A 276,835-nucleotide genomic window follows, 5' to 3' on the forward strand; every position below is an offset into this window, starting at 1 on the left:
GGTTTCGACGTTGTCTGATTTAAATAACAAGTTGGGGATACTGCAAATTTCTTAGAGATATTTACTCAATGGCATGCCTCAATTTCACAATCATCCAGGCTGTGTACTTACGGAAAAATCAAAGTAGTATTAGAACCTGGGAGATACTTAAATTGATTGGCAAGCAATTATAGGCTAAAATATATACTGGCGAATTTTCGCTGTTTTGGCCATAAACTTAATATTGATTTAGGCAGACACATGAAAATACCGATATATCAAAGAATTTGTAGTTTTTGTAATAATACGTTTGAATTCAGAGTGGTAGAAAACGAAACTTACATTGTTTTTATATGTCCATTATATAATGATCTAAGGGCTGATCTTTTGCCAATAACACTATGCAATTATGCAAATAATACTGACAGTCACGAAACAGTATCACGGCTATGTGCGCTAACACCTGCGAAAAGCGAAAAACCTTAAAATGCATAAACAATAATGCTAAGATACGTACAATCTTGTCGTTTTTGTGTATAACAATTTACCGCAATGGATCTATGGTGTGCGTGTGTTTGTCTGTGGGTGGGGTGGAAGGGGGTAGTGGTTCAGGAACCCCTTCTCTGACTTGAAGAACGGTGAAATACTAGTAGTTCAAAAATGTTATGTGAAATAACTTAACAACGTAACACAAAGTAAGCCAAGAATAACAAATTTCTTCAACAGACCTCTAAGATACCAACAAATTCGCTCTGTTTCCTTTTAAAACGTAAAAGAATGACGTTTCACACCAAATATATTATTGTTGTTTTCGAACCCCCTATTCAAAAGTGCTGGCTACGGGCCTGACGGTATTAGGAGTATCGTGTCTAATAAAATGAAGACCAAACTACTAATAAATCAACAGAATTTAACAATTTACTGAGGAAAACGAAAAATTTACAAAATAGTTTATGTAAAGCAATTTTCTAATTGGATATGACATATGGTGTCTTTGATTTGGAAGTCTATTTCACGGTTTCTTTCGTCTGAGTATTGAAAATCGAAAATTGTTTTGTGTTTCAAGAAAGCATTTACGATCTCAAAACTTAATGCGACATTCGTATAGTATATACTTAACTATAACTGGTAATCGTTGTTCTGACCGACATTTCATAATTCCCCCCGCTAGGGAGGCTATGTGATTCAGTAAGTTAGTTCGAAATATATATATTTTTTGTAATTTGTTTATCTTGCGTTACAGGGTCGACTGAAAATGAGCAATCAAATCAGAAATCACGATAGTTGGTAATTCCATACGACAGGGACGGGGCAAGGCAGAGAGGTTGTTCATAACAAAAAATGACAGGAGTCTGCCAATCAAACTCAAAACATCAACTTTGTTCTAGAGAACAAATAGTCTAAAAAGGGATAAAAACGGAAATTTTTAATAAAATTGACATCATTTCTGAAACGATAAATATTTAAATGGTTGAAAAAATTGTGCAAATTATACCCCAAGTACGTACTTTTTTGAAATCTCCGTCGCATATGTTTTCCCAAATGTTCCCAAAAAAGTTTACCATAGGTAGAACATTTTCACGAAAACAAAACTAGTTTGAGCGGCAATTTACGTTCACTTTTCCTCCATGGGTGCCCTGGAAGTGTGCGGAGGCTGACAAAAACTAACTAAACAAAAACGAACTACGTCGTTACATTCATTTTTAAAGCATTATGTTATATTGAAGGCGCTGTTCGAGTGCGTCCGATGCTTCACCTCGTACGCTTATTAATATGGTTCGTCACTTTTACGGCAACGGTGGAATTACCACAAAAGTGGCGGCACGAAATTTTGCATAGGGGGGGGGGGCGAGATCTGCTCACCATCCCTCACGCAGAAGGCGCGACCTTACTAGAGGGTTCCGCCGGAATGATTTTGAAATCAAGACCCTCTGACACGCTATTTCCTGCATTTTGAGGGTCAAATTTTGCTGACATACATAACATAACAGAAAGGGTTTCAGCTTGATTTTTAGGGGGCTAAATGTTTTTCCGGGGGCGACCGCAGCCCCCCGCCATCCCAGTGCCGCCGCCACTGGCAGTGGAACAGATTCGAATGTCAATGTCAACTGTCCAGTGAAAGGGACAAGTCGAAAGTTAATTACAGACAATTAGGTAATAACCGACTAATCTATTCGTAAAATCTTAGAAATTAAAATAAACAACTCAGAAAAGACCTACTTGCTTAAAATCTTATTTGATAATGTTGTAGTTGCTTTATATAATTAGTGTTCGTTTGTATAGCTTTTGAAGTACTATTATTTCAACAGTGTGACAACGTTTAAATTAGGCATGGCTCAGATTTTTCCCATGGGTTCGTAGATTTACACTTACACTTGCAGTGAATGGAGTCATTGGGCTTCAACTTTGTATCAGATGGGTAGAAATGATATTTGTGGAATCATCAGATTATCATGGAAAATCATTGTGTACAAAAAAAGCTTCCATGGGACTGAAGTAGATATCGTAAAAACGGGTCATCAGAAATACAGTACATTTTAGAAACTTTAGTGAGAGTAGATACATTCTGGCAATGGAATCATGTGATCTTACTGAATGTAAGAATAAAGTATTCTCTGAGTTTAAAGTTTTATGGAAACAAAAAGTTGCTGAAAACAAAACTACGCACTCAAATCACTATAATATAGTACCGTATGCTAGTATGAATCGTACATGGAAAACGCCCTCAACGCTCATTTCTACGACTGGATATATAACTCGTCGTTTTTGTAATACGAGTGAAGATGAAAATGGAACTATACAATTTGATAGAGTTAATTTGATAGATCACGAGGTTGTTAATATATTATGTAACCATGAATGTTATTTCATTCGGTTTAGAACGTATTTTCAGTTAGATTTTACGGTAAAATTCATCTTATTCTGCTTTCCTTTCAAACAATTAAGAAACAAAAAAAAAAAAAATAAAAGCAATTTGTAATTCGAATTCAGAACTGAATGTAACGAATTAAATGATGGATGTAATGAATTAATCATTGCAACTATTATAAAAGGGTTTAGATTCTTGTTACATAATGTCACTTGTCATGATTTGAATTTGAATGTCACATGTTACATTATGTAACAATAGCAAACAGCCAACGTGATTAGAATTCCGTATACGAAGTCCGTATTTGGTTGATTGTCAATTGCGTGATTGATCGATCGATTGATTGACTGATTGTCCGTTAATTGATTGACAGTGTGGTTTAATTATTCAGTTATTAATTTATTTAGCCATTTCAAACTGAATATTTAATAAGTAAGTGGCATATGTTTAATTAAATGTAATATTGTATAATTTGCTGGGTAGATAGTTACCTCAAAAAACAGCACCTTGATGGCTTTATTTATCTTTAATTTTTGTTTGTTTGTTTGTTTGTTTGTATTTATTGTTTATTGTACTCTGTGTGTGTCCAATGGCGTTGTAGGAACTTGGCACAATTTATACTTGTACTTTACTTATTTGTTTGTTGGTTTTACAGAGCTATCTTTCCTCCAGTCTTCAATGCAGCATACCGTTACCCATATATAGTTTTCTACATAAAGGATAAATATCTACCAACATAAATATAATTTCCCTAAATGTCCGGGGACTTTCTGACGCCAAAAAGAAAGAGAAGGTTTTCCAATGGCTAAACGATGGTAACTATAATGTCATTATGCTTCAAGAGTGTCATTCTACCCCAAAAGATGAACTTAGCTTGCAAAACCTTTTACCAGGCCACTATATATTTTCTCATGGAAGCTCTGCTAGCAAGGGGACATTAACTATCATTAGTGTCTCGGACTATCAAATTAACCATGTAAAAAATGACAAGGACGGAAGATTAGTCATAGTCTCAATCAATATAGCAAACACATCGTATCTTTTTATCAATACGTATGCCCCAACCTCTAAAGCCGAACACTACATATTTCTCCATGAACTTTCTACTTTTCTAGGAGATTTTCAATCAAACCTGGAACTGGAAATTATTTGGGGAGGGGACCACAACCTAACTCTATATAATAAACTTGATAGGTCAGGGGGTAATCCAGTGGTCTGGGAAAGTTCTATAAAAGCCATGGAAAATATCATGACACAATTTGATTTAACAGACATCTGGAGAATTAGAAACCCAACTAGGAGACGTTATACGTGGAGACGATTACGTCCGACATTAATTCAGAGTCGTCTTGACTATTTTCTTGTCAGTAATTCGTTGCAAACGTCGGTATCAAAATGTGATATTGTGCCCAATGCATTATCCGATCACTCTGCTGTTACTATTTATATCGGAGACCAAGGGGGGAGATTGGGGAATTCAGTTCTTAGGTTGCCAACCCCTCACCAAATGGTTTAGCCCAAAACTGATTACTGTATTCCCGTGACCCGAATAGTTCCATATACGACAATGTTGGCGTTAAGGCGAGTGTCTCAACAAAAGGTTGAAAAGATTAAAATATTATTTTAGTTTATTGAAACCTCGTATATTAAATCGAAAGCTATTTAACCCCAATGCTACACCCAGTAGAACGCGAGTATTTACCTCAATGTCACGTTCATACATAGCCGGTAACTCGGGGGGGGGCACTCAAAAACAATTGGAGGGGTCTGCCGGTCGAACACAAAATACCTATGAGGAGATTTTTATCTAAAATATGATTTAATCCACTCTCGGCATATAGCTTGTTTTTATCTCCAACGCCACCTTCAGTACATACCTTGTTTAACCCCAAATCCACGACTCGCACCAAGCTCAGTGTTAGATAGCTTGTGTTAAGCTCAATGTCATCCAGATGTATATCCATAAATATCTAAATATCGATGGATTTATTCCATCGCCATGCTCACTGAATAGCTGGTTTTAACTGTGGGTCTATAAGTGTGCAATTGTGGAGCAATTTCAGCAACTTGAATTTCAGGCACGTTTACAGTAACTGTCGGTATTTTCATTTACTATGCTTTTATAGACACAGAAGAGCCGTGGCTGGTCTCATAGACTTGCGTCCAGAAACGTGTCATGCAGACGCTTATCGCAAATAAAAGTCAATAAAAGCAAACTATTTTCTTATTTCTCATGATCGAAACAATCATTGATCGATAATATGAAACAGTATTATTGATCATGACCTAATCCATCATTCAAGAATACATGGTATACGTGAAAGAAAATGTTAATTAGCCAAGCAACGCACAACCATTTTACGAAATCTCCACAAAAGATGACTGGCGTTCCATGCTAAATGTATAATCCACTTAGCGTAAACCATACAGTCGACCATTTATTTCTAACAAGAACGCTCTTCAATTTCATTCTTAATTTTATTTTAGAGATGTTCACTTTCGGCAATGTCATTTCATATGGTTTAGATTCCGGCAAAACAACACTAGGGCCAATAAGTTAATCAATGTCAAGTTGTTGACAAGCCTATCGTCCGAGAACTAAATTCATAAAGCTATTGATCTGATCAATGCATGGTCGTAATGACAGCAGGGATTTGGTTCGACCATTTGAAACTTAACCGGGAATAAATAGGTGATATTTTGCCAACTTGACCATTAAATCACTTGGTACCCCTTTCGCGAAAGATATTGAAATTGTAGCCGCTCAAAATACTAGTAGTATGCACATCATGTGTTCATGGATATGTAACATTACACAAAGTCACATACAATAGGGAGTTACTTAAAAAAGAGCAAAATGCGAAATGTTTTGTCTCTCTGTTGTCATTGGATGTTATATTCAAACATAAACAAAATGGTTATTCATAAAATTAATATTTTTATCTCAGGTTACTCATTACTAAAAATTTACAAAGTATTGTAACACATCTAGCAACAATTTATTCCGTGTACCAAGCGCGTCCCGGACTGCACTGAACGATTCTTCCACTCAAAAACATACAATATCAATGGTAATTACTATACTAGTATTTCTAGAAACACGCATCTTTGTTATGTGCGGTTATATTTTTGTTGGTGAAATTTCTTGTGAGTTGTACTAACCCTCGAATCATACAAACGAGAACCCGTAGTAAACTAACAGCAACTAACTGGGAAGATGAGACACCAATGTCTGAAATGCAAAAAAAAAATGATATTATTGTATATCAATAGTTATATCGGATGCATGTATCGTTTTGTTGTATACGCCACATTTTACGCACGTCTGAATATTGAAAACTAATACTTGTTTTACAGTAGCGTTAATTCTGAATCCGTACCGCCGCAGTGTGACGTTACACAATAATGAGTCTACGTATATGGTAAATATCTGTATATGGTAATAATGTTCCATGTCATCCACGACAATAAAAATACATTACGTAAGTATTAGCGCTGTCCAATCAACTTTCCTTCACAACTATAGGTACGATAGAAATGTTGTAAATGTGGCTTGTAGTAACTACCCAGCACTTTTGAGCTTAAGAGCCATCTTTTAAAATGAATCAGTATACTTACCATGTACGCTGATGAGTGTGCACATGAATATACATGCTAAATTAACAAACAGATTTTTAACTGGATGTATTTAAATAAATAAATATTTTCTCCTTATGTTAAAAGATTTAATACTGTTTCATATTATCGATCAATGATTGTTTCGATCATGAGAAATAAGAAAATAGTTTGCTTTTATTGACTTTTATTTGCGATAAGCGTCTGCATGACACGTTTCTGGACGCAAGTCTATGAGACCAGCCACGGCTCTTCTGTGTCTATAAAAGCATAGTAAATGAAAATACCGACAGTTACTGTAAACGTGCCTGAAATTCAAGTTGCTGAAATTGCTCCACAATTGCACACTTATAGACCCACAGTTAAAACCAGCTATTCAGTGAGCATGGCGATGGAATAAATCCATCGATATTTAGATATTTATGGATATACATCTGGATGACATTGAGCTTAACACAAGCTATCTAACACTGAGCTTGGTGCGAGTCGTGGATTTGGGGTTAAACAAGGTATGTACTGAAGGTGGCGTTGGAGATAAAAACAAGCTTTATGCCGAGAGTGGATTAAATCATATTTTAGATAAAAATCTCCTCATAGGTATTTTGTGTTCGACCGGCAGACCCCTCCAATTGTTTTTGAGTGCCCCCCCGAGTTACCGGCTATGTATGAACGTGACATTGAGGTAAATACTCGCGTTCTACTGGGTGTAGCATTGGGGTTAAATAGCTTTCGATTTAATACACGAGGTTTCAATAAACTAAAATAATATTTTAATCTTTTCAACCTTTTGTTGAGACACTCGCCTTAACGCCAACATTGTCGTATATGGAACTATTCGGGTCACGGGAATACAGTAATCAGTTTTGGGCTAAACCATTTGGTGAGGGGTTGGCAACCTAAGAACGTACACTCTACCACATTGAAGCTTCAGAAGAACGAAAAACTAAACGGCTGCTGGATTTTTTTTTCTTTCTGAATAAATAGCCAAACAATTTTATATTTCCTATTTATTAAACTTTCGAATACTTGACAGAAGGTAATGTTTTACCTCGAGGAGAAATATGGTTCAGTCCAAGCTCCAGCCCAGGTCACCACTTGAAGAGCTCTGTTCGTGTTGCGCATCATGATCAGAGCAACTTCAAAGTACCATGCCATACGTAACTAAGGCCAGACTTTTATTATCCCTTGTTTCGCGAACCCGCCAAATGATCAGGAGCTGAAAATGAAATAAAAATAAAATTTTATTTCAGCGTAATTTCTCGCGCCCGCCGAATAGTAAGTGCAAAAAATTACTAAAAAATATTATTTTTATCTTCCTTTTTTTCCGCCCGCCGCATAACAAATCCAAGTTGCATTTTCGTGGAAGTATCATGATCAAAGCACCGAAGTCTCGCGCAGATGAGAAACAAGATTATACATGGAATAACATTTTATTTCATTTCTTCTCTCCGGTCAATGATCTCACGTAAAATTTATTGAGAATCACACAAATCTAATTGAAAAAAAGAATTTATTTTATTAATGAAACGGGGATTTATATGATACACTGGAATAATATATTTTCTGTTATGAATATGACGAGATAGAGGAGTGGATGTCATTAATATCTTTCTTGTTTAAATTCAAATTACAACACAAATATATATATTATAACTATTATTTCTGCTGTGAGTGAGTAGTTGACAGTCCGAATATCATGTCACGCATTTCCTGTTATACATACATAACTATTTACTGAATTTAAGGAAGGCTTTTTTAACCGCGTTACCACTGTGCGACGATGAAACATTGCGTACTTCCTTGTTTAGTTGTGCATAGCGAACGAAAGATTTGTAAACCGTGGTGCATGACGGGATTTTCTAGAAACAAAGAAAACATTCAACAACATTTAGATAACCTTTTGGGCGTATCATCAAAGGAAAATGAAAAGGTTACATTTGCCCTAGGTACAAAAAAAGTTTCCACTCGAAACGCGGATATGCTTTCAAAAATGGAAAACGATAATGTAATGGGAAGAAAACAGGCGCCATTTGTTCATCGGAGATACTTACAATACTTGTGAGTAGTGTCACCGTCTGCTTTCGCTTTGAACACAGTCCCTCTATCGTGAGGATAAAGGGACTGTGGTTTGAACAATCTGTAGTCATTGTTGCTGAATCACACACACCTTTACACACCACGGTTTTCGGGGATCTAACTTGTCGTCGATTAGTCTGACTCAAAGAAGAACGCTAGTAAGTTATGAAAATTATACTTAAAATACATTTTGTAACAAACAATGTTTGATATATCATTTTCATTGGCCAATGATCTGTAATCAATTACAAAAATAGAATGATAAATTAATTACGTATACGCCATAATACCACCGTTATATGTATATATATATTGCAATAACGTTTGGCTGTTATAGAAATAAACTGATTTTTTCAGTAATCTTTCATCTTGAATTAATGTCAACAGATACGTGGCGTATTGTGAATTTGTGTCGGTAATGTGGCATATAGTGTGTTATCTTCTGTCTTGTGTTGCATTGTCCAGTCAAACTGCAGGTAAGTTTTTCCCGCAATACATGCGGTCATAGTTTTGCTGGTTTCCTTTAGTAAACAAAAACATTATATTAATAATTAAATAATTAAAGTTTGCACCAGATTATCTCACACCGTGCATTGTTTGCATAGTCCGTACATAGAGGGTATCCCATGAGTGACCCTACAATTAAACGAGCGCAGTATTTTGTGTTTGTTCTGAGCCTTTATTTATCCCGTGTACCCAGTACGCAGCTTCTAACGGCTAAAAAGTAACCACACAGACATCGTAGTTTGTAGTAGTTACACGGCTTTATATAAGACACGCGTGTTGGTCGACATCTGGAAATTCCAGAAACATTCGAAATAATATAATAATACTAATTCAATCAATATTGTGTAAATATCTCGAAATATGAACTTGTTTTAAGGGGAAGTAGGTAGTATGTAGGTTAATCTGCTTGCACGAAATAATCAGATTGGCAAGATTTGTATTACTCAGTGAGAAGATATAGAAATTTATAACACTGCTAACTCATTACACTGAACTATTATATTATTTGGAATAACAATTATTATTGAATTGACTTAGAGCACGACACTGTGGCTTTGTGGAACGATAAGATGTACGTAGTTAGTATATATGATTCTACGTTACCGGCCTTGTTTGTATACAACAGCTGTTGTGTAACTAAAGCGATATTCTTGCCTGACAACTCAATGCTTGGCATCGGTGTCGATGGAAAACTGTTGCACAGACCATATTTAATGTTGCCGTCAAAAGGTAAGTGTCCATATCATGGACAATACACTTTAAACATCTTTATATCAGACTCCTAAATATTCACCACTATTGTTTTGTTACCGTCATACTGTCAATAGTCGCCAACAGAATAAGCATTGATAAGTCCAGTCCACTATTCCCTCTTCAGGAAATAGAAATATATTTATAAATCATTTATGGTGCCTGTTTAAAATATATTTAATATAACTTTTATACTACAAATCACATTTTAAATATTCTTTAAAGCAAATGAATAAACATTTTAAAGCAAACGTGTTGGAGTTACGTTCGTGTGTGCGATAAATTAATGTATTCGAAATTAAAGTTTTCATCACGCTTTCATTACACTTAAATCGAAAATTTTATAATTTCCAGAAAAATATATTTATTTCAAATGATTTAATGTTCAAGCAAAGTAACTACCCATAATCAGGTTTAGTTCAAATCTTGAACTTATAATTGACTACAATGTTCACAGGTAATATTCATAGAAAACTCTAATATTCAAAACTTACAATCACGGCAACACAGCAATTTCGAAATAATAACCCAGTTACAATCAATCAGTTCAAATTTTAAATTTGTAATTGACTACAATGTTCACAAGTAATATTCATAGAAAACTCTAATATTCAAAACTGACAGTCACGGCAACACAGCAATTTCGGAATAATAACCCAGTTACAATCTGACATTGAACTAAAACAATTCCACTGACTACTGCAATATCTGGGTATTACTCTGGTAGTGTCTGGAAAGTCTGGTAAGCTCATATAAATCCAACCTTCACACGAAATGTATAGAAGACAACCCCCATCTTGGATTTACCTCGGGAAATATTTTTTTCTTCGAGTCATTAAAACTGAATATTGCAATCCTCTTCCGTTACTATTTGTTCATTAATTTACATAGATGACAGTTCTTGGACGACGATAAACTCAAGTTTTGACGTATCGCACATTACCACTTCCCCTCTCGGAAACAAACCTATTGTAGGGTTGAGAGACGGAGTTGAACTATGGTTACGTAGTAGCATTGATTCAGATTGGGATACCCAAGTAGAATGCACGGGCACAGTGCATTTACAACAATTTGAAATCTACATTGACGGGGGGACTCAACGTCTGGTAGGGATCGATGAACAATTCAACATTTATGCAGGAATAATATCGAATACAATGACTGGATGCGTATGGAACACTGATCCACTTGACCAGATCTCAAATATCGTTATTACAAGATCACCAGTAGACGCTAGTTTAAAGTATTATCGTACAAGTTACGGCATCGCTTTGATACCACCAGCACTTAAAGGTATGAATCAAATTGTGTTACGTTCTTTTGCGTTGAGGTTGAGAGCAAAGCATTACAATTGACTATGTTTGCATGGACGACAAGGTTTTGATGATTTAAATTTTTACAGGCTCAGAATGCGAGGAAAGCCCTGGTTGGGAACAATTCGAAGACTCGTGTTACTGGTTCAGCTATTCATTCCCAACACTGTTATGTATGACGTTCTATGAAGCCGCATGCCACTGCTACGATCTAGATGCTCATTTAGTAGTCGTGAATAATGAGCGTGAAAATACCTTCTTGGGACTCCACTATCACCTGACTGCCGGAACAAACGTATGCCAGTCATATTACAGATATTTCCAACTTGGTTGTGCTGATTTTGAGGTGATGTGTATTTTGTTTTGCGTAGTTGGTCATTGTCAATACACACTTTACACATTTGATTTTACAGGCATTCGGAAAATTGCACGACGATGAGAATTCTAAGTATTGTTAGGGTATAAACACCATCCCATTCAATCCAACAATATGAAGGGGTCAAGTAAAAGTAAATGTCTAAATGGCGTTTGTTACTTTAAATCCAAATTATTTGGAAACGAGTACATTCCTGAGAACAGTAGTAAGATTGATCTCAGTGAAAAGTTTCCTCGTATGGAATAAGTGTAGAAATTTGTTTAAAGACAATGATTTAATTATTGGTCTCATGTGAAAAAAGAAGGCAACTTTGACTGTTGCGTAGACCAGTGAGTACAAATCGAGACGTTGTCACGCTTTAACTCGATTATTTCTTTGGTGGTTGAAAGGTGGTAATTAGTTCACGTCGGGCCAAAGTCAAAACTCGTACTTGTGATTCCATTAAAAGAGCGCATTGGATTGAAGGAAAATCAATGTTTATGAATACAAATGTGCGGCGCGATTACCACCGCCCTTTAAAATGTGAATATGAACAAGTTACTGTCATTGCTGTATTGTTTTGTGCACCAAAACAGCAACACTGCCAGCCGAGTTTCCGTCTAGTTGGCTATGCGCGTCTCGAAGTCGTAGGAAACAACTCGGAGGGATGTTGTGAGGGCGTAGCACTGATCGAAGGTTCACAAGTGAATGACTTGTGTGTTTGTTCATGGTATTATTATGCTAGACATTGCCTTTAACTTCACGAAACAATATGGCGGTGACAGTAAATTAAAGTCATGTTGAATGACATATAAATGTAATATTGAACAACAATTAATTATATGTATGACTTTCATATTAAATGTTTTACAATTTCAGTCTAGCTTTTCTGCAGATTATTTTTTCGTTTAATTAGAATTTAACTCTATAGTTGATGCCTTTTACCTGTAGGAAAACAACAAGTTTCGATGTGTAGACGGTAGTGAAATGATATATAATAGCTGGGCTCGTGGGGAACCAAACGATTACTTTGGGCCACACACGGAACACTGTACTGTGATTGATAATACGATACAGATAGGACAATTTGGTGTCTGGACTGACTTCGAGTGTGATCATCATCCTCTGTCGTTTATATGTGAACGACCACCTGGTAATTAGTTATGGCATCACACAGATATGTAACTGGGGGGATGTCCTCTTGCATCCCTGTTTTAATTTCGTCATGTTTACTTGTGTAATGCGTTGTAACGTGAAAGTAATGTCGCCAATGTATAAACGTGATGTACATGCAATGCAATGTGTCAGCGGTGTCCACATGTACCATGTAAGAGGCTTAAGTGGTGAACAAAATATTTTGAGCAAAATCTTGAGGAGGCAAAGTTTGATGAGCAAAATTTTATAAATCAGCAAAACCTAATCAGATAGCCTTTTCGGTGGTCTCTTCACGTGCATCTGTACAATGAAATGTACGAGATGTATTCACTTTGCAATGTAATGTACCAGGGGTGTTTACTTGCAATATACTAGTAATATGTTCGTAATTCGAATAATGAAGAAGCCAGTAAATGTGAATATGCCAAATTTACAATACGTAATGTCAATACGTCAGTGATGTCTTCTTTTGATATACAGTGATGGTTGAGTGGTGTGCACTTGTGCAATATGATTAATATGCACATGTCTAATATTCATTAATATGCAATGTACAAATGCCCAATATGTAATAATTGATCGCATTTTCATAATGATGTAGAAACATAACTATTAGTTATACTGATTTTAAATTAGGATGGAACAAAACTATATCTGAGAGAACCATTCCATGGTGTTTTCCTGACACAACAACGATAACCAAATCAACAGCAGCAGCAGCAGAAACAACAATGGCGCCACCAATAGTGTCATACACACAATCAACAACCGAGGCAGACAGATATGATCGCACAGCTATGTCAACCGAAGACAACACCCGAGGTAACGCATTTACGTCATCTGTGCCAGTGCCAACGTATGATAACCTGAACAGAGATGACTTACGTACGTCATCCACGGCAGTTACATTGGGCGTTGAGGTGCGAAACAACTCACCTAGCTCCTCCGTGACAGTGCAATATTCAACACAATACCAGGAGAACAAGTCACAGAGTATAGGCACAAAACCACAATATATCTCGTCCCCCTATGTAGTTAAGAATACGACCACGTTGACCTGGTTCAATGACGTTATACAGAATCATATTAGAAGACGAACACGTCATGACTGCCAGTGCAACCATAAAGGTAATTGATGTTAAGATAAGTATTTAAATAAGAATGAGACATTATTAGTAACTAAACGTTCATTATTGATCCTCCAAAACCCATCTCTACTGCGCACCATATGCCAGTATACCAGTTCACTGAACCTGGAACATGTCTTAAGATCCTGCAAACCTTACATCGATTAGGACAGTCATTTAGTCCTTTTAACAACACTCCCCCTGACTGGACAGTATACTGATCTAAAACACACGCATATTGAACCAAACTACTGGTCTACTGGACCCTGATTCTGGAAGTCGCATTCCTACCGATCCTGTATAACATGTGCCGATTGGGCCAGTCTGTAATCCTCTAAAATAAACACAATAATTGGACTAATGTTCGTTGATGGTTTTATATTTTAAACATTACCCGACTTGAGCTAATTCTCTATAATAAAACTCAAGAGAACCAGTCCATTCATTCTCTGTTAAACACACAAAGATTGATGCAGAGTCACACTCCATTTATAATATAGATACACTTATGATATTCTAATAAATATTGTTGGGGATTTGAAGAGAAACTAAACTAAAAAATCTTAAATATATCGCTCACACAGTACGTATTACAATAACAATATGTATTTTTTACAGAAACGCTCGTGTACGTCTCGGTTTGTTCCCTGGTAATAATGACCGTTCTACCTCTTGTGTGCATATGTTACGTTGTCAACGTTCACTCAAAAGAAACGCAGGATTAGATAATTCAGCTAACTTTAATGTAATTTTGCGACGTCAAAATTGACATAATTTAGTCATATGACATAGATCAGAATGTATTAATTTGGGTATCAATAGATTCTTTCTAGAGTGGCTGCATGCTATGTTTTTTTCATAGTAAAGTATACAGATTACGTTTTATCTTCTCACAAATTTACGTGTATGAATGATTGTGTCAAATTTGAAAGCGACATCTAAGATTGGAGCGACATAAGGGACATAAGATTACACATAATATTACTATATTTCCAAATCTGATCTCCACGGGAAACTTAGATTCATTCATCATTTTATCTTTGTATGAACACGATTTGCAAAACTATTATTATGTCCTACTTTTGTACTTGTACTAAATGTGTAAATGTCTATAGTGACACTGTCGTACATTGTTCTTTCCCGTATTCACTGCAAATTATTCTACACAGTAACATGAACGATATTGGTATTTCTGGTAACTAGTATTAATTGAATATGATATTTATAACTTGCATAGGGATTTGTGTAACAGGTGTTTTCATTTTAAATCTTACACATTTAACAGACAAGTGTTTAATTACACTCTGTGAAAACTAACAATACATGTTCGTAATAAGTGTTTCAAATATTGCCAATCTAAATATATTAGGCATTTACCAATGTGAGTTATCGATTTAAAGTCGCATGTGTATACTTCTGTCTTTCTTATTCCCCCAGTTCCATTGTGGCAGCACCTGGAATTAGTTACATCGATGCACGGTACAGATTGTTTGATGTTTGAAGGCCACGAATATAATTACAAACGAGTCCTTTCATGATATTATACACCCAACAACGTTATTACTAATAAATAGCGACGGTTATATCGTAATTTGTTCCAAATCACTGAACCAAGTTCCGTCCAGAACCTCGCATGGGCCTAAACGATGACAGACATAACACAGCCATTCGCTAGTAATCAGCTAATTAAGTCGATTAACAGATACATGCAAACAATTTAATCATAACAGTACTGACCTTGGTTACAAACTTCTCAAAATCTGATGCCCGGAAAAACCTCATCGCGAAAACACTTGTAAAATCCAGTCGCTTAAAATCATCGACATATTTTAGCAGTGCTGCGTCGACAGAACTCAGAAATTCGTCAATTACTTGACAATGCTGTGGAGTGCCTTCCATTTTACAGCACCATAGTCTAGTAGCCAATTTGGAAAAGGGCCCTAGATAATGAGTTTGTGGTCCCCTCTTGGCAACTTTATTTTGACCTGTGGACATGAAAATACACTTTATTTCCTAATTATTTTTGGTGGATGCCAGGACAAATATTGAATATTTAATGAGTTATGACACTTTTGACCCCGATTTCATCAAAATGAATGGTTTTGTGAAAAGGCATGTGAGTGTTTATTTGTATTTCCTTCTCCTGTGGCTTCTCAAGTGTTTTGTCATGAATTTGTTTTCGCGTATCTGTTGGTCGACTTAATTAACTGATTATTAGCGAATTGCTGTGTTATGTCTGTCATCGTGTAGGCCTATTTGAAGTTTTGGACGGAACTTGGCTCAGTGATTTGGAACTAATTACGAGATATCCGTCGCGATTCTGACAGTTGGTATTCCATAGTTATTAATGTAGTGAACGAGTAATCAAAAGATATGACGTATTCAGTACTTAGTGTGATTGGCTTTATGATTGAAGGTTACGCCTTAGAGTCTTTTTACTGCATTGTAATTGGTCAGAGTTTTGAAAATGAATAAAGAGAGTTTGAGTTGGTCTTGGCGAATACTCCACGACAGACGCAGTCTAAGTCTAGAGCAGTCCGAGAGAGTCCTGGGGCGAGCCTTGAGGCAGTCCAGTCTTGGGCGAGTCTTGGTTCAACCTTGCGATAGTCTTGGGGACTTTTCCCCAGGGCGATGTGTCTTATAGAGTGCTCGATTGATCGACTAAGACGAGAGCTGAAACGTATTTCGTTGTGTGTGCCTTATTTGACTGTAAAGTTAAAGTGACTTTCCCGATCCCGTACCTCAAGGGAACGAGATAGAGAGACGAGACGAGTTTCCCCCCTGACAAGTGTGGAGAACCCCAGAGGAAAAGAATTTACCCCTGATAGTTTGACCAAATCTTAATGGAGTAGTTTATAGTTTTCTAATATATGGTGATGAAAAATTAGTAATTTAGGTCAAAGTTCACATAACTGGCGGCCATTTTGAATTTTCAACTAACAACTACATATGATCTCTGATGAACACAAATGTAACCAAAACCAACCTTTAAAAAAACAGACGTGTCCATTATTTTTTTTATATAAATTAAGAGATACTGAGCTGGATTTATTTTTTGCATCTTGAAATCTACACTCAAACTAGAAATTACTGTTGAGTGTGATTATTCTTCTCCGTAATATGATCGGACTATTTCTACATTTTCGAGCATTGTCAAAGACATTATCAATGCCAGGGAATGCATAACTTGGGGGTCAGTGAGATACACAGCCTTGTGTATAGTTATGAAGCCAAGATCCCATACAAATTACATCTCGTACATTTCAATAAGTGGAACGTAATTCCAATGAGTACGTGAAGGGATGCAGATATGCGCGTTTGAACAAAATTGCGATTAATATAATTTTTCGTTCAAGAGAATGTTGTTTCTTTAACCTAAACAAGGTCCCAACTTTTGCACAATATTTAAACTATACATTTTGTCCTTTAATGAGATTTATGAGGATTTCTACCAACAGGGTCGATAATTGCCAAGATCGTTCAGTTGCTTTACATTCAGTTTCTTTAGTTATCTACCCTTGATAATACTCATCCAACAAGAAATCTCACCATTTCCCAGTTAGCTAGATTGGCAGTAAATACACAAAGACAATAGAAGTATATTGTAGATGATTTCCTGTATACCAGGTAGGTATTTATTTCTATTGAAAAAAAAATAAACTGTTCTCAATCTCTATATATTAGATACACATTTATAGTTAGCATTGAAGATAACAAGATAAGAAGAATGTCATAAAACATATTATACTACTTCTGCTTTGTCAGGTCTTCAGAAACCTCTGAAAATTACTATACAGTCTGTGAATTACCAACAAAATAGGGGAATCGCACCAATAGGACAAGCCCCCCTGCTAAAAAAGCTAGAAAGTCAACAGATTGGTCAAGATGTATTTTTTTGTCAAGGTAAAAGTAAAACCTTACGATGTGGTACTATTGACGGTGTGAAAAGGGTAAAAGCTGCCGTAGAAATCAGGTGTTATGAAGAGCCATCAAAGCATTTGGAACAAGATATTGACAATCTTCTTGAATATGGGGCAAAATGGCACAAAGATTGTTACTCAACATTCACGAGTCAAGAAAAGCTCAATCGCATTAAGCAGAAACAGTCTCATCTCCTTCAACCGAGTTCAAGGGGACATAATCCAGTTAGGTTCACTCGATCTGCTCTAGAATCTGACCCGAAGTGGCAAAACTGCTTGATTTGTGGAAAGTCGGGAAAGACACTTTGTCAGATTCGGACTTACCAGGCAGGAGAAAAGCTACGAAATGCTGCTGAGCTACGGAATGATGAAGTTGTTAAGCATCGACTAGGAGATTATCAAACATTTACATCTACAGATCACCTTGCTCGCATCAAAAGTTCTGATGGTGAAACAAGAAATGAATACAGCAAAGCCTTTAGTATACTGCTATTCGAAATTGTTGGACTTTTTCAGCTGCATCATATATATGAACTGGCAAATATACGAGATAGGTATCGAACAAATCCTATGCACATTTAATGCATTATGGTACACTAATTTCCTTCCACAGACCTGATTCAAGAAACAAAAGTGAGCTTGTTTTTGTCAGTGACAGTATCACCGGAAGAGTCTTAAAAAGAGGTTACTGCAGATGCAGTGTTGAATGTTGATGCACAAGTGCTTGACATTGATGACAAGTCTGCTGTTCTTATTAGAGCAGCACTTATTCTGAATGCAGAGGTAAAAGGCTTACAGAACATACCACCTGATCCAGAAGATAATAATGTTTCTGAAATGGAGAACCAAGTAGGATCTTGGATTTTGCTCTTTCTTCAGTGGCTGGTTGCAGGAACTAGTAATTCAAACTTGATGGACCCTCCGATTTCTGCAACTGACGATCGCTATAAGCGTGTTCTTGCCATTGGTCAAGACCTAGTCTATGTGACATCTAATGGTCGCAAAACATACCTCAAAACATATTGCAGTTGCTAATGCCATCCACCACATAACCCGAAGCCGAGAACTTATTACATTGCTGAATAGGCTCGGACATTGTGTACCATTGCTTCGAATCTAAACTTCTATGGCAGAAAAACAACTGGTAACTGAAGAAGAAGTAATTGTTCCTCCCAATGTACAAGCGGAGGTGTTCACACAAATCGCTGCAGACAACAATGACTTCACAGAGGAGACCGTGGACGGTAAAAATACCACACACTGTACCAATATGACAGTAATACAGCGAAAGAGCAATAATCCATTATTATCTGGGAGTTTCATGGATAACATTTATGTGCGTAAAAGGTATTTAGATACAGTCAAAGAACCTCCTGTGAAAATGTATTTACCGCCCGAAGACGACCATGCCCAGTGCTACAGTCTAAAAATTTAACCTGGTTGTCCAGAACCATGCATCCTGAAATTATTCCTAGATGAAGCATGGATTCTGTGTAGAGCACTATCTACTAAACTAATAACTCTTGAAACAGATGGTGATGTAAATATGAGTGAACAGCAATATATTCCTGGATGGACTGGCTTTAACATGAAAACTTCCTCGCACTCGCCAGTGTTATCTGTCATAGGTTATTGCCTTGTGATCAATGCCTCACCAACACAGTATGATGTTGTGTACACAGTACTGACATAGCTGATGAAATTACTAGACGTGTTGGACAGACACACACTATAATAGTTTTAGACCAAGCAATTTACTGTAAAGCCATGGATGTAGTTTTTGAAAAAAAAATGAATTTCAAAATGTTGTACTGAGAATGGACTCATTTCATGTATTGCTAGCATTCCTTGCTGTACTTGGTAAACGAATGGAATATAGTGGCTTTGGAGATCTGTTGGTGGAAGTGGAACATTTGCAGAAGGTTCAGTCCCAGGTATCATGAGTGGAAGATCTTATAATAGATATAGTGTTAGAGGCCCTTGAAAGACTATTGCATAACAATTTACCGTATGAAGATCTTAATGGAAATTACAAGCAGTCTATAAGATCTGCAGTTACTGTTGTTCATGACTTGTTTCAAGATGATATCATGCCTGATATACCCAATGCAGTTAAAGACTTAACTAAACATCTGGGTCCTCTTTTACAGTTGAGAAATGCTACCTATAAGGATAAATCATCCCAGTCACAAATGTATTTATTCTGGTTAGAGTATGCTCAAATGGTTGACATTCTTTTAGCATTCATTAGAGCTGAGCGAGAGGGAAATTTGAATATGCATCTGTCATCTCTGAGATTAATGTTACCATACTTATTTGCATTTGATAGACATGATTATTCACGATATGCTACTCTTTATAATGTACAATAGTTGGAGCTTGAAGATGGAGCACCTGGTGTCCATGAGCATTTTATAAATGGCAACTTTGTAGTTGCAAGATCCAGTCAAAAGTTTGCACAAATGCCAGTTGACCAGACACTGGACCAGACATTGAACAGAGACAGCAAAACAAGTGCTGATCTACTTTGCCATCTTAGAACAGTTCTTGAAATGAATGATGACGCAAATTCAAACAATAAAGATCTACACAAAAATTCAATAGCTCGAGATAATGATATTGTCTGCAAGATATATAAGCAGTTTGAAGAGTGGGTAAATCCATCTTCCATAGATGACCCATCCCCACTTTCAAACATTGCTTCAGGTTGTCAGTTGTCTGAAAACGATTCAGAATGCCTCCTAGGATCTTGCACCCTAGGTGAAGAAGCTCTTTGTAACTTTGTACAGAATCGTCCTGCGCAAGGACAGATGTTCTTTGACAAGATTAAACACAATAAAATACATACCTTAGCAAGCCTGAAGGAAGGTTCATTGTCCAAAAAATTGTCTACTCAAAATGTGACCCTTGCAGATAGACAACTATTTTCCAGACTTAGTCATTGCTCAAAGTCGGAAATTTAGTCTGAAAGAACTTTTCAAGTATGAACTAGCCAATACACCTGATGGGACACTGCGTAAGACCCAGAAAGCAAATCTTTTACATGAGATTGAACAATTTGCAAATATACATGCTAGCAACACAATTTCTATCTTTGACAAATGTAAGTGGTGTGTTTCCTTCGACCTTATGGCCGTCATTCAAAGCACAGGACAACTTGCACATTCTTGCCAATCATTCGGAGAGTATGGAGATAAATTATTTGATTATATTCTGGTAACATCAAAGTCTGTGGCAAGAATTCAATTAAATCAATTAAAATGGGCGAGAGGTCTTGCCGAACCAAATCTGGTGGAATTACAATTCACATTCATGGACCACAGACATTGAGCCCGAAACAGTGGAGCAAATTATTTCAGTCACTGCGAATAAGAACAATTTAGTTGATTTTCTTCATAAATATTGGATAGAGCATCCTGCTCATTTACTCTGTTGCAACTATTATTCCTAGTATGTCTTGTTCACATGAAGAGGCAGACACAAGACTCGTCTTTCATGCTAACCATGCTTTCGATACAGGTTATGAAACTGTGATTGTGCATAGTCAAGACACAGACGTGGCTGTTTTATGCATTGCCAGTGCCTCAAGATTGGCAGGAACAGTGTATTTTGCAACAGGCGTTAAAGCCAACTTTAGGTATATTAATATTTCAGAAAAAAAGTAGAGCACTTGGAGGATTAGCTAAAATCCTTCCAGCTTTACATGCATTAACAGGAGCGGACAAAACATCTGCATTTGCTGGCATTGGAAAGTAAACAGCTCTAACCATAGCTACTTCTTGTAACGATCATTTACAGAATCTTGGGAAATCATTTGATTGTTCAGAAGAGCCAATGCAATTCGCTGAAACTTTTATTGTATCTTTGTATAAGAAGATTCGCTGTGATGACATTCCAATTAATTCATTACGATACAGTTTATTCTGTAAAACTCAAAAGCGAAATACATATTTCCGTGTCAGGATACCCTTCAACAGCATGTTTGTAGGGCAAACTATCAAGCAGCTATATGGACTCGCTGTCTGGATGGGAACCCTGAATAACCTTCTCCATGTGGTCATGGATGGAATGAAAATTGTGAACCAGTGTTGATGAAGCAATCGGCAGCTCCAACTGTTCTACAGGAATTAACTACATGTAAATGCAAAAAGGATTGTACAGGGCGTTGTGGCTGTCGTAAAGTTAAAATGGCATGTACGCCAGCATGTTGCTGTTCCTCGGAGTGTACCAACATTGAGGACAAAGACGAAGATGAAAATGCTCTTCTTTAATAAATTATGGAATAATTAGTATGCTATTTACCATTATTTACCATACTGTTTTGTTGTTGTTGTTAAAATAATGTGTTAATTTGTGTTTAGTAAACCATTAAACATGAACGTATGTTCTTGGCATATTTTCTCTTATATATCACCACATTGAATGCTATCAATGAATACCAAAATTATATATATATATCATATTGTATATGGAATATGAAGTTAGTAATCTGAGCACACTCCTTCAGGGAAGTCTGTCCATCCAAATTGGAATTTTCCTTGTTGCCTTGGTTAGCAGCTGGAAATACAACCCACGGTATGTAGAGCTATGTGTATTTAACGTGTGTGTTTCTTGGCAATTTCAATTTGAATATGACTTGAGTTTAGGAGTTATAAGTACTTATAAATAAATTTCCCTCTATACCCTCAACAAGTTTTAAAGGATTTTGCTAAAAACTTGTCCAGATGCATCATAAAAAATAATGACTGTAGATACAGTCACATGCATAGACTAAAAAATGGTCTTTGGGTGTAAATGGGGGGGGGGGGCTCAAAGTGTTATAACTAATTAAATATGCAACAATTTTTTTGGCATCGACCAAAAATGATGAAGGTTATAGATGTACTATTACATCCAATAATCAAAATAAAGTTGCCAGGAGGGGACCACGAACTCCAAAAATACTGGCCTTGGCTACTAGACTGATTTTTTTACAGGGGTGTAATCACATTTTTTGGTATGTATTATTCTTATTCACAAGTGCATTTCAACATGACCAAAGCTATTCGTTAGTGAATATTCACTGTTCTTGCAGCAATACATTACAGGTATATTCCATCAAATGCCGCCCAGAATAAACTTGACTTTATCTCAGACAACTACAGCAAGTCTCAGAAGTATTGGGGCAGCCAATTTGCAAACTCGCTAGCGAATTGGATAACTGCTTTGGTTTTGACTGAACGGTTGGCTTTCGAATCTCGCTGGCGCTGTCATGTGGTCACGCCCACTCTGGATGAATCTATATAACAGTAGGGGATCGTCATACTTTAGATGGATGGCGATTTCGCTTTCAAATATACAAAAGACAGTTTTCTATTTTCTTTGTGTAATGAGGTGTTCGTATACAAGAAATTGTCCATGCAAAAACGATGAATGAAGTCGAATTTTATTGGCGGTTGGTGCAATCACAGGGAGCCCAGGAACTATGATCAACTGTACGCACTCCCTCCCGGCTCGTGTAAGAAATAGACAAGGGTTGAACGTTCGAGCCAGGTCATATTATTTAAACTGGAAAAAAACATTCATAGGGAGTGCGTACAGTTGATCATGGTTCCTGGGCTCCCTGCACAGTCACTTGGAGCTGAAAATCAATAAATACTAATTTAAACAAGTAACCTGTAGAATACAGTGTGGGTAATATTTTTTATATTGATTTTTGTTGCATTTGCAGCAAATAGTTACCAAACAATGAGAAATCTATAGGATTGAATATACCCCACAGCTGGCTTCACATGCATAGTTCATATGGTGCTTACACCAGGATTTAATTACATCACCTAGGCGGTATGTGGTTACAGCTTAATTTTCCGAGTAATTGACATGACAATAGAATTTCATTAAAGACTGGCACTCCCATGCAATTAACAGCAAGTGAAATTCCTGGGATTGAAACATATATTTTGAAGTCACTGATGTAGGCAACGAATAACTGCAAGTTGACATAAAGACGAGGTAGTTTATTTAATCAGTGGTCAACTAGAGGCTGAAATTATAATTAATTTGTTTATTTCAATTTCTCCTGACGTAAAATAGAATACACTGGTGAAACACGGTAGTAACTGTGGGTGAAAGGATGTTTTGGGGTGTAGTTTACATTGTGTATGGAGTGGTAGGGTCGGGTGTAATGTGTTCATTTCCAACTATTATGAAGTCACGTAGAATTTCACTTAATTTATTTTTGCTGACATGTTTTCAAGCATTACATGTGAATCCAATTTTCACTGCGCTGTGTCTCAATAGAGTATGAGGGAAATGGCATATTCACTGGAATTTATTTCAGGGGGAAAATGTTTTCAGTGATAATGAAGTATTATGACAGATACCCTCCCCGTGGCTTTCATTGCGTATGGAAGTTATTTTCACGAGTGATGCGGTGTATCCTGCTGCCGTACTTTCACGAGCGAAGCCACGGGGAGGGTGTGAGGTTCTATTATTATACATATGTCCCATATTTGATTATTTCACATTAAAAAAAGAACGTGCAACAAACCGGGATAGAAATTTAGATCGGGGAACCCAATTGCCCATTAATATGCTCCAAGACAGTGCTGCGACCTAGCAACGCTTGTCAGTGTAGAACGCGTGTCGCTGTACGTGTGAAAATAAAATAATCCGACGTCTAATTTGAGTCATTGTCCGAATAAATAACTCGTGGATGTTTAAGCGCGGTGGTCGTAGCGCAGCGCGTGTTCGAATATCATGTAAATAAACAATGTATTTTACACGCGTTGTATACGTCGCTATGAGTCCCATATCGAACAGGACGCGACACGACGAATGTCGCCCTTTAGTTGGGACCACGACAGAACCAGAACTTAAACTGGGTGACTACGATAGTACACGGTTGATGTTGAAGTTAAAAGTTCCTCCACAGATTTGTGCATTGGCAAACATGCCGTGCAACTGCGGTACTCCACTGACGGAATGACTTTCGTTGAAATCGGTCGTCGCTGACTCGTGAGCTGCACACTACAACCTCGTTTGTGATGTTGCTTGCTGGTCGTGGATAGACTGAGTCTTGGTTACCGGTTAAATTTTGCTAATTTGGCGTTGGTAATCTTTATTTGGAACTGAGTAACGCCGCAACGTCGCCAGCAGAAACCTCATGGTATATCGATGTTGATGGTTGCGGCTCCATATTAATCGGAGATTTTACTGCGGGTCCAGGCAGCGGGTGGATCTTCCGAGAGCCCTTCAATATTTATAAAACTTAGTTTCCAGGTGGTCAACAAACATTAAGTTCTCCCAATCCTAGTATTCTATGTGATGTACATCTAACATGCCAAAAATGCTGGTGAACGATTTGAACCTGACAAAAATACTTGAAATAGATACCAGGAAGGGGAGGGGGGTAAAAGAAAAGTTATATAACATTTTATTATTCAATAATTTATTAAAATACATAAGTTTGTCCAACTCCCAGTGATACAACACCTCAGACATAGCTCATTGTACTCGGCTTGAGTGTGGGCAAAAAGTTACTATTTGAATTTTTGATATCTTTTTTCATTAATGAGAAAGTTGACCCCGAAGTTAGAGTAACTGTTCAGCAGAAATGGCTTTTTAACTCTTCTGTGATTTTTTTTTGGCTTGGCTGATTTTGTTCATACTTGACAGGCAGGTCGTACCATGACTAATTGGAAAAACAATCCTGATCCACCGCTACCATGGCAACAGCCAAAATCTGTTTTTTGAATACTTTCGCCAAATTTATTGCCTCCTACCAGTCTTGTAATAGCAGTGCCCAAATGATCATGCCTTTTATTTTGGCTACGTTGCGCACTGGTAAGAGATCACCGGGGCCGACATTGTTACCACTTTCAACGTATTATCCCAAGCAGCTTTGAACGTTGAATAAAATGTAAATGCTGCCTCCAATCTAGAAAATACATGTACTATTGCAAAACGGTTGGAAATAATACATTTAACGGCTGAATACGTCCTAACAATAAAATAAAATGACTTCTAATGACTGCCATGTTATTTTGCGAACCTCGTATAATGTGCCCGGTTTTAGTTATAAACAGACGTTAGCTTCACGTTCATGTCATTCGATGATAACAGCCGAAAACATATTGCTTGTTTTTTACCGGTTTTCATTGGCAACCAAAGTATTTTTATTTTGTAAACAAATTTTCGTCTGCTATTTTTATTCAGTTCAAATCGTTCAGCAACATTTTTGGCATATTAGGTGTACATCACATGGAATACTACGATTGTGAGAACTTGATGTATGTTGACTGATTTTTATCATAGTACGAAGTACCAGGAAGTTACTCAGTTCCAAATAAAGATTACCAACGTCAAATGAGCAACATTTGACTGGTAATCAAGATTCATGTAATCCATGGCTAACAAGCAACATCACAAGCGAAGTTGTAGCATGCAGTACTAGTAAGTCATCCCGTCAGTGGAGTACCGCAGTAACACGGCATGTTTGCCATCAGCATTGTATTCAAACGAATCACGTGGTGTGCCGTTCTCGTTCAAACCCGGGATTCGATCAATAGGGGAGTCCCAGTAAAAAAACACATTGCAAATCATGCAAGTTCAACATTTTCAAACCAATATACTAAAACAGAAATGCTCAGAGATGCAAATAAAGGATAGATATTACTTTTCACTATACACATCTCTGTTGATACTATCCCTCACATATTCTACTCCCAATTACTCCTGCGTAAAATGGACTAGCTACTTTTCATGTTGACATTCAGAGTAAAATCATGTGACAGGCTGTTAAAATTGGCTGTTGCATACTCTTTCGCCGGTCTGGAAAATGTGTTTAATTAGCTCACATTCAAGCAACAATGCAGATTTCCCAGTGGGAGTGAGACTATTCGACTCTGCCACTAAAAAATAGGGGTGTTTTCAGCAAAACACGAATAACCCTGGAATACACACAATATACTGAATTTTGGAACAAATCGTGCATTACTTACAGCAGCAGAATACCACAGAAATATCAGACGAAACATGAAAACACTATATTTTGTATTTCAGCCTGAACCCTCTATATTGCAATTCAAGGAATTAACCCCATATGTGCATCCATTTCCCACCTTGGTATCACCCACCCCTGAAAACAAACTCTTAATAACCACGCTGAAGCGTTTGGTAATAAAATCACGTGCCAATTGATCGTTGATTATTTTGTAGTATGTTTGCAGTAAATCCGGTGTTAATCCACGTACCATGGAGCGGGTAGGTTTATCGCTAATTCGATCATTTGTTGGCAGTGGTGCATGGTCCGATTTCCACGGTAGTTTGGCGATATATTTCCCATTCTCACTTCGTAAATGCGTATCACGGTACGATTCAAAATCATTTTATTTAAGTCATTTCCCACTTGCGTCACCCTTAATACCGATTGTCTCCAGTTCCCAATAATTCTGAAGTTTCGTTTTTTCCTCTCGTGTAGTTGTAGCAATATGCAAAATAGTAGTATTGATATTTGAACTTTACTTACCAGATGATTCGAAAGCAAATATCCAAACTTAGACCAAACAGCTGTGGGTCCCGTAGGAAGCTGTAGGAAGCGTTTGGTAAAAAATCATTCGCTATACGTATATAAATAAACAAGTTGTGAAACATGGCACCTAGTAAATCGACACCCCGTTGGTTTCAAATTTCGATTTTTTACCTTAAAATGCGAAACAAAATTTTTAGAGGGGTTAGGTTAATAATCATTGTTCATAATCGCTAACTTGGTTTTATTCAAAATTGAACAAATCCCGCGTTTTCTGGTGATATCCGACGATTTCATAAACGAAAATGACCAGCAGCCAGAATCAAGGGGGATTCGCACAGAGTTCTGGGTAAATCAAGTGCGCATACTCATTTTCAGCCAATCAGGCGTGCCGTAACAGCGAGTATTTCCTTGATTTATTGATTTTTCAGCCCCCAAGTGACTGTGGCTCCCTGTGATTTGTAGGCAACGGTTTTATTTAGTTTCAATCAGTGTTCAAGATGGCTACCCCCATATAGTAAATATCGGTGGATTAATCGCATTTATCATATTATCACATATAAGCCAGCTGACTATGGCCATTCTCAGGCTAACCAGGGAAACTACTTTCGCATTATGACGCCTCGCTAAGCAAAACATTCAGGGGAATCCAGACATGTACCACTGAGGCTACGTAAAATCATTCTATGTTCCCTAATGCAATATAGACTCGCCCAGAGTGGACGCGACCACGAGTCGGCGCCAGCGAGATTCGAAACCCAACTATTTAGTCAAAATCCAGGCAGTTAGCCAATTCGCTAGCGAGTTTGCAAATTGGCTGCCCCAATACTTCTGAGACCAACTGTAATTTATTACCTTGTAATAAATTAAATGGTAAGTACCAAAAGTGATGGACAGGTAAACATGCTACATCGCGTTATTACTTCCAGACATGAACTTGAATCGCTAGAAGCTCAAAAATGCACAGGACATTTCCCATATGGAAGTTTGAGCAAAGTTGCTGTGCCCGATCAATTGTGCGATAATTTCATATTTTGCCGCAGTGCGTCAACGTTTGACGCGAATATTAAACGTCGAGTGCAGTAGTCAGTAGTAGACAATCACGGTAGACTACGTACGTACGTTCTATTTGATCCCAGGCAGCGAATAGTTTTGTTATATCATGCGCATGTAACGACAAATACCAGAGGCAATACGCATAGTTCAACAAGCCTGAGGGACTGTGTTTTGCGAGGACAGCGATCTTGTTCAAATTACAGTGGGGATTACAGTGGCTACAGAAAGTGGTTCAAAACATCATTAAATTGAGCCGAATTAGTTAACGTGGAGTCAATTGAGCCCGAGTGGGGACAGGAGTACTGCCGGCCGTCCGGAAGAATAACCCAATACACTGTCTTCAGCAATGGTCACAAAAGAAATATATTATATCTTAAATATGTACCCATATTAAATGTTGAGTATTTGTGATAAATACTAACAAAGAATTTATCCTGTGTACTTTTTCATGATTTATTATATTTATTTCCCTGCAATATGGTTAATTAAGTAAATTACAGCATAAACGCGCTACATTTGGATACCAATATGCATGAGACACGACCATGTTACACTTCAATATACCTGTTAAACCTTTTCATTACCGTCATTCGAGATAAAACAATATTCACTGAATTTCAAATTCAGCCAACATCAACAGAATTTGAACAATAACAGGGGCCACGGCGTATGCAATACAACACCATATAAATCATCTGTATCAGAAAGTGGAACTGAAACTGTGCATCATATGTGTATTTGATGGGTATGACAATTTAAATATCAGTACTTTTATTTGATGTGCGGTGATTCGAATAAATCATTTCGTTAACTAGGTTTTACAAGACTTGAGTGAGTCGGTATAAATTCACCATACACGTGGCGGACACTTTATCCAAACGTTTCGACTGACATACAGTTTCATTTAATCATAAATCTCCTAAGTAAGTAAGTAGTAAATAGTAAATAGTTCAGCAATAATTCACACTGTCAAGATTTAGGTTATTTCACAAGGAACATTCGATAACTAAAAAGCACTCGGAGAGCGCAGATCTTCGCCAAGCAGCTCTTTCACGCCACACTCTCATAAATATATGGCGTGCATACTACTCGTATTTTGAGCAGCTACATTTTCAATATCTTTCGAAAAAGAGGTACCAAGTGATTTAATGGCCAAGTTGGCAAAATATCGCCTATTTAGTTCCTGTTAAGGTGCAAATGGCCTAACCAAAGTCAAGTGACGATCATGCATTGATCAGGTCAAGAGCTTTATGAAATTAGTCCTCGGTCGAAACAAAATGATGCAAGACCTGCATCAGCTTGATAGGCTTGTCAACAACTTGACATTGATGTCCTTAATTGACTTATTGGCCGGAATCTAAACCATATGAAATGACATTGCCGAAAGTGGACATCTCTGAGAAATTCCACGCGCAGTGGGGATTGGTGAAGCTCTCCAATCATTAATAATAATTGCATCAATATCGTCGTTGCAAATGATCTCGATATAGAAGATAAAATTAAGAATCAAATTGAACTTACAGAACGTTCTTGTTAGAAATAAATGTTCGACCGTATCGAACGGTTTACGCTAAGTAGATGACATTATACATTTAGCAGACATTTTGACCGATACAACGTCCTTTGATCATAATGCTGTAATTGCTGTTTAGTAATGACATGGAACGCCAGTCATCGAGCAGTCATCTTTTGTGGAGAATTCGTAAAATGGCTGTGCGTTGCTTGGCTAATTAACATTTTCATGAATGATGGATTAGGTCATGATCAATGATACTGTTCGGTGACTGTGCGGTATTTCATATTATCGATCGGTGATAGTTTCGATCATGAGAAATAAGAAAATAGTTTGCTTTCATTGACTTTTTTGCGATACACTTTTTGGACGCAAGTCTATGATACCAGCCATGGCTCTCCTGTGTCTATAAAATCATAGTAAATGAAAATACCGACAGTTACTGTAAATGTGCATGAAATTGCTGAAATTCCTCTACAATTGCACACATATAGACCCACAATTAACCAGCTATTCAGTGAGCATGGCGATCAATAAATCAATTGATGCATTGCGCGCAGCCATAAGATATTTATGGATATACATCTGGATGACATTGGGATTAACACATTCAAGCTATATAACACTGAGCTAGGTACAAGTCGTGGATTTGGGGTTAAACAAGGTATGTACCGAAGGTGGCATTGGAGATAAAAACAAGCTATATGCAATGAGTGGATTAAATCATATTTTAGATAAAAATGTCCATATTAGGTTCAAATGAATGCCATCTGGTACGTGACTCTAAAACAAGACAAGAATATTCGGCAAAACCCGACTCACCACACCAAGGTCAAATGTTACCAGTGACGATACCGTTCGTCCGCCAACACCATGGAAATAAATAACCATTTGACTCAAATTGAAAGTTGGTGACACATTATATAATTGCTGGTGGTGCTCATGCACAAAGGTTTTGAGTCGCCTTACACACGATTGTCCTAAAATAAGAACCGTTGTTTTTTTTGTTTTTTTTTTTTTGGCCGCGCACATCTTTCAACTTACACGTAATAAAATGGCGGTCGAATTTAACAAATGAACTACACATTCAAATCGCTTCTAGGAATGAAATCAAGATGATATACCACACAAAATAACCGTCATTAAAATCTTGGATGTATAGAGGTTAAGAAATATACCAGGTGAAGCGGAGATCAATAAAAAATGAGTATTATTTCAACAATTTACCACACTAAGAAAAAACACTTTTCTGTGTTGTCTGCCTTGAATAGGAGTTACGTCACACCTTGCGCAACGACGAGTGACACTTTATCCACACGTTTCGACCGACATACAGTTTCATTTAATCATAAATCTCCTAAGTAAGTAAGTAGTAAATAGTAAATAGTTCAGCAATAATTCACACTGTCAATATTTAGTTTATTTCACAAGGAACATTCGATAACTAAAAAGCACTCGGAGAGCGCAGATCTTCGCCAAGCAGCTCTTTCACGCCACACTCTCATAAACATATGGCGTGCATACTACTCGTATTTTGAGCAGCTACAGTTTCAATATCTTTCGAAAAAGAGGTACCAAGTGATTTAATGGCCAAGTTGGCAAAATATCGCCTATTTAGTTCCTGTTAAGGTGCAAATGGCCTAACCAAAGTCAAGTGACGATCATGCATTGATCAGGTCAAGAGCTTTATGAAATTAGTCCTCGGTCGAAACAAAATGATGCAAGACCTGCGTCAGCTTGATAGGCTTGTCAACAACTTGACATTGATGTCCTTAATTGACTTATTGGCCGGAATCTAAACCATATGAAATGACATTGCCGAAAGTGGACATCTCTGAGAAATTCCACGCGCAGTGGGGATTGGTGAAGCTCTCCAATCATTAATAATAATTGCATCAATATCGTCGTTGCAAATGATCTCGATATAGAAGATAAAATTAAGAAACAAATTGAACTTACAGAACGTTCTTGTTAGAAATAAATGTTCGACCGTATCGAACGGTTTACGCTAAGTAGATGACATTATACATTTAGCAGACATTTTGACCGATACAACGTCCTTTGATCATAATGCTGTAATTGCTGTTTAGTAATGACATGGAACGCCAGTCATCGAGCAGTCATCTTTTGTGGAGAATTCGTAAAATGGCTGTGCGTTGCTTGGCTAATTAACATTTTCATGAATGATGGATTAGGTCATGATCAATGATACTGTTCGGTGACTGTGCGGTATTTCATATTATCGATCGGTGATAGTTTCGATCATGAGAAATAAGAAAATAGTTTGCTTTCATTGACTTTTTTGCAATACACTTTTTGGACGCAAGTCTATGATACCAGCCATGGCTCTCCCGTGTCTATAAAATCATAGTAAATGAAAATACCGACAGTTACTGTAAATGTGCATGAAATTGCTGAAATTCCTCTACAAGTGCACACATATAGACCCACAATTAACCAGCTATTCAGTGAGCATGGCGATCAATAAATCAATTGATGCATTGCGCGCAGCCATAAGATATTTATGGATATACATCGTGGATTTGGGGTTAAACAAGGTATGTACCGAAGGTGGCATTGGAGATAAAAACAAGCTATATGCAATGAGTGGATTAAATCATATTTTAGATAAAAATGTCCATATTAGGTTCAAATGAATGCCATCTGGTACGTGACTCTAAAACAAGACAAGAATATTCGGCAAAACCCGACTCACCACACCAAGGTCAAATGTTACCAGTGACGATACCGTTCGTCCGCCAACACCATGGAAATAAATAACCATTTGACTCAAATCGAAAGTTGGTGACACATTATATAATTGCTGGTGGTGCTCATGCACAAAGGTTTTGAGTCGCCTTACACACGATTGTCCTAAAATAAGAACCGTTGTTTTTTTGTTTTTGTTTTTTTGGCCGCGCACATCTTTCAACTTACACGTAATAAAATGGCGGTCGAATTTAACAAATGAACTACACATTCAAATCGCTTCTAGGAATGAAATCAAGATGATATACCACACAAAATAACCGTCATTAAAATCTTGGATGTATAGAGGTTAAGAAATATACCAGGTGAAGCGGAGATCAATAAAAAATGAGTATTATTTCAACAATTTACCACACTAAGAAAAAACACTTTTCTGTGGTGTCTGCCTTGAAGAGAAGTTACGTCACACCTTGCGCAACGACGAGTGACATCACTCTACACACATAAGCAACGTTGGTGGTGCACTATCGCTTGCGTTCCCGACACAAAACATATTGCTACGCAATACGTTATTTGTATTCGACAGACCCCACCAATTGTTCTTAAGTGCCCCTGGAGTTACGGGCCATATATACTGAACGTGACATTGGGGTAAATACTCGCGTTGTACTGGGTGTAGCATTGAGGTTAAATAGCTATCGATTTAATACACGAGGTTTCAATAAACTATAACAATATTTTAATCTTTTCAACCTTTTCTTGAGAAATTCGCTTAAACGCCAACATTGTCGTATATGGAACTATTCGGGTCACAGGAATACAGTAATCAGTTTTTGGCTAAACCATTTGGTGAGGGGTTGGCAACCTAAGAACGTACACTCTAACGCACACTGAAGCTTCAGAAGAACAAAAAAAAACGGCTGCCGGATTTGTTCTCTCTGAATAAATAGCCAAAGATTTTATATTCCCTATTTATGAAACCTTCGAATACCTGAAGGTAATGTTTTACCTCGAGGAGAAATGTTTCAGTCCCAGCTCCAAACAGGTCACCATTTGAAGAGCTCTTTACATGCGGCACATCATGGCAGATCAATTTCAAAGTACCATATGCCATATGTAACTAACATTGCGTGAAATTGTATGTATCTGACTTTTTGTTTGAGAGAGGCTGGTATGAGTCAAACAAAATATTCATCAAATATTACAAAATAAGCCTTTGAAGAACAAAAACAACAAAATTTAAATTGGTTTACATCAGTAAAAAACATGGTCTCCGAAAATATTACAAACTTGTCCTCGTCTGTCATACCTCAAAAATAACCACACAGTAAAATAAAAAACATACGAAAAAACATCCAACAAAGGTATGTAGAGTTCTGGAAGTTGAGTGCAACAAATGATAATAGAAAACTGAGAACGTATATAAAGTTTAAAAACTCGTACACTTTTGAACCATATTTGCTCTTATGTAATCTGAAACATAAAATCTTATTGACTCATTTCAGAATAAGTAGTCATGTATTAGAAATTGAGAAGGGTAGACATACCCAACCCAAAATACCTTTAGAATCTGTAATCAATGTTCCCAGATCAAAATTGAAAATGAAGAACATTTCTTCATGGAATGTCTTAGGTACGAAACTGAAAGACAAAAGCTATTTAATAATATCAATATTCCAGACAAATTGTAAAGTGATGACAAATTGTAAAGTGTATAGTAACCTGGATTGATTGCAAGATTCACGTGGTTTAAATTAAACGGGGATCAGTATACTTCCATGAAGTGAATTGTGGATATTTAGACCTCGATCTTTATTTGGATGTTCATGAGTAGGGATACGTTGGAACAGGTCGAGGGTTAGTTTCAATGATTTAATAATATTTCGTGAATAGTCAAGTTTCAGAGCCGGCTAATCAGGACTGAATTCAGTGAAGCAGTGTTCGATGATAGCCAACGTAGTGATGTACTTTCTTGGATCTGTCTGTATTATGCATCTTAATTTAGTGGTGGTCGATGTTTGATAACAAATTCTGTACACTCTGGTTGAAAAACCAGGACCATATCGATTATACCATCAAAACCGTGATATTTCAGATCGTCTTGCCGTTCAATTGCAGTCGTTCATGTATATGATACACTGGAATAATATATTTTCTGTTATGAATATGACGAGATAGAGGAGTGGATGTCATTAATTATATCTTTCTTGTTTAAATTCAAATTACAACACAAATATACATTTTATAACTATTATTTCTGCTGTGAGTGAGTAGTTGACAGTCCGAATATCATGTCACGCATTTCCTGTTATACATAATTAACTATTTACTGAATTTAAGGAAGGCTTTTTTAACCGCGTTACCACTGTGCGACGATGAAACGTTGCGTACTTCCTTGTTTAGTTGTGTATAGCGAGCGCCGGGAGCAGAGTTCTAAACCGTACGTGGTGCATGACGGTTTGTCCAGAAACAAAGAAAACATTCAACAATATTTAGATAACCTTTTGGGCGTATCATCAAAGAAAAATGAAAAGGTTACATTTGCCCTAGGTACAAAAAAAGTTTCCACTCGAAACGCGGATATGCTTTCAAAAATGGATAACGATAATGTAATGAGTAGTGTCACCGTCTGCTATTGGTTTGAACAATCTGTAGTCATTGCTGCTGAATCACTGCCTTTACACACCACGGTTTTCGGGGATCTAACTTGTCGTCGATTATATCTGACTTAAAGAAGAACGCTAGTAAGTTATGAAAATTATACTTAAAATACATTTTGTAACAAACAATGTTTGATATATCATTTTGGCTAATTGTGATTAAGAGCTGTAATCAATTACAAAAAAACATAATGATAAATTAATTACGTATACGTCATAATACCACCGCTACATTGCAATAACGTTTGGCTGTTATAGAAATAAACTCTTCTTCTGTAGTCTTTCATCTTGAATTAATGTCAACAGATACGTGGCGTATTGTGAATTTGTGTCGGTAATGTGGCATATAGTGTGTTATCTTCTGTCTTGTGTTGCATTGTCCAGTCAAACAGGAGGTAAGTTATTTCCCGCAATACATGCGGTCATAGTTTTGCTGGTTTCCTTTAGTAAACAAAAACATTGTATTAATAATTAAATAAATTTTGCATATTCCGTACATAGAGGGTATCCCATGAGTGACCCTACAACACAGTGCGATTGATTAAACGAGCGCAGTAGTTTGTGTTTGTTCTGAGCCTTTATTTATCCCGTGTACCCAGTACGCAGCTTCTAACGGCTAAAAAGTAACCACACAGACATCGTAGTTTGTAGTAGTTACACGGCTTTATATAAGACACGCGTATTGGTCGACATCTGGAAATTCCAGAAACATTCGAAATAATATAATAATACTAATTCAATCAATATTGTGTAAATATCTCGAAATATGAACTTGTTTTACAATCGTTTTTACTAAACATTGGACGATCAGATTGTGGTGAATGTTGATACATCAGAGCAAATACCTAATGAAATTGACACTGATTTTATCACTACTAATCAAAACATTATAACTGTTGCCTAAACATTTTTGATACAATGTATACCTGTCTGAGTCTCCGATGCGCCATTCTGTCTTTTAATGTTTGTGCAAGACATTTCCGAGTCGTTTTTTACTCAATTCATTTACATATAATGTTATGTTTGTCTGTGTGTGCCCCGGTAGTGTGTCCAGACACCCAGAGCATCTAACGCGGGAAAGTCGGGAGTACATGTAATTTGGTAACAAAATGCAGTCTCATAAACGAGGATTCGACGCACAATTTAGTGTACGACAGAAAATTGTTGAACTTCACTTAAATGGGCTGTCATGTAGACAAATTGCACAACAAACTGGCGTGTCAAAAAGTACTGCGAATAATATATGTACTAAACTTATTACTAGCGGTGATGTTTCAGCTGGGAAGCACGGACGAAAACACGGTAACAGAACATGCTTGACTGATAATATTTTACAGCATATTGAATTTTATAAACGTCAACAGCCTAGTATTTATCTGCGTGAGATTCAGTCAAAGTTACGCCAAGATAATGTGTGCCTCGATGTCCCCAGTTCATCCACGGTTTATCGGGGACTTGTTCACCACCTACACATGACGAGGGAAAAAGTTAAAATCTGTTGCTGCAGAGTCAACGACTGACATTAACGAACAACGAATGCTTGATTTTATCGATACTATTTCTGATTTTAGACCAGAACAGCTGCACTGGTTTGACGAGGCGTCTGTCATTCGTACTACTGGAAACCGGCGTTACGGGCATGCAGAAATTGATAAACCGGCGATAGAAATACAGCGGTTTGCGTCTAATGTTAATTACACAATAAACCTGCTTACAAGTATATTTGGTGTCATATTCTGATATCATTGTTGGACCTTCCAATGCTGTGGAAATGATGAACTTTTTTTTGAAGCAGTCAATGTAGAAGACCCTGTTGAAATCGTTGTTTGGCACCAGGAGATTGTGTAATCATGGATAATTGTGGTTTTCATCACGCCAGGATTGTCGAACCTAATTTGGAACATTTATTACAACACCAAGGAGTGCGCCTAATTTTTCAACCACCATACAATCCCGAGTATAATATCTGTGAACAATGTTTTCGGTCTATAAAATCGTATTTGCGGGGAAACCAGGAATTTTCCTATAGATTTACTGAGTTTGCTATTATAATAGCAGACGCCATTGGTCACATCACGCCTGGGGCATGTCAACTTTTTGCTAGAGAAAGTGGTTACGTGTGATTTGCTTCCCGACAAAAACTGGTCAATACGAACTGAAATGGAAGTCAACTTGTACCAGTAATAAGACAATATATATATTCACTTGTTATTTCTTTTATTTTGTTTTATAATCATCTTTATTAATAAATAAAATAAGATGACAATAAAAACTTCAATAATGCTGAACAACATGTAGTATTTATTTGAAAAGTTAACATTAACATGGGAAACTGAACGAACGGCCGATAAAGCAGTTTTAACAATTTAAGTTTCGTTTACAAATATTTAAATATTTTAACCTAAATTTGGAAAATCATTGGCTTTGATTGTACTGAAGTATAGCTGGATTATATCCACTTCATGGTACATGGATACCATACAATGAAAACACTTTAAATTTGAGAAGTCTCTTGTAATGTTCGTAATGTCATAAGCATGTGGACAATAAAATCAGTCATGGTACTAGTATTCTGGTAAAAAACAAAAACATCATTTTTACAAATCGACAGATTTAGATGCGATATTCGCCAAATCTAGTAAAGTTAGGCAAGACTGGTTTGTTTCGCCGACAATCACACTCACTGGGTTCTCCTTTTCCTTGGCTGTAGGTGCCAATTTTGGAAATTCCACTTGGTTTTCCATTTCAATTTTGGGTTGAGGCGTAGTCAATGCTGCTGCTGGTATGGGTAATGGTAAACTTGGACTTGTTTCCACGGGTCTTGCCATTACTATACTAACTGGTGTAACGGGAACTTGCGTTGTTGGCAAGCATTCACTAAATATAGGTGCGGTCATTGTCATCACATTGCTAGTAGGTGGTCGCATAAACGCCCAAGGGTTGATAAATGGAGTAGGATTTTCATACCATGGCATCATATTTTGCGGAATAACCATTCCTGGGTTGGGCTGTGCTGGAACATACGGAGTATAAACTTGATTTGCCTGGTGTGGAATTGTAACCACGGCTGTCGGCGACGGAGATGAAATAGCATGTTTCAATGGCGAGGTTTCCTTGGATTGTTTTATTGTGCGTGTTGTTATTTCATGCTCGTCTTTCACGTCGTCGTCATCGGGTTTAAATTCAGAAACCTTTCGTTTTCCCATTTCCAATAATTTAGGTAGATCAACTGCATCTTGGAGATTTCCTGGTGGCAATTTACCATCCAAAGCAACTTTAAGGAGACGAACATCTTTTAATAATTTGCTGCTCCTTCTAACCCAACGTACTTTTCTGGGAAGTATCACGGGGGAAATTCTTCTCTTCGGGATTCTTCACACGTGTCAGGGGGGAATAGCGTCTCGTCTCTCTATCGTGTCCCCTTGAGGTACGGGATCGGGAAAGTCACTTAAGCTTTACAGTCAAATAAGACACACACAACGAAATAAGTTTCAACTCTCGTCTTAGTCGGTCAGTCGAGCACTCTATGAGACACAGCGCCCTGGGGAAAAGTCCCCAAGACTATTGCAAGGCTGAACCAAGACTCTCTCTATATTGCGTCAAGACTCGCCCCAAGACTCTCCAGGACTGCCTCTCTCCTGGTGTACTCGCCAAGACCAACTAAAACTCTCTTTATTCACTTTCAAAACCTTAACCAATTACAAAGCAGTAATAAGACTCTAGGGCGTAACCTTCAATCATAAAGCCAATCACACTAAGTACTGAACACGCCATATCTTTTGATTAATCGTTCACTACATTAATAATTGTGAGTACTAACTGTCAGAAATAGTAGTCCAAATAGCGACGGTTATATCATTGTAATTAGTTCCAAATCACTGAGTCGAGTTCCGTCCAGAACCTCAAATGGCCTAAACGGTGCCAGACATAACACGGCAATTCGCTAGTAATCAACTAAATAAGTCGATTAACAGATACACGCAAATAATTCATCATACATCCCTTCACTCAACCTGAGGCATAACACGTTCATAAATCAAAGATACCGACATCTACTCATCACTCATCATACCGGTTAAATACAATACTAATAAAAAGGTATAAATCAAAAAGAGTAAAACACACTGATTAATAAACTGATTATAAAGTCTAAATACAATGATTATAATTCAAAAAACAAGGAAAAGGCTACCAATCGACTCGCTTTTCTCAAAACGGTTCGCTGAGGTAACCCTTCGCTGCACTGTCTCTCGTTACTAAGGTTATAAACTCTATATCAAAAGGTCAAAAATTACTAAGGCGAGGCGGTGTAACCAAGCGACCAGCCAATCGCGGCCGTCGACAACACGATCACGTGATTACCAGGGATGCGTCTCTCGATTAAAGCATTGCAAAGCGGTAATTAATAAACAATAATTAAAAAAACTATTAATCAAATTCCTGTCATATACGCTTATAAACTTCAACTGAACTCAAAAGTCGTTAATCTAAACAAAAGTCATACAGCGTGGAAACGGAATGCAAAGACAAATCTATCATAGCACATTACTGGCAAAAAGACTGGAAAAAGCTAAAACGATAGACACTACTAAGTTACATATAATCCTGTCAATTATGAACCAAAGCTTGTGTTATCAAACAATACGTATATGAGCGCACCAAACTCATTCCAAATAAATATTAAAAAACGTTACAAAGATGCTCTCAACTCAAAAAGTGTCAGAAGTATTCCGGAAACAATACGTAAACAATAACAACTCTTAAAACGTTGATATCTCTGTACATCGACAAATCTCAAAACTCTAAAAAAACTCTTTGGGACATCACTCTCCCCATCATATTCCGTACTCATAAACTCATTAAAACACCATAAAACTTCACAAAACTCATAACACTGTGTTGCAAATACTTGTCCCCTGAGGCGCGCTTAAATCGGTATAAAGGACCTCACACGTCACTAATTATCATTTCAAAACAAAGATATGGGCGCTTACATAACATACAATTCGACATCACAAAAAAATGTTCAGAAAAATGATAGAAAAGCAAGCAATACATTACATACTGAACAATAGTGTTGGGATTCTGGAAAAGAGTTCAACATCTTGAGTTACAGTGTCTGTTACAGTGTCCAACGAGCGGTTATACAATACACAAATAGCTAAAGTTCTAATCAAAGTCTATAAGCGTCTCTTCTCTTTTTTTCGCGTTGGTCTGGGTCGTTCTTTATCTTCATCTTGTCTTTAATGTCGCTAATTCACCTTGATTATTCAGTCCTATTCAATACTCGTCCTTCCAAAGGGGTTCTGAAATCTTCATGTCTTCAGCGTTGTTCATCGGTGTGATTTGGGTAAAGTCGTTAGTCATCAAGCGCAGTTTCCGAGTCGTCTCTGCCATCGAGCTGCTAGTTCGGTTCACAAGAAAGACACACCTTCGCCATTTCACTTTTCTTCACAGGATGTCAATGTGTGTAAAACACCTGCCCGGATTCTCCACCACGTATCACGTCCGAATAGCGACGGTTATCTCGTAATTAGTTCCATCCAGAACCTCAAATGGGCCGAAACGATGACAGACATAACACGGCAATTCGCTAGTAATCAACTAAATTAGTCGATTAACAGATACGCGCAAATAATTCATCATAGAAGAGTCGTTGCAAGCGTGGTTTTAGAACACTGGCAAACTGGGTTGTATTTTTAGCTATGAAAGACTTCACAGACTGTAATTCCCTTTCTAATGCTTTCATCTTGTCTTTCACGTTCTTTATTTCTTTGTCTTTCTGTGAAATTGAGAAGAAATAAAATAAGAAAATGGAGAAAATAAAGTGCGAACAAAAAAAATGTTTGCTACGAATGTCTAGACTACGAATACAGTTAAGAAATTAAAATTATTTTGCGGTGGTGTTTTATTATTAACCATCACCACTGTACATAAAGTAGGCGTGACAAATATGAATTAAATCATTCTATAAATATTTCGTAGCTTACTTGACGTAATGCTTCTGAATGTTCCCGGTGTTTATCTAATCGACCACAATACATATAACCAGCACATGGTTCATAACAACAATCGCGACGGTTTCTGTTCCCACTTTCCTTGTGTCCTTTATGGTGACATAAATTGCATGTAGCGTCAATAGCTCGGATTCCTGGTAGTGCAAGTGTGGCTAAAGGTGGTGGCGGAGTCTTCAAATCTGTCCACTCACGTTCAAGTACAAACTTGCTTTGTGATAATATTTATAACTGGTCCTCCAATTCTTTTTGTCTGTCAGACATAGTAGGAGCCTGTGACGGTTTTTGGCGTGACGTTTCACTTTCAACATTGGTAGATGTTTCGTCTCTTTTGTAGTCCAATCTACGTCTCTTGCTAGTACTTGAATTAGATGCCCCTAAATTACTGTGAGTCATGGCCGAAGATGACTTAACCGCCGGGGAAGTGCCGTCGACAACGTACAATTGTTCACGCATTGTACCACCTTTTAAGCGAATAGTGTCCACTATCACATCACGGTATCATTCGTTTGGTGGTAAATCAACTTGCTGTCCATCTTCGTCCATGATTTGCAGACGAATAGCCTGCATTCGCTTAAAAAAAACAATCTGTTCGCATAGATATCCAAAAAAATTTTGATATGACATGCATATAAACTCGTCTTCTTTAACATAGATGGGAACAATTTTGTCTTCCGTGTAATAAGTAAAATGTAGCTTGAAAAGATATTCAGCCATTGTCCAAAGAGCGTTGTAATAAATCAGCAATGCTGGTCAGGATTCACACTGTTCACGCTAGAAAAACGACTCGGAAATGTCTTGCACAAACATTAAAAGACAGAATGGTGCATCAGAGACTCAGACAGGTATACATTGTATCAAAAATGTTTAGGCAACAGTTATAATGTTTTGATTAGTAGTGATAAAATCAGTGTCAATTTCATTAGGTACTTGCTCTGATGTATCAACATTCACCACAATCTGATCGTCCAATGTTTAGTGAAAACGATTGTAAGGAGAAGTAGTCCATGATGTACGTAGGTTAATCTGCTTGCACGAAATAATCAGATTGCCAAGATTTGTATTACTCAGTGAGAAGATATAGAAATTTATAACACTGCTAACTCATTACACTGAACTATTATATTATTTGGAATAACAATTATTATTGAATTGACTTAGAGCACGACACTGTGGCTTTGTGGAACGATAAGATGTACGTAGTTAGTATATATGATTCTACGTTACCGGCCTTGTTTGTATACAACAGCTGTTGTGTAACTAAAGCGATATTCTTGCCTGACAACTCAATGCTTGGCATCGGTGTCGATGGAAAACTGTTGCACAGACCATATTTAATGTTGCCGTCAAAAGGTAAGTGTCCATATCATGGACAATACACTTTAAACATCTTTATATCAGACTCCTAAATATTCACCACTATTGTTTTGTTTCCGTCATACTGTCAATAGTCGCCAACAGAATAAGCATTGATAAGTCCAGTCCACTATTCCCTCTTCAGCAAATAGAAATATATTTATAAATCATTTATGGTGCCTGTTTAAAATATATTTAAAATAACTTTTATACTACATATAACATTTTAAATATTCTTTAAAGCAAACGTGTTGGAATTACGTTCGTGTGTGCGATAAATAAATGTATTCAAAATTAAAGTTTTCACAAAGGCGCTTTAATTACACTTAAATCGAAAATTTAATAATTTTCGAGAAAAGAATTACACATATATTTATTTCAAAAGATTTAATGTTCAAGCAAAATAACTAATCCATAAACAGGTTTAGTTCGAATCTTGAACTTATAATTGACCACAATGTTCACAAGTAATATTCATAATAAACTCGAATATTAAAAACTGACTGTTCTGACAGTCACCGCAACACAGCAATTTCGGAATAATAACCCAGTTACATTCTGACATTGAACTAAAACAATTCCACTGACTACTGCACTATCTGGGTATTACTCTGGTAGTGTCTGGAAAGTCTGGTAAGCTCATCTAAATCCAACCTTCACACGAAATGTATAGAAGACAAACCCCATCTTGGATTTACCTCGGTCACTAATTTTTTCTTCGAGTCATTAAAACTGAATATTGCAATCCTCTTCCATTACTATTTGTTTATTAATTTACACAGATGACAGTTCTTGGACGACGATAAACTCAAGTTTTGACGTATCGCACGTTACCACTTCCCCTCTCGGAAACAAACCTATTGTAGGGTTGAAAGACGGAGTTGAACTATGGTTACGTAGTAGCATTGATTCAGATTGGGATACCCAAGTAGAATGTACGGGCACAGTGCATTTACAACAATTTGAAATCTACATTGACGGGGGGACTCAACGTCTGGTAGGGATCGATGAACAATTCAACATTTATGCAGGAATAATATCGAATACAATGACTGGATGCGTATGGAACACTGATCCACTTGACCAGATCTCAAATATCGTTATTACAAGATCACCAGTAGACGCTAGTTTAAAGTATTATCGTACAAGTTACGGCATCGCTTTGATACCACCAGCACTTAAAGGTATGAATCAAATTGTGTTACGTTCTTTTGCGTTGAGGTTGAGAGCAAAGCATTACAATTGACTATGTTTGCATGGACGACAAGGTTTTGATGATTTAAATTTTTACAGGCTCAGAATGCGAGGAAAGCCCTGGTTGGGAACAATTCGAAGACTCGTGTTACTGGTTCAGCTATTCATTCCCAACACTGTTATGTATGACGTTCTATGAAGCCGCATGCCACTGCTACGATCTAGATGCTCATTTAGTAGTCGTGAATAATGAGCGTGAAAATACCTTCTTGGGACTCCACTATCACCTGACTACCGGAACAAACGTATGCCACTCATATTACAGATATTTCCAACTTGGTTGTGCTGATTTTGAGGTAATGTGTATTTTTTTTTTGGCGTAGTTGGTCATTGGCAATACACACTTTACACATTTGATTTTACAGACACTCGGAAAATTGCACGACGATGAGAATTCTAAGTATTGTTAGGGTATAAACACCATCCTATTCAATCCAACAATATGAAGGGGTCAGGTAAAAGTAAATGTCTAAATGGTGTTTGTTACTTTAAATCCAAATTATTTGGAAACGAGTACATTCCTGAGAACAGTAGTAAGATTGATCTCAGTGAAACGTTTCCTCGTATGGAATAACTGTAGGAAACAGTTGTTTAAAGACAATAATTTAAATATGGGTCTCAGGTGAACAAAGAAGGCAACTTTGATCGTTGTATAGACCAGTGAGTACAAATCGAGATGTTACCACGCTTTAACTCGATTATTTCTTTGGTGGTTGAAAGGTGGTAATTAGTTCACGTCGGGCCAAGGTCAAAACTCGTACTTGTGATTCCATTAAAAGAGCGCATTGGATTGACGGAAAATCAATGTTTATCAATACAAATGTGCGGCGCGATTACCACCGCCCTTTAAAATGTGAATATGAACAAGTTACTGTCATTGCTGTATTGTTTTGTACACCAAAACAACAGCTGAGTTGTGCGCGTCTCGAAGTCGTAGGAAACACCTCGGAGAGATGTTGTGAGGGCGTAGCACTGGCCGAAGGTTCACAAGTGAATGACTTGTGTGTTTGTTTATGGTATTATAATGCCAGACATTGCCTTAAACTCACGAAACAATATGGCGGTGACAGTAAATTAAAGTCATGTTGAATGACATATGAATGTAATCTTGCACAACAATTAATTATATGTATGACTTTCATATTAAATGTTTTACAATTTCAGTCTAGCTTTTCTTCAGATTTTCTTTTTCGTTTAATTAGAATTTAACTCAATAGTTGACGCCTTTTACCTGTAGGAAAACAACAAGTTTCGATGTGTAGACGGTAGTGAAATGATATATAATAGCTGGGCTCATGGGGAACCAAACGATTACTATGGGCCACACACGAACACTGTACTGTGATTGATAATACGATACAGATAGGACAATTTGGTGTCTGGACTGACTTCGAGTGTGATCATCATCTTCTGTCGTTTATCTGTGAAAGACCACCTGGTAATTAGTTATGGCATCACACAGATATGTAACTGGGGGATGTCCTCTTACATCCCTGTTTTAATTTCGTCATGTTTACTTGTGTAATGCGTTGTAACGTGAAAATAATGTCGCCAATGTATAAACGTGATGTACATGCAATGCAATGTGTCAGTGGTGTCCACATGTACCATGTAAGAGGCTTAAGTGGTGAACAAAATATTTTGAGCAAAATTTTGAGGAGGCAAAGTTTGATGAGCAAAATTATATATAAATCAGCAAAACCTAATCAGATAGCCTTTTCGGGAGTCTCTTCACGTGCATCTGTACAATGGAATGTAAGAGAGGTATTCACCTTTGCAATGTAATGTACCAGTGGTGTTTACTTGTGCAATATACTAGTAATATGTTCGTAATTCGAATAATGAAGAAGCCAGTAAATATGAATATGCCAAATTTACAATACGTAATGTCAATACGTCAGTGATGTTTTCTTTTGCTATACAGTGATGGTTGAGTGGTGTGCACTTGTGCAATATGATTAATATGCACATGTCTAATATTCATTAATATGCAATGTACAAATGCCCAATATGTAATAATTGATCGCATTTTCATAATGATGTAGAAACATAATTATTAGTTATACTGATTTTAAATTAGGATGGAACAAAACTATATCTGAGAGAACCATTCCATGGTGTTTTCCTGACACAACAACGATAACCAAATCAGCAGCAGCAGCAGCAGGAACAACAATGGCGCCACCAATAGTGTCATACACACAATCAACAACCGAGGCAGACAGATATGATCGCACAGCTATGTCAACTGAAGACAACATCCGAGGTAACGCATTTACGTCATCTGTGCCAGTGCCAACGTATGATAACCTGAACAGAGATGACTTACGTACGTCATCCACGGCAGTTACATTGGGCGTTGAGCTGCGAAACAACTCACCTAGCTCCTCCGTGACAGTGCAATATTCAACACAATACCAGGAGCGCAAGTCACAGAGTATAGGCACAAAACCACAATATATCTCGTCCCCATATGTAGTTAAGAATACGACCACGTTGACCTGGTTCAATGACGTTATACAGAATCATATTAGAAGACGAACACGTCATGACTGCCAGTGCAACCATAAAGGTAATAGATGTTAAGATAAGTATTTGAATAAGAATAATACATTATTAGTAACCAGAAGTTCATTATTGACCCTCCAAAACCCATCTCTACTGCGCACCATATGCCAGTATGCCAGTTCACTGAACCTGGAACATGTCTTAAGATCCTGCAAACCTTACATCGATTAGGATAGTCATTTAGTCCTTTTAACAAGACTCCCCCTGATTGGACAGTGTACTGATCTAAAACACACGGATATTGGACCAAACTACTGGTCTACTGGACCCTGATTCTGGAAGTCGCATTGCTACCGATCCTGTATAACATGTGCCGATGGGGCCAGTCTACAGATCCTCTAAAATAAACACAATAATTGGACCAGCCTAATGTTCGTTGATGGTTTTATATTTTAAACCTTACCCGAATTGAGCTAATTCTCTATAATAAAACTCAAGAGTCCATTCATTCTCTGTTAAACACACAAAGATTGATGCAGAGTTTGAAGAGAAACTAAACTAAAAAAAGCAATCTTAAATATATCGCTCACACAGTACGTATTACAATAACAATATGTATCTTTTACAGAAACGCTCGTGTACGTCTCGGTTTGTTCCCTGGTAATAATGACCGTTCTACCTCTTGTGTGCATATGTTACGTTGTCAACGTTCACTCAAAAGAAACACAGGATTAGATAATTCAGCTAACTTTAATGTAAATTTGCGACGTAAAAATTGAGATAATTTAGTCATATGACATAGGTCAGAATGTAATAACTTGGGTATCAATACATTCTTTCTAGAGTGGCTGCATGTTATGTTTTTTTCATAGTAAAGTATACAGATTACGTTTTATCTTCTTACATATCTACGTGTATGAAGGATTGTGTCAAATTTGAAAGTGACATCTAAGAGTGGAACGACATTTGGGACATAAGATTAAACATAATATAATATGTTTCCAAATCTGATCTCCACGGGGAACTTTGATTCATTCATCATTTTATCTTTGTATAAACACGATTTGCAAAACTATTATTATGTCCTACTTTTGTAGTTGTACTAAATGTGTAAATGTTATAGTGACACTGTCGTACATTGTTCTTTCCCGTTTTCACTGCAAATTATTCTACACAGTAACATTGACGATATTGATATTTCTGACAATTATGTTATTTTTTCAGTATTGAATCCTGTATAACCATTTTTTACTAATACTTCACTTTATTATATTATGTTACTGTTTAATGTACTTTCCTTGCATTTGTGTTAAACACAGTATAAATATATTTTGATGTCGGAGTTGATTCAGTGGATGTAAAGGTATAATGACAGTAGATGTAAAACAAGAAAGTGAGGTGAATAAATGATCAATGGTATAACTAGTATTAATTGAATATGATATTTATAACTTGCATAGGGATTTGTGTAACATGTGTTTTCATTTTAAATCTTACACATTTAACAGACAAATGTTTAATTACACTCTGTGAAAGCTAACAATACATGTTCGTAATAATTGTTTCAAATATGACCAATCTAAATATATTAGGCATTTACTAATGTGAGTTTTCGATTTTAAGTCGCGTGTGTATACTTCTGTGTTTCTTATTCCTCCAGTTCCATTGTGGCAGCGCCTGGAATTAGTTACATCGATGCACGGTACAGATTGTTTGAAGGCCACGAATATAATTACAAACGAGTCGTATCATGATATTATACACCCAATAACGTTATTATCGATAAATTCAATGTACTAATATTAAATGGAACCCAGATATTTAGGAATTCTAATCACCAACATCACACAAAATAATTTCAGCACAAAACATCATCACCTATCAACTTACAAATGATTGTAATTTTTCTTAATATACATGTATTTCTTTACTTAAAGTTTGTATAATAGACATTCAGGTTGCTGTCATGTATTATCTTTTAATATCTTTTCCATCATTATGATATTGTGTTATATTTTTCAACTATCGCCTTAATCGTTTTTTATTTCTGTAGTACTGCCCTCAGTCAATAACTATTATTATTATGTAGTTAAAACATAGATAATGTGCAAATATATTGACGGGTCATTGGCGTGCAAGAAAATGAGCATATCTATAATCTTGGCTTACCAAGGTTTGTTTATTCGGCTATCACCACACCACTACATCTTAAAACGCCCTCTTTTGCAATACTGGAGATACTTTCTACAATGCGTTGTCCTGATATCATGATAACATCATATACGCACATTTGGTTCGCACGCCGTTGCAGTATTGTTTAGAATCAACAACTTGCATGTTTAAAGTAGACATTATAAACATATATAACAGGAATTTTGTAAATAAATGGTTTAATAATTGTATTTAGTAGTGGCAACCGTGAGACATGTAAGCCAACGGCTGCAGTGATTTGGTGATCGCATGTTTACTCTGCCACGCCTTAGAGTTGTATGATAGAACATGGAGGTAAAAGACAAACAAAGTCGTTTACCTCCATGGATAGAGTTTGAAAGATTTTGTAGCAGAAGAAGGAGAGAGCGAGGCAGTGAGGCGTTGCCTCAGCTGATATTTTGGATGAATAAAACTGGACTATCTGTAATGAACTAATGTATATATTTTTTGGTTCGAATGCGGTGTCGAATCTCTACGTGTTATCAGATACTGAGACGAGTCAAAGTTCCTCGAACACAACGCTGTGTTCACAACAGCCCATTCAAATCGCTAGATAAGTAAGACAGATCGCTGACATGTTACAATATGCTACTTTAGGGTTAAAAAAGTGACTACAACCGTCACACGTTTGTAAAATCAGGGCAGCTGTATTTACGTCAGATCTCTGGGGTAGGAACCATGAAAACTTTAGGAGGTTACAACAATGATTTCAATATTTTGCACAGACCGATCCGTGTTTGAGGCGGAGGCTAAGTACCGGGCTCTGTGTTTACGTCGAAGGAACAGACGCATGTAGCCGACTGCGGTGCCTGCGTCAAATGTGCAGTGTTACAAGACCAAGTGATAGTCTGCATCATGATAAATAGTTCTAACGAGCAGGTACAAAACGTAGGTTACTCCCGATAACATGTAAATTTGTTATGTGACATTCAAAAATGACAATATACATTTGTCCTACCGTCTCGATGCAGTCAGTTAGGTTTCACTCGGGTTTTAAACGAATGTTCACATGTAAATGTCGCAAATTCGGTGCCTTTTCGTGAGGTTCCCAACAAAAAAAGTCATGTATTATATTTGTAGCCCGCTCGTTCGTAATTTTAAACGATTACGAATTGTATACTTTATTACTAATAAAAAAAGACTTAAAAATAATAAATACACAAATTTACTTTTGACATTTACATTAACAAAATTATTATAACCTAAATGCATGTAGTGGTCATTATAGAGCGGCAGCCCAGAGCATTTTGATCAAACGAACGAGGTACCAATATCTGAATACATGAGCATTCGTGGTGTAACCTAACATATGCAAATATGGATGTCTGCCGGGGACTACCTGCTGCGTGTGGCCCCTGGGGGGCCTCTAAGAGGGGCCAAAAATGCACTCGATTAAACATTGGAGGTACCACCCTAAACCAATTTGAAATCAACAGGTACATCACACAGAGTATAAAATGGCTCCCGCCAGACAAATTTTCTGCTGCATTAGGCCCGACAGACGCCCAAAAAAGAACCCTCCAAGATTTGGGCTAGATCAAACATTGGAGGTACCACATGAAACCAATTTCAAAAGAGTGAGTACATCCCGCAGAGCTCAGAATATTCAATGCAAGACAAATTATCCGCTGCATAGGGTCTGCCAGACAGTCTCCAAATGTGACCCCTACGCCTACTATCTTAGATTTGACCAAGCGTAATTATTAAAAGTACCACTTGGAAATATTTTTTTAATATTATGACACATCCCATAGAGTACCCAATAGGGTATCAAAATCACATAAATGATTGTGAATGACATCGTAATGTGAACCGTGGTTACTGAACGTGTCAGCCAATCAGAAAAGTTACTGTGAGCATGCGCACTGAAGTCATCAATGAGCACTGAGGTCATCAGACAGCAGCACGTTTAAATAGACACGATCTGAAAGGTGCTGGCTCAACACAGGCTTTCTGTGATTTTTCAGAGATCCACAAGATTTTCACAGCATTTCTAACAACGTGAATTCGTAGTGTAAGATTTGAAAAGTCCCTTTCAGCATTTACTGCAGCTGAGCTGAGAGCAAGCGTGCACAACAGGCTAGTACGCTATCAATGTTTGGTGCATCCAGAAGTGAGTTATACAAAAATGTATTGGACCTAAACCTCCCATAGTGTAAATTTTGTCTCTATTTAATGTCACAAAACAGTATAAATAGAAGAAAGCACTCGAACACTGGTGTAGGCATGCATGTAACCGTTATGTAGCCGTTACATACTGGGTAAACCAATAAATATTAAATAAATTTTAGAAAATAGATATACCCGAAATGGATGTTGACATCCTTATTGACATTCAATACATTTTGTATATCATTTTGCAGTACATTTTGGTTTATTCACTTCAACCACAAAAACTACTAGATATATGTAACTTGTTATTCGCAAGGTTACCAATATGCATGCAATTTGACCACATGCAGGGTATAATAAACATGGAGCTTCTGATAAAGTATTCACAATTGTTACCAGTTAAAATTCACCAAAAAAAAATAATTTTCAGATAACATACACCTCCACAATGGATGGTGACAACCCAAGCGACAACATTCATATTTCTGAAGCTAATCAGGTATGCACTTATATTTTTTTCAAATGTTTATTCAGTTCAATCACATATGCATATACATATAATAATATCATAGCTTGCTAAACCTAGGACCGAGTGATATGCGTGCAATTGATGCCGTGACTATGTGACTATGATAAGTACTCAAAAGCCTTTAATCAGGTATCCACCAACCTCTTTTTAAACTTATCTGAATGTGTTGCTATCCCCAGGAGCAACTAATACCAATGGAATTGATCTTGCCAGCCTTACCAACCATGATGATCATAAAGTAACTATTGTTGGTGTATCCGTCATGATTAATCAGTTATCCACCTGGGACCTAACTGTATCATTCCAATTGAAATTCAGCAACCAAAGCTGATGCATCTATGTTACGCATAGCTTTGTTTTATTTCAGGCAGCAAATACCTATGAAGCAGCTGATCCAGTGTGCATCATTTGCAAGTCAAAGGGAAGTGACCCACTGAAAGTATTTGTGGACAAAACATGGGGTACATTCAAGACAACAGCAGAATTTAGACTTTTATTAAAGTCAGATCGCTACAGAGATATAACTACAGAAGTCAATTTGAAGCAAGAAATTGACAATGCAAGGTACCATTCGAAATGCTACAGACATTTTACTGCTGTGAAAAGGCCATCAATAGCTTCTCAAAGTGATCATCCTTCACCGAAAATAGTGACTCGATGCAGAAGTTCAATGCCACCATCAGATGCAAAGGGTTTATTGAGGGGCTCTTGTATATTTTGTCCTGTACAGCGGAAGACCGTCAATAGGAAGGTTGAACCATTGTCAGATTGTCTTACCAAAGATGGGTGTGATGCTATAATTGCAGCTGCTCCAAGAAGCAGAAATAAACGAGTAAAAGCTTTAGTTATGAGTGGAGTTGACCTTATAGCAAAAGAGGCCCAATACCACAAATCTTGCCGTCATGAATTCTTCAAAGAAGTCGAGGCTGTACCAAAGACTGTAAACCCATCAAATAGACGTCTACATGCAACGACCTTTGGAGCAATATCAGATCTAACCGAGATGGAGGTAATTGACAATGGTAGAGCAATGCTTTCCACCTCAATTCTCGAATTTTACAGGACCGAATTTCTGAGTGTAGGAGGAACAAAAGAAAATATTGAAAGTTATACAGTGCAGGCTTTGATGAAAAAGTTGGAGGACAAATTTGGAGAGAAAATCTCTATATCTATCTATGACTATCGGAAGGGTAATTTTGTGTATAGTTCCCGTATGTCTGAAAGTGATGCTAGAGCAAGCCTCCATAATGATGTTGAAAAGCACCTCCATGTGATACGAACTGCAGCACTTTATCTTCGAGCTGTGATACAGGTGATGCCCAAATGGAAAACACCGACTCCAACATCTGTAGCAGCACTTAAGGCATGCTCACCTGAACTACCTGAAGAAATGTTGCTATTTTACAAAACTCTCCTTTGTGGCCTCCGTGAACCTTTTGGCAATGATAACAGAGATGCAGTGGATAGAAAAGTTAAAGCCATGACATCAGATGCTGTGTACAACACATCAAGAGGTGCTGTGCGACCATGGAAACACACCATACTTGGACTGGGATTTGGGACTTTTACTGGTTCCCAATTGATCTTACGTATCCTGAATCGTCTTGGAAACTCTCTGAGTTATGACGAGGTCAAGGTGTTAGAGACTGAATTTGCATATTCGGTTGAAGAAAATAATCGAGATACTCCCGATGGTATGTAATTGAATCCTAACCAAGGCACAGGACTTGCATGGGATAACTATGACGTTAATATGGATACCATTGATGGAAAGGGCACACTGCATGCTACAATTGGGATCTGCTACCAAAACATGCAAGATGCTACAAGCACAAACAAGCTGGTTAATGATGAGCCGATTGTTACTGGCATCTGCGATGGGAGAAGCAGACGACAGTTCAATGGGAAAGAACGTGAAATTGTACCTTACTACAAACAGCTTAAGAAAGCTAGATTTAATTTGTCACTGCTAAATGAAAATCAGGATCCAGATCCAGTACCAACTCTACGTGTCATTGATTTTTACTGGTTGCTCTTGTCTGAAGTTGCAAAGCCTTTACCACTATTTCCTGGCTTCTATTCAAAATACGCAACAGATAAATTGCCACAAAGAATCTGGTATATGGATCCAATATCTGCCTCACCAACCAGAAATGAGGTTGTCCGTGAAACCATGAGAAGGACAATGAATGTGGCTATGGAGACCAAAACTATGGCATTGTCACATATGACCTGGCTGTAGCTCTGAAAGCATACTCTATCCAATCACTGGATGCACCTCTATTTGACAAACTCCTAATTATGCTTGGAAATTTCCACTTGGAGTTAGCCTTCTATGGCGCCATTGGTACATTCATCAATGAGAGTGGTGCACAACACCTGCTGACAGAATCTGGGATATTGGCTGAAGGGTCACTGATGGGTTTCATTCATGGTAAATACTACAATAGGTGTGTCCGGATCCATGATATCCTCGCTCTTGCCATGGAACACAAGATTTATGACAGCTTCAAGTCAACTCTTACAAAGGAAAGACAGGATGCTGTCAAGGATCTGCTTGCAAATGTTCCCCAAGATGTCAATGCCCAGGAACAGTTCTTCCATGCACATCCACTTTTCCAAGACCATGTGGAGCAGTATGACCTGTTCTTCAAGGACATGATGAATGGAAAACTTGGCCCAACTGCCCAATACTGGAGCATGTATGTCTTCATGATTAATCGAGTTCACAGAGACCTCATGCGTGCACTCTGCATGAACAATGTTGATGACTACATCACCACACTGCCAGCTATAATTGACATCTTCTTTGGTTTAAATCGGCCCAACTATGCTCGTTGGGGTGTGCTCTTTCTCAATCAGCTCATGAATGCAGCACCACAGAGTAGAATGGTTCTACAATCAGGGGCTTTCTCTATTAGACGAACTGGAAAACATTTTGCAAGATCAGCAATTGATTTGACGCTGGAACAGACAATAAATAGAGATGCGGCATCACCCATGAGAGGAATTGTAGGGTTCCATTATTTACACAATGCAATAAGAAGATGGTGTATCACATAAACTCATCGGGGCATGTCTGTGACAGAGCTGCGAAGTATGGCAGGATTAGAGGCAGTGGAGCAGCCTGCAAGTTACGAACCAGCAGAATTGAGGACAGTCGCCATAGGGATGCTTTGATCAATGCAATCACAGAATCGTGTGACCCTTTCTCTTCACCAGCATCAACGTCAGCTTGCCTCCTGAACATAGCTACAGGCAAAGCAGCATCTAAGGAAACGCAAGAGTATTTGATTGGAAGCCTGGTTGCTGGCCATAAACTTCGTGTGAAGTTTCAAGAGGAATGTGCAGCAGATGAGCAAAGATTCCTGCAGCCCATCAAAAGACAAAAAGTGTCAAATTTTGTACAGGAAAACGTGAAGAAGAGGTGTCCTATTGCCAGAGGAAAATCTCCAGCTGAGAGTCTGAGAGATGTCTTCATTCACATACTTGTCATCATTTCAGAGACGATGAACTTCAACCTCAGACACGTCATGACCTTTCCAATTACAGAGTACCCTCTGTCTATCACACACTCGGATGGGTCAGGCCTTAAGACAGACAAGAGCAAGTTGCTCAGGAAACTAGAGGAGCTACAGGGCGGTTTCACAGAAACACCACTACCACCCATCGATGTGACATTAATGGATGGTGGACTATTGATCCACTCCTACTTATTTGCCATTGGGAACATCACATCATATGGACACCTTGCCAGGACTATTCTAGCATATGTTTGTTCCAGCCACGGAAATGAGATTCATGTATTGTTTGATATTTATCGGCCCATGTCCCTGAAGGAGAGTGAGAGGAAACTATGTGGAGCAGATGATCGGAACTTCGTCATTACTGGTCCAGAGCAAGCACCCAGACAGAGCTGTCAGAAGTTATTACAAAATGGGATTTTCAAAGATCAGTTGGCTATGTTTCTTCTCAAAGAATGGCAAAAGGTCCAGTATGAACCAATCCTAGCCAGGAAGACTCTAATAGTCTCACATGGTGGCAACTGTGTCAGTTTTGCTTTCAATGAGCTTGATTTCAAGATGACAGTTGGGCATCCAGTCCATCTCCAAGGGAGTCATGAGGAAGCTGACACTCTCCTCGCCTTCCATGCAGTGAATGCTACTGGAAATGTAGTGGTCAGAGCCTCCGATACTGATGTCATTGTTATTCTCCTTGGAATGCTAGGAAGGCACCTGGAAAGTCACAGGGAAACATCATACAATCGTATTATTATGGAATGTGGATCAGGAAATAATCGTCGACATATTGATGTCAGCAGTATTGCCACTGCCCTGGAGTCAATGCAGAATGGACTAGCTGCAGCAATGCCAGGTCTTCATGCATTTACAGGCTGTGACTTCACTGCATCATTCTACAGAAAGGGTAAAGTGAAGCCACTAGAAGTTCTTCAGAAAAACACTACGCGAACGCTCATCCAATTTTTCAGCAAGCTGTCTTCTGAAGATGCACCAGACCAGCGTAAAGCAGAAGAGTTCATTTGTTCTTTGTATGGAATGAAGGGTGATGTCAAAGATACGCAAAACTGCTTCAGATGACCGGAAACAAGAATCAGGTAACTGGTATCTTTGGGATGTGGGCTATTTTATATTGTTGGCTGGGTGGGGTCAATCAACATAACCACATACACTTCTGCAGATGTGCTAATCAAAACATGTTTTGAAAATGTAACCTCTTCCAGCACCAATTTAATAGATGGGGACATTATACATGAACAAGTAAGAGTGATGATGAATACTCATAAACTATCAAGATCTAATAGCCAATCTTGCTAATAGGTGTGTATTTATATGTAAGGCAATAAATTGTTAATATCATTATTAAAAAGCTGTACATTATGTGTTTAAATGCAAGTTAATTTTGGGATACCCAATGGGGGGGGGGTTACATGTATGCAGTGGCCAATTTGTGCTGCAGTAACATTTCAGACACAGATACATTAGTTGGTTTTACATGGTACATCTAATGTGTGATGTGGACCAAATTTTGAGATCCCTTTGGGGGATATAGTGGTAGTTTCCATATTTACTCAATCAGTAGTAAGATAATAGGCATAGGGGCCACATTTGGAGACTGTCTGGCAGGCTCTATGCAGCAATTAATTTGTCTTGCAGGGACCATTCTGAGCTCTGCGAGATGTACTCATTCTTTTGAAATTGATATCATGTGGTACCTCCAATGTTTGATCTAGCCCAAATCTTGGAGGGGTCCTTTTTGGGTGTCTGTCGGGCCTAATGCAGCAGAAAATTTGTCTGGCAGGAGCCATTCTATAATCTGTATGATGTACTTGTTCATTTCAATTTGGTTTGGGGTGGTACCTCCAATGTTTGATCGAGTGCATTTTTGGCCCCTCTTAGAGGCCCCCCAGGAGCCACACGCAGCAGGTAGTCCCCGGCAGACATCCATATTTGCATATGTTAGGTTACACCATGAATGCTCATGTGTTCAGATATTGGTACCTCGTTCGTTTGATCAAAATGCTCTGGGCTGCCGGTCTAATACAAAGAAGTTCGCTGATTCTGTTCTGAACTTTTTAGATTTCGGCATTCCCATGATGTATCCTTGGTAGGAAAAGATGTACGTCGGTCGATACTGCCGCTGTACTGTCTTCGTGCATACTTTGAGGAATCTTCGTAATAACCCTATAATACACTATGGCTTTGTTTTCATTAGATAACACACTCAGGCCCGTAGCCAACACTTTTGAATAGCTGGTTCGAAAACAACAATAATATGTTTGACGTGAAACGTGTGAATTTTATAATATTCAAAAAAGTGTATTTGAGCTATGTTACAGACATTTTTATATAATTATTAATTTTAGTATTAGTCAATTTTGTATTATGTAATTTTGTTTCTGTACAGGGTCTCAGCCCATCGTACAAAATGTAATGGGTAGAATAACACGTTTTGAAAACAATACAACATCCATGTAAACATATGGTACTAAGTTAAGCTGGATTCATATTCATCTCGTCGCTTGAAAACTTTCAAAAGATACAGAGGTAGTTGATATACGGTGTGGCAGTTTGCGTAGCGACGAAGTAAGCCCAGACTGTCAGTATTTGCATAATTGCGTAGGGTTATTGACAAAAGATCAGCCCGTAGATCATTGAAAATGGACATATAAAAATAAAGTGAATTTCATTTTCTACCATGCTAAATTCAAACGTATCACTGCAAAAACTGAAAATGTATTGACCTAACTGTATTTTTGTGTGTCTGCCTAATTCAACATTATGTTTTATGGCCAAAACAGCGAAAACTCGTCAGTATATATTTTAGTCTATAATTGCTTGCCAATAAATCTCCCAGGTTATAATACTACTTTGATTTTTCCGAAAGTACACAGCCTTGATGATTTTGAAATTGAGGCATGCCATTCTTGCTGACAATATTTTTTTATTCTTTGAGTAAATATCTCTAAGAAATTTGCAGTATCTCCACTTGTTTTTCAAACCAGACAATGCCGAAACCATATTTGAACAGGAGATTTTTATGTGGGTTTCCCAAGTAAGTCTGCCGGTCTTGTCTAATCGTTTAAGCATGATATAACATCATGATGTTTTGGGGCTCGAAGTATTTTTTACTTCAAGTAAGTTTAACCAATATGAGATACAACGCTTGAAGTCACTGCTTGAATAAGGCCACCATTCATAAACAAACGAGGCTTATGCATTGCAAGTTAAGTAATAAATGTATTAACCAAGCATGACAATAGCTGTGTTTTTACTGGCGAACTCAATCTGGATCGAGATAGAGGTAATATTCGACGTTTGTGTAGAAATTAATAACTCCGTGTTCATATCCGGAAGGGGCCAATCAGGTTAAAATCTGATGTACTGTACGGCGTGAATTGACTTGAATTATAAATTATATTTTATTATTACGATATATTTTGTAATCGTTTTTATTATTATTACGTGCTTCGAATTTTGTGTTACTTATCTTTTCCCACATGGATTTTACGATTAACAAAACAAATAAAATAACGTAGAAAAAGTGAATTATAAAATAAAAAATAAAAAATAAACTAGCATCTTATTTTAATCAGATTGGAAGGTGCCTAGTCGGTCAAAGCACCCTTCAGTCGTCGAAGTGCTGAAGTAAAATACCCCCCAAACAATGCTCATATTCCCTAGTAGGAAATTGAACAAATATTTTCATGAACATGCATAGTTTTGAGAGGTGAAAGACGCCGATATTAGAAAATTAGAAAAATCATTCAACTTTTAGTGAAAATCAACGTCACTGAAATCACCTTATTAATTCCGCAAAACATAACTTCAACAACGAAAGTAGAATTCAGTTCAGGCTCTATAATTCCATGAATTGTGACATCAGTGGTTATTATCAGACAGTTTATTAGACAGTTAAAGTTGAGCCCGGACATTCATGGAGATAATACTGTGTACATGCGCAGACGAGTAAACCCCAATAATGATCATTGCATCTAATGCGCATGGCCGCGTTGGCGGAGTTCATTACAGTCTTAATAATATTTAATATTTGGGAATGAGTATTTAAGGTAAATAAACTGGGATAAATCAGTGCGTTCCATGTCACTAAATCACTAGTTACCTGAACCTGTGAACTCAGTTTTGTACCTGCCGCGCCGTTTGGCCAACTGTATTTTTTTCTCAATCCTGGAAAGTAGAAACTGGGGAAAGGCCGCCAAAAATGCATCATGTTTATGACCCGTTTTCACATGTTACGCAATTGTGATTGGGTGCATCATGCTTTAGGGGCGATCCAATCAGGTCAATGCATTGTACCAAAAACGTATTTTTTAGTTCCATGATTGTACCAAGGCAAAATTATACGACATCTCGCTGTAATTCCTCATGGATTCGTAGGGGAGTATGTTTACATTGAAAACGTTCTGATTGACAGCGACGCGTTCAAATTGCTTAAAAGGCACACTAGAATAAACTCTGGTTAACAAAAGGCGTTCTGGTGTGCAACTGAGGTTCAGTCTAGCCATGCCATAATAAATAAAGATGTCAGTCAAAGTCTGAGACGAAAACTGATACACTCACCACACGCTTGTGTTCGCAACAGTCCTGTCCTAATTAGATGCAAATTGTATTTATTCGAATCAAATTCGGATCGAAGTAGGTGTCTCTCCACTTGTGCTAATCTTGTTCGAAACCACGTAAACTAATTCGGATTGAAGTCTGGTGAAGAGGTGGTTTCAAATGTATTTGATTTTCCTCAGACTTTGACTGGGGTGTGTGTGCCCGATTAATTGTGCGATAATTTCATAATTTGCCGCAGTGCGTCAACGTTTGACGCGAATATGAACCGTTGAGTGCAGTAGTCAGTAGTAGACGATCGCGGTAGACTACGTACGTACGTTCTATTTGATCCCAGGCAGCGAATAGTTTTGTTATATCATGCGCATGTAACGACAAATACCAGAGGCAATACGCATAGTTCAACAAGTCTGAGGGACTGTGTTTTGCGAGGACAGCGATCTTGTTCAAATTACAGTGGGGATTACAGTGGCTACAGAAAGTGGTTCAAAACATCATTAAATTGAGCCGAATTAGTTAACGTGGAGTCAATTGAGCCCGAGTGGGGACAGGAGTACTACCAGCCGTCCGGAAGAATAACCCAATACACTGTCTTCAGCAATGGTCACAAAAGAAATATATTATATCTTAAATATGTACCCATATTAAATGTTGAGTATTTGTGATAAATACTAACAAAGAATTTATCCTGTGTACTTTTACATGATTTATTATATTTAGTTCCCTGCAATACGATTAATAATTAAAAGTAAATTACAGCATAAACGCGCTGCATTTGGATACCAATATACATTTGATTGACCCCGTTGGCATTGACCCCGTTGGCATAATGTTACATTTCAATATACCTGCTGCTAAGTGATAGCTCGGATTGATAGTGTTACATCCTTCAAACCTTTTCATTACCGTCATTCGAGATAAAACAATATTCACTGAATTTCAAATTCAGCCAACATCAACACAATTTGAACAATAACAGGGGCCACGGCGTATGCAATACAACACCAGTAAATCATCAGTATCAGACAGTGGAACTGAAACTGTGCATCATATGTGTATTTGATGGGTATGACAATTTAAATATCAGTATTTTTATTTGATGTGCGGTGATTCGAATAAATCATTTCGTTAACTAGGTTTTACAAGACTTGAATGAGTCGGTATAAATTCACCATACATGTGGCGGACACTTTATCCACACGTTTCGACTGACATACAGTTTCATTTAATCATAAATCTCCTAAGTAAGTAAGTAGTAAATAGTAAATAGTTCAGCAATAAGTCACACTGTCAAGATTTAATTTATTTCACAAGGAACATTCGATAACTAAAAAGCACTCGGAGGGCGCAGATCTTCGCCAAGCAGCTCTTTCACGCCACACTCTCACTTGTACCTAAAATTAATGCTTCTCTTAAATATTTAGATCTTCGTCTGTATTCCTTTTTGGAGTTATATAAACTTAAGCTGAAAATGGGTCTACCTGTCAATGAAGAAGAATTGTTTAACTAATTCCAGGGCCACCGCTAACATTGAATAGGATCTGTTGCAGACAAAGACACGCCTCTGGTAAAAAGTAAAGAAATCTTTTCATAACGTTTTCTGTAATGTTGCTAACATACAGACAAACATGCAAACCAACACTGCAGGAAACACAACCTCATTGGCGAATGTTATGATGTAGATAATCAACTTATTCTACTTTTTCTATATATTGGCTTTACTTATGAACGGCGGACTAGAGGCAGCACTAGTGAATGCATCGTCTCCTATAGCATATGCCGTAAACAACAAAGCAAAGAATAGCCACACGAAGGTCACGTATTCTATTATCCCGTTTATGGTCCAGTGGAGTTCTTGTACTACGCTGTTGTTGCCGTTGGTAACTATAGTACAGTTCAACGCAGACACAGACAACTGTAGCACTGTAGAAACGTTTTTTTTAAGTGTTTAGTAGTAAGGTGTGACTGTCGTGATTGCAAGAAATAATGGGATGTGCCGGTTCAACTCCAGTTGGTAGCAAGGGGAAAGGAACCAGTTCACAGATGACGACTCCCCCGTGGTCTAAAACCTATTATATGCAGCCTGGGTTTCTGTTACCTGTAATTGTAAACAAAACAACCATTGAAAATCAAGTCAACAATTTTGAAGTTCGTGACGAAGATGTATTCCTTATTACCTACCCACATACAGGTAATGTGTTATTTTGTATGAACCGCACACTGTTTGTCTGTCTGTACTACTGTCTGTAAACACAACATATACATTGTTAACTGTTAGCCTTAAAGGACAGTTGTCGTCGGCCGCGTCCTGTTCGATATGGGACTCATAGCGACGTATACAACGCGTGTAAATACATTGTTTGCTTACATGATATTAGAACACGCGCTGCTCGACGACCATCGCGCTTTAACAACAAGGCCGTGTGCGGATATACACTCACTACGATACGGGCGGGGTACAGGGTCGCGATATTCCGTGCATGTGATAGTTAACCGATTATATTTCGAATACAACGTAACCACTCAAGACAGTTACCTCAATTTATTCATAATTTTAACAATCTAAGTTATTATATTTCAGGCACGTTGTGGTTATGTGAAATCGTTGAAGCAATCTTCAACGTTGATAACCTGGCAGTACTCAAAGAACAGGACATTGTACAGAAGATGCCTCTGTTGGAGCTAGGTCCTGCAGAACACCCCGATTTGAAAGTGGATGAAATCGACATCCATAAAAGCGTTATTGAGATGTATCTTGACAGCCAACCATCTCCACGTAAAATACCCACCCATCTGATGCCCGAATATGTACCCACTCAGATGATGGAACGTAAACCCAAAGTATGTTTTTTCTTTTTCGTTTTGTGGATGCATGTACATTTGATGGGATTATGTTAAATCTCATGAATTTAAAAAATGCACTCAAGCTATCACTTCTTTTTTTATAATAGAAAAATAAAGTAATTTCTGCGACCAGTCATAGATATACTCCCGGCTCATTTCAAATTGAATTTATTAATTGTCACCTTAGAGTCGTACGGCGATTCTCTAGAATTTACCTATCGTTTCCACAATTCGCAGACAATTTTTATGACAAGGAGTCCCAAGGATGTCGCAGTTTCACTTCATGCATGGAGAGCATTCTTGAAGTATTTGGAACCCGTGGAATGGAATAAAATGGCCGAAGAATTTATAAACGAAAACAGTAAGTCGGCTATTTCCTTCATATCATTCAAGATTTTGTATTGCCAGTTATTACGTGGCCATGACGCAATATACGTCACTGACGCAATAACTCAAATGTGGATCAGGTGAGATTCAAATTATAGAAAAAATAAGAAAACTATTACCGAATGTGTTTGACTCAGTTCTTCATTTTGTTTCTTTGCATCCCGTGAACTATATATGTAAGACACTATGATTAGAATAAGCGGTACTGTTGATATCGCTTCATCGTGATTATATGTAACATACAGAATTTCTTTTTTTCTAGCCGAGTATGGATCGTATTTTGAATTTACTAAGAAGTGGAGCAAATACAAAGACGAACCATGGTTTATGTGGCTTAGCTATGAAGACATGAAAGAGGTAAATGGTATACAATTTTATGTGGTGTATTGGGGTCCTGGTTTCTATCTGTGGACCCAGCCATCAACGATGTATCTTTGCAGATAAACGACAGTGGCACCTTTATGATATAACTTGCATTGGACGATGAGACCGACTGATCATGCGTAGTTGACGCAATTATTTTGAGTATTTTTGCGACTCTCGTCGATAGTTGACTACCGCCGCTTTTATGGAAACGTAATATGTTTAATTATCAAGGCGTAATTGACGGCATATTCCAGGTTATATTCGGTTAATTATAATATTTTTACATGTAATTTGTTGGTATTAGTATAACTTTTATGACCGAATTATATGAATTATGCATGAGTGATAATTATGAGTTTTTCAACATACTTTACTGAAAGAGCAATATTTATTCTCTAGGATTCAAAGAAGGCTATACGACAAATTGCAGATCATATTGGTCGATCGTTATCTGACGACCAAGTTGCCAAGGTAGCTGAAGTAACTGATCTCAAGTTCATGAATGAAAACGCATCAACCATAAAATCACGAGAACTCTTACTGAGGCCGGGAAAGGACTTAGTGATCGATGGTAAGCTTATTCGTCATGAGTAATAATTTATTACCGATTTGCAAATATATTAAAACAAAATACAGATTAGTTCTTGACATTCTCCCACGGTAGTAGACTATTCAAAAATATAATATAAGGATATTGACCTGTTGGGGTCACCAGACAAATTGTATTTTAGTGGATAGTTGTTATTTTGACAGTATTATAACGTTTTTACCATAGGTTTCTCTGGCAGAAATATTATGCCATGATATCTTAAATAGTAGACTGGTGATATAGGCCGAAAATCAATATAATGTCAATGTGTCGAAAAATTCATTTTGTCTTCAAATCTTTGAATTCTATTGCATTAAAAAAAAGTTAAAATACGCAATTTTGTGCTATTATTTGATCGACCTGGACTTCGCCTCATTATATTTTGCTGATCGTGAGATGACATTACTGTGGAAATACTAGTTCCAACATTATAACAAAATGTTTAGTATTTTGTGCAGTAGATCATGTATTCCACCACGAATGAACATACAATCGCAGTTTGTTTTCAAACTATCACCATCTCCCTATACTTGCCAATCGAATTGTTTACGAATATATATACATAGTACCGTAGCCAGCAAAAACATGCCATGCGCGATTTTCTCTGTTGCTTCATATTATAAAATCCGAGTTAAAAACTAAAAGTCGACCCGTGCAGCCGCTACGTATCATTTCTTTATACAAGTCCTATATTCTGATAGTGTTTTTTTTTAAGTTGACGTTACCTTATATACATTATATATATTGACACGGTTATATGGGTCGCTGACATACGCCTATATAGTCGTCGTTTGATATAGCGTCAATGTACCCCCAACACACATACCTGCATTAACAACAATTCTAAAACTGGAATTTCTCCATCACCTGAGCCAAATTGGAAATGTATATCCCCCAAACATAAGCCCCACCGTGACCAGACAAAAATAATAACTTATTCATTTGTACAAAACATATTTCCAGAACCGTCTTCCGACGTTATCATTTCCCTGCTGTGCTTTTATTTCGACTTTTCTCGAAATTGGATTCTCGAAGGCTTGTTATCGATTTCAGAAATTGAACGAGACTCTCGTGCTATTTTGTACGTTCTTCTCCGGCAATCTAATTCAGATTGGCCCAATATGTCCTGAGGTGTGTGTATGTGTGGGGGAGGGGTACAATGACGAGCGCACACTGTTCTGCTGCTTCATTGCTAACTTGATCGCTTTTGATGTTGTCGTCATTGCCCACACCCATATACGTCTTTGCTATGTCATACAAGCGCGACGTCGTTAGAAGGGCATGATTTATAGACAGACGTGTATTCCACGTCCGCCACTTGATCCTCTCTCGTTTTTCAATGATTGCAACAAAAACTATAATTTTATTACCTCTAGGTGACGTTGCCTGGAAAGATGTATTCACAATTAACCAGAGCGAAACATTCGACAAGCTATACGATGAGAAGATGGAAGGATACGAATCACTGAAATACAAATACGAATACAAGACATTCGACCTCAGTGGCGAATGATAGTTGCGGGCTAGTATTTTTATTGATGAGTCAAATCGATCTGACCTTATCTCACAACATGTCCACATTTGTTAATACGAAAATAACATACACAATGAAATTGTACACTATCCAATCTCAGTCTTTAGTCTGATATAATACATTTCTATACATGATTGACATTGATTGAACAATGAAATACTGTGTGTTGATATATGATTAGAATATATCTTGATGTAAATATGTTTTCGTCCGGCATGTACTTCACAGTCCAATGTGTCAATTAAAGCGGGAGGGTCGTCACCTGCGCACGCACGCGCGGGAATTGAGTCCAAACGGACGATAACAGCACACGCTAAAAACGCAAAGGCTCATGGGTAGACGCTTGTTTGTAAACAATGACATGCTATGGCCAACTGATGCATGCGCAGATGACGACTCCCCCGCTTTAGCATACAGTGAAAGGACAATTTCAAAAAACAAATTAATATTTACAAGTGTCAAGAAGAATGTTAGTAATACTATTCATACACGAGTCTAAGATAAAATTGAAAAATAAGTTATGCTCTTTTGACGAGTCTGTTGTTTTCTTGTATTCATCTAGCATAAACAATTTTTCGACATAATGTAATTTCTTACTAGTAAAATGTTGCGTATACACACATTTATATTGAACAGATATAATATTGAAAGCAAGGGAGACACCATGTTACGTTGGTATAATATTGTCTTGGCATATTTGGTTTTGTAACGTATTGTGTATGGCCTACACGAGTTCATCCGGAAGCTAGTTCTCCATATTAGTAGTGGTTCTGTTACAAAATTACGATACGTTCTGTTGATGCGTCGTGAAGTCGTGAGCCAATAACCACAATGCGCCCAAGTTTTGTGCGGAATCGTGAACCGAAATTAACACGTTTTGTGGAAACTCAGACACGCCAAAGTTCTGTCGAGCGTCATGAATTCGCGAGTCAAACCCTGATATGTGTTGTTAAAATGTCGGAAAATTGTGCGCCAAAATCCTGATATACACTTCACCATGTGATACGAAAAAACAGTCCTGGACGTAGGGACATTGCAGAAAACTCAAATATCTATCTAGCGAAATAAACATTATATCCGCCATAGGTATGAAAGACACTGACGAATTACATACCAGTAGTTACTAGGTTTTGAATCTCATGAAAAATCTACATAAAACAAATAATATTTCTAAATAATATATGATTGTACTGCATACAAGAACGTATGCCAGCTTACAAATCGTATTGTTTTTTCGACAATAAGAAAAATGAAAATGGCTAACATAAGAAATTCCGCAGAGTTGGTGACTGATTGCGAAAAACAAAAGACTTGTGTTCCTTGCGAAGTTTGGGTTGCTATTAATATTCATGTGCTGCAATTTGCATATCACGTGGCCAGTTTGTTGGAAACACCGTGACGGTGCTCACAGCAAACCGGACAACCAACCCGTTGCCGACTCTTGGTTTTATGTCGCCCATGCCTTCTGATGTCAACTCATAAATACTACGACATTGGAAAACGTTGAAGAATTGAATTCAATTGTACAATTTAATATTTCCTGAATAATAAGTGTCAATACTCATTTTGTTCATTATAAAAAATAATCGGGGCATGTGGGGAGGTGTATTTTTTATCTACACAATAAACAGCTAGACTTTTAATAAGTGGTTGAAATTTTGAAAATAACTTTAGAGCAACATTGGCAACTGAATGCAATTAACAAGCAGTGGTTTTGTCAATATCAAACTATAAATACAACGTGCGACATTATTCATTGTAACATTTCAAATGAATATAGTTAGTTGCATTCACCATTGGACACAATAATGCCCATATCAAGTCAAAGCCAGTATGAATTATTCCATGTACCCAATAAAAACAAGAAAGTAGATAGGTCGGCAGTTGAATGGATAAATGACTTAATGATTTGTTTTTATAATACCAATTTGAATTGTACAAATCTGCAATCATGGCTGACTACAGTGTCAAATTCACTGACTTGTTGGCAAGACTCGACTCACTAGTGGGACAACCATTCAGTGTCAATGTCAATTCATACACTACCACCAATGGTAGATAGTATGTCTTAATGGCAGTTGTTGGAGGTGTGATGAAATTAGATTTTGGTAATATCACAAGTCCATGCACTATCATGCACTATTTTTTTCATTTGCTTTATACTAATATCGATTCTGACAATCAACAACGATCCCTGCTACAAATTGATACTGTACAATTAATTGAATAGGCTGGATATCCACATTTTAGTGATCTTAACGTTTCACACAATCAGATTATAATATTAGCTAAAATACTGCTGTGAGCTCAAATCTTTACCCGCAAGATAAATTGAAAGTACTGTATTCACTCCTGTATGATTGTGTTTCGCCTAAAGACTCGTATAATGAGACATTTATCTGTTATGATGAACGTGACATTAGAGATACTTAAGTGTCGCCAAAATTAAAAGTCAGATCACAAGGACACACAGTATTTCTCATGGTGGTCGACCTTTCTGGGTGCGCTGTTATCAAAAACGTTTGTCTGAACCCTGTATTCATTACTCCGTACATGACACTGTTAATGCTGAAGCTATTAGTGTGGGCGTGAATGTATGCAATAAACCTGTCTCTTCTATCAGTCATCGTCACGATTCATAGAAATTCAAGTAACACAATGAGATATGATGTACATGTAGCTGGCAGTACGTTCGTATGTGTATACAATTGCTTTGTGGTCGTAGCTATTGCTTCCCTAGCAAAGACAATTGAGTAGACATATTAACACAGACAAGATCATTATGCCAATGGCCATCATAGTGGTATTTCGTTTTGTGCAAACTTTCCTGTAGAATGTATGCTGGCGAATGTATCTGTATCTGGAATATATACAGGGCAGCCTTATTAGACTTAGAGATGATGCGAAGGAGAAATGTATTCATCTCCATAAGATGTTAGACATTAATGTATATTAAAACATGGTTTATGACACACTACATGTCTAGATGTGATTATATGTATATCACTCGGTCCTCCGAAAAGACCAATTACTTTTAAGATAATACTGATATTAACCTTTGTTAAACATGTCAACACACGCTGTTATTACGAAAGATTTTACCGTTGATAAGTACAGTTCCAGTCACCATAATGTTACAATACTTCTAAATATCAAAGGAAGAGCCTGTACTGCAATGTGTGCTATCTTTCCTCCACTCATGTCATCATCTTTATCTCCGGTTGTTGTGAAGATGGAAAAGTTATGCTTCTGTTATTTTAAGTTTTTGCTTGCCATAACTTTGACAAACACCGTAGATGTCACAAATTATCACGAATATACACTTTCAACACAAACAAATTAATTATTACAGCTGTTTGAAAGAAGTACTGCCAGAGAAAAACACTGTCTAATTATATAGGATGATTCCAGTGAGAAAACTTAATCGTATTTTTCTTAACACAGTGGCGACGGCACCGGGTGGGGGCAGAGGGGAGGTCGTCCCCTCGAGAAAAATCAAACTGAAACCATTTGTGCCAGGAAAATTTGCCACTCAAAATGCAGTAAATGCAGTGTTTCAGTGCCCCTCATGCACAAGTTTGCGCCGCCGCCTCTCAGACTGTTAATACAAGCATTATTTTTAGTTGTATACAATGTCAGGATGAACACTTCGAAAATCGATAGTTAGCATATCGGATCATGTGACACTGTACTCCATTCTTGTTATTTGTGAACCATCTTCAGTATTTGAACGCTACATTATGTCCTGTAGCCAAAAATCGTACAAAAAAAGGATAATCAGATCATTTTACTTAATATAGTATATACGTCATTGGTTGTCATGGCTACACATGAACTTTAAGAAAGGAACCATTCGATCATTATTTTTATGCTCTGAATGGTGTGTTAATAATACTACAGGGTATTCTGAGATACTAAATGTAAGTATGAGTACGGTATGATTCTAAGTACGAATAAACAACACTTCGAATCAGAGCAAAACCCTGTACTTTTTACATAAAGCTGTGACAGAGTAATCATTAAATGGACAGAACCTAACAATGTGATACAAATGTTATCAACCTTAATAAATACTAAACCGTATTAATCATCCAGGCCCACAGCAATGAACACACTTAAGAAACATTACTTATAAACTGATGATATTACGATAATTAATTCATATCCTACATCTCAGTATTATTCAGCTTGTGTAAGAGATCTGAACACCAAATTATACACAGGCGACGACACGAAATTTTGCGAGATCTTCTCCCCCTTAAAACTGAAATTTGAAATCTCGACTCTCTGAAACGCTATTTTCTGCATTTTGAGGGGCAAATTTTGCTGACACAGAGGGTTTCAGTTTGATTTTTGAGGGGCGACGCCCAAACGTTTTTTCGAGGGGGCGACCACGCCCCCCGCCACTGTTATACAAAATAAATGTCAAACTGGCAAAAACAACTTTGCCTTTTCTAGCTACCCACAAATTACAGCAGATGGCAGCTCTGATCGGGATAGAATCAGAGTGCAAACAACTTCCTTTGTTTTATTTAGCGTATTGCCAGTCTATACGAGATTAAACATCCTCGTTGGCTATGTGGACCCGAGTGAATCCATTCATTGTTTACATTATAATACAACTGCATTTGACTAGTAGTCAGAAAGAAACTGTCGTAGGGGCATTAGGGGTAAATTTGTGAGCCTCCATGTTCTCTCAGACGGAACTGTCAAAAAAATGGTATCCGGCTACGGGGCTAGGATGCACCGACCCAGTGACTCTATCTTATTTAGTTTGTTCTGGTGGTAGGTTATCTTATTTACGGATGGTTATTCTGTCAATGTGTGCTGTAATATGCAAGGTTACAGGAAATAAAAAAAAGGATTTTAAAATGAAAGTTCCATTTACAGTAACAAATAGTTTTTTACACTTTACAGATAAAGCAAATTCCTAATTACATTTTACATTTTTATAATATATTTGATAATCTGTGTTTAAGAATCAAAATTGGAAATCGCGTACGAATTACAGCGTTTAATGTGCAAAATGCAATATACGCTTACAAAAAATAAGATCTTTTTACAAATTATGGACGAATAAAATAGCTGATTACATTATACACCTTGTCCCTGTCTACGATTTTACGTTTTTTTATTTATTTAAATTACATTATTACGAAAATAAAAACAATAAATTACAGCTTTCAAAAATACCCCTTGCCGACCCTCGTGATTTTCTTCCTCCTTAGAAGTATTTTGCACTGCGAGTTTGTGCTACTCGGTGGCATGTGCTAATATTATACTTAAAGCCCAATTTAGCAAGTGTCCAATCCTCCCCACCTGAATCTCAAGTCTATCAAAGGAAGTTTGAATCAACAAATATCCGGAATGTGTCATGGGGGCTTCGTGGTTCTGCAGATCTCTTCCTGTCACATGGGAGGTTACTTCTGTGGACTATGGCGAATATTGAAGAAATCTAGCACAGAATGACATCTGCTCTCAGCCGCTGACTTGTCATTGTAGCGTCAACCAACAAAATAAAGCGCGCTAAACTATGAACATTAGGTGAATTGGTGGCGGCTTTGTTTGGTCAAATTTGTTCAAGTATTCGCTTTTTACGTTACGTAATGGAAGCTATGATTTAGCTGAAACAAGATGAAATACGAAAGACGATGAGCAGTAGGATGGGACATTACATAGTGCTTTTACCAAACTGGTAATTACAAATGTTATTCGAAAGTACAAATATCAAGGCCGGGCGTGAATAGCAATGGGGAAAATCACTTGCTGATGTTCTTCGGGAATCAAAACAGTGCCTCAAAAGGTTCTCCACACACAAAAGCAGATTGATACTTGACAAAGTAAAACAACTCACTCACTTACTTACTTACTTACTTACTTACTTACTTACTTACTTACTTACTTACTTACTTACTTACTTACTTACTTACTTACTTACTTACTTACTTACTTACTTACTTACTTACTTACTTACTTACTTACTTACTTACTTACTTACTTACTTACTCGTCTAGTGTTACCTTTTGTACATATGCATATATATTCTATCATCTATATTGATATTCAATATGACACACGATTAGAAGATTTCATGTTTGTATTGAGTGTCGCCACTGTAAACTGTTTTGGTATTTCCAACCCGCCAACGTGACTAATGTGCCCGAACGATGGTATCACTCTTATTGGATAGAAGCAGAAACTCGGAGTTCAAGTTCAAGGTGCCGCTAAATCAGTTCTTTCTATTTTGTTGGTTGACGCTATAACGAAATGAAAGACAGTGGCTTGCTAGCACTGCAATTATATAGACGTGCACAGTTCAACAACATTTTGTTGGGTATTAAAATCGCAGTTTTACTTTCCATTGCATATCTTATGTTGTTCACATATCATCTTATGCAATTCAACTTTATTCGTTGCAAAATTTCATCTCATCGCCGACATCGGATACTTCATCTTCCAACCTGATAGCATAGCATTATTCCCACCGTAAACGTGCAAACCTTTCTCAACCAAATATCAAAGGTATTACGCACGGGTCCATTAATATACACCAGATTACTTGGCCATACCCACTGAGTAGCATCTCCTAAGGGTATATATATTCCCTTTTAGGAACCCACCCCCCATTGTCCCCTATCATAAAGTCAGCTGGGGTGTTTTCTCTTCTTTTCCCTTTAATTTTTTGTCATAAACACACCACTGCCGGAAACAAGGTTGTAGCGATCACCAGTCACTGAGACTTCACAATGATCACTCTGAAAGATACAGGGTTTTCTAAAAGGGATTTAAACAGTGTCTAATTGCAATCCGATACCTCCAAGCTACATAGTCACCGTCGACCGACATATATTAATGTGTTTGAAGCAAAGGGTTCAACCACTTCTTGCAATATTCCCTTAATCACATGTTGAACACAAATTTTATTACCAGTATTCACAAAAGGACTTCATTTCATACGAACATCAAGCAAGAAACATGTCTAATATGTTAAAATCTATATATAAATTACATCAGTACAGTTGAACAATGATTGATACGCTCTTGCTATGATGCAAGTAATCAAACAGATGTAATAAGAGCTATCCGTTTTATGAACGTTGATGACCTTGTTGCTATGTTAGTAGTGTTCAGTGACCGGTAGTCTATTAGATTACGTTTAGGCAGCAGTTGTATCACGATTCCCTACAAAGCACAAGTTATATTGCAAAATCCATCTTGTGCAACTATAATCCTCCAAACTATTCTTTCCTGAATTATCTTAAAACTCAATATAACAATACACATATACTATGCTCCACATATTTGACACAAGCTAACACTAGAATTAACAACCCATTACTTCCATTGGTAAAAGTACTGTACGCATAAACACTTGGAAATTCAGAAATAATGAAATACAATGCAATCAACATTTCTAGTTACACATATTATATACAACACAAGGCCATATTGCTTCTCTGTTGTGAAATCGCAACTTCAATCATTCCAAGAGACAATCTCAGTCAAATCCGTTTACTAGTACATGGCGGGCTATATTATTGTAGAAAAACAAAAGTAGTGGGTATGGGGAAAATATTATAGAATTGTGTACTTTGCTCTTGAAATGAAGTAACTTCCCTCAACCGTACATCACCGGTATATTACAAAATCTGTAATATCTACTTCGGCAAGTAACTTTGAACGTAGCCACATATATAACGCCGGGGTTTCTTCGTCAACTAAAACTACACTAAATAAACATATATTAAACTATGTGTTACATAAATATCAGTTACTATTTCAAAAACACTAGTTTTGCTTGATAATAGATCAAAATAATCGTTTTATACACTATTGGAATAAATTGGTATAGTTCAAACTAAACAGTCCCAACGGAGATATTGAATACTTAGGTCGCACACACACATTTCAAGTGAAACATAAAAAAATCACATATCACTCAAACTACCGGAAAATGTGAACGGTTGTTTATAGTAATGAAAGGGGTATATTCTCTGATTACCACGCATAACAATGTTGCAAAACAATATGTAATGTTATTGGCAATGTTACTTAATGATGATTATTTGTTTCAGTCAAACGACGAAAGTGGTCCTCTACTGTTAGAACAGTATTTACCCTACGAACCTCCGATGCGTGAGACCCTTCTCTGTGCGTTACTGATCCTTCCCGGTGGTCGGTACGGCAGTTGAGGACCACGCAGACAAATTGTATGTAGTTCTGTCTGAACCGTTTATTCATTACTCCGTACATGATGCTGTTCAGGCTGCTATTAGCGTGGGCAAGGATTATAACAGTAGCATGAATATACGGAGGAAACTCATCTCTTCTATCACCCATGACAACCGCAGCGTATGGTGCCCAGCAGACAAAGAAGACCACAAAAATGAAAAATAGAGTTTTCAGAAGTTGTATGTCTCTGGAATTAATTTTTCGTTCAGTCTTAGACTGGCTGTATGTAGATGCGATTCGTAACTTCTGTCGGCGTACAAATAGAAACAAATTGAAGTAGCACACTGTGACGACCACCACGGGGATATAAACAGCAACAGTAAGCAAAGATATAGTATAGCTGTAGCTAGCAGTGCGTTCGTATGTACATACCATTGTTTTATGGTCGTAGCCATGGCCGCCCCATCCAAGGAAATTGGGTAGATCTAATAGCGCACAAACGATCCATATACCAATAACCATTATTATGGTATTCTGCTTCGTGTAAACTATCTTGTAGAATGTGTGCTTGCAAATGTATATGTATCTAAAATAAAAGAATGAATTGTGACATGGAGATGTTGCGAGGAAAAAAATATAGTTTGCTCTATAAGGCAGTACCGATTATGTACTGTAACAGCGGTTGTCACTCAAAGGTTAAAATGGCCGTGTACACCATGCCAATTTTCCGTGGTGTACTAATTGAACTTTGCATTTATTCACACCCTGGCACCTATCCGCAATCCCGGGAGTTTGCGAACCCCAGCTCCCCCTGACTGAAAAGACAGGCACATGGAAGCCACAGTTGGCCCAGACGGGAGGTAAGCAAACATATATGTTAGGGGGGTAAATAAGTGGTCAACTTTTAAAATGTGAGTGACATTAAAAACACATATGAATAACAAATTGTAGAGTGCACAATATTGAATTTAGTATTCGATGATTTCACTAGGCAAAAGACGTTAGTCCTTTTGACATCTTTTTTTAGTAGTGGACATTTAAACAAAGTGTTATTGACAATAGCACAGGACACATTCAGCGGTGGGTACACGATATTCCCAGGTCTATATTTTTTTCCTCTGTAAGGAAACCCTTGGTGTGATATTGTCTTTTAAAGATCGCTTCTCTCCTTTGGCAATATTTTCTGCTCAGCGCGAAAGGTATACTTACATATGCTTCTAGTTATACAAAAGGGGTCAATTATTAATCACAATAGTATGGAAAGTGTATTATTAACTCAACATCATTCCAATGTGTGATCAGACCAATTATCATATAATCCCCCTCCAATTACAATTTAAGACGACAGACGGAAATCATAATTACCATCTACCGGCCGGTTAATTACCAGGGTCTTTTCACACATGTGATTATGAGAATTTGTTGTAGAAAATAGTATGTTGATCCCGTATCATTTGATAATCGTTACAACTTCCCTTTCCAATCATCGGTCAAACGTACAGACATGTTTTTATTTGAAAGAGAAAAATGCATCTATTCGTGTTTACATCAACTGTAAGATGCATGGTGTAAGATCTGTGTGCTCTTAGCAATTACAGCACATTTCAACCATTATCATTATCTTCCGCAACGAACGTATTAACTTGTTGTCAATATTACTCATTCTGAGGGATGATAACGTCATGTTGTAATAAGAATAGACATGTACTCACCGATTAATACTGATTGCCATGATGTTCCATAACGAGGCTATACATGCGATTACACACACACTAGCTATTGTTTCACATAACGCCGACTTATTGGAAAAATAGTGATGTGATCTTATCACACCGATGACACTAAACACGTCAACAAACGCTGTTACGAACAAATCTGCTAAGGCAAGATTTATTATGAAGATGTTGCCGGCTTGAAAGATTTTACCATTGACAAGTACAGCTCCAATCACCATAATGTTACCGATATTTCCAAATACCAAGAGAACAGTCTGTATTGCCATATATGCTATCTTTCCTACACTCATGTCATCGTCGTTTTCTTCGTTATTCGGTTGTAGTGACAACGGGAACTCCATGTTTGTGTTGTTTAAATGTCCGCTTGCCATAACTCGAATTGGCATGAATAAATATTTCAACACGAAAAAATAAATCACAGTCAGTAAACCGGTTTACAAAGTTTGTCAGAGAAGAAAATGTTGTGACAGTGCCAATAGCTCGAATTTAACATGGAAAAAACATAGAATTATGAATTTAACTATCTCCTATCAAAGTCTGTCTATTGTATAATGCTATGATGGCCACACCTACCAAATGTTACAGAAAATGTTAACAATCCTTTATTGCTGCCACGTGACACTTTGCCGTCACTATTCACCTTGGAAACGTATTAGAAGAGAAGAATCCGATCCGATCATTTTAGTGTGCACGTTACCAATTGTCATATGTGTATGGTCTTTCAAAGAAAACCACTCAACGAGTAATATCAATATTATATATAATGTGTCCTACTATTTTAAATCAATTATTCTTTCCTCAATGGCGTAAAAATAACATTGTTACATTCAAAATGGACTTGCATACAGCCGCTTGTTTGTTGGTTGGTTGGTGTTTTTTCAATAAAATATTATGTGAGTGTACAAAAGGCAAATGTCGGGTTCGACTGTGATTGTATTAAACTATTTCAATATCCCTCGCCTTGTATACCTCCTAATAATGTCAACATGTAAATTCCCTATGCAATGCCTTTTTGCCTTTTGTTATTTTGTGGATATGGTGTAGCTCAGAAAATCAATGATCTGTCTCTGCCTTTACTAATTGATCTCACCATCAACTAGAGTGACAAACATATTCAAAACATTAATTGATTATGTAATTAACATAAATCAATACAAAATTCACGTCTGTAAACTAACTAAACATATTCCAGATAAGTTCCCCTACATTTGCATTGTTAAGGGTGAAATAATATATCACTACAAAACACAAATTATTCTCCAATGTCATTAACTCAATATCTAATAGTGACTATAAAAAGGTTTAGTCAGGTTGCCAACACAGAAAAGCGTAAAAGTGCGTTTTCATTTTTTTGCTGAAAAGTGTTCATCAATACATCGTGTTTGATATTCAGACGGGTGCCCTGAGTCATTTTTTCTAATTTGCATAAATTCATTATGGCAGCCAGTGCACATTTTTTAAGATCAATTTTGAATAATTTATCGAATTATGAGCGACTTTGAGAATAGAATAAAAGAATCATCGTGTAAATTTAGGAACGTGCAAATAAAATATTTGTTATCTAAAAACCTCTAATTTGCATAAATTTCAAGCAATGGCGGTCATTTTGAATTGCCTTTCTTATAAAGTATAACTGGATAACGGTCATTATTTGGTATTTCATTATAGTATTATAACTCTGCTGAATTATATTTTTTACCCGTTTGTTGATGAAAGTTGATTATGCAAACATTTAAGTGTTTTGATAAGTGATTTTTGATAAAACACAATTCTCTTGCTAAAACAAATACTAAAAGTTTACTATGAAAGCAAATTGTCCATAAATCAATAATAACAACTGGTACCTATACGGAAATAAGGGAACGTTATGTACACTAAGACATGGATATATTTGCATTGACTACTGGATTGTATATGTAGAAAAAGAATGTAGAATAAACAAAAATGAATGCACAATCGAGTTCTCAACCGGAGGCTATATGACAATATTTTTATTCCCCGTTATTTGATCTATCAGATTTACAATAAGATGTACAGGGCAGTATATTGTTTTTGTCTAGTTTCCAACCAACAATGTGATATGTAAACTGGTACCATTTTCTATTGCTCTGCTGCAGACCACACCATTGTCTGCAGATACGTCCGTTTGACATATTGTTATGTAGTATCACGAGCTGGAGGGAGATTTTTGTGGGTGTCTTTCTTTTTATTGAAGATCTTATGTATAATGCTGTAAACAGTTTATGCTTGTCCCTGGATTTCTTCCATAAGCACAAAAGGGTAAGATACGATTTCCCACCCAGACAAGACATGCTTAGGTAGAATATCCATATAAATTTATTTCCCAGTTTTATAACTGTTGCATTGGTGCTGATTATACTTCAATCCCGCTTTTCCATATAAACTTGAGTAGAAATGGACAAATATGTCTGTATCTTGAGCAGTTACTTGAACATGATCATGGAGCGTCAGAAGGTAGCTGATGATATTCACATATAATTTCACCAATAAGTTGAATAGTTGTGGATTTATGATTTGTGTGGCAGATGGTCTTGATTAGTTTCTTTTAATAATCAATAATTTTTTAAATATTTTTTTTTATGCCGATGGTGATATTCCTGGGTGGAATGAATATCGAAGTGCGTAATGTTTTTTTGGATCGATAATCGGAAACCTAAAAATGATCTGTACCACCATGGCATCATGCGAGGTTTAAATTGGCACTACGTATTTGACTGCACACTCAGATGATTTAGCCATAGCTATGAAAGATCGTGATCACTAGTTACTCTGGTCTATGGTTTGTTACATTAATTATAACAATACAGTATTGTCTTCAAATAGTGGGGATGCTCAGGACAGGATAACATTTTCGACATGTGGAAACAATACTTCAATTATTATTATTATCCTTAGTGAAGAGTAACTGTGATCTGTTTTACATTGGTATTTCAGATATTTTAAAGGCTATTGATAAATTGTCGTTAATGATGTTATTTCTGCAGAACACTATAAGCATGCCTGCCAGAGTTAGACTCTACTTGCTAACGTTTTTTTTTTTCATTCGATAATGATCCATGGGTTTCTTCCCCATGATTTTATGAAAACAATTCTGATTCTTATAGTGAAAAACAAATCAGGTGACTTGGCCTGCAAGGATAACTACATGCCTATTGCCATTTTCACTGTCTCCTCTAAGATTTTATCCTAAACCAAAGTCACATACAGTTACTTAAACATGGATTTAAGTCTGGGCATTCTATGAACATGTGTAATTATGATATGAAAGAAATTATTGTTACTCTTGTCGATGAAATTCTACTTCTACTTCATTTTCTGTTGGAAATGGCGTTTGGCAGGGTAGAATTATTTTGCCTCAATGCTCATTTAAAGTCATCCAAATTGGCCTGTTGTGTGGATGCGGTTTTCATCAACCATCTGATGACTTGGTATATATTGAGCCCATCCATATCTGGGGTTTATAAACTCTTGGTAATGATTGCTATAGATATGGTTCAGACCTCCATATTATCTACAATCCTAAAACGTCTGACATATGTACTATAACCCTCAAAAGGGTGATCTTAGAAGTAGTGTATTTCCATCCATTTCCATTTTGGTAACTATAAGCATGAAATTGTGCATAAGCACGTTTATCTAGAATATGTTGTTACTTATAACTGTAATATGACGGATTCAATCATTCTATGGCAAAGCCAATATTCCGCTTCGATTTTTCCTAGTTGCAGCAGTGATGTTAAAATTACATTGTTCCGACAATTTTGCACTAACATATATTGTTCACAGCTTTGGTTTCAACATATTCGCCAAAGTAATTATGATCTCCGTGTTACGTATAATAATGCATTTCATTTATTTTAGATGCAATACTCGTCTTACTAAAAGTGATAATATAATCGTTGTAGTGCTTTTATCATCTGTTCAAAGTTATGCCCTGTGCCATAAACATGTGTATACGCCACAGCTATTCTAAAGTATTGAATTAATATTTTTTTATAGCGACAGTTAAACTTGTGTTAATTGTGGTAGGCAATAATAATATTCATGAATATTAACTACAGGATTTTTTGGAACAATAAAGCACTGTATATATATATATATATATATATATATATATATATACAGGCTATGAGCTTTAAATTGGTCATCTCCTGCTTTGTTAGTCTTGGGATCTGTTACCCAGGAAGGTATTCATCAGTGTGTGTAAACAAATAAATTAGAAGCAGTGCCATTTTATAAAGCATGCACACTCAAATCGATATAAAAATACGCATATTCGCATATTACGCGAAGTTTTCATTATAAGAGCGCATTACAATTCGTATATGTATCTTCGTTCAGATCAGCAACGATATGTGATGTGTAGTACACTACTGATATATATTAGTAGTTATATATACTATTAGTTTATTTTATACTATATTAAAAGAGGTGTATTGTGTTACCAATCTGGTGTGCTATCCGCATGTACGTATGACATGACAATATCATTCAATTGTGTATGTCAGTACGTGTTAACTTTCCCATGTAATATTACTTTAATTTCCGCATTCCAACACCTATATGTAATGTATTTTTTAAACCTGGACCATTTTCACACTTTCATGCGCGCCATGTCAAATGTCATCTCGACTGTCTAGCACACCTTATTTGGCATGTTATTAAGCTCTGGTCAACGACGTTGACTTATGCTAGGCGTCGTAGTGACGTCACGAATAAATAGAGGGAGGACTTTTAAGGGCAGGAGGAGGAGAAAACTGAGGTTCCACGGGCTGTGTGTCTCTAGGCGTGGCTGCAAAGCCAACGCCTGGGAACCAAGTTCTTATCACTACATGTATTATCATTAACCGATGTCTCTACAAATAAATATCCTGATTGTAATCATTTTGTTTTAATGTTTATAGAAATACGTCTTCTTCCACACCTGTATCGACACAGTATCGAAACGAAATGTTGAATATATTATGCCATGATTATTATGTGTATATAATTTCATGAAATGGGGATTGTGCCAAAGCTTTCTTAGAAACATGTTTTGAAAGCATTGTCATTCGAAATAATCGGTAAGAACTTGTAAAGGAAATAACTTTATTATAGTGTGGAGGATATACACATCAGTACGTGTTCCTGTGACTGTCTTCATAGTAACTACTATTATACATGATTTACTTTAAGGCTCATGCGTCATGGAAAAATCACTGTGGTGTATGCCAGATACAATATTCAGTATTTTGAAAGCTTGTTTTCAGCTTTGTTTGATGTTACGGACACAACGAAACATTCCCTGTTGCCGATTTCCATCTCCCCAGGCAAAAATGTAAGTATTGTCCCTTTTGAATAATAAAACTCAACATTCTTTTGGTAGGAATTTTGCCTTGAGCAAGCTTTCTGAATATATGGATTTGGTTGATGCTGCTCAAGCCGGTAAAATGCTTCCTGTAAAATAATACGTAGCAGTCAGAAGAGTTTAGAAACAGTCACAACTTAAAGGGGAGCAGAGGCCTGGTTTTTGTCACTCTGTACATGAAATTTGAGATCTAAGAATGAATTCTGGCGATATGAAAAACAACTTGTATGTGCTGTGAAATGCCCTAAATATCAAGTATATAACGGGATCTGAAGAGGACGACAAACGCCCACTTTGAATGGCGTTATTACGCCACTAGAGGCCAGTCAATTACGTCATCATTGAACACTGATAATTGAACCCATTCATTCTAGTACGTCAATCCGCACTTCCTCTATAGAAGTGCTACTATGAAAGACCTTGTTTACTGGCAATTTAAAAGTTCAAACATGATGAGGTCTTGTGTGTATGAATGCCATAACGATTCATGTAAAGTTTCTCGAAATTCAAAATGAAAAATCACGTTCAAGCTATTAGTAAACAGTGAGTAAATAAATATTGTACGAGTTACAACTAAATTAAAAATACGCTAACATCACTTAAACTACAGTACTCATGTCGCCCAACTTCTCACTTTTCAATTGACTGCTTATCACAAACCAGACTTGCGTGTGGCAATAAAATATGAAATAGAACAAAGGTATAAAGTACGCGAAAATCAGACGTCCATGAAATATGGAAGTGTCAAATATGTAAACATTTGACGACCAATCATTTGTAAATTCATGATTCAGAGAAGACTTTCGGTACTGAAAATCATCTACCTTAGTCTGGTTTACCTTATTTTCTCAACTTGCAAAGAAAACTAATTCGTCGTGTTCCCTAATGTATCTCAGCCTAGTTTTTCTTTTTGAACTGGGGTCAAATCCTACCTCTTTGTCAAAATTTACCGATGAATAATTATGAAGCCAGTCGAAGCACAAGAATAAATGTACTTAATTTGACACCGGAGATTGGATGGTGCGACAACCTTCAATTTGCGTCAAATACGCTTTGTTACAACATAATTGATTGGCTGAAAGTCACCTGATCGAAGCACGGTCTGGTTCACGGAACCCTATATGTTCGTATCATCTACAGGATTTTGTGAGAGAACTACACCCACATTTTCAACCATTTTTAGCACCAAAGTTGCCAACAAATGTCGGAAAACGGGTTCAAATAAAATAAAGCAAGCGATTGGTATGAATGGTTATTAATAAATTACCCGATGCTCTTCGAGTTTGATTTATTTATTTTTCATTTCATTTCAAGGCAAGAAATGGAAAGTTTGAATTGACTGTTTCAGCGGGACAACTCTAGTTCTCTTATAGTTTGGCAATGAAAAATAACAAATATATATAATAAATAATTTTGGGAGGTTTTCAGCCCTCAAATTACTGAACACTATCCCCATGAATTACGGTCGATGTTTGTCCTGTCACGGCTTGAATGACATGCGTCGACACTGACGCATCCTAAACTCAGCATGGCGAAACCAACGACGATCGACATTCCAAACAAATTATTACCGGGACACGGTCGATACGCATTTCAAACAATCGAAGTATTATCGAAAGACGAGATATTAACAAACATACTGTAATACCAAACATACGCACAATTAACAAATACACGAAGAGGTGTTATGGTATGTTTGTGAAGCACATTGTGAAGAGTCAACAATAAGGAAAGGAAACCCACAAATTACACCGATGTACTTCGCAAATCAGACAATCATACCGTACTTGTGTTGATACATTTTTTGTGATAGTACATAACGTCAGAATATAGTTTAATATAAAATATTCCATTGCGTGCATATAATTATAGATAGTTAAAAACTAAATATATTTGATTTGATGGCTATCCAACGTTTGTAGAAACCAGGTATGTGTATATAATAGCGATGTGGCTGAGACATCATTAGTGACTTCATCACCCATCGCCAGCCAGAGGCGAAATGACGCCAGGCAAAGAGGACGTTTGTCGTCTACTTCACAGCCCGTTTTTATTCGCGATATTTAGGGCATTTCGCACATACAATTTTTTTATCGCCAAAATTCATTCATAGATCTCAAATTTCATGTACAGGGTGATAAAAGTCAGACCTCTGCTCCCCTTTATATATTCTATGATCTAGACTGACCCAGTCGTGTGAATTGTGTTGCTGCTTTATATGATAATTCCTCGAATTACAAGTTTGTAGAATCTTCCGCGTTGAAGCGAAATTTCCATAGTGGATTTGAGAAGAATTATAAAATTGTCACAGCTGGGTCAGTCTACTTATGTTCAATCTTTCAATGGTAATATATTGTTTCATTTGGTAGTCATATTTATTCTGCTGTTCCACCGTTATAAATGACGGCCAAACAAATGCTAGATAGACTGTATCAATATAAGTAGTTTATGATTTAATTATGTATCGTTTTGATCATTTATTTGACTTTGTATTTCAGAATTCGACAACGTTTTGAATACATATTTGTTATGCCAACTTGAGCAGGCGTATGGAACTACCAACGACGGTCATACTTTTATTTAAATAATATCTTTGCTAATGCATATAATTATTATGATATTTCGGTTCTATTTATGAATATTCAACCGTTGAAGTACTAATACATGTCAATTCGTTGTTAAAGGGCGCCATCACGCGGGACTGAGAGTAACGGCCACTTTGATCTTGTAAACCACCGTCCCATTGAGGGACGGTGTGTAAACACATGCGTTATAGCCTGACTCACAGTTTGTCAACTCAGGACGAAGCCTATTTAAGGGTGAACTGACAAACCCATGTCACATAAACATGCATTATTACTAAAGGTCAAAATAATCTATACTTTATCTTTATCTATATTCCTAAAAGTGTGTCACATCTAATGTGAAGTCATCGTGAAAACTCCCATATTAAAAATTACATTTTTTCCAGTATACACCGGGTCGTGAAATGCAGAGGCAATAAAATAACGAGATAATCCCCCATTTATAGCGTGAGCGTCATGGCATAAATTGTTGTAGGATTATCCAAAGTCAACTTAATCTATGCTCCGCCATTTTAGTGATGGCTGAAGCAAATATGTCAGACTCATTTCACAAAATATGCCAACTGATGCCATGATTTTGTTTTGCTCAATTTTCTAAGCAACATATGTAAAAAGTTTGAGAAGTTGATTCTAATTGTCAGTTCTGTATGAACAGTTACATAATTTGTAAACGCAATTTGTAACTGTTTTTACTGAACGCAACTAACTTTCTGATGTAAAAACGACTTTATTACTTGTACTCCGCGTACGTGTAGGTAAGTAAGACACGAAACTGGCACATTGACCGTACTCCCAAGTTATCGTGTGTGTTTATCTGAAAATTTAAAATCTGTCAACGCTGAGTGAATGATCGAGTAGAAAATAATATCACCAAATATTGTTATCGCATGTTTCCACAAGGCACGTGTCGTTACTCGCAGCATTACACAGCGGGATATAACCAGTAACAAGTACTAGTTTTGTTCTACTCTCCTTGGATTGGGCGCTATTCGTACGTTGCTGTTGTTTTCATCGTCGTCGTGGTCGTTGTTGTTTTTGTTGCTGTTGGCGACAATTATAAGTTATTTAGAAGGCAACCATGTAGACGACATACTGTAAAATAATTTATTTTAGCTGAAATTATTTTTTGCTGAAAAGACTTTTTGGGTATTTTGTATGGAATTTATTTTCACTGATTTTTGACAAGTTGAATCTAAAATATAGGAAAAATGTATATTCGCTGGGTTTTATTTTCACTGAATCATTCCTTCAGAGAAAAATAGCGAAAATTAATTCCAAGCGAAAATAAAGTATTTTACAATGATGAGAAAATTGAGATGTGAAGGTAAAATTATTGAAAAAGTCACCCGTAACTAAACTGCCTAGCCCCTATATAAAAGTGGCCCTGTTTGTCTTATAAACAAGGCGACATACACGTACGCACAGTCCCTCTATAGAGGCACTGTGACATACGTATTTGTTTCTGTCGAGAGCGGAGGGTAGCTCTCGAGAAATTTAGTTATTAATTTTGGAGATTTACGTAGGTTTGGCCAGAAATCATATAGCGTCTTCGAGCAATCTAATGACCACTCATTAAGAATCGCTAGATGAATATATTTTATTCAAAATCGTCAGTGTTGACGAAATGGTAGGGGTCCTGGTCCGATGAGTCATGCGTAGTACAGGCAAATGCAGCCTAGTATTATATAATAAGTCAGCTGACCGTAAGCCGGCTTTTTGTTGAGATACATATCACACTCATTACAACGCCCTAGCTGCCTGGATATAGATGTTATTCCTGTGATGTTTCGGTGTAAACACCCTTATCGTACCTATATAGTGTGCGAGTACCTGAGTGGCACAGTTTGTACATATACGCCCCCAATCCCACGCCAACACGCTGTCAATTATACGCGATTTTCCAATTCTACACTATCTTCACGACCGTCACTCGTTTCCAAGATGGCTGCAGAGTTCCTACCGAAGTTTTTCAGGTGAATGTGTGCATGCTTCGTATCAGATTTCTTTCATTTAAAAATGATGCATTTTGTTTACAGAGACAGTCAAATTGTGTGTCAACCAATATTTGTTATGAAACAATGTGCTGGTCGTTTGTACGATGATAGTTGTGGTCAAAACTGAGCAGCTCAACTGCGGAACACGACTCCCGTTCATTCTGTGCACAGATAAGGTATGTGGCCAGTGACATGGACGTGTTAACTTGTCCATATGGCATTGTGCTGCGAGTAAATACCAACAAATGTGTATATTTATTAGTTTATTTAATTATTCATATTTATTTATATATTTAAAATTAAAACATGACTTTTTTATTACAGATTTCCAGTTTTTATATTTTATGTTCAAGATAGTGAAATGTGTAATTTGTGTAGGCATGGACGTACTACAAAGTATAGGTGATATCTGTCACACACTGAATACATTCGATTCAACCATGGTTTACGTGTGGAACATGTGTTATGACCACCTAACTCAGTCAAAATTAATTGACTTTGTGAGAGGAAATATTCACTGGGAATTTGATATATAGATATTCATTGTTTTGTTGTTGTTTTTAAAATTAGGAACAGTACATTCTATCATTCTATGTACTTACAATAATAATAGTTTATTGTGATATTATCCTACCGATTATATGAAGCAATGATTTATGTAAAGATGAGGGTATGTGTTGTGATGGACATCTACTTGTTCATCACAAAATTACTTGACAGACCACAGTCACAAACATATAACATAGAAGTAGTAATACAAATATATGAGGTGGTTTCTGGTTCCTGTTAGACTGGCGCAGTCAGGGCGATTAATTTGTTTTTGTAGTTTAAATAAAATTAAATAAATTGCGAAATGGAGGTGTTAGCGCAAAATCCCTTGTAACTGCGAAATCTCGCGCTAACACCTCCATTTCACGATTTTTTTTATTTTATTTAAACTACAAAAACAAATTAAACGCCCCGACTGCGCCAGTCTAGGTTCCTGTCTGCAAAAGACGCATATGACCCTTTGAGTCCACCCCATAACTGTGTGTATTGTGTCTGTTCTATTAATATCTGTAGAGCCACTCATCAAAGTTCACTCTGGGGTGATACACAGACCTGCATTAGTTTTTGGTTTCTGTGCATATTACTTTGAATGCAAAAGGCAACCCAACCAGTACTATTGCCAACAACAACAACATTGATAGTTCAAATGTAACAGTTTTTGTTATGCTAAGCTGATATAAACATTACTAACTTGTTATCAAAACAGTGAGCTATATTGCAATACTGGTGGTTGGGTTGCTTTTTCATCCTTAGTAAGATGATTGGTACCATTGAAAAAAAAAATGATCGGATTTCCCTGCCATTTATAGTATGGATTTATTTATTAAATCCATAAAAATGATTCCTATGGTAAACAGTTCATATCATATCTCAAAGTTTCACTTGGTGATGTATGGTTAAAAAAATCATGTGTAGTTACATGATGAATACTTATTGTAGTCTTCAAATATTATGATATTCTAAAGTTTACTATAATTTTTTTCATGAAATAATGCATTAACATGGCTTCCTATGGAAATTTTTCAAAACTCTTCATTTTTGCATTTTCTAGACAGTTTTTCTTCAAAAAATATTTCATACTTGGATATGTGTGACAATCATTTATGTGACACTTTTGAAACAACATATTTATTTTTTATTTATTAAGTCAAACCAGTACCCTAATCATATTTTGCCCTTCTGAACCTAGTTTGAGACTCTGCCAATGATCTCAAGTACTTTTAGTCAGATTCTTTTGAAACGTGGTACCTGGATGCTCTGGAGTTGTCTGTAATCATGCAGAACCTAATTTGCATAACAATGAAGCAAATATTCACCTGTTTTACTGATATCCTCAACCATATACTAGTATTTCAATGAAACTTGTGTTACAAACGGGAATACGAGATAGTCTCCCGTGAACCTGGCCACCAATATCCCACACTCCAGGACGCAACACTAAAGGTCAAACAAAGGCACACAAGCAGATTATGTCAAATAATACTAATTTAATAATACAATAAGCATAAACCAGTAACAGGAGTAATATAAATCACAAACCGGTCAGCAATATACATCACAATAATAATAAAAATAATGAGAATAGCCAGGCTCGGAATTGCTTACCCTACCTAAGTGCAGAACTCGTACAGCGTAGTTTCAGCTATAGGTAGTCATTTACAGCAACGTCGACGACGATATCAGTTCTACAGCTCCAAACTACAAGGTCTTGGGGAATACAAACTACACGACACTGACTGTAATGTTACAAGATTTCCATACCGTCCGTGCAGAGAAAGGATCAAGATCAGCAAACCACGCTTTCTGGCGAAACACAGGTCTTTGAATAAAGTTGATTTTACAGCGCAGAATCACAGCAGGCTGTCTTGCATCTATCAGTCCCATATGCCGAACTGGACAGGCATTGTCTTAAGACATACGTTGGCTGCCACGTCGACACTGCACCAGAGCTGAGCTGAGCTGAGCTGAGCTGAGCTGAGCTGAACTGAACTGAACTACACTGTACTGCACTGGTCGGGAGCTGGGTGATAACTGACTAACTCGTGTTCACATTCATCTTGCACAATCACGAACAAAAGAATATTAATTATTGTCAATACATGCAGTCTATTCTAACCTTGCTAGCTAACTGGGCATTATCAAAATACATTTATATTACAGCAAAAATAGAATATCGTAACACTTGGCATGTATGCATTCTGTCTGACTGAGTGCAGATTCTGGGAACAATACAATAAAAATGCAATTAAGGATGAGTTCTATTTTATTATATTCTGCACTTTCAAAAATGTCCTGTTTAATGAAACGTCCAAAGATATCAGTTTTGTGGACTTGTCAGATACAGAAAATTTCAATATATCACAGAGTACCAATTGTCTAAGAATTCCATGAGCTAAATTCATATATTGATACATATGTTTCAGTGCAATGATTGATCTTAAATACACTCCCATCCAATGTATCATTTAAACATGTGTTTGTAGTTTATATTTGTTTTGTAATTATAATTTTTTTCTTAAATTATTTGTTCCTTAAGTTTTTTCTATATTTATTGAGACCGTACTGCTGTTTTTCAGTCGGTGTTGCGTTAATAAATATTATATTATTCTCAATAATATCTCTGTTACTCTGCATATTTTGTAATTCATATTTGTTTGTGGTTATAGCTACATTGACGAACACCAAGATTTGTATGTTGAAAGATTGAAAGACGCTGTGGCCATTCAGAGTGTATCAGCATGGCCAGAAAAAAGACCAGAAATTAAGAAGATGGTAGAGTCGGTTGCCAAGGTAACATATTTAATACATCTTTACAGAGATATTTGTCAATGTTCTCAGGATACCCAGTTGGGAAAGGTTTCACTCTGTCTATTTTAACATTGTAGCAATTGGAAACTCTTGGAGGAACTGTTGAACTGGTTGATATTGGGATGCAGAAACTACCTGATGGAACTGAAATTCCATTGCCCCCTATATTGCTCGGTCAGTTGGGTAATGATCCCAAAAAGAAGACAATTTGTATTTATGGTCATCTTGATGTACAACCAGCAGCAAAGGTGAGAATTAATTCAAGTATTGTAATTTAAGGTTTGTGAATCATTGATCAATATAGTTATAAATATGATAAGGTGTAATTTACGGAACAGCGACCATATTTAATCTGAGTTGACTGGTGTGTAGCTATATGTACATTTAATTACCCATGCAGTCTCACAGTCATCATTGAGTATAGTACATGGTGTATAATGAAACATTACAATATAGATTTTCATAAAGTTTTGCGCTCTTATCTATAAAAATTAATTAATTGAATTAATTGATTAATATTGTTTAAATTACAACAACACATTGTTGTCCTAATACATTGTATTCATCATATATGCAATATTTTAGTTTCTTTTTTTTTAAATAAATAAATTGTTCATACTTTGTTATCATGTTATCATGTTAAAGTTTTCATGATTGTCTGATATTTTGAGTCTGTATGTATAGTATATGCGCCTTATATATGCCACATTTACATACTACCTGTGGTGACCTCATGTGAATGTCATTCAACTTTTGCACCCACGCTTTGAAAAACATGACGTAAACAAGTCAAGTCAAGTCATGACATGACAAAGTTCCCGTCTGTTTTCAATGATATGATCTCATTTGTATATATTTCCCATGTCATCAGATATATTTCTGGAACAGCATTTATTAAAACAAAATGGCCGTCAGTTGGCCAATTTGAGTCCGCTACCAGAAAATGTATAAACAGCATGCCCCCAAAAAATTGCAAATGAGTAAGTCTGTCAGAAAACAGATCAGTGTTCGTCTCGACTGTTTTTGTGCTAGTGTGTTGACAGTATGACGGTTGACGGTTTGTTTTCTGTGATGCCACAAGGAACTTGTTAGATCATAAGATATTCATCGCATGTAACCATGGATATCAAAACTGCATAAGTTTATAAATCCTTGTTATAAACTATTTGACAATAAATATGGACAATAGGTTTGTATTGACAACCTTCTTGAAGGCTCTAAAATAAGATCAATGTTTGTCAGGCACAATTTCAATTACAAACTAATGTTTTTTATGCACATTGTATGCTGCATGTGACCCACATCTTGACAACCCTGACTCTTTATCAAACTCTGATTTGACTTTTCAGTCTGATGGATGGGATACAGAACCATTTGTATTAACAGAAGTTGATGGTAAACTTTATGGAAGAGGTTCAACAGATGATAAAGGACCTGTGTTGGCATGGTTACATGTCATTGAGGCATATCAAAAGCTTGGTAGAGATATTCCTGTTAATTGCAAGGTACATGTTTTTTTTATGATATCAATGTGGATTCATACAGTTTTCGTGTTATGTGCATGCCACTTTTCTTTTTAACCATAGGTAAAAACTAAGTAACTTTATTTTCAGATTGTCTGAAAACTCGGAGTTTTACATTTTATTTCTCCCTCTGAAAATTAACTTAATAAATACAAATTGCAATTTACAAACCAAAAATATATTACATAATAATATGTGATGACGGATATTACAGTTTATTGGCACAGTTCTTGAATTCAGTAAGTTTTCTTTTTTGAGTTTACACTTTTCGAATAATTTTTCAAGCTTCCATACTTTTCAAATTAAGGTAGCGAGACTATTATTTGTGTTGAAAATTACGATTTTCACATTTATTTATTAATTTATGAAATGCACTATAAACTTTCATGTGATAAAGTCAACATAACATAGAATGTCATGTAAGTTGGTTAAAATGTAGATTTTCTGAAGGGAAGCAAGGCAGCTTCAGTAGTGTTTTCCAAAATCAACAACACAAGTTTAATCTGTGTGCCTATAAGTTTCAAAGATAAACTCAAGACAAAGCAATGTTAGGATGTGTTATCAGTGGCTATCTGACACACAATTAGTGTTTCCAAACATTTGAGTGGTTTGTCTCCGCCCCTATTTGTTTCACAGATTAGTTATTTGCATATGAATGTGTCAGACACAAGGTCACACAGCCACTGAAAAAAATCATTGATTTTGGTGTTTTCATCTGCCGATTTTATCAAATTATAGCTATCCCATTCCTTTATTTTTTTGGTTTCCAATAGCCTTACACATTTGGATGTCCCTACACATGTTAAAACAGACCTTGATGGGAAAACTAATTGATTGTGCCGATAAACAAGCTTAAAAATCTTTGCTGTTACTTCATGGACGTTTTCTAGGAGTTTATGTTTTTCAAAATACAAGGTCTTTAACAAAAAATAACGTATACCTATTATCGTCGGATTAACACCAAATTTTCACAGCTTTAAGATGACAGTGAGAGGAACTTGAATGTGTCCAGACAAACTATTTCATCGATTATTTACCAATGAGTTGTGGTTTGAGTTGGGGGGAATGCGACTAAAACAGTAATTGAAATTCAGCACACTGTTTTTTAAAACGCGTTGCTTAAATAAAACTGACCAGACACATTCAATTTATCAGACTATTGAACAACTAGGAAAAGTGAAAAAAATACTTCTTATCGCCAGCATAAATGCGTAATTATTTTTTTTACAGAAAAAGTAATTTTTCACCTTTGGTTGAGTAACGCGTCGTAGAATGCAGATACGGGCATGCAAAATACACTTGTGAAAAGCTTGAAGTCTGGCGATTCTAAAAATATATACTTTCCTGGGTCTATTTGTAGTCATTTAGTCACAATTAGAAGATGAAAACAAGTATGCAAATAATAGTCTCGCTACCTTAATCACATATGGGGCCCTTTTATTACTTTGGTAATAATTTGAACAGATTTGAACCAACTTTAATCAAAGCAAGCCATGAATGTCGAAGTGCAAGCCCAATGGTGATGTAATAATACACAAGTGTGTGAGACTAATGCATGGTATTACGGCGAGTGTCACTGTAGTAATTTAAGTAACATGTGACCTTCTTTTGACCAATAACAGAAATTGGTGCAATCAATAGTTAATTATTACTTGAAGCAGACTCCCTAAATACTAGACATTGTTTAGTTTGTTCTCTTATATAAATCACATTGTTTACATTGCATGTTGCCACCTTTGTATATTTCAGTGATCAAGATAATGCTTAATGCAAACCACAGATGTGAAATATTCACACATAACTTCATTTCCATGACATTATTTTATCAGAGACCAACATGTTTGAGCTGACGCAAGCCAGCAAATATATGTAAATATGTTTAATCTCCTTCAGACTCAAGCTGAATTTGGCTTCAATAAACTCTGATAGAACTGTGACCGACATGGCCACGTCAGTCTAAACGAGAACCCCTGCTCCATTTCAATAAACTCTGATAGAACTGTGACCGACATGGCCACGTCAGTCTAAACGAGAACCCCTGCTCCATTTCAATAAACTCTGATAGAACTGTGATCGACATGGCCACGTCAGTCTAAACGAGAACCCCTGCTCCATTTCAATAAACTCTGATAGAACTGTGACCGACATGGCCACGTCAGTCTAAACGAGAACCCCTGCTCCATTTCAAAAGCATTGTTCCAGCTAGACTAACAAACCTTGCCTAAACTTCCAGAAAATTGCACATTTCTAATTTGATATCTAACGTTTGTTCATTTACTGTTATAATAGTTATATAACTTCTATCTTCCGTATATTAATACTATTTTGCTACTCCAAAAAATTACCCATTTTTAAGTAATGAACAGACAAATGTACTCTCCATAGTTCTGAAAAAAAAAAAGTCTGCTTAATGGTAAATTTTCAACAAAGAGACAGTCCTTTTCTTGTGAACCTTATAATAAGTGACGTATAAAAAGTGTGCTTACAATCCAAAATTTATTTTCTGTCTATTTCCGTAAGCTAGATCTATTCTGATTTGGCACATGTTTTACAGGCCCATCCAATTAGATCTATTTACTAATGTCAAATATAAACAGTGTTTTGATAGAATCATGCACAGGTTTTTGGAGGAAGTAATATTTGTTAACACAGTCAATTTCCAAAAATAGATGATTTCTTAGATATAAGGCATACATGGCCCGCAACACATACATGTAACCAACAATACCATTATAGGAGGCAATTTATATTTGGGTTTTATTATCATATTATTTTCTCAGTTTGTTTTTGAAGGAATGGAGGAGTCAGGCTCTGAAGGATTAGATGAGTTGTTGTATGAAAAGAAAGACACTTTCCTTAAGGTAATATTTACAGTATTCACAATTGTGTAGATTTGTATTAGTTTTATTTCAATCATTTCTGCTCTATAGTTTGCAATAACATTATGTTGATATTTTTATTGTCTGCAGGGTACAGACTTTGTGTGCATCTCTGACAACTATTGGTTGGGGAAAAAGAAACCATGTATCACTTATGGCTTACGGTAAGGTGAAACGAACAATGAAATCTTATATACCAAACTAACAATGAAATCCTATATACCAAACTAACAATGAAATCCTATATACCAAGCTAACAATGAAATCCTATATACCAAGCTAACAATGAAATCCTATATACCAAACTAACAATGAAATCCTATATACCAAACTAACAATAAAAACCTATATACCAAGCTAACAATGAAATCTTATATACCAAACTAACAATGAAATCCTATATTAAACCAAACTAACAATGAAATCCTATATACCAAACTAACAATGAAATCCTATATACCAAGCTAACAATGAAATCCTGTATACCAAGCTAACAATGAAATCCTATATACCAAGCTAACAATGAAATCCTATATACCAAACTAACAATAAAAACCTATATACCAAGCTAACAATGAAATCTTATATACCAAACTAACAATGAAATCTTATATACCAAACTAACAATGAAATCCTAAATGCCAAACTAACAATGAAATCCTATATACCAAACTAACAATGAAATCCTATATTAAACCAAACTAACAATGAAATCCTATATACCAAACTAACAATGAAATCCTAAATGCCAAGCTAACAATGAAATCCTATATACCAAACTAACAATGAAATCCTATATTAAACCAAACTAACAATGAAATCTTATATACCAAACTAACAATGAAATCCTATATACCAAGCTAACAATGAAATCCTATATACCAAACTAACAATGACATCCTATATACCAAACTAACAATGAAATCCTATATACCAAGCTAACAATGAAATCCTATATACCAAGCTAACAATGAAATCCTATATACCAAACTAACAATGAAATCCTATATTAAACCAAACTAACAATGAAATCTTATATACCAAACTAACAATGAAATCCTATATACCAAGCTAACAATGAAATCCTATATACCAAACTAACAATGATATCCTATATACCAAACTAACAATGAAATCCTGTATACCAAGCTAACAATGAAATCCTATATACCAAGCTAACAATGAAATCCTATACACCAAACTAACAATGAAATCCTATATACCAAGCTAACAATGAAATCCTATATACCAAGCTAACAATGAAATCCTATATACCAAGCTAACAATGAAATCCTATATACCAAACTAACAATGAAATCCTACATACCAAGCTAACAATGAAATCCTATATACCAAACTAACAATGAAATCCTATATACCAAACTAACAATGAAATCCTATATACCAAACTAACAATGAAATCCTATACACCAAGCTAACAATGAAATCCTATATACCAAACTAACAATGAAATCCTATACACCAAGCTAACAATGAAATCCTATATACCAAACTAACAATGAAATCCTATACACCAAGCTAACAATGAAATCCTATCTACCAAACTAACAATGAAATCCTATATACCAAACTAACAATGAAATCCTATACACCAAGCTAACAATGAAATCCTATCTACCAAACTAACAATGAAATCCTATATACCAAACTAACAATGAAATCCGACATACCAAACTAACAATGAAATCTTATATACCAAACTAACAATGACATCCTATATACCAAACTAACAATGAAATCCTATATACCAAACTAACAATGAAATCCTATATACCAAACTAACAATGAAATCCTATATACCAAACTAACAATGAAATCCTATATACCAAAGTAACAATGAAATCCTATACACCAAGCTAACAATGAAATCCTATATACCAAACTAACAATGAAATCCTATACACCAAGCTAACAATGAAATCCTATATACCAAACTAACAATGAAATCCTATACACCAAGCTAACAATGAAATCCTATCTACCAAACTAACAATGAAATCCTATACACCAAACTAACAATGAAATCCTATATACCAAACTAACAATGAAATCCTATACACCAAGCTAACAATGAAATCCTATCTACCAAACTAACAATGAAATCCTATATACCAAACTAACAATGAAATCCGACATACCAAACTAACAATGAAATCTTATATACCAAACTAACAATGAAATCCTATATACCAAACTAACAATGAAATCTTGTATACCAAACTAACAATGAAATCCTATATACCAAACTAACAATGAAATCCTATACACCAAGCTAACAATGAAATCCTATCTACCAAACTAACAATGAAATCCTATATACCAAACTAACAATGAAATCGACATACCAAACTAACAATGAAATCCGACATACCAAACTAACAATGAAATCCTATATACCAAACTAACCATGAAATCCTATATACCAAACTAACAATGAAATCCTATATTCCAAGCTAACAATGAAATCTTGTATACCAAACTAACAATGAAATCTTGTATACCAAACTAACAATGAAATCTTGTATACCAAACTAACAATGAAATCCTATATACCAAACTAACAATGAAATCTTATATACCAAACTAACAATGAAATCCTATATACCAAACTAACAATGAAATCCTATATACCAAACTAACAATGAAAACCTATATACCAAACTAACAATGAAATCCTATATACCAAACTATCACTGAAATCCTATACACCAAGCTAACGATGAAATCCTATCTACCAAACTAACAATGAAATCCTATATACCAAACTAACAATGAAATCCTATATACCAAACTAACAATGAAATCCTATATTAAACCAAACTAACAATGAAATCCTATATTAAACCAAACTAACAATGAAATCCTATATACCAAACTAACAATGAAATCCTATATACCAAACTAACAATGAAATCCTATATACCAAACTAACAATGAAATCTTGTATACCAAACTAACAATGAAATCCTATATACCAAACTAACAATGAAATCCTATCTACCAAACTAACAATGAAATCCTATATACCAAACTAACAATGAAATCTTGTATACCAAACTAACAATGAAATCCTTTAGACCAAACTAACAATGAAATCCTATATACCAAACTAACAATGAAATCCTTTAGACCAAACTAACAATGAAATCCTATATACCAAACTAACAATGAAATCCTATATACCAAACTAACAATGAAATCCTGTATACCAAACTAACAATGAAATCCTATATACCAAACTAACAATGAAATCCTATACACCAAGCTAACAATGAAATCCTATCTACCAAACTAACAATGAAATCCTATATACCAAACTAACAATGAAATCCTATATACCAAACTAACAATGAAATCTGACATACCAAACTAACAATGAAATCTTATATACCAAACTAACAATGAAATCCTATATACCAAACTAACAATGAAATCTTGTATACCAAACTAACAATGAAATCCTATATACCAAACTAACAATGAAATCTTATATACCAAACTAACAATGAAATCTTATATACCAAACTAACAATGAAATCCTACATACCAAACTAACAATGAAATCTTATATACCAAACTAACAATGAAATCCTATATACCAAACTAACAATGAAATCCTATATACCAAACTAACAATGAAATCTTGTATACCAAACTAACAATGAAATCTTGTATACCAAACTAGCAATGAAATCCTATATACCAAACTAACAATGAAATCCTATACACCAAACTAACAATGAAATCCTATATACCAAACTAACAATGAAATCTTATATACCAAACTAACAATGAAATCTTATATACCAAACTAACAATGAAATCCTATATACCAAACTAACAATGAAATCTTGTATACCAAACTAACAATGAAATCCTATATACCAAACTAACAATGAAATCTTATACACCAAACTAACAATGAAATCCTATATACCAAACTAACAATGAAATCTTATATACCAAACTAACAATGAAATCTTATATACCAAACTAACAATGAAATCTTATATACCAAACTAACAATGAAATCCTATATATCAAACTAACAATGAAATCTTATATACCAAACTAACAATGAAATCTTATATACCAAACTAACAATGAAATCTTGTATACCAAACTAACAATGAAATCCTATATACCAAACTAACAATGAAATCTTATATACCAAACTAACAATGAAATCTTGTATACCAAACTAACAATGAAATCCTATATACCAAGCTAACAATGAAATCCTATATTAAACCAAACTAACAATGAAATCCTATATTAAACCAAACTAACAATGAAATCCTGTATTAAACCAAACTAACAATGAAATCCTATATTAAACCAAACTAACAATGAAATCCTATATTAAACCAAACTAACAATGAAATCCTATATACCAAGCTAACAATGAAATCTTGTATACCCAAACTAACAATGAAATCCTATATTAAACCAAACTAACAATGAAATCCTGTATTAAACCAAACTAACAATGAAATCCTATATTAAACCAAACTAACAATGAAATCCTATATTAAACCAAACTAACAATGAAATCCTATATACCAAGCTAACAATGAAATCCTATATACCAAACTAACAATGAAATCCTATATACCAAACTAACAATAAAAACCTATATACCAAACTAACAATGAAATCCTATATACCAAGCTAACAATGAAATCCTATATACCAAGCTAACAATGAAATCTTGTATACCAAGCTAACAATGAAATCTTGTATACCAAGCTAACAATGAAATCTTATATACCAAGCTAACAATGAAATCTTGTATACCAAACTAACAATGAAATCCTATATACCAAGCTAACAATGAAATCCTATATACCAAGCTAACAATGAATTCCTATATACCAAGCTAACAATGAAATCCTATATACCAAGCTAACAATGAAATCCTATATACCAAGCTAACAATGAAATCCTATATACCAAGCTAACAATGAATTCCTATATACCAAGCTAACAATGAAATCTTGTATACCAAGCTAACAATGAAATCCTATATACCAAGCTAACAATGAATTCCTATATACCAAACTAACAATAAAAACCTATATACCAAACTAACAATGAAATCCTATATACCAAGCTAACAATGAAATCCTATATACCAAGCTAACAATGAAATCTTGTATACCAAGCTAACAATGAAATCTTGTATACCAAGCTAACAATGAAATCTTATATACCAAGCTAACAATGAAATCTTGTATACCAAACTAACAATGAAATCCTATATACCAAGCTAACAATGAAATCCTATATACCAAGCTAACAATGAATTCCTATATACCAAGCTAACAATGAAATCCTATATACCAAGCTAACAATGAAATCCTATATACCAAGCTAACAATGAAATCCTATATACCAAGCTAACAATGAAATCCTATATACCAAACTAACAATGAAATCCTATATACCAAACTAACAATGAAATCCTATATACCAAACTAACAATGAAATCTTATATACCAAACTAACAATGAAATCTTATATACCAAGCTAACAATGAAATCCTATATACCAAACTAACAATGAAATCCTATATACCAAACTAACAATGAAATCCTATATACCAAACTAACAATGAAATCCTATATACCAAACTAACAATGAAATCTTATATACCAAGCTAACAATGAATTCCTATATACCAAGCTAACAATGAAATCTTGTATACCAAACTAACAATGAAATCCTATATACCAAACTAACAATGAAATCCTATATACCAAGCTAACAATGAAATCTTGTATACCAAACTAACAATGAAATCTTATATACCAAACTAACAATGAAATCCTATATACCAAACTAACAATGAAATCTTATATACCAAACTAACAATGAAATCCTATATACCAAACTAACAATGAAATCCTATATACCAAACTAACAATGAAATCTTATATACCAAACTAACAATGAAATCTTATATACCAAACTAACAATGAAATCCTACATACCAAACTAACAATGAAATCTTATATACCAAACTAACAATGAAATCCTATATACCAAACTAACAATGAAATCCTATATACCAAACTAACAATGAAATCTTGTATACCAAACTAACAATGAAATCTTGTATACCAAACTAGCAATGAAATCCTATATACCAAACTAACAATGAAATCCTATACACCAAACTAACAATGAAATCCTATATACCAAACTAACAATGAAATCTTATATACCAAACTAACAATGAAATCTTATATACCAAACTAACAATGAAATCCTATATACCAAACTAACAATGAAATCTTGTATACCAAACTAACAATGAAATCCTATATACCAAACTAACAATGAAATCTTATACACCAAACTAACAATGAAATCCTATATACCAAACTAACAATGAAATCTTATATACCAAACTAACAATGAAATCTTATATACCAAACTAACAATGAAATCTTATATACCAAACTAACAATGAAATCCTATATATCAAACTAACAATGAAATCTTATATACCAAACTAACAATGAAATCTTATATACCAAACTAACAATGAAATCTTGTATACCAAACTAACAATGAAATCCTATATACCAAACTAACAATGAAATCTTATATACCAAACTAACAATGAAATCTTGTATACCAAACTAACAATGAAATCCTATATACCAAGCTAACAATGAAATCCTATATTAAACCAAACTAACAATGAAATCCTATATTAAACCAAACTAACAATGAAATCCTGTATTAAACCAAACTAACAATGAAATCCTATATTAAACCAAACTAACAATGAAATCCTATATTAAACCAAACTAACAATGAAATCCTATATACCAAGCTAACAATGAAATCTTGTATACCCAAACTAACAATGAAATCCTATATTAAACCAAACTAACAATGAAATCCTGTATTAAACCAAACTAACAATGAAATCCTATATTAAACCAAACTAACAATGAAATCCTATATTAAACCAAACTAACAATGAAATCCTATATACCAAGCTAACAATGAAATCCTATATACCAAACTAACAATGAAATCCTATATACCAAACTAACAATAAAAACCTATATACCAAACTAACAATGAAATCCTATATACCAAGCTAACAATGAAATCCTATATACCAAGCTAACAATGAAATCTTGTATACCAAGCTAACAATGAAATCTTGTATACCAAGCTAACAATGAAATCTTATATACCAAGCTAACAATGAAATCTTGTATACCAAACTAACAATGAAATCCTATATACCAAGCTAACAATGAAATCCTATATACCAAGCTAACAATGAATTCCTATATACCAAGCTAACAATGAAATCCTATATACCAAGCTAACAATGAAATCCTATATACCAAGCTAACAATGAAATCCTATATACCAAGCTAACAATGAATTCCTATATACCAAGCTAACAATGAAATCTTGTATACCAAGCTAACAATGAAATCCTATATACCAAGCTAACAATGAATTCCTATATACCAAACTAACAATAAAAACCTATATACCAAACTAACAATGAAATCCTATATACCAAGCTAACAATGAAATCCTATATACCAAGCTAACAATGAAATCTTGTATACCAAGCTAACAATGAAATCTTGTATACCAAGCTAACAATGAAATCTTATATACCAAGCTAACAATGAAATCTTGTATACCAAACTAACAATGAAATCCTATATACCAAGCTAACAATGAAATCCTATATACCAAGCTAACAATGAATTCCTATATACCAAGCTAACAATGAAATCCTATATACCAAGCTAACAATGAAATCCTATATACCAAGCTAACAATGAAATCCTATATACCAAGCTAACAATGAAATCCTATATACCAAACTAACAATGAAATCCTATATACCAAACTAACAATGAAATCCTATATACCAAACTAACAATGAAATCTTATATACCAAACTAACAATGAAATCCTATATACCAAGCTAACAATGAAATCCTATATACCAAACTAACAATGAAATCCTATATACCAAACTAACAATGAAATCCTATATACCAAACTAACAATGAAATCCTATATACCAAACTAACAATGAAATCTTATATACCAAGCTAACAATGAATTCCTATATACCAAGCTAACAATGAAATCTTGTATACCAAACTAACAATGAAATCCTATATACCAAACTAACAATGAAATCCTATATACCAAGCTAACAATGAAATCTTGTATACCAAACTAACAATGAAATCTTATATACCAAACTAACAATGAAATCCTATATACCAAACTAACAATGAAATCTTATATACCAAACTAACAATGAAATCCTATATACCAAACTAACAATGAAATCCTATATACCAAACTAACAATGAAATCTTATATACCAAACTAACAATGAAATCCTATATACCAAACTAACAATGAAATCCTATATACCAAACTAACAATGAAATCCTATATACCAAACTAACAATGAAATCCTATATACCAAACTAACAATGAAATCCTATATACCAAACTAACAATGAAATCTTATATACCAAGCTAACAATGAAATCTTGTATACCAAGCTAACAATGAAATCTTGTATACCAAACTAACAATGAAATCTTATATACCAAACTAACAATGAAATCCTATATACCAAACTAACAATGAAATCTTATATACCAAACTAACAATGAAATCCTATATACCAAACTAACAATGAAATCCTATATACCAAACTAACAATGAAATCCTATATACCAAACTAACAATGAAATCCTATATACCAAACTAACAATGAAATCCTATATACCAAACTAACAATGAAATCCTATATACCAAACTAACAATGAAATCCTATATACCAAACTAACAATGAAATCCTATATACCAAACTAACAATGAAATCTTATATACCAAGCTAACAATGAAATCTTGTATACCAAACTAACAATGAAATCTTATATACCAAACTAACAATGAAATCCTATATACCAAACTAACAATGAAATCCTATATACCAAACTAACAATGAAATCCTATATACCAAACTAACAATGAAATCCTATATACCAAACTAACAATGAATTCCTATATACCAAGCTAACAATGAAATCTTGTATACCAAACTAACAATGAAATCTTATATACCAAACTAACAATGAAATCTTATATACCAAACTAACAATGAAATCTTATATACCAAACTAACAATGAAATCTTGTATACCAAACTAACAATGAAATCCTATATACCAAACTAACAATGAAATCCTATATACCAAACTAACAATGAAATCCTATATACCAAACTAACAATGAAATCTTATATACCAAACTAACAATGAAATCCTATATACCAAACTAACAATGAAATCCTATATACCAAACTAACAATGAAATCCTATATACCAAACTAACAATGAAATCCTATATACCAAACTAACAATGAAATCCTATATACCAAACTAACAATGAAATCTTATATACCAAACTAACAATGAAATCCTATATACCAAACTAACAATGAAATCCTATATACCAAACTAACAATGAAATCCTATATACCAAACTAACAATGAAATCCTATATACCAAACTAACAATGAAATCCTATATACCAAACTAACAATGAAATCTTATATACCAAACTAACAATGAAATCCTATATACCAAACTAACAATGAAATCCTATATACCAAACTAACAATGAAATCCTATATACCAAACTAACAATGAAATCCTATATACCAAACTAACAATGAAATCCTATATACCAAACTAACAATGAAATCTTATATACCAAACTAACAATGAAATCTTATATACCAAACTAACAATGAAATCTTATATACCAAACTAACAATGAAATCTTATATACCAAACTAACAATGAAATCTTATATACCAAACTAACAATGAAATCTTATATACCAAACTAACAATGAAATCTTATATACCAAACTAACAATGAAATCTTATATACCAAACTAACAATGAAATCTTGTATACCAAGCTAACAATGAAAGGAATACGGTGTAAAAATGAATTATGTTTTTATTTGCAATTTGCATAAGAGTCTGTTTTGAAATGTGTTCACCAACAAAAACATGTCATTTTATTTCTACTCTAATGAGTAATAATATTTTTACTCTTACTAAACTCCTGCATAAAGTCTCCATTTTTTGTTTAAAAACCATTTACTTCACAGTTGAGAATTTATAAAGGTATTTGTTCATTCTACAGAGGTATTTGCTATTTCTTTGTTGAGGTTAGCTGTGCTGACATGGATCTGCATTCTGGTGTTTTTGGAGGCTCTGTGTAAGTTTTCATTCATTTACAGCATTTATGGGCGAATAAAAGTAATCACCTGTGAATAAATATGATTTTTGTTAATACTAGACTAGCCTATATTATATTCACTGATCATATCGGACAATTCATTCTAAAACAATTTACCTGGTCATATGACCAGTAATTTGCTTATCCAGTTTGATTGCAGATATAAGGGTTTTAATTCATTCACATTTGGTACTATTATCCTTGTATCAAAAATATCAGACTTGCAGCCATCTTGCTTTTTGGCCATATTTCTTTATCTTGGGCATTATTAACATTTCCCCAAATTGCAAAAGGAACCCTGTAATTACAATGACTGGTTTGTTTTTAATTTAACAGTGTGTCATCTTTATAATTTATCAAGGTCATTTGCCAATCATGAAACTCTGTAAGCAATCTTTATACATGTATTTTACTCCTAGACATGAAGCCATGGTAGACCTAGTTGCCTTATTGAATAGTCTAGTGGACAATAAAGGGAAGATACTCATTCCTGGTGTCTGTGATACTGTTGCCCCAGTAACAGATAATGAGATGAAGCTCTACAAAGATATTGACTTTGATCATGTAAGATATGTGTCTGTCCTACTGGCTTGTGACTGCATCCCTACTGGCTTGTGACTGCATCCCTACTGGCTTGTGACTGCATCCCCACTGGCTTGTGACTGCATCCCTACCAGCTCGTGACTGCATCCCTACAAGCTTGTGACTGCATCCCTACGGGCTTGTGACTGCATCCCCTACCGACTTGTGACTGCATCCCTACTGGCTTGTGACGGTATCCCTACCGGCTTGTGACTGCATCACCTACCGGCTTGTGACTGCATCACCTACCGGCTTGTGACTGCATCACCTACTGGCTTGTGACTGCATCACCTACTGGCTTGTGACTGCATTCCTACCGGCTTGTGACTGCATTCCCACCGGCTTGACTGCAATCCTACTGGCTTGTGACTGCATCCCTACCGGCTTGTGACTGCATCCCTACCGGCTTGTGACTGCATCCCCTACTGGCTTGTGACTGCATCCCTACTGGCTTGCATCTGCATCCCTACTGGCTTGTGACTGCATCCCTACTGGCTTGCATCTGCATCCCTACTAGCTTATGACTGCATCCCTACTGGCTTGCATCTGCATCTCTACTGGCTTGCATCTGCATCCCTACTGGCTTGTGACTACATCCCTACTGGCTTGTGACTGCATCCCTACTGGCTTGTGACTGCATCCCTACTGGCTTGCATCTGCATCCCTACTGGCTTGCATCTGCATCCCTACTGGCTTGCATCTGCATCCCTACTGGCTTGCATCTGCATCCCTACTGGCTTGTGACTGCATCCCTACTGGCTTGTGACTGCATCCCTACTGGCTTGTGACTGCATCCCTACTGGCTTGCATCTGCATCCCTACTGGCTTGCATCTGCATCCCTACTGGCTTGCATCTGCATCCCTACCGGCTTGCATCTGCATCCCTACCGGCTTGCATCTGCATCTCCACTGGCTTGCATCTGCATCCCTACTGGCTTGCATCTGCATCCCTACTGGCTTGTGACTGCATCCCTACTGGCTTGTGACTGCATCCCTACTGGCTTGCATCTGCATCCCTACTGGCTTGTGACTGCATCCCTACTGGCTTGCATCTGCATCCCTACTGGCTTGCATCTGCATCTCTACTGGCTTGCATCTGCATCCCTACTGGCTTGCATCTGCATCCCTACTGGCTTGTGACTGCATCCCTACTGGCTTGCATCTGCATCCCTACTAGCTTATGACTGCATCCCTACTGGCTTGCATCTGCATCTGCATCTCTACTGGCTTGCATCTGCATCTGCATCTCTACTGGCTTGCATCTGCATCTGCATCTCTACTGGCTTGCATCTGCATCCCTACTGGCTTGTGACTGCATCCCTACTGGCTTGCATCTGCATCCCTACTGGCTTGCATCTGCATCTCTACTGGCTTGCATCTGCATCCCTACTGGCTTGCATCTGCATCCCTACTGGCTTGTGACTGCATCCCTACTAGCTTATGACTGCATCCCTACTGGCTTGCATCTGCATCTGCATCTCTACTGGCTTGCATCTGCATCTGCATCTCTACTGGCTTGCATCTGCATCCCTACTGGCTTGTGACTGCATCCCTACTGGCTTGTGACTGCATCCCTACTGGCTTGCATCTGCATCCCTACTGGCTTGCATCTGCATCCCCTTCTGGCTTGTGACTGCATCCCTACTGGCTTGTGACTGCATCCCTACTGGCTTGCATCTGCATTCCTACTGGCTTGCATCTGCATCCCTACTGGCTTGCATCTGCATTCCTACTGGCTTGCATCTGCATCCCTACTGGCTTGCATCTGCATCCCTACTGGCTTGCATCTGCATCCATACTGGCTTGCATCTGCATCCCTACTGGCTTGCATCTGCATCCCTACTGGCTTGTGACTGCATTCCTACTGGCTTGTGACTGCATTCCTACTGGCTTGTGACTGCATTCCTACTGGCTTGTGACTGCATCCCTACTGGCTTGCATCTGCATCCCTACTGGCTTGCATCTGCATCTCTACTGGCTTGCATCTGCATCCCTACTGGCTTGTGACTGCATTCCTACTGGCTTGTGACTGCATCCCTACTGGCTTGCATCTGCATTCCTACTGGCTTGTGACTGCATTCCTACTGGCTTGTGACTGCATCCCTACTGGCTTGCATCTGCATCCCTACTGGCTTGTGACTGCATTCCTACTGGCTTGTGACTGCATCCCTACTGGCTTGCATCTGCATTCCTACTGGCTTGCATCTGCATCCTTACTGGCTTGCATCTGCATCCCTACTGGCTTGCATCTGCATTCCTACTGGCTTGCATCTGCATCCCTACTAGCTTGTGACTGCATCCCTATCAGCTTGCATCTGCATCCCTACTGGCTTGTGACTGCATTCCTACTGGCTTGCATCTGCATCCCTACTGGCTTGTGACTGCATTCCTACTGGCTTGTGACTGCATCCTTACTGGCTTGTGACTGCATCCTTACTGGCTTGCATCTGCATCCCTACTGGCTTCCATCTGCATCCCTACTGGCTTGCATCTGCATCCCTACTGGCTTGCATCTGCATCCCTACTGGCTTGCATCTGCATCTCTACTGACTTGCATCTGCATCCCTACTGGCTTGCATCTGCATTCCTACTGGCTTGTGACTGCATCCCTACTGGCTTGCATCTGCATCCCTACTGGCTTGCATCTGCATCCCTACTGGCTTGCATCTGCATCCCTACTGGCTTGCATCTGCATCCCTACTGGCTTGCATCTGCATCCCTACTGGCTTGCATCTGCATCCCTACTGGCTTGCATCTGCATCCCTACTGGCTTGCATCTGCATCCCTACTGGCTTGCATCTGCATCCCTACTGGCTTGCATCTGCATCCCTACTGGCTTGCATCTGCATCCCTACTGGCTTGCATCTGCATCCCTACTGGCTTGCATCTGCATCCCTACTGGCTTGCATCTGCATCCCTACTGGCTTGCATCTGCATCCCTACTGGCTTGCATCTGCATCCCTACTGGCTTGCATCTGCATCCCTACTGGCTTGCATCTGCATCCCTACTGGCTTGCATCTGCATCCCTACTGGCTTGCATCTGCATCCCTACTGGCTTGCATCTGCATCCCTACTGGCTTGCGACTGCATCCCTACTGGCTTGTGACTGCATTCCTACTGGCTTGTGACTGCATTCCTACTGGCTTGTGACTGCATTCCTACTGGCTTGTGACTGCATCCCTACCGGCTTGTGACTGCATCCCTACTGGCTTGCATCTGCATCCCTACTGGCTTGTGACAGCATCCCTACTGGCTTGTGGCTGCATTCCTACTGGCTTGTGGCTGCATTCCTACTGGCTTGTGGCTGCATTCCTACTGGCTTGTGACTGCATCCCTACCGGCTTGTGACTGCATCCCTACCGGCTTGCATCTGCATCCCTACTGGCTTGCATCTGCATCCCTACTGTCTTGTGACAGCATTCCTATAGGCTTGCATCTACTTCCCTACTGGCTTGTGACTGCATCCCTACCGGCTTGCATCTGCATCCCTACCGGCTTGCATCTGCATCCCTACTGGCTCTTCTGTAACATTCTCACTTTTCCATTTTTGATTTGATAAATTCCTACAGGAAGATTACTGCAAAGACATTGGTGCTCAAAAATTGATGCATCATGAGAAGGAGAAGACATTAATGCATAGATGGAGATTCCCATCTCTTTCTATCCATGGTAAGTCTAATGGAAATTTACACCCCTTTTTATCCATGGTACGGTAAGTCCAATGGAAACACACACCCCTTTATATCCATGGTAAGTCCAATGGAAACACACACCCCTTTCTATCCATGGTAAGTCCAATGGAAACACACACCCCTTTCTATCCATGGTAAGTCCAATGGAAACACACACCCCTTTCTATCCATGGTAAGTCCAATGGAAATTCACACCCCTCTCTATCCATGGTAAGTCCAATGGAAATTCACACCCCTTTTTATCCATGGTACGGTAAGTCCAATGGAAACACACACCCCTTTCTATCCATGGTAAGTCCAATGGAAACACACACCCCTTTCTATCCATGGTAAGTCCAATGGAAATTCACACCCCTTTCTATCCATGGTAAGTCCAATGGAAATTCACACCCCTTTTTATCCATGGTACGGTAAGTCCAATGGAAACACACATCCCTTTCTAACCATGGTAAGTCCAATGGAAACACACATCCCTTTCTAACCATGGTAAGTCCAATGGAAACACACATCCCTTTCTATCCATGGTAAGTCCAATGGAAACACACATCCCTTTCTATCCATGGTAAGTCCAATGGAAATTCACACCCCTTTTTATCCATGGTAAGTCCAATGGAAATTCACACCCCTTTTTATCCATGGTAAGTCCAACGAAAACACACATCCCTTTTTATCCATGGTAAGTCCAACGGAAACACACATTCCTTTCTATCCATGGTAAGTCCAATGGAAATTCACACCCCTTTCTATCCATGGTAAGTCCAATGGAAATTCACACCCCTTTCTATCCATGGTAAGTCCAATGGAAATTCACACCCCTTTCTATCCATGGTAAGTCCAATGGAAACACACACCCCTTTCTAACCATGGTAAGTCCAATGGAAATTCACACCCCTTTCTATCCATGGTAAGTCCAATGGAAACACACACCCCTTTCTAACCATGGTAAGTCCAATGGAAACACACATCCTTTTTTATCCATGGTAAGTCCAATGGAAACACACATCCCTTTTTATCCATGGTAAGTCCAATGGAAATTCACACCCCTTTCTATCCATGGTAAGTCCAATGGAAATTCACACCCCTTTCTATCCATGGTAAGTTCAATGGAAATTCACACCCCTTTCTATCCATGGTAAGTCCAATGGAAATTCACACCCCTTTCTATCCATGGTAAGTCCAATGGAAATTCACATCCTTTTTTATCCATGGTAAGTCCAACAAAAACACACATCCCTTTCTATCCATGGTAAGTCCAATGGAAATTCACACCCCTTTCTATCCATGGTAAGTCCAATGAAAACACACACCCCTTTCTATCCATGGTAAGTCCAATGGAAACATACACCCCTTTCTATCTATGGTAAGTCCAATGGAAACACACATCCCTTTCTATCCATGGTAAGTCCAATGGAAATTCACACCCCTTTCTATCCATGGTAAGTCCAATGGAAATTCACATCCCTTTCTATCCATGGTAAGTCCAATGGAAACACACATCCTTTTTTATCCATGGTAAGTCCAACGGAAACACACATCCCTTTCTATCCATGGTAAGTCCAATGGAAACACACACCCCTTTCTATCCATGGTAAGTCCAATGGAAACACACACCCCTTTCTATCCATGGTAAGTCCAATGGAAACACACACCCATTTCTATCCATGGTAAGTCCAATGGAAACACACCCCTTTCTAACCATGGTAAGTCCAATGGAAACACACCCCTTTCTAACCATGGTAAGTCCAATGGAAACACACACCCCTTTCTATCCATGGTAAGTGCAATGAAAACACACATCTCTTTTTATCCATGGTAAGTCCAATGGAAATTCACACCCCTTTCTATCCATGGTAAGTCCAATGGAAATTCACACCCCTTTCTATCCATGGTAAGTCCAATGGAAATTCACACCCCTTTCTATCCATGGTAAGTCCAATGGAAATTCACACCCCTTTCTATCCATGGTAAGTCCAATGGAAATTCACACCCCATTCTATCCATGGTAAGTCCAATGGAAATTCACATCCCTTTCTATCCATGGTAAGTCCAATGGAAATTCACATCCCTTTCTATCCATGGTAAGTCCAATGGAAATTCACACCCCTTTCTATCCATGGTAAGTCCAATGGAAATTCACACCCCTTTCTATCCATGGTAAGTCCAATGGAAATTCACATCCCTTTTTGTCCATGGTAAGTCCAACGGAAACACACATCTCTTTCTATCCATGGTAAGTCCAATGGAAATTCACACCCCTTTCTATCCATGGTAAGTCCAATGGAAACACACACCCCTTTCTATCCATGGTATGTCCAATGGAAACACACACCCCTTTCTATCCATGGTATGTCCAATGGAAACACACACTCCTTTCTAACCACGGTAAGTCCAATGGAAACATACACCCCTTTCCATCCATGGTAAGTCCAATGGAAACATACACCCCTTTCCATCCATGGTAAGTCCAATGGAAATTCACATCCCTTTTTATCCATGGTAAGTCCAATGGAAACACATCCCTTTTTATCCATGGTAAGTCCAATGGAAACACACATCCCTTTCTATCCATGGTAAGTCCAATGGAAACACACACCCCTTTCTAACCATGGTAAGTCCAATGGAAACATACACCCCTTTCTAACCATGGTAAGTCTAATGGAAATTCACACCCCTTTCTAACCATGGTAAGTCTAATGGAAATTCACACCCCTTTCCATTCATGATAAGTTTGATAGAAATTGTTATTCCTCTCTATACATAGTAAGTCTGGTGGACATCTCCATTCCTTTCTATCCGTATGGTAGTCTCATGGAGATTCCAAGTTCAATGGAGATTTGATCGCTTCCTTTTCCATCCATCCATGGTCAGTCCAATGAAAATTCCCACCTCTTTCCATCCATAAGTCTGATAGGAATTTCTATTCCTCTCTATCCATATATGGTAAGTCTGATTGAGAGTCTCTTTCCATCCTTGGTAAGTCAAGACGAAGTTGTTATTCTGAATTGATGTATGAAAGGCAAGTAAGTTCTGACTTTACAGTTCTTTGTGACTTCATGGTCGGGATTTCTGCACAACTTTTGTGTTTCACCTAGAAACTATTTATTATAACCACATTCTCCAAAATTTTGACCATTAAAATAATTTTGACCTTACAATTTATAGGTATTGAAGGTGCCTTTGATGGTACTGGTGCTAAAACAGTCATTCCTCGTAAAGTGATTGGCAAGTTTTCTATTCGACTGGTGCCTGATCAGAAACCAGATGAGATAGAGAAGCATGTTACTGAATATTTGAAGAAAGTTCATGCTGAACGAGAAACGCCAACCAAAATCAAGTACGTTTAATTATCAGTATCTCCAGTGACAATCACATGGCTTCAATATGAAATGCTCTTTGGGTTGGTTGAAATAAGCAATGCAGGAAACAAATGGAGTTATGTTTTCTATTCTGTGTATTTTGTTTCAGCTAAAGAAATATGATGTGAATTACATTTTTGTTTCAAGCTGGTTGGCTGTTTCTGTGATGCAAATGCCTTATCTGAGTACCTTTTCCCATGATACAATGCACTACCCAGAGTGAAACATTCCATTAAACTTTGCAAATGTTTGAGATACAGAGAATGTTGTGGTGATATCTATCAGTGAATTCACTATAAAATTACAATTAAGTTTTAATTTCTCACAGTGTCAGCATGGACATGGTGGCAAACCTTGGGTTAGTGACTTTGATCATCCACACTACTTGGCTGGACGCAAAGCAATGAAAACAGGTATTGTGTATGTGTGTGGTTTGTTAAAAGAGCATACAGTGCTGGGCATGTACTTTATTATGTGCATGTTTACAACCAAGATCATATTGAAATTTAGTCTAGACCCAAAAGAAAAAGAAGTTTTCTTTCAGATCAATTTGTGTTCCAAAATTGATGCGATACATTGTGTTTTGTTATTTTAAAATTGTCAGTGAAATCATGCTTTTCTTTGATTAAAACTAATTTTTTCTTCAATTTTGTCCATAATTCTGATGAAATACTACAAACAGCTGTGACAGAGATATTTTTAACTGACATGTGTGATGATAACAATAAGGTAAAATTGTCCCTCTTTACTAAAAATGACAAAAATAATCATCAAGATATCTGCTTGAAATGAACAAATCTGAGAGAAGTCTACCCAACGTATAAATATGCCAAGTTTCAAACCAATCAGACTTTTTTGGAGGAAGTTGAAAATGTAACAAGCAACCTAACAGTTGAAATACTAGTAGCTCCGCTGTCTTTGTAGAGTGTCTTCCTCAAAATAAAGTTGATAATGTTCTGTATGATGAGATATTAACTATTTGACATGGTTATTAGTATCCCACAATATCATTACCATGGTACATGTAGTTTTTTTTGGTTGTTGCCATGACAATTACAATTGTTATTTTCCTGTGAAAATTGTACTAAAAGTGTTGTTTACTGCATCACAGGTTATCATTTCTTCATAATTTTTGTACTTTATGCATTCTATGTTAATTTCTATCACTCATTTTATTTAGCCTTATTGTTGATTTATCAATCTAAAAAGACAAGGTAAAATAAAATACAGTACTGTATATTAGGCTAATTAACATTAGTTAATTTAATCAACTCTTACCGGATTGTTAATTTTGTTTCATTAGTGTTTGGCGTTGAACCTGATTTAACCCGTGAAGGTGGCAGCATTCCAATCACCTTGACGTTCCAAGATGTAACTGGTAAAAATGTAATGCTATTGCCAGTCGGTTCTTGTGATGATGGTGCTCATTCTCAAAATGAGAAACTGAATCGTAGCAACTACATACAGGGAGTAAGTAAGATTTATTGATTGTACATGATCAGATCAAGCAGCTATTTAATGAAAATTGAATTTGTGTCATTCAATTGAAACCACATTTAACAAACTGATCACCAATCCTGAGTTCAAATCCCACCTTGGGATAATTTGCCAAAATAAGGTCTATACCCATGCCTTGGGTGAGTTTGCCACAGCCACTGTATCTTCTACAAATCTGAGAAGAAAGAAAATACCAAACTTTCACAGCCAAATGATTTCGCTAACACAGTTTGACTGCATTTGTCATCTTTGTATAGAAAAATCCATTGCATACCAACACAGTATTACACATACCTGCTATGGAACACTTTCCCTGGATATTTTCTTTTTCAACTATAAGGCTTATTATATGTTGAACAGTATCTATCAGCAATAAAGACTCTCACCTAGCGCAAACAAATTATGAAAACTAAAATATTTTTAAATATTTGATGCCCTTTGTCAAGTAATTGCTTTGTAATATTTAATTCTTTAATTTACTTCACAGACCAAGATGATGGGTGCATACTTTGAAGAAGTTGCTCTTCTTGATTAGAGACTACCGTGGACACAGAGAAACTGACATTCCATGTATTCAGAAACTCCTCAAGATGCAAAATTTACACTTTCATGAGAAAGAAATTATCTTGTCATCAAGTCCAGTAAACAAAGTCTTCCATTCTTATTGAAATAATTGCAGGTGACATTACCGAATAACTAATTTCATAAATAAAAATGTTTTGATCAAAAATGCTGAAAATTGCTAATATTTTGCTGAGTGAAGGATTATATTAAGTGAAAGACAAAATGCAAATAAAAAGATGGGGTACCAAAGTTTGTTTCCATGGAAACACTTTATGATTTTCTCAAGTCCTATGCAGGCTCAAAATTCACCCAGCCAGTTAAAAACTAGTTCAGATAATTCAGGTATTTGTTTAAACTGTCAAATATATTAATTACTGTGAATAATTGTGTGACAGTGTTAAATAGTCACATGATATACTGTTACATTGTACTGCTTTAACTTTATTCCAGATCTGCAATAAAACGAATGTTATAAATAGTAGTCGTATTTTTTTCAGTGTTTTATCTGTGTATGGTTCTTTTTATCAGGCATAGCGCTCTATATTGGAGTCTGCACAGTACCTCTATCAGGGACTGTGCGCAAAGAAACACTTGTTGTGTTGCCATTGTAAAAAAAATGGTATATTGATTTACCATGTCATGTGACACATTAAATAAAATTATGGACAGAGGTAAGAAAAATCTGTTTGAGATGGTAATGCTACAATGATATGTGAACAATCTTGCTCTGTACATGGTTACTAAAAATTAAGTTTGTTGAAGAATCTGAGATGTGTGCATGTTGTTTTTTTCTGTTAATCGTGCTAAATACAAAGCATTGGTTAATTGTTTCAAGGAATAACAGCAATGTCACATTTAGAATATCTATATTCAGTGTATGATTAGTTTAAAACATAACTTTTCAATAAAATAGGAGGGTGAATAAATGGTGAAAGCTAGGTTACCGTGAAACCCCCGGGGGGATCACTCTATATGCTGTTACTACCCCATGTGCGTTCCAAATTTAGCAGGAAAGCAGGGTGTTTTTCACTTTCTAAAGCGGGCCCGCGCGGGAGATAAATAGGCCCCCTTTAAACTGCTAATGTCTGCAACAGGCCCCCAGAAATAAACTCGCAGGGTTGCTGCGCCCGCTGTAGGCCCCTCTTGCAACAACCACTCCCATACACGGCCCTAGGCCCCAAATTGGCGGACCCATAGCCCCGACCAGACCGCAAACGTCCGCCTGAACTTTCCCACCGAGACGTTCCTACCACTTGCAACACGAGCATACGGAGGAGGCTTATTGTAATCGAAGAAACGAAACGAAACGGGATAACACTCATAATAAAATTAAACTGTATTCAGTGAATATGGGGCTAATCTGCACTGGCTCGGAAGGTTGTAAATGATTAGCTAGTTTGAATTTGCATAACAATACTGACAATGAACGTGCATTCAACGCCACAAGTTTTTTTGTTTTTTTAGCCAATCAGCCGTGAATATGGGTTGTTATATGCACAATATTTACAAAATATTTGCCGAAAATAATATTTAATACGTATATGGCTCGTTTCGCTAATTACAGATAATCAAAAATCTGTAATCAGCGAAACAAGGGTCTTACACGTACAATATTTAGAACTGTCGGACGAAGCTTTACCAGCATATTCCCCTTTCAGTCGTGTAAATAACGACATAACACATTTGCCGAAAATAACGGAATTTTAATTAGTAAATTGTTTGTTTCGTCTTTGAATAGAATATATGTGCTAAATATTTCCCCGTGTCAGGCGCCCATGGCAATGACAGTTAGTATTCATAATATTTTCAATTTTTTTTTTGACATTTGACAGAATCCTAATATCTGATTCAAGAAATCATGTGCGCCTGACATTGGAAAATATTTTAAAATGTAAATAAAATGCATATTGTCCCACTCTGATTTCTCCTGTGAAGGCTGTATTCGTTACCGGAAAACTTTAGATATATTTGAAAATTATGGATAAGTGTGTGTATCATGGATGTACTTCATAAGATTTTATTTCTAAACTATCGTTTTATCGGGGGTGAATAGTGTGGGGTGTGTGAACATCGCCGACTGGAGTTTTTATGTCCTGTATTTATACACAACTTTGAGGTACTGCCGTAACAAGTAATACAATAACTTATTATCGGTCGCCAAGGCAAATAAACAACAAACACAGCGTTGAATTTATATACTCTGTGCATTTATTATATTTTTAAAAACGTTTTTCCTGTGTCAAATATCCGTGGGAGAAATATAGTAAAAAATGTTTTCTTTTAAGTAGCGCCATCTAGAGGTTATCCGGAGTTACAAGCCGGTGTAACTGTTGACCTTACGTTAACCCTGAATGGCGGGAGTATTTAATCACGTGCCCGGTAGAATTTGTTGTTAGTTTGGCGTCCATTTGCGACGTAAGGACAGACTTCCTGACAAACTTCTTAACGGTTGGTGTAACATTTTCAACGGAAATATCGAAAGGTAATGCATCTTGTATATATATCGCCTCTATTATCTCATGATTTTTAGAAAATGTTATAATTATTGTCCTCATTTGCCGGATGATCTTCGAATTTTTAACTTAAATGTCAAACCGGAAGCGACACATCTGGTTTAAAAACCAAGTACCATCGTTTTCGTTCGTCAACATTTTGTCGTCCTGTAATTTACTTAAAACTGGTCAGTAGCTTGCCAGCATGGTTCATGTCCATTGTGCGACTTACTACAAAAAACAGTTGGAGGGACTGTGATGCCAGTAAAATAAAAAGAAGTTAAAAATCAGTTGTTTATAGTGATCTGAACCTCGGACAATAGCAAATCAGTCAATGTGTGCATGCAATGCTCAAAAGTCAGTGTCAAAATTGGATCTAAAATTCATTTTGTCTCCAAAATTGTGGCAGATTGATTCAAAGATGCACAATTGTGACAATAGAAAAAAATGACTTCTTCAAAATTAAACAGATCTTGAAAACGTCATAATTTGTCATGGTTGTTCATATTATGTCGCAATTAAGGTAGCGAGACTATTATTTGTGTTGAAAATTACGATTTTCACATTTATTTATTAATTGATGAAATGCACTATAAACTTTCATGTGATAAAGTCAACATAACATAGAATGTCATGTAAGTTGGTTAAAATGTAGATTTTCTGAAGGAAAGCAAGGCAGCCTCAGTAGTGTTTTTCAAAATCAACAACACAGGTTTAATCTGTGTGCCTTAAGTTTCAAAGATAAACTCAAGACAAAGCAATGTCAGGATGTGTTATCAGTAGCTATCTGACACACAATTAGTGTTTCCAAACATTTGAGTGGTTTGTCTCCGCCCCTATTTGTTTCACAGATTAGTCATTTTCATATGAATGTGTCAGACACAAGGTCACCCAGCCACTGAAAAAAAATCATTGATTTTGGTGTTTTCATATGCCGAATTTATCCAATTATAGCTATCCCATTCCTTTATTTTTTTGGTTTCCAATAGCCTTACACATTTGGATGTCCCTACACATGTTAAAACAAACCTTGATGGGAAAACAAATTGATTGTGCCGATAAACAAGCTTGAAAATCTTTGCTGTTACTTCATGGACGTTTTCTAGGAGTTTATGTTTTTCAAAATACAAGGTCTTTAACAAAAAATAACGTATACTTATTATCGTCGGATTAACACCAAATTTTCACAGCTTTAAGGTGACAGTGAGAGGAACTTGAATGTGTCCAGACAAACTATTTCATCGATTATTTACCAACGAGTTGTGGTTTGAGTTGGAGGCAATGCGACTAAAACAGTAATTGAAATTCAGCACACTATTTTTTAAAACGCGTTGCTTGAATAAAACTGACCAGACACATTCAATTTACCAGACTATTGAACAACTAGGAAAAGTGAAAAAAATACTTCTTATCGCCAGCATAAATGCGTAATTATTTTTTTTACAGAAAAAGTAATTTTTCACCTTTGGTTGAGTAACGCGTCGTAGAATGCAGATACGGGCATGCAAAATACACTTGTGAAAAGCTTGAAGTCTGGCGATTCTAAAAATATATACTTTCCCGGGTCTATTTGTACTCATTTAGTCACAATTAGAAGATGAAAACAAGTATGCAAATAATAGTCCCGCTACCTTAAGGTCGCAGCAGAAGATGTGCCACATCTATTGAGAATCTCTTGCTTTGTCCCCACAATGATCTCTATATGGTCTAAACATTGATGTTCAAATTGACATGTGATTGTATGGATGGTTTCGACCACCATTTGCCACCCCAATATTTTCGGTCACACGTTTTATAGACTTTTATTATCCCTTATCATATACCTCTTATTGCCGGACCTCGTAACGCTATGGAAATCCCGTTGCACGAGCCGTGTAATAATTTTCCATATCATGCCCGGACCCCGTTTACCATATTTGGTAAACGCGTCTATTTCCTGCAACTACTTTCTGTTTACAAACAACACGCGTAATTTGAGTCTGCACTTCGATAATGGCTGATGATATTATTCTGTGGATGGGGAAATGTACTGAAAGACCAGTTGGACTCATTATTACCCTGACGAAAGCCGGCATTCCACCACAACCAATCATAAATATAACTGGTCACAAAAACGTGTCAATACGATACTCACACTCAGCTTGCATCGGTGTCGCTGGATACACCCAGCGACACCAATGCCAGCTGACTGTGACGATACTGTCTGACAATGGAAGATCATCGGCGCATTTCAGATATTCTTAGTTGAGCTACGCCAGAATCTGGAACTGTAAACCAAACTGCTTCTGGTCGAGCAATTTGTTCTCGTTCACAGACTACGGTTTTTTAACAATAGTGAAATCAACATGTCTCTACCTGCGGTTACAACATCAGTTCCAAGAAAACGTCAGTTGTCGGACGGTCAGTAAATGACAAACTTAGGTGGACTGTAGTGTCCATTCTTAAGTTTATAATGAGTTCGTATTTATTACCGTTAAAATATTGTTATAAATTTACATTCATTCGCTGTTTCATTAAAACGTAATTTGTGGATACATTTGGTGACATTCGTTTGTCTATTATGTGAGAGATGTTGACACGTTTGCGTCGTTTAGAATCCTCCGTATAAATCCACGCCAGTAAAAAGGCACGTATCTAAACTCGGATAAAATTGAATAGGTTTTCTTTTGGCCAGATAAGCGAAAAATAACATAACTAAAGGCTTTTATTTTCTTGATCATGATCAAAGTACCAAGGTCTCGCGCAGATGAGAAATGAGGTTATACATGGAATAAAATTTTATTCATGTCTTCTCTTCGATCAATGATCTCATAATTCTTTGAGAATCACACAAATCTAATGGGGGGAAAAAGAATTATTTTTATTTTATTTTCACCCTCAAAAAAATTGTCTTATAAAAACCCGAGAAACAAGGAATAAAAAAAGTCTGGCCTAATGGATTGAGTTTTTACAGTTATATATATTTATATTACATATTTTGTTTTTGTATGCCGTCCTTGTAATGTACCAAAACTTAAGTAAAAAATAATATGTAAATATGTCTTGCTTGTAACAAATAAGTTATTGGTAAAAAAAAATAAGCCACACTTGCAACACATTATGTGTACCACGTCATTAGTTTTGTATGAATCTGTGCAATAGGATGATTAGGGACATGGCTTAAATTTTAGACGTTTTTGATCAATATTGAATTTACTTCACAAATTTGTACTTTCTACAGTTTCTTAAATTTCTTGTGTTCTGTTCTAGAGATAAAAATGAGTGAAGATAGGAAATCACCTACTATGGCAGTGGAAGAAGCAGCTGTACCTGAAGAAGCAGCACATGAAAATGAAAATATATCCAAAAAGTGGCAAGGTTAGTGTATCTGGATTATCTCATTGCAATTCAATGGGACTAAAGGAAATGAAAAGAATGTGATTAGATTACAAAATGTATGATATGTAGTTCACTAAGTACATGTACATGACAAAAAGGTAAAGTGAGACAGGGAACCCTAATTAGGTACCATGGTTATAATGATTTTATGACTCTAAGTTAGTCACAATTTCAGGTAAATCTTGTAAAAAAAATGTTAATCCTTCATCCAGTCCTCAGCCTGTTAGAGGTTTTAAGTTTAGACATCTGCAACATTTATTGATGCAAAGTAGATTTGTGTGTCTGAAGAGCCTTTCCTTTCTTGTGTTCTTCTTAGGTTCTATTATGAAAGATGATGATGCCTCATTGGATTCTGAGATAAGTATTCCAACTGATGGTCTACTGACACCTGCCATGGTACAAGAAGAAAAACTACTGCATAGACAGACTGTAAAAGAAACCAAACAACTGGAAAAACAAGTAAGTGTAATTAGTAACATGACATAGTTCAGTAATGTTTAAACTTGGTACACAGAGACAATGTACTGTTGCACTTAGATGCAAGTTGACTTGGCATCATATAAATATGCTAAATATTCATACAAGTTCAATGAGATGGAAGAATGTGACATTCTCAATGACTACTTAGCTAAATGAAGCACAATTTTTAGATGTTAAAATATTGTGTGAATTATCAACCTTTCCAAGGAGAGCATTGTGTTGCAATATGAATAGATACTTCAGGGTGAAAGTTTTTTTTTGTCAGGCGGAGGATGAATGGGAGGCCAATATGCAGCAGCAAAGATACAAACGTTTGCAGCATTTACTGGAGAGAAGTAACATCTATACCAACTTTTTACTGTCAAAAATGGAAGCACAACAAAAACGAGAAGAAGAGAAACGAGCGAGACAGGAGAAAAGAATGAAAAAAAAGTTGATGAAACAAAAACAAGATGAGGTATTTGTCATGTTGTAGATCATCTGTTATTCTAATCTGACAAATTTGATGAGACAAAAGTTAAAAGGCTGTAATTTTTGTTATTTTCATGTGATAATAATACTTGATGTGACAATATGCAAATTGTTGATTCTAATTTTGGTAGTAACGGGGAAAGTAAAGAAAATTTAACTCTGAGCAAACATGCATTGTAAAGTAATGTTTCCCACACAAACATTCAGTTATTCAGTGATGATTAATATCATAACATACACAAAATTTCATTTCGTTGCTCTGTTGAAACACCCACATCTATTACCTAAGAAATAATGATAATTAAGAATTTGACCTGTCATTCATATATTATACTGTAATGTGTGTTTATCCATTCCTGTATAACTCATTTTTTTTGTCATTTAGGCAAAAGTTAAAGGATCTGATAGCATAAATCTACGTTCACATGAAGAGGTATTTATATTTGTTAATTCTTTATGGTTCTACCCAAATCTAATTGAGTAGCAGCCCTGCTGCTATGATAATAAGCAATAGCAGAATTAACATATTGTATTGTTATGCAAATTTCTCACTATCTTATTTCATCTAATTTGAAACCTAAAGTCATATTGCTTTCACACAAAAATCACTAATGCTGTGTTCTAAATATTACCAAACTGTATGTACAGGTACTTATACAGCAGTGAACTTTTGAGCTCCATTCAACTACTAGTACAATCCCAGATCAGTCCCTTCACTTTGACATTTCAAACCCAAAGTTCATGTTCACATTGTCCAAGGTTTGACAATTTTTAAAATATAAATCATAAAAAAGGTAAATAATAACTTGAGTTGAATAGGATGAAAAATTATGCAATAAATACGATTTTTTTTCCAAGCGAATTTATTATTTTTACATTCAATATGTGGAGACTAGTCCCAGCCATATGAGAATAACACCGTACAGATAGCTTTAACTATGTACAGTTCATTTAATCTGGCTTACTTTGTGACAATAATACAGGTGAATACAGATGAGTTTATTTATGAGCACAGTGTATAATAAACCTCTGAATTTTGCGTCTTAAATTTTACTGATTACAACTTATCCTAAGTACACTGACTACATGTAATGTAGTCAATCTCAAATTTGCTTTGACATCATCATATGCCATACCTTGACCCACCAGTCAACACTTCCTCGTGAGATAGGGATAAGGAATTTGCATGAATTATACACGATATCATTTTATTTCTGTTGATTATTCACACTGTCTTCTATTAAGCCCACCGTACCTGTAATCATCTATTCCAGGTTGTTAAAACTGGTGAAACTAAAGAAGCAACAAAGACTAAATCTGTAGATACAAAAACACAAACAGGTATGATGTTGTATAATACCAGGTGTAATATATGAGCAATTTTTGAGAATTAAATGTAATTATAATTTTAATTTATGATGGCCACAATAGTGCAATATTTACAATATTAAGCATCGCATTAAAACATTAGATAAACATGCATGTTGAGACACTTATAATAGAATGTAATCAAAACCAAAGTCATTTTTTTCCTCATTACGGGGGGGGGGGGGGTATGATGTTTATGCAGGCCCTTATTATTGCAAAACTCAGCTGAGACGATGGAGCTATTTTTCCTGTAAGGTCACTTTTTTGTGGTAATTCTTCGGTTGACACGGAATAGTGTTCAAAGCAGCAGGCACTTTTAAATTGTGTTGTCTTGCAGTTGATACAATTACATTTTACTGAAAATTGCCACATTTGCAGTTGGTTAAATATATTATTATTGTCCTTCAGAAGTTACAAGCCAGACTGTGGAAGAGGGCACTAAAAGAGGACGTAAAAGAAAAGCGAAAGATGAAACCTACAGTATAGCCTCTGTTCTCAAGAAAGAGGTAATAATTTTACATTCTGGTATTTTTAATTCTGGACTGCATTGCTAAATATTGTCATATAACAAAGTTACCTTGTGTTTAAGAAAATTACTTGTTTAAGACGATGTATGTTTCAATCTTTTAAGTATACATTTTTCATTGACAATTTAAGGATCTTGAAAATAAGAGGCGAAAACTTGGTACAGATAGTACAGATGGACCTCAGTGTGAACCTGTTGTGTCAGAAAATATACAAGTAAGTCTCCATCCATTTGATGGAAAGAATGTCATATGGCTTAGTTAATTCTTTATTTTGATGATGAAATGCATAGAATATGGGTTTCCTGGGAAATAAACCTGGATGTGTTTATTTGTTAGTGTTATATTTTGCAAATTACTAGAAGTACCTCTATTGTATGTAACCTGAGCTACAAAGTCGAAGACTTGTGAATTTTCGTATGTCTGGTCGTCCATATGCAGCCATCTTGCACATGCTTGGACAGATCAAGTTCAAACTTGTTAATTTGACACATACATTGTTTCATGATTTGATTCATATCATATATCATATCATATCATATCATAACAAGCGCACATGCATTTTTGTCACCATCATATCTATAAAATGACAGGCTGGTGGCCATCTTGGTTAAACAATTGCAGTTCCATGGAGCCATGTCTCTCACATTTTGGTCATTATGATGTTCCCTTGGTAGTCATGTATCTTGTGCCTGTAATATAGACGAAAACTATGTCATTGACAATGACTTGTTAAATATCTTTTATTGCAGAGTGACGTAGTGAAGGCAGATGAAATTGAAAAAGATACATTTAGTCGTACAATAAATGGGGAAAAGGTCAGTGATAAACAACCTGAGATGTTTACTGGTGGTGTATTAAGAGACTATCAAATAGCAGGAATGGAATGGTTGAAGGTATGGTAATCCTTTTCACTTGGTATCTGTGACAGTAATATGTTGACAGATTATTTGTTACTTTGTAACAAGATTTTAAATTCTTAAATGCAGTTAACTTTTTTTAAAACACAGGATTGAAAATTTATTTTCTTAGTGATATAAAATGGCAATGGGAAACAATTGACAGATTAATTTAACGACAAAAACAAAAGTATTCCATGGTGCAATCACAGGGATTTGGGAGCCCCAGGTTTAAGATACTTTTGTCACAACTCTGTCGATGTCTGTGTGTGTCCCATTGAGCAGAAATTTTCACATAACCCAATTTTAGAGGGCTGATACATAGTCAAACATAATACAAAAATTGAACAAAACAAAAGCAAATTTTTCCTTTCTGAAGATGCGGTAACAATAATGAAAACTGAAGAGTACAGATGTGACATGTATTTTTTTTCTTCTGCTAAGTTTGAAAAATTAGAATGATTTTTGATTTATTAAAGATCGTTTCACATGTCTGTAGGTGCTTTTTGAGAATGGAGTGAATGGTATCTTAGCTGATGAAATGGGACTTGGTAAAACAGTGCAATGTATAGCACTGTTTGCTCATCTGGTAAATATGGGCGTTACTGGACCTTTCTTAGTATGTGCCCCACTGTCTACACTGCCTAACTGGGTCTCAGAATTCCAACGTTTCACTCCAAAGGTATGTACACGAACACATTACATATTCTCTGTTCATTAACCAGAAGGCTTTATTATTATAATAAAGTTAAAAAAATACTGTGAATACTGCTTTTAGGCCCAAAAAATTGTTTTGTTGCCCTCAGCAGCTGACCGAAAAATATGAAATATTGGGTCGCAGTTTTTTTTTTTTTTTTTTTTTTTTTAATAGGCCCAAATATTAAAAACTCGCCATTTTTAAGCCGTAAAAAAGTGTTTCCTCTAAAAATTAAGGATCCCGGATCGTTGTTTGATCCCCAGAGTCCCCCCCCCCCCCCCCCCCCCCCCCGTAAGTGGCAACTTTGAACTTTGAGTTGATCTGTATTTCTCTGACATATTCCGAATACTATGAAGTTCATATACCTTGGCTATTTACGATACTCTTAGTTTTCACGAATTAAAAAAAAAACAAAAAAAAAACGACCGACCGATCCAATTTTTCGACTTGAGGGCAACATAAGTTGTTTTTTTTGGCCTTATATTATATATAAACTTTCAAAGTATAGGTATTTATTGTCATTGCTGTATGTGTGGATACTGTTTCTTATGTGTATTTTGAGAGCAAAATAGCCTCTGGGCTATTGCCTATTGGCTTGAACTGGCTAGATAAAATGTTGTCGGAAAAGACACAAAACTAGTACCCTGCAAATCTAATTTCAGGCATTTTGATGGTCAATCCCAATCCTCATGTTGGGAGTGACATTAAAATGAACTTGATTTTGTACTTTTGCAAAACTCAGTTTTGAGTAACTTGACCCATAAATCTAATATAAAAGTTCGAAAGTTTTATTTTTCAAAACCCAACACGTTGCCGCTTTATCGACTGTTATTTTTTGTCTTCACTACTACAATTGATTTCGTAATACAAATTATTTTTTGTCATGTAGTCACATTGTGAATTTATGATATACATTGTAGCTTCTAAGGTACATTCTTCCTTTTGACTGCTACCATTTTCAGCTTAACAACACAAATTTACTAGCTACTAATTTCTCCTACACAGGTTCCTATAGTACTTTACCATGGTTCAATAACGGAGAGAGAATCTCTTCGTCGTTCCATCCGCCGTAAACATGGTAATAAGCAAAGCCATCCAGTTGTTATAACTTCATATGAAATAGTGATGAGAGATAGAAAATACCTTCAAGGACATGAATGGAAGTATATTATCGTGGATGAAGGACATCGTATTAAAAATCTTAACTGTGTCCTTATACGGTACGTTGGATGTAGGTGAAATTGGTAATACAGATGAGTGACACATCAAGATGATCACATATACCGTAGTTGTCCAAGTATAAACCCCTCCTTATAAACAGCTTATAAACAGATAAAAGTTGAAACTTCTCATGAGTGATAATTTATGCTAATTTATTCATAAACAAATCGTAGTGTGTACACAAGAGTCTTCATCGACTTGTCCAAATTAACTTGGGTGCGTTTACTAAGTGGAATAGCATTCGAATAATGGTCTGTATGTTTTGGGGTAACGAAAGTATATTCTAAACGAAGTTTCAAATAAAAACTAACACAACTGCATTGCATTGCAGCAAATGATCATGGTTGCACAATCCGATCATGCTGCGTTTCACGATTGTTGATTATGACTCAGTAGTGATTATATAATAACGTACAAAAAATTAATTTGTTTAATTGTTATGAAATGCAAATAAAATTCAACTTGGTTTCATCGCGAGCAAATGATTCCGATCGCATATAAACACTCGAAGCTATCGGGTATCCGGATAAATGACTTGTTGTAAAATGGGCTTATACTCGAGCAGGGGTTTATACTCAGACGGTATTTCATCTAGGCTGAATAGTGTATTTACTCATGTGGTTGCATAAATGACAGGTGTCTGTATGCTCAAAACTGCTCTTTATCTCTTCATACCCAGATTACATTTAATTTATGCAGTTATGATAGTTGATAACAGCTTTAATCCCCCCCCCCCCCCAGTCATTGAATCTAAATCAGTGTTGATATGTCCATGCTACGTGTAAACTTGGATTTTAATTTGTCAATTGTTTGTCTTGCAGGGAACTGAAGCAATATAAGTCTGCTAATCGCATACTTCTTACTGGTACACCATTACAGAACAACTTATCTGAACTCTGGTCAATGTTGAATTTCTTGCTACCTGATGTTTTCAATGACTTGGCAAGTTTTGAATCTTGGTTTGATTTACAGTCACTAAGTGAAAAAGGTGGTGATGAAGCCCTTGTAGCCAGGGAACAAGAGAAAAACATATTGTCTATGCTGCACCAGGTTGGTCAATTTTCTAGTTAGTATCCAGGACTTGATTCAAAGCGCGTCAGAATGGCTGTGACATGTAGTGATCTCAATGGACACATACACCGAAGTGGTGGCACTCTGCGTGTATGCACACTGTAGAATAATGTATTTGATGCTATATTTCAATACTTTTTTAGCAACTTGTAAATTCACATCTGTGTTCATCCATCTCTTCGACATGCCAAGGTTGATCATGTCCCACATGGATTCATAGTGTGATTCGATTGAAGTCTTTTTGGTACTTAAACATATACTGAAAACAAGCGTTTCTGCCATTCTCGAACCAAATCACTATCATGCAATGACAAATTCCTTGGAGACTTGGTACATATTTTGAACATCACAAGACCTTGATGCATGCCTTTTTGTTTTTACAGAATGAATCTAAAATAACCAATTAATGGGCATTTGAACTTTTAACTTATTTGATTCATGATTCAATTCAATATGACTTAATGATGATTTTGTAGTGTCATTCACTCAATGCAGCATTCTATTTATCCCTCTATACTATGTGTATACAAATATGTGTTTGTTTCCTGTGCCAGATTTTGTCACCTTTCTTGTTGCGGCGCCTGAAAACTGATGTTGCATTAAGTATACCTCCAAAAAAGGAAGTGCTTGTGTATGCTCCATTGACACCTTTACAACATGAATATTATGAAGCCACAGTTGATAAGACAATATTAAAAAAGGTGGAAGACAAAAAGGTAACTTGCAATTTTCAGTAACTCTGCATTGTCAAATCAATAGTAACTTCTAAGCTGTAAGACTTACTTTCCATGCTTAATATGGATAGGTTCTCAGAGATTATTTCCTGATTTTTAGCTGTCATCAATAAAGACAGTGTTGTTTATATACAAATGTAGGTGATAGTTTGTCAGCTGAAAATTATCAGCCCAGTTTCTTTGATGCATTATATATAGGTACCTTACAGATCTTCAATTCTATATTTATATTTCTCTACTCAATTCTGGTAAAATATGATATTGTCTCATTGACAGCTTGTTTGCTGCTTAGTGTACAGGAAACCTTTTGTGGATCTCTGAGATTTGTAGCCAGATAACATTTTTAATTGCCATGACAGCAACCATATAAATTACTACATGTATGGTTGTAATATGACAAGTAGCTAATGTCTCATTGTACATAACATTATCAACTTTGTTTTGAGAAAAACACAATCTAAAGACAGCAGGTCGCTTGTTAAATTATATCATTACTGTACACAATGTTTATGTTGAGTGTGTAGAATGTGAGATGAACTTGTATTATAACCAGAGCTCAAAAATTCACAAAGATGTAGATGTCCATTTGAATAAAATGGTTGAATAGTTCCTTTATAGGTTAATATTCTAAAGCATTTTTTCACAAATGGGTGACATACGAAAATCAAAGTTGAAGCACTGTATATCTAAACATATTGTATTAATCAGATTTGTTTATCAGTGAATGCATCTTCATTTGTTGTCATTAACAGGAAACTCCAGTTATACAGAAATTGTGTGAATCCGGGAGACCAAAGCGTCGTTGTAGTCAAAAAATAAATTATGAAACTGTTTTTGAAGAAGAAAAACCAAATGATGACGTTGAGACATGGTTTGAAAAATTTGTAAAGAAAGAAGATGTTGTGTAAGTTTACATTACATTTGTTTGGTAAAAATTGATTTGGTAGATGCATGTCAATTTTGATTTGATCTAATATTACCAGCTGTCTGCTATTTTCGATATTATTCAGTGTTATATTTTGAATAGACGGCAATATACATGGTAATGTAATTTGTAGAAACTTGTTTTATTTATTTATAACTGGTTATTACAATAATACAATACAATATTATTTGCTTCACCAGGCATGAGAAAATCAGACAACAGACTTCAGAGGTTAATATTAAACTGCAGAATATCATGATGCTACTAAGAAAGTGTTGCAATCATCCATACTTATTGTCTTATCCTATTAATGAAAGGAATGAGTACATAATAGATGAGCAATTAGTACAAAAAAGTGGTAAATGTTTAATATTGGATAGACTACTACCAGCATTGAAAGAAAGGGGGCATAAGGTAAGGATTTATTGATGATTACAGACAAATATGAGAAAACATGTGTACAGGTTTATATTAGGTTTGTAGTTCAGGTCAAAGTTCATCTCCCCAATGGTTTATTAGTCCCTGTTTGGACGAAGTTCGAAAACGACATGCTTTGTCTGTTTTCATTTAAATTTGGTACATAGATTATACATGTTAGGATACATGTCCTCCGATCGTCTGTCCGGAGTCATATTTCAGAATCTATTGGACCGATTCTGTTCATTCTTTGCATGTGCCTAGTACTTTTTGTGGACATATGCACATGCAGTGGTTTAGCGATTCGATTCAAAATGGCCAACTGGCATCCATCTTGTTTTTTGACATTTTTTTATTTTGGACATGCTTTGTCAATTTTCATTCAAACTTGGTTACATACATTGTATATTATACATGTCAGGATACATGTCCATGGCAATTTCTTTCGCAATTGGATCAAAGATGGCCAACTGGCAGGCATCTTGTGTGTTTTTTTTAATGTGGTATCTTGGACATGCTTTGTCAGTTTTCATTCAAATTTGGCACATACTTTATACACGTTAGGATACATGTCCATGACAATTTGTTTCAAAATCGGATTAAGGATGGTCGATTGACAGCCATCTGACTTTTTGGCCTTACTACTATATTTCCAAGATTTATGTCATTTTGTTTCATAATCAGATCAAAGATGGCTGAATAATGGCTGTTTTTATTTTTGGCCATATTACTATATCTCTGTCCCCCATGTATCATTTTCATTGATATTTAGCATGTCATAAATGGATACATGTACATGTCAATTCGATTTGCAATTTGATCAAATATGGCCGACTGGCGGCCATCTTGTTTGTTTAAAATGTGATAATTTGCACATGCTTTCCCTTGTGATCTATGTTTTTCTTTGCTATGTCTTAGACCGCAACACGTGTTCGAATTTGATGTAAATAAACAATATGTTGTATACGCCACTTTGGACTCGAGTTTCAAGGACACGCTTGCAACAATCCCTCCACTTTACTATGACAATCACAAGGAGAACTTTCAAAAATTTAACGGGGACTGTGTCATTTTCAATGACTTGTTTCTAGGCAGTGATTTTACTAATATTTTCATGTTGCTAGTCATGATGACAGGAATTGACAAATATTCTATAAATCTACATCTCAAATGGGATTCCTTGTTCTAAAGGGAATATCCAAGAAACAGATTTTGGGATTAGCCCAAATATTTATGACTGATCTAAGGAACAAAAACTACCATTTGCGATGCAAATAATTAAAACTGGATTAAATTTTGATTTGCCTTGTGAAGACTATGCAATAATGTCTTTGTGATTTGAAATCTATATGGGTCATAAACAGTTATAACCCAACATAAACCAGACTGCTTTGTTTTGCAGGTGTTGCTGTTTTCACAGATGACAAAGATGTTGGATATTCTTGGCGATTACTGCTTTCTTAGAAAATTCAAAACTTGTAGACTGGATGGGACAATGTCGTATGTGGATAGACAAGAACAGGTAAATCCATGTTCTATATGATAACATTTCAAACCGATCTATCCTTAAAAGTATTATCTTTTAATACTCAATAGAAGCCCAATAAATAATACACGTATACTATGACTCAAGCATCTATTCATACAGTAAAACGTCGATTATTCGAAATGTTCGGTTATTCAAACCTTCTGTGTGTACCCCAAAGTTTGTATGCAGGTCTGGCTTTGTTCCGTATAATACAAAAGTGAACTGTGAACAATAAATATTACAGTCGTAGTGTGTGATTTCCTGGTGCAACACTTTCAATAAAACTATTATCAACATGTAATCAGACGTCTTTCACGTGTATGTTCATTGTTTACAGTGTCTGGGCAAACAATGAAAGGATTTACAGTATCCAATAATTTCCTAAATTTAGACAAGCCTATTACGCCACACCAGTGTTCCACTGTAAATAAAAAGTGTTCTTAAAACACAAACTTCATCAAATGTCTTCTCCACTGCAGTTCAGATACGTTTCCCGAGAAAACTGTACGGGGTTCCACTGCCGTCAAAGAAACGCGGCCATGCGCCGATCCCATGTTTTTTCCGATTTTTAATGTCCATTAATCAGAAGTCACATCCTTTTCGGAATAAAAAAGAAGAAAATAACTTCTGGGATGTCTTGCCACAGAAGCGACACCATTTTAATAGTGCAATGAAAAAGAAGAGTTACGAAACGACCCAACTTTGGTGTGCCTCTTTGATGGTTTATCAGCAGACAACGGCAACCAATGACCACAGTCGGCGGGCCAATTGATGATTCACAGCGTCAAAGTGTTTATGTCTGGTGATCACATTGGCCAAGCTATGTTTTACAACAGTTTATTCTGTCAATCATTCTAGATGTTAAATACTTTGCTGAATCCATTAAAATCAGGACTTCATGCGACAGTTTATCATTCGAGAATCCATGCACAATCTGGTAACATCGAGTCGATCCTTACACAGCGAATATGAAGCAATCTTTCACTTGTTTACTTTATCTGCGACTTTTATCTACTGTTGGCATGGCTACCCCAGTGAAACGCAAACTCATTGTGCTAGATTTGGACATGAAGCTGTCAATTATAAATAGACTAGAACGTGGCGAAACTGCAAGCAAACTATCTACCGAGTATGGTGTTGGTAAATCGACAATATCCGATATCAAGAAGGCAAAACAAAAGCTGCTGGTTTTTTCCAGTAAAATCGATTCAAGTGTAGGACTGAAAAGAAAGATAATGCAAATAGCTAATGACGACCGTTTAGAGAAGTCAGTCTTCACTTGGTTTTCCCAAGAAAGAAGCAAAGGAACGCCACTTTCCGGGCAAATTATCACGAAGAAGGCGAAATGGTTTGACAGACAATTGAATGGCGAACAATCTGATTTTAATGGCAGCACTGGTTGGCTGAAAAACTTTCAACAGTGACATGGTATTCGACAGATTTCCGTTCAAGGTGAAAAACTGTCTTCTAACCAAGCTGAAGTAGAGCCATTTATACAAAAGTTTCAGGATGTCATCAGTAATGAAAACTACACAACCGTACAAATCTATAACGCAGATTAGTCCGTACTTTATTGGAAACTGCTTCCAAGAAAAACTCTTGCAGCGGCTACGGAGAAATCAGCACCAGGTTACAAAGTTAGTAAAGGTCGTGTCACGATAATGGGATGTGCTAATGTCGCTGGAACACATCGACTACCGCCAGTGGTAATCGGCAAATCACGAACCCTCGATGTTTTAAACATGTTAATATAGAAAAATTGCCTGTTATCTCAACCAAAGCAGTGCATGGATGAGTGGTGAACTGTTTTCAAGGTGGTTTCATGGTGATTTCGTTCCAACTGTAAAACACTACAATGTATCTACGACAGAAACAACAACCGGGAAAAAGCTCTTCTCCTCATTGACAATGCGCCGTCACATCCCAGTTTAGATGAACTACAAAGTCGGGATGGCATGATTAAGTGTATGTTTCTGCCACCAAATACGATACCATTGTTACAACCAATGGATCAAGGCGTGTTGAATGCCACAAAACGCCGTTATAAGGGGAAAATGTTACGAAAATTGATGATGGACAATACAGAAGATGTCCCCTATCCTTGAATGCGTGAAAACCGTGACTCTCAAAGACACCTGCTATATGATAGCACGGTCCTGGAATAAAATGCATGGCATAAATTGAAGCTAAATGTCACTGACGAAAGTGCTATTGTTGAAAGTGACACAGAACCTGGCACGGACTTTGACACCGACAGATTTCCACCAGCAGACTGCGAAGAGATTGAACAGTGGCTGAACACTGATGAAGCTGATCCTGGGTTTCAGATGTTGGCAGATGAGGAAATTGTAAACTGTACTAAAACCTCAATAACAGAAATTAGTGATGACGACGACAAAGAAAACGGGCCTTGTGTACCAGTTCCACTGTCAAACAGAAATCTATTCATTCCTTTTTTAAAAAACTCTGAACTGTTTTTGTGTTAATACACAGATTAGATGCTGTACTACAGATAAGACAACATTAATGTTTATTGCTTTATTATCGCTTTTTAATTATTATCGCTACATTTTACAGACACTTTAAAACATTTAACATTCCTGAGTGCAACATTTTTATTACAATGTAATACTTGCAAAATTGCAACTGATTAAATAAAAATGACATACTCTACATGTGCTATTGTTTGATTTCATTACAGTCATGTGTACGTTAGAATTTGTGTGTACGTGAGCCTGTAAATTTGACCCTGCCCACACAAGATCGCATATCCAAACTTTTTGCATAACCAAACAAAAAACATATCCCCCTAACTGTACGGATAATCAACGTTCTACTGTATTCAACATAAAAATATTTATAAAGAGTATCATTTAGGTAAAGATGCAGTTTATTTGGCTTGCTTTTTAATTGAGTAATTAGACAATGAAGATGGTATTATATATCCAACATGTTATATATTTTCTGAAAGCTTATTATACAAACTTTGTAAAACTTGTCTTTATTTTAAATATCCAGAATGCGTTTTTGATTTTGGGTCAAAAATATGCTTTTTTGGACAAAAGTGGTTTAAAAAAAATTAGCTTAAAAACTTCAGTCCGTTTGTGGGTAAAATTACATCACTGGATACCTTGATATACTACTAATTCAAATGCGTCCACTCATCTCTCTAACGGCTTTCAAAGTCGCACAGCATGACCTCTAAGTTCACTCTTTTCTATTTTTGCATAATTTATATATCCATGTTAATTGCGGACTTGTTATTTTTGTTCCACTCGCTGTAATAAACTGTCCATACGCATTTTGAAGGGGGGAACACCTTGTCAATAATGTGTGAAAATTTCGAGGCAAATGGCCAAAGCGTCTATCAGCTATTTTAATTTAAAGCCCAAGAATTCACCAAAAATAGAAGACGAGAAAAAGGCTAATTTGCATATTTGCGCGTTAAACCGGGAATTACTGCTTTGTCATACTTTGTCATACTTTCTAGACTATTGAAATTGAAAGTTAACGTATAGACATAGACATTTTACGTAAAATCGTTGGACCAGAACAACTGCTCTTGAATATATAAATCAGAAACACGTCATTCATACCAGTGTTTTGATGGGGTCGGTAAAAACACGTGGCAATGCCCAGTAAATATGACGTCATCTCATGAATTATTAAACAGGGGCGGTCCTAGGAAGGTGATCTTTTATCACGATCAAAACATCATGGCTTCTCTTTGATGTATTTTCAATAAAAAATCTACGAGTATTTCAGAGCCTATGGTTTACCGTGAAGAGTACAAAGTGGGATATTAAATTATTTATCCTTGATGATTTTTATGTAGTATTGAGAACCAACTCCAGGAAGCGAACGCACAATAATGAATAATCGCGTAATCCTAGAATCGAAACGCAAGGCACAGAAGTTTTGTTCATCGTTTCCAATCCCATTTTTCCCACTGCAACATATTTGTTAAAAGAAATATTTAAGGAGGCATTTTTTTATTTTTTCCGATTTTGGCAACGCCTTATTCAGGGATTTTCTAAGACAGTCGCAGACAATCAGCGCACGGATGTAGGTACAAAACATGCTTTTGTACTACCGGCGTCGGTCGCCTGCAAGAAGAGAGCTCCAGCTCCTAACGTAAAAGTTTTAAAATTTCGACCAGTTTTAAATAATTAGTGTTGGAAATCTGACATGTTTTAAGAGTGCAAAATTAAGGTGCATTTTCGAGCGGTCGAATTTTTCTGAATAGAAATCGGCAAATGAAAAAAAATGGGAGTGCTAAACAGTGTGCTTCGTTAGTTTAAAAAAAATGGAATGTCCGTCAAATTGACGTAAACTTCCCCATTTTTCACGGAAAAAGCAAAGGTCGTGGCCGAGTTGCAGGCTAAAAAAAATCAAAACAAAATCATCAATCAGTAAGTATTATGACAAGGAAAACAAAACATCAGACGTGGAGAGGCGGTCAGCGCGTCAAAAGAGTTGTTAATGTATCAAGTTACCTCTCTCTGTGATTTATTTTTCATTGAAATTATTTGGTTGTTTTCAATTAATTTTAGCGTTCCTTTGCAATTTATCAGTTGCATTGTCAGTTGTTTGCTTCATTGAATTAAACGGAGTTCGTCCGGTTGCAAACAAAGCTGTCTCGCACCACCGAGCAAAACTTGCGAATGATCGAAGTACAGATACCCATTGGACAAAAGATGCACAAAAGTTTGTATCTCCCCGACCCAGTGCAATATGTCCGGTGTTAGAATCAAAGCTTGCGTGTCCCTTATTTAAGGGACCAGATTCTGCCGTAAATTCGGGATGGGATTTAGAAAAAAAATAAAATGGGACTTTTAAGGTGTATTTTGGTGTCATTTTCGGACATTTCAATCATTCCTGATGCCTAAAATAGAGTCTAAGTTTTACCGTAGTCATTGACGCCTATTCAAGAGTATGTTTATTGTGACTAGCGTGAATGAGTAAGCTTCGTTTTGACTATGAGCAGTTATCACTGTAAACAATGTTAAATTATTCTTCACATACTCAGTTTATTTTTTGAGAACAATTATTTAAAAATAAAATCTCTCAGTCAATCAGAAACTCGGATTGATGCCTTCAGGGAAAGTCATGTTTGTGAGCGTCTCACATCGATTTGTTTTTCGTTCGGTGGGCTGATGCCTTCAGTGTAGCTTTTGCCTCTTCCAACATAGAAATCATCTGAATCTTCTTTCTACCTCTTTCTTTTCACACCACGCATAATGTAATGATAAGAATTAAGAAAAAACGCTGAGGAAATATAATGTTTGGTTTGCTAGCGAGCGAGAACTGATTTGAGAATAATTGCACATGCGCGTGAATTGAATGAACTATGACCCGTACAATCTCGATTTGCATATTGTCAATCAAAGGTCTTGTTATTTGGTTACTCATGCAAATTAGGCAATTGGACATAAACATTGCCACGTGTGAGTGTTTTTTATTTTTAACCAGAAAATAAATAGCAATTTTAACGGTGTTCCAATAAGAATTCATTGGTCAAATTTTCACAGAATGTTCTTTAGATAAAAATCTATATAAAAAACAAAAAAAACTATTTTTGATTGAAAGTCACAAATAAAGTGCATCTCTACCTTAAACCTAAGTCTGTCAATCAGCCAGCAATTCAGATACATAGTTCCCTGATAAAAATGCCAAGCGAATTGTCTCTATATCACCAGGTTGATTAATGTTGTATCTGGATGTAGCTCACAATTTCAAGGCACTGATGATCTATCGACATGACACTGGGATGTCAAAATATTTGCTCCAAATAAAATTTGGCTATTACTTTCACTGTACTTGGGGTTTCATGGTTTTGCAAATTATGCATCATCATGTTCAAACATGTGCAATGGAACAAAGTTCACACAACAAGACAATGTCATGATTAGTACAGGTAACATAAAATAGGATACAGTAACAGTGGTTGATACAAATGGCTGATTTGCATGATTCTGTTACAATAAAATCCTTGATTCTTGGAGTCACTTTTTTAATGGGATTTGATCACAAATTACTTGATCTTGCATCATTTCAAAGTGACCATTGCCATTCAATGATAGCCTATCTCGCCATTACAAAATCTGGAGACTCCCCATCCAAATAGATTGTTTTATTGCTAGTCCTTTTCCAACATGAAACTATTACATCACATTCTAATAGGTCTTTCAATAAGGTAATACCCTCTGAGCACAATTGCTACAAATGTGCACATAGTGTTATCACCAATAAGAATACACCTTTCAAGTGGATTCCATACTCTAAGGCCCATTCCTACCAGTGCGAAATTTGCATCATAACGCAATCAAATTCTAATTTCTATTTCAGTTTCAAATAAAGGCTCAACCTGTAATCAACTTAATAGTACTTGATTGTATATAGAAAATTTGTCATGGTTGTACATGCATTTTGTTTTCTTATAGATTTCCACTTTTAATAATGACAAAGATGCATTTATATTCTTATTGAGTACCCGTGCTGGAGGTTTAGGTCTTAATCTGGCCTCGGCTGACACTGTCATCATATATGATAGTGACTGGGTGAGTAAAACTATTGAGAATATTACTGATATGCTCTGATATTGTCCAATACCTTGCAAGAAATTTTTAATGTGCCTGTATCATAGATAAAATTATGGGTTGTCTTGCATGTACATTTCTAATAAGAATGTACTTAAAATCAATTTTATCTGATTGGAATTGGTGTGGGAGGTGCACTGCATAATGAAGTAAACATTGTGGGTCGCGTTAAAGGTCAACTTGTCAGCCATTTCTATATTCATCTGCAGACATTAAACATACGAGCAAAATGTAGTTTCCAGTTTCAAAATCGGATTAAGGATGGCTGATTGACAGCCATCTAACTTTTTGGCCTTACTACTATATTTCCAAGATTTATGTACCATTTTCATTCGTATTTGGCACATACATCATACATGTCACTTTGTTTCATAATCAGATCAAAGATGGCCGAATAACGGCTGTTTTTATTTTTGGCCATATTACTATATCTCTGTCACCGATGTATCATTTTCATTGATATTTAGCATGTCATAAATGGATACATGTACATGTCAATTCAATTTCCAATTTGATCAAATACGACCATCTTGTTTGTTTAAAATGTGATAACTTGGACATGCTTTCACTTGTGATCTATGTTTTTGACTCCCGTGTGCGAAGCACACAATGAGTCTTTGCAGTTATCCTGTCTGTATGTGTGTTTGTGTGTGTGTGTCTGTCTGTTCCACTGATATCTCAAGAACCACTCATTGGATTTTGATGAAACTTGGTTCATAGATGTCTGAACTGATGCCAGGTTTTGATTAGTTTTGGGTGAAAATATGTGCATATTAATCACCTAATTTGCATAATGATTAGTAAATTTTTCGGTTTTTCCATTGATATCTAAACTACTATTCATCACATTTCAATGAAACTTGGTACCTAGATGTCATAGGACACTGCACAGACCTAGTAGTTTTTAGGGTAATATCAGTACATATTAATTACCTAATTTGCATAATAAATTAATTTTCAGATTTTGGTATTTTAAGTAGTAAGCATTACATTTCAATGAAACATGGTACATAGATACTCAAGCACTATGCAGAGATCGATTGTTTTGGAATACATGTGCATATTAATAACCTAATTGGTACATAGATACTCAAGGACTATGCAGAGATCTGATTAGTTTTGGGGTAAATAATTGTGCATAATAATTAACTTATTTGCATAATTATTTAATTTTCAGCTTTTTCACTGATATCTTGAGTACTAATAATCACCTTTAAATGAATCTAAACTATGCAGAGAGCCAATTAGTTGGTATATATTTATGCATATTAATCACCTAATTTGCATAATTAATAAATATTTAACTTTCACACTGATATCTCAAGTACTAAGCATCACATTTCAATGAAACTTTGTACATAGATGCTCTAGGACAATGTACAAATATGATCAGTTTTGGGTTAAAATCTGTTCATATAAATTCCCCAATTAGCATAATAATTCATAATTGTTTGGTTCTGATCACATTTCAATGAAACTTGATACATAGATGGTCTGTTACATTTCGCAGACCTTATTAGTTTTACACTCTGTTCATTTTAATTTTCTGATTTGTATAATTAGTTTTCAGCTTTTTCATCAATATCTCAAGTACAAGTAATTTTGAATACATTTTTACTGTGTCTCTAATACTCCCAGCACACAGGAGTTCTTTCTAAGCTTTCTTTGATTTTTTGCTATGTCTTAAACTTGAAGGGTCATCACACAACACATGTTTGAATTTGATGTATGTAAACAATCTGTTGTATAAGCCACTTGGGAATCTAGATTCAAGGACACGCTCGCAATAACCCCTCCGCTTTAATATGACGAGCACAAAGAGACCTTTCAAAAATTCAACCTAGACTGACTTGTTTTATTTAATTCAAACTTTAAAAAGACATAAATCACCCAGACTTTCAGTCTAGTGAATACGCAGTGTGATAAACAACCTAAATATTTTGTATCCATCCTAAATTTGCTATTTAATATCAAAATATCAATTGGTATGCTTGTAATAGTTATGCTATGTTTACCACAATGCATGTACAAAATTGAGACCATTATCATGAGTAGTTAGTTAGGTGAGGTGTGTGTTGGCGTTTGACTTTTAAATATTCCTCTCATTTTTGGTGTTGCAGAATCCACAGTCTGATTTACAAGCTCAAGATCGCTGTCATCGTATTGGTCAAAATAAACCTGTAACTGTATTCAGACTTGTTACACAGAATACAATTGATCAGAAGATAGTAGAAAGGGCCTCGGCCAAAAGAAAGTTGGAAAAAATGGTCATCCATCAGGGTAAGTCATGTGGGTATAGTAGAACGATGCTTTTTTTACATGAGGTAAATAATTTCCGCGTAACTACCCGAGTCTTGCCACACTTCCACAAACTTGTCCTGTCATTGTCCTTCGACAATGTCGGCATATTCGCAAGACTGTTACCCCCATGGATCGAATGGTATTGTCCTATTGTTAAACGCTAACCAAAATTAGTAAACAACATGGCGGACTCGACTCGCTGGAATGCCCGGGCGTTGATCATAAAAAGTGTGGATAGCTGCTCGAATTCGCCACTCATAAACGAATATTATTCAGTACAAGGATTGCTGCCGCTGCCCCGCGCGTTAGGTATTCCCCCCTGTTGGCTTCCACGCGTGCCCGGGCACTCCCTCGCGTGTCCGTGCGTTAAGTAGTAGGACCGCGATTTATAGATTGCAGAGTGGCAGCCATTTTAAGGCCAAAATGCATCAAAATCAAACATTGCACCATTCCAGAACTGGAATTCAGTGTGTTAACAGATTTGTTTTTAAACTTGGTACATGTATTAACCACATTGATGCACATTTTATATTTCTGATGGAGTTTAAGATGGCTGACTAGCGGTTGTTTAGAAAAACAAATGTACGTTGCGCTTCTGTTTGACATGCCTGGACTGATTACATTCAAATTTCCGTGGTGCAAAAAATTCATTTATTTACGATTGATTTTGTGTGTCTCTGCGATGTGATGACATTCTTGGTATCTCATTGTAGAAAGTAATACAAGCCACTTTTGGAGAGAGATGAATTTATGTTGACAGTGAATTTATATTTATTATAAAGGTAAATTTAAAGGAGGTATAGACAACCTGGAGAAAGATGCCAAATCTGTTCTGGATGCAGAAGAATTGTTAAAACTACTGCGCTCCCAAAACCATGATAGGATCTTGAAAAGCAAAATTGACAATATTCTTAGTGATGAAGAGCTGGAAAAGCTGCTAGATCGCAGCTATACTCATCATTCAAACGTGGACGGAGAAGCAACCACAGAATCTTGCGTCTTCAAAGTAGTAGATGGCAGCGATGAAGAAAAACCTGATATTAAAGTGTTAGCTTAGACAAATTGTGGGAATTGTAATTCATGATAGCATGTGACAATCTAATTGAAGTGAAATATCAGTTATTGTACAAACAGATTTTATATATACTCTTGTAAGCAATATTTATGGTTAGTTTTAATGGAAAATTTTTTTCTTTTACCTTATGTTTGCATTAAACATAAATATTTGAAATAAGTTTGAATTACTGACACATAGTAATATTGCCAAGTGATCTTTTAATAGTAACTAATATTATAGTAATAATTGTTTTTAATACCAAACTATTTCTGTATAGAATCAGTAAAGTACATAAGTTTTTATTAGCTCCGCTGTCGACAAAGTCAACGATGCAGAGCTCTTCATATTACTGATTGTCCGTCGTATGTAGTTAACTGTTTACATTTTGTCTTCAAAACCGTTAAACCAATTTCAAAAGGTATGCAATAAAAATGTCACTGCCTAAATATCAGTTTTTGTGCCCTGTATATAAACATTTTACACTCGTAACATCTAAGGTAATGTATCATTGCACTTAGGCACTCGCTATCTTGCAAACTCAAGTAGTAACTTAAATACAATGTATATTATAAAACTTATTTTCAAGACAGGGTTTTAAATGCTACTTTATTCTGCCAAAGAAAAAAACATTTATAGTTATATTTTAATATGTAGTGTAGTTTATTCTTTAGTTTATGTTTATACCTTTAAAATTTGAGTTAATAAAGTTTAATACTATTAAACTGAGTAGTGTACTTTATTTGGATTGTGACAGGCTGGACTTGTATCAACTGAAGAATTACTGTTGTTGAATCCATATCATATTTCTGTGTAGGCATATGCAAGATGAACTGTTAAAAAGTGGCTTGAAATGTCTTGTGGCAAATGAAAAGATTTGTTCATTTCATGACGATATAATTTATTCTGTATTTTTTAGCAAATATTTTTGTAATGTTTGGTAAAAAACATTGCTATTTTCGACTTCTTCTTGAGAACTACCGACTCAATTGGTTTGAGATGTTATATTTAAGTGCTTTGATTGGACCTCTATCAGATTTTTCCATTTTGTGCCAATATCATTTATTCTGTATTTTTGGCAAATATTTTTGTAATTTTGTAAAAAAAATGACATTTTTGACTTCTACACTTCTGATTATTTTATTTTTATTTTTTTTAATGTCGTCTTCTCAACAGCCAAAACCAAACTACATTTTCGTGGGTATTTGTGTTGCTTGACTTGGCTACAACAGTGTTCTTGTAGCACAGCGGAACTATTTCGACAGTCGGGCCACTTGTACATGTACCGGTATTATGATTTATACATGCGTATTAAGTTTTTGACTACAATTAAAAAATCTGAATTGAAATATTTACACAGTATCAGCAAAATGTACATATCTCAATATGGCAGAATTTGTCATATTTGATTGTGTATGCTGCCCTCTACAGTATTAGTCATAAAGTTTGTGCCAAGTACAAAACAATGATGATGCATCAAAAATTACAATATTAATGGGTTGTTGCGACTGCTTTTTTTTGATGTGGGTCTAGACATTATTCATCTAATTTTATTTAAACTTGATATGAACATCAAACATAATGTGTTACTGATGCACCGCTGTTTCTTTCGCGATTTGATTCAAAATGGCCAACTGTTGGCCATTTTTGTCTCCAGATCACCATTTGAACATTCCAATTATCTGGCATGTCTTGGCCAGTATTTCATTCCCAATTGACATCACTCTTAATATGTTGCAGATGTCTATGCAAAATAAACGATAGCCTTTTTTTTTAAATAAGTGGTACATGTTTCTGAGATGCAGGTTTACAGATTTAGTTTGCTACATGGCAAAAGGAATAGGTTGCTCGATTTCATAGGTTGGTGGCCATCCCTTTTTGTCCCAGAAAAACAAAATTTGATCATTGGTTGGAATGTGTGTTACTGATGCACATCGTTTGTGTCAGTCATTTCATTCAAAAAGTTGTTAAAATATTTTCATGTATCTAAACCATTTTTCTGTTATGTTTTTACCGATTTTGTTCAAGTGAAGGTGCTTTTATTCACTGAGTTGCTGCATAGGTGCTTTTGGATATCTGTATATTAATTGCTTAGGCCAGAATTTTATTATCCCTTGTTTCACGAACCCGCCGAATGAACAGAAGACGAAAATGAAATAAAAATAAAATTTTATTTCAGCGTAATTTCTCACACCCGCCCTGCCGACTTGTAAGTGCAAAAAATTGCTAAAAAAAAACTTTTTTTTAATCTTCATTTTTTTTTCGCCCGCTGCATAACAAACCCAAGTTGCATTTTTGTGGGAGTATCATGATCAAAGTACCAAAGTGTCTCGCAGATGAGAAACAAGGTTATACATGAAATAAAATTTTATTTCATTTTTACTCTCCGATCAATGATCGCACTTACAATTCTTTGAGAATCACACAAAAACTCGAGAAACAAGGAATAAAAAAAGTCTGGCCCTACTTTGTGAAAATGAAGTCAAGCACTTGCTGATAAGGACATGCAACTTGTGCTCTAATGAAGGCATTTGACAAGAGATATGACTAGCATGGTCATGTGATCTAATTAATATGCACAACTTAGAATATCTTTAATAGGAACAGTTGCAGATAGGAATATGCAACTAGTACTATAATTGTGTTGTCAGATATATGACCGAAATATCAACTCCTCATATATACTCATAATGTTTTTAAATATTATAATTGTTATACCATAGCCAATGGTATCGCTCTGATCATTTTTACATTTATATTTTTAAATGCCGTATTTGCTCTATTTGAAGCACATGTGTACATAATTTTTATTTAATGTAAACGATGACAAGTCAGAGGTCAAAGTAAGACACATTTCAATACCCTCATCTCATGGGAGTTCTCCCTAAGCTTTCTTTGATTTTTAATATTTACTGGCCTCATTCTTGGAGGATTTTGTCAACAAATTCTGGGTGACTAGCAAAATGTGCAGGACTATATAATTTGAAAACTGAATAAATTTTTAAAGCTGTCTTGGAACATGTGAATAAAATACCACACCCCACTACGCCCACAATTTTATCCTTTTTGCTTCCTATAATTAGTGGGGGGGGGGGATATCTGAAGTGCATGTTATTGAGGGCGGGCTATTAAAGTAGAAGCCTACTCATAATTTTTGACAATATTGGTCATAAATTGCATGACAATGTTCATTAGTTTATTATGTAAAATGTCTCATGTTACAATGAAATAGCATTATTTCTTAAAAATTGCTATGTTTAGAAAAATTGTATTTTTTGACACTTTTTAAAACCCAGATTTTTTAAATAATTCAGAACAATAAAATATACTTCTTCATTAACACTACCAGTATATGATGTGACCAGGCTAGATTTTGAGATATTGCATAATATCTTTGCCATAGGAACCTATGATAAAAGCATTATAATAGTGCCAAAATGGTGATTTTTCACTAAAATATAATCGTCAATTGAAAATGAGGCTGGTGACCCTTAACTTTTTTCAAGTCAATATGCTTATTTTTGTAGTACAGTTTATTGCAAAATGAATAAATTCTGGGCATTTTAATTTATGAGTAGGCTTTTAAACTTAAATACAAATACTGTCTATGTAGATATCCTGAAAAAAAACCTTCCCTAAAACTTTAAAATCTTGGTGTTTGAAAGTAAACATTGAAATTAGAGTAACACATCTTCAGGATCAAGGGCACAGAACTAGAACGAAGAATGCCCATATGACCTTTCACCTTACCAGCTGGTAAGTGGTCACGTGTGCGTGTGCGATTACCCTTGACATTATATTTTCACAAAACCAACGACACGTCATTATCTTGAATAAAACCTTACATTTTCGAAATGTTTAATATTTATTAAACCATGATTGGTATTTCAAATTTAAACTTAACGCAGAACATCAAAAACCGGCTCGTCGTTGACCCTCTGCAAGCTGTGAGGGCGTACGCCGCATCACGCCAGCCATTTTACTACGCGATCATATTGTTTGCTGCATAATCTTTCCTCGAAACAGCGCGCAAAATTTATGTACAGTACGGCTGTTGTTGAAAAGGTGATGTCTGCATCTGAAATCTGTTTTTTTTTTTTTTTTTATCCGAATAATAAGAACACCTATGGAACTATTTTGTCTTTGGTAATTAGTCGATCACACTGCGGAATGATATTAGCGTGACAGCTCTCGTGTTGACGTTTTGAGTGTTGACTGCAGAAAGTGTGTGTATGTCGTTTCGATATTGAAGTGATTTTGAAGGTTGGGGTGAGTATTTTGTATACACAGACTGGATTTCTATTTGTCTGGCTTGTATTTAAAACACCATGGTAAACGAGTGTGTTGGAGTGTGATATGTCTTATTGATGTGTCGTGCTACTCTAGAGACATGGCGATCTTGTTTATTATGTCATCCACGAAAGAAGAATTACCTTATAGATCTAACTTTAAATACTGCTGTATTATTTTTAATAATTACGCGGTCTACCTTGAATCATGCTTAATTAGACGTACATGGTAGTCAATCGACACAGTCACCGCCTCAGATTTGGAACATTTGTGATACACAAATAGATTATTTGAAACATGCACTGTAATAATTCATAACGCTCAAGTCAAACCTCTAGTTTTTCCGGTCAAACGCAAACGGCGTTAAATTGGTCGAACCATTTCCTGTCGACTATTAAATTACCGTTAATTGATGTGTGCGTTATGGTGAATATATATTCATTTTTATTAAAGACCATTTTGTGCACGTATTTCATTATACGCGTTTTCTCTTTGATTCTCCAATGCCATTCACCCCCCCCCCCCCCGGCACACGAATTGCTCTAAATGGTGTATTGTTGACAACCATTGATATGGTTATGAGGTCTGTCACACCACCTTGCTACCAGTTAGTAACTGCTAAGTATTGAACAATATAAGTTGTGTACATTCTTTCTTCATGCTGTGTTACATTGAGTCCATGTATGAAGATTATTATAGTGAAAAAACAATACAGTGGTATAATAATCCATTCTGTTTATGTTATGTATGTGAATACTGAATACAATATCTCTGTATATTTTCATCCAACAATAATCTAGCTCACATCTGTGGTAGCTGATTCTATTTAATTTGAACCCAGTACCATTTCTCACTCAGTGTCAGCATGTCCTCAATATAAGATAAAAGTATAAACTGATGGGAACCTTGGTCTTCAGCATGCTCACTTACTATTCATCAGTCTCGCATTTCTATTTAAATTGAAAAATAAAAAGTGAAAGACTATCATAGATTTGTTAAGGTGGCACGAGCTGCATTTTTGCCAATTTTTAAATTCATGTCATATATACTTTGTAAAAAATCACGCCATGACACATGGCAATGTTGTCTTATCAGATGGCTTATTTTTATGATAATAGTTCATGTGTATGTAAACAGTTGGAAATTTTGTTTAATCAGTATGAGCATGATATAATTTTACCCTACACTTTCTCCCTAGTAAAATATCAAATTAATTGACCAAAATGCTGCTCATGGGCCTTTAAAAGCCTGGCAGGTAGCATTAACTAATAAAATACAATATATATTAAAGTGCCTGTGCAATGCCCACCCACACGCTTCCCATTTTAGATCTGTGCCCCACTGAAGTGGGCAATTATTGATTTTTTGGCTGAAAATGATTACTCGTATCCAAGTGAATTTAAGATATTTCCCGTGCTGTAGCCACGCCCACCTATCCTGAAACGGTCGACTGTTTCCGGATTTCCGACTCTCGCCGAAAGTGCGCCACCAAATGCAAAAATATGAGAGGAAGCCATACCCCTGGGCTGTACTTTTATATCACTGTGTCATTCAACGTACAACTATACTTTTAAACGATATACATTTTTTAATCGACGTTTCTTTTGTCTATTTTATTTTACTTTTGAGAGAGCGAATTTTTAGAAGTTGTTTTCACAACAAACTTTTATGATGGTTAAACGTTGTGTTGTGGGCGGTTGCAGTAATGCGTATAGTCATAGTGTAAGTATTTCCACGTTTCCAATCGATCCGAAGGTGCGAAATCGGTGGACGAAAGCCGTGAAAATAACCAGAAAAGGTTGGGGTGGACTTCCTCGTAACAGCGTCATATGCAGTGTCCACTTCACCTCAGATTCTTTTTTTGTGTGTGGAAAACTGTCCTTGTCCATGACAAAACAAGTAGGTTTTAACGAGAAACGCCGACAATACAAAACGTTTTCGAAAAAATAGATTCCGGACCAGCCCATGATCACTGAGACGGATTTCAGAAGGAAGAGAGACGTCGAGTATGTGTTTCAAATGATTTGATTTTTTTGCGATCCTGATTATCGCTTTATAGAGACCACCCGTGTTATGTAAAAAGGTAGCAGTAATTTTGACAATGACACGAAAACAAAGCGTCAGACAAACAGGAAATTACGCAGCCCTCAGGCTGTTTTCATTTTCGCAGGCTAAAAGTGTCTGAATTGTTCGGTTATTGGTGTTGAATGTCGAATTCACGCCTTTGTTGCCTTTACTTGCAGCTTGATCGGCGTAATAATTTACGGAATAAGAATCCAGGCTTGAGCTGTCAATGTATTTTTTTAATATGATGTCATAATCATGAAAATCACGCCAAATCCACTCTGAATTTGTCTGTATGTGAGTCGCTCTCAATAATTTTTGTTATCCAATTAAACGCCGCCATTCATGCACTTGTCCCCCTTATGACTCGACGCGTTCACCCATTACAACGCGGCAGTCATTTATTCAGTAACTGTGTTTTGTTGTTTTTTTAAAATTATTTCTCTATTTTATAAATCAATAGTGTCTAGTAACCTGCTAAATAACAAGACGATTCAGCCGTCAAATTCGATTTTGTCCAATGCCGGAGTCCAGCGACAGTGTGCAAACGTGCTCCGGTGACGGTGACGACCACGGTGACTAGCGACACCAGAACGAACATATTTCGTATCTGTCTCAACCGCATGCAACAAAATTGATACTATGTGTTCATTATGGTCCATTCTTCCTCGACAAACAAGTACATAAGTGGCAATTTAGTCAAAGACGAGAAAACAGCACAAGAAATTTGCCTTATTTACACGTATCTGCAATGCAAGCTTCCCAGCGACTTCCCCTTCTGACGTCACAAGGGGAATTTCTGTATGCAAACGAGAATCTAATGAGGAGCCTCGTTTTAAAATACACAAAAATAAAGTTTCCGTAGACTGAGTTAAAAACACATTTTTTCACTTAAAAAAATTATTTATGCTTAGAAACATAAAAATTAATAATATTTATGTATCAATGGATAATTTTAGGCGTGAAAATAGCAGCCATTTCACAGGCACTTTAACTGTACTTATACTTGAAATTGATGTACTTGCCATGATATTTGACTCTTGGTACCTGTATTTATACATTTCTCTGCTTTAAAAACCATGATGTGTGTGGCTAAAGAGACCATATTGGCTAGTTGCCAATATCTTGAGCCATTGCTTTGGCCTTATGAACTCTGGCACAGGTAAGAGTTAGGTATTATTAACTTTGTTTTTTTTCTGTGTCCTTAGTTTATGCCTGAACAAGCCTAGTTGATGCAGCAGTACAGACATTTTCCACTATGTCTGTGCCGAGTACAGAATATAGAATAAGCCAACATACATCTGATAAAGTTACAAAGGCCAAAGTCACATTGGAAAATTTCTATTCTAATCTTATATTTCAAAATGAAGAGAGGCAGAACAGGTAAGTGTTGAGTTATTTTTATGTGGTGTCCTGTCTTTTTGTCTATCTTCAAATCCCAGTGATGGTATTAATGGTTAACTGTTTTGATGTTTATTAATTGTTCACATAAACCTGTCAAATGTTGTCCGGCACTCAAAATTAGCGACCGGCATATATGACTGCCGTCCGGCACTATTGTTTTTGTCCATGACGCAACGAACGCGCTGGAAGACAAAAGAATATTTAAGAGGATGGATAATCAAAGCTTGGGTTGTGTAACCAATTAAAAAAAACAATAGGGTGGGTGAAACCCTACTTAGCACGGCGGTAATGCATAGAAAAGAAGATTACCATACCCATATTTTTACTGCCAGGGTGACGTCAAATATATAAAATCGATATCTGTAAAACCATTCGTTAAAACATAAGGTCTATGGTTAAAACCAAGTTCACGCCATGACTTGTAGCGGCAACGTTGTCACCGCCGAGCGGAACAAAGGCACTTGCATGATCGGTAAACGCAGCTGACGTACCATCCTAGACAACATAGTTGATCACCAAAAAGTCCAGACGAATGCTTGATTATAGATGTAAATGTTTATATTTTGACTAATTTAAAGTTGAATTTTCTTCAAATCACGATTTAAAAACCCCGGTAAAACGGCCATGCTTTCAACTCGTGTCATAAGTGAAGGAAATAAATTTACTTGTGTTCTTATTGGATCAAATATTCTGATTGGTTGTTTTTTGCGTCAATGTGTGGCTTTGTCCAATCAAAAGCATTGTTACATAGTATCAGGGTACACGCAGTAAAATGAACTGTTTCCGGGTCATAGCTGTTTTCAACGAAGCAGACATCAACAAACTTTCGATTCGAATGAAAATTATTCTTTTAAGTATGTATTTTTTTTTTATACATAATGCTATTATTTTTGCTAGAAACTGTTAACTGCAGATCGAAAATCTTCTATTGAGTAGATTTTATTTCGTTTTATCATCTTGCATTTTGGCACCGATGACGCACATTCATGCAAGTTTTTAATGAACCAATACATTACGACAACTAAATTTTATATTGCCACGTCCAAATAAACAAAATATACAAACATTAAATTTCCAGTAGCTATTGATTTTTCTCAAAATAAAAATACAGAAAATAAGTTATAGTACTTTTTTGAAACATTATTTTATTTTGGCTGACTTCATAAAACATTAATTTTAAAAAACGATTTAAGTCTTCAAAGATGATTTGTTAGTGTATTATTTATCCTGTGTTGTGTTGTAATCTTCCATTCTGTATAATAAATATCATTACATATGACCTGTCTTCTGTCAAAGAAATACTCACTCCCTGTGGCCATTTTGAATATTAATTATTCATGCATATTAATGAGCTCATGAATATTCATACCGTCCAGAACTCTCAGCCTGCTGGGGAGAACCCTGGTTCATCCACCTACAGGTCTTCCACATTTGCTTTCAAAAATAGATATATTGCCAATCGTATTCAAACATGTTTTTGGATTATAAAGGGAGATGCGTACATAACTGCCCAAACATGTTACCTACCCTCAATTGAAATCACATCACATTTTGAATAGTATTGGTTATCGTACATCTAAAGTATTGTCGTTAAACGTGCATCTACGCAGTGGTAGTGTGACCTGTATACATTATTATAGATATTTTTATTCAAATTGTTATTATGTCATGCAAATGAGTATTGCACTATTTGTTCTTACAAGGATTTCTGGACATTTTAATCCCAGTTTGGATAAAATCTGAAAACCTAGACTTATTTCACTCTGTGTGTGCGTCCATCTGCACCTGTATCTTGGGTATCATAATCATGTTCAAACTTCACACATACATTATATATTTTGGGCTACATATGCACATATATTTGTTTCAAGATACTGGTGATTTTAGTGCCAAAAATTTATCAAAACCAAGCATTTGGACAATTCCTGAACCTGAATTCAGTCAGGAATAAAGAAATTTTTCTAAAACTTGCATTTATATACACTCAATAAATTAAAATACCCAGAATTTATTCCTTTTGCAATAAACTGTACTCCAACGCAATATAAGAATATTGACTTAAAAAAATGTTGGGGGTCACCAGCCTTATTTCTAGAAATTGAAGGTTGTATTTTACTGGAAAGTCGCCATTTTGAAACTATTATAATGCTTTTACCATAGGTTCCTATGGCAGAGATATTATGCAATATCTCAAAATCTAGCCTGGTGACATAGGCTGAAAAAATCATATATTGATATATTGTTAATGATGGAGTACTTTTTGTTGTTCTGAATTATTTAAAAAATCTGGGTTTTAAAAAGTGTCAAAAAATGCAATTTTTCTTTAACATTGTGTTCTATGGAATTGTTTCTCAAAAAACTTAACTGTAACACACAAAATAATGTTATTTTATTGCACCATAGGACATGATTGTACATAATAAACTAATAAACATTGTCATGCCATTTATGACCAATTTTGTCAAAAATTGTGAGTAGGCTTCTACCTTAACATAATGGTACTTTTTTTTGGTGTTCTTTTGTTGACTCCCATGTGCGAAGCACAAAATGGGAGTCTTTGCAGTTAGTGTGTCTGTATGTGTGTGTGTATGTGTGTATGTGTGTGTGTGTGTGTGTGTATGTGTGTCCGACTGTTCCACTGCTATCTCAAGAACCATACATCGGTTTTTGATGAAACTTGGTGCATAGATGCTCTGGGCCAATGCGCAGATTTGATTAGGTTTTGGTAAAAATCCGTGCATATTAATTACCTAATTTGCATGATAATTAGCTATTTTTTAGTGGTTCCATGACTGTTCCACTGATATCTAAACAACCACTCATTGGATTTTGATGAAACTTGGTACATAGATGCTCTGAACTAATGCTAGGTTTTGATTAGTTTTTGGTAATAATCCGTGGATACTAATTACCTAATTTGCATAATGATTAGTCAATTTTCGGTTTTTCCACTGATATCTCAAGTACTAATCATCACATTTCAATGAAACTTGGTACATAGATGTCATACGACACTGCACAGACCTGATAGTTTTTATGGTAATATCAGTACATATTAATTACCTAATTTGCATAATTAATTAATTTTCAGCATTTGATATAAGTAGTTAGCATTACATTTCAATGAAACTTGGTACTTACATACTCAAGGACTATGCAGAGATTGATTGTTTTCGATAAATATTTGTGCATATTAATCACCTAATTTGCATAATTAGTTAATTTTCAGCTTTTCCACGGGTATCAAGTGCTAATCATCGCATTTCAATGAAACTTGGTACGTAGATCTTTTAGGACTATGCAGAGACCTGATTAGTTTTAGGGTAAATAATTGTGCATATTAATTACCTAATTTGCATAATTAATTTTCAGCTTTTCTACTGATATCTAAAGTACTAATCATCACATTTCAATGAATCTAGAATTATGCAGACCCAATTAGTTTCCGGTAAATATTTGTGCATATTAATCACCTAATTTGCATAATTAACCAACTTTCACACTGATATCTCAGGTACTATACATCACATATCAATGAATGTACATGGATGCTGTAGGACAATAGACAGACCTGAATAATTGTGGGTTAAAATCTGTACATATTAATTACCTAATTTGCATAATTAACCAATTTTAAGCTTTCACACTGATATCTAAAGTACCGTAAAAACTCCAAAATTTCGACCGGTTTTAAATAATTGGTGTTAGAAATGTGACGTGTTTTTAGAGTCAAAATTAAGGTGCATTTTCGGACGGTCGAATTTTTCAGAATAGAAATCAGCAAAAAAAAATGGGGATGATAGACAGTGTGCTTCATTAGTTTTTAAAAAATGCAATGTCCGTCAATTGACGTAAACTTCCTCATGTTTTACGGTAAAAGCAAAGGTCGTGGCCGAGTTGTAACTCAAAATCTAAACAAAGTCAGCAATCAGTGAGTATTATGACAAGCAAAACAAAACATCAAGACGCGGAGAAGAGGTCAGCACAAAACTAATAGGTCAAAAGACAAAGCTGTCTCGCACTACCTAGGAAAACTTGCGAATGTTCGAAGTACAGGTACCCATTGGACAAAAGATACATGGAAGTTTAGCAAACGATCTCCCCGACCCAGTGCAATGTATCCGGTTAGAATCAAAGCTCACGTGTCCCTTATTTGAGGGACCAAATTCTGCCGTAAATTCGCCCTTGGATTAAAAAATAAAATGGGATTTAAGAAAATAAAATGGGACTTTTAAGGTGTATTTTGGCGTCATTTTTCGGACATTTCAATCAATCCTGCCGGCTAAAATAGAGTAAGTTTTACCATAGTCATTGACGTCTGTCTATTCAAGAGTACACGTGTATGATTTTTATCATGACTAGCGTGAGCGGGTAAGCTTCCTTTCGAGAATGAGCTGTTATCACTGTGAACAATGTTAAATTATTCTTCAGATGACCAGTTTATTTTTTAAAAACAACTAATTTTTTTATTTAAAAAAAATCATGCCGTTTTCGCATCAAAATCCAAGCCAAAATATCGTACTACAACATCAATCTCTTCCGCATTGCGTTCAATAACATTAACATATTTAAATAAGCTATGGTAATTTGAACACGTTGGCATCATCCAGCTTTTTGATTGGTTAATTAGCGATTTGACCTATTTGACCTAAGAGAACATGGCGGATATCCTACAGCATCAAACGTTTATACGAGACCGGAATCATTCGCTTACGATGAAACTAAGTTGACTTTTATTTGTATTTCATAACCATTCAACAAATTTATTTTGTGTACATTATTATAATCACTACTGAGTACAGTAATAATCAACAATTCAGAAATGCAGCATGCCGAGGTTTTTGTGTTCGTTTTTATTTGAAACTTCGTTTACTTAGAATATATTTTTGTTACCAATAAAATAAAAATCTCTCAGTCAATCAGAAACCCGGATTCATGCCTTTGAGGAAGGTCCCGTTTGAACGCTCACATCGTTTTTTTTTTCGTTTGGGGGAAAACTAAAACTGGTCGCAATTTTCGAATAAGAATGAGTCGGCAATTTTTAGTGGAGTCGAAAATTTGGAGGTAAATAAAACACCGAAACCCGGCAAATAAACAGGCGGTCGAATTTTTAGAGGGGTCGAAATTTTGGAATTTTCACGGTACTAATTATTCCATTTCAATGAAACTTAGTACAAAGATGCTCTAGGACAATGTACAAACCTAATTAGTTTGGGGTAAAAATCTGTTCATATTAATTCCCTAATAAGCATAATAATTTCATAATTTTTTGGTTCTAATCACATTTCAATTAAACTTGGAGACATAGATTTTCTGTTACATTGCGCAGACCTCATTAGTTTTACACTCAAATCTGGTCATATTAATTTTCTGATTTGCATAATTACTTTTCAGCTAAGTAATTTCGAATTATATTTAATGTGTCTCCAATACTCTCAGCACATGGGAGTTCTTTCTAAGCTTTCTTTGATTTTTTATTTCAGCTGGTGGCCCATTTGTTTTAACAAATGCATCAAAATTGACAATTTTTGTCACTCCTAAACCAGATCTTGGTCTTGTACACAAATGTATGGATGGATTTCACTCAGACTTAGTACATACATTTGTTTTTATGGGACCTTGTTTTTGTGGATCAGCTTCAAATTGTGGTTTATCCATACTGTAGATGTCAGAGAGTAGGTATTTTTGTGTCAAACAACATATCTACAAAAAAAAGCATGATTTTCTCCTCATAGGCTGGTGGTAGTTTCTGTCTGATCGATGTTCTTTGTCAAGTTGATAGCGCATGACGGCAGTTGAAACAATGTAATCTTCCATCCAAGGCTTTAAACAACTTTAAATTTAAAATTTGCCCTGGGAATTTGATTTAGTTTCATCAATATTTGTTTTTTCACAATTTACAAAAAATTTTGACAGTAACACCTGACTATTTTGAGGCATAGTAATACTTTATTTAAATCTTTCCCTAAAAATCAATCAATCATAGTGAAAGCCATTTTTCGCTCAAGGCACTATGGTGAACGCAAACAGTTATTATGCATTGATGACCTGTATGAACTTCTGAGAGATCCTGGTAACTGTCACGACAAATTTGTTGAACTGCAATTGTAACACAATCTTATAAAAAGAAAGTTGGTAGACTGAAACAAGATGGTGCCAATCTGCCTAGCGATGCAACGTTTGGTTTTTAGTCAGCGAAAGTTATTAAGTTTTTTATCCGACATCGATCTTTTGATGTCGTCCCTAATCAGGCGCTTGATTAACAGTGCTGGACGTGATTATTCAACTTGTATGAGTAGAAACCAAACAAACCTTTTCAGGGCCACCCACATCTTTCTTATACCGTATACCATTCTGTGTTTCATTTGATTTATTATGTTTTTTTAGCTCCGATGTCGACTTTGTCGAGCAGAGCTTATCCTATGAGTGATTGTCTGTCTCGTCCTTGTCAACTTGTTACTTTTCGACTTCTTCTTGAAAACTACTAGCCTGAATGCTTTGATACTTGGTGTATATGTACCTTGGGTAGACCTCTCTTAGGTTTGTTCATTTCATGTTGATATCTTCAATTCTCTAATTTTGGTGAATATTTTTGTCATTTTTGGTAAAAAGTGATATTTTCAACTTCTTGTTAAAAACTGCTAGTCCAATTTTTTTGATATTATATATTTAGGTACTACATGTGGACCTTTCTCAGATTTGTTCATTTTGTAATGATATCTTTAATTCTCTAATTTTGGTGAATTTTTTTGTCATTTTTGGTAAAAATTGATATTTTCAACTTCTTGTTAAAAACCGCAAGTCTGATTGCTTTGATATTACATATATAGATACATGTGGACCTCTCTCCGATTTGTTCATTTCATGATGATATCTTCAATTATCTAATTTTAATGAATTCATTTTGTAATTTTTGGTGAAAAGTGATATTTGTGAATTCTTGTCAAAAACAGCAAGTCTGATTGCTTTGATACTATAAATATTGTTCATTTTCTAATGATATCTTCAGTTCTTTAATTGAAATGTGCATTGCTAACAGCAAAGCTATCTCAGCCGACAGGCTGCTTGTTTACCATCATCACAGCTATTGCATTTCTGTCATGAAAAATATTCTTCAGTCGTTTGAGAAATGAAAATTCTTCCTATTTCAAGCACACCGCGATATCCATATAGTGAGACATTCCAACCGCTGGAATTTGCTGAATGATAACTTTGACCATGATTGATGAGCGTCTAGTCTGATAAGAAAGCAATGTTGACTTGACCTCTATGATGAAACTCTAGTAGTGATGTCATTTTTAGCCAATCAGTAAAGCAGATGCTTAAAGGTCAACGATGATTGACAAACTGTAAACAAAAGCATCATGTGCCATTGCAGAGTCGTTTGCCGCAACCCTATTTTTTTGTCTCTTTATTATGATTAGACATTAATTAAAAGTACCAAGCTGACAGACAGCGAAATCCATGGATTAAAAGTGCCAAGTCCAAATTGTGTGCGACGACATCAACGAACTTCAGGACAAAGCTGAAGCGATTTTGTTCTAAGGCGAAAGTGACGCCGACTTGGACGTTTGAGGGTTTTTGAAGTTTTTTCAAACAACTATGAACTTTCATAATTTTTACTATTTATGTAAATTATCTTGTATGACTGTTGATCTGGTATTTGTCAAAACCGGAAATAATTTTACGTACATGTAGTTTAACCACTGACATTATAGTTCATACGTATTGGTCTGTTTGTCGGTGGGAAATCCTAATTCAAATGATTCCTCACTGTTGATTTTTATTATTTCTGGTTTATAAAAAGTAAAACATTTTTGTTATAAATATTCTAATGTTGCATATTGTTCATTTATTTCCGTTGCATGTTTTCATTTGCTATTCTATTCCCTGTCGCAGTTTGATCTGCGTGTTGTCAATTTTCGCTTTTTTGCAGGGAATGTCCGGGCATAAGCCCACCCCTATTTTTTGTCATTTTTCCATGTTCAGGGCCCTGGGCGCTTACCCGGATAAATGCAGTATATTAAAGAAGTATAATTATAGTTGGAAATGTTGTTTTTAAAACTACTTTTCCTTTTTGTATTTAACCAGATTCAAACCAGTTAGTTATCAGACCATGCATAACCCTGTGAGTAGGAACTATTCATAGTTTGTTGTCATGTTGGGTGGAGTCCTGTTCTCTATTCATTACAGTAGGTCATCATTTATATATAGGGCATCTCAACCGATGATATCAATGTAGTAATGGTCAATGTATACAATGTGTGTTGAATTGTTGTTATCATTTATATATAGGGCATCTCAACCGATGATATCAATGTAGCAAAGGTCAATGTATATGTTGAATTGTTGTCATCATTTTCAGCATGCAAATAATCATTTGTGTGCGTAACTTTCTAGCTCCCTTGCTTCTGTTTTCACACCTTTCTTAGCAGCTGCATTCATTGTATTCGAATAATACTGTATCCTGTGTTTTACATGCATCTGAAGCAGAATGTTGTCATGGGAGGCTTTGTCAATATCCAGGCTTTGTAAACAGGCAAAATTGTTTCACAACCAGGATGTTGTGCTTAATGTCATTGACCGTTGTCTTGGTTATTTATGTGCCATTGATGTTTATGACTTCATAAAGTTTGTCCCGTCACTTTAAAAGTCCATGGTTGGAAAACATGTTTAAAAAGTTATTGTAGAATTTTATTACAGCTGTCAGTGGCATTTGATGTTACTATTGTATATGTAGTATATTTGAATTATTGTATTGACACTGTAGATTTGGAAATTGCATTTATTGTATGTATCGGTAGTATCCCTGAATGATGGCCTTGTTTAGCCATACATGTACATACACACACCTCAGTTACATGTACCGGGGGGGTTAACACCTCAAATTTACAACCAAGTTATTGACCAAGAGAATGATAAAATTATCAAGGTGATCATTCATCATGATATCTCGGTAGTGTTGCTTATATTAGTTGTATGTATTGAATTAAATTCAACACAGTACGTAATATTGTTTTATTTTGCCTAGAGTTTTTCACATTCACATGGTGGTTAACATTTCCAACCGTACATTGTACATTGTTTTGTTGTAACAGATGGATATTGATGGTCACACTGTGGATTCCTGTCTCTAATTCTAAATTTGTCTTACACATGTATTTGTCACAAGGAACCCATATCAAACATATGTATTGTCATGACATGTCATCAGTGGCAACGTTTCTGGGAAAATTAACATGCTAAATAAAAAAAATTGTCTATCTGTTGAAATTATGCTATTTCTTTGAAATCAGTAGCTCCATTCTGGTTATCACAGATTATCAGCCAATGGTAGCTGTATCTGGTTATCACAGATTAGTAGTCAATGGTAGCTGTATCTAGTCATCACAGATTATTAGTTAATGGTAGATGTATCTGGTTATCACAGATTATTAGTTAATGGTAGCTGTATCTGGTTATCACAGATTATTAGTTAATGGTAGCTGTATCTGGTTATCACAGATCATTAGTCAATGGTAGCTGTATCTGGTTATCACAGATTAGTAGTCAATGGTAGCTGTATCTGGTTATCACAGATTAGTAGTCAACGATAGCTCCATTCTGGTTATCACAGGTTATTATTTAACAGTTTTAGAGTTTTCCATACAACAGAGTAGAGGCTATATATTTTTGTATGGTGACGTGTGATTAGCAGTCATGTGGACTTTATGCTGATTTTTTTACAACCACAAAAAGGGCCACACATGTTTCCTATTGAAGAGGACCAGCTGTGGGAATACGTGTTTTTGAGGTGCACAGTTAGCAATGACAGTATTATAAAATGAAATGTTTGATGGAAATCACTAAAGCTTGCAGTGCATTATGAGTAATCTGCAATTGTCTACTCTGACACATTACTATTGATGTTTGTTAGTAGTTTTCCAAAATTATTTGTTATTAGTTTTTTTCAAATTTTAGCAAAAATTAATATTTTTATTGTGCTACATGTAGGCTAAATACTGTAAATTTAAAAAAAAAGTCATCATTGGAAAAATGAATATTAAACAAACATCATAAGTTTAAATTTGCTATGACTACATGTTTCTCACAAATACAGGTAATTTGAGAAAAACACAGTTACTGAATAGCCATGAAATATTGTTCTGAGCCGTGGTGTGCTTAGTCAATATTTTATGATCCGTCTTAGTACATCATTGTGGGATTTGAGTAGTAGTGTCATTTTTGGTTGATAAATATTTTGTGATATACATATTTTTTAATTTATTTTGTCTTTATATACATTGTGGAATATTAAGAGTTGAGCACTGTGTGGCTATGTTCTTGTCAAACAGCGATAACAAAATAATTTAGGGCCGGCCCTAAATTTACTCAGTTCTTTGAAGTTTTCAAAATGTCATTGCTATTCTGTGCACACATAAAATAAATCAAAGTAGGGCCACTCACTGTTATGAAAGTGTGATAAATCTGCACTGACAGACATAAAAACGATTTTGGAACATTGGAAATTAGTATTAGTTTCATAAAAAGTGACGCATTTGCTGATCAATCAGCTCATAAATAATTAATACTTGCGTCATACACCATGTCAAAGGTCATCTTTGTTGTCATTCACAGTACTAAGATCATGCAAAATCTAGTGATGACAAATAGAAATCTCTTTAGGCCAGCCAAAATAATAATATTTTGACTGTAAAAGCAAACTAAAATTTAATCTCGCTTATTCAACAAAACACAGAAGGCTAGTATGCAGCATTTAGTTTGTTTCACTGGATTACCTTCATTTGATCTTTAAAATCACACCTGAAGCTTGTACAAGGTTTCAAGATAAAATCTTTTGTGCACCAGTTACTTAGTGTTTTCTGGGCTTGGTTTCCAAAACTACAGATGTATTTTACTGGTACAGTGTACAACATCAGATCAGTGTTATTCAGGCCAATTCTAGATGGGTGGCCCTATTTTATGCATACTCAACATAACATTTTTTTGTTTGCGTAACAAAAGAAACCATCGAAACGTACATTTAATGATAGTGTTCACGTTACAGATCTCTACATATGCCGAGACTCCAAAGTGACACATGCCGAAAAATGTATTATGTGAACGATCAGGGTCGAGTCTGCATGTGCCAAAAAAAAATTGATTTTTGTCCCGATAGATGCTCGGGACAGAAACTCCACGCATGCCGAGATTTGCTGCCTGAACACTCGGCACAAGCCGAAATCACACCCTTGGTGGTGAATTTAAGGAAACATAATACTGATTCATACTACTATGACATGACGATGGAAAGAAGAGACACATATTTATGTGCCGCTGCAATGCTACATAAATGTGAACAAATAATTGTTTTTTTTTAATCTTCTTTGCCGTTCATGTGTATGTGACTCGTAATAAATACCATCACAGCAAATGGATATAATTTTAATATACAATGTAGCAATTTTTATATATAACAATATGTTTGGGTCAAATAATAGATCGATGAATGAGGGCGTGATTTCGGCATGAGCCGAGTTGGTCCCAAGTCGGTCCTGACTAACGTGAACGCAACTGCTGTAATCCCTCTGCAAACACAAAGGATTACAAATTTCAGCACGTCTCTTAACGTCAACTTAGCAATTGTGTAACTGACCCGATTCCCTGTCAAGAACTCTGAAGACAATGGAGGATCATAAAATTAGCATGTTAAATTGTACACATAATCTCTAACATTGTAATTCTTTGTATTATTTCTTGACCCAGGCACAAGAAATTAGAAGAAACTATATCAGAGCTTACTGATGAAGAGGTAAATTTGATAATATCAATAATAACGTGGCAACCTTATTCAATTAATACCTTTATAATACTGCGCAATCAACCAAGGAGGGCTAATGACTTATAAGTAAATGATGTACTATAGTTTCAATTAAATGAAAAAAAATCACTTTAATTTTGTGCATCTTTTAATTTTTTGTAATTTTGAGGTAAATTTAAAAAATATTATTTTCTTGTTTTCTAGAAAGCAGAAAGAAGAAGTCAACATGCACTAAAAGAGACTGAATTTCTTCGGCTCAAAAGATCACGCCTTGGCGTTGATGACTTTGAGTCTTTGAAGGTAATTGGTCGAGGTGCATTTGGTGAAGTGCGACTAGTACAGAAGAAAGATACAGGCCATATATATGCCATGAAAATACTCAGGAAAGCGGATATGCACGAAAGAGAGCAGGTATGAGAGACTAGCACGAAATTCAATTTGTTTCCTTCATTATTGTCAGAATACCAGAATATTTAAAACAAAACCAGAAAACACTATCAGTTTGGTGATTGTTACTGTAAAAACACATTACATAATTTGCCTCATACATTTGGCATAATTAAACCCATGTTTCTGTATTTTTAAAAATACCTCGACTTGGTAGTTTTATATTTTGACTCGCTTGTCTCTAAGTGGAAATATTTTAGCTCAGAAGGGTGACACACATGTAACAATTGAATAGTTATTTCTTGTTATCAAATTGAAATAAAAATCACTATTTTATGGTATCATTGTATTATTGTGTCTTGATTATTCATGTTAATAAACTTGTGCTAGTTATAACTTATTTTTGTGAATAATTGTTTTATAGTGTATGTATATTTGCTTTGTTGTAGGTTGCACATGTACGAGCTGAAAGGGACATATTGGTAGAAGCTGATAACCCATGGGTTGTTAAAATGTACTATTCATTTCAAGATCCACAAAACCTTTATCTTATCATGGAATTCCTGCCAGGTGGTAAGAATTAACAAACTATCGTTTTGACACATTGGATGTCATTGAATATCAACAATTGTCTTTAATATTTACAATCAAATTATTTAGTATTCAAAAGTAATTTCTTCCTAATTTGTACTTTGAATCTCTAATGTAGGAGATATGATGACGCTTCTAATGAAGAAAGATACATTGTCTGAAGAAGCCACTCAATTTTATATCGCAGAAACAGTACTAGCAATACATTCAATACATAAACTTGGATTTATACATCGCGATATTAAACCAGATAATCTACTTCTTGACAGTAGGGTAAGTTTATTGAAAATGTACAATGATCTTGTCTTTCTGCTCATGTTGCATAAATGTGATATGGAATGGGGGATATGAAGAACACCAGCAGGATCGATACCATTGCTGTTTCAATTTATGCCACAACAAACAGCTATTACTATCATGTTTGTGTATGGTGACTCACATGGTACAAAGTCTGTATCAGCAGCAGACTCATTTTTATATTTGTAAAATGGAAATTTTATGAATATGTACCATACTTTGTGCGACTTAGTGCCCATGGCACTCCAAAAATCATGTTTTTACCTTGCCCGTACCATCAAAGATGGAAGGAAAAGGTACAAAAATGTATATTAAGGGACAAATTTTGTCCAGTGTTGTCGTTGTTGTTGTTGTCGTCGTTAATAATTGTTATTGTGTGCATAATAACTTTACTAATTCTATTCCAAACTTCATCAAACTTGGTCACCTTGTTCATCAGTATAAAGTCTTCCCTGAGTTTGAACAACAGATGTCCTGTATGAAAATATCATGCAAAAATTGAGAAAAACTGATAAAATATTTCGACTGTTTCTACTTGACTGATCACTGGTGATACACATCAAAGGTCACTGATCTCAGTGGAAATATGCATTGTTGTATGTGTTCAATGAAGCAAATGATTTATCTTGTAATAATATCCTTGGTAATGTATCTCAGAATCCCTTACTGGGTTTCAAAACCAACTCATGGAGAGATTGCACAGTCTGATACACATTTGCAAACCTACCAATAAATCTTTACAGAAAACAAGATGTCAGAAAATCAATATAAGCACTCCTATGAACTGGGTGCCAAACTTTGATCAAGATCTGAAGCTAATAGAAAATCTGTTTAGTTCAAAGTTATCAAAACAAAAACAATACATAAAAAATACATAAAAAGCAAAACATTTCATCCACATTTTAAAAAGAAAATTGTTCTAAAATATATGTATTCTGTATTTGACAAACAGTTCATTCGACAAATGAAAACTCACAGGAATATGTTTCAGCTATTAGAACAGAATGATAGAGTTTTTATAATACTAGTTTAAAAACTCACTTCAAACAAAGATTGCAGTGTTTGAAGATGTAGGTTCTCAGGAGGCAACAGTACTGTTGACTTCTCCCTCCACTGGACACCAACTAACTATTTAAAGCAGAGCTTGCAACATGATAGCTATTCATAAAGGGTGTTTTTTTTTTTTACTTTTCATATAATACAGTAGTCACACAATGAGGCAGTTCATATTTGTCTCAGTGAATCATTAATTTTTGACAGACACCTGTACAAAATACTTGGACAAAAGCCAGCTAAGATTTTCTGTTATCTTGCATGTTTTATGAATCTATTCACGTCTAAATGCAGCACTTTTTTTTGCAATGAGGCATTTGTTTTTATACTAAAATATCTGAATTACTTTGAATAAAGCTGGAAATTATGTCCCTTAAAATAATTAAACAAATAAGGCACCAATGTTTTTGTAAGATATTTACATCTTTAAAGGACATTCGGTAGACTGATTCCCCACTGTTAGTTCAACCCCAAAACTTTTTTGTATTCAAAATTAATTATGACAATGTATATTTATATTGAAACAAACTATGTTAAAGGGAATTATATTATATAACAAAGGGCAAGGTCACCAGAGTTCAACTATGTTTATATTTGTAAAATGGAAATTTTATGAATATGTACCATACTTTGTGCGACTTAGTGCCCATGGCACTCCAAAAATCATGTTTTTACTTTGCCCGTACCATCAAAGATGGAAGGAAAAGGTACAAAAATGTATATTAAGGGACAAATTTTGTCCGGCGTTGTTGTTGTTGTCGTCGTCGTTAATAATTGTTATTGTGTGCATAATAACTTTACTAATTCTATTCCAAACTTCATCAAACTTGGTCACCTTATTCATCAGTATAAAGTCTTCCCTGAGTTTGAACAACAGATGTCCTGTATGAAAATATCATGCAAAAATTGAGAAAATCTGATAAAATATTTTGACTGTTTCTACTTGACTGATCACTGGTGATACACATCAAAGGTCACTGATCTCAGTGGAAATATGCATTGTTGTATGTGTTCAATGAAGCAAATGATTTATCTTGTAATAATATCCTTGGTACAGGGTTCTCCCCAGAAAAAATGCATAGCGCTGGGGCTAATTTGCATAAAAATTTGCATATCATTTACATATCTTTCCTTCATTGATTAACAGAACTTATTTACAATTATGAATATTAGTGAGCTCAGTCACAGGGCAAATATTTTTTTTAATGGAATCAACACATTATGTTTCACAATTTAGAAGAGTTTGAAACATTCTCAAAATACAAATGCTGCAGACTAAAAACAAACACAAATACATTATTGTTGCAATTTAATTGTTTTGTAAAACGTTGAAGAAAACTCATTCAAAACGTTAAGCCAGATTTATGTTCACGAATCTCATAATTTTATTCACTCCAAAAACATTCTCCTTCAAAGAATCGATCACATAATTAATTGACATATTGTTGTAATTTATTATTCGTACCATCAACTTCTAAAACGTTTACAATTACAGTAATGAGCGAACAAATAAAGCTTCAAAACGATCATCAAAGTTACGACGTGACATAACTTACTTGGCCATGTTATACACCAGTTATAGCAATAATTCCTCAACAAATTTTACTTCTTTTTTTTTTTTTGATATGAAATGTAAGTAAAATCAGACTTATTTTTATCGAGAGCGATTATTTTTGATCACTTGATCGCTTCGGTAAAAAAAAACAGACCCGCCATGATGTTTGTGAAACATTAGCATGTGTCCTTTGACCCGATGGGTCAAGAATTCCATTAACCAATCAAAATGTCGCATGGTAATGCCGGTAGAACCCGAAGTTTTCCGAATGGCACTATCATAAAAATTACATTGCGGAAGTAAAGCGATGTCGTAGCACGAAGTGTTGGCATCGATTTCAATTGAAAACTGCATGACAGCTTTCGAAAGAGGTGATTTGCAATTTTTAAAAGGTAAATTAGGTCTTGAAAGAAGAGTTTTTACATGATTCACAATGATAACAGTTCAAATGTATTTTACCAAATCACGCAATAAACACGTTGTTTTTTTCTTGAGTAGCGTGAACTGATCGTGAACTCCGATTTGACCATGTTATATCGAGGTGGAATTGATTTTGAAATAATTTTAGCTTTCAATCTAAAGACTGTGTCTATCGCAGAAAGTATTTACTTACAAACAAAGAGGTGCTAATTCCACAAATTTGACTAGCCGCTACGTATCGTGCGACTAGGTCTATTGTTTATAAATTGTAATCCACGACTGGCAGGATGCGTGTCGGTCGGTACGTAATTATACCAACAATCAGACAATAGTCCTCGTCGGAAGCATTTCCGTGGTGGTCACTAATTTAGAGTGACGGTCGGGGCCGACCGGCGTGGCGAACAAAGCTTTTTCACATCTGATATTGGCATGTCAAATATGAAATCAAGCGCCGATGTGGGAACACATAGCGCCGAGGTCCCAAGTGAAGCGCCGAGATTCACAGGTATAGCGCCGCGGACCTCTGCGCTAAAAAGCCCTGGGGAGAACCCTGTGGTAATGTATCTCAGAATCCCATACTGGGTTTCAAAACCAACTCATGGAGAGATTGCACAGTCTGATACACATTTGCAAACCTACCAAAAAATTTTTTACAGAAAACAAGATGTCAGAAAATCAATATAAGCACTCCTATGAACTGGGTGCCAAACTTTGATCAAGATCTGAAGCTAATAGAAAATCTGTTTAGTTCAAAGTTATCAAATCAAAAACAATACATAAAAAATACATAAAAAGCAAAACATTTCATCCACATTTTAAAAAGAAAATTGTTCTAAAATATATGTATTCTGTATTTGACAAACAGTTCAATCGACAAATGAAAACTCACAGGAATATGTTTTAGCTATTAGAACAGAATGATAGAGTTTAATACTGGTTTAAAAACGCACTTCAAAGATTGCAGTGTTTGAAGATGTAGATTTTCAGGAGGCAACAGTACTGTTGACTTCTCCATCCACTGGACACCAACTAACTACAGTCAAACCTGTCTATAAAGGACAGTCAGTGAACTGAGCCAAACTGTCCTTTATAGACAGGTGGTCTTTATATGGAGGTGGCCTAATTTATTCATTCAATCATGAATATTAATTATGGCGGGAATTGTAAGGGAGATCATAAGCAAAACATAAAAACAAACCTACACATTCTACAATGAATAGGTCTTTTTTAATAAAAGTCACTCATTTTCATCTGGATAATTACACACCTTTACTTTTTTACTACAAATTATATCATGTAAATTCACTGAAACCAAGTGATTCTGCCCATGGATTCATTGGTGTATTTAATGCATAAGAACGATTGTCAACGATCGGCCGCATTGGCGTTTCAGCTCAGTCTTTCACACTCTCGCCATGCAGTCTTATTCTCCAGTCTCTTACACATATTCCATCACAGGCGGCAATCAGTCCCATCGTTAGTATTGTCGAATGTACACTGTGACAAAATGCACAGGCAAAGTTGCCGTGTTTGAAAAAACAAACAAACAAGCATTAAAAATGAAGAAGCATTGGTAATAAACAAAATTTACCAAACTCATAACGATTGCTCCAACTCTCGGTGTTGAATCAGAAAGTCAAACGAACCGGAAATGAAACACGATGATCGTACACGCAATTCTACAGTTATTTGTGGCAAGCGTCGACGTGTCAAAACTGCCCAAACGAAACGAATTTTCTCGATTGCGAATTATTGATATTACCTTTTATAAAAAAAAAAAGAGGATCAAAATAGAAAACATCTTTCGTTGAGAATAACCCTGAGATGACCCCTCAGTAACAATACGTTTTGCCCATGCGCTTGCTTCATTAGCATAATTTATAACGATCAACAACAAACAACATGGCGGCCAAAATAGGTCGGATTTTGCAATCCCGCGAGGAAAACGAAATAAACAAATGTTTTATTATTTTGTTTGGATATTTCATGTCGACAAGGTAAATAAAACATCTCTCATTTAATAAAACTGGTTCATTTTTCTTTGTTTTCGAGACGGGAGGAATTTGCTCTTCATGTGCGAGACAGTCCACAGAAGTGCTGTTGGCCGGCTGGAAATCGATAGTATAGTGCTGATCGGAAACAAGCTAGTTTTTCATTTCAAACTTTGAATGAAACTGTTTTAATTTGTTGTTAAAATCTTTCCAGTCTCCAGACGTTACATTCAGATGATATTCAACTTTTTTTTTTTACTTTTTCGCAACTTCACAAACCAAGTTGCGATGGTCACCCCTGTCTATTAGCCCTAAAGATTGCGTACTCGGTAATCTGAACGTAACATATGGCCACTTTCCTGTTAGCGATTCGCAAGTAGCTATTGTCTTTTTGCCGAGACTGTCTGATGGAAATGTTGGTGGTCGTTATACAAAGGTTAAAGTGTGAATAGGTCTACAATAGAGTGGTCGCTGGTCGCGTTGGACAGGTGGTTGCTATATCCAGTGTCTTTAACGTGTAAACTGCGAAGGGACTGTACTAAGGTGGTCGCTATGAGCAGGTGGCCGCTCTGCTAAGGTGGTCGTTAACACAGGTTTGACTGTATTTAAGTTGATTTGCATACAAAGCAGAGCTTGCAACATGATAGCTATTCATAAAGGGTGTTTTTTTTTTTTACTTTTCATATAATACAGTAGTCACACATTGAGGCAGTTCATATTTGTCTCAGTGAATCATAAATTTTTTACAGACACCTGTACAAAATACTTGGATAAAAGCCAGCTAAGATTTTCTGTTATCTTGCATGTTTTATGAATCTATTCACGTCTAAATGCAGCACTTTTTTTTGCGATGAGGCATTTGTTTTTATACTAAAATATCTGAATTACTTTGAATAAAGCTGGAAATTATGTCTCTTAAAATAATTAAACAAATAAGGCTCCAATGTTTTTGTAAGATATTTACATCTTTAAAGGACATTCGGTAGACTGATTCCCCACTGTTGGTTCAATCCCAAAACTTGTTTGTATTCAAAATTAATTATGACAATGCATATTTATATTGAAACAAACTATGATAAAGGGAATTATATTATATAACAACGGGCAAGGTCACCAGAGTTCAACTATGTTTTTTAGGTGTGGGTGCTTAGTTACCCCCCCCCCCTAAAAAACTATGCAAATGACAATTTTAGTTCATCATGTTCAACTCATTCATCGTGACTTGACTTGACTTGCAACAGTCCTTTGACCTCAAGTCAAGTCTGTTAATATCCAATCAGAATGCTGTACTGATGCAAATCTCTAGGTATTGCCGAAGGCACTTTAGTAATGTGGAAGTGTATTATCGATGTCAAAATACAATCTGTTCAAATAAATTTTGTCTTGTTTCATTTAATCAAAATATTTTGTGAGCTACAAACTAAAACACACTACATGTACCATAGAAAAACCCACAGAAAGTTGGTATAAATGGCCGAAATTATAAACCTCACAAAACATGTAAAGGTGAATGCAAAACTTGTTTTTTTTTAGCTCCGCTGTTGACTTTGTCGAGCGGAGCTTATCATATGAGTGATTGTTCGAGTCAACTTATTCGACTTCTTCTTGAAAACTACAATTCTTATTGCTTTGATACTGTGATGATAACTTTAATTCTCTAATTTTGATGAATTTTATTGTTGTTATTGGTAAAAAGTGATATTTTGGAAGTCTGATTGCTTTGATGTTATACATGTAGATAGACCTCTCTCAGATTTGTTCATTTCATGATGATATCTTCAAATCTCAAATTTTTATAAATATTTTTGGTAAAAAGTGATATTTTCGACTTCTTGTTGAAAACGATTGCTTTGATACTATACATATAGGTACAATATACCTCAGGTTGACCTCTCTCGTTTTCTAATAATATCTTTAGTTCTTTAATTGAAATGTGCATTGCTAACAGCAGAGCTTTCTCAGCCAAGAGGCTGCTTGTTTTTAAATCACAACACAACTGTATAATTATGTTTTTGAATGCAGTTTGCTGTTGAGTTTGAATCCATAACCGTAATAATATGTTGTCACTACACTTATTTTTTCACAGGGTCATATCAAACTATCTGATTTTGGATTATGTACCGGTTTAAAGAAAGCACACAGAACTGAATTTTACAGAGATCTTTCTCAAGCACATGCAAGTGATTTCGGTATGTTTATTAATGTGGCAAATTTTAAATAGTTATTAGTTTTACCCACCTTCACACTTCTAGGTGTCATCAAGTTTGTTTGTTTTTTCTGTTCTCTTAAAAGATCTTGAAATTTATGCAGGCTGTTGAATCAATTACATGTACCGTTAAAGTCCTATTATAAACCGCGGTTTATATTACAATGTTTCAATTTAAAAATTGGGATCAAAAGGTCAAGTTCGGGGTGCGGTTTCTATTACGTACATATTGCAATCACTAAATGGGCGTGGTCATTTTTTGTCCACAACACATGCACAAAACAAACAATACACCGTACAATCTCTTGAATAGGCGTCGGAGAAGAGTGAAAGGCCTTATTTTGGTTCTAAAATAGGCGTTACGAAATGTTGAAAAATTACAGTCAATCAAAAAAAAATTCCACATGATACAAAAAATACTCAGTATTTTTAATGTAATATGCATTTATTTTTTTAATTTTCTTGGTAACGAAAAGTATATTCTAACAGAAGTTTCAAATAAAAACACGAATGCACTGCTTAGTAGCAAATGATCACATAACGGTAGCTCGATCCGGCCATGCTGCTGGTCACAAGTGAATAACTTACTTGTTTTCGAAGTGTTGATATTGGTGATTATTATTTAGTAGTGATTACAATAACGCACAAAAAATAAATTCGTTGAATTGTTATAAAATGCAAGTAAAATTCAACTTAGTTTCCCCGTAAGCAAATGATTTCAGTCACATGTAAACAGCCGATACGATATCCGCCATGCTTTTGAATGCTCACGTGACGTATTATTGACCGGATAGGTCAAGTCGCTAATTAACCAATCAAAATGCTGGATGGTGCCCACGTGTCTAAATTACATAGCTCATTTAAATATGTTAATAACAGTTCAGCGACCTCATGGTGAACGCAACACGGAAGAGATTTACCGATAATGTAGTGCGATCTTTTGCCTTTGATTTCCATGGGAAAACGGCATGATTTTTTTTTTAAATCAAGAAATTATTTGTTTTCGATAGATAAATTATTCTTCAATGCTCAGTTTAACACTTTTACGGTGATAAAAGGTCATTGTCTAAAACTTACGAAACACAGACGTATTCAGAAAGAGTATTGACAGAGGTCGCCGCCAGAACAAAAGCAGTTTCATTGCCTGTCTGACATCTTATCACCGCTGAACAATAAATAGGTGTGAATATTTTTAGGCATGTTGTCGAAACAAATGAATAGGATTAGGAACAATGCCGTTTTGGAACAGCTGGTTGAAACAATGAAGTCAGTCACGGTCTTGTTGAATTGGGGGTGCGGTTAGTAATAGGTACTTTTCAAGTTTTCAATTTATGTTATGAACTCTTTAACCCCGTATGCGGTTTATATTAGGACTTTAACGGTACCTTGATGCTCCACCAGAATTCCTTGATTCTCTTCATAATTAAATTTTGGCTTTGAAATGATATCCCATACTAAATGTACACTTAGACATAGAATATTGCTTATGAAATCTTATTTATATATTTGAAGGTTGGGTCAGAATAACTACCGGTACATGTAAAGATGTTAAATATCTTTTTTTCTCTGCCCACTCCTGAGAAGCAAGCCCACAATGAAAATGTTTGCATAGATACTATTTTTATAAGCAGTTTGCATTAAAAGTCTGTAAACACAGATGAACATTTAGGACACCATTTGATCAGTTATTTGAAAATAAAAAATGTGAACCTCTGTCCAGGATCTCTACTTTTCACAAAATGTGAGTTCACTGTTCGCTGATCAAAGACATGTGACATGACCCAATTCTGTTTGATTTCAGCAAATAAACCTATGGATTCAAAGAGACTAGCGGAAAGTTGGAAAAAGAACAGAAGGGCACTGGTAAGATTAATACATCTTCAACTATAGATACAAGATATTTTGTTCTATTGTAATAGTCATTATAATGCTTACAATATTAATAGCTGTTACATGTAATACCAAAATGATGGATGGAAACATTCATAATGGACTTTCAAAGATCAAATTAAAAGGAGCTATAAGCATAACATGCATGTTCTTTAGTTTTTCACATCAGGTAAAAATAACCAACGTGTGGCCATTTTGTTTTAATGATTGCTGTTTCAGAGCCTGGCATGCCCTTACTGTTCAAGTTCAAACATGATATCTTTCCTAAACTTGATAACTCACAGTGAATATGTAATGCAATAACTTGTTTGTTTATTTGTTTTTCAAGGCTTATTCAACTGTAGGCACCCCAGATTACATTGCACCGGAGGTATTTTTACAGACAGGTTACACAACCACTTGTGATTGGTGGTCACTAGGTGTTATCATGTATGAAATGTTAATTGGTTATCCACCATTTTGTTCAGAAAGTCCACAAGAAACTTACAGAAAAGTAATGAATTGGCGTGAGACCTTAGTGTTTCCACCAGAAGTTCCCATTTCCACTCGTGCAAGAGATCTAACTAAAAGGTGAGATACTTTATTTATAATGTATTTTGCTTAACATATAATGAAAAAAATTGTTTCCGAACCAGCATATTTGATAATTGAAGATTAGACTGTAGAGGGCGCTGTTAGTATTGAATGCTAGTGACTTGGTTCTTATTTGATTTCACTGAAGGCTATCTTTAAAAAAAGTCAGTTGTTATAGCAGGATTTATTGATGTGAAGTAGTTAGTATTCACATCATTGTTGATTGGCCACCAAACACTAAGCTTACCCTGGGTAAGATGGGTAACATGTTTGATGTTCAAAGTAGGGCATGCATGGTGCTTGCACTAGTGAAAATACATAAATACAAGACATGAGTTCAGTGATTTATCATCAACCTTGAATCTTAGACTAAAAATTCTCTATTAGTATTCTTCTTTCAATTATATTGTATATTTCTTTATAAGTGTTTGTCTTTTTCTTTTCAGATATTGTTGTGATTCTGAACATCGTATTGGTGCTAACGGGGTGGAAGAAATCAAATCACATCAGTTCTTTGAAGGCATAGACTGGGAACATATCCGAGAACGCCCAGCAGCCATACATATCGATGTCAAAAGTTTTGATGACACTTCAAACTTTGATGAGTTCCCCGATGTTGAACTCAAACCATGTATGTTGTCAGTCTTGTTATTGTTGAATTTCTATAATTGTTATACTGTTTAAGGAACAAGTGTGATTTGCTATGTTTTATTTCATGTTAATATGATGTATATATAAATTTCATATTTGTGAAACTATAAAATTGCATAAGATGATAATTAAATCTGATTTTATTTATATTTATTCCACCAGTGGCTCCTGCACCCAAAGAAGGAGAGGAACACAAGTACAAGGACTGGGTTTTCATAAACTATACATACAAGCGTTTTGAAGGCCTTACCCAACGAGGAGTATCTTCTAGACATCCCCTAGCCCAGTCAGCTATGAAAAGAAGCTGACTTTTCTTAGGAAGAAAAAAGAAATCGATCTGAGAGAACAGCAGATCTGATCAATATTATTTTCAGTGCTTATTGTTTCCAATTATACCTTGGTCTCATGGAACCATGAAGTCTGCATTTGAGTGACTATTGTTACCAAAATAATTTTTAAGTTGACAAAATCATGTTATCTCAAAGTGTGCTAACAAAAACTACCAGCTGACTTGATTTTATATTCCATTGTTTGAAATATTATTATTTTTGACTTTTTCTCTATCCCATAGGATTTTTTTAAGTGAACGGTCTTCCACTTGAATTCGTCTTCTAGTTTTAAATGGCTGAACAGAACTGTCAGTGTTAAAGGCATGTATCTCCTAGGTGAAGTATGACTGCTGCCATGACAACACAGTTGTTGGATCAGTCTATTCTATTTTCTGCCAGGATTTCTGGCAGTTTATGCTTAGTGAGAATATATGTTTATGTGATGAACATGACACACATAAAAAAAGTTTTTGAAAATTCACTAATGTGAACAATTTATTTTGGGTTTATAGCTGTGGTTTATAGCTGTGTTTCAGACTTACAAAGAAGCTTGCCTAGGAAGTTCTTGTGACAGGTAACTCAGCTCAGCTATGTGATAAAACTGACTTAGCTAGAAAGTCTTCTTGTGATAAGGGGTGTGTCAGAGTTGACTCCTTCTTGTGAAAATGTAACTTAGCAAGGTGGTGTAGTGTCATGAAATTGGCTCAACTAGGCAGTTCTCTATTGAAATAATTGACCGAGAGGTTTTCTATGTGACCAGGTATAATTTACCTAGATGATGATGTGTGTTTTAAAGTTGGCTTAGCTCCTCTGACAAAAAATAAACATGTGACAAGCCAACTTAGCCAATTGATGTGGCAGTGTCTCTGGGTAACAAAAATTGCTTATTTGGGAAATTTTCGTTGTGTCAACTCAAAATGATCATTTTAGTGCTGTGTATTACATCACAGTCACTCTCCTAGTAGAGTGACTGTGATTACATGTACTTTGATTTTGGAGAGATTTGCATGAATTATTTAGTACAGGTATCTAGCTACGATTGCATAGTATTATAAATCGTGTTGAATGCCTAAAAAAATAATGATTGCATCTATCACATATTATAATCGTCATATGGCAGGATATGTGAGAGAAATAAGTTTTGGTAATCAAGGCCATATACATGTATGCAAGATATCTTGTGCCTAAAAACAAACACCTCATTGATGGTCTTTTAATCACATTATTAAATAGTGCAAATACAGATAATTTATACCTAATTGGTAATATTTATTCATGTCTTGGATTATGATATGCAACTTAAATTTTTCCATGTGTCTATTCATTAGCTTAAGAGGTCAGTATGTTAGATATAGTACTCAGCATTAGAGTGTGTGCATCTCGTTTATGTGGTTAAAAACAAATTATGTATCAGTTTTGAGTTGAATATGTCGCAGCAAGTATTTGGATAAAAGTTATGGATATTCTCATTACAAAATGTCCAGGTAAAATGAGTTTTTTTTTTTAGTGTTTATATCGGATTTGAAAATGACAGTTTAAACATGATTTTGTTCATTACGATTGGGGCTTGTCTGTCTTTTCAGTAATTGTGATTTTGCCCTGATTATTAACAGTTGAAAAAAAGCTGGAGATATTTCCCTATGTGTGAGGGTTCTAGCAATGTGTGGTGTACTTAAAGGCCTTTTGCATGACCCGTAAAGGTCACACAGCCTTGTATCTTTTGGGGGGCACATTCACTATTAAGAATTTCTTGATTATTTACTCAACAAAACTGTAAACAGTATGATTAAAAAACACTGACATTGTGAAATTGATGGTGTAATATTGGAAATTATCACAGTTGTATACCAGGATATGTGACCTTCAGAAGGCATCTGTTCTTGCAAAACGTTTACCTGTTAGATCAACAGTCAGTTGTTACTGTGCCAATATGGGTGTATACAAATCATGTCAATTACAGGAAATTTAAATGAGCACTAAGGCGTCTGTGGTTTTTATAATGTAGCAATGCTTTAGTCTTAGCTATAAATATAACACAGCCTACTAACGCTGTGTAGTTTGCGTAAACTAGTTTGTTTTTTATTGAGGGGGGCATTCATTTAATATAAAGGGCTTTAGGGGTCTTCACTGTGTTTTGTTCATTGGGGGAGGGGGGCTATGCCCGGTGAATAATGAAATAGAACCAAAGAAAAGATGTTAAAATATGTACAAATTAAAACATAATTTATTAAAGACCTTCATGTTTTGAAAACAATCTTAATTTCATGAAATGTTAAAATATGTTTTATCAATGACTATCTTTACAGTACTAACTAATTAAGATATGTTTAGTTTTTTCTCATCTGATGTATCATTTTGAAGTCTACTTGTGATTGTTGAAAAAGTCAGCCATACTTTGTATGAAAACAAAGTTCTGAAACTGTGTTGTTTTGGGTGTTTGCAAAATGTCTAAATTCTAGACGTTTTCATTCATGAGTAGGCTTTTATCTTAAACTAGAAATCAAGGTACTTTCAGATATAAAATATGGTATGGGTTGTAGTTGATGTCCAAATATTAAGCCTCTCCTGCCATTTCCACTTAAGGAATATTATCACCACAGTTCCAATTAAAACTACAGCAGTCTCTGAACGTACCGGTAACACTACAAACACAATTGGATAGCCAAGTTTCTAGGAGTGACTATCAACGGGTGAAGTTCTAGCTCGGACTTACCGGTAGTCGTTTGTGTAATTTTAGCTGTCATTAAAATGAACCTTATTCTGCACACTTAGATCTTTTTTTTTTATTATTTAAATGACACAGATTTTTTTATTGTACAGTTTATGTTACAAGGTTGATCATAATGTAACCTGACTTACCTATTCAAAAATGGAATGGCTCATCAGTTTCTACTTTTTCTATAGCATGCTGTATAGGGTCTGTGTTTATAGTCACTACCATTATTTGTGTAGGGATGTTTATGATTAACAAGGTTATAGATTTACCATTTTTGCAAAGTGCATGCTGCAGTTTTATTATTGTTTTATTGTCTGTAATAAAGTGTATATAAAATATAGCATTTAAGGGAAATCTTTGTAGTCCTTCAAGTGATTGTGTGAAAGTCGGAACAAAACCAGATGGAGAATTCTTTTGTCGGTGTTATTTTGTAGCCAGCCCCCCCCCCCTCTTGCATTATTTTTTGTGTGCCTGGACCAATTTGGTTCATAGTTTGTAAAGACATTGGATTTACATACATGTAGGTATATTTTAGCTAGCGTATTTGGCCGATTACATAGGTTAGTATAATTATATGGCAAATAGTTCACTCCAAGAAATTATAAAACTGGTATTTTTAATATGGATATCAATAATTACTGCACAAGGTCTAACTATTACATGTATATACAGTCAATACGTTGTTTGCTATGACATTAAATAGATTATATGGTATAGCTAATACAGTATAAATAGCTAATTAAACAATATAATGGACCAACTCATAATGGGTGAAAGCACACTTGGAGGGAGCAAAATGTGCTGTAGTTCATTATTGTTATTTTGTAGCGTCAATGAATTTGCTGCCCCTATAAAGCAGAAAACTTGGAGAGAAAAGTCCACAGTGAACATATCAGTTTGACGGTCACTGGCCCCAGAATCTGCACAGTCAGAAAATTCATTCTGGGCATTCACATTGTCATATGGAAAAATAAAATGTGAACAATACGAGTTTTGATATATCTAATAAGAAACGCAATCATTTACATTGCGAGTGGATGAGTTTTAATGATGTAAGGTGTGGAGTAGCATCGTAGTGTTCAATTTCCCAATGCTACGAGAGGCCAGTAATTTGATGATTAATTTTTTTAAGCCAGAAGACGTGTAGCAAGTGATCAAACCTTACAGAAAAGACATTGATTTTAATGTGGCTGTATAAATAAAAAAAACAAGTCATTGAAAATGACACAGCAGTTGACACAGTCCACATTAAATTTTTGAAAGTTCTCTTTGTGCTAGTCATATTAGAGCGGAGGGGTTGGCAAGAGTGTGTCCTTGAAACTTGACAAAATGCAATGAGACATGTAATTGGCGAATCAAAAAGTAGCATCAATGTGAATAACCCCTGAGGGTGAATGGCAAGCGTTAAAGCGTAGGTCAGAATATCTGGCATGTGAAAAAAAACACAAACGCCAACATTAAGAGTAAGATAGGCATAGGCCCGATTCAAAAATGTCTAAGCATATCCAAGTTATCACATTTTAAACAAACAATATGGCCGCCAGTCAGCCATATTTGATCAAATTGAATTGACATGTACATGTATCCATTTATGACATGCTAAATATCAATGAAAATGATACATGGGTGACAGAGATATGGCCAAAAATAAAATCTGTTGTTATTCTTCCGACTTCTTCCGACAGGAGACTAAAAAAACATCAGAGAACATTGACTGGAGTCCATGCTGAAGCGTTTACAGGATGAATAAGATACATTATTGCAAATTATCAGCAGTGATAGCATTATAAAATTCACTGGTATTGATATATAAGTAATGCTATTTAATACCTTATATATGTTGTATAGCGGAGCCAAAAAATTCCACATGTGTGGCTGGCTTTTTATTTCGTAAATTGTTTCTTGAATTCTGACAAAAAAGAATGGATCCAAGAAAAAAAAGGCTATGACATGTACACACATGGTGACCAGAAACTGAGTATTTTTTTCTGGCCTAATAACTATACTGATAGTACGGTAATAGCTGTTATATACCAGTATCTATTTATACATGTGATTGGCAGGAGTAGTAGCCAATAAGTGATTACAGCACAGCTGGTGAATTCCTGCAATAAGAGACAAGCCATGGTGTTACTTATAACCATACTTCTTCACTGCAAACTTTAAAGCATCTGTTTGCAAAGTGTCAGTGCAGTTTAGAAGGTTAAAGGAAAAGTCAAGGCTAACAACATAATACGCCAAGATAACGGGGCTCGGCAAATGTAAGAACATGCAATTTACAGGTTTTTTTTATCACTTTTCATTCTCTAGATATTCAACTTTTCATCAATTTATGTAGTCCGCCATCTTTATTCTTCAGCAAAGGATTATGGGTAAAGTATGACATCATAGAATCTTGTCAGAAATTGAGAAAATGATTTCATCTAAAACTTCTTTTCTCAATTTCTGACAACAGGTTCTATGATGTCATACTTTACCCATAGTCCTTTGCCATTATGGTGGCTGACTACATAATACTGATGAAAATTTGAATATCTAGAGAATGAAAAGAGATATAAAAAAACTAACTTACATTCTCCTACATTTGTGGAGCTTTTTCTTGAGGGGTCATTATGTTGTTTAGCTTGACTTTTCCTTTAAGCAGCGACATGAAAATTCAGATGTGGTCTATGCTGCTGAGTGGTCAGTGTCAACAGATGGTGGAAATTAGGAAACTACCCGTATTTGTTGATGGGAGAATTACGTTAACCTTACTATTAAAGCAACCTGTGTGTACAACATCTCCTGATAATGGGGTGTTTGTTTCACCTTACTTCATGCTCGTCCTGTCAGAAAATATTTTTAGCTGATTGTTTGGAAAGTCAATATTTTGTAATAAAATTTGGGACTTTTAAATATTAGCAACTGGCCTGACAAATAAATATTCGAAATATATCTAGAAGTCTGTCCATATCTGACATAATTTGATATAACTTTACATGTTACTTTCATTTTCTCACAGAATTTGTAATATGTAATTTCATACTACCGGTATATTATTATTACTTTTAGAACAAATAGCCTTACTTTTCCATTGGCTACAAATCAACTATTAGAAAAACTATAAAACAAAACTTGTTAATCAGATGGAAAAACCTACGAGTTATACCCATAGTTGAGTATTCACAAATAAATTCTGAACTTAATTTCCACTGCTTAACAATTCAGTTTATAATCACAAGCTGGAGCATCTTTATTCATGGTTTTCATGTCATGTGTGTTACAGAGGTTATTGTGAGAAATATTAGTTTTAACAATAATTCAAGTATCCCTTTATTTAAAGATGCAATTTAGACAAGAACATGTAATTTTTAACATCCCAGTTTGATGTGATAATGATTACACATGATTATTATTGATTATTGTACTGAAAACATTGATCTTATGATGAAATTATCTAGTATGCATGTGCACTGATTGTGTTGGGTGCATACATTAACAATCAGTGCACATGTGTAATAGTACTTTGTATTTTTCATCAAGTCAATAATACTATATTGTTTGTGCTAAAAAAAAAACATTTTTGGTTTCCTGTTATATAATCATATTCAAATGCAGTATAGAAGTTTATATGATTTTTGTCCATATTACATCTTTGAAAATTTGTTTTTTTCTTAGTGAATGAGAATAAAAAAATCCCCTGTCATGACGTATTTTCACTTCGGAATAATTCAATGAAAACAAGTTATATACAACAAAAAGGTATCTTATGTTACAGTAGTTTTAGGTAAGAAACTATCACCCTGGTAACCAATGAAAACAATTTCAGAAAATCATCAAAAAGTAATTTATGAAAATATACACTTCTTAAATTAACATTTATTCAGATATAAGTAAAAACAGGCTTTGCACAAAATAGTAATACAATCAAAGACATAGTTATTGCATTGTATCAAGTTCTATTGCTTGCACTCACAGCTGAAAAGCAAACATGTAAATGTAAAAATCCGTTCCATAGACAGTTACGTCAAAATTGAAAGCGAACAGTCAACTACGAAAAAAACTTCCCCATATCAAATAAGCAAAAACAAATACAAAATGATATATATATATATATACATACACTATATATTTCTAAAAACATAAGTTCTGATACTTTCCAAACACAGGCTAGAGTTGCAGCATTAAATGTATATACAAAAAATACAGCAGCGTTTACGGCTGATGAACATATATTAGTAAAAATGTTTGGGTAATACCCAAAGTGATAAATAAATATTATGATGGACATCTTGTGCAATTAGGCTATCATCTGCAGTGCTTCCTAAGATGCAGGATTAGAAATCATTCTTCATCTCAGAATATTTAGGTTTATACTTAATTACAGCAATTAATACTGTAAAGTTTTCACCTATTGTTTTTTCCAATTATTGTTTATCTATATCCACTCATGCAATCACTGAGGAAAGACCGAATATTGACTCATCCATAAGGGACTATTTGCAGGTTTCTGTGTCGCATGCATGGTATATCTTGTTCATAGTTGTCATTCCATATAAATAGTTCTTCTAATATCCATCACACCACAACCAGATGGTAAATGTTTTTTTTAATTTTTAATAGGTCGATCATGTCACAGAATTTAAAAAAAAAATTGTTATTACCATGAGTTTGTTATTTTTTATCCCTTGTATAGTGTTTCAGTCTGTCTCAGCTTTCTTCCAAATACCATAATGACATAAAAACAATTAAATCTCGTTGCTCTCTTGCTGTTAACAAGGTCATGGCAGCCACTTGAACTTGAGGTTCTATTTTTTGAGACACAAGCAGGATTTGAACTTCAAAGTTGTGCTCCCATTTTAAAGACCAAAATTGAAGGATATAGAATATTATGAATAACATATTGAAGGGACACTAAGGTAAACTCATTGGGTAACAAAGCTGATACTACTGATACCTGCGTGATGTTCAAGAAATGAATCAACTTGATTACTGACATAACCTAACTAAATATCATGGACACAGAAGTCATAAAATCTATATCCTGTATCTATTAACTGCAGTATTACTGTGTCATATTATAAAATATCTAAATTCATCTAAACTTGGGTGTCTGGGATTTATTCCAGATCATCTACGCACCAAGTTTTATCTGTACGAGTTTTTAAGATTATCTGATAAGTTTCAGATGCCTTCAATATATCACTGGCTGCATATCAGTACTTGAGATATTATAGTTATGCCTATTAATGAGGTCACCCCTCCCTCCAAATCATCATTATCATTGTTGACTATTTGACTTACTTGGTTTTCATAGCTTAAACATACTACCGGTAGTACTCCTCCACAAACCTGTGTGTGTCATTCTACATAGATGCTGTGTACACACACAGACATACTATGCACTACTTGAAAAGTAAATTAATAATCCTGATCATTGCTAATCCCTCTCACAGAATACTGAACAGTACAATATCTACATATTCAGCCTTCTTTCTGCCAGTTTTGGTTGAATAGTTTATATTAACCTACATCATACTATATCTATTCAACCTTTTCTCTGCCATTTTTGGTTGGATAGTCAATAACTGACATCGTAATAAAAAACTGTGCCGCATAATATGAGCTCATGATGATGAGTTTTGCGTGCGGTACCAATATATCGGTCCTAAATTTCTCTACTCCAATGGTGAAATCCGATACCAGGAACAATATGGCTCCGAGTGCACAGAAAACCTGTCCCCAGGTCAATTTACTCAACTGGCATCTTGACAGCGCTCTCCAGGCCATAAAATAAATGAGAGTCACATATATAGCAACTACCAACATAAAGATTTGGGACAAGCCTGGAAACAAGTAGATGTATGTTGCGAGTCCGACAAATACGCAGATGAGAAGTATCAGAGGCTTGAATGGCTTGAGACCAAAGGTTATGCCATAGACTATGTGAGCGACAGCAAACGCAATAGTACCTTGAATAAAATGGACGTCTCCGAGCACTAAGTAGTAGTCGCCAAAACTCGAGAAGACTAGACCAACAATGATACCTATTGCAAACTTTGATATTTTGCTGACTGTCAGTGAGTAGATGATGATGAACGCAACCAATGAAAAGATTGGAAGTAGTTTATAGACAACATGATCAAATGTTGGGTCTTCTGGCCAGTAAATGAAGTACAGTAACACTGACAAGTAAAACGGCAGGGATTTCACCAAATAATTGAACATCTGTAAAAAATAAGCATAAATGTAATTATTGGATTACATTGATCACTACTCAGAATTTAATTTATGTCTATTGCATGTACATATACAGCATTTATCACTGATACAGTACAGCTCTCTCAAATCAAAAAGTTTGTATGCAATAATTGTTCAGGCTAATACTTGTGTCTCTCATTTATTTAAATGTACATAATAGTAATACATCCTGGTTAACTGAATGTGTAATATCAGATTTACTGAATGAGTGTAGTATTTTTTTACATGTTTTTTCACAATTTTGAATTTCATGCATCTCCCAATCATGCCATCAACAATATCCAATGAGCTGTATCATATGGAACTGGCATGACATGAGATATATAAGAAGACATATTATTGGTTGTTAAGTTGACTGTGGTGCAGGAGCAGAAAGCAGTCAAACTCTTAGTCAGGAAGTGTGTGGATTAGTCCACTCAGCCTCCTACATCTCAGGGTTGGATTAGATTAATAATGATTACAGTCAACAACAGCAATGTTAAGGGGGGGGTCACCTGCGCACGCGCAGGAATTAAGTCCCAAGCAACGATAACAACACACGCTAAAAACGCAGTCTCATATGGATAAACGCTTTTTTTGTAAACAATGGCACGCTATGGCCATCTGACGCATGCGCAGGAGACGACTCCCCCGCTTTAACATACATCACAACATGCCATGTGACCAGAGTTATAGATGTGTATTGGTCAATCAGTAATTATAATAAACAACAAGCAGACTCTTTGCTGAAATAGCTCTACTGTTAGCAATTAATACACATTTCAATTAGAGAATTTAAAATATCATCACAGAATGAACAAATCTGAGAGAGGTCAACCTGTAGTACCTACATGTATAATATTAATGTAATCCGATTTGCGGTTTTTAACAAGAAGTAAAAAAAATCACTATGTACCAAAAATATTCATCAAAATTAGAGAATTGAAGATATCATCACCAAAATGAACAAATCTAAGAGAGGTCCACATAACATAAAAGCAATCGAATTTGCGTTTTTTAACAAAAACTCAACAACATCACAATTTACAAAAAATGACCAAAATATTCACCAAAATTAGAGAATTAAAGATATCATCACAAAAATATTCATTGGGTTTAATTTTAGCAGATTTAACCTAGCAGGCAACTAGGTTTTAAATTCACTGGTTTGTGAGGAAAACAATTATATCAAATTTGAATATCCACATTCAATATTTTATAATATCTTTTGCTAGAGCTCTGTGTGTGTATACTAAACCCATACACTCTAAATATAAAAAAAAATCTAATTTTAAGACTCTGAACCTATATATCTACCGGTATATGATGACAGGTCAGAATTTGCTGTATGCATGCGTGCATACAAAATGCAAATGACTTGCATATTTAATTACTTCTAATTATTTTTGCACCTATCATATTGGGGGATTTGAAGTGAGCTTAACACATAATTAACGAGTTCTTGGGTTTTTTTTGTGGCATATGCATAATTTTATTTTTCAACGATGTTTGTAAGATAAATATGTATACACACTTGTTCTGTGATTTCCAATATGTATGTACATTTTTAATATTACTGTACTTTAAAATGTAGTTCCAAATTGTGTTTTACACCAGATACACTCAAAGATGTGTACCAGATACCAGAATAAACATTAATAATTACCAGGTGATCAGTAGAATGCTCATTTGCATATCGGTATGTTTAATCAAACATGTTACATTATGTATTACGGCCAAAAGTTGCATTTTCAACGTACAAATTAACAATAGCTGTTGATTTTGTACATTTTTGGGTTAAATATAACTACCGGTACATAAAGATGACCAAATCTTACCCAAATATTGTTTTACCCAAGGCTAATAATGTCACATGAAATGCGATGTGAAAACAGAAGGTAGAATAATTCCCATTTTTTTTACACACACTGGGAATTGCCACTAAACCAACATTTATCATTTGCAATTTATGATTTTTTAATATAAAAAAAGTAGCTTAGGGTTATAAAAAAGGGTAAGGTATGGTAACCTGTACCAGATTTATAAAATTTTATAAACATAAAACATGCCAATTACCAATCAGAATGATTGCCGTGACGTCTATTAGAAACCACATCTGCAGAGCTATAAACATCTACATTTTAACAAAAAATAATCCATGGTTTGTATTTATCTCTCGTAAGTTCTACTACAAATTACCCACACCCAGGACATCATTGGTGGGTCATTCCAGTTTTTGTCCACCACTACAACACCACTCCCCCCCCCCCCCCACGGATGGATATTAAGGTTATGACACCCTATGGATTCAAATCCTCCATTCAGGTGTCAGATTTTTGTTAACTAACACACCTCCCTGGTAACTTTACTGATTTGACATATACGGATGGGTATGTGAAAAAATTAAATATATCAACACCTCTCGGAATTAAACCATCCATACTTCTTGTAGAAATATGACCCCTCGGATTTAAAGCATCTATAGGGTGGACAAAAACTGGAATGACCAGGTGCATATCAGGTGCAGCCAATGGAGCTGTTCATTGGAAAAGCTGTTCCAAGGGATTTTTGTTGAGGGCAGGGGATTTTTTCTATTTTTTGTTGGGGACGGGAAATATCAGTGCCCCCAGTAGGCAGAGCAGATTACTACAAAAAATGCAAGGACAGGGATACTTTTTTTTAGTACTTACATAAAAAAATATCGCAGGGTGGGCAAAACAGCCTTTAGGGCAGGGTATAATAAAAACGCATTGGGGGAAAGATGAATTTGGTCAGCAGGAGGGCAGCAAAGGCAAGTTGGCGGTAGGGGAGTAGGCAAAAAAGTGTTTTTTTAATGAGGGGAGGGGATAGATGAATTTGGTCAGCCTGAGGGAAGAAAGGCAAGTTGGCGGTAGGGGAGTAGGCAAAAAAGTGTTTTTTTAATGAGGGCAGGGGAAAGATGAATTTGGTCAGCAGGAGGGGAAGACAATTTTTTTCAGGTGGAGGGTAGCTTATGAACAGCTTTTAATTTCGCGTCTTTCCTTTATATTAATTAGCATACTTCAAAAGGCCAATAAAATAAATTTTGTCTCAGAGAATTGACTGCACCTGGCATATATGACAGAGCCATGAAACCATCGTTAAAATACCACCTAGATTTCAAGCGTTTCAAATACTAACGCTCGGGTTTACATAACACTTCACAAAACACAATAATCTGATAAAACAAGAGATATGTGATGTCAATATTTACCTTTAGCTGTGGCATGGCGAGGACCGCAGTAAACCACCGGTGTTTACGCGTCGATGGAGATGACCTCAGGTTGAACTGAGTCACGTGCTCAACTGTGACGTCAACGAGCGAAAGTCAATATTGCACAAACAAGACTCAAGGGGAATCGAAAGTTTATTGTGCATATAAGGACTGGAAAAACTGTACAGAGGATTGCTGGTGCTTTTTAAAAATCAAATTCATAGAAACATATGAACTCCCAATAATAGATTTCACGAATTATGTTGTCCCCATCCTTGAATAACCCTTTATAAATTGTGATATTATTACTAACGACACCTCAATGAAGATATCTGAGAGAACCAAGTTTCCATGAAAAAACATTTAATACTATTTTCTATCACATAGGTCATTAAGTCATATATGATATCAATTCAGTAATAACCATTTCAATGAGCGTCATTACATGTCTATATAGCAAGGTGTTATTGCTGCAAAACTAGTGGTAATATCCTCTGTCCATCCATCCAACTTTACCAACTTAAACTCACAATATATTCTTGTTACAAACTGCACACTGACATTTTGGTTTGAACTTTTTTTTCCAATCTACAATATTAATTGTATAGTATATAGACTTGCATACTGCCTCTTGTTAATTTTTTTTGGACGGTGTCTTTTTACTAAAATAAAATATTATGGGAGTGTATAAATGGCAAAAGCCGGGTTACCGCGTTCACAATATCAAGTTCAGTTTCAAGTCAGTGAGTGCAATTATGCAAAATAATCAGTTAATATGAGGTTTAAGTATTTTATGGAACAAAACAACCAAACGGGTTTAAATTTTAACATACAGTTTGTGGTATGTTAGGACCACCCATTGATTATGCTTTCCGCCATCCACCATGTTTGCAACTACTTTATTCACCTCATTTTTCTCCTTTGCTGGGAGTGCATGCGTGACTCTATCACATGACACATTGCACTGACATACCATCACACACTTTTAAAGCTTAGATACTGAATGCATCTATACTCAAGATAAATGAACGTGTTACTTAAAAGTGGTGTAGACATACATTTTGAAAACACTACACGTGTTTTATCCCAATGAAAATCTTACCAATGATCTCGTACACTGGGTTGTGTCTTTATATTTCCTAATGAAGGTGCAATAATAGTTCTATTATTATGGCACCTTCTTCCAAAGAGCAATATTAGAGTTCTGCATTTAGCAGAGCAACATTTGATTTGTGATTGTGAAGATATTGTTCAAAGTCACCAAACTCACCTCCCTGCCACAAGGAGCTGGTGAATTACATATATTTTGAAGGAAACGACTTATTAATATGTGACAGTGAATAACTAACACAATTCCCAACCACTTGCCAATCCCTCATATAGCTATATTTTAAGGCTCTAGCAGAGGATCTGACATAATTTCGCCATCGACTTTATGTATCACAGAATGCATAATTATGCTTTGATAGATTGAAAACTATTTTTTCTATTCTGATATTGTTATGTATGTGATAGTATTTCAAATTATTGGAAAATCACGCACACATCAAAACAAAGATGAGTCAAAGGCGTTAGCAAAAAAACCAAGCATATTGAAAAAACTTAAAATCATTTAGGGTGTTATTAATTCTAGGAAACACATGACAGTAAATTTATTTGAGGTACATGTAGTTATTAGTTGTTGTAGTGTTTGACTTGTAGTACCAACGCGATTGCATGTACATACCCATTGCTGTGACCCTCCCTTATTCGACTGCGTACATTATTGTAGCTCTTCTCCTTCTCTCCATCACCCCCCCCCCTCCGGAGCCTGTTCAGTCTCAGTAATATGTGACAAATGAGAGTAACATCATATACATGTAATTCAGTAATTTCATTTGGAAAACATCTTCATTGCATGTGAAACTTATTTCTGTAGATTGTAAAAGAATGATACATTCTACATGCTCCCCATGACTAAGTGGGGGTGATTATAAAGTTTTTTATTTTCAAAACTCGATTTTTTCAAGCTCTACTGTTGTAAAAGAGAAGGCTTTCCCGTGAAGCATACGTATATTTCTGTGCTATGAGTAGCCCCGCATGCTCGAAGGCGGGGGGGGGGCACATGAGCATTCCTCCGGGTATTTGCAGAAGGGTCGAATTTGTATTAGTAAGATACAATTAAGACAGTCCATGTAATGATTGAGTTGCAAAATAAATCCAATCTGGGAATATTGTAATATTGCAGGGCATTGTTTTGATCACTGCCAAGTTCACATCTAACATTCGGCAACAAATTGAATGGTCATGCATTCACGATGTTATTTTGTGATAAATGCAGTGATTGTAGTGGTGATCGTGGAAAGGTAACTCCTTATATAGCTCCACGAATTAATAACAGATCAACAGTATTTGAATTATCACCAACTCTGCTTTAAATTTAACGAATCGTTTCTTTATTAACATTAACCTGGTAAACTTCGTTCGGGAGATCCATTATAGATAGAAGTACGACATTCAAAAACATCGTAGAAGGGCTTAATATGGTGAATCGTAATTTCATCATCGCTCATGGACGCTTCATTTTAAAGGAAGGGTTTTCCAGGTCGACCCATTCAGATTCCTCATCTGTATACAAGTCTATGACGGACATGGCGATTCCAAACTGTGCTGCGTAGTACGTTGCCATGATAATAAACTCATTGGGTGGGATATGTTCCGTTATGACGAGCCCCAAGGTGAGATCCGAAATTATAAACGAAATTGCACCAAGACCGCACAGAATGCTGCCAGGTTTTTCAAGATGTACGCGCGACAGCGCCCTCCATGTCATCAAGAAAAGAAGAACGTCGTAGATGGCGATCAGGTAGACGGTCTCAGTTTTCAGTTGAGGGAAGATGTAAAAATAAATAGAAGAACCAACGATTATGCAACATATTAGAATGTATGGCTTGAATCTACGGAAACCGAATGTCACAGTGTAGACGAGCTGCGCACACAAGAACGCTATAATTCCTTTTACAAAATAACTCGGATCTCGTATGTATACCAGACAGCTGTCACCAATGGCGGACAAAATTAGACCAATCACAATACCAATAGGGTACCTCGACCACTTGGTGCCACAGTGTAAGGCAACAAATGCCACAAGTGATATAATTGGTATAATCTTTAGTATCGGGTTGTCCATTCCCGAGAAATCCCGAGTAGTAAAATAAATAACCAAGGAAATGAAGAAGAAAGAGAGTTTTGCGACATGTTTCATCATCTGCAATTAAAAGAAAAGAAACGCACACGATGTTATATTGGGGATTCAGTTTAAATCTGGGAAGCACGCGGTACAAAATGTACCGTCAACATCACAGTTAGTTTTCAACCTATACAAAGTTATGTTGTATACATTAATATATTTGATACTTACTACTATTAATATTAATAATAAAAATATGAATAAAACATATTTTAATTTTGCGTATTGACGCTTTTTAAAATAGTTTGAACAGTGTTACACGGATGACACAAATGAATTGCTGGATACACCCAGAATGCCTTGCACTCAGAGTCGTCAATATAAGCAGACGTATAAATGTAATACTAAAGTTCAAGCTTCAATGTTGCTACACAGGTCCCCTACACATCTTTCTCACAGATATACTTGTAATAATAAAGTCACGTGACACCGGCCCCCGATCGGCATGTTTATACTTTGGGACATACAGATGTACGAAATGTTATTTTTGTATTTTCTGAAAGTATCCCGACACAACGAGTTTGTGACAACATTTTCCTCGTACTTGATTTCAATATACACCCAGTCAACACAAAACACAATTTAACCATGATTTCGCAGTCCATGCAGCCTGTCCAAAGTTCAAAATGTACGTGTTTTTTTGTTTTTCATAGAGGGGTGCTGTACCCCTCTATGAAAAACAAAAAAACACGTACCGTTTCCATATAAACTGTGGCTGCTACCACTTACCCCCGAAGACTAAAATCTATTATTGGTTTAACATGAAAAGTAGGAATACATTAAGAAAACTTGAAGTGAATGAATGCGTCTTCATATTTTATTAATTTGGTGAAATTGATCCCAACCATCATGTAGTAGGGACACCTTCCAAGCTACGACCCATTAACATTTGACCTTGACACGAAACCTTCATAGTTAACCAATTTGCGAGTTAATAATTATATCAATGTTATTTCAATTTGGCGAGAAAGATATCCACACATCGGAATAGTATTTTCCACTACATTCCAATTATTTGTATTGTAACCACGCGTGCAGTAACCATCCTGAGATTCGGCAAAGAAGCGATGAAATAAATGGTAGGGTTCTTTGTAATAATTACCTTGATGCACAAACTTGATTCAACTTGATTTAACTAGTTACACACCTGAATGATACCTAACCGGCAGTATGATCATCGAGTCGTAAGGTCAGTCCGATAAGACGGAATAATGGTTTTATTCAAATGAGGACGCCAGGCTCGTACAATTGGGCAATTCGCTCATTTCAATTTTGCTGACTATCTGCGTTCAAAGCCTCGCTTTCGCGTTGATGGAACGTATCCAAGAGTCGGCGTGCAATGGCAAGGGACCCGGAGCGCAAATATTGCCGCCGCGTGTTAAAGCGAGTGGACTCGTTTCCGGTGCATGCGTCAGATGGCCATGGCGTGTCAATGTTTACAAACAATCGTCTACCCATCGCTTGGGACTCAATTCCTGTGCGTGCGCTCCCACTTTAAGAGCAAATTGGTGGCGTAATAACCCGCAGATTACAGATATTTTTCACGTACTTCAGTGTAGATGTGCAACCTAGTGTGTAGTCTAACTATAATACCAGTTGCTGTAGCACAAATCCTTACGCACTGGAATCTTAGAATGACTTGGACTGCATTCAGTTACGACGTACAATGTGATTATACCATTGTGCGTGACTTAATCAATTTGCATAAATTGAAAGTAAAACCAATGACAGTGAGTAGGGGATAAGGCTGAGAAAAAAAATGTCTCTGTTTCTCGTTTCCGCGCGCATCATTTTGAACTATGCGCCTCGGACGTTTTTTTTTTATTCTAAAGCATTCCAAAAGTACAAGCGTACTCGCACTTGTCTCAAATTTCTCCCATTTTAGCTCAGTATTCAAAAAAAAAAAAAAAAAAAAAAAAATCGCCTCGCCGCCTCATTTTAAAATTTACGTGAGACGAGAACAGAGAATTTTTGTTCCTTGCCTAATGTACACAATATGTTTTTTTAATACTTATTGGAATCAAGTAATATTTACATATCTGTGTTACCTATCTATTACAGTATCTAATGACAATACAATGATAAGTACAAGTGGTAGTACACACACATAGTATATATAATGACAGTGATAAGTACAAGTGGTATACACACATAGGATATATAATGACAGTGATAAGTACAAGTTACTAGTTAGTATACAGAGATGGCTCAGAAAATTGCTCATTTCCTGAAACAATCTTTTTTAGGCATTCGCCCCACTTCCTATTATGCGAGTTTAATTTGCCATTTTTGTTTGCAATAATATACTGTAAAATACTTTTCGCTTGGAATTAATTTTCGCTATTTTCGCTGAAGGAGTGATTCAGTGAAAATAAAATCCAGCGAATAAACATTTTTTCCTATATTTTACATTCAACTCACCAAAATTCAGTGAAAATAAATTCCATACAAAATACCCAAAAAGTTTTTTCAGCAAAAATTAATTCCAGTGAAAATAAATGATTTCACAGTATTCAGTGTATTGAATCTCCTGAATAAAATTTTTAAAATGTGTGAAATTAGGATTTTGCTTTTTTCTTCTACATGTATAAATAATTTTTTCCCACAAATTATTAGGAAGTTCAGTAGTAATGAATAATCCTCATTTCCAAGAAGAATATCTTTGTTTTATAGTATTTGTTTACGTACAACACAATACAACTAACTATATTGGGAAAATAGCCAGTGTATCACAAATCTACCCTATGCGACTCACAAGACCTTGCTGCATTGCGTGGGTCAAAGGTCCAAAGTCAACCGAGTTTATATATAATGTTTGTGGTGTATTAAACTGCAGTGGGAATAGCTATGGCCTTCGAACTTGGCACGTAAACATAACATTTAAAATGTCATGCCATGTCCATGCCATGAGTGATCACAATACAAATACCTGTGTATATTTTCTGGACAAAAAGTCAAGGTTGGGGTTACTTGAGGATAAAGTTTTTATTGGGTTTAAGGGTAAAAACAACTGAAACTGGACTTTATCCACAGAGGGCGTTTTTCATGTGATGTCACTTCCTGTATGGGTGTGAGATATCTATTAATCTGGAACACTCTTCGGCTAAGAAGATGCAGTTTTGAGATGATATTTAATTTGAATGCCTGGATGTTGTAGGAACCGCCGTTCTATGTGAAGTGAACTCTTTAATTCTAGGTGAAAGAACTCGGATAACCCAGATAAGTTGTCTAGCGACCTCTTTACTTTACTGTGGAATTATTTGGTTACCTAGTTGATTTTCACAAGTATATTATACCCATAGTGTTATACGCCCTATTGTGTTGGCCTTATTGTGAAGTATTAAAATAAAAATTTGTTTTGTGACATGATTAGCCTGTTTACTGTAGAATTCACGAGTTACACTTGTGGTGAGACAGTTTTTTTTTTGAAGGGGGGGCAAGGGTTATTTTCGTTCAACGTAATTGCAATATTTTTTTTTCGTACAACGTAAATTGAAAAAAATAAATTCCGTAATTCTGTAATCACAGGCTACGTCTGTACAACGTAATCAATCAAATATTTTTTTCGTACACTGTAAAAATGTTTCATTTTTCTCGGTACGTACAAGAATTTACATGCAAATAAAAAAAGTCGTAAAGAATAAATAATCCAGGGAAATTACATTTTCGAAACTGTAAAACGACTAGATAATCATTTTCACTGTAAACTGTAAATTGTAAAAAGCCCTTTTTATTTCCCGTAAAACTGTACTAGCTAACCCCCCCCCCCCCCCCAGTTTTTGTTGTGTTCACAGCCTGGTGTGTGTTTGCCTAAATTTGGGTATTATCGTATTTTGAACTGTTGGCAGTACGTAACGTAACAATGTTTGTTCGTTATTGAACGACAAGAGGGGAATAGCAAGAAAATTGCCATGTACAAGTTTTTTTGATTACGGGTTTCGGAAAGGAAGACCATTTTAAATTGGTTAAGCCACTAACTATATCATGGAGTTTAATTTAAAAGCAGTTATTACAGCAAGTCTCAGAAGTATTGGGGTAGCCAATTTGCAAACTCGCTAGCGAATTGGCTAACTAACTGCTTGTATTTTGGCTTTCAAATTTCGCTGGCGTCGTCTTGTACCCACCAGGCTACACATATACACTAGTACATAATATATGAACTAGTGTATATTGTGAATATTTTTAGTCCCCGTTCAGACAAAGTCCGAAAACGGAGACTATTAATTTGGGTTCGTTCCGTCCGCAAGTACGTCCGAAGCTATATCACAGACACCCATTGACGGATTTCATTCAAACTTTACATGAAGACAATACTTAATGTCTTACATATGCGCGTCAAGTTACTTTATGATCGGAGCAAAAATGGCCGACTGCTATTTCTGATACCTAAACGTGTCTGCAGCAGTGTCTCAGAGATGACTGGGCCAATTTGTTTCAAAGTTGGTATGATGATCATACATATTTGGTTATAGGTGCACGTCATACTTTTTCCGTGATTCAAACAAATATGGCCGATTGATGGCCATTTTGTTTTTCATGGTACCCATGCTACTTTCTCTTGAATGCCATGAACGTTTCTGTTTAAATTTTGTACAGAGATAGTATACAAAGATACATCTGCACCATCATTATTTTTGTGATTCGATGCAATATGGCTGACTGACGCCCAATTTTCATGTAAAAGCACTAAATTGTCCTTTTTACATGTCCGGAGCTGTTTCTCAGAGATGACAGGGCCGATTTGGATCAAACTTCGTATGATATCATCATTTGGTGCCGTACGTGAGCGCCGGTTCGAGTCACGCACGCAGTACATGTTTACTATAATTTGACGGTAAATAACCTTGCCGTTTATTCGGTGTTATTTGCTTACTTCCTATGTCAACAGCAACTATGAGTTCAATTTAGATCAAAGTTGATTTGTTGATCATACATATTCTTATAACTTTTAAAATTGGAACACGTTTCCCATGTAATTCTTAAATGCCAAGGTCAAACAAAGGTCAAAAAAAATAACCAAAGTGAACTTGTCACACATGTTATCCCAAATACTTCAACTTCAAGTTCACAATAATATATATCTTCAAGGTAAAAACATGTACCACCTTTTTGCACACCTGTTGCTCATGTGACTTGCAAGATCTAAATCAAGTAATCTTTTAAGGTTTCAATTTTTACACAATTAATAGGGTCTACTATACTGTTGTTGCTCTGAATGTTGATCTGAATATTGAAGAAATCTAGTACAGGTTGGCACACTGCTACCCAGTTTTCTAGAGTGCTCATTTCACAATTCATTCACTGTACATGAGATGAGGTACAGTGAATAAATTGTGAATGTTTCTTATAAAGTATGCTGTGCATATTTGGTGTCAGCGGGACTGGATGGAGTTCATGATCAAAGCCAGGTTTTGAATTTTAGATCAGCTGGTGCAATTATATTAGCTAAATGGCTTTATTGGAAAAACAGGGTCAAGTCCCAACTCAATATACACATTATGGATGTAGGCAGGAATAATCAAAATATTTGAACATATTCCAAAAACTAAGTTCAACATCAAGGTTTAATTTCATATATAATATTTAAATACAAGCATTACATATATGAAAACTCAAATAACATAAATCGAAATAATCAGTGTGTACAATCAATCATCAATAGCTCTATTCATTTTTATGACACATCAATCATGACCTTCTATGCACCACTCTTTTTTAGACGCTTGATAAGCAATTTGGAAGATATCACATTCTCACAGTCCAGTGTTTCATTGTTTTCTAATTTATCGCATATATCATTAAGGTCTGTCTCTGATAATGGCCCAGCCGTTTTCAGCACCGATGGTTCAATGAACTCATATAGTTCTGCATATGTCTGCCAGTCTGATGGAGTCCTTGCCAATTCATACTTCCATTCATCATTCTCGATTGAGAGCTTACTGGTGAGGTTTTTAGCATCTTCACCATTCACGAATTCCTGAGATGATGGTGCAGACAGAAAGATTGACTCATTACTTGAGCCAGATGATTTACTCAAGACTCTTTTAAGAAAATTTACGTAGGATACATGTTTTTGTCTCCTCTCATCTCGATTATCACACAGTTCAATCTCACTGTTTTCTTTGCTTCTAGATTTCATGGTTCTGTCGTTGTATTCAGATTGGTGCATTCCATCCATGGTATGTTTCATTATATCAACATCTGACTGCCTTGTTGCCAGAACTGTTGAACTTAGAACCTCATTAATCCAATCAAATTCATCTTTTTTATCAGTATTGGCTTTCAACATCTTCTTTGAACAAATACTTTTGTCAACATTTGACCCTGGACCATCAGATTCACTTGATTCTTCTGTAATTGGTTCCAAGATTTCATTTGGGCAACTATAATCATAGTCAGTCTGGGAAACATCCAATATCTCATCCACCCAGTCTCGTTCATCCATTTCTTTAGACATACATATTTCCATCATCCCTTCTGAAGAATCTGAGGCTGATTCATCTGCATCATAACTTTCGTCTGAGAAGTCATATTTTTGAGTTGGCTCTAATGACATCAACATCTGATCTGACTGTGCTGTTGCAAGAGCAGTTTGCATTACCTCAGTTACCCACTCAAATTCATCACTTTCAGTTGGTTCTAGACTCTTATTTTGTGGGTGTGATTCATCTGAGCTCTTCTTAGCTAATACCAAAGAATCATCTGAGGATTCTAAATTCGCTTCCATCTTCTCTGCCAATACTTCTATCCAGTCTTGTTCAACATTTCTGTTATCTTTGCTATCACTAGATGCTTTTAACACCTCATCTGTCCAGTCATATTCATCCATTTTATCAGCAGTTTCTTCTGGATTTTCAGATGAGACGTCAGATAGTTTGTTTTCAACAGCAGCTGTAGTGATTTTATTTGTCAAGTCAGAATGTTGGTACATCGATGTTTTGAAGAACATATTATCCATGCATGCCATTTCTGTTTCCATTGTTAACAGGTCTTTTTCTTTTTTCCTGCTGTCACTTGCTGCCTGCAACACATCATGTGTCCAGTCCATGTTATCACCAGTTTCTTCAATCTTTTCAAATGAGATGAGAGACTGATCAATTGCTTGGTTGGTCAATGTTTCAATGGACATATCACCCATGCTTGGTACTTCCAATTTCATTGTTGCTGGATTGTTAACTGCATTTTGTTTCAAATCAGGGTTTTCCAAATTATCAGATGAACATGGCGAAGCTTTACCATTTACTTTATTTATTTCTTCTTCATAAAACTGCAACTGGCTACTGGTGGTGATGAACTTGATGTATGTGGAAACCATGGATTTTAATTGTTGTTCATCTTTGGGTGATTTATCTACCTTCAAAGTTTGTAGCTGAGTTTCTGCAATGACTTTATCTACCTTGATTTTAGTTATGTCATGCCGCATCTTCTCATTTGAATCTTTTCTCTCATTCCGTTGCAATATATGACGTGTTCTTTCTTCTGCTGAATCAAGTTGATACTTTGTGACAATCCCAGTTTTGGGTTTGAATATTTGCTTACTGGGTCTGGTTGGTTCTAGTCTCTTATCTTCTGTGTGTGATTGGTCTGAAACAGATTTACCATTTTTCGAGTTATTTATGGCTGATCCCAAAAATTCATCTAAGGATTCTAAGTTTTCTGGAATTTTCTCTGCTAGAACTTCTTCTGTCCAGTCTTGTTCAACATTTCTATTATCTTTGTTGTCACTAGATGCTTTTAACACCTCATCTGTCCAGTCATATTCATCCATTTTATCAGCAGTTTCTTCTGGGTTTTCAGATGAGATGTCAGATAGTTTGTTTTCAACAGCAGCTGTAGTGATTTTATTTGTCAAGTCAGAATGTTGGTACATCGATGGTTTGAAGAACATATTATCCATGCATGCCATTTCTGTTTCCATTGTTAACAGGTCTTTTTCTTTTTTCTTGCTGTCACTTGCTGCCTGCAACACATCACGTGTCCAGTCATAATCATCCATGTTTTCAAATGAGATGAGAGACTGGTCAGTTTCTTGGTTTGTCAGTGTTTCAATGGACATATCACCCATGCTTGGTAGTTCCGATTTCGTTGTTGGATTGTTAGGTGCATTTTGCTTTAAATCAGGGTTTTCCAAATTATCAGATGATGAATCTTTACCATTTACTTTATTTATTTCTTCTTCATAAAACTGCAACTGGCTACTGGTGGTGATGAATTTGATGTATGTGGAAACCATGGATTTTAATTGTTGTTCATCTTTGGGTGATTTATCTACCTTCAAAGTTTGTAGCTGAGTTTCTGCAATGACTTTATCTACCTTGACTTTATTTATGTCATGCAGCATCTTCTCATTTGAATCTTTTCTCTCATTCTGTTGAAATTTATGATGTAATTTGTCTTTGTTTGCTGAATCAAGTGCTTTACTTGGATAATTTGTGACAATCCCAGTTTTGAGTTCTCCAATTTCAATGAGTTGGGATATTTCCTGGCTAGGGCCGGAATCTGGGTTTATCACTGCATTTTGTACATCTTTTCTTATTTCATTCTCCACTGCTTTTTTTGAAGACGTGGTTTTAGCTGTTTGAAACATTTGGTAGTTGATAATCTGCTTATACATATTAGGTGTAAAAGAGTTACCCTTAATTCCATGCTCTGGTAATTCAGACACCACAAATGATTGTTGTGTGGTGAGTCCCAGTGATGGTTTTATCTGTTGCATTTTATCAGACTTCATGCCCTGATTGCTGGATTTACCAAAAGCCACATTACTTTTCAATTTTGCAGACTCCTCTTCATAGAATCGTACTTGACTACTGGCAGTAATAAAGTTTACATAGGAAGCAGCAAATGATCTCAAAGCTGATTTGTTTTCCTTCATTTTGAGTGTGTCGGTTGGTTGAGTTTGCTTCTTGTATGGAACAATACTCAGTGGGGCCACTTTGCCTACAGATCTGTTTTTCAAGATGTTCTTGTATATAGCAGGTTTCATCATAATATCATCAATATCTGTGAGTTGATCATCGATATCAGTAGTATTTATAACTGTTATCTTTGCTGGACTGTCACTTTCCATTTTCATCATTTGAAGCTGTGCACCAAATATAGCTGTATTCGTAATTGCTTTGCTGATTGCAGATAGCTCAGCTTCAAGACCTAATCCAATTCTTGTTTTCTCATTGGACGGTTGTTTTTCAAATGATAAGTTGGCTGATACATTTACCATAGGTTGCGTAATGTGCTGTCCACCATTTGTCTGAACTAGGGATTTAGGTTTACCGCTATCCTTGATTTTCAATTTATTGGACTCTTCTTTATAGAAACGTATCTGGCTACTAGAAGTGATAAATTTGACATATGTTGCAGCAAACAATCTGAGAGCTTCATCCTCCTTCTTGGATTTATTCGAGACAATAGGGTGACTTTGCCTCTTGTATGGAACAAGACTTCTTGTTCTTAATGATATTTCATGTGTAAATGTGGGGCTGCTGAAATTTCTTGTTGCGCCTGGCAAAAGTGTCTTGAACATGTATGGTTTCAATATAATATTGTCAATATTTGGTTGTTGTTCAGTCACATCCATTATTTCTGTAATATGTTCATTGATTGCCTGGTTCTCTCTGTCCATCCTAATCAGTTGAAGTTGAGCTCCAGATATTGCCACATTTGCAATTGCTTTACTGATTGATTGCAACTCATCGCCAGATCCAATATTTATATTCCCGGGACTATGTTTAGCTATGTCCTTTTTTACTGTTATCAGTTCTTCTTTGATATCTTCACCTTTTGTAAGCAAAATAGCATTACTATAATCATCTGTGGTCTTCTTATCATGTTCAGAAGCTAGTAGTGTTTCCACACCATTTGTTAATTTGCAGCGAGCTTGATCTGTTTTTTCATTGGGTAGCCGATCTTCAGACAATTTACATGCAATAGGTGTTAAGTCTGCTTTTGCACTTAGTTTGACAGGTGAGGATTGTATGTTGGATGTTACCACTGATTTGTCTTTATTTGATGCCAACGTCCTTAGTCTGTCATCTTCTTCATTATGATACTGAACCTGACTACTCAATATGACAAAATTTACATAGGCAGCTGCAAATGATCTCAGGGCTGATTCCTCCTCCTTTGATTGCTGAGATGTAACAGGTTTGGTATGCTTCTTATATGGGACAAGATGTTTTTGAGAGCAAAGTTTATTTCCCATTCTGGAAAGATCACATTCCACTGTACCTTTAGTTATGTTTTTATACATAGCAGGTGTCATCACAATATCGTCAATGCCTGATTGCTGGTCATCTTCATCAATCTCTGTAATTGATAACTTATGTGATGGATTTTCCAATCTCATTACTTGAAGCTGTGCTGCACCTATGGCTACATTACTAATGGCCTTAGTAATTGAACTGAAATTAAGCTCATGATTTGATTCTACTGTTGTGGTAGTTTCTGATTCATTGTGTTTGAGGGGGAGGCATCGTGGGTAACTGTCATCATATTTGGATAGTTTGGCGTCTGCATCATTCACTTGATGGATGGTACTTATTATATTGTTGTTTTCTATGGATATGCACATACGTGCTGGACAGGTGATCATATCATCATACCTGTCTACCACTTTTGGGACCACTGCGTTGTTTGTTCTGATATCTAATGCTTTGTCATTTTCAGTGGTAGCTAGATTTACACCAGGTAATGTCACCTCATCGTGTGATCTTGGTGTTACAGCTGTTCTTTCATCTTTTGTTGATACCTCAGTAGGATGACTCACCTTGGCATTGACCACTGGTGCCGCAAGCAAGAGCTGGCTCTTTAAGTCTGCAATAGATGCATTGTATTTCTTCCCGGAAGACTCTTGATCGTCTGCCATTTTGTCAATTGTCGTCTTCAGTGAGACTATTTCTGTTTTCAAATCAACAACTACATTCTGTAAGGAAAGCAATCCATTAAGAATAGCTTGGATAGTAGGGTTATCAGTGATTCCTTCAGCTTTCACTGCCTGTTGTGCCTGAGACTGCTTCTGCTCTTGTTCAATGATACTAGCGATGGCAGTTGCATTTTTGTCAACAGTCTTCTTGATTGCTTGAATATCAGATTCTGCAGAGACAGTCAGCTTTTCGGTTTGTTTCTGTTGCAACATACTCTCAATGCTATCAGAGTTTTTGTCTACATAGGTCTTCAGAGTCTGCATCTCAGAACGTGTGGCAGCAATCTCGTTCATTGTGTTGGCAATTGCTTCAGCTGGGTTAAATGTTTCCCCCTGAACTGCATCGCACTGCTTGGAGTTGATTACACTGGGGGTCAAGATGAGCAATGTATCTTCATGAGTGTCATTATCCACTGCAGTATTCCTGCAAGTAGAAAACATACCCATAAATAAATAGTTTTCATAAATTTAAACTTGAAATTACACAAACTTGGCACTAAAGGTAATGTTAAAATAGAGCTCAAATTTTGTAATTATCATCAAATTCAAGCTTATTATTGTGATAAACATCATAAATCATGCAGTTGGACCAATGTTGACTGTTATTACAGTGCATGATGAAATTAAAATTACAATGTATACATGTATTCATGAAACTTACTCTGTATTGTCTCTGGAGTGTTCAATTGTGACAGCGGGACACATAACATGCAAGTCTTCCTTAGTTACACATGTCTCATCTGTAATGTTAAACATGAGATATATTTTCAGAACAGTCCATTCATGCTAAAATGATATATTTTTGTATAACATTTTATAAAATTTATGTGGGATAGACTTATTTGTTGTATGTGATCCACCAAGTGTAAGAGTACTAATATCAAAATCGATTATCTCTTTTTCAATCACATTTCACAAGATTCTTAAAAGACTTTTTGTTCTGATTACATATAACAATAATACCATGAGGATACTGCAAAGTAGACATGAAGACTGTAAATTCGGAGTATCGACCAATGTGCAGCAGAGGTTGATGCGATCATGTACTGTTTGAGTGCATACCCTTGTAATAACATTATTATACATCTGTTCCTCTCAAGGATATATCATGGAAATGCTGGGTGCTGCCATGTTTGTTTATTATTGGAGGACACCTACGTGTAGATTCATTGGATTTGTGGATTTGCATTTCCTAATATGGTAGAATGCAAATACCGCAAAATTATGGCACGCTGTAAGTTATAATACTAATTAATATTACATAATATGCAATCATTTTTCAACACACCTTGTCCATTGCTTGCTCCTGTCACTGGCCTATGCGCTTCAGTTTTGTCCTCGTCATTAAACAATGATGACCAACTATCTTGTCTTTCCATTTCCACTATTGACAAAACAACAAATTAAACTCAATGGTAATCATAACTGTGATCAAGTGGTATGACTCCCCACAACCATAATAATTGAATGTCATATTATTTGAATTTCATTTCCATTGTGTCGGTTTAGCATTGCACAGTTGGGAATTTCAAAGAATGTTAAAATGTTATAAATATTATACATAAATCAAAGTTAGAATCACACATACGAATGTATACACATGAAGCAGAAAGTAAATAATAACTTACGTGCGAGTTGCAAAACAGTACTGCGATTCGACTGACTAAGGTTTATCAGCTCAAAGTCTGACACCTGATCCAGAGATACATCTGTAAATGCAACATTTATTTATTTATTAAATATGGTATACCTATAATTCATTGTGTTTACATGTGTTGCGATCCTGCACCACGTGACTTGTGAAACCTGACATTGTTTCGTTTCTTATTATAATTAAGTTGCCATCAAACACGTCAAATATGATTGGGCAAACACATCGAATGCACTGGGTTGAACAAATCAAATGCAACGAGTGAAAACATCAACTGCAATGGATAAATACATCAAATGTGATTGGGCGAAAACATCAATGCAATGGGTGAATACATCAAATGCAATGGGTGAACACATCAACTGCAATGGGTGAACACATCAAATGCAGTGGGTGAACACATCAAATTGCAATTGGTAAACAAATCAAATGCACTGGGTAAACAAATAAAATGCAATGGGTGAACACATCAATTGCAATGGGTGAACACATCAAATGTGATTGGGCGAAAACATCAAAACAATGGGTGAATACATCAAATGCAGTGGGTGAACACATCAAATTGCAATTGCTGGACACATCAACTGCAATGGCAAACACATCAAATGCAATGGGTGAACACATCAAATGCGGTGGGTGAACACATCAAATGCGATTGGGCGAAAACATCAATGCAATGAGTGAACACATCAAATGCAATGGATGAGCACATCAAATGCACTGGATAAACAAATCAAATGCACTGGGTAAACAAATCAAATGCAATGGGTGAACACATCAAATGCAATGGGTAAACAAATCAAATGCACTGGGTACACAAATCAAATGCAATGGGTGAACACATCAAATGCAATGGGTGAACAAATCAAATGCACTGGATAAACAAATCAAATGCACTGGGTAAACAAATCAAATGCAATGGGTAAACACATCAATTGCAATGGGTGAACACATCAAATGCAATGGGTGAACACATCAACTGCGATTGGGCGAAAACATCAAAGCAATGGGTGAACACATCAAATGCAGTGGGTGAACACTTCAAGTGCAATGGCCGAACACATCAAATGCACTGGGTAAACAAATAAAATACACTGGGTGAACACATCAAATGCAATGAGCGAACACATCAAATGCAATGAGCGAACACATCAAATGCAATGGGTGAACACATCAGATGCAATGAGTGAACACATCAAATGCAATGGGTGAACACATCAAATGCAATGGGTGAACACATCAAATGCAATGAGTGAACACATCAAATGCAGTGGGGGAACGCATCAAATGCAATGGACGAACACATGAAAAGCAATGGGTGAACACATGAAAAGCAATGGGTGAACACATCAATTGCAATGGGTGAACACATCAAATGAAATGGGTGAACACTTTTTTCAACAGATTCAATACAGTTTTTTGTATATACTCCCTGGTCATTTGACCGTCATTCTGGGCACGCTTTCCACATTGATGTAGCTAGTACTATATATTCCTGTGTATTTAAAACAATGGTTGAAATAACTGCTTTGATGTGTGAATATTCATGGGAATTACTCACCACTCATGTCATTCAATAGCAAAGGTAAATCAACCACTTCGTGTAGGTTAGTCTCAATCTCGCTAACATGTGACATAAAATCAAACACTTTCTTTAATGGAACTAAGCTATCGTCCATGTCTTGCATTTTCTCGTCCAATGTCTGGACTTCACCACCAAATAACTTTTGTTTTATTTCCTTTAAAGAGGAACCAATTACTGGAACGCCTAGGTGGGAAAGGATAAAACATATGGCAAATCTAGAAGATTAGGGGCTACCCATTTGAAATCTAAAGAAGGTGTTGAAACAATTTGGCAAATATTGTTTTCTCAATTCCTTTACATTCAATATCTATTATATTTCCAAAATATATTTCTTCAACTTTTCAAATTTCAAATGTTTACTTATCGCAGAGAAAATAAAATTATAACAGTAAACATGGGCTTCGCTCATTTTTTGTTCCCAAACTGTTGCTGACAAACATTCCATCACTTGCAAATAATATGAAGCCTACGTGCTAATAAATTCAATTTAATTTAATAATAGTAGTGAAAGGAAACGTCTTTCGTTTTACTCACTTTCTGTTTCCTTGTCAGAGTCATCCAGTTTCTCAACAGGTGTCCGATCCTCGACACCAAACAATTTGCGCTTTCTTTCCTCGATGGATGAACCAGTCATGGACAAATCTGTTCAGATAATAAATAATGCACTGTTATCGTCGCATACATTCTCGCGCGTTTGATCCAGGGTTGGAATTTATGGCATTATCTAACTGTGGAGATGCGAATGAAATGAATCTCGTTTTTAGGTATAATTATGGGTCTTATTTATTGTTTTATTTATGATAGATTAAGTATAAGAGTCAGTAATAGCATGTAACGGGTTTTAGTTATAGTAATCCGCTTCAATATACTTTTCCCGGGTACGTCATGTTTTATACATGCCACAGGCACCAGAATAATAATACCAGTACAATATTGCATATCAATAATGTAATAAATCCATGATTGGCGCATAGGACATCAAACCTGTTATTTGATATATACCTGCAGTATGTATACCCATGGGCTAAACAAAATGTAATGTGTTGCTACCAAAGTTTAAGGGTTAACCATCTGAAATCACGGGGGAGGGGGGTGGCTGAAAGATTTGTTTTAAAAATGAAAGCTAGAGAGAAAAATACAAGTGTTGCAGGGAAAACATGTTGGCACATTCAAGAAAATAAAAAGGTTCAGATAAGACAACATGAAAAAGAATTACAGTGGTCACACTCTTTCAGTCACCCTCATGATTTCAAATGTTTGATCCCTAAATCAAGTGTCATGACTTAGATCCCGGATCTTCGTATTTCAAATGATTATGACGTAGCACCGTTTAGCGTTTTGAGCACTAATCATCTTGATGAGCACAGTCCGTCAGTCGTAGACAAGTTTCTCATAGAAAGTGTACGATTTTCATCGAATAAATGATAGGACCATTTGAGAATAACGCGCGTTATAGTAAACGTTCTAAATCGTGGGTACTATACGCGTCTACGCCGGAACGTGCGCGCATTCATACGCGGCATCGTCGCTCTCGCGGACCATGGCCCGTTTTATAGTTGCTCTGGATTTATTATGTTTGGCAGATTTATTGGAATTTAATGACAGTTGTCAGAGGATCTACGTGTCATCAGATTTCGCTCTCTAACTGGGTGCATTTAATTTCAAGGTACTGTAACACATCAAGTGAACATGTAAAATACCACACGGTTTATATACGATATGAAATCTACTCTGTTTCCTAAATGCGGGTGCATGATAAACTTCAATGACTCGTCCCCGAAGTCTCGTATTTAGACGTTTACGTTTCAGTCAATGAGATGCAACGCAACACCATTCTATTCATTTATGAAAATTCAAGTTGTCATTATTTCTGTTGGCGAAATCTTGACGAGTCGTTCGACGTGAATGGACGATGGAAAATGTTTGACTTAACAGAAATAAACAACTAGAACGCCTCCTACATGTAATGTTATTTGTTTTATACACCTGCATTGTTAGTAGCTTCCAAGCGATGCATTGTTTTCAGCAGCATCTAATCCTTAGCTGGGTTTCCCAGACAGTATACACGCTAAAAGTACCCGGTCCAAAGTGTTCGTCCGGTCCTATATATCACGTGAACACGTTATTTTTACAAACCAACGCAGTGTATATTTTGTTTATCTAGTCGAAATCAGAATAATATACCCCTCAAATAATGTAAACTATTCCCAACTACAGGCGAGTGTAACGATGTTTTGAGTTACTAACTGCTTGATTGAAAATCTATGCGGATTAGTTTGTCAAACAATGTAAAATATATGTTCTTACCATCTTTTCTTGTTGTGGACTTAGCCAACGATTGCGTGTTATCGTCGAATTTCTCTCCATCTAGACCAAATAAAAGTCGTTTCCTTTCTGCCACGGAAGTTCCAACCACCGGGACATCTGAAAAAACAAGTAACCATGTTATAGATGAACGTAAATTACACGAAATACATAATTTTATAATTATACATTATTGTCTATTTATTAATATAGATGTTTATAAACCACCTACCTTTCAATTCACTCAATTGTGGGTCACATGTTTGCTTATTGTACGATTCTTTGTCTGTACCATCAAAGTATTTCGACCAGCTGTTTTGCCTCTCGAGTTGTCCTGTAAATTAAACACGTAGCAAACTTATAAATACTCGTATAAACAATAAGAGAAAGCATCCAGTTTCTGTGCCCGTGTCAGTTTTTGGATTAATAACAAAACGATCATCATTCTGGTGAACGTGTCAACTTTATAAAAATGTGCATACATTTCTCTCAAAAGCATGCCATTTGTGCTGTGTGTTATAACAACGTTGAAATACTAGTTTTCATTCGACAAGATAGTAAAAGAAACATTTCCATATTCTCTTCAAAATTACAATCGAACGGTAATATTCGTAAACAAATTCTAAGTTTTTGGATTTTCAATGGTGACTCAAAAAACATGTCAGGTTACTGACTGACTGTTAATTATCGAGATACTGGGAACACACTTATTATATCTGTTACGTTTGTATTCATGTAATGGTGTGTATAATGATTGAACAGCGCCACGTCACAATAGGACAATATGTGCGTGACGTCACAATAGAACAATATGTGCAGAGACATTGTTTAGGCTTTGCTTTCTTAAAATATCACTCAAAAACTTAACAAAATATTCAAGCAAAATATACTTATAAACTGAATACCGAAATATACATGTAGACTGAATACTCAACAAATTAACGTATAATACAAAATGAATCATAATATTATTCCGATTAATATTATTGTAGTGCCGAAAACAGTGACTGGTTGAACTCATAATAATGTTGAATTGTGCAGTAATTCAGGGGTATTGACAAGAAGACTGTGTTTCCATGTTGATGTATATACGAGATTATAAATTGTCAATCGTGAACTTAAAATGCAATTAAAACTATCTGGCGTGTTGCCACCCAACTCCGATTATTATCTACGCTTACTTGCCACCCAACTCCGATTATTATCTACGCTTACTTGCCACCAAACTCCGATTATTATCTACGCTTACTTGCCACCAAACTCCGATTATTATCTACGCTTACTTGCCACCCAACTCCGATTATTATCTACGCTTACTTGCCACCCAACTCCGATTATTATCTACGCTTACTTGCCACCCAACTCCGATTATTATCTACGCTTACTTGCCACCCAACTCCGATTATTATCTACGCTTACTTGCCACCCAACTCCGATTATTATCTACGCTTACTTGCCACCCAACTCCGATTATTATCTACGCTTACTTGTCACCCAACTCCGATTATTATCTACGCTTACTTGCCACCCAACTCCGATTATTATCTACGCTTACTTGCCACCCAACTCCGATTATTATCTACGCTTACTTGCCACCCAACTCCGATTATTATCTACGCTTACTTGCCACCCAACTCCGATTATTATCTACGCTTACTTGCCACCCAACTCCGATTATTATCTACGCTTACTTGCCACCCAACTCCGATTATTATCTACGCTTACTTGCCACCCAACTCCGATTATTATCTACGCTTACTTGCCACCCAACTCCGATTATTATCTACGCTTACTTGCCACCCAACTCCGATTATTATCTACGCTTACTTGCCACCCAACTCCGATTATTATCTACGCTTACTTGCCACCCAACTCCGATTATTATCTACGCTTACTTGCCACCCAACTCCGATTATTATCTACGCTTACTTGCCACCCAACTCCGATTATTATCTACGCTTACTTGCCACCCAACTCCGATTATTATCTACGCTTACTTGCCACCCAACTCCGATTATTATCTACGCTTACTTGCCACCCAACTCCGATTATTATCTACGCTTACTTGCCACCCAACTCCGATTATTATCTACCCTTACTTGCCACCCAACGCCGATTATTATCTACGTTTACTTGCCACCCAACGCCGATTATTATCTACGCTTACTTGCCACCCAACTCCGATTATCTACGTTTACTTGCCACCCAACGCCGATTATTATCTACGCTTACTTGCCACCCAACTTCGATTATTATCTACGTTTACTTGCCACCCAACTCCGATTATTATCTACGTTTACTTGCCACCCAACTCCGATTATTATCTACGTTTACTTGCCACCCAACGCCGATTATTATCTACGCTTACTTGCCACCCAACTCCGATTATTATCTACGTTTACTTCCCACCCAACGCCGATTATTATCTACGCTTACTTGCCGCCCAACTCCGATTACTGTAAAATGACTAATTTTCACTGGGTTTAAATTTCACTGATTTACCATTTCAGGCATATTCAGTGGGTTTTAAATTCACGGTTTTATCATTTAGATAATGTGTTCTATGCTAAATTTTACATATTCACTGTGTTTTAATTTAGCGCATTTTTCCAGTCAGCGAAATAAGCTAAATTAAAACCCAGTGAATAATTACCCCCTTTACAGTATTATCTACGCTTACTTGTGTGTCAGTTTTGGGGCAGTCACCACAGTGCCCGGCTAAAGGGAAATATGATAAAAACAAAAGCACTATAAATACCGATTTATACATGTAACAATATGAACACTTACTTGATAGTGTCATAACAGAGACACCGCCCGTAGACTCAGACTCTTCGTTTTTCTTTGCGATACTACATTGTCCTTGATCACCAAACAACTTGCGCTTAATTTCCTCCACGGAGGAATATCGATTTAGTGACATGTTTAACGTTACGGGTAATACGTAATAAATTACGGACCGTTCAGAGGAGAAGATACGATACGTGCCATGTTATCCATGGCAGTATACTCAACTGAAGAATGACCATTTGACAAGAGCGATAGAGGAACGACCAAACAATCAGGTATTGTCGACGCGTCGCTTACGTCACCCACTTTTGTTCTAGATCACTGTTTACGCGTACGCGTGTTTGTGCGCGCATAGGCGCGTTTGTGCATATGTATTCGTCATGTGGTTGTACCGGATCCGCGAAGTACTAACGGGCAAGTATTTCCCGTTGAGGGCGGCATGGTAGTCACTAGCAACCTTATTTTTGTACATGTATATCAGTATGAAATTTAGCCCCCATGATGATGTACGGTCGCTCATATACATGAGTTATACGAACTTAGAAACTCAAACACTATTTGGCACTTTACTAAAATATAGCGAGTTTTTTTTTTCTGAAGTTCAGTTTTTCTTTTCTTTTAAACAATGCTTTATCTCTAAAGAACTGTTTCTTTGCCCACATTCACTGGACTGTCTTTTTAGCTCCGCTGTCGACTTTGTCGAGCGGAGCTTATCATATGAGTGATTGTCCGTCGTCGTCCGTCGTCCGTCGTCCGTGTCAATGTTTTACTTTTTCGACTTCTTCTTGAAAACTACAAGCCTGATACTTTGATACTTGGTGTATATGTACCTTGGGTAGACCTCTCTTAGGTTTGTTCATTTCATGTTGATATCTTCAATTCTCTAATTTTGGTGAATATTTTTGTCATTTTTGGTAAAAAGTGATATTTTCGACTTCTTGTTAAAAAATGCAAGTGCAATTGCTTTGATATTACATATATAGGTACTACATGTGGACCTCTCTCAGATTTGTTCATTTTGTAATGATATCTTTAATTCTCTAATTTTGGTGAATATTTTTGTCATTTTTGGTAAAAAGTGATATTTTCGACTTCTTGTTAAAAAATGCAAGTGCAATTGCTTTGATATTACATATATAGGTACTACATGTGGACCTCTCTCAGATTTGTTCATTTCGTGATGATATCTTCAATTCTCTAATTTTGGTGAATATTTTTGTAATTTTTGGTAAAAAGTGATATTTTCGACTTCTTGTTAAAAACCACAAGTCCGATTGCTTTGATATTACATATATAGGTACTACATGTGGACCTCTCTCAGATTTGTTCATTTTGTAATGATATCTTTAATTCTCTAATTTTGGTGAATATTTTTGTCATTTTTGGTAAAAAGTGATATTTTCGACTTCTTGTTAAAAAATGCAAGTGCAATTGCTTTGATATTACATATATAGGTACTACATGTGGACCTCTCTCAGATTTGTTCATTTCGTGATGATATCTTCAATTCTCTAATTTTGGTGAATATTTTTGTAATTTTTGGTAAAAAGTGATATTTTCGACTTCTTGTTAAAAACCACAAGTCCGATTGCTTTGATATTACATATATAGGTACTACATGTGGACCTCTCTCAGATTTGTTCATTTTGTGATGATGTCTTCAATTCTCTAATTTTGGTGAATATTTTTGTAATTTTTGGTAAAAACTGATATTTTCGACTTCTTGTTAAAAACCGCAAGTGCAAATGCTTTGATATTACATATATAGGTACTACATGTGGACCTCTCTCAGATTTGTTCATTTCGTGATGATATCTTCAATTCTCTAATTTTGGTGAATATTTTTGTAATTTTTGGTAAAAAGTGATATTTTCGACTTCTTGTTAAAAACCACAAGTCCGATTGCTTTGATATTACATATATAGGTACTACATGTGGACCTCTCTCAGATTTGTTCATTTTGTAATGATATCTTTAATTCTCTAATTTTGGTGAATATTTTTGTCATTTTTGGTAAAAAGTGATATTTTCGACTTCTTGTTAAAAAATGCAAGTGCAATTGCTTTGATATTACATATATAGGTACTACATGTGGACCTCTCTCAGATTTGTTCATTTCGTGATGATATCTTCAATTCTCTAATTTTGGTGAATATTTTTGTAATTTTTGGTAAAAAGTGATATTTTCGACTTCTTGTTAAAAACCACAAGTCCGATTGCTTTGATATTACATATATAGGTACTACATGTGGACCTCTCTCAGATTTGTTCATTTTGTGATGATGTCTTCAATTCTCTAATTTTGGTGAATATTTTTGTAATTTTTGGTAAAAAGTGATATTTTCGACTTTTTGTTAAAAACCAATAGTTCAATTGCTTTGATATTACATATTTAGATACTACATGTAGACCTTTCTCAGATTTGTTCATTTCGTGATGATATCTTCGATTCTTTAATTTTGGTGAATATTTTTGGTAAAAAGTGATATTTTCGACTTCTTGTAAAAAACCAATAGTCCGATTGCTTTGATATTACATATATAGGTACTACATGTGGACCTCTCTCAGATTTGTTCATTTTGTGATGATATCTTCAATTCTCTAATTTTGTTGAATATTTTTTTAATTTTTGGTAAAAAGTGATATTTTCGACTTCTTGTTAAAAACCAAAAGCTCAATTGCTTTGATATTACATATATATATACTACATGTAGACCTTTCTCAGATTTGTTCATTTCGTGATGATATCTTCAATTCTCTAATTTTGGTGAATATTTTGGTCATTTTTGATAGAAAGTGATATTTTCGACTTCTTGTTAAAAACTGTAAGTTCGATTGCTTTGATACTATACATATTGTTCATTTTCTAATGATGTCTTCAGTTCTTTAATTGAAATGTGCATTGCTAACAGCGGAGCTATCTCAGCCGATAGGCTGCTTTTTTTCATAACTATTGACCCAAATAGGGAGAACAACTTTCCCCTCACTATTTAAAAATTGAACCTTTTTGGGCAGCAACTCCCTAGGTTCGAATCAATGATTTCAGTTCGAGCGATGACCAAAACTGAATATAAGTAGAAGTAAAACTGATTTGTGGTAGAATGCAACATAGATCAGGTGCAATTTCCGCAGATCATTAGTGACAACACACATCCAACGATGGAGTTCTAGATACAACACCTAAAAATGAATGGCATACTTAGAATAATAGGACAATGGAAAAAGTTGTAAAACTAATAGTTGGAGAATGGTTAACAAGTACAAGTAAATTGTAAACTCATAGTAGCTGATGGCATAGAAAGTATAAATAAACGGCATGGTAACATGTAAGCAAATAACACCGAATAAACGGCAAGGTAAAGACTATGTCTAATTATAGTAAATACGTACTGCGTGCGTGACTCGAACCGGCGCTCGCGTACGGCACCTAATCGCCTAGCTTCACGCCACTACACGTCTTCCCCTCGGCCACCGGGCATCCCCAAAAAAGGATGCTTAATAACCGAGCTTATTACGTGCAGAGAACATGAAACCCGTCCACGCGATACGCGCCACACAGCATGGCCAGAATGCGGCAAAGGCCTTCAGATCTGGCTGTAGTAGGATGGTGAAAGTAACGGTACAGCATTTTAACAGTGAATAAGTACTGAGAAATAATTTTTAAACTCATAGTTGCTGTCGACATAGGAAGTAAAGTAAGCAAATAACACCGAATAAACGGCAAGGTAAAGACTATGTCTAATTATAGTAAATACGTACTGCGTGCGTGACTCGAACCGGCGCTCGCGTACGGCACCTAATCGCCTAGCTTCACGCCACTACACGTCTTCCCCTCGGCCACCGGGCATCCCCAAAAAAGGATGCTTAATAACCGAGCTTATTACGTGCAGAGAACATGAAACCCGTCCACGCATTAAGCATCCTTTTTTGGGGATGCCCGGTGGCCGAGGGGAAGACGTGTAGTGGCGTGAAGCTAGGCGATTAGGTGCCGTACGCGAGCGCCGGTTCGAGTCACGCACGCAGTACGTATTTACTATAATTAGACATAGTCTTTACCTTGCCGTTTATTCGGTGTTATTTGCTTACTTTACTTCCTATGTCGACAGCAACTATGAGTTTAAAAATTATTTCTCAGTACTTATTCACTGTTAAAATGCTGTACCGTTACTTTCACCATCCTACTACAGCCAGATCTGAAGGCCTTTGCCGCATTCTGGCCATGCTGTGTGGCGCGTATCGCGTGGACGGGTTTCATGTTCTCTGCACGTAATAAGCTCGGTTATTAAGCATCCTTTTTTGGGGATGCCCGGTGGCCGAGGGGAAGACGTGTAGTGGCGTGAAGCTAGGCGATTAGGTGCCGTACGCGAGCGCCGGTTCGAGTCACGCACGCAGTACGTATTTACTATAATTAGACATAGTCTTTACCTTGCCGTTTATTCGGTGTTATTTGCTTACTTTACTTCCTATGTCGACAGCAACTATGAGTTTAAAAATTATTTCTCAGTACTTATTCACTGTTAAAATGCTGTACCGTTACTTTCACCATCCTACTACAGCCAGATCTGAAGGCCTTTGCCGCATTCTGGCCATGCTGTGTGGCGCGTATCGCGTGGACGGGTTTCATGTTCTCTGCACGTAATAAGCTCGGTTATTAAGCATCCTTTTTTGGGGATGCCCGGTGGCCGAGGGGAAGACGTGTAGTGGCGTGAAGCTAGGCGATTAGGTGCCGTACGCGAGCGCCGGTTCGAGTCACGCACGCAGTACGTATTTACTATAATTAGACATAGTCTTTACCTTGCCGTTTATTCGGTGTTATTTGCTTACTTTACTTCCTATGTCGACAGCAACTATGAGTTTAAAAATTATTTCTCAGTACTTATTCACTGTTAAAATGCTGTACCGTTACTTTCACCATCCTACTACAGCCAGATCTGAAGGCCTTTGCCGCATTCTGGCCATGCTGTGTGGCGCGTATCGCGTGGACGGGTTTCATGTTCTCTGCACGTAATAAGCTCGGTTATTAAGCATCCTTTTTTTGGGGATGCCCGGTGGCCGAGGGGAAGACGTGTAGTGGCGTGAAGCTAGGCGATTAGGTGCCGTACGCGAGCGCCGGTTCGAGTCACGCACGCAGTACGTATTTACTATAATTAGACATAGTCTTTACCTTGCCGTTTATTCGGTGTTATTTGCTTACTTTACTTCCTATGTCGACAGCAACTATGAGTTTAAAAATTATTTCTCAGTACTTATTCACTGTTAAAATGCTGTACCGTTACTTTCACCATCCTACTACAGCCAGATCTGAAGGCCTTTGCCGCATTCTGGCCATGCTGTGTGGCGCGTATCGCGTGGACGGGTTTCATGTTCTCTGCACGTAATAAGCTCGGTTATTAAGCATCCTTTTTTGGGGATGCCCGGTGGCCGAGGGGAAGACGTGTAGTGGCGTGAAGCTAGGCGATTAGGTGCCGTACGCGAGCGCCGGTTCGAGTCACGCACGCAGTACGTATTTACTATAATTAGACATAGTCTTTACCTTGCCGTTTATTCGGTGTTATTTGCTTACTTTACTTCCTATGTCGACAGCAACTATGAGTTTAAAAATGGTAACATGTACTGCGTGTGTGATTCGAACCAATGCTCGGCACCTGGTCGTCTAACTCTACGTCTTCCACTCGGTGGAGGTTCTAGTGAACGTCCGGGGCCCGTATACGTAGTTTACTATAACCAAGACCCTAAACAGCATTAGTGTTCTTGTAGCTCTTCTTTAAATAAAATCACCAATACTTCCACTTCTGAATCCGACACATTTAAATTTCACATTTACCTTATGTTTTTCTATTACATTTTTTATAATCATAGTTTCCAAAGCTGGTTTCACTGACCGCAATTGACAATGATATTGACGTATTTCGAAACTAGCATAATTTCAGTTTCAGGGTAAAATGCTTTATATAGCATTAACACAGTCCTAGTGACAACTGCATCTTCGTAATATGTGTCTGATGATACCGTGACAAGTTACTGTTCAATTTTTTTTTATGAAAACAAGTAATAGGGAACCAAATGGTGCCACTCTTCATAGTTTCAGCACCACATACTTTATCGTATACGTTAGTGTGTTTATATAGATGCCATGGCAGTACCATATTAACGCATAAATATATACATATTTTTTATTGGTAAATATTAGGAGAATTTACACTTGGTATTTGGGAGTATGGAATAGTCAGACATAAATAAATATAAACATTATAGTTTTCAAAATTTGAGTGCGCATGCGTGAGTAGTAGAAACATCGGTACCGATCTGCTCCACCAAAATAAGAAAAAATCTATCGAAAACCTCATCAACCAGAAAAATGTAATACACCATGGCAAGTAATAAGACCAGCTACAAGAACAAAGATAGAAGAGTAGACCAAATGATATCAGGATCGACCAGAAATACAAGGCGAACAACACCGGACCGAGGAGAGGAACAAGATGGCGGTACGGAAAGCGGCAATAGCCAGCAAGATCTTAAAACACTCGTGAACCTGCCTACAGAACAAAAAATAACGATAATCCTAAAGAAAATCTTCGAAATAAAGTCTGATGTCGAGCAGATCGCACCATTAACTAAGAAAATAGAAGAGATGGAAGGAAGAGTGAAAGATATAGAAACATCGATCGAAAATGTCCACGAGAAAATGGAAGAAATTACGAAAGACACAGCCACCAAACATGAATTGACTGAATTAGAAGAAAAACTACGAGAAGCCGAAAAAGAAATAGAAAGACTAAAATGGAAACAAGACGATCAAGAAAATAGAGGAAGACGGATGAATATTAATTTCAGAAACATACCAGAGGGGTCAGAACAAGGAAGCAAGGGATGTATAGAATTTATACGAACATTTATGGAACAACGAATACGAGAGAAGTCGGCCAATCGCCAAGTCGGCCTGCAGGAGAAGTCGGCCAGTCACCAAGTCGGCCTGTCGGAGATGTCGGCCGGGCGGAGAAGTCGGCCACTTCAACTCTACTAATAGGCAGGGAGACTGTACAAATCTATGTTCGTAAGCTACAGAGCAAATTGCTGAGTTCATATAGGCTACCTACTATAATAGTACAACCACTGCATGTAGGGCTGTTGGGTACCAGGCGACCCCTACATCACAGCATTCGACAAGCAAAAATATTGACCATTCGCCGATACATGGCAGTTTTGGGACTCATTCAGGGTGATCGCAATGAAATACTTATTAGAAAATTTTGACAGATATTTATTACTCATACGTTATCATTGGATCTTCATTTTTTTAAACGAAATCTTGCAGTGACACACATGTGTGCCATGAATAATAAACAATGCGAACCTGTAGTTGAGAGAACGTGCCGGCGGCCATATTGTTACGTAGATAGCTTGGCTTTACCAATAAATAAACATTACATAAAGGACAAAATAAACTGTGCTTACGGTACTTACATGGTAATTATAATTTAGCGCACTTGATAATTTTAGTTTATGTACGACCATGGAGGTAGAAAAGAGAAGGAGACCTTCTCTTTTCTACCTCCATGGTACGACGAAATGTCGGCAATTTAGGGGAAAAATGTATGTGCGGTGAACAGAGATATACCATGGAGGTTTATATTTTGAAATCCGTACTTGACGTTCGATAAATATTTTGTATATACTCAACGCCTACGAATGTAGTCTGTACCTTAAAGACCGATTAGTCAATCAAATACAAAAAATGGATTTCCCCGTGGTTAATAAATACGAAGCATAGTCCGATTATCCGTGGCCTTTGTACACCTTCAATAGCAGTGTAATCTTTGTCGGTGTTTTTTTATAATAAAAGAAACGCAATTTGTCTGTAAAAACATCGGCAGTTATCACCTTGGACAATAGATGTTAATCGGGTCGGTGTGATGCTTGCTGGCATACATCCTGTGGGGTCATGTACTTGGCATACACAAAATAATAGCGCTCAAATGTTGCTCAATCTTTATTAAATAGAATAACAGACTAAATCAGACGGGTATGAACCGGACTTTGGTTTTACAATACAATGTACATTGGATGTTCATTTATTTAGCTCCATGATTGAACAATGTGCTTTGCGGTACGACGCAGGTTACTGTCAGAGTGGACTGCCGCTAAAGCTCATCAAAAACACAACACAACTGAATCTTTATTAAACACAAACAAGAAAAACATTTTCAGTCCGATGCATTCACTCTGAAATCCCTTCAGTACTCTGTAAATAGAAAGACATGTTATTCACTAACTGTCAATTAAGTTTAGTTTATTCAAGACACAATCGCGTCTCCTGGGAGACGGATATGGTTAAAATAACAATTAAATACATTGAATTCCTAGTCTGTAATGTAATAGCTGACTTCTCACTTACTCACATTTTTTTAATAGTACGTGACGCACGAAAACACATTTTCCGTAATCAAAGTGTACGAACGCAATCTGTACTGTAAAAACCGACTTCTGACTTACGTCTATACTGTACTGGCCAACTTCTCACTTTCGTACTTAGTAGTAAGTGCCATGTTCAGTAATGATCGACTTTTCGAGAAAAAAAATGTAAATATGTTTGAACGTAGTATGTACGTAATGACCGACTTCTCCGATGTTTCACCGGCCGACTTCCCCACTGGCCGACTTCTCCGATATTCACTGGCCGACTTCTCGCACTGGCCGACTTCTCCGTTGTTTTGCTGGCCGACTTCTCCTGCTGGCCGACTTCTCTTGTTACCGGAACAACACATGGGGTTAGAATCAGTAAAGAACATAGCGCTACAGAGGGCGCACAGAGACCCGCCATTTTTGAACCCGTCGAAAGGAAAAACAACAAACAACAGACCAATAAAAGTGGCATTTGTAAATGCAGGCGAGGCCAGAAATATACTTATGTCGGCACCACGCATTCTGAGAAATCACCCATATAAAGGTAATCATATATTTATCACTGATGACGTCAGCTTAACAGTGCAAGCCGAACGAAGACGTCTACTCGAGTACAAGAAGCAGTTGAAGGCTGAACAACCCCAAAAACGATGTTTTGTGGCTTGGCGTGTACCCGCTACATTAATGGTCGAAGGGGACGACGGCAAGATGAAGCAGATGACAGTTAAGGACATTAAATGAGTAATACTACATTAAATGGAACTAAAATTGATTTGAGCTTCGATGAGGTTTACATGTGAGTAACTGTCATTTTGGGGCCGGAGGTAAGATAGGTGTTTTTTTGTAAGTAATTTGTTTCTACCGACATGGTAACACCTGCACTCCACCTTTTGGTTAACTCAATCTCTTGTTATGTATTTATGTGTGGATTATTTGTTTTAGCTTTTATATGTTTTTATTTAAGTTATGTTGTTGTTATACTTCAAAAATGGGCAAAATATTTCAACTTGAAACCTGATTATATGTATAATTATGTGATTGATGGAACTTAGTATTTTAACCTTCAATGCCAGGGGGTTGCGGGATTACAAGAAAAGGAAAAAGATTTCAATCTGGCTGAACAAGAAAAACGCTAACCTAATTTTATTACAAGAAACACATAGCACCCCATCAGATGAACAGTTTTGGTCATTACAATTCAAAGGCCAGTGCTGGTTCGCCCATGGTACAAGCGCTAGCAGGGGGGTGATGGTGATAGCTAAAGATTTGAATTTATCCATTAAAAAATGCATTATTGACCGGGAGGATGGTAGGTATGTTCTGCTCCATGCTGTATGTGGTGGAAGATCCTTTATAATTTTAAACACATATGCTCCTAACAGAGAAATAGAACATAACCACTTTTTGTCACAAATTGACCAGTTGCTGTTGGACAATCCCTTTGAACCACAAAGCGAGATAATTTGGGGAGGGGATCTAAATTTTGCAATGAACTTAAAATTAGATAGAGGAGGAGGTAACCCCAAATTTTGGCAAAAATCAGCAAACCAAATGAACGACATTATGGAAAAATACAATGTAGTAGATATCTGGCGTCTATTGAACCCAGAGGTACAGCGATTCACATGGCGGAGAGGTAAACCTTATGTAATACAAAGTAGGCTAGATTACATTTTCATATCGAATGACCTGCAAAGCCTGGTGAATAAAGTTGAGATTATTCCAGGAGTGCAATCAGACCATTCTGCAGTTCAACTTATACTTAACTTAGTCGAATTAAATCGAGGTCCATCACACTGGAAATTCAATGCTAGCCTTGTAAATGACGAAGTCTTTGTAAAAAGTTTAACAGAAAAAATTTCAGTGTGGAAAATGGAAGTAGAAAACAAGGACAAGGGACTTATTTGGGACTACATAAAATATAAAACAAGAGAATTCTCTATAAAATACTGTAAAAAAAAGGACAAAAGCCGTAAAGATAAAATTAAAGAATGTGAAAAGGAAATTATACTCCTGGAAAAATTATGTTGCAACACCCCAACTGAAAATAATTTAAATAATTTAGAGGAAGCCAGACATGAACTAGAAAAAGAATACAACTACATCACAGAAGGGCAAATAATTAGATCTAGAGCAAGCTGGTATGAAAAAGGCGAAAAGAATAATAAATACTTCCTGGGTTTATTAAAAACAAAAAAAAGTAGATCGGTTATAACGCGACTTAAAAAGAACAATAGAACTATAGAAAATCATAAAGAGGTACTTCTGGAAATAAAATCATTTTATGAAGATCTCTATAGGGCAATCACTAAAGAGAACCCAAACCTGCAGGAATTTTTAAATGACAAAATACCCAAACTGGAGGAAAAATCAAAAAATGTTTGTGAGGGACTACTATCCATTGGGGAGGTATTCAATGTGTTGAAATCACTTCCAAAAAATAAGAGCCCGGGAAATGATGGATTGACTTCAGAGTTCTACAAGACCTTTTGGCCCATAGTGGGAAAAATGGTTGTTGATTCCCTAAATTCTGGGTACCATAAAGGGGAATTCTCAGTCTCACAACGTCAAGGTATAATAACTTTAATTGAAAAACAAGGGAGAGACCAACAGCAACTTAAAAACTGGCGGCCAATCACACTTTTAAACGTGGACATGAAACTTGCATCAAAATGTTTAGCAAAAAGAGTTGAACAAATCTTGCCGGAGATAATTGGTTTATCTCAGGTTGCTTTTGTGAAGGGAAGAATAGCAGGAGATTATATAAGACTGATAGACGAAATTTACAACTATACACTGGAGCGGGGTTTGCCTGGCATCTTGTTGGCAATAGACTTTGAAAAGGCCTTCGACACCGTCAATTGGAAATTTCTTTTACATGTTTTAGAAAAATTTGGATTTGGGGAAAATTTCTGTAGATGGGTCAAAGTAATGTACACAAACATTCAAAGCAGCATAATGAATAATGGTTATAGCACGGGATATTTTGAAGTCCAAAGAGGGGTGAGACAAGGGGACCCTTTGTCGCCAGCTTTATTTATATTGGTACTGGAAACATTACTTATTGCAATAAGGGAAGACAAAAATATTATTGGTATTTCAGTGGCAGGGCAGCATGTTAAGGAATCCGCATTTGCGGATGATATGACATGCTGTCTCTCTGACTGTAAATCTGTGGAAGTTTTATTATGCAAGATGAAAAAATTTCAGACATGCTCTGGGTTGAAAATAAACAAAGAAAAAACGGAAGCGGTCTGGCTGGGAAAATGGAGAAACAAAAAAGATGAGAAATTCGGGGTAAAGTGGCCCACCTCGCCTATTAAGATTGTAGGAGTATACTATTCATACGATAGAGTGGAAATGAGAGAAAAAAATATAGAAAAACCCCTAAGAAATCTGAAAAGAATCCTTAATCTATGGAAGTGTAGAAAACTTTCCCTGTTTGGGAAGATTCAAATAATCAAAACATTTGGGTTATCTCAATTTACATATATTCTATCTAATACATACGTGCAAAATAATGTTTTGAAACAAGTTCAAAAACTAATATACAATTTTATATGGGAAGGTACAGACCGAATAGCAAGAAAAACTATGATAGGGGAGGTGGGCAGTGGGGGCATAGGAATGTTAGATATATTCATCACAAAGAAAACTCAAAGGATTCTTTGGATAAAACGTTTAATAAATGACGAAATACACCATCCCTGGAAATTCTTTGTACAAGACAAAATTAATAAAATTGGAGGGTACATATTATTAAAATGCAACTTCTCAGCCAGACTGCTCTCAGTGAAATTTACGGAATTTATTTTAGATTGTTTAAACATATGGCAAGAAATAAACGAGCATAGAGGAATAGATCAGATTTTATGGAACAATAAATTAATCAAAATTGGGGGAAAATCAATATATTACCGCAAGTTTGATGAACTAGGAATTAGATACATATCTGATCTATACAGTGGTAAAAGAATGAAACCTTGGGTTGATTTTCAGAGGAGAGGTCTAACAATGATTGACAAACTAAAATGGATTGGATTGTGTAACACTATCCCAGAAGAATTAAAACTGGCAAGTAATCTGGAACGTAAAGAAATAACAATTAGAGTTGAAAATAAACAAATTCACCTAGAAAATATAACAAGAAAATCTTTAAAAAGAGAGCTAATCAACAGAATTTTTATGAAACCCAGAAGTCAGTCAATAATTGAAAATAGATTCACTGATGTAATAGAATGGAACCAAATGTATAAAATGGTCATCAACTTAACAACAGACACGAAAACCAGAGAATTTCAATTCAAACTGTTACACAATATTCTGTACACTAATTATCAACTGCACAAAATTAACCCACAACGCTTCCCAGAAGAAAAATGTACCTTTTGCAATGATCACCCAGAAACGCTTGAACACCTCTTTATGTTATGTAAGTATGTGGTGTCCCTATGGCAAGATATCTTTGTAAATCTAGGGGAAGCACTTCAGCTCAGTAGTGTGCCAAATAAACTTTGTTTGATATTGGGGAATCCTGAATATAGTTGGCAAGTGAACTTTATAAGTCTACTTGCTAGAAAACATATCTATTTCTCAAAATTCAAAAAAACAGTGCCAAACTACCTAAATTTCAAGCATTTGCTGAAAAGATATTTTGAAATTGAAAGACAAATTGCAAGACAAAATAATAAACAAGAGGCACACTACAAGAAGTGGTCCCCCTTGATTCCTTGTATCACATAATGTACACTTAGAAAATACTAAGGTTTCATAAGTTTTATCAATCTGATTAAAATCTGATGTAGTGTACGGGCTTTAATTATTTTGGCTATAAACTTATTTTAATTTTCTTTGTTATTATATTTGTTATTAATGCCCTTTTATTTTATTATTTTACTTTGATTTTGATTTTGTGATTTTTTTTTAATTCCGCCCTACCTACATCTGAGCCGATGCCTATGTAACGAGATTTCAACGAGACCCACTATCGACGATTTTAGTCAACGAATCACAGACCTCCTTCTATAGCGCACATGATGACGTCACCGAGCAGAGTCAGGTAGCAAACAGACTCAAATAAAATGGCGGATTATACCGACGTTAGCGACCGAGAATGACACGGCTTTTCGGTAAGTTTATCATTGTAAAATGCAACGAAAGTCATTTTTATGTTAATATTGTGGCTCGAATGGTTCGACTTTAGATCGTTATTTTGCATAGTTATTCTGGGAGTGACGATTTTGTTTCCACCGGTTCGACCGAACACCGGTGTCTTTTTCCAGTCGCCTGCCCTGGAGACGGGTGATGTTTTGTTGACGATCGGGCCAAAATCGTCTACGGTATTGAAGCCGTAGCTGTAAATATTCATCAAATTGTATCAATGTTTTGTACATTATACAATAACTCTTTATTAAAGTAATTGAGCTGATTTGGACTGGAATAAAATATTTTTTTATTTGGAACACATCGCAATTGATCAGGAAATATTATTTTGCTCCACTTGTCTGCGTCGATGCCGTGGGCCGTTATACAATTTAAAATCAGTTTGCATTGTTTTCTATAGCTGTTTACAGTGTTCTAATCATTACGATTTACTTATTTTTTTGCTTCCATTCTAGATAATTATGCTCAGTGATGTAAAATTGAAGCGATGACTGAATGAACGAACCTTGGCTGGCGAAGATGTATCTGGAAGTGTACACATTTGTTGGAAGTGAAAAAAATATTCAATGTAATGACAAAAATTGTAAAATGCTGTGGAATTTCTTTTGCAAATAAAAATATACGAGCAATTTTTTATTAATGGTTTATTCAAGTGGGCAAAATATAATGTACAGAAAGATTGCCCGTATACACTGAAAAATAAGCAACCGACAGCCTGTATAAAAGGGGGTCTGTGATTGGCTGTTACTTACGCGAGATTTGAACGAGACTTACATAGGCGTCGGATCAGATGTAGGTAGGGCGGAATTTAAAAAAAAATCAAAGTAAAATAATAAAATAAAAGGGCATTAATAACAAAAGTAATGAAAAATAAAATTAAAATAACTTCATAGCTAAAATAATTAAAGCCCGTACACTACATCAGATTTTAATCAGATTGAAGTTTTATATGCTATGTAACTTCATTAAAGAAGCCCAATAAAAAAATGTTGTAAACACAAAAAAAAAAACATTATAGTTTTCACGTTTACTTCCACTTTTACGTAATAAACATACTTTTCACCTCTCACGATTGAGGGATGGACATACCAAACCATGGGTCTGTTCAGTCGTGCAGTACACTAATATCGTATTTTATCATACGCCTCGTTGCCCGGCCTCGTAACGCTATGAGAAGTGCGCCCTCGCATCAAGGCAATATTTTTCTGTATCGCGCCAGGCCCAGCGCACCCGGCTTTCATCAATCAAAACAAAACGCGTCATTCTAAAGTCACGCTGTGGTAAAATTGTAATTAGTCCATAAAGAATACTATCCCTCGTTTTCAGGGTATGTACTTTGTATTCACATTTGCCTCGCAGCGCGTGTTCGAATTTCATGTAAACAATGTATTTTACGGGCACTCGCATGCTGTTAACATAGACAGAAGAAAAACCTTGCTGTCTTGAGAAGTACTTGAAATTACCAGCAAAAAGAAGATATCCATATGTTTAGTTATTCTCGTTAAAGTCAAGGAGAAAACGTCGTGCTCATAAACGTCATAACTCGACACGTGTTGCAGTTAACCAATATGTTATACGGAACCGTGCCGGGTCAAACTGAGAAGTTTTTTGACGGCAGGCGACAATTACGACCTTTTCGACCACGGAAGCTTCGACAACTATTTGTCACCTCGGAACTCACACACGTGTTTTATATCCTACGCGAGTTTTTGCCGCAATAACTCGTATGGATTGAATAAGTCTATTTACTTACACGATACAGGTCTCGCCCAGCATCCTTTGCAATGTTCGTTTGACAGGAATGAACTGTTTGTTTTTTCGCGTTTATTAGTCAATTTTGCTTGAGTAAGTGTATCCCAACGTTATATTCCCCTTAAAAGCATAGCATTTTTTTCATTGAACTAAAAAAAAGAAATTCAAGTTCAAAAACAAATCATTCAGGCTACCCCAAAAAATAAAAATAGCATTATCCTACCGGGCGGGCGGAACATTACAACCTTCAGCGCCAGGGGTAGCAGCAGGCGTTCAGTCAGCATCTTCCATGCAGTGCACGAGATCTCGCAGTTAACGGAAATCACCTTTTCAAGACAGCTTTGGTACACATTTTTTTTTCCTGAAAAATCTTACAAGTGTATTTTTCTCCCGTAAATTTATTCCCCCCCCCCCCAGAGAGCTACTGTGAGTGTTTACATATAGGCCCACGTAGTTGAAAGTCTAAATCTATATTTAGGTATTATTTCCTGAAATTAGGGGGCTGTGGTAAACGAAAACACTGCACAGAACACAAGAAATATATGAATACATGTGCTGTAGAAATTGTTACTTTGTTTAAGCATAGATTCAGATCTTCAGTATAAATGTAATTAGGACCCATAACAAGTCTCTGACCACTATGATCACTCACGAAAAAGTAAACGAATCTACGTTTGTACGTAAGATACGAATTCTTAGAAACCCCAAACTACATACCTGTCACACAATATCCGTTTTATCTGTATGTAGAGTTAAACGAACGAACGGCCGCCCGAACTGACATCAAAGGACATTACGAGAACTGATATGATAGGTTATCTGTGCATGCCACTTGTTACGCGCGGTATACACGATTCGCACGTATTATTTGTGTAATTGACGATCACATAAACTGGGTCAAATTCACAGTATGTTATAAATATGTGGTTAGTTTGAGCGAGAGAATACCATGTCTGATCAGCTTAAGTATCTAATGTCGTGGAAAGATTCGACAGTGATGGCAGTACACCAATATGCCAGCGTGGTTTGGGTGACGATCTGTGTCGTCCTAGTGTTAAACACGCTGCTACGACTGGCACAGTTGATGAGAAAACGTAGAAGAGCAGAACGGGACCTTGCATCGTTTCCTTCCCCGATGAGGCATTGGTTTTTTGGACATTTGCTGCTAGTAAGATTTGTCTGTTATTTTTTAAACATGTACGAAAATGAAACAATGGTTTTATTTTATTGAATCTGTATAATTTGTTTCCAAGTGTAGTTTTGACAAGAGTAGTGTGCTTTAAAGTAGTGAAAACAACCTTAGAGGTAACTGAGTTATGCTTATCGCAACAGGATTTACAACCATATTTATATCTTGTTAGTGTGCAGATTCTTATCAGAAAATGTTCAAAGTTCAAAAGTCAACGGGCGAACACATTGCTTACTCATCAAGCTAACGCTTCGAACGAGATGTTCCAGTTACGAACATCGAGTTCAGAAAAAATCGAGTTGCAACAATGGCAACGCCCATATTTCAGAAACCACGCCCACTTTTACAAACCACGCTCAAATTATATTCTTGTTTTTGTTGAGCGTTCACATTTAGTAACCTCAAATTTTAATTAGTTTAATTGAATTCCGAGTTACGGGCAACATAGGTCGTGTTATTAAATGTGAACGTCAAGCAGGCAAACACGTATCTGTTGTCTGTTTTGCAGAGATTTTGCTTGATTTCCAGACGAGCTTGCCACGAGTTCGCCCGTACAGCCAGGCTGTCCGATTGGCAGCATTATTCGATCTGCGCATATTTTAAAGACAAGACGATGTAAAAGAGGCGATTTTGTCAGCCAATTGTCATGTAACATCCCCGGCTTTTGATAATTACCATTACATAATCTGAACGATTAACGATTTGTATCGTTTATAGATGAAAAACAACGAACAGTCATTTCTGCTACTGGAAAGTTTTACCAAACATCACAGCACGTCTCGAGTTTCATGGACAGGTCCGTTTGAAGTCACCGTTATATTGTACCACCCATCGGTCATCAAACCGCTATTGGCGAGCACAGGTGAGGCCAACAGAACGCGTACACGACGTTGCAGCATACATTACGGTTCAGTTTCAATTTTTTTTTGTTAGTTCTGTTTATTCGTTATGATTGTCACGTGCATGTCAGGTAGACACGGAACACAAACATATATATTTCTAATGATCTAGATGAATTACTACGAAGTCTACAAAAGTTACACATTTTTTCAGTTGGATGTTCAAAATAAACAAATTCAAATAAGAAATGATATTGCAGTAGGATATAATAAATAGTAGATTCCGTCATTAGTAGAAAAATAAGAGTTAAAATGAGAATACTGTATCATTATATAAGTTTATTATGGTCAAACCAATTTACGTTTTCTATAGAACCAAAAGACGATTTATTTTACGGATTTTTACGTCCCTGGCTTGGTGATGGGCTGTTGCTAAGTCGGGGAAAGAAATGGTTCAGAAACAGGAAGTTATTGACGCCAGGATTTCATTTTGATATTTTAAAACCATACGTTCAAGTATTCAATGAATGTGCAAATAAAATGCTGGTAAGTAAATAAATAGGTACATGCACCAGTATCTATCAATTAAATTCCCGTATATGTAGTAATAATATTCACACATTCCTTACAAATAATGTATTCATAATGTATGTACATCCCTCTCTAAATACTGATTTTGTTTTCGTGTAAAACAACAGGATAATTGGTCTGGTATATACAAATCTTCTGGTAACTCAGATGGCGTAACCATGGAAATGTTCGAACATATCAGTCTGATGACGTTGGATAGTTTATTGAGATGTATTTTCAGTCAGGAGAGCAATTGTCAAATGCACAGGTGAGGATTAGGAAAATGAAACACCGGGGAATCGTAATTGTGCAATTATCAAATAAATAATGTGTCCAGCACGAGTTGTCGCATGGGACTCACAGTGAATATAACGCCTTCCAAGAGTCCACCGACTACGACGCTTCACTATTGCTGAGTATATAGCGAAAACATTTCTCAAAAAACAGTCATATTTTTCTTTCAGGACACATCCATATATCCAAGCTGTGTATGCGCTGTCGTACTTAGTTGTTGAGAGGGGACGGTTCCCGCCCTTTTATAGTGATTTTATTTACGCCCTCACACCAAGTGGGTATAGGCACAGGCAAGCTTTGAAGGTTCTTCATGGGCACACGAATGCTGTTATCAAAGAGAGGAGGGAAACTTTAAAATCAGAAGAAGCACCTGGAATCGGCGGCAAAGAGAAGAAGTTCATAGACTTTTTAGACATTCTTCTTAAAGCCAAGGTATCTATGCATTGAGTGAGTTGTGTTTTGTTTTTGAGGCAAAGAAAAACAAATGCTTCATTTGTATACTTCCAATGTCTGTTTTTTTACCAGGATGCCGATGGGCATGGATTGACAGACAAAGAAATTCAAGATGAAGTCGACACTTTCATGTTTGAGGGTCACGATACCACAGCTAGTGGCATCTCATGGTGTCTATACAACCTGGCCAAATACAAAGAACATCAAGACAGGTGTAGAGAAGAGGTCAATGACCTGTTGACCATCAAGGATAGAACAAATATTGAATGGTAGGTCGTACACACTGAGGTTAGTCGTCAATTCCTGTGAGGTTACTGCTGACAAATGATCTTAATGATTGTAACCAGCGATAAATGAGAGTACATTTTTCAGAATAAATGAAAGTTTAATGTTGATCTTTAAAACTATAATTTCTCTAATAATCTGACAAATATGAATTGTATCCCGAACATTCCCTGAATTAATCGCAATTAAATTTAGATGACTGTTATGGTCCCATCTGTAAGCACAATGCGGGACATTTTGGGCTGGGTTCTGTGCGTCTGCCTGTCCGTTTGCTTTCCCAGGTTGATCTATATGAACCTAACTTCAAACAATCAACCCAAACACAGAATTGTATGTAATGTAATGATGCACGCTAGCGAGTTGGTTTGTGTTGCGGTGCATTCAATGATGGCCAATTGACAGCCACTTTGAATGACGATGTTAATTTTCGATGTCTTGTTTTATTCGTTGTATATTAGGGAAGATCTTGGTAAGTTACCATATCTTACGATGACTCTAAAGGAATCTCTGAGACTTCATCCTCCCGTGCCTATGACTGGTAGAATGTTGACAAAACCGTTGGTCTTGCCTGACGGCAGAACTATTCCTCCTGGTGAGTGATTCACAAATCGTGTCGTAATGTTTGTTACATTACAGTAATTAATTTAGTTATAATGTTCCGAAGTTATAAATTATATATAGAGGCACTGTGATTAAATCAATTGCAAGTGTATAAAGACGACCGCGGGGTTGCGTCCAAGTTTACAGAGGGCGCTATCTATTGAAATCTAGGTTTGCCATGCCATGGAGATAATAATTCTGATTACCTCCATGGTCATGCGAACCCCGGGGATTACGGTTAATACCAGTTAATACAATTCTCACAATAGGGTGCGTCGTGCCCCGGGATCCATCACGTGACCGTTCAACAAAATTGACGAATACTCGTTCAGTTTTCAAATCGCATTTCATGTACCCATGCAATTATGTCTAAAACTATATTTCGATAAGATTTCTTATCTTAAATTATATAAACCCCCCAAAACGTTCAAAAACATAATGCCGCTTTAACATTCAAGGACCAGAAATAGATCGTTTACTTCAATTTCACACCGATGTCGAATTATTGAGACGTCTAATTCAGGTCTTCTAACTTTTGAACAGATTTGTTTTCTCATTTTCTGCTACCAAGGGTTTTTTTTTTCAAATGTGCCAGGTCTACAAGTTGCTCCATCACTTAAGTGGTGTAATGCCACAATGCGATGAGAATGAGGATGTTATTTATATTCACCATAGGTTACCGAGTGACAGTAAACGCAGACTGTCTTCATCGTAATCAACATGTTTGGAAGGACCCATTGGTGTTCGATCCCCTGCGATTTACACCGGAAAACAAAAAGACCAGATCACCCCATGCATACATACCGTTTTCTGCAGGTCCACGGTAAGAGTCTATTTCAGACTTATGGAAACTAGACGATAGACAACGACTACGTGTATTAGATTTAATTATTGACATAGTTGTATGTCCATTTTCATCACATCATTATGTACATATCCATCTGTGACATATCATTAAGTGGCGAAAATGCATATTGCGTACACTATTGACCATGAATCCTGTATTCAGCACGTTTTCTCGTATATAATTTGATATTACAAGCTTTTTCCGGTTTTACAAAAGGAGAAAATAGTCTACTGTGTTTGTATATGTAAACATATTTCTACCGGTAATAAGAGCCACATAACAACACTGGCAGTTTGCAATTCACCCCCCCCCCCCATTCAACAATTGTCCATTACGTGTTACCGTTGGTAGCGAGTAAATGTTACCAACAACAGTGGCACGTAGCGGCTGGAGTCTGGAGTAAAACTGTTCGCCTCCCAGTATGTATCATCAGACATAATCGGTGTTTTTGTTGTGTTTCCCTAATAAACTGAACATTTGCTTCTGACGTTTTAGCTGTGTCAAAGGCATGATGCATATCTGATATTGGTACCGTGATCTAAGAAACGTGAGAAATAACGGTCATATTTCTTTCTTTTCTCTTCGATTTTCAGGAACTGTATCGGTCAGAATTTTGCTTTGAATGAAATGAAAGTAACCATTGCGACTATTTTGAACAGATTCGAATTGGATGTGGATGAGAGTCAGCCTCCTAATCGCACAATGCGTCTAGTATTGCGATCAATTAATGGAATTCATTTGAGAGTTAAACCACTTACCAAATGAATTGAAATATTTACGTGTCCTGTGATTAAAGATGCAACATGGATAAAATTGACATATTTTTCACAGGCTAATAAAGTGAATTTACAACACATATTAATTGTTTACCATATTAATCGTGCATTCATTTTAAAATACTAAAGTTACCAATACTTTCCCAAACATTACACCAGTACATGAAATATATATTGAATTTACAATATTTGTGAAGAACTTATAATTACAACGAAATCAATGGAACAAAAACGGCACATGAGAGTGTAGGAAAATACATCTAAATACACCACAACATATATTGTGTGATGCGGTCATATTAGTCATACGGACCACTTAAATACTGCTGGTATTCTTATTGGGTTACTTTTAGTTATTCAATAAAATGGATTTATATACTTTAGATTATTTTCGTAAGTTTAGATACATAATACATAACGAAATAACAAACGCGCACACACGTACGTTTTCCCATGATAATACAGCCAATACACGTGTATGTCACTATGAGCTGTGGAACACTATAGGAGTTTCCATTTCACAGACCGTCTTCATCCAACCTAGCGAGCAGTCGGCGTCCTTCCACTCACCCGTTAGCTTCTGAAGGTAGACACAGCTACCGATGCCACTTAATCCTGAAGATATCCAATTGGTGTATTCCAGGCTTGAACCATCATTCCACTTGAATGACCCATTCATATCATCGTTCTCCAGTCCTAGAATAACATAGACACATTACAGGGATGTAATGTTTTGAATGTGAAAACAGTTGTCAAATACAAATTGAGTTTCAAATGTTGACACCAGAGGGCGCAGCGATTCGGGTCATTGACGCATGACACTTTGTTTACCACTTTTGAATCGTCACGTAAAGAAATATATTTGATTTAAAATACAATCTGACATATCATTCATATAAATGAAATAGCTCTCCACGAGAACTGATGTCCTATCATTTGATAGATAGGAGTGAAACCATGATTAAGTTTACCACATAAACCGTCATACTAATTTGTGAAAGAAGGGTGTGGTTGACAGAATCGAAAGCTTTGCTGAAATTCAAGTATATGGAGTCAACCTGGGTCCTTGAATCAATTTGAGTTGTAATGTAGACAATGTGATTGGCAATATTAGTTGCAGAAGGTCTGTATATTTAAATACCTTGCTGGAAATCGCTAATTGTGCCCTTAAGTGAAAAGAAATATGAAATAATATTACTTTGTCAAAGCTTTAGTAGCCAGATACTGCCTTCAGTGAATGTATTATAACGGTAAACACTCGTCGAGCCAGATACTGCATTCAACTGAACTTACGATCTCGATACACACTCACCTAACCGGATCAGCCCTCAATTAAACTTACTTTTTCTGTAAGCATTCAGCCTTTTACTGAACCTTCAATCTCGTTAAACACTCACCTGGAAAAGTTATTACCCTCCAATGTTCCCACAATTTATCCAAATATTGCCCTCGACTGAATCAAAATCTTGACAATCACTTACCTAGCCAAATATTACCTTCCAATGAACCCACGATCTCCGTGAACACGAATTCATTTTCAGCATTATCGTCAATCTTCAGCATGTACGCAGTTTTCCTGCGTGGAAATCAAATATAAATTGTATTACGGTAACCATTTCAACGACAAGTGTTTTACGGTAACCACACGCACGTATCACTGATCTATTATAATTGTTACAGTAACCATATCCACTATAACTGTATTGCAGTGTTCATATCCACTATAACTGTATTACAGTATCCATATCCACTATAACTGTGTTACAGTAATCATATCCACTATAACTGTATTACAGTAATCATATATACCATTATAACTGTATTACAGTGATCATATCTATTATAATTGTATTACAGTATTCATATCCATTATAACTGTATTACAGTTATCATATCCAATATAACTGTATTACGGTAATTATATCCATTATCACTGTATTGCCGTAATCATATCCACTAAAATTGCATTACAGTAATCATACCCATTATTACTGTATTACAGTAATCATATCCATAATCACTGTATTACAGTATTCATATTCACTATAACTGTATTACAGTAATCATATCTACTATAACTGTATTGCAGTGGTCATATAAGATATAACTGTATTACAGTATCCATATCCACTATAACTGTGTTACAGTAATCATATCCACTATAACTGTATTACAGTAATCATACCCATTATAACTGTATTACAGTGATCATATCTATTATAACTGTATTACAGTTATCATATCCAATATAACTGTATTACGGTAATCATATCCATTATAACTGTATTACAGTTATCATATCCACTATAACTGTATTACAGTAATCATATCCATTATAACTGTATTACAATTATCATATCCAATATAACTGTATTACGGTAATCATATCCATTATAACTGTATTACAGTTATCATATCCACTAAAACTGTATTACAGTAATCATACCCATTATTACTGTATTACAGTAATCATATCCATTATCACTGTATTACATCATTCATATTCATTATAACTGTATTACAGTAATCATATCTACTATAACTGTATTGCAGTGGTCATATCCACTATAGCTGTATTACAGTATCCATATCCACTATAACTGTGGTACAGTAATCATATCAAACACTACAGTAATCATTTCTATTATAACTGTATTACAGTTATCATATCCAATATAACTGTATTACGGTAATCATATCCATTATCACTGTATTACAGTTATCATGTCCAATATAACTGTATTACGGTAATCATATCCATTATAACTGTATTACAGTTATCATGTCCAATATAACTGTATTACGGTAATCATATCCATTATCACTGTATTGCCGTAATCATATTTACTAAAATTGCATTACACTAATTATACCCATTATTACTGTATTACAGTAATCATATCCACTATCACTGTATTACAGTAATCATGTGCATTATCACTGTATTACAATAATCACATCTACTATAACTGTATTACAGTAATCATATCCACTATAACTGTATTACAGTAATCATATCCATTATCACTGCATTACAGTAATCATATCTACTATAACTGTATTACAGTATCCATATTCACTATAACTGTGGTACAGTAATCATATCAAACACTACAGTAATCATTTCTATTATAACTGTATTACAGTTATCATATCCAATATAACTGTATTCCAGTAATCATATCCACTATAACTGTATTACAGTAATCATATCCACTATAAGTGTATTACGGTAATCATATCCACTTTAGCTGTATTACAGTAATCATATCCACTATAACTGTATTGCGGTAATCATATCCACTATAACTGTATTACAGTAATCATATCCATTATCACTGTATTGCGGTAACCATATCTACTATAACTGTATTACAGTAATCATATCCAATATAACTGTATTACAGTAATCATATCCACTATAATTGCATTGCAGTAATCATATCTACCATAACTGTATTACAGTAAATATATCTACTATAACTGTATTACAGTAATCATATCCACTATAATTGTATTACAGTAATCATATCCAATATAATTGTATTACAGTAATCATATCCACTATAATTGTATTACAGTAATCATATCCACTATAATTGTATTACAGTAATCATATCCACTATAATTGTATTATAGTAATCATATCCACTATAATTGTGCCACCTAGATATGCACTGTTAGCATTCCATATGTCCTCTGGGGGTATGTTTTGTTGTACTTGTGTGTTGTGTTGGTATTGATATGGGTTAATTGCATTCGAATAGAACGGAGTTATTGAAACACATTCTGACACCCACCCACTGCGATTTACTTACGTTTTTTCGCAAATCTTTTTAGCGTTATCATAATTATATCCTTTAGTAACGGGCAAATAACAATGGTAGTCATACTCCAGCCATCCTGAAACGGAACACATCTGATTATTCAAATATTCACGCGAGCAAATACTTGCACTTTACAATAGACTTTACTGATTTCTCGAAATCTCGCGTTGTGCGTGAAATCGTGCGAAAACAAAACAAACAATGGTCATGTCGTCACAACATTACTCGAGATTCGAAAAAACGTTGTTTTCATGTTGTATTTTAACGTTTTAAAAATGTTCTATGCACATTTGATGATGTTAATATTAATGAAGTAAGTAGTATTTAACTCTGAACTATTGGAAATACGACGAAGAGGGCGCCAGCAAGATCTGTCTCGGATAATGTGGTGATTTGCTGTAATTTAATTGCACCTTCATCGAAACTATAGTCCAAAATATTGCCTTGTTTAAGTACATTTATATGCAAAATGTGCAAATACGGAAAATAGTTATATCAAAACAGTGCCACCAATTACAACAGATCAACAATACTATGAAGGTACAATAAATAGACTCACCATACGGACAATAACCTTTTTCAACTTTTGGTTCTTGAAAAACAGGAATTAGTATATTATTTGTATATTATAATGTATATGCGTGTATGAAACAGGTAAAACGTAGAAAAAGAAACTAAAAATGAAAATTAAATTGGGCACATTAAAATTGTTAGTTTACATCATAAAATATGTTCAATCGCTTAGTGAATAATCTATGAGTGTGTGTTTGTGTGTGCAGCTTATTATTGTGTTACTACCCCAGGAATATATTTTGTAGCTTACTAGTACATGCACTTGTTTTGCGGATACTCCTTCATGATACATGCAAAACGTTTAAGCATACTGTAGTAACACAGCTATAGGATGAAATCAGCATTACGCACCTATTTGACAAATGACGTTTTCTGTAAGAGAGCAGCTGGAGTGCTCCCATAGATAATTTCTGCTACGGCTAAGGACTAGAACAAAAAAACAAAAACAATTTTATCAGCTGTTAGGAGTTTGATATCACCATACTTGTACTACAATATTTGTTTGGGATTTTCATCGGCTTTGTATAGTTATTTACCCGTGCATTCCTCGCCGTTCTGTGCCCCGTCAGAATATTTGAAGTAATTCCCAACCTTTTCGCTATCCATGAATTCATACTGTTCCCTCTCTGTCGAGTATTTTAGGCCAAAATACCAATTTTCTGTGGATCCCGTCTTCGCAACTTGTCTTCTCAGAAAACGCTATTAATAACAACAGAATAAGCCATGAAATGTTCGCAGGTTGACCATAATACTGCCACCACGATGACATTATTTAATTAGGTACTAAGTAATACTTTTGAGAACGAAAACAACATCTACAACGCATGATATGGCAGTGTATACCTGTGTGTCCTTGTTGTCAATGGATGCCGGTATTCCGTTCCGCAAAGCACATTCCACGGTAGCATTTTCAAAATTTGATGTTCCTTCAACCAATTCATAGCAATTTCCATAACGTCTTATTCCTTCATTACCGTCGCCGCAAGGTGGCGCAATATCTGATGTACAATAAACACGGTTACAGCAATAAGCAAGATATGTGTGTACTAGTATCTAATAACCAGTATTGACGTAAGTGGCGCTATTCACGACGCGTATTAATACGATAACACTACCTATCGATCACACTGACTGACTGTAGTGTACGGTAGGAGCGTCAATCATTTGTTTTTTTCCGATTAGACGAACTAAAAAAATACAATAATTATAATGTATGTATTTAAAAATGTAATTAAAATCAGAAGCCTTTGCTTTGATGAGTTTTTTTTAGAAATCACATTTTAGTACTTACCATTAAGTTGTATTTGACATATATAATTTCGTAGTGTCGTACATAGCTGGTCATTCCATTTGTAACCCCACGACGATTTCATCTCTAAAACAGGTATTAATTATAAATATTATCTTATTTTAAGCCAATTGTACGCAAATAGCAAATAATGTCATTGAGACGGAAAATAATGGTTCTCAAATGTGCATTATAAATAACACTTTTTTTTTCTAACGTCAGACTAAATAAATCGATATAAACCTTACCCACACAATCGTCACCATCAGTAGCGTTATCTGGCTGTCCTATGTTAAAATTGTCCCATCTACCCGGTGGTATGTCTTTGTCGGTGAAAATAAACTCGCCTTCCTGACGGATGTCATGAAGACCGATCCAGTAATCAGCGTGCTCACGTCCGTGTAACTGGTATTCTAAAAACGACTGTGTCGTTGGGTGAATCACAAATTAAATACTGAATAGGAAAGCAAATCGAAAGAAAACAAGAGACTGTACGCATGACTGTATGTAAGTCTAATAATTTAATGTCAGATAAAATAATTACATATTTCTTGCCACATGAATTCTTACAATTATATGTATTTATCGTTTCTTTGCCATCGGGGTTAACTTGTCTTTTAAAATATTTACCTGTACGTGCCGACTAGAAACGGTTGCCAAATTACCGCCTCTAATCACACAGAACTGCTGGGCTTCATGCCACTTCTTCGGTGTTTCGACAAATAGGAAACATTGATTTTCAAATAGTACGCCTTCTTCCGTTCCATTAATGATACACGTCTGTGTTGTGGGCAAGGCTGTTTAGCAAAAAGTAAGCATCAGTACTAGTCACAGTCTATTTAGATTTTAATATTTCCCAGCAAATTGTTTTCGTTGTATTTTGTGTGTTTTTTTTTCTTTCAATAATTTTAAAATGCCGAACAACGTCACAGTAATCATCTGTATTATGTCGTTTTAGTTATTGTTTGTTCCCCGCCGCTTTTTTTTTGAAAATAGAAATGTTCGTCTTTGTCATAACGTTTTACTGTGATTATGGGACACAGTAAGGCGCCCCTGTCACGTCATGGTAGGCATGTTTCTGACTGTGCTGTAGAACTTGGGGTGTTTTATTAATTACTCCAGCAATAATTACCCCTCAAAATGATAGTGTTTGTGGTTGAGTTGATCGTACAGAGCGGGAGTCCGACTGACTTGTGAGAATAACGGTGAAGCCGAATAGTAGGCTTAGCATGCTTAGAAGTACTGTTAACATAAAATTCCATATTTCTGATATTATTGAAAAAAAATATTATTAACAGGTTTTGTTGAAAACACCTTTAATTTGGAAAAATAAACATTTTCAACAGAACTATCTAACGTCTCTACATTCCCATTTATCGTCATTCAGAATGTAAAAAACAACAACGACGTGCTTCACGACTCAAGATCATTTGTAAATACGACACAATATCGGAGATAATTGTCGTTTAATACTTGATTCCCATAGTGCCAATATCTCAACTGCAGTCATGGTATTCATCCAGGCACATTAAAGAACGTCTGATTATATCAGGGATATGGACGATGAAATCCCGTTCTTTGAGACATACCACTTCATGAAGGAAAATAACGAGTAGCTATCCATTCATTCTGAGATATGTGTCTGAAAAAAAGATGACGTAACTTACGTTTACCAGTCGTGTAGATTGCATTGCGTTGGCTTCCTCCGCATGTAAGACTTTCATCACCGGTACACGACTTTGAACATTCACCTTGAGGGGCCGAGCCGTACCGGTCATAGGTATCCCCACAATAACAGAGCTTTCCGTTTTGTACAGCGGCGAAGAAATAGTCGGACATGCGGCAATGTTTTATGCACATGTCCGGAATCATAGACTCATCTTCAATGGCTTGGAATGGAAGGTCTTTGTTCCATGAATCGATATAACAGCCTACATAGCTTGAGAACACGCCTATAGAAAATATTGTAAAATCAAAAATGTTATTTAATACGATATATTTCCATTATTCATTTGTGTTACCTATTATTTTATATGTTTATTCGTATCACAGGTTATAGTTTCGAAAACAATACATAGTAAAACGGACACTTTCCATAGAAATCTACATTGAAGTATTATTTCTAAAAAACAAACAAATAGTATTTATCGATAATTCGTGATAATCATATGTAGGGATAAAATGAATATCTATGTAATGAACTGTTTTTCACCATAAGTAACCAAACGAAATTTTGAGAAATGGAAACCACAAATAAATGGTAAATGGAAGAAGTAAAGTAAATCTCCATGGCGGGTTGAACTGTGTCGCGTGCGAAAAGTATTTCTCGGGCAACCATATAATTTTATCTGGGTTTTCTTTGTGAAAAGCAGCATAAAATAAAACCTAGGAAATCTGACAATTTTTAAAAGATATCCAACTGCCGCGATGTGAATATTTGCTGTATTTCGCCTGGTAGATTAATAGCGTGAGTTACCTGGTATAAAAAGGACGCAGATCACCAATTTCACTTCTTCCACACCAGCCATATTTCCTGTATTGAATTATGTACTAAGTACGTTCACGGCATTTTACATTCCAAATTATGGTCATTTATAAATTGAAAGACGTCATTAATAACAAGGGAACATTGTCTGTCTGAGATTGAAAAAAGGACATTTTTATATTCGTAGAGATGACACAATTATTTTCACATTAACCGCCTGCTGCGAATTTCTACCCCGATGTGCTGTGCAAACAAGGTTGCTAATGTCTCGCCCACTGTGTGGTGCAAATAGAATACCCCAGGTCTCACTCACTGTGTAACCTCCCATAGTTATATTGTTCAAGTGTTATTTGTAGATCAGACTTGTGTATAGACAGAATACAGTTTACCGGTTTACTGTACAATGTAAAATAATAGAAATGAACTGGAGGACAAAGTATCAGTACTTGAATACAAAAATATATCTGAATTTTGTGTGAAAAATACATCTTTTATTATTTTTGTTCCAAATCCTCACCAAAAGTGTAAACATTATTGCTAAATTACAAGATGCATTCAGTGAATCAAGTTAGATATCAATCTAATGATATTGAACATTTGCATGTTAAAATATAAAACAATGGTAAAATTGGTAAAATTAAAATCGCTGTTCTCTGATCATCTAGTATAATAGTAATACGTATTGCTGACACGTTTGTGGAGTTAGTTTAATCTCAGACAACTAATTATTATATTAGAGGTTTACCCATGTTGGCATGGTCCTACTATAATGGATATTATACACCAGTCAAGTGATTGACATCGCGAGTGGCCAATCAACGACCGTGTCACAACTTATGATTTTTTGTTCACGGTGTCACTGGTTATAATTCCTCACTGTAAAATTTAAAGCATCTGGCAACTTCAGTAGTACGTTGTTGGGAGTGGATTTTTTCAGCGATGAAGTCGTAAAGCAAGTGTATCCTGGCTTTTTAGTGGTTAGTGTCAACATACGGTGTACCTTAGAGTTGACCTTGCATAGTACTTCAAATTAAAATAAAGAAGTCAGTGTATAAGTAGCTAACACCACCGTGACGAACATCGGGGAGTTATTTCGGGTTACGCTCTCACACTTCGCTGTCACGTGGTTTTCCTTACACCACAGTCACTCTAATAGGAGTGACAAATGGAGTGACTGTGCCTACACGTAATTCCGACATCATATATTTCGGTAAAATCGCAATAGTCAGCTTTTTGTTTTATAAGTAACATATTTACATGCTTAAAATATACACCTATCTATGCACGTGTGGCCAGCGTTGGCATAAAATATATGTTTAAATAATCGGTTACTATTGAAATATGGTTGAAAAATAGCGAGAAATTCCTTTTATCTAAGACCTTTGTTTTGTAAATATCGTAAGAGACTAATTCATAATAATATTTCAGTAAATGTACCGATCTTCAGTTTTTCTCTGACTTTCATTTTTAATAAACACTTCCCGTGTCAATTTGTAAAGACCATCGCCGAAATGTGGACACTGAAAGCATAGCATACGTGCTGTGTTCCGACCTTGTACATTTATTATTTTGCAAGTTACAAAAAATGGCGTAGGGTTGCGTTCAGGTGTCCAGATGGCCCCTTAGGGATTGTGTTACCATTTTAAAAAGCCAGGCCTCTATTTCACGGTCTCTGATGATTTGTGTGTCATTTCTTATGACAGTGACCGTTCTCAACGAAAATAGCGACTACTCGACCATCAGTTTCACATCGCATTTCACGTGACATTAATTAGCCTCATGTAGGATGACAATTGTGGTATTCGGTAAGATTTTGAGTTATATATAAACAAGAAAATCACAGCTATTATCAATCAAAAATGTTAAAATATATGTAAGAATAGTACCGTTAGGATTGAGATATTGGCGGGAAATGACGAAAATGATTTTATGTACTTGTGAATATCAAAACACTTAATATGTCTTCTTTATTTAGAAAGTTATGATATGTGTCTAAAAACGTTACCAGAAAATGTACATATCAATAATTATCATAGTTCTATGACCATTAGATAATTTGGTTGCCATAATGTTCTCGGTACCACGTAATGTAAGTTTATTAGGGAAAGTAATATCTTTGAATATGTGGTATTAAATCAAAATGATTTGAAGTGACGGTCATCATCCATCATCACTATTTAAAAATGTTTATCTACGCAATTTCCCTTGAAAGCATATGTATTCTCATATGGAAATATATCAGACCTTTCTCTGAATAATCTCTGATTGTTGTTTTGTCCCTCTATAGTTGAGATCAGTTTATTTATTTTTTATTTATTTATTTTTGACGCAGATGGCACTATTACGAAAATGATACCCACTGATGTATTGACGCTGCAGGTCGGCGTTCTGTACTGAGGCAGTGCTTCCTGTGACGACACAACGGTCACTGGTGTATTCAACTGAAGTATATTGACAGCTGTCTGGTGTATTATGCAGCATCAAAATAGTCCTTCGACATATTTATAAAAGTCACTTACTCAACTGCGTGGCTGACAGTTTGATATTTTTGGAGGGACGGTCACTATGAGGCTTTGGGCACTGATCTGTACCACTATGTGTAAACAATTGACGCTATATTGTTTCTGGGTTGAATACTATGCGAATAGATTTTTGATCTCTGTTCATTGTTGTAATGGTTCCACGTCATGGGTGACGAGATGCACTATTGCAGGGCAACATTTGGTACCTATAAATAAATATTTATTGCCAAATTAATTTTGGAATTGTATTTATACAACTTTGTTTGTTTATTATACATATGGTGCACCAAGAGCCACTGTCACATTTGGTTAGGGTTAATTAGACTGACCTTGATTTCAGTCTCAATGGAGAGACTGTTTCAAAAATCTGATTGACCTTTGCAATATAAAGTGTGGATTGCATTGAACAGCATTTATCTTATCTACTAGTATATCTTATTATTCTAATGTTATGTAAATCATTCAATGTAACCAAAACATATCCATCGTATGTAATGTTATAAACTGAATTCGGCATGGACACAATTGTAGAACATGTTCAGGAGGGACACATAATATAATCATATTACATTTATTATTGATCCAGTTTCTTTAAAGCGAGAGGGTCGTCACCTGCGCACGCGCGGAAATTGAGTCCCAAGCGACGATAACACACGCTAAAACGCAAAGGCTTATGGATAGACGCTTGTTTGTAAACAATGACACGCTATGGCAATCTGACACATGCGCAGGTGACGACTCCCCCGCTTTAAGGTAGAGATGCAGGTTCGTGGACACTTGGGAGTGAAATTTTTTTTTTTGCTTTTTATTATCCAAAAAGTCTTAGCTATAGACTGTTGAAATTTTGTAGAATTGTGAATAGTGGAACATACTCAAAAAACGATTTTAAAACATAGATAACAGGTGCAAACATTATCTTTTTTGAATGCTTAGCAAGATTTAGCAAGGCTGTACATAAATAATTTAAAAAAAACATGGTGAAAAAAAGAAATGACGGGATCTCCATATTATGCACTGTATTTAACTATTTACAAAACGATAATACATTTAAATTTGAAACTGTAACAGCCATTTTAATTATGAACATTAGCAAACTTCTTCAAGTTACTGATTGAATTGTTATGCAAATTAGCAATTATCTCAGCTTCTTTTTAGTGCACATTCCAGAACTTTAAAAAATAGCTCCTAGACGCTTTGACCTTTTGTTTTGAAATTTTCACAAATGATTGACAATGTTCAAAACGCCGTCGGGCATTGTTTTTGGCTGAATAGTGTTACAGCAATCGTACAGACAACTAGCCTTGGTGTTAATTTATGCATAAACTTGAAGTAGTGAAATTTGAGCTGCTGCCCTACAAAACTGACAACTGGTAGACAATTTTCAAGAAGGCACTTTCTTCATAGTAAACAGATATACCCATAAACCAAATTTGACAGGAAACAGAAGCATGGTTTAGAGGCTAATTTTTTTAAAATCACTTTTGACCAAAAAAGCACATTTGTGTGCATATTTCAAACTACAGTGTCCATAAAAATAAAATACTAACAAAACTTTAAAATTCATACAATAAGCTTTCCGAAAATATATAGTTTTGTGGACAAGGGAGGTCATCTTGGTTTCCTAATTAACTAATTAAAATACCTGTCAGGTAAACTGCATCTCTACCTTAAGTTAGTTTATAAGTTGCACAATATTGCCCTCGGCCTCAGACTACTAACAACGCCTTTGTTTCGGGATTACAAAGAATGCGTGCCTCGGCTGACCTTGGGTAGTTTATTGACATATGTTTATCCTCAGAGTCTAAGGTTAACCCGGAGATTTCCGAACGCACTCGCATTTACCTGCTTCGTGTGTTTTCGTAATATTAGAATTTGTTGAACTTTTTCTATAAATGTCAAATGGCGGTGTTGGCGTCGACAGTTTTTCTTTGTACAGACGCTTCGTAGTTTTTGTGGACATTGTGGACACTGTGGATAACTTGACATGCTCTCGCGACTAAACGATTGAAGTCATATAATATTCAGTAGGAAGCTAATATTTTATTATCTCTATTCTTAGAAATAACTTGCATATGTTTTGTCACATTTGTAGAGATTATTTAACCAAGAAAAACAGAAAATGAACTACGACCCAACTAATACTACTCCCTGTGTACATCTCGCCTTATTTGATGAAATATAGAAAAGCCGCGTTGCTAGTCTGTTCTATAACAGTTTGAGCCTTGACTTTTGTGGATTATAAATATGTCCTCCGGGAAAATAGTCATCATACAAACTCAGCTTATTATCATTTTTTGACGTACATTCTATTATATTAATCTTGGCTTATTTATACTGAAACAACACGAAAGTCACCTTGTGTCACTGTGCCAGTTTTAAAATAGCACAGACCACTGCATTTTTCTTAATGTTATTGTGGTTATTAGTATTTGAGAGGTCATTACAACAATAGTTATTGTTATCTGAATTGAGAGTACATGTAATCGGGCAATATGTTTACCTCGCCAACGCGCATGCGCGATATTAACTTCCTGAATGGCACTCCTTGTTCACGTTTCCCCTAAACTCACCCTCTTACGGCATGTGACGCCAGATGTGATTACTGCACGTACATCCAGATAGGGGTAAGTGTTTGTTTTTTTAATTCAATAAATTCCAAAAATTGTTCAAATCATTCGGTTTACTTGAACTCAACATCTACTACATGGTACGGTTACAAACCAAAGGGAGCATTCGGCAGGCGATTGCAGAACGTCGGACAAAACATAATAAACTCGTTTTTTTATGCATAAAAATCAAACAGGTGTCCATGGAATAATTATTTTCGAAACAGCATAATGATCTCACGTATGGGGTACTATATTAGACACAGTGCAGACCTATTTACAGATTAAGATATACATGTACATAGTTTTGACGAAACTGGTCTTGAAGTCAGACACACGTACTGCAAGGTTGCCCAATGCGACTTGTTCACTTTCACATGTCTTTGAGTCGTTGTGCTATTGCTAGTAAATACCCATCCGTGACCTTCCCTTGTCATTCAAATACATCACAATTTACTGTGTGACAATGGAAATGCGACATTCTTATTACGTTAACAGTGTGACCGTAGGGGTCAAGGCACCAACGAAACTACTGTACGCGTCCTCATAAAATCGTCTTAAAATGTACTCTGAACTGACCTCAAAATTTTACATTCAAATGCACTGCATGGACCCTTTGTGTGATTTGAATGTTCTTTGTTACTATTGTCGTGAAGTTCAAATACCTGCTAAACACTAACATAAAGCCACAAGTGTTAATCGTGATCAACGTAGCGATGTAGTCATAAACGTAGAAAAGTGCTAAGCATCTCAGTTTGCTTGAACAGCATTGCGTAAACCAAAGCCACGTAAGCCGGGAACTCACCAGTCCCAGCATAGACCCTCCAGTAAAGTACTGGAGGGTCTATGGTCCCAGGCACCTACAATGCTCTGATACAAATAGTCTGACGCCCCTAAACTTAGAGTAACTAATGATTTATAACAACTTAATTGCATGGTTTTATTCCATTATTTAGTGCTTTGGAACGTCAGACTATTTGTATCAGGGCATTGTAGGTGCCTGGGACCAGTGAGTCCCTGGCTTACGCTGGCTTCGGGTTACAGTGTGACTTCATAGAGGTGAACTGTTCGTTCGTGCCTTGTATACTCCAGTGTCGAACTGCGTCACTGCTTCCACGTTCATGTCGCGACGAACGACGACACGCTGAATTACGACACATATAACAACGGCATACTCGTCTATATACAGACGATGTGTTTTTAGTTATTCTAACATTCTCTAGTAATCAATGTTGCACATTCAAGTGTGACATACCCAGTGGCTGTTTCGGACACACATGAAAGTTACTGCAGTACTATCGCAACATTGTTATCCGGGAGGGGGGGGGGGGGTACTTGGCTGCCTATATGGTATGTGTGTAGCCCGCACTGCAAAACCCAGAACCCATTTTAGACCAATTTGGACCAAAAATGTATTTTCGACCCAACATTTGTCAGACAGGCCCCATTTTAGACCAAATTGGTCATGGCATATTTAAAGTAGACCTAGATTATCTTAATAAATACATATACTTTTGTATTAAACCCCGGGATTAAACCTTACAAGTATGCATGCATTCTGCATGATGCATTCCATCAAAACTATAGATAGCTGAACGCAATGGAAGGTCAAAGGAGACACACACGGCATAATATGTGGATCAAAATCATTTGGAAAAACCGGAAAATGACACAAAATGCAAAAAAAGATAAAATATTGTTTGAAAAATAAACCACCTTTTTAGACCCATGCCCATTTGACAATCAGTTATTGTGGACCTCATTTTAGACCAAATCCTGAAATTTGTGGATCCCATTTAAGAACAGAAAAAAAAACACATCTCAAAAGGGCGGCTCATCCGCGTAAGGTAAATTATAGGGATTAAACCCCCGGGGGGATTGTCATACACGTCGGTAGAAAGAGTGAAAGTAAAAATATTATGACACCGACTAAAAATGAACGTTTGCATTTTTAGGGTAGGTATAATACTCATATAGTACGTCCTAAATCAGAATACTGATATACTATACTATCATTCTCTTTGTGTTTCTTCGGCAGATACATCCACTCGTCAAACGCACAAAATGGGAGAGAAAACAACGTCAATTATCATCGGAACATTGGTTTGTTTACTAGGAATGGCCTCATGGATCGATATCAATGGTCTATGGGTCCAATTTCCATTAATGGTCCACTTTCTACCCGAGGGATGGAATTTAGCGTCCTATGTCGTCATCATAAGTCAAGTTGCTAACATTGGACCGTTAATATTCGTACTGCTCAGCAAGTTCACCAAGTATCACCTTGAAGTACCCACTAATTACTTAATCATCGGTATTGGTGCCATATCGTGCTTAATGCTTGCTTTCTTCTGGGACCGCACTTCTTACGTCAACGGTGTCGAGCACAGTACTGCACTATTCACTCTCTCATTCTTACTGACTTTAGTTGACTGCACGTCGTCCGTTTCTTTCTTGGCCTTCATGTACGTGTTTCCCATGAGATACATGACACCCTATTTTATCGGCGAAGGGCTCAGCGGGTTCGTTCCAGCGCTAGTCGGATTGATGCAAGGAGAAGGAGGGAATCCAGAGTGCAGAAATTCTTCGGTTTTAAACGAGACTTCAAACATTACCACTTACGAACTATCCTATTACAAACCGCCGCCACGTTTCTCTATCGATGCCTTCTTCTTCTTCCTTGCTGCGATGCTGTTGTGTAGCTTTGTGGCGTTCGCTATGCTGAACAACCTGCCGATGTGTAAACGTGAACAAGCAATGAAGGTTGATACCGATAAGAACGTTCAACTAATAGACCGAAAATTTGCGGATAAGGGGGACCAAGTGATTGGTGATAGCGATTATTTTGATCAATCAACACAGACCATTGAATTAGATTTCGAGGAATCTGCTAGCAGTAAATCCAAAACAAAAAGTTCTCTGACTAAATGTGACTGGGTGTACATGCTGCTACTGGAGGCGTGGGTCAACGCCATCATGAACACGGTCATGACTTCGATCCAGACTTACTCTACGCTACCGTACGGCAACGTCGCCTACCATCTAGCCGTCACGTTGGGCCTGATGGCTAATCCAACCGCGTGTGTATTTGTTCATTTTCTACCGACAAGAAACAATATTTTGATTGGATTTATAACTTTTCTGGGCAGCTGTATCGGTGCGTACATCATGTGGACGGCGCTAGGGAGTCCGTATCCCGTGCTCTGTGGTAGTATATGGGGAGAAGTGCTTGTGGTAAGTCTCAGAATATATTACCATATACGGCACGTTTTAATGTTCGGGAATACAGTGAAGGACATAAAGTTGTTATAAACGTTCTATAAATATTAATTCATATAAATAAAAATGGTTGACAAAATTCAAATTGACCAATCCAGTGACATTAAAATGAGTTAATTCAACACAATTCAATTAGCAAGCGCTTCGAGTCATTTTGAATAAATGGGCGGTCGCAGTTGCTATGTTACGCTCGCATTAAGGGCGTGGTCTAAACTCTTGAACTAATCACTATTGAATATTTGAATTTGAATGAACGCTATTGATGTATATTCAAAATTGTTATGAATATGTTTATAAACTAAGGTGCAGCTTCCTACTTCTCACTGTAAACATGGAAACGAAAATAGTGTTCTAATTTGCACTCTGGGCAAATTGTTGGTGTAATACAAACACGTGACCCAGTAACAAAGTGGACGAAAACAGAAATACACATGTATCTCAAAACATCCAGCTAGTGTCCAATTGAAATTTGTTCAAATCCACAGGTCTTTCCGACATTAATTTACATCTATGGCGATACATTCGTTGAATTTGAGTAAATATCATTAACTAGTCCAAAGACATTAGAGAAGATATTTAGGCCACAACAATATGGTTAGGGTGTTTCTAGGAGCTTTACCTGACCATTCGAATCCTCGCAATCTTTACCAATACTTCACTTCATACACACACAAACCAGGGCTTCCGACCACGTATCGTTTATCGTATGTCTTTAAACTTTGATTTGTTTGCTCCCACTCCATAGGTACTAGCGTGGATCTTCATGGTCGGTCTTCTTACTTACGTCAAAGTCATGATTGGAGTAATTTGTCGTGATAATGGACGAAAAGCCCTGATGTGGTGCGGTGCCGCGATGCAAGCTGGGTCGTTGATCGGTTCTATCGTCATATTTCCATTGGTCAATGTGTTGTACTTGTTTACACCAAACGACCCATGTGGTGACACTTGCTGGAACTAGGGCAGTTTCATTGACATTTATTTTTTCTGTTTTTAATTGTCTTTTTGTACCGCATCTCGGTCGCCTTAACTATATATAATACAGAACACCGGAACTTTTAGTTATTGTCCACACTGTCATATTGAATTGACACAGATGAACGCTTTACCCAAAGATCGCAAAATAAACGTACTTATTAATATTCATGATCCAATTCTAACTCTCTAACACCAATTAGCTAATGACCAACATCGAGTTCCGGGTACGAGTAGCTCAAGGGATAGCGTGTGTATGACACACTTGCTCTTGGTCGTCTGAGATATGGGGTCTGAGTTTCAACTCTGCATTGTTGATTTCCCCTTAGTGCAACAAGGCTAGGGTTAGAAGATCATAGGGCAGTTTATGAGAACAAAGATTTCACTTGATCCTAGTTGTAACAATGTAGTCTAGTCAGACTCGAAAACAATATATGAAGTTCTACAATAAAGCATTATGATTGTCATAACCAAGAAAACACTTTTGTTAACAATATGATCTCTGTATTTGCCTTTAACGAAAATTAGAAGTGTGAGTTTGCGCTCACCACAACCACATGTTCTGAAGCAGTAACTTCTATGGGGAGTTATTGATATTGCACTCGTTTCATTGGGTCTCTTAGAGAGGAATTGAGAGGTATCATCGTCTTTTCGGATAATGTTTGTGGCAATCCAATCATAGATATGGATACATTTTCTGCATAAATTGATGTATGTTGACTTTATATTTTCGTACGCAAATAAAATCTACTAATTTTTGATAACTGTAATCATGTGTGCTTGTTATACAAAGTTTTAAACATGTGCCCGTCATCCATAATATGCTCGCATTGACACTGTAAATTTCGTAAGTAAATTGTGAATGACAGTTGAAAACAATAAGACCAATTATAATGTGTTAGCGGATGCATACCGCTCGTATATATGGCAGTAAATCGGCCAATGATTGATGAACACTCGCAAGAACTTATGGTCAAATAGCGTTACCAAATGGCTTCCATAGCCAATAAAAGTCTTCTCTGGATTTGAATGAAGCACAAATGACTTCAAGTATAAATATTTTATAGATTTCTATTCACGCCTTTATGATATTCACTGTACACGGGTGTACAGTAAACAGTAACAATATTTAGTGTGCACCTTCTCTTTGTAAATGTTGTTGTCATCACCCATCAAATTACAGAAAAAGTATTCTATACCAAAAATTGTGCGCAGGAAATCACATTCTCTAAAAGAGATATGATGTGATTGGTGCAAGGAATAAGCCTACGTAAAGAGAGGTAAGGTGTAATTGGTGCAGGAAATCATCTACACTAACAGAGGTATGGTAAAATTATTGCAGGAAATCTCATTCACTAAGAGGTATGATGTGATTGGTGCAAGGAATAAGCCTACATAAAGAGAGGTAAGGTGTAATTGGTGCAGAAAATCACGTATACTAAGAGCGGTATGGTGTGGAAAATCATCTACACTAAGAGAGGGATCGTGTGATTGGTGCTGGCTAATATTTACACCAATGGATTGTGGTTTGATTGGTACTGGAAATCACTTGCACAAAGAGTGGTGTGGTCTGATTGGTGCAGGAAATCACTTAAATAAAATAAGGGTTGGTCTGAATGGCGCAGAAAATGTCCTACATCAAGAGTTATGCTGAGATTGGTTCAGGAATTCTTCTACACGAACAGAGGTATGGTGTGATTGGTGCAGGGAATTATCTACACTAAGAGATGTATGGTGTGATTGGTGCAAAAAATCACTTGCACAAAATACGGGTTGGTCTGAATGGTGCAGAAAATCTCCTACATCAAGAGAGTTATACTGAGATTGGTGCAGGAAATCTTTTACACCAACAGAGGTATGGTGTGATTGGTTCAGGGAATCATGTACACCAAGACATGTATGGTGTGACTGGTGCAAAACACCACATATACTAAAAGAGGTATAATCTTGTGATTGGTGAAAAAAAATCACATACACTGAAAAAGGTATGGTGTGATTGGTGTAGACAATCGCCTTAACCAACAGAGGATGTGTGCAGGAAATCGTCTACACCAAGAAAGTTATGGTCTGATGAGAGCAGCAAATCACTTTCACCAAAGAGGAATAAACTGATTGAAACTATGTGTGCTGCTGATGCAATAATAACACTAATTGGATGTGTTGTTGTTTCTTTATTCATTCTACCAGAAACATAAACTAGAATGTGCTGTTGATTCTTTAGTCATTTTACCAGAAACATAAACTAGAATGTGCTGTTGATTCTTTATTCATTCTACCAGAAACATAAAATAGAATGTGCTGTTGATTCTTTAGTCATTTTACTAGAAACACTAACTGAATGTGGTGTTGTTTCTTTCTATTCATTCTGCCAGAAACATAAACTATAATGTGCTGTTGATTCTTTAGTCATTTTACTAGAAACACTAACTGGATGTGTTGTTGTTTCTTTATTCATTCTACCAGAAACATAAACTATAATGTGCTGTTGATTCTTTAGTTATTTTACCACCGGAAACAGTAACTGGATGTGTTGTTGTTTCTTTATTCATTCTACCAGAAACATAAACTATTATGTGCTGTTGATTCTTTAGTAATTTTACCACCGAAAACACTAACTGGATGTATTGTTGTTTCTTTATTCATTCTACCAGAAACATAAACTATAAAGTGCTGTTGGTTCTTTAGTCATTTTACCACCAGAAGCACTAACTGGATGTGTTGTTGTTTCTTTAGTCATTCTACCAGAAACATAAACTATAATGTGCTGTTGATTCTTTAGTCATTTTACCACCAGAAACACTAACTGTATGTGTTGTTGTTTCTTTATTCATTCTACCAGAAACATAAACTATAATGTGCTGTTGATTCTTTAGTCATTTTACCACCAGAAACACTAACTGGATGTGTTGTTGTTTCTTTATTCATTCTACCAGAAACATAAACTATAATGTGCTATTGATTCTTTAGTCATTTTACCACCAGAAACACTAACTGGATGTGTTGTTGTTTCTTTATTCATTCTACCAGAAACAAAAACTATAATGTGCTGTTGATTCTTTAGTCATTTTACCACCAGAAACACTAACTGGATGTGTTGTTGTTTCTTTATTCATTCTACCAGAAACATAAACTATAATGTGCTGTTGATTCTTTAGTCATTTTACCACCAGAAAAACTAACTGGATGTGTTGTTGTTTCTTTATTCATTTTACCAGAAACATAAACTATAATGTTGTGTTGATTCTTTAGTCATTTCACCAGAAACACTAACTGGATGTGTTGTTGTTTCTTTATTCATTCTACCAGAAACATAATCTATAATGTGCTGTTGATTCCTTAGTCATTTTACCAGAAACATAATCTATAATGTGCTGTTGATTCTTTAGTCATTTTACCAGAAACATAATCTATAATGTGCTGTTGATTCTTTAGTCATTTTACCAGGAACATAAACTATACTGTGTTGTTTTTTCTTTATTCATTCTACCAGAAACATAAACTAGAATGCGCCATTGATTCTTTAGTCATTTTACCAGAAACATGAACTATAATGTGCTGTTGATTCTTTAGTCATTTTACCAGAAACATAAACTACAATGTGCTGTTGATTCTTTAGTCATTTTACCAGAAATATAAACTAGAATGTGCTGTTGGTTCTTTAGTCAATTTACCAGAAACATAAACTATAATGTGCTGTTGATTCTTTAGTAATTTTACCAGAAACATAAACTAGAATGTGCTGTTGATTCTTTAGTCATTTTACCAGAAACATAAACTATAATGTGCTGTTGTTTCTTTATTCATTCTAACAGAAACATAATATATAATTTGCTGTTGATTCCTTAGTCATTTTGCCAGAAACACTCATTGGATGTGCTGTTGATTCTTTAGTCATTTTACTAGAAACACTAACTGAATGTGGTGTTGTTTCTTTCTATTCATTCTACCTGAAACATAAACTATAATGTGCTGTTGATTCTTTAGTCATTTTACCACCAGAAACACTAACTGGATGTGTTGTTGTTTCTTTATTCATTCTACCAGAAACATAAACTATAATGTGCTGTTGATTCTTTAGTCATTTTACCACCAGAAACACTAACTGGATGTGTTGTTGTTTCTTTATTCATTCTACCAGAAACATAAACTATAATGTGCTGTTGATTCTTTAGTCATTTACCACCAGAAACACTAACTGGATGTGTTGTTGTTTCTTTATTCATTCTACCAGAAACATAAACTATAATGTGCTGTTGATTCTTTAGTCATTCTACCAGAAACATAAACTATAATGTGCTGTTGATTCGTTAGTCATTCTACCAGAAACATAAACTATAATGTGCTGTTGATTCTTTAGTCATTTTACCACCAGAAACACTAACTGGATGTGTTCTTGTTTCTTTATTCATTTTACCAGAAACATAAACTATAATGTGCTGTTGATTCATTAGTCATTCTACCAGAAACATAAACTATAATGTGCTGTTGATTCTTTAGTCATTTTACCACCAGAAACACTAACTGGGTGTGTTGTTGTTTCTTTAGTAATTTTACCAGAAACATAAACTATAATGTGCTGTTGATTCATTAGTCATTCTACCAGAAACATAAACTATAATGTGCTGTTGATTCTTTAGTCATTTTACCAGAAACATAAACTATAAAGTGCTATTGATTCTTTAGTCATTCTACCAGAAACATAAACTATAATGTGCTGTTGATTCTTTAGTAATTTTACCAGAAACATAAACTACAATGTGCTGTTGATTCTTTATTCATTCTACCAGAAACATAAACTATAATGTGCTGTTGATTCTTTATTCATTCTACCAGAAACATAAATTAGAATGTGCTGTTGATTCTTTAGTCATTTTACCACCAGAAACAATAACTGGGTGTGTTGTTGTTTCTTTATTCATTTTACCAGAAACATAAACTATAATGTGCTGTTGATTCTTTATTAATTTTACCATAAACATAAACTAGAATGTGCTGTTGATTCTTTAGTAATTTTACAAGAAACATAAACTAGAATGTGCTGTTGATTCTTTAGTCATTTTACCATAAACATAAACTATAATGTGCTGTTGTTTCTTTATTCATTCTACCAGAAACATAATATATAATGTGCTGTTGATTCCTTAGTCATTTTGCCAGAAACACAAATTGGATGTGTTGTTGTTTCTTTATTCATTCTACCAGAAACATAAACTAGAATGTGCTGTTGATTCTTTAGTCATTTTACTAGAAACACTAACTGAATGTGGTGTTGTTTCTTTCTATTCATTCTACCAGAAACATAAACTATAATGTGCTGTTGATTCTTTATTCATTCTACCTCAAACATAAACTATAATGTGCTGTTGATTCTTTAGTCATTTTACCACCAGAAACACTAACTGGATGTGTTGTTGTTTCTTTATTCATTCTACCTGAAACATAAACTATAATGTGCTGTTGATTCTTTAGTCATTTTACCACCAGAAACACTAACTGGATGTGTTGTTGTTTCTTTATTCATTCTACCAGAAACATAAACTATAATGTGCTGTTGATTCTTTAGTCATGTTACTACCAGAAACACTTACTGGATGTGTTGTTGTTTCTTTAGTAATTTTACCAGAAACATAAACTATAATGTGTTGTTGATTCTTTAGTCATTTTACCAGAAACATAAACTATAATGTGCTGTTGATTCATTAGTCATTCTACCAGAAACATAAACTATAATGTGCTGTTGATTCTTTAGTCATTTTACCAGAAACATAAACTATAATGTGCTGTTGATTCATTAGTCATTCTACCAGAAACATAAACTATAATGTGTTGTTGATTCTTTAGTAATTTTACCAGAAACATAAACTAGAATGTGCTGTTGATTCTTTAGTCATTTTACCACCAGAAACACTAACTGGATGTGTTGTTGTTTCTTTAGTCATTTTACCAGAAACATAAACTAGAATGTGCTGTTGATTCTTTAGCCATTTTACCAGAAACATAATCTATAATGTGCTGTTGATTCTTTAGTCATTTTAACAGAAACATAAACTATAATGTGCTGTTGATTCTTTAGTCATTTTAACAGAAACATAAACTATAATGTGCTGTTGATTCTTTAGTCATTTTAACAGAAACATAAACTAGAATGTGCTGTTGATTCTTTAGTCATTTTAACAGAAACATAAACTATAATGTGCTGTTGATTCTTTAGTCATTTTACCAGAAACATAAACTATAATGTGCTGTTGATTCTTTAGTCATTTTACCAGGAACATAAACTATAATGTGCTGTTGATTCTTTAGTCATTTTACCAGAAACATAAACTAGAATGTGCTGTTGATTCGTTAGCCATTTTACCAGAAACATAATCTATAATGTGCTGTTGATTCTTTAGTCATTTTAACAGAAACATAAACTATAATGTGCTGTTGATTCTTTAGTCATTTTAACAGAAACATAAACTATAATGTGCTGTTGATTCTTTAGTCATTTTAACAGAAACATAAACTATAATGTGCTGTTGATTCTTTAGTCATTTTAACAGAAACATAAACTATAATGTGTTGTTGTTTCTTTATTCATTCTACCAGAAAGATAAACTATAATGTTCTGTTGATTCAGATCGGATTTTAACAAATTTCTTTTCCGAGCTAACTTCACATAGACACCATATGTCGAAAATGTACATACTTTATTTGATAGCCGAATTGCGGTTGTTTTAATGTTACAAATTCATCATAAGCAAGCATTTCTGAAAATTCGGATCTTGATCTCGGTCATTCTTAGACAGATTTTGTAAATTGAACTTTACGCACGTCATTTTGTTTGTCAGATTAGAATCTTCGCCATATTGTTTTTGTGAATGCAGTTTTGGAGCCATATTCTGACATTCTCTGAATGTTCAAACTTTATATATTTCTTTTAAACTGTAGACATTATGGGAATGTAATTACTTGTTTGAAACAAGAGATGCGCGTTGTATACAGATAAGGTAGTAATTTATTACAGATCATGGCACAATCTAGAGAGACGTGGTCTTATAGCAGACACCTATTCCAGGTTCACAGTTTTGAAAAAAAAATACTACTTGCTGATGAAACAAAAAATATTTTCCACGAAATCACGTAAAAGAAAATAGATTAGGTAATGTCACGTGCACAGTCAATAGTAAAACAAATTAATTCACCGAGGCATTTTTCGTAAATTCTGTTACGTTTAACACTACTGTCTTGGTCTGGATTTCGGTCGATCTTGGTTACAATGGAATCATTTCGCAAACAGTTTTGATATAACTTGTACTGCACGCTTGATCGCGTACTAAGCCAGTAGTTTTATGAATGAAAGTACAGATCTGAGTGACGTCATTATCGGGTTCACCGATATCCCAAATATCTAACGTTGCATCTAAATCACTGCCATCAAACCATTTATAGACATCTTCATCTGGGTAATATTGCATACCTAACAATAAATAAGAAAAGAATTTTATTAAATGTAGGGTGAATACTAGGTGAGTATTATTGCCGCTGAATCAGTTATTTAGACGGATGTATTATCTAATAATTACATACTCCATATTTCAGATCGCTATTATTGTGATGGTATGAGTAAACGGTAAAGTATAGTCGAACGAATGAATGAATGAATGAATGAGTGAGTGAGTGAATGAGTGAATGAATGAATGAATGAATGACCTTACCGAGCCATACATGGGTCACAGGGTATGTAGCCGTAATAAAATTTAATTCGTCCACACTATCCAGTTTTAGTAGATGTTCTTTGCCACTGTAAACAATTTAATTATTCAAAGGTTATTCGTAGCTAAAACATAATGTTGGTACTTTCCCGGGCGATCTCCGATCTCGGTCCCAATAGAGAGTCGGGATCGAAACCCGGCACGTGCCGAGATTGGTTGTCTGAATGCTCGGCACGAACCGAAATCACGCCCTTGGTGGTGAATTGAAAGAGAACATGTACTATTTCATATAGTAAGTAAGACATGACGATGGAGAGAAGTGCAGTTAAATATTGCCCTAATTGTCGGGTGCTGTAGTAATACAGAACGTTGTCGGCGACGCGTATGTGCTGCTGCAACTGCGTTCTTCTTGCAGTGCTACAAATAACAGACCGACGAACGAGGGCGTGATTTCGGCACGAGCCGTTCGGTTCCTAAGTGAGTCCCGACTAACGCAATCTGATTAAAATATGATTCTGGTTGGCTAAATTTTGTTAAATAATTTTTTTATAATTGCTATATTTATTATTAATTTTAATTATTTTTTGACCTTACAAATATCTTGCAGCAAAAATTGTTTTGTTTGTAAAAGCCACCGGTGCAGCAAATTTAATGTAAAAATTAAATATATTAAAATTACAATTTTGCATTAATGAGGTCACTTGACCCCTTAAACAAAACTAAATTGTTAAAATAAGAGAATTGATGTTGTAGTCATGAAATGAACAAACGAACTGACAAAGAATCCAGAAAATAAATAAATAAATAAATAAATAAATAAATAAATAAATAAATAAATAAATAAATAAATAAATAAATAAATAAATAAATAAATAAATAAATAAATAAATAAATAAATAAATAAATAAATAAATAAATAAATAAATAAATAAATAAATAAATAAATAAATAAATAAATAAATACTTACTCGTACGTACATGCCTTAACTGAATCCGTGTTATTTGTCCCTTTATCGTTTAGTAAATAGCAATGCCCGTTGTATTCGTGCCATTCTGCGATAAAAAAAATATATTGAAACAATTAAAATAATCCTGTAGAACGGGAATGTGAATAGCAATAAACAACACATTGCAGAATTACGGGAGCATTAGCTTTACAATTTATAAATACAATAAAACATAAGCATCAAAAAACAAGCACATATGATTACTTGAAAATATACACTTACCGGGTGAGCATATCGATTGTGGTGAAGTATCTTTGCATAAAAAAGAAATAAATCATATCTTAAATGTGAATTGATTAAAATTGTGTCCATGGAATCATACTTGCTAGTCAATTAGTACAGACAATAATAAGACAGTGAGGGACTTACCTGTTTCACATATGTAAGGTCTAAGAACACTACATGATGCGTCATCCCATAAGTAATTTTCGCCCGCATCTAACACTGTGTACGAGAATCAGAAATCAGTGAACAAACGAAAGCATGATGGTCGGCCAGATATATGGACGGGTGGACGGTTAAACGGTTAGATAAATCGATAGAAATAACTGAATATCCATATACCTATGCAATCATGAGTAGCCGTATCTTCGTCTGGCTTCTGATACGCAAATCTATTAAATACGTTGCGATTCAATGCAGTACCATCACGGAATAAATACACGCCTTCTGTGAATTTGTCATTCAAACCAAAATACCAATCCAACGTAGAAGTGCTTCTCAAAATATGTTTGTACAGGAACATCTATGAGAAGCAAGACATTTATCAGATTACTATGAACAATGTAATTTAAATAAATAATGTAGAAAAAACCTTTCCAATAAATATTGTTCTTTTTATTGAGCACTTCTGAGATACTAGCATTTAGTCAATTTGCATCACGGATCTTTCAGTAGAAGCTATAAAACTTCCATGCTTATTGTTATTTTGTATGTACTCACAAATTGTATTAAATTGGCACCAATATCAACCGTCAGTAGGCTATTACTTGGCACAGTGGCATTGGCACCAATATCAACCGTCAGTAGGCTGTTACTTGGCACAGTGGCATTGGCACCAATATCAACCGTCAGTAGGCTGTTACTTGGCACAGTGGCATTGGCACCAATATCAACCGTCAGTAGGCTATTACTTGGCACAGTGGCATTGGCACCAATATCAACCGTCAGTAGGCTATTACTTGGCACAGTGGCATTGGCACCAATATCAACCGTCAGTAGGCTATTACTTGGCACAGTGGCATTGGCACCAATATCAACCGTCAGTAGGCTATTACTTAGCACAGTGGCATTGGCACCAATATCAACCGTCAGTAGGCTATTACTTAGCACAGTGGCATTGGCACCAATATCAACCGTCAGTAGGCTATTACTTGACACAGTGGCATTGGTACCAATATCAACCGTCAGTAAGCTATTACTTAGCACAGTGGCATTGGCACCAATATCAACCGTCAGTAGGGCTATTACTTGGCACAGTGGCATTGGCACCAATATCAACTGTCAGTAGGCTATTACTTGGCACAGTGGCATTGGCACCAATATCAACCGTCAGTAGGCTATTACTTGGCACAGTGGCATTGGCACCAATATCAACCGTCAGTAGGCTGTTATCTGGCACAGTGGCATTGGCACCAATATCAACCGTCAGTAGGCTATTACTTAGCACAGTGGCATTGGCACCAATATCAACCGTCAGTAGGCTGTTACTTGGCACAGTGGCATTGGCACCAATATCAACCGTCAGTAGGCTATTACTTGGCACAGTGGCATTGGCACCAATATCAACCGTCAGTAGGCTGTTACTTGGCACAGTGGCATTGGCACCAATATCAACCATCAGTAGGCTGTTACTTGGCACAGTGGCATTGGCACCAATATCAACCGTCAGAAGGCTATTACTTGGCACAGTGGCATTGGCACCAATATCAACCGTCAGTAGGCTGTTATCTGGCACAGTGGCATTGGCACCAATATCAACCGTCAGTAGGCTATTACTTGGCACAGTGGCATTGGCACCAATATCAACCGTCAGTAGGCTGTTATCTGGCACAGTGGCATTGGCACCAATATCAACCGTCAGTAGGCTATTACTTAGCACAGTGGCATTGGCACCAATATCAACCGTCAGTAGGCTGTTATCTGGCACAGTGGCATTGGCACCAATATCAACCGTCAGTAGGCTATTACTTGGCACAGTGGCATTGGCACCAATATCAACCGTCAGTAGGCTATTACTTAGCACAGTGACATTGGCACCAATATCAACCGTCAGTAGGCTATTACTTAGCACAGTGACATTGGCACCAATATCAACCGTCAGTAGGCTATTACTTAGCACAGTGGCATTGGCACCAATATCAACTGTCAGTAGGCTATTACTTAGCACAGTGACATTGGCACCAATATCAACCGTCAGTAGGCTATTACTTGGCACAGTGGCATTGGCACCAATATCAACCGTCAGTAGGCTATTACTTAGCACAGTGGCATTGGCACCAATATCAACTGTCAGTAGGCTATTACTTAGCACAGTGACATTGGCACCAATATCAACCGTCAGTAGGCTATTACTTGGCACAGTGGCATTGGCACCAATATCAACCGTCAGTAGGCTATTACTTAGCACAGTGGCATTGGCACCAACATCAACCGTCAGTAGGCTATTACTTAGCACAGTGACATTGGCGCCAATATCAACCGTCAGTAGGCTATTACTTAGCACAGTGGCATTGGCACCAATATCAACCGTCAGTAGGGCTATTACTTGGCACAGTGGCATTGGCACCAATATCAACCGTCAGTAGGCTATTACTTAGCACAGTGACATTGGCACCAATATCAACCGTCAGTAGGCTATTACTTGGCACAGTGGCATTGGCACCAATATCAACCGTCAGTAGGCTATTACTTAGCACAGTGGCATTGGCACCAATATCAACCGTCAGTAGGCTATTACTTAGCACAGTGACATTGGCACCAATATCAACCGTCAGTAGGCTATTACTTGGCACAGTGGCATTGGCACCAATATCAACCGTCAGTAGGCTATTACTTAGCACAGTGACATTGGCACCAATATCAACCGTCAGTAGGCTATTACTTGGCACAGTGGCATTGGCACCAATATCAACCGTCAGTAGGCTATTACTTGGCACAGTGGCATTGGCACCAATATCAACCGTCAGTAGGCTATTACTTGGCACAGTGGCATTGGCACCAATATCAACCGTCAGTAGGCTATTACTTTGCACAGTGGCATTGGCACCAATATCAACCGTCAGTAGGCTATTACTTGGCACAGTGGCATTGGCACCAATATCAACCGTCAGTAGGCTGTTACTTGGCACAGTGGCATTGGCACCAATATCAACCATCAGTAGGCTGTTACTTGGCACAGTGGCATTGGCACCAATATCAACCGTCAGAAGGCTATTACTTGGCACAGTGGCATTGGCACCAATATCAACCGTCAGTAGGCTGTTATCTGGCACAGTGGCATTGGCACCAATATCAACCGTCAGTAGGCTATTACTTGGCACAGTGGCATTGGCACCAATATCAACCGTCAGTAGGCTGTTATCTGGCACAGTGGCATTGGCACCAATATCAACCGTCAGTAGGCTATTACTTAGCACAGTGGCATTGGCACCAATATCAACCGTCAGTAGGCTGTTATCTGGCACAGTGGCATTGGCACCAATATCAACCGTCAGTAGGCTATTACTTGGCACAGTGGCATTGGCACCAATATCAACCGTCAGTAGGCTATTACTTAGCACAGTGACATTGGCACCAATATCAACCGTCAGTAGGCTATTACTTAGCACAGTGACATTGGCACCAATATCAACCGTCAGTAGGCTATTACTTAGCACAGTGGCATTGGCACCAATATCAACTGTCAGTAGGCTATTACTTAGCACAGTGACATTGGCACCAATATCAACCGTCAGTAGGCTATTACTTGGCACAGTGGCATTGGCACCAATATCAACCGTCAGTAGGCTATTACTTAGCACAGTGGCATTGGCACCAACATCAACCGTCAGTAGGCTATTACTTAGCACAGTGACATTGGCGCCAATATCAACCGTCAGTAGGCTATTACTTAGCACAGTGGCATTGGCACCAATATCAACCGTCAGTAGGGCTATTACTTGGCACAGTGGCATTGGCACCAATATCAACCGTCAGTAGGCTATTACTTAGCACAGTGACATTGGCACCAATATCAACCGTCAGTAGGCTATTACTTGGCACAGTGGCATTGGCACCAATATCAACCGTCAGTAGGCTATTACTTAGCACAGTGGCATTGGCACCAATATCAACCGTCAGTAGGCTATTACTTAGCACAGTGGCATTGGCACCAATATCAACCGTCAGTAGGCTATTACTTGACACAGTGGCATTGGCACCAATATCAACCGTCAGTAGGCTATTACTTGGCACAGTGGCATTGGCACCAATATCAACCGTCAGTAGGCTATTACTTAGCACAGTGACATTGGCACCAATATCAACCGTCAGTAGGCTATTACTTGGCACAGTTGCATTGGCACCAATATCAACCGTCAGTAGGCCATTACTTGACACAGTGGCATTGGTACCAATATCAACCGTCAGTAGGCTATTACTTAGCACAGTGGCATTGGTACCAATATCAACCGTCAGTAGGCTATTACTTGGCACAGTTGCATTGGCACCAATATCAACCGTCAGTAGGCTATTACTTGACACAGTGGCATTGGTACCAATATCAACCATCAGTAGGCTATTACTTGGCACAGTGGCATTGGCACCAATATCAACCGTCAGTAGGCTATTACTTGACACAGTGGCATTGGCACCAATATTAACCGTCAGTAGGCTGTTACTTGGCACAGTGGCATTGGCACCAATATCAACCGTCAGTAGGCTGTTACTTGGCACAGTGGCATTGGCACCAATATCAACCGTCAGTAGGCTATTACTTGGCACAGTGGCATTGGCACCAATATCAACCATCAGTAGGCTATTACTTGACACAGTGGCATTGGCACCAATATTAACCGTCAGTAGGCTGTTACTTGGCACAGTGGCATTGGCACCAATATCAACCGTCAGTAGGCTGTTACTTGGCACAGTGGCATTGGCACCAATATCAACCGTCAGTAGGCTATTACTTGGCACAGTGGCATTGGCACCAATATCAACCGTCAGTAGGCTATTACTTGGCACAGTGGCATTGGCACCAATATCAACCGTCAGTAGGCTATTACTTGACACAGTGGCATTGGTACCAATATCAACCGTCAGTAGGCTGTTACTTGGCACAGTGGCATTAGCACCAATATCCACCGTCAGTAGGCTATTACTTGACACAGTGGCATTGGTACCAATATCAACCGTCAGTAGGCTGTTACTTGGCACAGTGGCATTGGCACCAATATCAACCGTCAGTAGGCTATTACTTAGCACAGTGGCATTGGCACCAATATCAACCGTCAGTAGGCTGTTACTTGGCACAGTGGCATTGGCACCAATATCAACCGTCAGTAGGCTGTTACTTGGCACAGTGGCATTGGCACCAATATCAACCGTCAGTAGGCTATTACTTGGCACAGTGGCATTGGCACCAATATCAACCGTCAGTAGGCTATTACTTAGCACAGTGGCATTGGCACCAATATCAACCGTCAGTAGGCTATTACTTAGCACAGTGGCATTGGCACCAATATCAACCGTCAGTAGGCTATTACTTAGCACAGTGGCATTGGCACCAATATCAACCGTCAGTAGGCTATTACTTAGCACAGTGGCATTGGCACCAATATCAACCGTCAGTAGGCTGTTACTTGGCACAGTGGCATTGGCACCAATATCAACCGTCAGTAGGCTATTACTTGGCACAGTGGCATTGGCACCAATATCAACCGTCAGTAGGCTGTTACTTGGCACAGTGGTATTGGCACCAATATCAACCGTCAGTAGGCTATTACTTGGCACAGTGACATTGGCACCAATATCAACCGTCAGTAGGCTATTACTTAGCACAGTGGCATTGGCACCAATATCAACCGTCAGTAGGCTATTACTTGGCACAGTGGCATTGGCACCAATATCAACCGTCAGTAGGCTATTACTTGGCACAGTGGCATTGGCATCAATATCAACCGTCAGTAGGCTATTAATTAGCACAGTGGCATTGGCACCAATATCAACCGTCAGTAGGCTATTACTTGGCACAGTGGCATTGGCACCAATATCAACCGTCAGTAGGCTGTTACTTGGCACAGTGGCATTGGCACCAATATCAACCGTCAGTAGGCTATTACTTGGCACAGTGGTAGTGGCAACAACAACCAATGTTGGGTACCGTTGGTACGGGCACCAGTAACCATCATCAACGGGTTGCATCATGGCACACTGGTATTGGCACCATTTATTGGAAATGTGCTACATGAAGAAAATGCACTAGCAACCATCCTGTGTACATGAATCGTTCCGCTGAATTTCAGGTCCGTTTCTAAAACGCTTTCCTGTCTCTGCAATAATCTGGCGGTTATACACCTATGTCTGTTATACTACCTTAATGTGCCTTGTAAATCTACATAGTACCAACATATATGAACGACCTTTGACTTTTATTTGACCTATATACGACCTCTAATCTATGAATTGTATAATAACCTACTTGGGTTTCCTTGTCAGTAATGGAAGCCAACATGCCTCTTCTCATGGCACAGTCGCTAACGGCGTCGTCAAATGAGAGCTCATTCTCTACCAAAATATAGCATTTGGAGTTGTATAGTACGCCCTCTGAGTGTACTCCACAGGTTACTGCAACACAACATTGTTATACTTATGTTAAAGTGGGAGAGTCGTCACCTGCGCATGCGTGTCATTGTTTACCAGCAAGCGTCTACCCATGAGCCTTTGCGTTTTTAGCGTGTGTTGTTATCGTCGCTTGGGACTCAATTTCCGCGCGTGCGCATGTGACGACCCTCCCGCTTTAATGTCCCTTTAGTTTTACGTCGAGCTTGAAGGAAGTAAATGTGTGCGATGGCTGGCTTCATTGACTTTACAAGTAGCTTCTAGCAGGTAGACATTTTTGAAAAACACTTGATTTTGTGGATTTACTATTTCTGATACGATGCCCAAAATAATTCTTGGTAATTTGCTACAATTCTGACCCCTACTATTTATTCTTATTGTTTTACTCCCAAGCTGATGTTTGCGCGATTTTTATTCTGTTCAGTGGGTTGAGTGCTTTCCATGACGGAATATCTTTAGAGTGACGCCCTCTAGCGACAAAGCAATGCAGCTTTGAAAAGCTTGCTAAACAAACATGTAACGTTGTTACCATAATTCATGCAGCATTTTGTCGATATGGGGTGGATATTTTTGAGAAAAAAAAGCCGGGACATTATACTTGCCATCTTGATCGCTGACTAACGGGGTCTGACAAATATACGCCTTGTCCCCGCCACAGCCAACATCATTCCATTCGTAGCTAGCTGTTTCCTTCAGTTCTGAAACAAATGAAACGTACGACGAAATACGCCAGGGTTGTTAATAACTGTTATAAGTTTGTACAGACGTTAGGACACTGTCAGTGTAAGTTGTATGCATTTGTCAATGTTTTATCCGTTCTACACATCAAATCTAGTAGCTTTAGTATCGTTGAACATCTTGGACAAGCTTGGACATCTGGCGACTTACCTGCGCAGTTGACTGAATTGGCAGTATCACTCGGTTCCCCGTCGTTGAAATTGTCAAATGCAAGCGGGGTTTCTGCTCCATCGGCAAAGCTGTACAGTCCCTCCGATGATATGTCGTTTAAACCAAATGTGTAACTTTGATGTTTGTTTTCACGTGTAATTGTCAGTTCTATGAAAGCCTATAAAATAAATTTATTAATTCAATGTCCAACCCATGTCTGTTTTTTGTGAAAAGTAGTCGTCGAAAAGTTGAGTCGTCCCAAAATGTAATGAACGTCATAAATTGCCACGTTACCTGAGTGGCCGCATCGTTAATTCTCGCCAAGTAACCTCCCATGTTTGCACAATCTCGTTGTGCATCAATCCATGGCTTCGCTGTTGTTGATAATATAAAGCAGTCGTCCCCGTATTGGAGTCCACCATTAGGACATTCCACCCTCGGAGGGATTGCTGTAAGAACAAATACATAAAACAGATTCAAAACAAAGTAACTCTAGTTATTGAGACCGAGACAAGGTCACAGAGAAGATTCTACTCATGGCAATGCCACAGATTCATTCATTCATTCATTCATTCATTCATTCATTCATTCATTCATTCCGTGCTCATGAAAATGTAAATTTTTCAATAAAACATATATATAAAACAATTTTGATAGCATGTGTAGCCAACGTTCTTTGTTATCTACTCTGAGTAATTTGAATAGCTCAATGGAAAGTCAATATAACAACCCTGGGAATAATGGTACAGCTGGACTTTCATCGCAGTGAAAACCGACCAGTTGATACAGCGCGTGGGGGAAAACGATTAACAAATTAACAATATAGTATAGTGACGTCACCGTGCACAAATGAAATATAAACAAATATAAGCAGATGTAAATTAAGAGTGGGTAATCTGCGATAGCCGAGTAGCCAAGTTAAAAGTTTGTTGAAGTCAGTTGAGTAAAACTCTTATGATTCCACAGCTAGAATTTTGTAATGGAAAAACGTCACACTAAGTCAACAACGCCATTTATCGTGACGCGTGTCTTGACGTGATCAATCAGAAACCAGGATATAATTACCAAGTTACAAATTAGCATTTGTGTTCTATTGAATGATCAAAGTAAACATTATTATGCATTATAAATCAAATAAAATTGCCACTTTGTTCCAGATGAGTTTATAAATATATTACAACGAACAAAGCCGATTTATGTGGCGTGGTCGGCCATGTTGCCCGAATGAAAGAAACACGCGAACGTAAAACGAAATAATTTTTTAGCAGATGATTTCGTGCAAAATGCTGTAATTTTGTTCTAATCCGACTAGCCAAGTCAGATAATGAACTCGTGTTCGGGATGACGCATTTCTATCACGTTCATTACGTAATATTATATTATAAACCTGGATACTTATCAACTCAATCGACAGTTACCCACTATACACTCAGCAGTGATCAGTTTCTGTCTGACTGAAACGTGAGTTCTTTGCGTTGCCTAGCCAATCTTATCGTCCCATTTGAGTTTTTAATATTGATTTGTAAATATTCACATGATTTTGTTGACTTCAGTGTGCTTGCTACACAAAACAAGAAAAACGAAAAGCTAAATATAGCAGGAATAAACATCTTTGCGGAGTTTTCTTTAATAAATAAATATATACTTTTCTTTTATTATTATCACCAATATCACACAAAGGCAAACAAAAATGTTATATTTAATATACTAATACAACCTGAACATACTTAATACTTGATGTAATATATAAAATATAAAAAAAACGTTGATTATTTGGCCCGTCCAAATGCACGAGGCTCCTCAAGCAAGTTGTTAATATTATCGCCATCATTTATGTTTAAAAAAATGGTTGTAAAAGTGAGATTGTCTATTAGTATGCTTTGGTTGTATTCAGTATAACAAATAATTTTATAAAATAGCAAGAATGTAAGTCCGACTTACTGTGCAACTTAAACTGTAACAGATGGTAACCCCGGTGAGCAAAATGCTCCTCTGCTCATGCAATTTACAACACTAACTTATCAGGCAATCAGATTATGTTTGTTAAAAGCAGACCCCACCTGACACAACACAACAAGTTAAAGGCAACAATGTTTCTTTCCTTTACTTGAAGGGCACAGGGAAAGGAATAACGCTGCTTAGGGGGAAACTACCTAACAACCTATTTATAAGGTATAATTAGCTGAGAGACTATAGTGATGCTTTCATCACCAGGGAAAATCAGAGCGAAAACTATCGAAACCAAAAGCTGGAACTTGATCGGTAAGATCATTAACTTTAGGCTGCTCCCATGGCTATGGTGGATTGTGAAAGAACTCACAGGTCTTACGTTGTGCGTTTCCGAATATGTGACATTCAAAGTGATGGGGGGGTGAACCTTGGAGGAGGAGGGGGCAGTTGCAGTGCAGTGACCTATGACCTGAAGATATATTATTTTATCCCAGGCTGTAAGATAAAGCCTCGAGTTTTCTTGGCATGTCTCCAGGTAAGACTGTCACTGAATGAAGTTGTTTTGAGGGCAATGTCTAACATTATTATTGTGAGCCATTGTGACAGTAGTTAGTACGGCCCTGGCCAAACCATATATGCATAGCCCCCCTATTGAATCACACAACTGTTGTACCACATCGACCATATAGGTGCTATTATTGGGGGGGGGGTACTCCATGGGCAGGCAAATCCGAGCACCTGAGTGTGGCAAATGAACATTTGTAATTGTTGAACAAGTGCAGACCCACCAGGTAGTATTCTAGACTAATTAGTTAAACCATGCATCTAACCATGAAGTACATCAATCCCAGGGACTGCAGATGAATCCAACAACATATTCATTCTCTGCCCTGATTATCATCATGTACGTGGTGATCAGGTCTTGGGGAAGCAATGTATCTTTGGCATTTGGTTGAGCACTTAGAATTGAAAAATAAATCACAAATAAGCGTCTAAAATGCCCTGTGTTTTCATGGTCTTATGTTTTTACCAATTGTCTATATATATTTTGTCAAAAATGAGAATCAACATGAAAAATTGTACACGACGGTACAAAAGGAGATAATCAAAGCATTAGACCTACCACCAGACTGTAATCACTTTTCTTAATAAATGTTCTTGAAAATGATGATAAAATGACCATAATAGTATTCCAATTCATTTGTGAACGATCTCCCATCAATGGCAACAATGACAGAATTGTGCGGATACCATCATTTCTATGATTATCCTTTTTAATGTAGCTTCCTTAATCCAAATGCCCAATAGTGACGTTCAGAAATCGGAAAACTGGTGATCCATTAACATTAATTTAAAGCATCTGTACAGGTCTAATAGGACTTGTCCAAAGATTTTAATACATCATCCGTATAAAATAGTATTTCATAAATAAAATACATAAAACTAGAAGTATTTTCTAGGTCTTGAGATAAGAATTTATAAGATGGAGGCATGATGCAACTCGTGTGATATTCCATTTAGATACAAACATAAAATCGCAAAAACTGCGATAATCACCTGCTTCAATTTGCAGACTTTCCCTGAAAACGATTTAATTTAAATTTAAGAATTGAGTTTATTTTTATACAGGAACAAAGCAAAAAAATAATGTGGTTGAGATGCACGTAAATGCATATAGATACGAAGCATTGAAATTTTTTTTTTATACAAATTGGATAATTGACAATAATAATAATAATAGTATAATAATAGTTGATAATTTTAGCCAATAGAATAATGTTTATTTCGAATTATTTTCCCAGAATCCTCTGCATTTTGCAAAATGTTGGCCGGTAGGTAGTATATTATGTGTGTTTTGCATGTTTGAATGGAACGACAATCTCGCTAGTTTCTGTTTACGAATCTTTCCGCGCGTTCCTGCGTTGTGTGATACTACTGATCAAAAAAGTTCGACACTCTCGTGCATGAGACTCACGCGAGATCAGATTTTCATCGCATATCAATGTATTATTAGAGTTGCTTGCATACCACTATGTTATTAATCATTCTCAACACCAACTCACTCACGACAATACTCGAATAATTATAAAGCCGACGTACGTATCTCTGTTGAAAATATACTATTTCTGAGATTTCCCCCGCATAAAGGAGCTCCATCTTTAGTGCAAGGGTTAGCCATACATTCTTCATCTGATAAAGCTTTGCCATATCGACCGTAACTATTACCACAGAAGCAGAATTTTCCTTTTTGAACAGCCGCATAGAAAAAACCGGAAGCGCTGCACGCGTCGATACACGCCTCACGTGTCATCGCAGTGGCGTTGTCCACGAGTTCGGCGTGTCGAAGGTCACGCACAGTCGTATCCACGTAACACCCCACGTCCGGAGAGTCGGTATCTGTTATAAAAAAAAAAAGTGATAATCATTAAAACAAATAAGTGTCCATATATCTTTATAGTTAGAACGTGTATTCTAACGATAACAGAATTACCCAGTTTTTGCTACATAGGCACGTCAACGTACATATGGCGAATATCGAAAATATTCATACAACCTTGTTCGTAATGAGTTGACAATATTGGCATTTCTTTTAATTTTTCCTGGTACCTTATTCCATTCAAATTTAATACAAATCATATTTATTTATTCATAATGCACTTTGTGCTCAACATAGATTAAATGAAAACTGTAATAATTTACACAATGAATACTCGAACAAAGTAAACTCAATAACAAATCATAATAATTCTCAATCATAATTGTAATATATACATTTTTGTTGTTATTTAAGTATATCAGAAACTCTTGTTTGATATTGCAATATGAATACATTGTTATCACCTATACATATGCCATTAGTATGAGATATATAGAAGGAAATATTTTGTAATCGAGGTTGCCCTAGTTTATTTTCCTAAATGGTGTATACTCATGGTGTCCATATATATAATTGCTGTTTTGCAATTCTTCAACAATGATCACATCACATAGACTTTCCCCACATCAATCAAAATATTACGACAATACGTCACCACATCTGGCACAGGATTGACTGCTGCTATACAACGAGTATAAAATGTTGTATATTTTTTCTATTGTTTCACAGTAAAGCGATCATATGCAATGGTTTACACCATTAAAGGCCTTTGAAAAATCAACACAAAAGTGTGTAAAATTGTCCACGTCAGAACTTACTAGTCCATCTAAACCCAGATTTTATACTTAGACGAGGACCCATTTGACCCATCCGCACTAGTATAGCTGCATGACATTCTTGAACAGACTATTTGCTATTATGACGAGATTTTTACTAACATCGACCATCAGCGCAGACAACCTCTAGAGTGTACTATATACTCTCTGCCACGAGATTGTGTACATCGTTATTTAACGTATACACAATGCGATTATTCGCATGTATATGGTTGTATGCAAACCTAACGTGCTAGTAGAGCACTTTTTGTGGTTTCTGTGCTTACTGTGTGATTGGTTAGCCGGACAAAAGCCGATACAGATTTGCATGGAGCTAATTTATATAAATGGAACCGACAAATATACACATCATGCATGCAGTGCCTTGTTCTGGCATTACAGTGAATGTTGTCGTACTAACATTTACGAATGTTTCCATTCAAGGAAATAATTACTGTTAGTTTTACCGTCCCAAATTTGAAATAATGGCCAAAATGCGAATTTTTAAATTATATTCTTTTGTACACATGACTGCCGCTTCTATTTAGTAGAATAATTCAAAATGTCTGGTTATAAAGCAAGTGGCTTCACGCCACTACATCGTCCGCCTGCACGGTGATGCTCCGTTCGAACATTCCTCCCTCCACAACACCGTGCGGTAATTCTATTCATAACCGTGTATGTCACGTGGTTGCGCGATAGAAAGTTTACCGACCAATAGAAAGCTTTGTTACAATGACTACCAAAAAGCGCTTGGGGCTTTGCATTTCTGATGTCTTCATCTTCGGCTTCATTTATATGTATATATAATATATATGTTGCAGTGACACAATGAGCTTTGCGGTATACTCTTCTATAATACTCAACAGTGGCGACAACACTATTACCACGCTTGATGGTCGCAAGGTTGGTAAAGCATAATAACATAATGGTTTACCATTTCCAGTGCGACTAACAACGAACACATCAGACTCGGAACTAAGTACCCTGAACGGCTTTTGTCCGAATATTGTATTGCCTCGACATCCACTGCAAGCCAACACAGCTTCCACTGTGCGAGCATTTTCACCGCCTGGCAACCATCATGGTGAAAACAAAGGCCAACAACTCTCAGAAAACGGTACTTTGGGATGGTTGTTGACACCCCCTGAACCGTGTAACAAGATTACCCTGCATATACAACATATTTAAATTTGGTTGTTTAGGATTTCTTTAAAGTTAAGTTTGTGCTGTTTTTTCGAGTTTAGCTATTTTCAACGGCTTTTCAACCGGCGTTCCACAGCAGCTCGCGCAGAGCCCATAGAAATACATGGTAGAGTGGTGCGCGTCTTTAATAGCGTCTTGTGACTTAGCTCCGCCCCGACAATGTTGATAGCTTGGTCAAGCGCGTTGATGAAAGAAGCAATATGATTGGCTGTTGGTAAACTGATTCCAAACTGTGAGGGCATTGTCACATACACATATTCCTAATGAAATACTTCAAGGTGATAGTGGAGTGCTTCGCCGGAACATTCACCTTGAAAATTCAAGATGCGCCACTACGTTAAGCGATTAAGTGCCGTACGCGAGCGCCGGTTCGAGTCACGCACGCAGTACATATTTACTATAATTTGACGTAGTATTTACCTTGCCGTTTATTCGGTGTTATTTACTTACTTTACTTCCTACGTCAGCAGCAACTATGAGTTTTAAATTTGGTTATAAAGCAGTCACAGTAACAAGAATGAAATGACATATATTGCTATGGAAAATGTATATATTGTTTCAAATTTGGTGAATTTTGTTATACAGTTATACAATTCCGCATATCTGCATGCTTCTAACAATAAATTAAATATAAAAGCATATTTTCAATGGTTGCCCGACCGACTATTGGTTTATAACACATAACAACACGTAACCACTAAGTTTCGAACTTCTTGGCAAATTACTTCTCGCTGTTATGGCAGCCTATTTCAATATGTTTGGTCTAAAACAAACGGTTAATAAACTAAACCCCCGACACACTCTGGTACGACGTATTTGAATGAATGTATTTATATGAAGGTGTTTATCGTACGGCTATATGGTGTGGTAAACATGTTCACTTTAACTTTAAAATAATTATTTAAACTTTAAATTATCGTATGCGTTGAGAAACAAATCGTGCGGGATAGCAGCAGTTACTCGAATGTTACAATGACACAAACTTGTAATAATATCACCTGAATATTTATTTCGAAAAGATATCCATAAAAGTATAATAGAATGGTAATATATTGCCGTAACTGCAAATTAGCGCCCGCCGGCAGCATATGAAAATACGATTTCTCTGTCTTTTTGGCACTTGGAGTTGGTCATGTAATAACAAAATTATCACATAATATCACTGGCGGATTCAAAGTCAAGAGTAGTTATTTATCTGTGCATGCCAAATTAGATAGTTAATATTCACTCAAAACTGTTTGAATTCTTGCAAAAACGTTTATTATAAGGCAACACGTTCCTCCTAAGTGGTTTGGCATTCAATTTCTTACATTGCAACAATGCTCATGGTAACAATGGTATACATATCTGTTTTGTTTTGGAAAAAAACGTAACCAGCACGTAGCCATTATAATTAATCTCATTGTATGCAAATTACATCTTTAGAGAGTGAGCATGTCCAACGGAAGATGGTGATTGGATATGTCTCCATTTCCATATTTAAGCATTGCAAATATTGTTGCGTCAAGTATTTTAATACACAGCTGTATGGGAACATTGCCGTCATATTTGCTTACTCGTGACAATAGATTTTAAATAATAGAATGGATGATGTAGACAACGTGTCTTACTGGTGATGGTGGCTTATTAAATGGTAAAACAATTCTCACCTATTTGACATGGTTGTGAATTGCACTGTACTTCTTCAGTGGCATCCCCAACGCAAGTCGCCGCAATGCATGTACGAGTCCTATGGGACAAACCGACATTGCATTCCGCTGAACAAACAGACCAGTCTCCCCATTCGCCCCATCCATCAGAATCCTGAGCCACTGTCAATTAAGAAATCAATGTGGTTATGTCCAGGTTCAAAAAAGCAAGCAATCTATATTCAGTATATCTGACAATGCGCGGGTGAGTTAGAACCTTTCGTGAAAAAAATGATAGCTCTATGTCACACGAAATTAAAGAATCGTCACTGTTCTAATGAAGTGTTGGTCTCCAAATAACCGACCCGAAAAAATTATATATATTACCGATCACTAACACGCATTGGCATAATATGCATCTTTTCGGCACTTTTTTTGATTAAAACTCACTTTTTCAATGTTATTTGAACTCGAGGTGTGCATTTATTTACAGTGAGTCACACTAACACTGACAATACTACTAAGTGAAATTCATGTAAAACATAACAATTTTGATTGATTGTTTGTTGTACCCAAAACAAATTCAAACGTTTGGCATAAGATAAAACAAAATCGAATAAAATTAATTTTGTTATAAATCTGACGTTTTTGGTAAAAAAAATGATAATTAGGCTTTAATCGATATCAAGGAGATTAAATTGAGGGTTTTTTGTAATTCTAAACAAAGGTCACGACATTCTTTCCTCCATATACATTATAAGAATATAATTCGAATAAATGTGAGTTCTAGAATAGATTGAACATCCTACCCGTGTATGTGACCAAGATCCATACGTAAAATATATGTATTACTGATATCCTCATCCTGGTCTTAATCTCTCTTTCTCTCTCTTTCCTGGCAGCAATGGTAGATTTGAAATATCTGGATTGCTATTTATATCACATTTAAATATGTGTGTATTTTATAGTTTTCATTTACATTAAGAACATTTTAGCATTTTTTCTAAACTAGTAAGTGATACCACGCTGTGATTAAATGCGCCGCGATAAATAAAACATTTTTTGGAGTATTGGAAATATTTTTTGGCGTAAGCTGGTAGGCTGGTTTTGTTAGACGTGTTATTATTGCTTGAAAATTTGCTTTATCAATGACCAGACCATGAATTAGCCAATGAGCGACGGTGTAATATCAAGCGAATTACATCAAGCTATTAGTGCTATAGGTGGGGAGTATATCGATTTTGTTGCGTGTCTACACAGCGGCTAAGGCTCATTACGTGGCCAATATATAATGGTGTTGTTTTGTATATTTACACCTATGGTGAAAACCTTTTAGCGTGTCTTTTGAAGTGCGTAGAACAAAGACGTAAACGGTACCCAAGACAATGTGTTTTTTCTATATTTTTCCGGTATTAGCTAGTTTCATACATGTGGTGTTATTCACATATGCTCAATATATATGAGGTTTTTCGTCGTCGACTGTTAAAATAACATATTTGGTGGACGTATTGTGAATAAACAAGCTTTTTGATTCATAGAGCTCGCAAATACTTGAGTAAAACTAAAGTGAATCTCACAGCTGATAAAAACAAATAGCGTGGACATACACATCTTATAAATCTATTTTCATATGTACACAGTAAGATATATTGAGTTGCTCTACTTCAAGTAGTCAGATCAGTTGCCACATGGCTTTGTCTAATCTGCACTGGCTCGGAAGGTTGTAAATGATTAGCTAGTTTGAATTTGCATAACAATACTGACAATGAACGTGCATTCAACGCCACAAATTTTTTTGTTTTTTTAGCCAATCAGAATTCATCTTCCGAGCCAGTGCAGATCAGCCGCTTTGTCGTACCTGTAAAATCAACACAGTGTACCCAGCATGGTATACGCAAAGATAGTGACTGATGTGACTATTGTATGTAGACTACCAATACACTACATGTTTGTCGTATTTACCATTCCCTCCCCCTCCGTCTGACCATGGATCATCAACATGTTCATGTCAAATAGATACATAGCAAAACACCAAGTAGTACGAAATTGTGTGAAATTAACATTTACGACGCGGTTGTGGTACAAACTGACGGTTCATTAAACCATGGAAGGTATTAACGTTAGTACCTTCCATGATTAAACCTAACCACTGTTTACTATGAATAGTCAAACAATAGACATACATTTCCAAAACAAGCAACGGAAAGGTGTTGTCTATGGTTGGCGGTGAAGGATATAAGTGTGTATTTTCATATGTACCAATTCGAATTTATATATATATATCAATATATAAATCAACCAATAAGCAATAGGAACAAAATTTCTTATATATGTAATTTTTGTGCTTATGTAATTCGATTTTCATATCTATATGTGTAATTCGAGTTCCATATGTATGTAATCCGATTTCCATATGTGTGTAATTCGATTTACAAATGTATGTAATCCGAGTTCCATATTTATGTAATTCGATTTTAATATGTATGTGATTCGATTTTCATATCTATATAATTTGATTGTCATATGTATGCAATTAGATTTCCGTAATATGTGTATAATTCATTATCATGTGTGTGTAATTCAATTTCTATTTATACTTCGATTTCCATATGTGTGTAATTCGATTTACAAATGTATGGAATTCGATTTCCATATGTGTGTAATTCGATTTACAAATGTATGTAATTCGATTTCCATATGTGTGTAATTAGATTCCCATATGTGTGTAACTCGATTCACAAATGTACGTAAGTCGATTTCCATATGTGTGTAATTCGATTTCCATATGTGTGTAATTCGATTTACAAATGTATGTAATTCGATTTTCATATGTGTGTAATTCGATTCCCATATGTGTGTAATTCGATTTACAAATGTATGGAATTCGATTTCCATGCTTGTGTATTTCGATTTTCATATTTATGTAATTCGATTTCCATATTTATGTAATTCGATTTCCATATGTGTGTAATTCGATTTCCATATGTTTGTAATTTGATTTACAAATGTATGTAATTCGATTTTCATATGTGTGTAATTCGATTACCATGTGTGTAATTGGATTTACAAATGTATGGAATTTGATTTCCATGTTTGTGTATTTCGATTTTCATATTTGTGTAATTCGATTTCCATATGTGTGTAATTCGATTTCCAAATGTATATAATTCGATTTCCATATGTGTGTAATTCGATTTCGATATTTATGTAATTCGATTCCCATTTGTGTGTAATTCGATTTCCAAATGTATATAATTCGATTTACATATGTGTGTAATTCGATTTTCATATTTATGTAATTTGATTTCCATATTTATGTAATTCGATTTCCATATGTGTGTAATTCGATTTACAAATGTGTGTAACTCGATTTCCATATGTGTGTAATTCGACTCCCATAAGTGTGTAATTCGATTTACAAATGTATGTAATTCGATTTCCATATGTGTGTAATTCGATTTACAAATGTATGTAATTCGATTTCCATGTGTGTGTAATTCGATTCCCATATGTGTGTAATTCGATTTACAAATGTATGGAATTCGATTTCCATGTTTGTGTATTTCGATTTTCATATTTATGTAATTCGATTTCCATATGTGTGTAATTCGATTTTCAAATGTATATAATTCGATTTCCATATGTGTAAGTCGATTTCCATATTTATGTAATTCGATTTCCATATGTGTGTAATTCTATTTCCATATGTGTGTGATTCGATTTCCATATGTGTAATACGATTTCCTTATTTATGTAATTCGATTTCCATGTGTGTGTAATTCGATTTCCATATTTATGTAATTCGATTTCCATATGTGTGTAATTCGATTTCCGTATGTAATTCGATTTCAATGTGTATGTAATTCGATTTCCGTATGTAATTCAATTTAAATGTGTATGTAATTCGATTTGAATGTTTATGTGATTCGATTTCCATGTGTGTGTATTTCGATTTTCATATTTATGTAATTCGATTTCCATGTGTATGTAATTCGATTTCCATATGTGTGTAATTCGATTTACGTATGTAATTCGATGTAATTCGATTTCAATATGTATGTAATTCGATTTCCGTATGTAATTCAATTTCAATGTGTATGTGATTCCATTTCAATGTGTATGTAATTCAATTTCAATGTGTGTGTAATTCGATTTCAATGTGTATGTAATTCGATTTCAATGTGTATGTAATTCAATTTCAATGTGTATGTAATTCAATTTCAATGTGTATGTAATTCGATTTCAATGTGTGTGTAATTCGATTTCCGTATGTAATTCAATTTCAATGTGTATGTAATTCGATTTCAATGTGTATGTAATTCAATTTCAATGTGTATGTAATTCGATTTCAATGTGTATGTAATTCAATTTCAATGTGTATGTAATTCAATTTCAATGTGTATGTAATTCCATTTCAATGTGTATGTAATTCGATTTCCGTATGTAATTCAATTTCAATCTGTATGTAATTCGATTTCAATCTGTATGTAATTCGATTTCAATCTGTATGTAATTCGATTTCAATGTGTATGTAATTCAATTTCAATGTGTATGTAATTCAATTTCAATGTGTATGTAATTCGATTTCAATGTGTATGTAATTCGATTTCCGTATGTAATTCGATTTCAATGTGTATGTAATTCGATTTCCGTATGTAATTCAATTTCAATGTGTATGTAAATCGATTTCAATGTTTATGTGATTCGATTTCCATGTGTGTGTTATTCGATTTCCGTATGTGTTTAATTCGATTTCCGTATGTAATTCGATGTAATTCGATTTCAATATGTATGTAATTCGATTGCCGTATGTAATTCGATTTCAATGTGTATGTAATTCGATTTCAATGTGTATGTAATTCAATTTCAATGTGTATGTAATTCGATTTCAATGTGTATGTAATTCGATTTCAATGTGTATGTAATTCAATTTCAATGTGTATGTAATTCAATTTCAATGTGTATGTAATTCAATTTCAATGTGTATGTAATACGATTTCAATGTGTGTGTAATTCGATTTCCGTATGTAATTCAATTTCAATGTGTATGTAATTCGATTTCAATGTGTATGTCATTCGATTTCAATGTGTATGTAATTCGATTTCAATGTGTATGTAATTCGATTTCAATGTGTATGTAATTCGATTTCAATGTGTATGTAATTCGATTTCAATGTGAATGTAATTCGATTTCAATGTGTATGTAATTCAATTTCAATGTGTATGTAATTCAATTTCAATGTGTATGTAATTCGATTTCAATGTGTATGTAATTCAATTTCAGTGTGTATGTAAATCGATTTCAATGTTTATGTGATTCGATTTCCATGTGTGTGTTATTCGATTTCCATATGTGTTTAATTCGATTTCCGTATGTAATTCGATGTAATTCGATTTCAATATGTATGTAATTCGATTGCCGTATGTAATTCGATTTCAATGTGTATGTAATTCGATTTCAATGTGTATGTAATTCAATTTCAATGTGTATGTAATTCGATTTCAATGTGTATGTAATTCGATTTCAATGTGTATGTAATTCAATTTCAATGTGTATGTAATTCAATTTCAATGTGTATGTAATTCAATTTCAATGTGTATGTAATACGATTTCAATGTGTGTGTAATTCGATTTCCGTATGTAATTCAATTTCAATGTGTATGTAATTCGATTTCAATGTGTATGTAATTCGATTTCAATGTGTATGTAATTCGATTTCAATGTGTATGTAATTCGATTTCAATGTGTATGTAATTCGATTTCAATGTGTATGTAATTCGATTTCAATGTGAATGTAATTCGATTTCAATGTGTATGTAATTCAATTTCAATGTGTATGTAATTCAATTTCAATGTGTATGTAATTCGATTTCAATGTGTATGTAATTCGATTTCCGTATGTAATTCGATTTCGATGTGTATGTAATTCGATTTCCGTATGTAATTCAATTTCAATGTGTATGTAAATCGATTTCAATGTTTATGTGATTCGATTTCCATGTGTGTGTATTTCGATTTTCATATTTATGTAATTCGATTTCCATGTGTGTGTTATTCGATTTCCATATTTATGTAATTCGATTTCCATATGTATGTAATTTGATTTCTATATGTGTGTAATTCGATTTCCGTATGTAATTCGATGTAATTCGATTTCAATGTGTATGTAATTCGATTTCCGTATGTAATTCAATTTCAATGTGTATGTAATTCGATTTCAATGTGTAATTCAATTTCAATGTGTATGTAATTCGATTTCAATGTGTATGTAATTCGATTTCAATGTGTATGTCATTCAATTTCAATGTGTATGTAATTCAATTTCAATGTGTGTGTAATTCGATTTCAATGTGTATGTAATTCGATTTCAATGTGTATGTAATTCGATTTCAATGTGTATGTAATTCGATTTCAATGTGAATGTAATTCGATTTCAATGTGTATGTAATTCAATTTCAATGTGTATGTAATTCAATTTCAATGTGTATGTAATTCGATTTCAATGTGTATGTAATTCGATTTCCGTATGTAATTCGATTTCGATGTGTATGTAATTCGATTTCCGTATGTAATTCAATTTCAATGTGTATGTAAATCGATTTCAATGTTTATGTGATTCGATTTCCATGTGTGTGTATTTCGATTTTCATATTTATGTAATTCGATTTCCATGTGTGTGTTATTCGATTTCCATATTTATGTAATTCGATTTCCATATGTATGTAATTCGATTTCTATATGTGTGTAATTCGATTTCCGTATGTAATTCGATGTAATTCGATTTCAATGTGTATGTAATTCGATTTCCGTATGTAATTCAATTTCAATGTGTATGTAATTCGATTTCAATGTGTAATTCAATTTCAATGTGTATGTAATTCGATTTCAATGTGTATGTAATTCGATTTCAATGTGTATGTAATTCAATTTCAATGTGTATGTAATTCAATTTCAATGTGTGTGTAATTCGATTTCAATGTGTGTGTAATTCGATTTCCGTATGTAATTCGATTTCAATGTGTATGTAATTCAATTTCAATGTGTATGTAATTCGATTTCAATGTGTATGTAATTCAATTTCAATGTGTATGTAATTCAATTTCAATGTGTGTGTAATTCGATTTCCGTATGTAATTCGATTTCAATGTGTATGTAATTCAATTTCAATGTGTATGTAATTCGATTTCAATGTGTATGTGATTCAATTTCAATGTGTATGTAATTCAATTTCAATGTGTATGTAATTCGATTTCAATGTGTATGTAATTCGATTTCCGTATGTAATTCAATTTCAATGTGTATGTAATTCGATTTCAATGTGTATGTAATTCAATTTCAATGTGTATGTAATTCAATTTCAATGTGTATGTAATTCGATTTCAATGTGTATGTAATTCAATTTCAATGTGTATGTAATTCGATTTCAATGTGTGTATAATTCGATTTCCGTATGTAATTCGATTTCAATGTGTATGTAATTCAATTTCAATGTGTATGTAATTCGATTTCAATGTATATGTAATTCAATTTCAATGTGTATGTAATTTAATTTCAATGTGTATGTAATTCGATTTCAATGTGTATGTAATTCGATTTCAATGTGTATGTAATTCGATTTCAATGTGTATGTAATTCAATTTCAATGTGTATGTAATTCAATTTCAATGTGTATGTAATTCGATTGCAATGTGTATGTAATTCGATTTCAATGTGTATGTAATTCGATTTCAATGTGTATGTAATTCAATTTCAATATGTATGTAATTCAATTTCAATGTGTATGTAATTCGATTTCAATGTGTATGTAATTCGATTTTAATGTGTATGTAATTCAATTTCAATGTGTATGTAATTCGATTTCAATGTGTATGTAATTCGATTTCCGTATGTAATTCAATTTCAATATGTATGTAATTCGATTTCAATGTGTATGTGATTCGATTTCAATGTGTATGTGATTCGATTTCCATGTGTGTGTAATTCGATAGCAACCATAATTATATGTGTATGTGCGTTTTTAATATGGCTATAATAATCGAAGTGTGCATTTAGAGGCAAGATAGATTTTAAAATTGGATGAAGACGACACTGTAGATGTAGACGTCCAGAGAACACAGCAGTGCGCACATGCCATAAATCATTATCCATTTATTGAACAAGACACACTTCTTGTACGTAGCGCACTCTATTGACAAAACCTGATTTTAAAGTTGCACTTCGATAGTATTCGGGAGAGCAACGCGACTTGTTTTTGATTTCCTCTAAATATAAATATATCAATTACAGGACGCCGTATATGACCCCCCCCCCCCCCCGACGAGAAGTTATCATTCACTACCGACTTCGTGCTCACTGTTTTAGATACCATGAATTCCATGGTGAAAAGATCAGTAGACGTGATGCCATTGAACACTATTGAACACGGGACTCTCTCGATCTCAACGACATCTCGGCAGCCATTTACAAATTCGAAACGAGGCAGTATATGGTAATAACTCACAGTATATGGTAATAACCCACAGTATATGGTAATAACTCACAGTATATGGTAATAACTCACAGTATATGGTAATAACCCACAGTATATGGTAATAACTCACAGTATATGGTAATAACTCACAGTATATGGTAATAACTCACAGTATATGGTAATAACTCACAGTATATGGTAATAACTCACAGTATATGGCAATAACTCACAGTATATGGTAATAACTCACAGTATATGGTAATAACTCACAGTATATGGTAATAACTCACAGTATATGGTAATACTATTTGTTAGACGCATAACATTATTAGGAAAGGATAAAAAGGGTCTTACAAAAAGAAAATTAGAAACTATA

The 276,835-nt window shown here is 36.0% G+C and overlaps 11 protein-coding genes across 11 annotated transcripts; 6 read left to right on the plus strand and 5 right to left on the minus strand.

Moving 5' to 3' along the window:
• The first annotated feature begins 61,080 nt into the window (after nt 1-61,080).
• LOC100376452 (sulfotransferase 1B1-like) lies at nt 61,081-65,444 on the plus strand. The gene is made up of 6 exons (XM_002742136.4): nt 61,081-61,383; nt 61,774-62,033; nt 62,274-62,397; nt 62,686-62,780; nt 63,189-63,360; nt 64,755-65,444. Exons 1-6 carry the CDS (start codon nt 61,179-61,181, stop codon nt 64,889-64,891), a joined length of 993 nt encoding a protein of 330 aa, XP_002742182.1. The 5' UTR covers nt 61,081-61,178; the 3' UTR covers nt 64,892-65,444.
• Nucleotides 65,445-72,964: 7,520 nt separating this feature from the next.
• LOC100377952 (melatonin receptor type 1B-like) lies at nt 72,965-75,161 on the minus strand. Its single transcript, XM_085497674.1, has 2 exons — nt 74,797-75,161; nt 72,965-73,670 (listed from the first exon to the last, which is right to left on the minus strand). Exons 1-2 carry the CDS (start codon nt 75,159-75,161, stop codon nt 72,965-72,967), a joined length of 1,071 nt encoding a protein of 356 aa, XP_085353800.1.
• A 9,314-nt stretch (nt 75,162-84,475) lies between these two features.
• Nucleotides 84,476-113,046, plus strand: LOC100378352 (cytosolic non-specific dipeptidase-like). The gene is made up of 13 exons (XM_085500997.1): nt 84,476-84,746; nt 87,983-88,106; nt 88,202-88,372; nt 89,474-89,629; nt 92,428-92,508; nt 92,617-92,690; nt 102,781-102,855; nt 103,296-103,440; nt 107,029-107,128; nt 110,314-110,485; nt 110,836-110,920; nt 111,811-111,977; nt 112,492-113,046. Exons 1-11 carry the CDS (start codon nt 84,556-84,558, stop codon nt 110,912-110,914), a joined length of 1,368 nt encoding a protein of 455 aa, XP_085357123.1. The 5' UTR covers nt 84,476-84,555; the 3' UTR covers nt 110,915-110,920; nt 111,811-111,977; nt 112,492-113,046.
• Nucleotides 113,047-114,893: 1,847 nt separating this feature from the next.
• On the plus strand, nt 114,894-139,452 carry LOC100378201 (lymphoid-specific helicase). Its single transcript, XM_085501003.1, has 19 exons — nt 114,894-115,050; nt 118,310-118,417; nt 118,755-118,897; nt 119,184-119,375; nt 119,775-119,822; nt 120,664-120,730; nt 121,166-121,263; nt 121,415-121,498; nt 122,034-122,177; nt 122,680-122,862; nt 123,883-124,097; nt 124,920-125,148; nt 125,724-125,885; nt 126,656-126,807; nt 127,029-127,242; nt 128,648-128,767; nt 135,217-135,333; nt 137,493-137,652; nt 138,456-139,452. The coding sequence occupies exons 2-19, from the start codon at nt 118,318-118,320 to the stop codon at nt 138,728-138,730; spliced, it is 2,703 nt and encodes a 900-aa protein (XP_085357129.1). The 5' UTR covers nt 114,894-115,050; nt 118,310-118,317; the 3' UTR covers nt 138,731-139,452.
• A 3,452-nt stretch (nt 139,453-142,904) lies between these two features.
• Nucleotides 142,905-170,231, plus strand: LOC100378501 (serine/threonine-protein kinase 38-like). Its single transcript, XM_002730930.3, has 11 exons — nt 142,905-142,996; nt 146,290-146,464; nt 158,231-158,276; nt 158,490-158,696; nt 159,122-159,245; nt 159,382-159,536; nt 166,666-166,768; nt 168,587-168,648; nt 169,004-169,245; nt 169,695-169,879; nt 170,062-170,231. Exons 2-11 carry the CDS (start codon nt 146,340-146,342, stop codon nt 170,205-170,207), a joined length of 1,395 nt encoding a protein of 464 aa, XP_002730976.1. The 5' UTR covers nt 142,905-142,996; nt 146,290-146,339; the 3' UTR covers nt 170,208-170,231.
• A 5,915-nt stretch (nt 170,232-176,146) lies between these two features.
• On the minus strand, nt 176,147-182,446 carry LOC100378051 (lysoplasmalogenase TMEM86A-like). The gene is made up of 2 exons (XM_002730927.4): nt 182,396-182,446; nt 176,147-179,151 (listed from the first exon to the last, which is right to left on the minus strand). Exons 1-2 carry the CDS (start codon nt 182,408-182,410, stop codon nt 178,468-178,470), a joined length of 699 nt encoding a protein of 232 aa, XP_002730973.1. The 5' UTR covers nt 182,411-182,446; the 3' UTR covers nt 176,147-178,467.
• Nucleotides 182,447-184,943: 2,497 nt separating this feature from the next.
• On the minus strand, nt 184,944-185,564 carry LOC100377757 (lysoplasmalogenase TMEM86A-like). Its single transcript, XM_006811750.1, has one exon. The coding sequence runs from the start codon at nt 185,562-185,564 to the stop codon at nt 184,944-184,946; it is 621 nt and encodes a 206-aa protein (XP_006811813.1).
• Nucleotides 185,565-221,145: 35,581 nt separating this feature from the next.
• On the plus strand, nt 221,146-226,129 carry LOC100377905 (cytochrome P450 4F3-like). The gene is made up of 9 exons (XM_006811748.3): nt 221,146-221,364; nt 222,103-222,247; nt 222,598-222,770; nt 222,923-223,062; nt 223,259-223,520; nt 223,614-223,810; nt 224,285-224,418; nt 225,102-225,249; nt 225,867-226,129. Exons 1-9 carry the CDS (start codon nt 221,146-221,148, stop codon nt 226,036-226,038), a joined length of 1,590 nt encoding a protein of 529 aa, XP_006811811.2. The 3' UTR covers nt 226,039-226,129.
• A 249-nt stretch (nt 226,130-226,378) lies between these two features.
• Nucleotides 226,379-234,271, minus strand: LOC100377604 (macrophage mannose receptor 1-like). Its single transcript, XM_085497693.1, has 11 exons — nt 234,214-234,271; nt 233,405-233,689; nt 232,368-232,534; nt 231,986-232,160; nt 231,741-231,824; nt 231,293-231,447; nt 230,986-231,148; nt 230,801-230,875; nt 229,868-229,952; nt 227,531-227,625; nt 226,379-226,745 (listed from the first exon to the last, which is right to left on the minus strand). Exons 1-11 carry the CDS (start codon nt 234,263-234,265, stop codon nt 226,534-226,536), a joined length of 1,548 nt encoding a protein of 515 aa, XP_085353819.1. The 5' UTR covers nt 234,266-234,271; the 3' UTR covers nt 226,379-226,533.
• A 4,964-nt stretch (nt 234,272-239,235) lies between these two features.
• LOC100377454 (solute carrier family 52, riboflavin transporter, member 3-B-like) lies at nt 239,236-244,371 on the plus strand. The gene is made up of 3 exons (XM_006811746.3): nt 239,236-239,368; nt 241,389-242,584; nt 243,375-244,371. Exons 2-3 carry the CDS (start codon nt 241,415-241,417, stop codon nt 243,585-243,587), a joined length of 1,383 nt encoding a protein of 460 aa, XP_006811809.1. The 5' UTR covers nt 239,236-239,368; nt 241,389-241,414; the 3' UTR covers nt 243,588-244,371.
• Nucleotides 244,372-250,578: 6,207 nt separating this feature from the next.
• On the minus strand, nt 250,579-268,891 carry LOC100378649 (macrophage mannose receptor 1-like). The gene is made up of 13 exons (XM_002730931.4): nt 268,798-268,891; nt 268,010-268,171; nt 264,063-264,359; nt 260,307-260,461; nt 260,013-260,190; nt 259,727-259,822; nt 258,985-259,130; nt 252,870-253,050; nt 252,675-252,749; nt 252,528-252,557; nt 252,267-252,351; nt 251,302-251,387; nt 250,579-251,063 (listed from the first exon to the last, which is right to left on the minus strand). The coding sequence occupies exons 1-13, from the start codon at nt 268,850-268,852 to the stop codon at nt 250,858-250,860; spliced, it is 1,752 nt and encodes a 583-aa protein (XP_002730977.2). The 5' UTR covers nt 268,853-268,891; the 3' UTR covers nt 250,579-250,857.
• Nucleotides 268,892-276,835: the final 7,944 nt, after the last annotated feature.

Source organism: Saccoglossus kowalevskii, chromosome 1, assembly GCF_978046115.1.
Source record: "Saccoglossus kowalevskii chromosome 1, keSacKowa6.1, whole genome shotgun sequence".
Taxonomy (NCBI): Eukaryota; Metazoa; Hemichordata; class Enteropneusta; family Harrimaniidae; genus Saccoglossus; species Saccoglossus kowalevskii.

What these genes read in the sequence shown, in the direction of transcription:
- LOC100376452 (XM_002742136.4), top strand. Translation starts at nt 61,179, where the DNA reads ATGGGATGTGCCGGTTCAACTCCAGTTGGTAGCAAGGGGAAAGGAACC. An exon ending in TGATGGAACGTAAACCCAAA is followed by an intron (nt 62,034 to 62,273) that starts GTATGTTTTTTC and finishes CACAATTCGCAG; the next exon opens with ACAATTTTTATGACAAGGAG. An exon ending in GCTATGAAGACATGAAAGAG is followed by an intron (nt 62,781 to 63,188) that starts GTAAATGGTATA and finishes TTTATTCTCTAG; the next exon opens with GATTCAAAGAAGGCTATACG.
- LOC100377952 (XM_085497674.1), bottom strand. Translation starts at nt 75,161, where the DNA reads ATGGAGTTCCCGTTGTCACTACAACCGAATAACGAAGAAAACGACGAT. An exon ending in ATGGCAATCAGTATTAATCG is followed by an intron (nt 73,671 to 74,796) that starts GTGAGTACATGT and finishes CTTTTATTTTAG; the next exon opens with ATACATATACATTTGCAAGC.
- LOC100378352 (XM_085500997.1), top strand. Translation starts at nt 84,556, where the DNA reads ATGTTTCGGTGTAAACACCCTTATCGTACCTATATAGTGTGCGAGTAC. An exon ending in TGTATCACTTATGGCTTACG is followed by an intron (nt 92,691 to 102,780) that starts GTAAGGTGAAAC and finishes TTCATTCTACAG; the next exon opens with AGGTATTTGCTATTTCTTTG. An exon ending in GGTGTTTTTGGAGGCTCTGT is followed by an intron (nt 102,856 to 103,295) that starts GTAAGTTTTCAT and finishes TTTTACTCCTAG; the next exon opens with ACATGAAGCCATGGTAGACC.
- LOC100378201 (XM_085501003.1), top strand. Translation starts at nt 118,318, where the DNA reads ATGAGTGAAGATAGGAAATCACCTACTATGGCAGTGGAAGAAGCAGCT. An exon ending in ATCTACGTTCACATGAAGAG is followed by an intron (nt 119,823 to 120,663) that starts GTATTTATATTT and finishes CATCTATTCCAG; the next exon opens with GTTGTTAAAACTGGTGAAAC. An exon ending in CCTCTGTTCTCAAGAAAGAG is followed by an intron (nt 121,264 to 121,414) that starts GTAATAATTTTA and finishes TGACAATTTAAG; the next exon opens with GATCTTGAAAATAAGAGGCG.
- LOC100378501 (XM_002730930.3), top strand. Translation starts at nt 146,340, where the DNA reads ATGTCTGTGCCGAGTACAGAATATAGAATAAGCCAACATACATCTGAT. An exon ending in ATCTACTTCTTGACAGTAGG is followed by an intron (nt 159,537 to 166,665) that starts GTAAGTTTATTG and finishes ATTTTTTCACAG; the next exon opens with GGTCATATCAAACTATCTGA. An exon ending in AAAAGAACAGAAGGGCACTG is followed by an intron (nt 168,649 to 169,003) that starts GTAAGATTAATA and finishes TTGTTTTTCAAG; the next exon opens with GCTTATTCAACTGTAGGCAC.
- LOC100377757 (XM_006811750.1), bottom strand. Translation starts at nt 185,564, where the DNA reads ATGGACAACCCGATACTAAAGATTATACCAATTATATCACTTGTGGCA.
- LOC100377905 (XM_006811748.3), top strand. Translation starts at nt 221,146, where the DNA reads ATGTCTGATCAGCTTAAGTATCTAATGTCGTGGAAAGATTCGACAGTG. An exon ending in ACCGCTATTGGCGAGCACAG is followed by an intron (nt 222,248 to 222,597) that starts GTGAGGCCAACA and finishes CGTTTTCTATAG; the next exon opens with AACCAAAAGACGATTTATTT. An exon ending in CCGTTTTCTGCAGGTCCACG is followed by an intron (nt 225,250 to 225,866) that starts GTAAGAGTCTAT and finishes TTCGATTTTCAG; the next exon opens with GAACTGTATCGGTCAGAATT.
- LOC100377604 (XM_085497693.1), bottom strand. Translation starts at nt 234,265, where the DNA reads ATGGCTGGTGTGGAAGAAGTGAAATTGGTGATCTGCGTCCTTTTTATA. An exon ending in AAACGTCATTTGTCAAATAG is followed by an intron (nt 229,953 to 230,800) that starts GTGCGTAATGCT and finishes GTTCCGTTTCAG; the next exon opens with GATGGCTGGAGTATGACTAC. An exon ending in AAAAAGATTTGCGAAAAAAC is followed by an intron (nt 227,626 to 229,867) that starts GTAAGTAAATCG and finishes ATTTCCACGCAG; the next exon opens with GAAAACTGCGTACATGCTGA.
- LOC100377454 (XM_006811746.3), top strand. Translation starts at nt 241,415, where the DNA reads ATGGGAGAGAAAACAACGTCAATTATCATCGGAACATTGGTTTGTTTA. An exon ending in TATGGGGAGAAGTGCTTGTG is followed by an intron (nt 242,585 to 243,374) that starts GTAAGTCTCAGA and finishes CCCACTCCATAG; the next exon opens with GTACTAGCGTGGATCTTCAT.
- LOC100378649 (XM_002730931.4), bottom strand. Translation starts at nt 268,852, where the DNA reads ATGAGGATATCAGTAATACATATATTTTACGTATGGATCTTGGTCACA. An exon ending in GATCTTGGTCACATACACGG is followed by an intron (nt 268,172 to 268,797) that starts GTAGGATGTTCA and finishes CTTAATTGACAG; the next exon opens with TGGCTCAGGATTCTGATGGA. An exon ending in TTCACAACCATGTCAAATAG is followed by an intron (nt 264,360 to 268,009) that starts GTGAGAATTGTT and finishes TTTTTATAACAG; the next exon opens with ATACCGACTCTCCGGACGTG.